Source organism: Phocoena phocoena, chromosome 21, assembly GCF_963924675.1.
Source record: "Phocoena phocoena chromosome 21, mPhoPho1.1, whole genome shotgun sequence".
In the NCBI taxonomy this organism is placed as follows: Eukaryota; Metazoa; Chordata; class Mammalia; order Artiodactyla; family Phocoenidae; genus Phocoena; species Phocoena phocoena.
In genome coordinates, this window is record NC_089239.1 from 25,474,675 (window position 1) to 25,763,032 (window position 288,358).

The 288,358-nt window shown below is 48.8% G+C and overlaps 2 protein-coding genes and 1 pseudogene across 2 annotated transcripts; 2 read left to right on the plus strand and 1 right to left on the minus strand.

Annotated features, from left to right (window-relative positions):
• Positions 1-75,345: 75,345 nt before the first annotated feature.
• On the plus strand, positions 75,346-221,241 carry DLGAP2 (DLG associated protein 2). Its single transcript, XM_065900003.1, has 12 exons — positions 75,346-75,403; positions 126,105-127,174; positions 139,274-139,485; positions 167,984-168,131; positions 173,022-173,241; positions 194,209-194,558; positions 195,460-195,501; positions 201,382-201,467; positions 203,092-203,507; positions 212,522-212,613; positions 218,451-218,603; positions 221,023-221,241. The coding sequence occupies exons 2-12, from the start codon at positions 126,173-126,175 to the stop codon at positions 221,239-221,241; spliced, it is 2,940 nt and encodes a 979-aa protein (XP_065756075.1). The 5' UTR covers positions 75,346-75,403; positions 126,105-126,172.
• Positions 221,242-247,563: 26,322 nt separating this feature from the next.
• LOC136141864 (ETS domain-containing protein Elk-1 pseudogene) lies at positions 247,564-248,696 on the minus strand (annotated as a pseudogene).
• Positions 248,697-255,584: 6,888 nt separating this feature from the next.
• CLN8 (CLN8 transmembrane ER and ERGIC protein) lies at positions 255,585-262,777 on the plus strand. Its single transcript, XM_065900034.1, has 2 exons — positions 255,585-256,124; positions 262,478-262,777. Exons 1-2 carry the CDS (start codon positions 255,585-255,587, stop codon positions 262,775-262,777), a joined length of 840 nt encoding a protein of 279 aa, XP_065756106.1.
• The last annotated feature ends 25,581 nt before the right edge of the window (positions 262,778-288,358 follow it).

Genomic DNA, 288,358 nt, shown 5'->3' on the forward strand with positions numbered 1-288,358 from the left:
GATAAACAGAGCTTCGTGGGCAACTAAAATTGTGGCGGGGTTGCATGTGTATGATGAGCTTGTGTGTGTGGAAAGAGAGACTCCAATAATAAGAAATTATACCTACGATATTGTGTTAATTAGGCTGAAAATGTAGCGTAAGTACTGTCGTCTTACTTTTGTAGAACATGAATCTAAGCATCCGTGTATACAAAGAACATACTTAGAGGAAGGATATTAAAATATGGGCAGTGCCGTATTTGTATGGAAAGGTTGTAGTGATAATCTCCTTTATATATATTTTAGCCAATTTAGAATTATTTTATCACGTATAATCGTTAATTCTGCAACCAGAAAAATAGGCTATTTTATTTAAAAAAAAAATAATGATGTACTTTCTGAGCAGTGAAAGCAGGGAATAAAGTATTTTAAAGTCTCAAATACGGAAAAAGTGTTGAAAAAAATAGTACTGCTCCTACCTACTTTGTGCCGGATACTGTAAAACATATAAACAAAAGCAACAGTAGAAGATAAGTTGATCAACATAGACTCAGATTGTATAGTGAGAGCCCTGCAGGATGGCATCTTGTGTGGACGCCCTGTGTTCCATGGAGGGAACTGGGATTTGGCGGGTGATTGACCACCTCAAGGAAAGAAGAACTTAGTGGCACAGAACGGGTAGGAAGCTCCCAGTCTGAGGAGCCTCGCTTGCCTGCTTGTGTTTTATTTTTTAGGAATTGCATCAGCTCTTTAATGAATGGCTAAATCTCACTGCTGTTTCACTCCCCCCGAGAGCTGGATGGACGGCTGGGCTCTGCCTTCCTTGAGCCCTCGGGGTTTCAGGTTCTCTCTCTTTAAGGGCGTGAAAGCTTCTTGGTATTTGAATGACCACGTCGCAGCCCACATTAGCTGCATGGTGACAGGAAATGTGAATTAAATTCCTGGCCAGATGACCACTGGCAGTTCCCAGCAAGCATTTTCCAGCTGAGTAAACTAATCAATCTATTTATTCTTCATGGATGACGGGGCCCATTAGCTGCGGATGCCTTTGGCAGGAGATTCTGGAGACAAAAGGTCATTTGCTCTCCCTCTCCTCTCTTTAGATGTAATATGTTCATAAAGGAAGACTCATACAGCCCGTGTTGAGATTCAGTGTCCGTAGTTAGTGATGAAATATGTGGACGTCGGGAGAAAACGCCTTCTGTTATTCAGTAGCCCTTTCAGAAGCTAGGAAAGCATAGACTCTGATTTAAGCATCAGTTAATAAAGGACCCGATCGGAATTCATTACGGTAGCATTTCAAGTATTTGTGAAAATGGGTGAGTGATGGTGGTTTCTATGACCTGAAATAAATTTGATTCTGAGCATCCAGGCCACCAGGGCACAAAAGGGGAGCCATCCCTGGTCACAAGATGTTTATGGCCCCCTACCATAGAGAGCGTGCCAGCTCTTCAGAAGTCATAAAGCTTTTCGCAGTTCTCAGGTATGGAGAAATTTCTTACATAGGATCCGTATGAGAGATACAGCACCACAGTGTTTGAACAAAGATCCTTCACCTGTTTTTAAAATAGAGATGGTAGCTGCTTTATGTGTGGTTTCTCACAGCCCCACCTCTCTACCTGGCCAGCAGTGGATGGTCCACATAAAACCCCTGGAGAGCATTTTTTGCAGGAATCATTTTGCCATGTCAGTGGGGTTGAGCCAGGAACAAAGGCAACAAAAACTAAAAGATGCATCTGTTCATTCAAAAAACGTCTGTTGAGGCTACTCAGCATCGTTACTATGCTAGAAACTGAAACGACAAACAACAGATGCTCTGCCCCTCCTGCCCCAAGTTCACCTTCTACTTGTCCCGGGCCCTGGGGCTGGTGCAGGACATGAGACGTAAAGGGAAACCTTTTGTGTCGGGCAGAAGTGCCCGTGGCCCCGTGGGATGTGGACACAGGCTTCCAAACTGCATGGGGGTCAGGACTGTCCCCGGAGGAGATGTAGAGCCGGGTTCTGAAGGGCAGGGAGGAGATGGCTGCTCAGGAAAGGATGGAGAGGAAAGAACAAAGGGCTCCAGGGAGGACGCGGGCATGTGTGGAGCCTCGGCGGGTAGAGCCATGTCCACACTTGCTGTTGCACGTGGCAGGGACTTGGCGAGAGAGAGGGGGTCATGGGGGGGAGGCCGGAGAAGTGGGCAGAGAGCAGACTACGGAGGGAGTTTAGTTTTATCCTGAAAACGAGGGGCAGTTTTTAGAGGATTCTAAAACGGGAAATGAGAAGATCTCCGATTTTCACGTTGAATAGACGAGTGAGAGCGTGGCTTGGGCTGGGCAGGGCCGTGGTTCCACGTGTGCAGGCAGGAAGGGCTCCAGGGCCTTTCCCGCCAGACCTGCCTCTCTTTACACACGTGGATGTGGCCCCGTCCCGAAATCACATAGAGCGACGGCAGAATGAAAACAGTATAAACACACAGGACAAAGAGGATGTGGGACATGACGCTCACCCACAGAGATGACATTTGTTGGAAGGGAAGCAGATCAATGAATAATACGGGAAGTGGGTGAGGAGGGAGGGCCCCTCCCAGCAGAGGGAAACTGACAAGGAGGGGAACCTTCTCACACAGGGGATTCTCCAGAAAGGCCCCGGAATGGAAGCCAGTGGAAACCTGCAGAGACAGAGACAGGGGCATGGACCAGGGCTGTGGGAAGTCTCTACCCCAGTCCAACCCCAGTCCTCTACCCCTGGGAACCAAGTGGGCCCCAGGCTGACCTGCAGCAGGTGGAGGGGGGCTCTGGAGACAAGTGCAAGGCACTAGGGGGGCTGGGGGTGGGCAAGCGTTCCCCCTGAGCTCTCTCCACCCCTTCTCCTCGCTTCACAGGCAGGCTTACACCTCACAAGCCCAGGGGGGATTTGAGGGCTCCCCTGGGAGAAATGGGCCAGCTGCAGAGATGCTGACGGCTGAGTGCCGCCCCCACCGAGTGAGAAGCCGGATTTCCTCACCCGGCGCCCCCATAGCTTTTCCGTGCTTTGCTCCAATCAGTTGTAGCTCCCACCAAAGACTTGAGAAAAGCCTCTAACAGGACTGGCAGAGACTGAAAGAGATGCTGAAATAATCAGAAGTAACAGAAGAAAATTGCAAAACAAAACTAACCAAAACCACTACTTCTCAGAGATGAGAGAAATCCGAAGCATGAACAGGGTGCTCTCGAAAAGGACCATCCCGTGAACAAGCAAGGTCTCCTGTGGATTAATACTGGATTTCATCCACGTAAGATTTGGAAGATCAAATTGAAAAAAAATCTCCTAGAAAGTAGGAAAAAAACAAAGCAATGGAAAATAAGAGTAAAAGGATAACATGCTCACAGTGACTCTCCAGAAACACCGACACATGTTGAAAAGGTTCTTGGATGAGAGTGGAGAAAACAGAGCAGGAAATTATCCCTGTGGCTATGGGGGGGATCTGAAGAAGAAAACTGGCAAATTTTTGGATAAGTTTGATCACATTCGTAGAAAAAATGTTATGATTGAGAATCTCGGGCTCTGTTAATAGTAGGAACCTAGAAATTATGCACACTAAAAAATAATTAGGGCTTCCCTGGTGGCGCAGTGGTTGAGAGTCCGCCTGCTGATGCAGGGGACACGGGTTCGTGCCCCGGTCCGGGAGGATCCCACGTGCTGCAGAGCGGCTGGGCCCGTGAGCCGTGGCCGCTGAGCCTGTGCGTCCGGAGCCTGTGCTCCGCAACGGGAGAGGCCACGGCGGTGAGAGGCCCGCGTACCGCAAAAAAAAAATAAAAAATAAGTAAAAAATTAATAACTCCAAGGAAAGCAATAAGTTGTATAAGAAAGGAAATATAATATTACCTTACTGTGTGAGTTTTCAGCAAATAATATTTACCTAGAAATAATGTGAATCCTAAATATTGATTTTTTAAAATAATTTTTTACTGGAGCAGAGTTGATTTACAGTGTTGTGTTAGTTCAGGTGTACAGCAAAGTGAATCAGTCATACAGATACGTGCATCCACTCTTAGATTCTTTTCCCATATAGGCCATTACAGAGTACTGAGTAGAGTTCTCTGTGCTACACAGTAGGTCCTTATTACTTAACTCTTTTATGTATAGTAATGTGTATATGTCAATCCCAATCTCCCAATTTATCCCTCCCCTCCTCACCCCCACCCCCGGTAACCATAAGTTTATTTTCTACATCTGTGACTCTATTTCTGTTTTATAGATAATTTCACTTGTACCCCTCTTTTAGATTCCACATATAAGTGATATCATATGATATTTGTCTTTCTCCATCTGAGTTACATCACTCAGTATGACAGTCTCTAGGTCCATCCATGTTGCTGCAAATGACATTATTTTGTTCTTTTTTATGGCTGATTAATATGCCATTGTATCTATGTACCACATCTTCTGTGTCCATTCCTCTCTTGATGAACGTTTAGGTTGCTTCCATGTCCTGTCTGTTGTAAATAGCGCTGCAATGAACATTGGGGTGCATATGTCTTTTTGAATTATGGTTTTCTCAGGGTATATGCCCAGGAGTGGGATTGCTGGGTCATATAGTAGTTCTATTTTTAGTTCTTTAAGGAACCTCCATACTGTTCTCCATAGTGGCTGTATCCATTTACATTCCCACCAACAGTGCAGGAGGGTCCCCTTTTCTCCACACCCTGTCCAGCATTAAATGTTGATTTTAACAAATGTTACAATATTGGAAAGACAGAGAAGAGGAAAGAAGATACCGGTTGTAATGCGGATGCAGCTCAAAAGCAAAAATTTAAATACCCCAAAATAGCTGTCTAATCATGGTCATTATAAATCAGGAGGATAATAGTAAAAGGGGGCTGCCTCGGGGGACGGCTATTCAAGATGGGAAATAGGGCTGAGACCCAGCGTTGCCGATTTTCCTCATAAGCCCTTTGGTGTTTGATTTTTGTAAAATTTTATAATGTGCAAAATGTTATAAAGATGAAATTTTTCATTAAAAGAAGAGAATGAAATCAGTTTGAAGGGAGCGGAAACCCCGGAACTTGGGCGCTGGTGACGGGGATGGAGTGGGAGCCGGTGGATGTGAAACATCTGGCAGATTCAAAGGCTGACGTCGGATGTCGGATTAGCGGGTCCGAGGTTTCAGTTCGGGAGGATGAGAAAGTTCCGGAGACGGTGCTGGTGACGGTGGCAGAACACCATGAAGCCGCTTAATGCCCCCGAGCTGCCCGCCGAACGGCGGCCGAATGGTCAATTTCAGCAGAACTTTTAAAGGATCCGCTGGCTGGGTGGATGTTGGAAGGAAGAGAGAGAGGAGTGAGGTCTGGTCCTGGGCTGGGCTTGATTTACCTGGAGACCGACCCGAGGTGCGCTAAGAACCAGGAAAAGCTCCAAGCCCGTGAGGGAAGCAGCGGGGTCGGGCTGGCGGTCTGTCACGCTGGCCCAGCGCATCCCGCAGAGCTGCACGAGGGCAGTTTCGCTCGTGGGGCCTGGAGCTCAGCAGTTAGGAATTGGGATGGAATTGGGATGGTCGGGGACACGGCGTGTGCCCACCCGCACGTGAACCGTGGGGGCAAAACGCCCAGCTTCCTGGGGTGAGCGCTCGGGGCGGGGGGGCTGAGGCCAGGTGGTGGGTGGATGGAAGGAGGTAGTTTCTTCCTAACAGAGGCACTCAGGCATCTTTGTTAGAAAAGCTCTTAGACAGGGAAGAAGTGGGCAGGGGTGCCCGCTAGAGGGCGGTGGTGAAGAGAGTGGCCTCGTCCCAGGCGGAGGCGGGGAAGGGCCGGGCGGGGAGGAAGGTGCAGATCTCGGGGGCATCGGAGGACGTACAGAGGGAAGGTGGTAAAAGAAAAGGCGAACCTTTGGAATCACGGTGCACGAGAGGGGGTGGGGGGCCTGAGCAGGACCCAGATGGACCGGGAGACGGTGTTGAAGTGACAGCGGGGGCGGAGGCCACGTGCTACCAGTGACCCTGTCGCCGTGGCTTCATCAGCTTCATCCAAGCCATGCTCAGCAGCCTGGATGGGAGAAGTTGAGTGACTGCATCCTCGCAGGCCTCCGGTTCTGCAGAGTCGATGCAACAGAAGACAAGCTGCTCGTCTCTCACAGCGTCTTTCGGGGACAGCAGCTTCCTAGACCTTCCTTTAGGTAACAGCCGAGTAGCCGGGGACCGTGCGGTTACAGTTGGGCAAAGACATCCTGCAGGGGCAACATCCCTGCAGGATTAGAAGCAGGTCCGCCCCAGGTGGCATCGTCTTCTGAAAACCAGGAGGCCTGACTGTAACCACCAAAGAACAGCCAACCCACTTTGCATCCAGACTCAGTGAGCACAGGGAACCAGACACGAGTCATGGAAAGAAAATATGGACAATTCTCGCTGAAAACATTAGTGCTGGGGCACCAGAACCCCAGGCTGTGAGCACAGAGCATGTCCAGGTGGACTTTTCCACAGATGCGTCAAAGCAGGAAGGAGACTCAGATGCTTATGTCCGTTGATGGGCTCATGGCACCCTTGGCGGAGCATCTGCCTTAAAGGAAACGTCATCCCGACATCAGCAAGGGGGCTACCGAGACGTCAGCCAGTTCAGTCTGCAAGGATCTCTGCCACGAGCAGTAATGTTGGTGAAAAGCAGATGCAAGCAGTTTTTGGGGTGTCCTGGGGAGATGCAGAAAATGCTGCCACCTACACGGCATCCTGTTTCCTTCATCAAAATCACGCATAATCTTTTTATCTATTTATTAAAATAATCCTGCTTTTCTTTCTTCCTACCTCTTTTGCTGGAGAAAATGATTCCATTTTTGTGAAAGTTTAAAATGAAACAGCTTCCCTGGTGGTGCAGTGGTTAAAAATCCACCTGCCAATGCAGGGGACACGGGTTCGAGCCCTGGTCCGGGAAGATGCCACATGCCACGGAGCAACTAAGCCCGTGCACCACAACTACTGAGCCTGTGCTCTAGAGCCTGCGAGCCACAACTACCGAGGCTGCGTGCTGCAACTACTGAAGCCCGTGTGTCTGGAGCCTGTGCTCCACAACAAGAGAAGCCACCACAGCTAGAGAAAGCCCGCACGCAGCAATGAAGACCCAACACAGCCAAAAATAAATTAATTAATTAATAAAAAAAAAAAACAGTCATGACCTTTGTGTATGGGGTCATATCCAGGGCCACCTCTGCACCCATTCTGCCCTTCCCGAGACCCCCGTGTCCTGCCCCGCAGTTACAGAGTGTTGTGTCTGACCTCGTGCTTCCTCTTCTGCACGGCCCCCGCCTGCCCTGAGGATGGGCTTCTGCCCTTTCACCTCCCGTCAACCGCGGGGTTGGCCGCCGAGGGCTCCGGTGCGACTATAGTGGGTGGGACATGGTGCTTGGCTGAGGGGTCAGCCTGAGAACACAAAAGGGGGTCTAAGCCCTCACCTCTGTATGAACCCAATATTCAAATCTGTCAGCCTGCAGACTGAGCCCATAATAAGCGTAAACTGCTGCGCTCAGGAAGACACATCGGGAACTGCAGGCTGGCATCACTGCCCTCGTAAGGGACCAGTGAGGCAGGGACCTGGGAACAGATTTCAACAAAACTAAGAAGTCAGCTTGCAGACAGCAGGACCCCAGGGAGGGGACTGGCAGGACGTGTTTTGAGAGGTACCAGGGAGACCAGTCACTCCACATAGGGGTTATTTGGAGCAGCTCCCAAAGATCAGTATAAACTAGACGTCAAAAACGAGTTGGGAAAAAAAAAAAAAAAAAAAAAAAAACGGGTTGGAAGAAGCACAGTGAGGAGACAGGAGAAGACATTCCAAGAGAAGAAGGAACCCTTAGGGCAGGGCGTCCGGGACGGGACGATGGGGAACTCCCTTGATGGGCTAGGGGTCGTGGTGGGAGCTAGGGGTGACCTCAGAAGCATCCACGGGCCTGGACCCCAAGGCCGTGCACTCTGAGTTTCCAAGTCCGGCAGTGGGACCACCTTGAAGGTTTGGGCGAGCGTGTTTGGGGTGCAGAGAAGACCGCAGGGTGCCTGGGCTGGAGCCTGAGTCCAGGGGCCGGAGGCCAGTTCCTGCCTGAGCAGAGACGTGTGTTCCATCTCGAATCTCAAGGTGGGAACAGATGGAGGCGTTCTGAGGGATGAGAGATGAGCGTGGGCCATCCCGGACACAAAGGTTCAACAGAGGACAGGAGGGCCTGAGGTCTGACCCTGGATCCGAGCCGCCGTTCTGAGCACACGGTCGGCGTTGATTCAAGGCTGAGCTAGTCCGTCCAGGGTGCAGAGAGGTGCACAGGAGGAAGGAGGGTGAATCCCTGAAAGGTGTCTGGGGCGGAGCCGCTGGCGTGTTTTCTCATCTTCCTTTTACTCCGTTATTTAAGGAGCTAACATCAGAAAAGGGGGAGTTTCTTTCTCTAGATGTAAGTGACAGCCCTTCTTCCAGGCAGCTGACCTTTGGGAGTGACCCTTGCTCACTGACGCAGCGACCGTGTGGCCCTGTTCTCCAGTCTCTGTCTGTCCATCCCTCCCATGACCACGTGTCCACCTTGATGGAGGGGTCACAGTGTCGCCCTAGGAACTGGGGAGAAAGATGGGCAACAGATTGTTCCAGGGCTGCGATATCTTTCAGAAGAACCCGGATCACGGGACTGAGCACAGAGAGCTGGCACGTGGTCTTATCCAGCCCCCGAATCTTCAGAGGGAAACACTGAGCCGGGGGGAGGGGGAGGGGCAGAGGTGGCCACTCTCCCACCAGTCAGAGCTGGGATTGGGTCGGTGTCGACACCGGTTCATGGTGGTTGCCGTGACCTGTGTTCTTGGGAAGAAGATTGCACTGACTTCCCACGAGCTCGCAGCGCCCAGGAGAGCTTTTGGGTCAAGTCAGCCACGTTTTATAACAGAGTCCAGCCTCAATCTGCTCCCACTTTGCACGGCCCTTTTTTAAGTGTCATTATCCTGCTGTGCTTTATTGCCCTGTGTAAGGATGCCGTGGAGTGAAAGTAAATAACCCTCGTCCAAAAATGCCTAAAATAGCCTGGTTATTTTCCTATTAACTTTGAATTTTTCTTGTGACCTTACGTGGGGTGGAAGCCAGCAGAGACTGCCCGGACCCGCTAATGAAGAGCTAGGTTCTCTCTGCAGCTCCGGGAACGCGGCAGGTCCTGGTTCAGCAGCCGCGCTGGATGGGGCTCAGCTGGACAGGGGCACAATAGCCCAGCCCCAGGCTCTGGGCTCCATGTCGTGGGGACAGCTGTTGCTGCTCCTGGGGACTTTGCCAACGTGCTCACACGTCTGCGTGTCTGAAGGGGGCTTGAGTCTCCAAAAAATGTGATGCGCTTCCCACAGCTATTCCCCCAAATTCAGACAGACCAGTTTTGTTGTAAATACGGAACAAAGGCTTCAGGAAGGCGTTTGGGCTGATGAGAATGTCACAGCACTGCTGTTACCCAGACTCACTGAGCGCGGCTTGCTGGGTGCTGAACGGTCCACTGCGGGCTTTCCCAACAGTCACACTATCAAGGTCATGACCCAGGTAGTGTCCCGCACACCTTAGGATGTTTCATAGCATCCCTGAACTCCACCCTCTGGTTACCTGTCAGGGCAATAAGCATGTCTCCAGACATTGCCAGATGCCCCCTGGGGAAGCATCCCTGGTCAAGAGGCTGGTCTTTATTACGGCCCAGTTCTCCCACCCACCCTCCCCTCCAGAGCTGCAGTGGAGCTTTCCTCCAGGAACCCTGTGTTCTTCAGGCTCTGCCTCACTCATCACACGTTCAGTTTCCCTCGATTCCACTTTCTTTTTTTTTTTTTTTAATATTTATTTATTTATGGCTGCATTGGGTCTTCGTTGCTGCACGCGGGCTTTCTCTAGTTGTGGCGAGCGGGGGCTACTCTTCGTTGTGGTGCGTGGGCTTCTCATTGCTGTGGCTTCTCGTGGCAGAGCACGGGCTGTAGGGCACGCAGGCTTCAGTAGTTGCAGCGCGTGGGCTCAGTAGTTGTGGCTCGTGGGCTTAGTTGCTCTGTGGCAAGTGGGATCTTCCTGGACCAGGATGAAGCCACCAGGGAAATCCCAATTCCACTTTCAAAGTTCTCACTCCTTCTGAAAGTCAGGATGAGTTCCTTCCCCCTTAAGAGCTGCTGATGGTTTCCATTTGCCCTCCGAAGTACATCCACGATCCTTTCTGGAAACATCCCAGACTCGCAGCTCACCCCTGTCCCCCAAGACTGTCGTTTCCCCTCTGACTGTGCCAGGACCTGGGGTCATCAGTGAGATGTGAGTGGCATCCTGGGGTCCAGGGGGCTTCTGCCTCTGAGCTTCTGGAGGACGACGGCCCTGTGGTCCAGAGGATGGAGACGCTGCTGTGCGTTGTGACAGCAACCTTGTCTGGCGAAGATAGATACAATTTTGATGTATTGTCTGGCACAGACACATTTGATCACTTATAACTTTGAAAATGCCCCTCACTCATCTGATGGCCTTCCTGTGTGTTTAGATTATAAGCTTCCACGTGACAGCGCAGAGTTTTCTGATGAAATTAAGTCCAGGGATGCTGGTGAACCCCACCCCTCTGACACCGAGAGACCAATCACCTGCTACTGTCACTGTGTTAATTGGAAGATTTGATTTAATATCGAGGTTTTAACGGCTCGGACAGTAGAGCGCCAACAGCTACAGTTCACGGCACTGAGTCCTGCCACCTGTTGGGCTCACGGGTCCACCGACATGGAGGAGATGGGCATTTCGTCTGTGTCCATTGGTGACGCGTCAACTGACTCCCTGAGAGGTGAATCCACTTGGGACAAGGGGGGGCACCAGTCCTGGTTCCAGAACTCAGTCTCCCTCCTGAAGACCGCCCGGCCATCCCCGTTGTGTCGGGCACTGTCTCACCCTGATGGTCAGTCCTGAGAAGGTATTTGTCCAGGAGAGACTGAGAGCCAGAGGAAGTGGACTCAGGAAAGATGGATTTCTGAAATCCCCCAAGTTCAAGGGGCAAGTTCAGGAAAGAAGACGAGTGTGATGAGGTGCTGGACACCCTCCCTGTCTGTGTGCTCATCACTGCAGGTGTGCAGACCCGTGGCGGATCACTAGGAAATCTGTCTGGTCTGTAAGCCAGACAGGGCTCCTTCCAGGCGATTTCAGGCTCTGACACCACATGGACAAGAGGACACAGCCCTCTGTGTAGACCGCCAGCCCCTCTCGGTGCCCGTCACTCGAAGGGCTGTCAGAGTCTCACATGCATCAGAACCACACAGAATCCATGGGCTTTGAGGAGACGGGCAATGAGACCAGCACGGTCCTGACACGCAAGACAGCATCCGTGGGCTTGTTGTGGTCCCGCTAAGCTCACGGTGAACGGTTACAACAAATGTTGATTAACTCTTATCCCTTAAATGTGTATTTAGCCTCGTCCTTTTTATTTGATGCCCCCCTCCACCTGTTTCTGCAGAAGTAACTTATTTTAGCATCGTACAGTTGAATAGGATGACTGAAGAAGGGCCTCCCTCAGGAGCTGATCTGCGGAATATTCCATTCACGAAGAGCTCGGGATAGAAATGTGCTGAAGCCCAGGTATCAGATCGGCTCTCTTCCCGGAGTGAAGTGTAGCCAAGTCACGTTCGTAAACCCCCAGGATCACTCGTAAAGAAGAAGAGATCACAGGACACACACTTCAGTGCCCACCACGGCCGTGTGTGACCGGCACCAGGCCCTCTGTCACATCAGCGTAGTTAGAGCTGCTGGTTCGTGATCCCCTTTGTTTTGTTCCGGGATTTTCCCAAATCGCCACCATTCCTCATTCTAACCTCCCGGCATATACTCCGTAGCCAGTGTCTGGTTTCTTCCCGTCCTAAACCGTCTTATCCTCGAAGGAACAGCGAGTGCTAGTGGAGTTGTAAAGACAGTTGTTTGAAGATATTTAATAGTTACCTTGTTATAATTCCATGGTATTGTAAGTTAATTTGGATCAGCAGCTAAATCAATATTTCTCTGGCCTTTAGTTACCGAGCTCCAGTATCTTCAATGTTTCGCCAGGCACGATCCAGGCGTCACCACAAGAAATACCACCCACGGCTACTGACCTCCCACCCTGGGCCTGTTGACCCTGCAGCCCCGTGACTCTTAATGAAAAGCATCTTAGGCTAATTGTTCCCCTTAATCATGAATTTCAGCCGTTCGATTGGAAAATCACTGCTTATATTTGTTTGAACTTAGGTATTTTAATCGTGTACAACGAACAGCTAAATTATATACTGTTATAACTCGAAGAAAACCGATGACTGTAATCAGAACACCAAAAAATTGTATGTAGTGTTGAAAGCAGGGAATTTTAGTGTTAATATATACAGGTTTAACACTTAAAACACCAGAAAAGCGGAAAGGAGCACTGACCTCGGGGCCTGAGAACCCAGGGTTCACCCTGGGAGCCGCGATTTCTGACTCTCGCTTCAGCCAAGTTGCCGTCGCCTCTCTGAGCCTAGGTGTGTAGTCTGTAAAGCAGAGTAAGAGAGCTAAACCGGCGGGCTCTGGGGGGATTAAACGAGGCAACCAGGTGTCACACCAGTGCATGCCGCGCCCTCCTCTGGCCCCGTCCATCCCCACCCCTCCCTCCCCTCCTGCTCAGAACCACCTGTTGAACCGCAGTGTCTACACCACACGACCCACAAGCTCAGCAGGCTGTCCCTGCCTTCATTTAAGTAGCTTCCGAAACTGTCTTCATGACCTTCCCAGACCCTGAATTTATAGAAAGCTAAGCACTAAGTCGCCGCATCCAAAGATAATTTTCTCACGGTCGACTCTGCCCTTGGGACCCGTTGGCTGTGCTGCTCTCGTTGTGTTGCGTGTCCCCCGCCCGTGTGATAATTGGGGCACCCGTGCGTGGCGTGTGTACAGCCGCATCGGTATCGCCTGCTCCCAGTCTTCTGCTCCCGGAGCCCGACAGCAGGGCGAGGGTCTGGCAGAGAAGGGGGTGCTATGGGGGATGCGCCGGGCTTTGATGGCGCCTCTGATGGGACCCATACCGCTCGCCCTGCCACCAAGCCCACGTCCGGTCCTGACCTCTGCCCTCTGTGGACCTCCCCTCCCCCAGCACGGGGCCCTTCCGCTAGGCAGCCCCTCCCCCGGCAGGACCTCGTTCTCAGGGCTCCTTCAGGCGCATCCTCCCTGCCACCCCACCATCCTCTCTCACGGCGCCTTTCACGGGCTGTTCCTTCCCACCGTTCCTGTGGACGCGCAGGGCCTGCGGGGTGGGTTCTGGAAATCCCACCCACCACCCCCGGCCCTCAGGCTGCCTTCTGCCCAGACACGTGCTGTGCGGCTGATGCTCGTATCTGATCTCACGGACTCAGTGCTTCGAGATCCCCGAAGCTCCCCCCGTAACCGGTAGGCGGAGGGGGTGGGACCGCACGTCCTCCACCATGTCTGGCCCGCTGAGAACTGCTCTTCGCCTCGGGCCCTAATCTGAGGAATGGTGGTAACAACTGAGCCTTCCCAGAGGGCTCCTTGTGAAGTTCAGGGGTGTTCACACGTGGAATTACTGCATCCGTGGCCCTGTTCTTGGGCGTAGTACAAACTGAATGAGTTCAAGGCGATTATTAGCTGTCATCCCCACCCCGGCTCGGGTACCTCCTTCCTGCTTCACGGCTCTTCCTGTCCGATACCCCATGTTTCCATCGCTCGGGTCCACATGCCATTTCCTGAACGTGCAACACCTCATCAGTGCCACTCCCTTTCCCTGAATCCCTCGCCCCAGCCGGGAAGAGCCCCCAACACCCACTCCAGGCCACCTCCTCTGTGGCACCCTTGCCCTCCCCGTGCAGGTGGTGGCCTCCTCCCCTGGGTCCCTGTGCTCCTCGCAAGCCTCTGCTCTCACGTTTACCAGGTTATGTTCTGGTTCGGCCCCTGTCTTCTCACTGGACTGTGGCTCCTACACAGTGATGGCACCTCTTGTTCATTTTGTGGCCCTTTGCCCTGCTCAGTCCCTCTACTATCAGTTACTCATTAATAGCACTTTGAAATAAATAAAGTCAATAAAAGAAGAAACACAGGGCTAGAAGGATGACTAGAAGAACGGACAAGTGGACGGATATATAAGAGAACAGAGGAAGGGATGGATGACTTTATCGTAACATAAATAATCTTCACCTATTAGAGGAAGTGCAGCTTCAGTGCTGACATAGGATAAAACAGTTTTCAAGATGAGTCAAATAAATTTAAGGACAAGCAGAAATCACTGCATATTTTATTTAGATTCTCAAAAAGCTGTTGAGTGTTTCACATTAAATCTGTCATGCAGTTATAATAGAAATGAAAAAACATTTACATTAGAAAAATATCGTCTTAAAGTCAAGAAATACGAAGCGTTGCAAGGCCCTTCTCTGGATGGAGAAATGACGTAAAGGGAATAAAATCCTCACTCAGCAGTGCTGGACTCACTATTTGTCATACTTATAGATCATCTTGGACTAGGAGATATCCCCAAGTCTCTGACTCTGTGGTTCTCTTGAACAACCCAGAGCCTCGCCAGGGCACGTGAGCAGACACGCCTCAGATGGGCCTAAGTAAGGAAGTGCGCGTACAGATGTGTAGCGCCAACTGTATCCTCATGAAACTATGAGTTCTTATCTTAATTTTTTGCAAAAAGAATCTTGAAACTGTAATAAGCTGTTCCTTGAAGACACCGACCGTCAGGATGCTGAGCTCAAAAGCAAATAATCCACAGGTTCCACTAAACACGGATGTTATCAAGTGAAAACGTGGTAACCATATGAAAACGCTGCCCCCTCCTCTTGTTGGGAAAAGATGTTCCTTTGAAGTTCTATAACGTCAGAGTTCGAGCTGGTCAAGAGAAAGAAAACGAAAATATTTAGGGTTGGAGAAAGGGACTTACGTTAGGAAAGATAGAGTCAGAAAAAACGGGGAAAGGTTGGACAGAGGGTTACGTGGCCTTTCAGCGGGATTGAAGCAGTGTGGCTTGTGCATGGACAACACTGTATGTCTGCAGTGGCAGACTGGTCTTGTTTCCGTAGCCTGTTGGTGGGTGGCGACTGGGGCCAGCGTGCCCAAAGCTAGAGCCAAGAAGAGGCCCCGAGGAGCTCCTCGTGTCCAGCCAGAACCGGAAGCTTGAAGGTAAGAGTCAGGACGAGACCCCACAGAGCCTGCCAAGTCCGGGAGACAGGAGCACATGAGTGCTGGGTGCCGACGGGCCAAGATACAGCGCAGCCATGAGCTGGGAGCAGAAAGCCAGCGGGACGGGCGCGCTCGCTGGACCATGCTGCGTGCTTGGCGGCCTCCTCAGAACTTTCACTCTCCCTTCACGTCCAGGTGGCTTTTGTCCTCAACACGTCTTGACATGAAGGCAGCAGACGGCTTGCGAAATAAGTTCAAAGAGCCTTGGTCACTGTCTTCCACGTGTCCAGTCTGTGTGTGTGTGTGTGTGTGTGTTTACACACACACACACGCACATACAGGCAGCAGCACTGCTTCTCCCTGTGTCTGTCCGTATCTTTTCTCCCGTCTATGAACTTAGCTTGAGTCCAGGCAGCCAGGAATTGGTTTTATGATACTAAACATTCATTTCTAATTCTCTCCTCCTGGCTTTCTATTGTTCCTTTATGGCTTAAAAGAATAACTTCATGACTGACAGCAAAGTGTTTAAAATAAGGATTGGGGACGCGTGATGGGCAGTAGAGTGCTGAAGGCTGCATATAAAAATAACTTCAGAAGAGTCTGAGATGTTTTTAGGTGATAGAAATGTAACAGACGTTTCATAACGTAAGCTAGAGGGGCTGTTAATACTTTTCAAATTATTTTAAATGCTCACTTTGAACATCAACCACATGGTGCCCTACGGTGCCAGTGTCAAAGACGCAAGGGTTATTAACCTGACCTGGCGTGACGTTTGCTAGGTTCTTACTGTAGTCTCCATGGAAACTGATCTCCAGTGATTAGTGGAGCATTTGAAGTTTTAAGTTAACGTGTGCTTTTTTTTTTTTAAACATCTTTATTGGGGTATAATTGCTTTACAATGGTGTGTTAGTTTCTGCTTTATAACAAAGTGAATCAGTTATACATATACATATGTTACCATATCTCTTCCCTCTTGCGTCTCCCTCCCTCCCACCCTCTCTATCCCACCCCTCCAGACGGTCACAAAGCACCAAGCTGATATCCCTGTGCTATGCGGCTGCTTCCCACTAGCTATCTACCTTACTACCTTTGTTAGTGTGTATATGTCCATGACTCTCTCTCGCCCTGTCACAGCTCACCCTTCCCCCTCCCCATATCCTCAAGTCCGTTCTCCAGTAGGTCTGTGTCTTTATTCCTATCTTACCCCTAGGTTCTTCATGACATTTTTTTTTCTTCCTAAATTCCATATATATGTGTTAGCATACGGTATTTGTCTCTCTCTTTCTGACTTACTTCACTCTGTATGACAGACTCTAGGTCCATCCACCTCATTACAAATAGCTCAATTTCGTTTCTTTTTATGGCTGAGTAATATTCCATTGTATATATGTGCCCCATCTTCTTTATCCATTCATCCGATGATGGACACTTAGGTTGTTTCCATCTCTGGGTGCTTTTTAATTTTTATTTAATTTTTTAAATTTTAGGTCTTTTAAAATTTTTTTAATGAAATATAGTTGATGTACAGTGTTGTGTTAGTTTCAGGTGTACAGCAGTGATTCAGTTACACATATACATATATCCATTCTTTTTCAGATTCTTGACCCGTATAGGTTATTATAACCTATTATTATAGGTTATTATTATTAACTGATTATAGTTTCCTGTGCCATACAGTAGATCCTAGTTGGTTATCTCTTTTATATGTAGTGGTGTGTATGTTAATCCCAAGCTCCCAATTTATCCCTCCCTTTCCCCCACATTTCCCCTTTGGTAACCATAGTTTGTTTTTGATATTTGTGAGTCTGTTTCTGTTTTGTAAATAAGTTTATTTGTGTCATTTTTATGAAAATTAGATTCCACATATAAGGGATATTATATGATATTTGTCTTTCTCTGGCTTACTTCACTTAGCATAATAATCTCTGGGTCCATCCATGTTGCTGAAAATGGCATTATTTCATTCTTTTTTTATGGCTGAGTAATATTCCGTTGTGTATATGTACCACATCTTCTTTATCCATCCTTGGACATTCTTTTATCTGTCGATGGACATTTACATTGCTTCCATGTCTTGGCTACTGTAAATAGTGCTGTTATGAATGTTGGGGGGCATGTGTCTTTTCAAACTAGAGTTTTCATCTTTTCCAGATATATGCCCAGGAGTGGGATTGCAGGATCATATGGTAATGCTATTTTTAGTTTTTTAAGGAACCTCCATACTCTTCTCCATAGTGGCTGCACCAATTTACGTTCCCACCAACATTGTAGGAGGGTTCCCTTTTCTCCACACCCTCTCCAGCATTTACTATTTGTAGACTTTTTGATGATGGCCATTCTGACCAGTGTGAGGTGATACCTTACTGTAGTTTTGGTTTGCATTTCTCTAATGATTAGCGATGTTGAGCATCTTTTCATGTGCTTTTGGGCCATCTGTATGTCTTCTCTGGAGAAATGTCTGTTTCGAACTTCGGCCCATTTTTCGATTGGGTTGTTTTTTTGACATAGAGCTGCCTGAGCTGCTTGTATTATATATTTTGGAGATTAAACTCTTGTTGGTCGCTTCGTTTGCAAATACTTTCTCCCATTCTGAGGGCTGTCTTTTCATTTTGTTTATGGTTTCCTTTGCTGTGCAAAAGCTTTTAAGTTTAACTAGGTCCCATTTGTTTATCTGGTTTTTATTTTCATTACTCTAGGAGGTGGATCGAAAAAGATATTGCTACGATTTATGTCAAAGCGTGTTCTGCCTACGTTTTCCTCTAAGAATTTTATAGTATCCGGTCTTACATTTAGGTCTAATCCATTTTGAGTTTATTTCTGTGTATGGTGTTAGGGAGTGCTCTAATTTCATTCTGTTACTTGTTTCCGTCCAGTTTTCCCAGCACCACTTATTGAACAGGCTGTCTTTTCTCCATTATATATGCCTGCCTCCATTGTCATAGATTAATTAATATGTGCTTTATTTAAAGATTTTTTTGATGTGAAGACTTTTTTTTACAAGTCTTTATTGAGTTCGTTACAACATTGCTTCTGTTCTGTGTTTTGTTTTTTTGGCCCCGAGGCATGTGGGATCTTAGCTCCCCCACCAGGAATCAAACCTGCGGCCCCTGCACTGGAAGAGGAAATCTTAACCACTGCACCCCCAGGGAAGTCCCAATACGCGCTTTTCTATGGCAGTGAAGTTTCAAAAATCTTCTGTGCAGGGATACTGTAATTTACATTTGTGGAGTTATTACACTTTGACACAGTTGTGTCTGGCCCTCTCGTGTGTTGGTAGACTCAGAGAGTCTGTATGTATCTCCTACTTTGTGGGTGAAGAGGCGGAGTTCCAACAGCCCTGAAATGACCCCCCCAAGGTCACAGAGCCATGGAGGGAGGAGGTGGGGGCCATGGTCTCCGCCGCTGGAAATGTCCACAGAGAGACAAACGCCAAGGCAGTTCAGCCAAAACATCTACTGGGCAGCAACAGAAGTAAAAAAAGGAAGGAGGACGCGGCGGCCTCTGGGCTGGGCATCGTGTGGAAGGAACATTTCTGGCCGTTGAATTCCTTCCGTGAACGTCCTGCTCGAGCCCTTCCTCCTGCACGTCCTGTCTGTCTTCAGGCATTTGTTCCAAAGTATGAACATAAATCCATTCTCTGCACGAAGCCTGTTAGTGTGAACGCTGCTCGAATCTCTAAAGAATGCGCTTTTGTTCCCAGTAACAGGCATACTTGGTTAGGAAGCCCAGGCCCCTGGTGCTGCAGGACTTGGCCGCGTGGGGTCTGTTTGTGCACCAGGCGTGCGCTCCCTACCCCAACCCGGGCACCCAACAGAAGAGACCAGGACGGGGCGGGGAGGCCAGGTGTGCTCGGCACCTGTCACCTGCCGACGCCAGTGCTGCAGGGACCTCGCTACGCGGTCATCCTGCCTTTATGCTGAAAGCTGAGGCCCAGATAGTTTCTCTCTGATTCCATGTCTTTTTGTCCTTCTGCTCTGAGGGGTTAGTATCGTGAGAGTGGTTCTGTGTATTTATTTTTTTATTGAAGTATGGTTGATTTACAGTGTTGTGTTAATTACTGCTGTACGGCCGAGTGACTCAGTGACACATACCTATGCATTCTCATGAGAGTGGTTCTAGCCAGGTTCACGTGGCCCCTTTTCCAGGTCAGTGTAGTAGGCAGACTACAGACGTAAATAACTGGAGGAAACAGGAGCCAGGAGGGAGGAGGGAGGGAGGAAGTAGGGGCGGATGAAGCAGCGGTGATGGGCTCAGAGTCTCATCTCCATCGGCACGGGGGCAGCCCCGCCGCCCACTTGACAGAGGTCTGTGTGGAGATGCCCCGGGGGTCTCTGAACAGACCGAGAGGTCCTGGAATGATTTCAGGGAAATGGATCAACGTTGATACAAATGCTGCTAATGGATTTGAAGAATTCAATTACTGCCCCATCTTCACTGGCAAGAATTCAGAGGCTCACAACATAGACGCTATAGCACCAGGAGCCTTTGGCTCTCGTGAAATACTGTATTTTCAGAATATGACTGCTGCCCACATTCATCCATCACGCAGAACAGAATGATAGACCTGAAGTCAGCACGTGTTTGGGGAGCAGAGTCTGGGTCTCGTCAGGTCCTAAACGCGGGATGGAGAATTCCCTGCCCTCGAGAACACAGTGACTTCATTAGCGGGAGAAACCTAACTCCCGCCCCATCTCCGGTCAGTCAGTGTTGCCACAGGTACTGTATCCTTCTTGAAATTCACTTTCAGAGATCTTGATCTTGGTTGGCCAAAAGAAACCCTACTGTGTAATAGTCTGCACTACCGAACAGTGAAGAAAGAGGTATTCAGCATGTTATAACTAAGCCATTCATTAAATTATATGCCTAAAAAATATTATAGGACCTTGCCTTCGGTGGTCTGAAACCTGAAAATTGTTACATTTTAGAATACATCCTCAGGTCTTTTTTAAAAAATCTAGTGAATGGATTTAACTCTTCTCATTTGGGAGAAGTAATTTTTTTTCCGGTCACGTAGCCTGATTCACTGCTGTGTTGCCCTCCTGTCTCTCTTAAGCCCCAAATCCAATGAGTTAAGTCTACTTTCACAGTGTTTTAGGTAAACGAACTTGAAACAAATCTTTCTGTCAACATTTAGAAAATCCTTTCTCCCCTCCACGACTATGTTAGCATCTCCATTCATTTCACCGCTTAGAATTTCTTCCCATTCGAATTCATCCCACATAAAATGTCCTGAACTACAATTTCACGCACGCCACTACCCTACTCAAAATGTTTAAGGTATCCCCAGTACATCCTGAAGATGTCAGGTGTTCTATGCTGGACTTAGTGAGGTTCCTTAGCCTCCAGGCCAAGACCCCACACCATCCGGGCCAAATCTGTCATCCCAACTGTGTTTCCTCCACCAAGACACCCTTTCTTCCAACCAAATCAAGCCTCGTGCCATTCCCCAAACATCACATCCTCATCTGTTTTGGTTCTGTGTTGGTCTTGTTAGCAGTGCACCTCGCCCCCGCACGCACCTTGCTTGAAACCCCACAGGCATCCAGGTGCAAACCTCTTGGACCACTTCCACGGCAGCCCGTCTGCTCCGTCCTGTTTGCTGTCTTTGCTGCCCACCTCCCTGAGCCCCGCAGGGAACTCGCCTGTCTGGGATTTGAGCGGCTCCAGGGGCTGCTCTAAGGCTGCCCTGAAAGGGAGCTTCCCAAGGGGAAACACCCTCCTGAGAAGGAGGCCAGTTGTCTTATAATCTTTTCAACTCAGAATAAAACACTCACTCGAGAAAACTTGAGCCACTCCAAAAAGTGACAAACAGAAAATGGCGAAACCACTTGTCCAAGGCATGTGTTCCAGACGTGTTCACTTTGTGGTTTGTAAACAGGAAAGCTGGTTCCTTTCCCTGGAAGGCGGCGTGACGTCCAGCTCCTTTACGTCCCATGATGGGAGCTGTGATCGTCTGCGGCTGCGGCTGCCACGCGCTCCTCTTTGAATTTCGTAAACATGCCTATATGTCGCGCATGCGTGAGATGTTTTGAATAAAGTTTTGCCCGCAGTTCATCCGTCAACATCAAAATCAGAGGGTCCCAGAATAATGACACCTGAGCAAACCCACACAGCATCAGAATGTCAGTCAACGACGCTTGAAGAGACTATCAGATTTATCCTGTAGCTCAGTCGGGCTATACCACCATGATACTCCACTGGGGGGAGGGTAGAGCTCCAGTTATTAAAGTTGGGAATACGATGAAAATTCTCTTCCCATATATGGAAGAGACCAAAGGTTGCGAAAAAGCCAGAAGAGAGATGAATGATCCAAGAAGCAAGCATGTGGGTTTACTGTACGTGGTCAAAGTGGCGTGTGAGCATACCGGCAATCGTAATCGCTGCTGTTTATTTACCATGCACCAGGCACTGAGGGCCAGGTGTGTCCTTTATCCCGTGTAGTCCCCAGAACACCCCTGCAAGGTGAGCGGGATTCTGCCCCCGTTTTACAGGCGGCGAGGCTGGGGCCTGATGGAGCTGATGGACTTTGGGTGATTCCCGACGCCACGTGGCCTCCAGGAGGGAGAGACATACCCAGCCTGAGCTCAGCGGCCCCGACGCCCCGGCACCAACGCGCGCTGAGGCTGGAGGCCCATAGCCGTTGCTCGGCTGTCGGCGGGCACAGCGGCCCCGGCACAGAGGCCTCCGGGAGCCGTGGGGCTCTGCCCTCTGCAAAGGGCTCTGCCCTCTGCTGCCCACGCAGCCAGCGTGTGATTGAACATGGCTCCTTCTGCGTTCCATGCGTCCTTCCCTAGGGTTCAGGGTCAGATCCCCAGGGAAGCTAAGCCTAAGGGGTGATCGGACTGGTGCCCACGATCCTGAGTCTCTTCGGCCGGCCCCACTGCCCAGCCCGTACAGGCTCCAGTGGGGACCGTCCAGGGCTGGGCTGGGCTCCCTGACAGCTTCTGGGTCTTGCGTGCAAATGACCTTTACAGAACCGCCCCACGTACCTGAGACTGAGACCGCAGAGTCTGAGTCACGGTGAAGCACAAACATGAGGCGCAGCCAGGCTCCTCCCCAGGAGGGGAGGGGCGGGAGGAAGGGGGCCGTGACTCTTGTGAATCCACTCTCTCTGCCAAGGAGAGCGATCTTCTGACACAAAGAGGGGAACACATGTTTGTGGAGAGAGCTGAGGTCTGAGAAAGGCCAGGAGATTGTCTGACAGCATAATTGTCCTAAATGAGTTTGCTTGCAGACGAATCCATCCCGGGGAGCTGACGAGCTAGTGGGTCTGGTCACTGATGCACCGACAGGAGGAGTTTGGAGGCACTGGAAGAGGTGCCCGGAGATGGGTAAAATGTGCCTTCCGGTTTTCAAACTAGGGAGAAGGGGGGTTCTAACAACCAGTTATGTAGCGGTGAAGTCTGCGTCCACTGCAGGCAGAGTCACACAGCCTGCCTTTTAAGATGCAGTTTGTGAATATTTAGAAAGGAAAGCCACGATGTCCGTGATGGAGGTGGATTCACTCAGATCGCATGATGCCGAGAATCCGCATTTCTGTGTTTATAGACTTACACACCTGCATCTTCCTTCCATGAAGCCGGAAGACTCCCTTTACCAAAAGGGGCGGGTGGTGGAGTGGACTTCCCGGGGATCGGGTGAATCAGAGGGCCTAACCCCTCCGTCTGTCAGCTCAGAGGGCGGGCAGGCCCCGGGTGGCGCGGACCCGCCCCACACTGGTGGGGGACACAGCCAGGCTGCAGCCCGAACTGTGGGAGGACGCGATTCATTGTCAACCAAGGAAAAACTGAAGGCACGGGGAGTGCTCGGCTCAGAAATTGTTTTCAAATACTAGAAACACTCCGGGATGAAGGGTGGGTTGCGTTGTTTCAGAAGCCCGTGGTTCAGAGTTCTCGCGATCAGAAGTAGGACCACGTGGATGAGCCATCGGAAAGGGAATGAGCCGCTCTGGACGCAGGGAAACCCTTGTTGCAGGGGTTGATCAAACCACCGGAGGGGCGGCTCGCCAGGAAGGTGGAAAGAGGCAGCTTCCTCAGGGCGGACCGACAGGGCAGCCACCCTCATCCATGGAACTGCATTCATTGATGGCCTGGAAGGGGCCGGGTGCTGGCTGGGGTGTCTGCACCGTGGAGTTTACTGTCCAGTGCAGTTCCAGCTGGAATGCAGTGGATATACGCTCTCTCAAGGTCACACAGGCTGCTGGGGACACACCAGAAGGCTGTCCAACCGAGCAGTCAGGGGAGGCTTCCTGGAGGAAGCAATTTGTAAATGAATTAAGTGAATTCACCTGCCAAGGGTTAGGGGGAAAGAGTCCAAAGTTGCAGAGAATGCAGAAGCTTTAAGGAACTGCTGGGGGGAAAGAGAGACGGAGCCACGTAAGACGAGAAGGGTCTTCCAGGAAGTGAAGACCGGGGTGGAGGGGGGTCACCAGGAGCCCGCAAGGAAGTCCTGGTGGTGACATCCATGAGGCGCTTTGCATTTATCTGAGCTGAGGCTGCCGACGGGAACAGTGGCGGGGCAGTGAGGCCATGACCGTGGAGGGTGTTTATATGAAAATGGTTAGGATTATTGTCCTTGGATAACTAACAATAATTCCATAATATTCTGTAATATGCTGTCTCTGTTACAATTTCTCCACTTCTTCCAAGAATGGCTTTTTCAGTTTTTATAGCTTTGCAGCTTTTACTTTGCTTTTCAAATCCAGACTCACTCAAGTTTCGTGTGTTTGCATTTGGTTATTTTATCACTTTTGTGTCTTTAAATGTTGGACCTTCTGTCATGCTGTCTTTTGACAGAGCCCAAGCCGGATGTGTAATTTGCTCCTTCTACCTCTGTGTTTCCTCCAAACAGAAAATCATGCCTGGATTAGACTCAGGCCAAATGATTTTGGCAAGAATACTTCTTAGGGACCATGTGTCGCTCACATCACACCACACTGTGAGACACATGTTGGCAGGTGTCTGCACCATCAGTGATGGTAAACTGTGTCACTCAGTGGTGACAACTCTCTCCCTTGGAAAGGTGTATTTACCTGATTTCACTTAGTGGACAGTTGTGAGGTGATAGTTCAACTCTACATAAATATCCTGTTGGCCAACAAACTTCACACAAGCCCTTGTCAGATTCAGTCATTACGTTGGTTTTGAAAATGGTGATTTTCTAATTGCACCAGTCCTAGATTTATTAGCTAGCCTCCAACGGGCAAGAAACTTCCTTTATTTTCCCTTTCTCTTTTTTGAGTATTATTATAAACCCAAAGATTTTGAATTCTGAATTTTTGATTCCTTGATTTAAAGTATTTAATTTATTCATACGGTGAGCGCTGTCTCGTTTCCTGATCACATCAGCTAAGTACACGACGAAGCTGAGGACTGTCGAGGTCTTGTTCTCACGTGGACCTGAGCGGGTACATAGACAGGTAGATGAACAAGACAGGGGGGAGCGATGAGACATCTGGGCACAGCAGTGTGGGTCTTCTGAAACGCTTAGATGACCCCAACACCACAGACTCGTGTCTGTCTTTTAGGGGGCACGATCTGTTTTCAGAATAATGAATGGGTAAGTAAATCTCAGCATCTAACACAGAGGTCGCAGGTCAGTTGGTGGGTTGATACATATTTTTTAATTCGATCAGCAGAGATTTACCGTTTTAATGTAAACAGGTGTGTGGGGCTGTAAACTCCAGCTGGTCCTGATTCTGTCCTTCCCATCCCCAGCTTTTCTCAGCGGTTGGAGACGGGTCTCCTGAACGGGAAAGGTGTGAGGGCTTCTATGGGTGCAGAGCCCTGCGGACTACCCCGGGGACCGCCCTCGAGGTGCTAACTCCGTGGACGGGGGAGTGGGGTTGGAACTGCATTTCGTGCCCCCCATGCTCCCCTTCCTGTGCTCACTGACTTCTGATGACCGTGCCCTGGTGTCTGACAGGTGGCCGCTCAGCCCTTCTTTACCAGCTCTTGGCCCTCAAGTCACCTGTCCCCAAGTCCCGGCTCCATAGTAGTCTTGACTGTCAGAACCACCTGAGGACCCTCGGGCAGGCGGGCTTCTGCGTGTTGAGCTCTGGTAGAGCTCGCTCGGTGGGCGTAGCAACCCGGCACCAACCCACGTGTGATGCCCCGTCTCTGTCAATGTGATCGACAAGTGTGCCCAGAACCTGTGGCGTGAGGGAGGTGGGGCAGAAGAAATAGCCCCCTTGTTTGAGCTACCCCTGGTCACTGAAGAATTTCCTGAAGGTTAAGCTAATCTCTCTTCAAAAACTGTACCGGCATATACACGATCATTCCCCACGGTGAGCTGAGGAAAGCACAAGTACGTCCTCAAAATAGCCTGAAATGACCAAGCAGTGTTGAAAAATGGACGTACTCTTTCTGTAAATAAACACACGGGATTTGAATGAGTTCAACAACGAAAACACAGCTAAATAATTCAATGCTCACGTTAAGTAACCCATCGGACTGAGGTTTTCCTTTTTTATTATTTTCTGGAAGGGAGCAATCAGATGTGTCCTATGAGTGTCCTCATTCACTGCAAAGACTCCACGTGGGTGACGGGAAGCCCCCAGGGAGGAAACACAAGTACGGCTGCAAATAATTCTGTCTTTACCCAAATTTAGGGACTTCTGGATGTTGAGCTGATCATTGGGCATAAATAAAAAGTTTGCTCCAGTGAGAGAGGCCTGTCCTCTGTCTGTGCTAATTCTTAAATTTCAAGGAGACTTAAATAAGTTTATTAAAACGTCTGTACTGAGCACCTACTGTGTTTCAGTCCTCATTAGATACACACTTCCCTCCGGCCGGACCACACTGACACTTGGGGACGTGGGGTGTTTGTGGTTTCCAGACGAAATAATGAGAATTAAAATGCTCAGTTCTTTAAACCCGTGCAGTCGAGTATGATTCAGCCTTAAAAGAGAAGGAAGTTGGGGCAGGTGCTGCCGCGTGGGTGGATGTCGAGGACGTTTGCTGAGCGAAGTAAACCGGTCACAGCAGGACGGCTGTTCCGTGATTCGTCCTCCACGCGGGACTGGAATAGTCAGACTCACAGAGCCGGACGCAGCGGGTGGGGCTGGGGTCTGGGGCAGGGGCGGCCGAGTGAGTTTTTGCTGGGGACAGAGTGTCGGTCTTGTAAGACGGACAGCGGGTGGTGGTACAGCGGTGTGCGTGGGGCTGGACGCTGCTGACCTGTGCGCTTAACCACGGGCAGGATGGCCCATTTCGTACTATGTGTAGTTTACCACAACTTTTAAAAAATGAAAATGAAGTGTCCAGTTCTTAGTAAACTTGGACAGCACTTTGCAAACGATTTATGTTTTAATTATATTTCAGCACTGACCAACAGGAGGACTTTTCCATTTATAAATTACACCTAACTGTATAGCTTCGGACATGATAATATTGTGAATGCAGTCTCTGAACTGACTTCAATGAAAGCTAATATATATTATATATAAAATATACATATTAAGTTAATGTGTATTTGTGCGTGTATGTGTGTATACGTGTACGTGCACATCTGTGTATTAAAGAACATTAATGAGTCAGCCGTGCCCACCATCGGCAGAGGAGGAGTAAATCCCTGCCCCCTGCTGAGTGAGAACATGACCTCGTGTTAACTCTCCAGCGGGTCCCTGGAAATTTGATAAGGGTAAGAATGATGGCTGGGTCACTAGGCAGCATGGCCAGCGGTAACAGTGATCCTGCTGGTGACTCACTTCGGGCTGAAAGAAAGATAAGCATCTGATGGGGACCATGGGGTGCCGTGTTCAGGTCACTCCCCTGCAGGCCCAGGAGGGAGGACGCATCTGTGCAGCAGGGTCGGGGGTGTTGGCCTCTCCGGTCCCACAGCCCCTGCAGTGCCCAGCGTGCTGTCTCCTTGCGCGGGAGGCCATCCCCTGAACACCTGGCGTGGCCCAGATGGCAAGCTGGGCTCCTGTCCTGCATCCGGATGCAGCTGTACAGGTCGTGAATCAGAATGAGTATCTCCGTGTCCCACTGAAAGGATAAACCCACAAGGAGATGCCTGTGGGGCGGAGGCTGCAGGACCCCAGCGCCATCCAAGGCAGCCACGAGTTCAGTTCTGAGAGGGCGCATGGCCTGAGCTAAGGGCCTGCAACCAGGGGACAGCAGAGACGGCGAAACAAGACAAAACGCAGAGTCACACCTGAAGCAGATCCCTGCGGGGTGGGCGGCCTTCCTGTGCCAGCAGGACAGAGCTCTGAGCCACCGAGGGAGGGTTAGGGTCCCCGCAGGAAGCAGCACGGGCTGCCGGATGAGGAGATGCAGGCTCGTCGAGTGCAAGACAGGTTCACTGCGAACGCAGAGCCAGTGACGGAGGGACTGTGACACGGACCTAAAACAGGTCTGGGGAAGCTCCGCGCGGAAATAAAGAAGAGGGACGTCCATCCTAAACGAATAAAAATGATGAGGGAAAAAGAGAGTCAAGAACAGATACCAAAAAATGAGGGAACCAAATAATGGTAAATTACAGTCACTAAAGCTTAACAATAATGCACCAGGCAGGATAAACTCTAGATCGATTTATGAAAAATATGAAACAGAAGTTAAGAGGCAAGGAGGAAGAATTCAGAGACTCCAAAGTACATGAGGGAGGACTTCCAGAAGAATTGATTCCAGGGAAGGACAAGGAAGCAGTGGCCAGAGAACAGTCGTCAGCCATCCCCAGACTGAAAATGTTTCCCTACAGCCTGGAAGGGAAACACTGCAAACCTGGACAGACTGTAGTTAAACTCAAGACCATCCGTGATCAAGAGAAATTCATACTGTGAGCTAGAAAATCTCCAAAGGAACAAGGATCAGGCCCCGATGAACTCCTCGTTAGCCACAATCACATGAGAAGATGGTCAAATTATAGCCCTTAAGTATCGAAGAAAAATAACTTCCCATCTAAAGCTTCATGTCTAGATAAAAATTTAGTTACTGTAGAATACTATAGTATCGGATATACAAAAGCACAACCTTTTATTATACTTGAAATGTTGCTAAACTGTATATTTAAGCAAGAAAAAAATATCAGAGGACAGGTACAGGGTACAAGCAATGATAGCAAGCAGCTAAACCAACAGAATTAGTTTGTAAGCCTGATTAATTATTGAGGATTAAAAATAACCTTTTGAATGCTTCTTTGAATAATTGAAAGAAATGATTTCCTTAGGATAAAGCGTTGAGACTCTTCTCTGTCTCAGCAAATAACTTTAATAAGGACAAAATGCATAAAAAGGGTGATAAGAAACACTGTGTAGGATTACAGGTACATTCAACCAGGAACGTGTAATCAGCATGCGCTAATGTGCTCTTTACGACATACATCAAATTCTATAAAATCCAGAGGAGAGATCGACAAATCTACAGTGGTAGATTTTAATATATGTTTTAGAGACAAGTCATTAAGCCAACAACAACAAAAAAGAGGCTATAGATGATTTGAGTAACACAATGACAAATATACTGTATCAACAATGTATCAACAATGTACATTGTACAATGTACAATGTACACTGTACAATGTATCAACAATGTACAGTATATTTGTACAACAAATATACTGTATAACAATGTATCAACAAATACTGAGTAAAACGTTTTCAAAAATCAACCACAAAAAACTTAAAGAATGAATATAATACGATGAAACTATTTGTTCTAAACATAATGCACTTAAACTAGAAATCATAATATGAGCAAACATACCTGTACACTTGGAAAACAGATGCCGAAAGGAAAGAGTCTTCTCTGTAATTCATGACTTAATGACACCACGCTGAACGTTATAAAGTATTTGGAATTAAAAAGGACCAAACAAACTAGTATCAATACTTGTGGGAATAAGGCTAAAATATTAATCAGACTGCAATTTTAAAGTTCCATAGATGCATTTATTGGAAAATGACAAGGATAAGGGAAAGTAAATGAGTTAAGTAAATAGCAAAATGATCTGGGAAAAAAAGAACAGAGTATACCAAATAAAGAGAAAGAAAATGATCAAGGTAAAAGAAAAATTAATCAAAATGGAAAGCAGAAAAAGCTTGAAAATAGAAAAACTGATCCCCCAAAGCAGAAATTTTTTAAAGTCACAGTAGAAATTTAAAAAATCATAATACAGTGAGCCATTTCACGATAATAAAATTTTTAAATATAGATTAAAAAGGACAATTTTAAACAAATTGGTTGGAGAATAAACTGAGAACCCCAATAAACCAAATACTAGTAAATAAAACCATAATAAAAATAATCTGAATCTCCACTCTTCTTGAGGAAGGGGAGCAGATAAAGAAGGGAATGGAAGGGAAGGGAGGGAAAGAATGTTATCACTAGAAGGGGAGCCTTAAGGGGAGCCTCTAGAGAACACAGAAAAGGGAAGATGCTCAGCCAATACTATGAATAGTGTCTTCTTGATACCAAAACAGGCCACGGACGGTACAAGGAAAGATAATTACAAGTCAGTTTTATTTGTGATCACAGATGGAAAACATTAAATAAAACGTTAAAAAAATCGAAGGTGCATAGTAAATAAAAATTTAAACACGGTAAATACGCACATACTCTGAATTTTCATGTACTGATTACTCTTGAACAAGTAAGGTTGAGCTTGGGAATGAAAAGATGGTTGAATGTCAGAAAACGTATCAGAGCACAGGTTTAGAGGTAGCGTGAGGCAGATAGGAGCTGTGTCAGGACGTGTATTTTACTTCCCATACGAGCAGACGCAGCTCTCTCACTAGAAGCTTCCCGGAGCCCCCGTCGTCCGTCCAGCGGGCACCGCCCCGCTCCAGCGAGATGTGGGCACCTCCATGACGGCTTCTGTCGCCCACGGTAAGCTCCTGGGGTCCGAGACCGTGTTACTGGTCTTTGTGATTGCAGCGCTTGATGAAGTACAGGAGATACAGGAGACACTAAATGATGCCGATAGAATGAAAGGCTGGATTAATTGAAAAGTACTCAGCGATGCTGAGGGCTGCCCTTTTGTGAAACGTTCTCACAGCAGCAACTTACTAAAAAATAAGTCCTGAAGACGACCGTCGGCAGCCACAGCAATGCCTGGAGAAATGCACCAGCGCATGCTGTGTCCGCGTGACTTAGACCAGCCTTCGGCTCAGGCCAGCCAGCAGCAGGCACGGCATCCACGACGGGGCAGAGCTCTTCTCTCCCAAGCCCATCCCCGTGTAGAAGGGGGTCAGCGCGTGCTCCCCCAGCACCCTCTCCTCTCAGGCAGAAAGGCAGAGATCTTGTGTTCACTTTTTTAAAACAAGATTCAAGAAATACTCATCAAACTCAGCCAAGGTGATTGGGTCATTAATGGTGGGGTCAAAAGTAGATGCTCAGAATACGTTTTATTTATTTTATTTAGAAATATCTTTTATATGTAACATGGGCAAACTTAAGGTGCACAACATGTTAATTAGATACACGGATGTGTTGCATTGTGATTGCCATGGTAGCGATAATTAGCACCTCTGCATGCCACATAATTCTTCTTTTATGCTCTATAGTTGAATTTTCCTTTTTTAAAATTAATTTTATTGACATACAGTTGATCTACAGCGTTGTGTTAGTTTCTCCTGTACAGCAAAGTGATTCAGTTATATATACATTCTTTTTCGTATACTTCTCCATTATGGTTTATCACAGCATATTGAATACAGCTCCCCGTGGTGTACAGTAGGACTTGTTGTTTATCCATCCTATGTATACTAGTTTGCATCTGCTAATCCCAAACTCCCAGTACTTCCCTCCCCCACACCCCTCCCCCACACCCCTCCCCCCTGGCAACTACAAGTCTGTTCTCTCTGTCTGTGACTCTGTTTCCGTTTCATAAATAAGTACATTTGTGTCGTATTTTAGATTCCACGTGTAAGCAATCTCGTATGGTATGCGTCTTTCTGGCTTACTTCACTGAGTATGAAGATCTCTAGGTCCATCTCCTTTCTTTTTAGCGGTTGAAATCATTGTTTTACTCTCTTAGCGCGTTTAAAGGTTGGAACACAGTTATCGTGTCTGTAGTCACTGTTCTGTGTGTTAGCACTCTAGGAGCTCTTTACCGCTTGTTGCATTAGGTTGCACCTTGGGTTCATTACCTGTGCCTTTCTGGATAATTTCCAGGTGGACACTGGTTACTATTGTGCTGTGGAATGAAAGCAAATAGAAGGTGGAGAGACAATTTATAGGTGAAAACGTAATTCATTTTTAATGAGAAGGGTTATGTGACAATATGGTAAAATAAACCACTGCAGTACAATTTGCCTTTTGGGATAATTCTATTACTCATTAATTGTTTCACTATATACTTTAAAGATAAGGTTCTCTGCAAAAGATTTTTTTTTATAAATTTATTTACTTTTTATTCATTTATTTTTGGCTGCGTTGGGTCTTTGTTGCTGCGCGCTGGCTTTCTCTAGTTGTGGCGAGAGGCTACTCTTTGTTGCGGTGCGCAGGCTTCTCATTGCAGTGGCTTCTCTTGTTGCAGAGCACGGGCTGTAGGCGCGCGGGCTTCAGTAGTTGCAGGACGCTGGCCCAGTAGTTGCGGCTCACAGGCTCTAGAGCGCAGGCTCAGCAGTTGTGGAGCACGGGCTTGGTTGCTCCGTGGCATGTGGGATCTTCCCGGACCAGGGCTCGAACCCGTGTCCCCTGCATCGGCAGGCGGATTCTTAACCACTGAGCCACCAGGGTAGCCCCTCTGCAAAAGATTTTAATCCCTCAATGAGCCATGATCCCTTTGGTTAGGTTTTAATTTCAACTTTAATAGGCATTAGAAATTGTCCTTGCTAAAAATAGTAAGAAAATAATAATACAGTTTAAATATTAAAAGGCATCATTACATTTAGTAGAGGAACTTAAGGCATGTTTACGCTGTGTGTGTGAACAGGCACGCGGTTCTAGAATACAAGGAAGTTGTGGTATGTGCTTTGCCAGGCGGGGGACTGTTTAACCAGTGCGAGGTCTCCTGGTGGCAGGAGCCGGGATTATGTTCAGAAAACCTGGATCCACAAGCTTTGTGGCTGCTGTACCTCTAGCAAACCCAGAATACCTCCAGACTCAGGGACTCGGAGTTTAAAATGAGAATCAGACTACAGATCCCAGCGTGTCATCGCTCTTCTGTAAGATCCAGGACAGTTTACAACCCGCCTGTGTACTTTGTTTGAGAAAAATCAAAGTTAATCATGTGAAGTGTGTACCTCTGTCACTAACACAAACACAAGTTTGTTTCCACTGAGAAACGGCTTTCAACTGCAGATTCCAAAGAAAAACAAAACGACTCAGTGGTGATTCAAAGGCTGTTTGTCTTTAAAATAAAAGACAACATTCAGCCAGGAATGGAACAGCAACTTCGTAAATATCAAGCACAAGAAATAATGAGAGGAGTGGAGAGGGCTTATTTCTCGCCCTGGACCAAGGATTTCTGCTCTTGGGGCGTCAGGAGAGCCGGCTCTGTCTCTGGGCGTCAGGGGCAGCCACCCCCTTCCTGTGAGGAGCAGAGGAAATGTGTGCACGTGAAATAAGGTGACGCTGTAAACTGGAGAACACAAGCCAAGGTGGCGATCATTAACCCCATCACAGAAAACGTTCATTTACTGCTCTCGGGATTCAAGTGTAGAGCACTCAACTGACCTGCCCTTTGTGCATCTTCAGGCCATCAATCAAAATTGCATCTCCTCTCGGTTAGAACCATTGTGTTCAAGCCCTGATTCAAATGTTTAGGATGCTTTTAAAGGCTAGAAATCGCTAAATTTAACTTTTTAGCAATGAGTAGAGTAGCGTTTTATTTCCGGACTCAGCGATGTGTGCCCGACGGGCATGGACAGCCGCTGGATGTCTCGCTCGCCCCAGCCTCACCCCCTCAGGCCGACAGTGCCACGAGCCGCTGTAACAGGGCATCCACAGCAGCACCACCTCGGTGGACAGGACCCTCGCACCCTGGTTCTCTGCGGGCAGAGCGGCTCCTGTTTCTCCCCCTGAAATGTGGAGGGGCTGGGTGAGGCTGGTAGCTGCTGCTCCCAGGATAGAGCGGGGCTGAGTGTTTCCTCTCCCTGCAGACTCTGGGGTGTGCGGGCCGCTCACTCACCCTTTCTTTCTTCACTTTGGGGTTTTCATCCACAAAGTGCAGAGGCCAGTGTAGCTCCATCAGGGACTGCTTTGGTGCTTAAATCGGTTGATGATCGCAAAGCCCCGAGACGGTGGTGGCACCAAGAGCCCCATGCTGGCCAGTCACTGTTCCAGTGTCATCCGGGCTCGGACGGGATGCCGACCGCCTGGTGCGGTTTCCACCACACACGCTCATGATGGGAACAGGTGTTCCTCTCCCTGCTTTTCCTTTTCTCCAGATCCCACTGGCATAGGCCATTTGTAACGGCCAGTTGCCAAGATCAAGATTATAGCACCTAAAAATTCCGCATTGATTTGCTTTGCTTTCTCTACAAAACCGCTGCCAAATTTAATCTGAGAAGCTGCTCTTACGTTCAAGAACTGCTACGTGCCGTGAAGGAGAGGGCGGAAGGATAAAGCACCGAGTTACTTTCAAGGGCTGAGAGTGAGGAGATTAGTCCAGTCCAGGAAACCACAGTTTTGCCTGCGCGTCTCTTTTTAATTGTCCCGTAACGATTCCTGCGGTGTAGTCTTCTGAAATTGTTGTCTGGGGGGTAGAGAGAAAAGCGTGCTGGGTATTGAATTTGTGAAACTTAATTTCTTTTTATGCTTTTCTAGAAAGCCAGGGCCATTTTTTTTATTAATAGTAAAACACATATGAAATTTCCCCATTGAAAGCACTTACACCAAGCTATTTTTTCCCCTGTCTGTTGTATTTGGCATGTTCTTGAGTTTTGGAAATAAAATGCCAGGGTGGCAGTGGTTCACGCAGGGCCTGTTAGCCTGGAGAGCACATTTATTTCCCCTTGCGGTGTGTTTGGCTTAAGCTGGGTTCAGAGGGAGTTGGCCAGTCCAGTTCAACTTTGGGGCCCTGGGTGATCAGGGTGCTAGCTGTGAATTCACTCACGGCCACAGGAGACTGCTCGTCCCTGGGCCTCTGGACCCCCGTGAAGATGACCCTGCTGCCCGCTCCCTTCTTGATCCAGGCGCATTTTAGTCCAAAGACTTCTAAAAGCACCCTTTAGGGGCTACCTTGGCTGGACCACACGTTCCAGAGTGATGCTCTGAAGAGCAGAAGATGCAGCGGAGCTAGAATGGAAAGCTCATGTCTCCTCCAGAAAGTCTGCCAGGCTTGCCTTCCTCCAACGCTCGAAGGATTTAATGATGAAAATCCACCACTTAAGACGCTTCCTGCGTTCCTGGGGACGGCACCCATCCAGTCCTCTCTAGGTGCTCTGAAACTATTCTTGTACCCACCCAGCTATCCCCGTGGGTGAAGCGTGTTGGTCACGGACACACGTGATGCACAGCGGAGCGTCAGCCGTGGATGAACGGCTCCCGCCAGCCCCCTATGTGCGCAGACCACCGAGCCTGCGCCTTGAACAGCGTGGTTTGGAAGTAAACCTTTGCGCAAGGCCTTGTTGCTGAGCCTGTGATCGCTTTGCTTGGTGATGGTGTGATTGTTGCAGGGGTTCAGTTGCACCCACTGTCTCACCAGCCACCTGGGAAAGCCCTTCAGCCTGACAGCGTGCTTGAGGCACGTTCGTAATCAATACGGGAAAACTATCAAACACTGGGCAGTAAAAGCACAGACTTGCTGATTCGGGAATTTTTTTCTGGGTCCACAAACACGCGTTCAGCCAACCTCTGAAGCCTCCTGAGGTGCCCGCCCACACCGTGCTGGCTGGCCTCGGCCGGGCTGTCGGACACAGGGCTGACCATCGTCTCTGCAGGAGTCCAGATTTTATCAGATGCTGCAAATGTTTATTTGTTGCTACCCTTCCCCCAGGCCGCGTATGCAATCTGGTACAACGGACAAATGTGCTCCCCAGTCCCTGGGGCACCTGAAGCGCTCCAAAACAGAGAGGATGATGCCTTTCTGAGAGCCGCCAGCCAAGATTCGTCATGTAAATATCATTAGAGAGACAAAAGGAAACAGGATGTCACTGAGCCCCTCCATCCCCCACCCCCCGCAACAAAGACATTTTGCAGACAGTCGTGTCACCAGCACCTAATTAGGAGTCAGCTGGTCCGCGGCCGAGCGTGGGGAGAGGGCCGCATGGGGTCGTGTGTCTGCCGTCAGGGGACCAATCGTAACCGCCAGTAGCTCGGCTCTACGGGGAGGTGTTCTCTTGGCAAACACGGAACTTTCTTGGAGGGACCTGAGGAAATCGCACTTAGCTTCCCTGGCAGATTATCAGAGTCCATGAAGGCGGGATCATTGAACTGCAGAACAGGTGATGGGAGAAGCCAGCCCGGACGGTTTCTGGATGGTGGATGGTGACCCATCGCTTCAGTCCACCTGAGTGTCTCTGTCCCTGAGGGAGGTCGGGCCATTTTGCCGACATCGATCACAGGGCCGTTGAAAATACTGCTCGGCAAATTAAAGTGAAGGCATTTTGAACGACAGAAAGTGCTGTATGAATGTGAGTCGTGGGGATCGTCCTTATCCTGCTGTCATGGGTGGGGGGACCCCGACGTGGGGCTGAGGACACCCAGTGAACACTCACCTGCCGCTGGGAACGGAGCCGTGATGCTGTCCATCCAGATGCACACACAGATATTCTCTCTTTTCTTTTTGGAACTTTAGTGTTGCCAACATTGTAACAGCGACGGCACCCCCTCTTCCTGACTGTTGGGATTTCTGATACAGAGACCCAGTGCCCTCCAAAGCTATTCTCTTATTTAGTAAACAGACGCGCAATTTCAGGTCAGGATATTGGAGTTTAAGATTTCCCACATTAGCTGTGAGACTTAATCAAGTTCCTTGTACTGGGGACTGTGCACCTACCGCAACCCCAGGGTGAAATAGGGGTAACGAGGCCTGTTTCCTAAGCATATCTGTCTTAAATGAGACCGTCAGTGAGCAAATGTTTTTATAATCTCTAAAGCTCGCAGCAATATTAATTACTTCTAATACGGAGAAGTCAGATCCTCGTTGGTTTATGGCACAAGAACACAGTTTAAGTGAAGCCCTGTTTCACCCTGTTTCTGAGCAGGTTCTGAGGGGACCTCACTTTGTGGAGGTCCCGGGATGCTGGGGTCCTCTTGCCTGGGGCTTCCCACCTCTCCAGACTGGACCTCAGCCTCGTATGGCCGCCAGCTCCTTCCCCCGCCCCGCCCCCGGTCCCTGACTATGTGAGGAAAGGTTATTTCACCGCCACCAACATTTTCAGTAAATATGCACCCAGCTTGGGCTTCCCTGGTGGCGCAGTGGCTGAGAGTCCGCCTGCCGATGCAGGGGACATGGATTCGTGCCCCGGTCCGGGAAGATCCCACACGCCGCGGAGCGGCTGGGCCCGTGAGCCATGGCCACTGAGCCTGCATGTCCGGAGCCTGTGCTCCGCAACGGGAGAGGCCACAACAGTGAGAGGCCCGCGTACCGAAAAAAAAAAAAAAAAAAAAAAAAGCACCCAGCTTGTATAGTAAAAATAGATATTTTCGCCCAAAATGGATACAATAAAATCCTTACTTTGTGCACAGGATTTGCCATATGATGGGCGTTTCCACTTCAGAATGCTTGTCTTGTCCCCAGAGGCAACTCTCGTCTTCTACCCTGAACTTTGCAGGGACAGAGCTGCCACCTGTATTTTTATATTTCAGACACTGTGGTCCTTCTCTCTCCCTTTCCCTCCCTGGAGGGGCAGAGCGGGGCCGTGTACTGGAAAACATGCAGATTTGGGGGTCAGAGAGGCCTCACGTACATCCCAGCTCTGCAGCAAGGTGACCGAGCGACTCTGCTTCCTGGCTGGAAGCTGCAGAGCCCTTCCTGATCTTAACGTTACTGAGAATTAAAACCACGAGGCCAGTTGCAACTGGCTTTTCTCTGTTGTCTCACCAGCTCCCCTGCTTAGATTAGGAGCCCATTTGCCTGGATTGAGAAGGGATTTTTTCTAAAGGATAAAATTGTTGGTCTGACTTAACCATACCCAGACCCAAAGAGCTGTGGTTTGTGAGGAAAACCCACTGCGTATATATAAGGGGTGACTCACCACTCAGTTTCAACCATGCAATTTTTCTTTTTATATATATATGTATATGTATATATATATATACATATACATACATATGTTTTTTTTTTTTTTTTTTTTGCGGTACACGGGCCTCCCACTGTTGTGGCCTCTCCCGTTGCGGAGCACAGGTCCCTGACTATGTGAGGAAAGGTTATTTCACCGCCACCAACATTTTCAGTAAATATGCACCCAGCTTGGGCTTCCCCAAGCAGGCTCAGCGGCCATGGCTCACGGGCCCAGCCGCTTCGCGGCATGTGGGATCTTCCCAGACCGGGGCACGAACCCGCGTCCCCTGCATCGGCAGGCGGACTCTCAACCACTGCGCCAGAAGGGAAGCCCCAGTTTTTCTTTTAAAAGAGAATTAATTATGTTGAAAATATTTTAGGGAAACTAGCAACAAAGGAAGAACTAGTTTGCATAGGGGAGCAGAAACAGGGCAGTGCATATCAAGATCTCTCAAGGGTGGTGTTCGACCTCTCCCAATACGTGCTTCTTGAGAAAAGCACTGCGTCTGCGGGCTGAAGACAGTGAGGTTCACAGAAGGGAAGGCAGCAGCACTCGCTAAAAATACGCTGCTCGTTGCTATGGAAACTAGTTCACAACTGTTTCCTGAGCAGGATCGAGCTGGAATGCAAATGGGGTCTAATACTGATATCCTGATATTAATCAATATTCTTTATTAGAAATAACATCACTTTCATGAAATATAGACACGAAAATAGGAGCATTTCGTTAAAATATGCTTGGCCATTTAAAAGTAGTTCTCGGTTTTACAGAAATCTCAGCTTCCGTTTGGACTTGGATGAGAACAAACAGGAGAAATAGGAAATAATGATCTGTGCCAGAAAACTTGTGGCTTCGTCTTCAATGATAATTGACCAGGTAGAGCGTGCTTTTTAGGAGCCAGGAATTAAAAGGGTAAAGCAGGAGCTGCACAGAGTGTGGTCAGAGTGGAGTTGAGGTAGGGGCCAGCCAGGCACCTCACTGGCGGAGCCCAGGCAGCTGTGCCCCGGGCTGCGGACCAGCCAGCGCGCGGAGAGGTCAGTGGAGTAGCAGGTGCTGACGTGTCCGGGCTCCCAGGATGAGCACCGGTGCTGTCCCTGCTGACGGGGCTGCGGTGCCCCCAGGGACACACCGAGCCGGGCGCTTTCTGTGCTCTGGTTTTAATTCCGTCAGCACCCAGGCAGGTGGGTAGGACTGTCTCTCCGCACTGACTGGGGACCTGGGCTCAGAGAGGTTCAGGCACTTTTTCAACGTCCCAGAGAGCTTCAGGCACTTGTTCAACGTTGCACAGTCATCACTTGCTGAGCTGGGATTCGAAGGCTTCTCCAGTTCCCAATTCCAAAACCTGTGTGTTTTCAGGCACAGGGCATTACCCTGTTTTCTAGACAGATACTGAGGCCATTGCGGCAGAAGGATGGTCTGAGCGAAGGGCTGAAGTGTGGAAACAAAAGTACAACGCAGGCAGAGTTCCTGAATCCCACCTACCTCTGTCTACACTCTGGGTTCAGTTCAACATGTGCAGACACCTTGAACAGCATGGTGAGGGCTCTGGGAGATGCCGAGTGTTTAGGAGAACTTGGAGAGATTTCTGCGGCTGCGAACCTGCTTCCTGTGTCCATTACTAGGCAATGAACCTGAATCCAGTTTTGTTTGTTTGTTTGTTTATTAAAATGTAGTTGATTTACAGTGTTGTGTTACTTTCAGCAGAGTGACTCAGTTACACAGATATATGTTCTTTTTCAGCTTCTTTTCCGTTATAGGTTATTACAAGATATTGAATATGGTTCCCTGTGCTATACAGTAGGTCCTTGTGGTTTATCTGTTCTATATTTAGTAGCATGTATCTGCTAATCCCAAACTCTTAATTTATGTCTCCTCCCCTCTCTCCACTTTGCCCTTTGGTAACCATAAGTTGGTTTTTTACATCTTTGAGGCTGTTTCTGTCTTGTAATTAAGTTCATATGTATCACTTCCTAGATTCCACATGTAAGTGATGTCATATATTTGTCTTTGTCTGACTCACTTCACTTAGTATGATAATCTCTAGGTCCGTCCACGTTGCTGCAAATGGCATTATTTCATTCTTTTTTATGGCTGAGTAATGGATCCAGTGTTTTTAAGGTGACAGTATTTTGGTATTTGAGTATCTGCTATGTGCAAGGCAGTGCTCGGAATGCTTTAGAGATTTTAACTCATTTAACACCTATAATACCTCCTGACGCTGTTCTCAGTTCAGCTGGAGACGGAGGTCAGTAAGGTACCGAGGGCAGACCCTAGTGGTGGGCAGAGCAGGGCTGAGACGAGCCCTCTGGCTCCAACCTCTGCTCTCAGCCGCTCTCACCTCTCATCCTGCTAAGAAGTGGAAATGTTGGCGTTTACCTCTCTTAATTTAAAGAAGAAAAAAAGGAGTTGGTTAAAGTAAGAGGAAAAAAGACCCTGATACAACTTCCACCAAACGTGTAAGTTACAGACATGGTCCCCAATTGTGCTGCCAATTAACTGGGCGCCTAGTTTGAGTTCAGCCTCTATTTTAACACACCGTTGAATTCTGTGCCGTAAGGTCTGTTGAATCTAAGTTTAAAACGGACTCGCAAGACAAACTATTTTATGAGCTGAATGTTTCATCAAAGCTAACTTTTCAAGAACATGTGCAGAAGCCAGAGGATGGCACATAGGTGTCTTTCACAGTGGATGCGCTGCCATCCTAGCACAAGTGCAGAAACAGAGTGGGAGCTCTTCATCCACAGAAGGGAAAAGGGAGGAGACCTGTTAGCTGGAAGATGTGCGTGTGCTGTGAGAATCATTTAAGAGCAAAAGGGGGAAGTTTGCAGAAATTAAGAGAGACGGTGGGCTGTTCTGATAGGAGGGTGGCTGACCTGCCACTAGCTTAGCCTGAGAGCATTGGTTCTTCTGCTCCGAAGTGGGTCATGGGTGCAGCTTGGAGCTCCGTGCCCCCGTCACCTCAGCAGGAGGAGGGCGTTGTTGCTAGAAACCAGCTTCTGTGGATGAGGTACCAGGTGCCTCTTGACTTACAATGGCCAATAGCTCTTTTTACGTTTATCCCTGAGGAATTCATTGGTGTGTGCGGTACTATTTTATAACGCAGATTCTGATAACTGTTCATTTAATCACACATTTTAAAGTGCTACTTTTATGCCCAGATTGGAGGAGTAACTTCTGAAATAGCTTTTAGAAAACGAAGCCAACGTAAAAGCACCTACGTCTACACGATAACCTTCCCCCCACTGGGATTTTCTAGCCAAATGGGTGGTACTTATGCAGAAAAATGAAATAGTCAGTGGTTACAATTCAAGTATGTAAAAGCCACTGAAAGGAAAATTTTATATTAGAAATGTAATCTGAGGATAAAAATCAAGCTCAAAGGAACACAATTTTGAGGAAGTAATGTTTAAATGAAGAGATTATAGTATAATGTGCAGCATTTATTTAGTGCTAATCTCTTCATTAAAATGCATTCCGAGGGCTCCCCTGGTGGCGCAGGGGTTGAGAGTCCGCCTGCCGATGCAGGGGACGCGGGTTCGTGCCCTGGTCCGGGAAGATCCCACATGCCGCGGAGCGGCTGGGCCCGTGAGCCATGGCCGCTGAGCCTGCGCGTCCGGAGCCTGTGCTCCGCAACGGGAGAGGCCACAACAGTGGGAGGCCCATGTACCGCAAAAAAAAAAAGAAAAAAAAAAGAATGCATTCCAAGTTTTCATAGATTCTACAGATTTAATTATGGACATACTATTTATAATATAAAATTATACCTTACTTATGTCTGGACTTGTTAAATAACACAAGTGTCTTCAGCCTCTCATTTCAATAAGTATCACTGGTTGCAACTGAAACTTGTTCTCCAAGTTTATAACATAGAGTGACAGTGGGCTTTAGTAATCAAGCAGCTCCTATGGGGACTGTCCAGGTGCCAATGAGGACCTTCTTAAACTGGAGGTGCAGAGTGACGTGTGGCTTTTCCTCAACCAGACCAAAGAGGTCTTATCACTACTTAGATCCGAACGCTATTGACCCTTTCAGCCATTCTGACTGTACCACTCACCCACGCTATCCAGCATCTAGTCATTTTCATCACATAGACATGCTTAAACCTTTTTCCATAAATAATAGTTTTGAGAGTAAACACATACATCGGTGAAGGTTACTCTTCTAATTGTGATGCTGTTAACTTCATTGATCATTCGCTTAATATTTTGTCTTTGCTAGGCAACCGTTAATTATTATACTGTCATTTTAGTACTACAGATAATACTGGGCAGCTCGAATACATACTTTTAAAATAACATTTTTTTCATGTTGCAAAAGTAATTCGTAATCATTATAGAAGGTTTAGGTAACACAGAGGAACATGTAAAGATACAGTCCTTCCCCCCAAAGAGGATCCCAGTGAATGTTTGAATATTTATATTTCCACCTTGCCCTCCCTTCCTTCCGCGCGTAGTTAATTATAGTATCAAACATCATTCTGTATTTCTAGCCTTTTCACTTTATGTTCTAGGGATATTTTTTCAAATCCCTAAGTCTTTTTCTGTAACCTCGAGGTGGTATGACTAAATGTTCAGGGTCACATTACTTAGAAGTGGAACAGATTAAAAAATAAAAACCCATCTTGATCTTTTAAATTGCAATCTTAGCTCTGTAACAAAACAAATAGAGCTGTGGCTTAAGCGTCATAGTCGACATACTTCTGACATTTGTGTGGCTTTTCCCACATTCCTGAACTTCCCGACCACGCTGAATTTGTGGTGGAGAAAAGCATGACCCCCTGCCCTCCCTCTACCCGACCCTACGGGTTGTTCGGGATCCGTAGAATCTACAACAACGTGACAGTGTACTGGACCAAGCCCGGAGAAATGGGTGCTTTCACTCAGTTTTTAACTCCTAGCAATACTATTAAATCCTCTGATTATTATCTAAAAGGGAATTTGTGGAGGGGTTCCCGTTGCTGGAAGTATTTCCACATTTAACGCCTTCCCTAATCGGTTCTGTTCGACATCTTTCCTCTGCCACCATTTCCGTGGTGGAACTTTGTATCTCTTCTTGGATTAAAAAGACAGACCCCTCATGGAACATTCTGAGGAGTCCTCCACATTATCACCGGGTCTCTTCTTCTCGTTTCTCAGACTTATAATCCCATAATTTAATGACAGTGTCATTAACTACGGTCTCTTCTTTTCTCAGATGCTTACTCCCAACTAGCCTTCGGACTCTTTTCATAATCACACCACCAGCAGTTGGGACTTATACACCCCAATAAATGCCACAGCCCAGAGAAAATATGACTAAATAAACCTAAATGCATAAACTTCAGAGCAACCGTCTTGGAAACGTTGATTTTTCTTTTTGCTATTCTTCTTAAACCTACTTTTCACGTGGAGGTTCATCTTTCTCATTTACCCTCACCTTTTCATCACTGCCTTTGAAAACCAGTGCGTTGCATTGATAACCCTGATAAAGTATTGGAAAGTTGGCAAAGATGTACTGGAAAGAGTATTGGAAGGATGGCAAGCCTGGGTTCCATTGTTGACCCTGACTCTTGACCGTGTGTCACCTTGTGTACTTTTCAGTGCCCCCTGAGCGTCAACTACACATCAAACATTATGGTGGGTCTGGGTGTTCAGAGACCATCAGAACAGGGTCTGTGCCCTGATGAAGTTCATATTCTCCTTCAGAAGCCGATACCCATCCTGAAAACGGTGCAAGCGTGAGGCATAGCGTAGTCACGGAACCAAACCCCCTGGGCAGGGGCGCTCTGTCTGCCATCCTGGCGTGACTGTCCTCACTGCTCTCTTTTCCTCTCGAGATGGCCCAGGATGGGAGACTCGGTTCTGTGGTCACCCTGACCCTGCAGCGCAGTTCTCAGTCCAGACTGAGCCTTGGCGTCACCTGGGGAGTCTTCACACCTGCCCGAGTGCTGTCCTCACCCAGGGATGCCCGTGCACTTGTCTGAGACAGGTCGGGCCAGAGAGGGTGTCCCAGGCCCTCGGGTGACACTGATGTGACTCAGGACGGAGGGCTGAGGCAGGCCCGTCTGCCGGGCTGGAGCAGACCCAGGAAGTCTGCCCAGGCTGATCAGAAGCTGGCCTTCCAGGGGGACTCGAGATGGACAAAGCTGCTGTGGGGTCAGCATCAGGAAGAACGGGCTGGGGAGGCGGCCAGGGAAGGCGCGCCTGTGCGTCAGCCTGGATGAGTCCCCGAGCTCCGGGGGTACTGAGAGTCTGCAGTCTCATGAGCTCCCAGGACCGCGGGCTGTGGTCCCAGAGCCACACTTAGAAATGGGGCACCAGACGTGCCACCAGAACCAGGCTCCCGGCCACTCCGAAGGATGGCTCTTAGGGAAAGACACTGAGCTCCAAGTCCTATGAAGACTCACGGGAAGAAGGGCTGGTTCCAGAAGCGAGCATCTCAGAGCACGGCTGGCAGGGGCAGGGGCCCGTAGGGCAGTCATCACTCCCCGTGGTGTTGACAGAGGCCGCCTGGGGGCCCCTCCTCGCATCCCCCCCCCTCACAGCGCCATTTCCCTTGCAGAGTTGATCTTTCCTCCCCACAGTGCTCTGCCCTGTAATTAGTTGACGTCGCAGTTCTAAATAATGGATGTGCCAACTATTCTGGGGTGACAGAAATGCTACAGAGTGAAGTTGTGTGAGGATGCCAGCTGTCACCGCAGCCGAGGGGCAAAGGAAAAATTCTCCTCATCTGACGTTTATGTCTCTTTTTGCTCAAAAGCCTGAGAGGCAGAAAAATGCTATTTGGGCAGATATGTAGGAGAGAGAGAGAGTGAGAGAGAAGTAGTAAAGTACAAACAATAATTCCTTTTTATTTTAAAAGAAGCGCTGTTATAAGCAGTCCTTTACAAACTGCTTATTGAACATGTTCTCGTGATTTTTAAGTTAAGGCACTGATGTATTTATAGAATGACTTTCTCTATTTGAAAACTCATCACACCTTCAAATTGTAAACTTGCAAGTCCCCGTCGTCGTGAATTCCAGCCCATTTACTTCTCGTTGGTTTCCATGGCAGTTTTTAAAATTACGTGAGTAACACGGGTCCTATTTAGCATCAAAAAGAAAAAACCTCACACAGACCCCATCAGCCGTCCGGTCAGTGCTGTGCTTCGTCTCAGTCTCGACCTTTGTGCACACGCGCAGGTCAGCGTCCTGTACTGTGTCATCATTTAGTCGGTGAACATACGCCGGTTTCCATGTCGCTGTGATCCGAATGCACAGCACTCACTGAACATCCCGTACATATGAACGATGTGCATTCTTTCATTTAATGTTTTCAGTCACCCAGCAAGGTACCTGTGATGACGGTCACAGTTTTATGTGCAAAGAAGGCGGAGCCCAGTGAGGTGACTGTTCAAGGCTGGGGAGCCGTGCAGGGATGACCCCCGTTCCAGCTCACGTCCACCCCAAGGTCACGCGCGGCATCAAGCGTTTTCTACCCCTGCAGCTGCCCCCCCAGGACACTCTACCGGGTCGGGGGTGTCGGGAAAGTTGGCTGAAATACGAAGAGTCAGTAGGTGTGGCTGTCCAGTCAGGAGCTCCTGTGCGGACAGCTGAGTGGTTGCCAGGGGTCCACCTCTTCCTCCGCTCTCCCTCTTCCAAGGTCATTCTGTGCCACTGGCCGTGGACGTCAGGGTGGTCCTGGAGCTGCCTGCCCTTCGCCACGTACGGCTCTTCCTTCTCTGAACCGACAGGGACGGTCAAAGCCCAGCGAACCTGCACAGCCAGCATCTGCCGTTGGCTCTGAACTTCGCCCCCAGCCTCACGCACACGCACGCCCATACACGCACACACGTGTGCACACACGGCGATGTCAGGAAGGGAGGATCTAGGGCTTTTCCCTGCGTAGTTTGAAGTCTGGAATCGTTTCCGAGGTTGGAGAACGTTTCATTCCCCCAGAGGGATTGTGACTTAGGGACGAGCTGCAGTGTTCACTGTTCATTCAAATTTAGGTGAACAGAGCCAGTGATGTTCTCTCCTTCTCACGTTAAGTCCATCACACGCAAATAGGAAGGACTTGACCTCCACAGAATCGAAATTATTCATTTGCAGGACCCAAGAACGAGTAGATCATCTTTTTTTCCTCTGACATCAGAAATAAGAGAGTGAAGCTGGGATCTCATTGGCTCGGCAGTGCAGGCGGCTGTGTATCCAGGAAGCGTGGACGACCATATACTCTCCCCGTAGCCTCTGTTCGGATCCAGCCCCAGAGCCCCGCCACCTGCCTGACTCTCAGGGCAGGTCTGAGTTTGACCCACTCCCATCACTCAGCACCTGGGGGATTGATGACCATTTCGTAACCTTTTCAGTCCTAAATTCAGTGAAACAGGAAGAAGAATAGGCGCTATAACTCGTATGATTACTTTGAGGGTTAAATGGGATAAAATGCATGTGCTTCACTCAGCATCTGGCGAATAATAAAGGTTTAATATACGGCACTTGTCGTTTTGAGGCCTGGATCATTCTTGTCGGAGGAGAAGATATTGAAACATGATTTCGTATCAAAGTTTGAGCCCTTTCTAGATTAGGTTTTTCTGGACTAGTAATGCTGAGACTATCTTAATCCTAGCCAAGGAGAAAATCAAGATTTGGGCATCAATCCAAAACGGTGCCCCACCCCACGTGCAAGTCAGGGACGCCCACCCAGAGAACCTTCTCATCCTGGGCCCCTCTGTGGCAGTGCAGCCCCGACCCCGTCGTTAGATCCCTGTGCTGGAATGTGGGCTGCGTGATTTGGGAGAGTATCACTAACCCACACGTCTCTACCGGCCTCATTCACTGTTGTTGGTGGCATCACAGAGAAGACAGGCAGCTGACACCACTGCAACCTCGACGTTAGTGCTGTTGAGAGGGTCTGAGGTACACGCCCCTGTTCTGCGTCCATGCAGAGTCTCCAGCCCACACCTGCCAGGGAGACACAGGCACAGCCGTGCCCTGGGGGTGGCCGCGCTGCAGGGTCACAAAGCCCTCACCGCACAAGCCCCCCTGCTCACAGCGGAGCCAGGCTGCACCAGGGCCGGGAAGCATCCACGGGCAGGGCAGGAGCCTCGCATCTGTCAACTGGGCGCCTTCCTGGCTCCGAGGGAACACAGCCCATGAGTTACTGACACTTCCTGAGCCTCAGGCTCTTATCTGTCACCCGGGGGAGCTGGAGGCTGGTACCGGCCCGGGGCGCGGCTCGGACGAGCCTCCACGAAACAGAGGCTTCCTTTCTGTCATCTCTGTTCTGACTCAGCCGGCAACACGCGGAATCTGGGATCAATTTCCCTGCTGTGGACCCCGCATCTGGAGCATCGAGAGAGGACCGTGGCAGGTGCTCACGGATTCGCAGCCGGTGACAATGCCTTTATAATCGGGTCTCTGCCTCTGGCCGTGGCTTGGTGCCTGTGAATCACCTGGGAGGCTTGTAAACCGTGGCTGCCGATTCCGTGGTGGGGCTGAGATCACACGCCCTAACGCGCTCCGGTGCGGGCCAGTGTGGCTGGTCCGGACTGTACTGGGCCTGTCCCAGGTCCCTGGTTCCCTCTCTTCATCACGATGGAAACTAACGGGAATCAGGCATCGTAACCGTGGAGCGCACAGGTCTCAACAAGTGAGAACACCGAGGAAATAGCCAGAAACACAAGAGGAAGGGACCCAAGACGAAGGAGGGAAGCATCCGCGGGGCAGGGCGGAGCGTTCGCTCGAGGCGTTGGGGGCTGTCCCCGTGCCACGTGGTGATGGTGGCGGGTCACCCTCCGGGGCAGGGACAGAGGGACCAGAGCTGGGTGTGATTGAGGGGCAGGAGCCTTTGCCACTGGTGCTGTGTCTCTGCGCGCGTGTGGGAGCAGAAGGGGTTCAGCCAGGGGCACGGTTGAGACGAGGATGAATCTGGGATGGTGTTCAGCCGGGCTCTCACAAGCCTTAGCATCTTTAAGTCACAACAAGCTTGAGTCCGGTATTCTTGCTGCCGTTTTGCAGAGAAGGAATTGAGGCTTAGCTGGGCTGAGGCGTGTATTCAGTTCAGACACCCAGGAGGTGGAAAGGCCATCGCCGAATGGACTCCAGCCTTTCCTCGTCAACCCGCCTCCCGCCAGCCCTGGTGCTCTGCAGCCCCACAGAGCCTCAGTCCATCTCCTCAAGTTGCCGTTGGGCACGGCTGCAGCCAACACGCTCACCAGGCCATCCTGCCCAGGAGCCCTGTCTCGGTCACCACGAGGGTCCAGCAAAAGGCGCGGCCTCCATGTAGTAGGTGGCACCACCAGACAAAGGAGCTTATCAGACACAGGACACGGCGTGGACACTGCGTGTGTGATAGACTCACCAGCCCCGGGGGGAAGAGAACGAGGCCAGGCTCCTGGCCCTTCAGGTGCAGACACAGGGAAGGGCCACACTCACACACGGTGGGACACGGGCAGGGCCTGGGGGCCAGGGTCTCCAAGCCCCAGTCGGAGGGGGCTGAAGCCAGGAACACAGGAGAGGACAATGGAGAAGTTGGGGGCAGACAGACCTGGCTGGAAGATACTTTCTGCAGATTCCAGGCGGGGAAGCAGAGCTACACGTCCCAGCCGGGATCGGTGGTTCTCAAGTGCGGCCCATGGACCGGCACCTCCGGCATCACCTGGGCTTTGCTCCACATGACCGACGCAGACCGTATGAAGCTGGACAACCACTCTTGGCACCAGGGGGATGTATTATCCACGGATGCAGACTGTACACATCTCGGATTGCGGAGCTTCAAAGTCCGCCAGGCGTGGTGCTTGGGTTCAGGTCACAGAGGCGAATGAGGCACAAGGAAGCCACCGTTTAGAGGAGAGACGAGTTACGACGACATACGTGGAGCATTGGAAGTAGGTCGAGGGTACAGAGGGACACAAATCGGAGGAAAAGTCTCCACGGAGGATACGGCCCTCAAGCTGCATCTCTAAGGAGGGAGAGATGAGCTCAGGTGTTTGCAGTGAGGACATTCCAGGGGTGGGATGGGATGGGGTGCTGAGCTCAGGGAGCCGGGACTGGAGCTCAGCACCGCTGGGGAGATTACGTGGGTACCAGCCATGTGTGAGACAGTCTCCTTGCTCCATCACAGTTATCTTTGAGCACGAAAGAACACCATCTCTCTTGTGTTTCCTATAGACATCTCTGAGAGCAATACAGGCCACGATGAAATGTACTTTTCTAACTAGATTATTGTCAGGGTCAATCCAATTCCTCTATAACACGAATGACAAAATGGAGTGTGTGCCAGGGTGTGTGCGTGTGTGCGAGTGCTTTGACAGTCATGACATATTCTGAACGAAAGGCCCAGAAATTAAGTGGCTTATTCTGGAGTGCCGTCATTTGCCAACTGAATTTGGTGACATCTTACAAAACATCTCTTGGGGTCCCTTGAACGGAGCAGCACATGTAACCTGTGTCTGTAGCACCCTGTTGACCCAGGCTAACACTGAAGCTGGGCCTGAGAAGGAACAGAGAGCTTTCTCAGAGCCCAGAAGTTTCGAAACCGCCACCTTACCGTGTAATCGGCATTTGTAAGGGTCAGTGAGGCCACGGCGATGAAAATTAGCTGTCATCAATAATTCTCATTAGAATGCGGGATTGCATGTTAGCAAAGTGTGTTTGGAATAATAACCAGCTCGCGGGCATTTCAACATACTCCAAAAATGTAAAGCATCAGGCTGGGAGTATAAAGAAAAATGTTTTAAACTCCTCTCATTAGTTCACTTTGATTTCCGTCTCCATAGAAACCGGATGTTCGGATGCATTAAGATATTTTTGTCTTTGGAGTTTTTTTGTGTGTCTTGGAATTTGGACACGTGCACGGACAAAAAGCCAGATGCGGCGAACAGGGTGTGAGGCGCCGATGGAAAAGGCTCACGTCGGCGGTGGGATTCAGCTAGAAAACGGGGCACAGGTGGTTGCTGTTGAAAGGTTGACTCTGGGGAAATACAAGACCACGAAACTTCCCAACAGCCGGAGCACGGACGCTGGCTGGGGAGAGGACGGGGTCTTCTCACGAGCCAGCTGTCAATGCCAGTGACAAGCATGTAAGCAGAGAGACTCCATGGGAACGTGGCCTTCTGGTTTCCCCAGCGGCCTGGCTCTTCAGAGCACAGTTTCCCCGCTGCCAGCAGCATCCAGCCTGGGCTGAGTGGGGTTTCCTTCCCCTGTAGAATTTTGAGTTTTTAGACTATACTGAAACCTCTCATCCTTAAGTGTATTTGAAGGCAAGGGCTTTGCTGGCTGTGAAATGAACCAAACACAGCCATGAGCCTGCGTTGTAGTGGGTGGTAGGGATTTGCTGAGGTGAGTGTTTATTTCAAGGGAAACAGATTTTTCTCAAATAAAATGCCTACACGTTTCTGAGCTGCATTGCAGGGGGTGAAAAGGAAACAGTGAAGCATTTCCAGATACGCAATGTGCCGCTTTTATTTCACGTCTTCCCTAATCTGTGTTCCCATTGGGACTTGAGGCGTTTTCTCTCCTCTGGGTCCAGTTAGGAGTCTGGAGAAGGCAGGGTGGAGGAGCAGTGGGAAGAGACCCGGGGAGTCGTTAGCCGAGTCCTGCTTGGCTCGAGCCCCGAGCACCCTTGGTGCGCGTCCCTTCAGCTGCCCATGGCAGAGGGCACAGGGCCTCTAGACCATCTAGCCCAGCCCTGCTGTCCAGGGAAGCTGCATCGTCCTCACCGAGCAAAAGCTGCACCAGGACAGCGGGAGCGTCGCTGGCTCCCAGCCTCCCTGGAGCTCCTGGTCCGGCACGTCTGCCCACGCATCGGGTTCAGCGCAGCCATCGCGTCCAGCACTGCAGCCGACCTGGGGCCCAGCATCCTGCGAGGAGGGCTCTGGACAGGCCTTGAGGTGCAGCCTGGTGTGTCCAAGGGCACGCATCTCCCCGGATCCTCTGGTCTTCGAGTCAGGAGGGATGCAGCCAGGGCCTGTCTGAAGCCGGCAGAGTTCCTGGCGGCGACTCCGGGGAGAGCTGTGGTCCCACCTCGCTTCCTGGCCACCAGCCTCGTCAGAATCGGATGGGTCCTTTGCGTCCTGGGGGGACTGGCTTCAGGGATCTGGAGGCCAGGTTGTGGGGGGTGGGGGTGAGGGTGCCCACAGAGTTGCCGGCTTCAGGCCCAGCACTCGGACGGCCGCCTCCCAACCCCACGGGGGCAGATGTGCCGCAGAGAGAGAACCAAGGGCATCCCGGTCCACACGGGGTCCCAGCCCATCCATGTCTGTCGCGACTCCAGACTGGGGAAGAGCTGGGATCCAGGTGCGAGTGTGTGGACAGAGCGACCCCCATGGCCCTTGTCCTGCCTCCACGTCACCCGGCTTGGGGGCAAAGGAGGCGTCGGGGCTGCTGCAGTGCCCTGCAGTCCTTCTCCCGAGGCAGAGCTCCTCGCCCTCCTTCTTCCCTGGGCTCTGCTGAGTGGCTGAAGTCCTTTCCTCTTTGACCAGCCCTGCCCCCACTTCTCAGGGCCTCCCCAGGCCTCCCACCCCCTAGAGGCCCAGAAACCCATTTTTTTTTTTTTTCTGGGATGAAATTGTCACCTCCTCCGGGAAGCACTTAGACCCACAGCCTGGGCTGAGCCTCGTTGCTAAGTGTGCAGAGCACAGCGCACCCTCCCTTTAGTAAAGCTCATCTTACGAGTCCTTTCTTGTTCAGCGTAGGCGCCCCGGCCAGCCTGAGCGCCAGGAGGGCAGTAGCCGGCGTGTCCTTGCTTCCCAGCGTGTGGTTCCCGGTGTGGCTGAGACCATGTGTGCGGTTGGGAGGTTCAGCTGGGGGGACCTGATGCTGCTTAGGCCCCCACAGCACATCCCACTGGGAAAGATCCAACTCGCCCTGTTGACTTTTAACCCCGCATTAACCCATTGCTTTGATTCTGAGCAACCCCTGCTGCCCGACCTGTAGGTTTTTCCGGTGGTTTCCGTGGATTCAGCTCCCGTTACCATCTTGCACTGGATTTGGAAGAGACCCCCTCGATGGTTTAGGAGCGAGCTCTTTCCTGAGAACGCTGCAGGTTCTGCAGTATTTTGCAAATACGAAGCTTCCCCTCTCCTTGCGGAAGCCCCGTGTGCGAGGCACACTGCCTACCCTGAGGATACGTCTCGTGATCACAGACAGCGTTGCAGGTTAGAAAGAAACATTTCCATACACCAGCCTCCTCCTCCTTCCAAGCTGCCAATGCTGCGTTTGCTCATTTTGCCCTTTTAAATATGACTGAAATTCTGTCAGTCTCGCTAAATGAATAACACAGTGTGGGTGTTACAGCAGTGTTTTCAAGACAATCACATAGCTGTTCAAAATTGATGGGTGCCTGTACTGTTGCTTTCAAATAAGGAACTCTTGGGACTGTGAAAATGTAGTCTCGGAAGTGTCCAATTTAATAGTAAAAATTGGTTTTAAAAAATTTTGATGAGAAGGGTTACCTTTCTGCAGCAAACTGAGCTCTTTAATTAAAAAAAAATGTGCTGCCAAAGAAACACAAACTGCATTTATTAAAAAATAAAATGAGACAGATTGTTGATGAGTCATCTAGGATTTATGCTTGATAATCGCCAAACAGCAGTTTCTCTGGAGAACTTCAGCAGGGTCTCCCCGGCGAGCCCAGTGCTTGCAGTCAATCCACGGAGCCCAGGAGCTACGACAGTCTCTGTGCTCCGGCCTGAGCCAGCCTGTCGGAGCTCCAAGCTGCCTCCGCCCCCAGGCCTGCAGACCGCGGGCTTTACAGGACCCACTGTCTTTGTTCCCTCTGAGCCTTGGGAGACTTGGTGAAAGACTCCCATCTCAGGGGAGTGATAGGATTTTTAAGGGCATCCTATCTTCCCGCAGATTAAATATGTCAACTCAGGCATTTTTCTGTATTCTTTTTCATCCCATTTTTTTCATCTTGCTTATTGACATTTTTTAAAGGTCTGAACCCAAAGGATTGTTCTCAAGTTATAGTCCCAATCCATACAAACGGTCCTCAGTTGGCCACCATGGAAGTAGCCGCAGAGAGAAAACCGGGGGTTAGACCCCTTCCTTGTTCCTGTTCTAAGTGCTGTACTGAGTTCTCGTGCAGGCCGTGCACACCAGAAGAGAAAAAATGTAATGAGAAATGTATTCCCGCCTGTGAGTCTATACCCCGTCTCCTAGAAACATAGGTTTATCTCCTTAATTAGTAGCTTTAAGATCCATTTCAAATACTAATAGAACAAGTTGATGGCACCAAATCAAGCCTTCAGTTCTGATAAGACAGATGGATCCTTGCAAGTATAGTTTCAACCAGCTTCATTTTGAGACAGACTGAGATGTGATATTTACTGAAAATCACGTCTTCCTTGCAGGTGCTTCCTCTGCATTTGTGGCTACCAGCCACGTTTCTCTTTCTCTAACGCAAAGTTTAGCTTCCTTGGTGAAGAGCCAGGGACCGCAGCGCTGCCCCCAGCACCTCACCCCTTCCTCCTGAGAGACTTCTCTTATTCCAAGTGTGTCTTCATGAGGGCCAGACAGGACTGCTGTCACAGGCCACACACTCTTGGTCGTTTTCCTCCTTAATACCGTTCCGGAGGGAATGCATGTCTCTACGGCTCGTGAAATTGATGCGGACGAGTGATAAAAGTGACCACTCCTGTCAGCGCGTCTGTTCTCTGGTCTTCACAAGACCTCCGTGTTCTTCCTCCGGTGTGTTTGGAAATACACAGTTTTTTAAAAATTTTCTAGCAGTTTAGTCATTTGGTTGGTTTAGTGTTCTGAATAACTGAGCCTTTTCCCTCAGTCAGGATAAAAACGTACTACCTTTTCTGATTTCAGGTGGAAGTTATTCTAATATGTAGTATTCCTCTCCTTTTAGTCTGTTGAACAAGATGAGATGACGATACTTCACTGACTTTGACCTTTCGAAATGGCAGATCCTATGGTTTAACCTCATATTTAGACGTGGGGTGTTGGTTGGCATTGTGGCTAATGGCTCGGCTTCTGGGAGTTCATGAAACCCTAAAATTTTCTGGAAGATGCTGTGTAGATGTGTCTGTACTTTTTAGCAGCCTGAAGCAATCCCCGACTCTCCCATGAATGTCCCCGAACCGTCTTGAGGTAGCCAGGGCTGGACGTGGCAGGTGAAATTCCGGGGAAAGGGTTGTGTCTCAGCTTTAGTGACTCGGCGATGATGGGCGGGCTTGGCCAGAGGACTCGGAGGGTTTGCTCAGCACCCTGAGGTGCAAAGGGCTTTTCCTGTCAGGGAGACTGGGACAGGCCCTGGGACATCCCTGGGTGTCCTGGCCAATCTTCCACTTGCTTCCCAGATGGGAAGGGGCGCCGGGCTGGAGAGGCACCCAGCTGTCCTGATCTATCCACGTGAGGGCTCACAGATCTCCTCCGAGCCTTGTGATGTCCTCTGGCTGTGTCGAGGGTTGTCGCCGGTCACGAATCCTGTACCTGTTTTGAAGGTTTGATGCCCCTCGTCACGGTCAGCTTTGCATCTGGGGGTCCCTGAAGGGGCTTCATTCTGAGAGGGCGTATTTGTCACTGTCGGGGAAACTCGAAGTGAGCTTGGATTCATTTCTTCCTCAGATGAGCTCATACCATGCATGGCTTATTTGTAAAAACTTGATTGATGGGGTGAACACATGAAATCCCAGCAGACCTACCCCAGGGACAGAGCCTGGCAGCTTCATTTGGAGCCTCTCTTGGGGCTTTAAGTCCTCTTGTCTCCTTCATGGGGGCAGACAGTGCGGAGAAGGTTTGCTGCCTTCAGACACGTTGGCATTTAATGGAATGAAGTGAGTAACAAGATCCTGTCCTGGTATTGACACAACAACTCTGATAGTAACCAGACAACAGGAAACGTGTATGATGCCACCAGGAACCTCCTACCACGTTCCCTGAAACGGCTCCTAAATTCCGGGCATCTGTCCCCAGTAATTTTTCCTTTGAAACATGGAGTTACATAGGCTTAAGAATTAAGTCTGTCAAGTTAAAGTTATTTTCTATTTAAGACCACTCACCCAAACACACCGTAGCTGTTACCCCTGTATGCAAGCAGCTTAGTATTGAACTTGTGTCTTGTAACTAATTGTTTTGATTAGCTGTGAAGGAACAACTATTAATGGAGCTTTTAATTGTTTTAATTTTTTAAAACTGTCTAAACAAATATTTATCCAGACACTTGCTAGGCCTTTTTCATCTTCTTTCACATTGTCCTAATAACAACTCCTGCAAAGCGAAGTGACGTCCCCAGCTTGGAGTTAGGGGGTCCTCTTTATGCAACTTCCCCTGCAGACAAAGGGGGTCACATCAAAAGCACCACGACTGACACTCATCCACTCGTGGCTTTCATGCTCTGGTTTTAGTTGTAGGAATGCTGGATTTGATTGCTTTCTATAGACAGATAGGGAGATGCTGTAGATAACCCTGGTGCATTTTTCTTTACATTTTTGGATTTTGGATTAGGGCAGTATTTCCTCAACCTTAAAGAGACAAAATCTCATAATCCACTTTGTGGTACAATCTCTTTAGAGAACTTGAGATGGAATCAAGATTAAAGAATTATTATTAGTTTTTAACTCAGGGAATATACTTTGTGGATGAAGACTCCAGTATCCCACGTAGAAACTATTCATCTGTTCATCTTCTGTCACCAGTGCATTTTCTTATTCAATATAATTTCCACACAAAAGTCTGAATTGATAGGGATTCAGGAAACACACTCTCTATGGAACATAAACAACAAGCTAAATTTTGAAATTGGAATTCCCAGGCTAGGTTTCCCACCTCCATAACCAAGGAGTCGGTGAGCTTGGTGAAATGACAGATTCCGGTGAAGGACGAGAAAGAAGGGAGACCAGCTGGGTTCATGTTGAAAAGAACCCAGTTTTCACTGGATTTTTGTTGTATCAGGCAGATGTAAATTAATTTAATTCCTCTGCTGCTGTAACTCAGCCTTCAGGACTTGGGCTAAACGTCCTGGGTTGCTCGGCAACAGGTACCAGTGGGAGGGTGCGGGAGCCGGGACTGAGCAAGTCCCAGGGCCGACGAGGGAGATGCATCCGCCGGGCTACTTTCTGAGAAGCGTTATCTCCCAGAAACACACCAGGCCCCCAGCCCAGGGCACAGCGCCACGTGATTTATCGGAGCCATTTTACGTTCAAAGGGGTTGATTCCAGAAGAAAATGCTACTTCCCAGCAAATGACTGAAACAAATGCCGCTCCTCCTTGCATCACGTGAGAAAGTTTAAGCAACACTAAAAATCATTCGCGCCACTGACTAAAAGAGAGCCCCCGACACGTGCTGGTTCTTCACTAACGATGACGCCCTAGTGCAGAACCGCTGTGTCGTGTGTCTTGTAAAACATACGTAAGCAACTGAATGAGATAAAAACACTTGTGAAGAGAAGTTCTCCAACGTCCTGATGGATGGACTGCGGTCCCGGGAGTCCTTCTGGAGTCCGTGGTGCTGGCTCTCAGTGCGGTCAGAGCGAAGGGGTAGTCTCACGGGAGGCTTTTACTTAGTGTATTGTTGCTCAGGCCCAGTGACCCACTGGGTGCTGCAGGCGTCACCCCGAGGGGGGAACAAGAACCCCAGATAGCTCTGATCCTGGAACTGGCCCAGCGAGGCACGACACCTGGGAGACCCAAGTCTCAACCCAAGTCCTGCTGGCCTTTCTCAGCAAGCGTCCTTGTAGATCGATTCGCTGACCGGGTTCTGGCAAAGCTGGACAGCCGGCCCCTCCTCCCTGCTCCTGCCTCAGGTCCACATCCCCTGCACCCCTGTGTCCTCCCCCCATGGCCTCCCCACCCTGGTCTCTGCCAGAGAGCCCAGTTCAGCGGCCCCACCTCTGGGACACCCCTCGGGAGCTCCAGACAGAGGGGGGCCTCCGTTTACTGACTTGTTCACAGTCGCCTTGGTGCACCAGTGTGGCCCCCTCCCCAGACCACAGCCCTGTCTCCTCAAAGGGTCAGCAGGCACTGGACTCAGGGCCCACCCTCCCTGGTGTAACGTGACCCCATCTGCAGAGACTAGCGTCACAGGCACAGGTGCCGGGGCTGGGCGTGGGGGCCACACATCACCCCACAGGAGTTGCCATCAGTCTTTCTCACTAAGAAATACTTGCTACCAACGCCCTGCACAGCAGGCTCCGGGGCCTGAAGACCTAGCAGGATCCCACCTCATGGAGCTCTGGAGGAAGGTCCTGTGGGTCTAGATCTGTGTCCCTCAGTCCAGCTCCTGCGTGGGAAAGAGCAGTGGCCAGGGGTGGCTACCCACAGACAAGCAGCAGCGTCCCCTGCACCAGGGGAGATAGGCTACAGCATTCGGCGCTGAGCCGCGTGGTGCGTGGACAGAACCCCGTCCAAGAAAGATAGGTGTTTTGCTTCAATTCCTCCCAGGAAGACCCCGGGGGCTGCCACCCAGCCCTCAGGAGGCCCGTGAGCACCGGCACGTTATACAGGCAACGGTTGTGAGTTTTGCTTCCCTGTTTCTATCCGAAGATGTTGATCATGGAAAGTAGCCCAGAGAGAAATCCCTGCTACTGAGGCTTTACCTGTCCTGCTGTTGTCAAGGGTTACCTTCCTCAGAAGACCTGTGACTTATTTTTACTTGAGGTTCTCTAGCAACTAAAGGATTCCTTTTGTTCTCTGCCCTTACCCAAGATGATTTTCAATGTCAGAAGCACCGCCTCTGCATTTACCCGGGAATTTGTTATACTAAATTTATGATTTGTTGCCCTAAATGAAATTACCCCCAGCAACAGGCCTCGTTGAAGTGCTTCCACTGCACAAGAGGAAATAACTAACGGAAATCCATCTGTGACCCTCCTCAATCCGATGGTCCACGGTCATTTCCGCAAGAGTTGCACGCAGAGGGAACCCTAGAAACTGAATCGCGGAGGGTCACGCCAGGCAGAAGTCCTGCCTGGCGGGGGCTATCCGCCTCCTGCTGTTAGCCGATATTTCCGCTGTGACCAGTCCGCTGAGGGGATGCTCAGCCAGACGCTTCCCTTAATCCCAAGGCTGTTTTCCAGCCGCTCTGCACCAGTACAGCCTCATGGACCCCTATGACCAGCAGCCACCCCACTGGGGTTGGAATTCATTCTAAGTGGTGGACGTTGTGACGTCACGGTTGATGAATGGTTTTAATACCACCTCTGTGGAAACACGGTATCTTGTCATGCCTTCCCTTCTTCGAACCTCCGTAGAACAGCTCAGATACGGCCAAATCAGTGGATTGGTGGCAAGCAGAAGCATATATTGGTATTTTATTCTATTTTCTCTTAAATATTTGATGCTTGGCTAAATCCACAAGCAACAGAATGAAGAGTTTAACAGAATAAAAGTGACAGTGAGTAATGATCCGGTGCCAACCTGCCGTTCCACGAGCTTTTAGTTCCGAGTTGTGCTTCTCACCTGTGGGTTCAAACTTCAAAGCTGGGGGGATGTGGGAAGATCCAGCTCGCAAGCCTCGGCTTTAAAATCCTTCCGAAGCCTTATTTACACGCACATCTATGGGAGACAACAACGTAATCCTGATAGTGTTCCTATATCGCATTTGAAGCCATATTAAAATATAAATCTACTCTTGTGAGGCCAATAGGTCTTTTCCTTTCCTTCTGTGCTTCTAGGGTGTCCCTGACCCACTCTCCTGGGTTCTGTCTAATTTTCACAGTTCAGCCGAGCACAGCATGTGTGGTTTTAGCTGAGTCAAGCTAATTTCCGCTGAGACCAGCTTGGATGTTTCGATCACACGCTTCCCCGCGGTTCCTCCCCCCGTGCGAGCGTCAGTGTCAGTGTCATCGGAGTGACACTTCTAAGAAGCCAGTCTCCCCTCAGTGCCTTGCCTTGGGTCAGACCCCACTCCTGCTGCTCTGTGTGCTCCTCCAAAATGACTAGCCCGTTCTTGCTAAGTCACACTCTGCTTTGTAATCTCTGTGTGCTCCATCGGGAGCCCAACTGCCCGGCTGCAGCTGGCTGCCGTCCCGTTCTGCTGCGTCCACACACCGTTCTCCCTCCCCACCTCCTTCCATCTCCATCTGACTCTATGGTACCTTCCCTCGTGGCCCAACTCGACTGAACTCTCCCCGTTAAGCCTTCACTGTGGGGAATGATGCTCTTTTGTTGAAACTCTGGCTCAGAGAGGCGGCTTTAAAGCCCGAGCTCGGGGGCCACGTCAGTCATCTCTGGAGCGTCTGTCTGATCCGGAGTCGAATTTCTCACAGTTCACCTGCCTGTGGTGAAGACAGACAGCATCCTTCCCATCTGCTCGGAGGAGTTTACTTCCCTGACGTTTATTTCCTCATGTTTAAACATACGGGTTATTACGGGTTCACGGACTCAGAGCTGACCAACAATGAGATGATGTGGCCCAGAAGAATTTGAACGGTGGGGAACTAAAAACGATGCCTGATGGAATGAGAACCCAAACCAAGAGAACAGAGCTGGTTCTGGAAACAGTCATCGGCAGGGAAGAGTGAGTTCTCGCTACTTTTGCTCTCGTGGACAGAGCCAGTGGAGTCTGGCCACTCAGAAAAGCATTTTTCAGGGTGGGAGGCACGGAGGTTTTTTTTTCTTGAGGGTTTGTTCGTCTCCCTCTGTCCGGGTGGCTTAACCTTGTTCCTCCTTTGTACACAAGGGGTTAATGTGACCTTCGGAAATGGCCCACCTTCCTTTTCCCCCAACTGCCATCTTTTACGATAATCACCGTGTCTTAACCCATCAGTTAAAATCTCCGTGGCCAAAAGAAAAAAAAAATCTCCGTGGCCATTTGAATTGACCCAAGTTGGTGGCGGCGGGACCACCACCATCGGACAGCTGGAAGAGGCCTGTGAGAAGTGGGTGGATGGTTCCAGCCCTAGTTCCAAGTGGGATCTGCTGGTTATTATTGCAAGTCTGGCTAACCAGGCAGTTGCCTACGCTGTGAAGCACTCAGATTTCAAGAAACGATTTTTGTTAACAGTATCTGAGCTGTCGCACATAGGACCTTAAATGCTGTTAGTGAAATACCTTCCGTTTCATCCTGTTCGTTTTCTTGCATTTCTCTTACGAAAGAGACTATTTGCTGTCTTTGCTTATTTCTCGTCTTCCTGGACATCAGGTGACTTCTTGTGACCTGTTCCAGGCTACAGGCTGCCGTCCCTTTACTTCGGGGACTTGTGCCCCAGAGGACGCTGATGAATGTTGGAGGGTTGTGAGGAAATCGTCCCCGAGGCAGGCGAAAAGGGTTGTGTATGGACGTCCCCGTTTTCTCAGAAAGTCCGTCTAAGATTCCCATAAGGTTCTCCTAAGGTTCCCCAAAAGGTTAAGGCTGCAGCTTTAAACCCTCATTTTCCTGGGTGAGCCTGTAGGTGTGCAAAATTTATGGCCACTCTTTCTCCCGAGGTCATCCCGGTTATACTCATCTCTCCATTAGCGTGGTCTCCAGTTAAATTAGGCAGCTCCTTGATGTCAGAGCCATGCAGTGTTGTGTTTGGTAACCCAGGGGGCCTGCCTGGTGGAGGAGCTGTTCTTCCATCTTTGTCCTTCATGAAGACGCATCGTTAGCCGGGTACTAAGAAGAGTTGTGAGGTCGAGGAACAAATCGAAGGTCAGAGTGCGGCGTTAGCCAAATGTGATTCATGTCACAGAAACTCCAAGAAATATTAATTTACTAACACTCCCTAAATAATGCAGAAACGATTAAATCTGTCAACCTCGTCAGGCCCCATAACACGAAGTGATAGCACCCAGAACCCAAGATGGCCAGCCTGACAGTGTCCCGATGACAGGACGGCCTCCAGTGACCCGGTGACTGCGGGGCTCTGAGTCTAAAAATATGTTCCATTTCAAAACCCTGAAGGCATGTCCTGAACGTCACTCAGCCACCAGGTAACGCAGACGGGAATCGTAAGGGTGCGTCGGATACGAAGCCCATCAGAGTGATCGTTCGCATCTGCGCAGAGCTCTCACCCTGGGCCCTTTCGGGACAGAAATGACCCCTGTCTTGGCTCGAGGAAGCTCTGTCCTGAGAGGTGGGGCCGGGATCACTTCTTGCCCAGGCGCTACACCACTGTGGTGCTGTGGCAGGTGGTGAATCGGGCCGTCCAGGGGGTGGGGTCCGAGCCTGCTCAACGGGGATCTGCTTCCGAAGCGGGAGGCGGGTGACGTGCAGTTCCCTTTCCTCGCGGGTTGAGCCTTGAAAGCAGTAACAGTTTCCTCCTCTGTGTTGTTCCGGCCAGTCGTCGATTTCTGCCTCGCTTATCGTGCGTCTTATACAGAGGGTTCGGCCAGCCCTACACTGGAGAAAAGTCAGCTTTGCGGTGGTTTTTCCTTGTGCCTCACCCGAAGGTCCAAGCTGGGTGTTAGTTTTTTTGGCATCTCTGCTCCAGTTTGCTTTGTAATAAAGTAATAATAGCGGCCAAGAGAATCCGCTGTGGAAACCTTCCTCTGGATGGAAGATTTGGGCGGGATTTATTGTGTAGGATTTATTGTGAGGGCACCTCAGTTGTGTATCTAAACTGGCTTGTGCTGTTTGACTTTTTTTTAATAAAAGCCCCAGTCTGTACTCTAAATGTTTTCCAAGTATTAGTCCGTTTAATCCTCACGTGAACCTGGGCGGCAGTACGATTATTCTCTCTGGCGCCCAGAGAGGACCGTGATTTCCCGAGGACCCCCTGCAGCCGGGCATCTAATCTGCACACAGAGTAATAACTGCACTAAATCTCCCCCCTCCGCCTCCGAGCTTTTGATGATTCAAGGAACCCCGTGTGGCCGGCGAGGGTTTTGGAGTCTCCAAGGGTGCGGTTTGGCTTCTGCGGTGTGGCTCTTCAGAGACTGCACATGACTTTGGTGAGGTTTTCCCTGTGTTTTCCCGAAAGAGGAGAGAGCGGGAGGTGGGAGACGGTCCAGGGCCAATTCAGTCTTTGCTTGCTTTTGTTCAGCATCACGTCATCACCAGGCAGCACCCCTGGTGCTGGACGAGCCAGCACGCACACACGTTTTGCTTTAAAACAACTTAAACCAAGGAAGAGACTTAATTTAAGCAGACACGCAAGCAGACAGCTGATCCTTTGGCAGCCCAGCGGATGGTTTATAAATGATTTGCCAGATAGGAGAGCTGGTGTGAACAAAATAAAAGAACAACAAAAATGAAAGAGAGCCATCAGTGTGTTCCGAAAGTCTCTGGGTGTGGGTTTCATGTGCTTCCTACGTGGTCATCGTGTGAGGCCACGAGCCTGTGAAACCGAGAGATGGCCGACCAGCCATGGCGCCCACCGGCCTGAGCTGGAAAGAGGAAGCACGCTTTTCTTTGCAATGGCACAGCCTTTAACAGAAAAATCTTAGGAGGAAAAGTCAGAGTTAGTTGACAGTTTGTTGGATTTTATTGTCTAAGGCACTAAACTCTTGGAAAGAGAATTTTAAAAACCTCTGATTCCTCGGCCAGCCCAGAAATTAAACTCATCCTGGGCACCTCTGGTGCTGCCTCCTCTGGGCCCCAGCTGCTGTCCTCCCCAGTGGACCTGGCCACGGTCACCTGGCCACGTCTCCACCATCGTTGAGAATGACCAGCTGAGAGGAGATTCCCGGGACTGGCCCCTGACCTATGACCCTTAGGGCCTCGGTGCTTCCACCGGATCAAGTCCATCTTCCTCAGGAGGGCAGCACGTGACCACACTCACACGCACAGAGAAGAGAGCCGTCCCTGCCCTGGTGGGATGTCACCCTAGCATCTGCTTACACGACAGCATGGTGGAAATTGTGGTAGTTTTATCAGATCTTCTGTGCTTCAGAATACGTGGGTCTCAAAGATACTTTTTTTTTTTTTTTTTTTTTTTTTTGCGGTACGCGGGCCTCTCACCGCCGTGGCCTCTCCCGTTGCGGAGCACAGGCTCCGGACGCGCAGGCTCAGCGGCCATGGCTCACGGGCCCAGCCGCTCCGCGGCATGTGGGATCTTCCCGGACCGGGGCACGAACCCGTGTCCCCTGCATCGGCAGGTGGACTCCCAACCACTGCGCCACCAGGGAAGCCCCAATGGTGATTCTTTTAAGATGCTAACATGAGTTCCTTAGATCCTTATTGCCCAGAAATACTTGAAAAGAAGGAAAATTCTAGTCCTAGTGGCTTAGACCTACAGTGGAAGGTTCTGTCCCTGGAAATCCCAATGACCCCCGGTGTCCTTCGTGGGCCGTTAATTCTTTATCATCAGTGATAGTCCAGAACTCCGATCCAGAAACGCAAAGGGGGTTCAAATTGATTCGGAAGCATCAGGGTCCTTCCTGCTCACTCCAGCCAGTGCAGTGAATAGAGACCCCAGGTATAAGCTGGGAGGGCATTTCTCTTCCAAATGGCCGTAGCAGCTGATACAAAAACATTCATGTTGTTAGTGCATGAACAGTTATGGGAGCTCCATGAAAAATTAAACTAGACCTAACTGGCCATAAACGTATGAGGAACGGGGACAACGATAGATCATTTTATGGTTTCTGAGATGCTTTCATTTCCTCTCAAACTGAGTCAGGAGACTGTATCGAAATCTTGCGGCAAGGGAACGCTGATTTGTCCCCTTCACAGTTCACCACACCTTCCACCCTGACTTCCCCGCCCTTTTGTCTCGCTGCCATCTGCCCTGCAGAAACTTTGTCTTGCCACCGTGGCTGCCATGTCGGTGAGGAGGCGTTGTCTTCCATTTCGATGAGAGTGGATAAATTGAGGGTGAAAATTATCCATTAACATCAGGCGTTTCCATGGTCTCTTTCACGGAGCCTCAGAGAACTGTGTGGATGCTGAGTTCGCCTTGACAAGTGGTTTCAGAAATGACTTGGAAAATTGGGCTGATTTTAATGCAGCTGCCCTGTTACTTTTCTGTAAGAAAAAGATGTATTTTTGTCTCATCTTTTTCTCTCATCTTGCCAGATAATTATGATAAGCTTTTCCAGTATAATTTAGATCGGGTTGATTAGCCAGGCCCTGCTGTACGCTGCAAACACGGTTAATGAGTTGCGGGTTTTCTCTAGTTTTTCCACCTTAGAAATCAGGCAGGACTCGCCTGTCATTCACATGCAGAAAGTGTGTTTGGAAGCAGCCACGTGTCTGCCAAGTTCCCGGGAGACCAGTTTAGAATGGACCAGCCATGATGCCCTACGTGGGAAGGAGAAGCAGGAAAGCACAGATTTCAGGAACGTGATCAAGGAGCAAACATTCTCCCGGTGGAGACAGCCGGTGAGATGTGGGGGAAGCTGGGTGTCCCGAGCTCAGGGCGTGTGAGCATGGCTGGGGGCGGGCACCGCGCTGGGCCCCCTGGAGACGCACAAGCTCAGCCGCCAGGGCCGGGTGCGGTCTGGCACTCAGCCCCTCTTACAGGTGGAGGACAGGGTGAGCCTCTGAAGGGCTCAGGTGGGTCTCAGAAAACCAATAAGCAGGCAGTGCCTGTCTTCAGGGTCTCGTGTTCTTCCAGACTCCATCCCTGCCCGGGCCCTCGGTACCAGGCCGTGTACTCCGGCCAGACCTCCCGGTGTGGCTCAGCGTTCACGCTGGAAGGGAAGGGACAGATGAGCAGCGTCCCGCAAGAGCCCTTTGGATTTCCATGGAGAAGTCCAAGGTGAAGGTGTATTAGTGCCAAATGTTCCGCTAAGGGTCCTGGGCTCCCCTGGCATTTGTAAAAGGCAGTGGAGCCCAGGCAGGTGGAGGGAAGTGTGCTCAGAACCAGGTCGGGACTCTCAGCTCGGAGCTGGGTGACGGCCAGTCCCTGTGATTTAGAAAGGACGGCAACACCATCAGGTGGATGGAGTCCATTGTGTTCCCAGCAGCTTCGAGAGTGGTCCTGCCTGGAGAGGGGAAGGTCCTGGGGAGGAGGCTGTCTGCTCTCCGTCCCCAGGCAAGCTGACGCATGCCGTGTCCCCAGGAACAGGGACCCCCGTGCCACTCTCCTCGCGGGCCCCGCACCTCCGATCGGTCCCCGTCAGCCATCGCTTCTGGCTCTTGCAGCTCTGAGCCAGCGAAGCGCTTCCTGCCAAGTGGGGTGAAATTACCAGGGTTTTTCATAATAGAAAACACAAATTGCTGGAGACAGATTCACTGCCAGTGAGCCAGGAGGTTGAGAACCACACACTTGTGTCACAAACACGACATTAAAATGCTGAAATGCGTGAGTCCTGCCGCTGCTGATCTCCTGAAGCACCAGCAGATGGGAAAGCTGGCGTCTCCACTCCCTGAATGTCTCCAGCTGACCCAGGAGACCAGCCATTTTGGAGATGGAAACGATATGGGCGCGCCACTTCTGGTTGGGTTTCAGGTCAAGGACCACATCATTTGTTAAACCAGACGCGATCTGGAATCCAAGGGCTTTAAAAACGCATTGCTGCCGTGAAACCTTGTACTTACTCGGTTTCCTGCGAGTAAACTTGTCGTGTGATGTATTTCAAAAACAGAAGAGCGATGCCTTGGACGTGACTTGTCGATGCATGGTGGTAACCGGGTTCATCTGTCAGTTTCTAACAAATGTGATTCACTTTGATTAATATCCAAAGAGGAATAAATGACTAATGGCAGGCCCTGGGGATATAGATCAAAATTCAGTTTTACGGCAAAGGGGCACTGAAAGTGGGTGTTTACAAAGATTCAGGGTCTGAAACAACCGACCACAAATCAAATTTCCAAAGTTTCTTTGTTTTAGAAAGTAAGAATGAGCATAACGTTTTGGCTAGGAAATATTTTACTGTATAGATGTATACGATGAATTCTGTCCAGAATTGAGTTTATTCAAGTCTGTGTAACACCTGAGCGTGATACGTCTAACTCCGGAGTGACGGGAGTTAAAAATGTATTTTTAAATTAGGTGCCCTATGGAGTCACACGGATGGCACTCGTCCACGCGAAGACCTGTTCCTGCCCTTCCTTCCTGGGCCCTGCGGTCACTGTTTCATGTAATTTTCCTGCCAGACTGTGGGCCCCTGGAGGGGGTGGGTCCCGTCTCAGAGTCACAGTGCCAGCACTTGGTGTCAGCAGGCAGGTGTGGGGTAGACGTGAGGGTGGGGGGGATTTCAGGGGCTGAGTGTGGGCAAGGTGTGGGACGGCGTCGTTCAGACAGCCGGGGGGTGGGGGACAGCCACCCCTGGACCACTCCCCTCAGATAATCCCTCTCAAGTCCCCTTCCAGGAAGCGCTAGGTCCGGTGAAACAGCAAATGTGAAAATGCTACCTTTTAAATGGCGGCTTGGACTTCCCTGGTGGTCCAGTGGTTAGGACAACGCGCTTCCAATGCAGGGAGACTGGGTTCCATCCCTGGTCGGGGAAGTTCCTCATGCTGTGTGGCACGGCCAAAAACAAATAAATGATATCATTTTTTTCTTTTTTTTTTTAAATTGAACTATAGTTGATTTACAATGTTGTTTTAGTTTCAGGTGTACAGCAAAGTGATGCAGTTATATATATCTCTATCTCTATCTATCTATATATATTCTTTTTCAGATACTTTTCCATTATGGTTTATTACAGGATGTTGAATATAGTTCCCTGTGCTGTATAGCAGGTCCTTGCTGTTAAATGATATCTTTTGAAAGGAATTTTAATCACTGTAGGACGAACCCATGATGAAGCAGGTTCAACCACAGAATGCCTTTCGGGGTCCGGTCATGGCCGCAGCGGGGCTGGTGGACGGCCCAGGCCCTCCTTCCCTGCCGTGATCCGCGGGGTGAAACCCCCTGCGTGGTGGTGTCCACAGCAGGCCCCGCCCCTCTGGGCACAGACAGTCCCTGGACGCAGAGGCCGTGTTCAAAAAGACTGATGGGGTCCCTTTGCCCTTTACTGGGAATGAGTTTAGCACATTTAATTTCTGAGCCCAGATTTTGATGCAGGGAAAGGAGTGTCTTAAAGAGGAACTAGGAAAGGAGAGCACGCACATGAACACCCAAGAAAGACAGTGAAAGTAAAAATGCCGAGGACACATTTTATCCCCGTCACTTTCCCAAAGACGGATCCTAATCCCACGCCCACCTAAGCCTGGAGGGGCCGCAAGGGGCTCTGCAAGTAGAGGAGCGGTTAATGCCCACACGTGGAATAGGAAAGAAGGTGGACTTGGGAACCAGGCCATCTAATTTCAGCAAAGGGGAAAACAGATGTTGGTTTTACTGGAAACTGCGGAACACCAAGTGTTTTTATAATCCCCTTTGTATTTATAAAGCGCACACAGGCCTGTTGAAGAAAATCTGGAAAGCACGAAAAGTTTAAAGAGAAGAATAAAGCATGGCCATAATCCCTCCAACTGCAGACAATCGCTCTTGACATCTTGGTGAACGGCCCCCGTCTTTTCTCCAGAGCAGACGAGGATCGTGAAGCACTCAAGAGTTTGCATCTCGGCTGTCTCACTCAGCATTACATCAGGAATTTCTAAAATGGCTAAAAGCTCTCTAACATTCCATGCTGTGATTGTTGCGTAATTTATTTAACCATTCTGCTTTAATTGGGTATTTGAAAATCAAGGCTTGCCGATTTTGTTAGAGGGGGGAGAAAATGGAGCGTCACTACTTACCCTCGAGTCACTTGCACAAAATCCAGGAAAAGACACAAAATCACTGGAGCTCTCATTACTCCTGGGTCATCAAAGCCCCTCACGCTCGGGTGGACGTCTCTGGAAGGAGCCAGGAGATGCCGGACGTTCATCAAGTGTAGGAAATTAAGATGATACATCAAACGAAGGATTTAGAGTGTTTAAAAGTTAACATTGTGGCTTTTTGTAACGTTAAAATGCTGGAAAACTCCTCTCCAGAAAGTAGGTGGTATCACAAAGGAAATGGGAGAGAGTTTTCCAGGCAGAGAATCCCACTCCCTGTCTTGGTATGAAGTCAGCATCTCCAGAAGGCGCCTGCGGGGAGTAGGGCCGCGCTGGGCCTCCCAGCGGCCAAGGACGGCAGCCACCTGGACCCCACCTGGAGGGAGGGTGGAATGGGGGCCTTGAATACGTCGCTTTTGTTCGTTCTGTGAAGTTGGCTGTTCTCAACCCGGCTGCACAATAAAGTCGCCTCTGGAGTGAGGTGAACTGACCCCGGGCCACCCAGAACCTCCGGACCCAGCACCTCCAGGATTGAGGCCAGAGCATCTGCATTCTTCTCAAAGCCTCCAGAGCATCGAGGCAGGATTTAGCAAATAAAGATCCAGGATGACCTGGTAAGTTTGAATTTCAGATATACAACAGATACCGCTTGGGATATACTTCAATATTATTCTTTGTTTATCTGAAATTCAAATGCCTGGGTGTCCTCTGGCCGCCCTACCCAGGGACTTCTGATGAACCAGCAGAAAGCCACCCGTCAGAGATAAAGAAGGTGTCCGGTGTCAGCATGGTTCACTCCCGTCTCTGAGGTGGTTACCTCACCCAGGGTCTGGCAGCGGCACCTCAGGCTGCAGAGGACAGCTTTTTCTAAGCTTCGTAAAATGCCCTTTACTCTGTCCTTACAACTGTATTTCCACTTTAAACGTGGTGGACATATCTCCCAGCAAACTTCGGTGTAGAACCTTATTAAATACAGATGGTAGCGCAGAGGATTTGACACTACATTCATGTGGAATCTAGATTTACAACATATTATATAAAATGTAATTAACGTCACTTTTGAAGTGACGAATGTTCGAGTTTAACAGCAGACAGATACGTTTCATCCTGAAGCTTCCTTCCTTACATAAGAAAGTCTGCTTTTTACTTCAGCATGTTTTCCTCTCGTGTCCAAGTCCAGAGGAATTCAGAGTGAAGGGTGCGCTGCCCTTAGTCGCACGTGAATTCCTGTGGAAGACGATTTTGTGATTTGTTTGAAGGTGTGGTGAGGCCCTCAAAGTTTGCAAACAGGGGACGCCACTGCCCTGCCTGGGTCCGAGGGGTGTGAACCCTGACACACCATCGGGGCTTCCGCTGTTCCCTCTTGCGACCCCAAGTTTTCCTCTCACCTGAGTGACACTTGACTAGGAGTGAAAATTCTGCAGACTTTCGGGCAGCTTCTTCGGAGCCTTGATCTTTGGTCCAAAGTAAAATTATGAGCATTTTTATGTGTTTCAAAGGAAAGCCATTAGCAACGGTCCTGGCGGGGGCTGGATGCAGGCTGCAGGCACAGCTGTGAGGAGGGACGGTTGCATTAATCAGTGTCTTTATCCTCGAGGAGCAGAGATGGACCCTTAATTTGAGCAGCTTCAAGTCCTGTCGTTAGGGAAACGGCTGAAATGGGGACTTGAGTGCTTTCTGCAGAGTAAACTTTTAAAGACGGAGAAGAATCTCGAAATTGGGCAAACTGTCAGATCGCCAAACTTTGTGGGTGGCTTCTTCAAGAACTGAATTTGCAGAGTATCTCCTGGGCGCGTCCAGAAGTAGCTGCCGGGTGTCACACCTGGAGATTCGGTCACTCCACCCGTGGTCGTCACCCTGACTCCGTGGCTCCGTGTCCTGTGCCCTTTCTATCCACCGGGAGGAGTTTCCAACCAGTCACACAGTCAGGAGACATTTTTCACAAGCAAAATTTTTAACTGAGGAGAGGTCGGAGGTGGAGACTGGGAAATAACGCACCACCTGAGAGCTGTGAGTTCAGGGTTATTCGGGGACTTACCGGGGACGATGAGCCGGAGACAGCCTCCCGGTGGCTCTGAGGACCTGCTCCCCAGAGCTGGGGGAGGTGAGCACATGTGTGATTCAGGTGAAGGGTGCGTGCAACCAAGCACACAGCTGGCTGGAAGGTTCTGCTGGTCACAGGAGCACATGCCTTAGTTAATGGTCTTAGCACTTTTCTGAGTATGGGGAGGTGTGAGAAATTGGCTTCGTAATATCTCCTGAAAATACCTGACTATGTGAAGGCCTGTTCACGAGTTTTCCTGGAGCACAGAGCACCTCCTTCCTGGTCTCCGCCCTGGACTCCTCTCACGGTGGGTTGAAGGTCAGCAGCTGCGGTGGCTTGTGGCTCAGTCCTTGTAGAGCCCAGTGCGAGTGACCTTCTTTAGTTGGCAGAGGATCTGGGCGGGATCGGAGGTGTGAGTGAACTTGAAGTGAGCAGGTAGACCAGATGGATCAGGTGAAGTGAGGCTGGAAAAAAGCTGAGTGTGTGGAGCCCACGTGGGTTGAGCCAGACCGGTCCCCTGGGCCTGGGGGAAAAGGAAGAGGAAAGAAGTGACTGTCAGAGGGACCGATCCCAAGGGAAGACCCAGAGATGCAGCTGGACTCAGGGTGGGCATGGTGGAGGGTCCTTGGTAACATCAGTCAGACTTTGGAAGCTATAGATTCGGCAGCAACAGCTTCACATGCGGGGCTTCCCTGGTGGTGCAGTGGTTGGGAGTCTGCCTGCCAATGCGGGGGACACGGGTTCAAGCCCTGGTCTGGGAGGATCCCGCGGAGCAACTAGGCCCGTGAGCCACAACTGCTGAGCCTGCACGTCTGGAGCCTGTGCTCCGCAACAAGAGAGGCCGCGGCAGTGAGAGGCCCGCGCACCGCGATGAAGAGTGGCCCCTGCTCGCCGCAACTGGAGAAAGCCCTTGCACAGAAACGAAGACCCAACACAGCCAAAAATAAATGAATAAATTAATTATTTTAAGAAAACCTGCTATGGACTAAAGCAGCAAAGAAATGTGAAAAAAATTGTATAGGTTTGGCGGTAGTCCATGTGGTTTAAAAAAAAAAAAAGCTTCACATGCTACTACCCTCAGCTCAAAAGGTATCATCCCAGAAACAAAAAGTAGTGAGAGTCACTCACCCCTGTGGTCTCCCTGGGCGGCCGTGTGTCCCGGCCGCTCTGGGTTCTGCAGAGAAGCTCCGAAGGCTGCAAGAGAAGAAAAGGGGGGGCAGACACCCCACCACATCCCCTTCTTAACCCAATGCTCCCAGACTGCCCCCATAGCATCCTTTCTTACATTTGGAGTTCTGTGTAGGTGGCATTTGAAAAAAAAAAAAAAAACAAGGATGTGCTACTGAGAATCTCCATCAGAAATAACGATTTTGCTGGGGACTGTGGGTGAATCACTTCTCTGCTCCAGGCCTGTGGCCCCTGTGTCCACAAGGACAGTGGTCTCTGCCCCCTCACTGCCCACAGGGTCACAGTGGGGAAAAACTGACTAAGCGCATAAGTAAAAACACCGTTCGGAGCAAGACATGCTTCCAAGTCCCAAGCACAGTGGACAAAGCGTATCATTTCATTTCCTTGGTGTTTATGAGGTAGTAACGGTATTGTACTCCTTTACACCAAGAAATCCAGTATTTTCTTATGAGCAATTTCCCTTTTCGTGTATAAACATTGTTTTTCCTTCTAACGCTTTCTTAATATTGCTTCCAAGTGGGCATGATTCAGAGACAACTTTCCCCCTCAAAAGGTATAATTTGTACTTGTGCTTAAGAGGGTTTAGAAGCCCAAAGACTGGAAGTGTGTGTTCTCCCTGCTCTTTTCTGAGCCTGGCAGTGGGGCGTTCGTGGGTCATGTCTTTAAGAAATGAAGGGTCATGTTGCTGACACCTCCAAACAGATGTCCCCAGACAGTGGGGTGAAAGAGCCGGAGCTTCCATCAGGACAGGCTCAACCTCTGGGAATCCGCCCCTTAACGTGACGTCAGGGAAGGCACGGAACCTCGCGGGCCTCGACTTCTGCATCCATCAGGACAGAGGGCCCTTCGTGCCATAAGTGCAGAGCGGTCGGTCGGGTCAATGAAGTGAGGTAATGGAGGCCTGAGGATTTGCAAACGTGCACACAAATTATCCTACATATCGTTTTTCTTCTCTGCTTCACCAAAATCTGGCCAAATGACCAAAAGCCAGCTGGGAAGCAGACCCAGCAGTGCTGCCTGGTGGTCCCGATGCCAGCCCTCACTTCCCGAGACTGGAAAAGGGGCCGAGTCCTGGATCATATCCAGTGGGAGGACGAGAGGAAGGCGGGGGCGGGGCAGGGGCTGTGTTAGGTGCTCGGCCCCGTCGCTTCCTGAAGGACCCTCTCCGCGAAGCAGGAGACACTCCCACGTCCACGCACGCAGCGCGGTGAGGCCAGATCTCGTTCTGACATAGTGCTGTCAGCACACTTGGCTCTGACCCTCGCTGGGGGGTTCTTTACTCGGGACCCGACTTTGGTCTGCATTGAGGTGGGGCCTTTGCTTCTCGGGACCTCGGATCCCGGCCTCCTTGTCTCCGCGCCCGCTGTGGGCTCTTGTACCCACGGTTCTCGTTTCTGTCCCAGCAGGGCCCCCCGCCTCCAGTGTCTCTCTTCCCCAGGTGACACGCCCACCTCTCTGGTCCTCATTGCACAGTGTGGATGCCGCAACCACCTGGAACGTGCATGTGAGGTCTGACCGTGAGGACACCCCGAGCTGACCCCGTCCCCCTTGAGGGGGCGTGAACGGTGCATCCGTGAGAAGAGGCGACAGACACGGGTCGTCCTCTGAGATGATGGCCACTCCCTGGATCGTAGGATTCTCTCGAATAACTTCCTCAGCTCCCGGGTGCAGGGGACGAGGGTGGCGACTGTCTGACGTGTGCAGGCGATTTCAGAGACGGGCCCGCATGGTGCTTCCGTGGTGGTAGCTCAGCTCTACCAGCCACGTTTGATCCCCCCTCACCTGGATTTCATCTGGGAGAAGTTCGGTGCACACATGGAATTAGGCATTGACCCTTTGAAGAAGCACCGTGGCCCAGAACCACAAAAAGACCTGCTTACAATTCCCTAGAGGTGTTATCGAATCGCTAGGTCATGTGTTAGCGACTTGGTAAATCAGACGATTAATCCGTAAGGTGAACTCATCTGGAAGGTATTGTCAGCACCCAGTGTGCAGGGAGGAGGGTCCAGAGCCCTAAGAGCGAAGGGCCGATCCTCTAGTGAAGACTGGAACTCACTAGATGCACTCAGACGTGTCTGTGGATGATTTCCAAATGTTTTCAGTCTGTGGCACGTTTCTATTTTTGCAAAGAAAACATGCTGAAATGTGAACATGGTGTCCAATGCAGGCACTCCTCATTTTACAGCGTGATTAATCTCACATGTGTGATCTGCACGGTGGCTGCCCGACCCCTCCCCAGGCTGTGGTGTGCTCGTGTGGCCGGGGAGGTGTCGCAGTCCCCGGGGTTCGCACGCGCAGCCCCGAGCTGCCGGCTCATTGCTCCAGCCGGGCTGCTCCCTGGGCCCGCCACTTGTCTGTGCAGCATTGGCAGGAGAGATGCTTCCTCTCCTTGGTGCAGGCTGGGTCAGAGACTGGAATCGGGAAGAACCCGTGTTGGCACATCTCTGTAAGCCTGGCAGTGGCAGCTTTGGGGACCGAGAGGTATCAGAGGAGGAGACGTGCCCTGCGCCCTACGTGCTTCCTTCGCCGGTCACCTCGGACGTTCTCGTCCCGCTGCGGACACAGGACGTTGGGTGACCGGCCCGCAGACCCCGTCTGTACATGTGAACAGGACGGTGCCCAGATCAGTGCTCTGGGCTGTGAGTAGGTATCGGGCGGATCCACAAAATGTGAGCTGCAAAGACAAAGCTGGTTGGATAAGGCAGGATCACGGCCACTAATGACACCAACACACGCTTTGAACGAGGCTCAAGGGGCTAAGAGGTAAAACCAGAAACAGAAACGTCTAATGCATTTGCCCATAACCCACATTCCACGTGTTTGACTGAAAGGTTTTCCCTAAGTGTAGCCGCTCCGAGGCCTCGCTTTATCTGATCTGAGGAAGGACAGCGGAGGGGGAATAGGCAGCTGGTGGTGTCCACCTTCACAATCCAGGGCTGGCCTCCGCACGGCCTCAGGCGGCGTCCTTGGAGTCTCGTTCTCGGGATAATGAGACTCGCCCTTTTGTGAAGCTGCCGGTTGATTGCGCTGCGCTGGGCTCTGTCTGTTCGTCTGCATCCGCTGGGCGTCTTTGTCAGTTCAGCGCGTGCTCGCGGTTCCACTGTGTGATGTCAGCTGCTCGTTCAGATTCATACTGGTAAAGCTCGTCCCTTTGTTTCTGTGTGTGTGTGTTCAAAGAGAACAAATGGGATCGAAATCGAAGGTTCACTGTTTCGGTTTATGCTCCTAATTCTCTTCTACCCCACCTAACGTAGACGGTCTTCAAGTTAATAACGCTGACCGCGTGAACATAGTCTCCGTGGCAACCGTATTTAATTAGCACCGTGCATCCTATTACATTATGCTTCTAAACAAATGAAACACGGCATCTTGAGTTTCATATTACCCTGTGGTCACCTGACCAGCCAGCTTTGTCATCGATGGCTTATTAGCAGTAAAACAAGACTTCAAACGTGCAAGAAGTACTCTTAGCCATGAAAAACGGGGCGCAGCTGAACTATGTGAATGCATTCGAATAGGCTCTCTCTAAAATACTTACCCCAATTCAGACAGACATTTATTAGACATATATACATGTATATTCATGTATATTGTATATATCTTAAAAGCAGTGCCTGGGAGACCCCGTAAGATGAAATTCCACCACAATTTACCTGAGACATGGTAAATTCCACAGCTCCACAGCATCTTTCATGGCCAAACCCCCTACCTTTCTTTCTTTCTTTCTTTCTTTTTTTACCATCTTTATTGGAATAGAATTGCTTTACAATGGTGTGTTAGTTTCTGCTGTATAACAAAGTGAATCAGCTATACGTATACATATATCCCCATATCCCCTCCCTCTTGCATCTCCCTCCCTCCCACCCTCCCTATCCCACCCCTCTAGGTGGTCACAAAGCACTGAGCTGATCTCCCTGTGCTATGCGGCTGCTTCCCGCTAGCTATCTATTTTACATTTGGTAGTGTATATGTGTCCATGCCACTCTCTCACTTGTCCCAGCTTCCCCTTCCCTGTCCCCGTGTCCTCAAGTCCATTCTCTACATCTGCATCTTTATTCCTGTCCTGCCCCTAGGTTCTTCAGAACCATTTTTATTTTATTTTTTTAGATTCCATATATATTTGTTAGCATACGGTATTCGTTTTTCTCTTTCTGACTTACTTCACTCTGTATGACAGACTCTAGGTCCATCTACCTCACTACAAATAACCCTCCCTTTCTCTCTTTAACGTCCTGTAAACTTGCTGAAAGTGGAAGGTGCCTATTTGCTGACTTGAAGATGGTGAAAATGTCAGTGGGCTGATCACAATGTCCTAAAACGAAGCCCCCCACGACTATAACATGGTAACTGTATTTAGGATTGCTAGAATGGATGTCCTACTAGAATATTTGCCCAAAGCTTATTCGCAAATGTTGGAAGCCTGCGTGAACACACGTCTGACTATGTAATTATATTTAGAATAATATTTACAGACCACACACCCAAATGATGGCACATATGTGAAGCTTATCTGAAACTCCCTGTCTCTGTATGGAGACCTGCTGTCTGCACCCCGCTCCCCCTCCCCCCCCCCCCGCTGCTCTCCACGCATCGCGGGGCAGACAGTCCCTGGGCATCAGCAGATCTAAGCTGCCTGCCAGCACTCATGGGGCCCAGAGAGGCCGGCAGACCAAGGCGCCTGGTTCGCCGAGCAGAGCCCAGGACGGAAGGCCGCTGCTGTGTCTGTGTCCAGCTCCCCAGGGCCGGCTGGACACAGAGCCCAGGCCTTTTGTCCCTTTGGCTTTGTTGCCTCATCTGGGTAGGGAGGGCCAGAGCGAGATGACCCCCGAGACCTTATACAGCCGCACGACGTGTGCCTCTAAGAATGCCGTGTCTGCGTCTGCGCTAATCACAGACTCAGCAATCGAAAATCAATGCCGGTGACCTGTTGTCACAACAGAAGGAAATGAGATGTGGACAAAATTGACCTAAGGTTAACGAGTATTAAGATGACAACAGTAACCGCAGGCTTCCAATTTTGCCATATGAGGCCTCAGGTAGTACAAGACTTTCCAGACGTCAGAGGAGTCGTGCTCAGGACCGTGTAGGGCTCACAGGGGACTCACCAGCCGGGAAACAATTGTGCGGCCGAGTTTACAGAATCCAGCTCACATGCAGACAAAGTCTACAAAGTCTGCAGGAGACCAAGGAGCAGCCGTGAATCCCTTGCATGGCGACCTAAGTCGGCGCCTCCGTGGGGCAAACGTGCACCTGCGACCGCAGGACTGTTGTCAGAAAAGGTGGTGGTTCCTGGGCTTCGGCCCCAAACGCCAGCCCCGAGCAGTGGCGTAAGCCGGAAAGCGTGGCTCGTGCCTGAGCGTCGCGGGGGCGTGTAGGGGATGCGTTGTGCTTACGCGGGCCGCACCAGCAACATACTGAAAAGTGACTTTGTTTCTCTCTTTGCAGAGGAAGAGGGCGGGGACCTGGTCCAGCCGGGCATCAGCTTTCCGGGGCCGGCCAAGGAGGATCTAGGTAGAGTACACACCAGTGCGGCACAGAGCAGACGGGCATTCCGGGCGGGGGCGACGTGCACGTCCGTCACCGGTGACCCTCCCCGCAAAATGTTTTATGTATACATTCGACTTTAGGGGGTCCTAATGAGAACTAAGTAAGATGCAGTGAAATTTTTTTAAATAGCGGTTTGTAAACGTTATGGAAGATCTAGATGAGAACACAGTTGGCTCCAGATCATCACAGATTAATCATTAAGGCGGTTATTTACATAATTAAGATTATTAATCAGCAAAACTGCATGAACATAACTGAGACCTGTCCGCACATGTGGAATGACACATCTCTCCTTCCCTCCTTCGTCACGAAACCCTAAGTCAGTCTAAGGGAGGGAAAAGCTTTTGTATTTGCATTTTTCTCAGGTAACTCTGTTACTTGACATAAAACAGCTGGTTGCTCCAGGCCAGCCCAGCTCCACGTGGCTTGGGTGTTGAGTGCAACTATACGCTTGCTTCCAAGGGAGCTCCGAGTTACTATCACATTCTCTTTTCCCCGGCGCTCGTAGAAATCACGTGGAAATTTTATCTGTATGCTGCCACAGACACAGTGAAGCTGGAGCTGGAGCTGGCCATCACCATTTGACAGGGAGTCGGGCTTACATGGAACGGGGCAGATGCTCCTTTAGAAATGGGGAGTACCGGATAAATTCAGCATCGAACGGCTGAATGAGATCCACGTGGAATGTAACTGAGAAAAGACACCCTCTCCGTGGCTCTGGGTTCCTGGCCCTGCACCTAACATGGTTACTCGCCAGCCTCAGAGACTTCCAGCTGCCTTCTCGGCTTCTGATGGCCATCTGCTGTGACCGCGCAGAGGTTGTCTTATGGATCATAAGCTTGATTTCTATTTAAATTCGAGTTTTTCTTAATTGATATCTGATCTTTAGCCGGTGAATCTGTTGCTCATTTGACTGGCTCAAAGAATAATATTGAAAATCACAGGAGTCCTTTTGTGTAAAGCTGCGCTTTCTTTTAAAGGAAATTAGAACCAGCAAAAGTTTGCTTTTCAACGTAAAATTATGAAACCAGGTATAGTCCTAAAAGAATGACAGTGTATTATCCACTATGATTGAGTTAGAGCTTTATTTCTAAATGCCAGTCTAACCAGGCCTTTCTCTACTTGGAAATAGGCCAATAAAATTATTTCTCCTCTTTATTTAGAAGGAATACTGGCTATCTCATTGCAATAAGCATGCGTTATGTTTTGTTTCACGCATGAATGGATGAGTCATCTGACTTCCGTTTCATGAGACCTCGACAATAGCTCACCCACGTTTGTACTGGGTCTAAGAGTTTTCAGCATCACAGTTGTGTCTGTGGCACCAGTTCTTTTCTGTGACAGGCTTTTAGAGGGAGGGGGACCTGCCAAAACCTAAGACCTATACATCCTGAGGCCACGTTTCCGTCTCCGTGGCAGCAGGGACCTGAGGCTGACTCAGAGGCTGCCGTCCACCTCTGGACAGCACGTGGCACTCGGGGTGCTGTCTCACCTGGGCTGGCACAGCCCGAGGGCACCGAGGGCCTGGACTTAATTCTTGGGGGGACACCTAGAGGTGCAATTGCTTTGTCCTATGGTAATTCTATTTAAAAAATTTTTAGAAGCCACCATAATGTTTAGGGACAGAAAGTACTTAGTGAGCCGTTCCTACAGTGTGGACATGAGGTGATGGTTGGGGGTTATAATGAGAAGAGTCAGACTTTAAAGGACTTGGGAAGAAACTGACAGAAGGATTTGGCGAGGTTGGCTACAAAAGAGTTCTCGAAATGTTGCCCAGTTTCCCACTTGTGGTGGCGAGTGGGCGGCGGTGGGTTCTGATGGGAAGGGGAAACCCTACATCAGCTGTCGGGCAAGCCAAGTAGCCAGTGGACCGGCCAATGGACTTAGCACCGAGGTGCCCCCGCCAGGCGCATTCACACTGGGATCCAGGGGTCTTGAGCAGCCCCTTCGCTGAAACATGAGGGTCAACCTGCCTGTCGTGGGTCCCTGTCACCTGGGGGGCGTTAAAATACTGGTCCCTGGTGGGCTTATTGTCTAGAAAAATTCCCTACGTGATTCTAACTCGCACCTCGGGTCTGGGATGCTGATGTAAAGTGTGTGAAAGGATAATTTATAGGAAGGTTTAAAAAAAAAGAAAAGGAAGGAAGGAAGGAGGGTGGGGGAGGAAGGGCGGAGAGAAGGAGAGAAGGAATCAGTTATGTTCCCAGTGTTATGACAATAACTAGTTGGGAGCAAGCACCATAACTTTAGACGTTTTATTTTCCAAACTGGGTTTTCCAGTTTCCTTATCTCTGAATCGAGAGGGTGAAACTGGACAGGTTTTTAACATCTCCTCCGAGTCTCTGATTCTACCGTCCCACATTAAAATTTAAAATGCTTTATAGTCATGTCAATGCTCTTGCAGTGAAATGAGTCATTGTCATTTACAGAGTACTGAGGGACGTTTTGCAGCCTGGTAGAGGCTAAAGGCACAAAACAATGCAGGAGCATTTGCCTCTCATCCAGTTCAAAATACCAATCTTTTTTTTTTTTTTCCAATTGGCCTCAGTATCTAAAAACTCCAAGGAAAGGTGAGTGACATTTACTGAAAACCCTAAAATCTTCTTTAGTGACAGACAAGACAAATGAGTAAAGTCATCTTTTTAGAAGTGAGTATCACACCCCATGCCCTTGCCATTAACAATTTCATTTTAGGGCACAGACATTCTCTGAAGCTCATAGGGTGCCATGTATGAAAAGTAATTTTATGATGAGGAAAATGGCCATGGAACAGAGGAAGATAGAGAAGGTTTCTATGAAATTAAAGTCAGTGATAAAAGTGGATTAATACAGCACATTCAAAATGACTACAATGGAAGAGAAAACCCACTTTTTCTAGGAGAAACATTTTGAGAGAAGGCCCTCAGACACACTGAAATTAAATTGCCCTACCAGTAATTTTTGTGACATTGGCTCATTTATAGGAGATGTGATTGCTAATAATGGGTTTTCTTCATTCCCACGAATGTTAAATTTAAGTCAGTTGTAAAGAGTTGGTAATTTATAAGCATTTATGAGGACTGTTCTGTTGAACCAAATTTTGCACTGGCAAGTCAATTGCAAACTGAAATGAAAAAAGGCAGACAAAATGAAATGATCAATTAAAGAATATTAGGCAGATATTATATGAGACAGCACGGAGAAAACGGACACACTATGTAATTTTTAAAATACCTGAATATAAAATAATACCTGCCAATACTTAAAGCTTTCTTCAGGACAGGCACATGTTGTGAAAATATTTTTATATGAAGGATGTTAGAGGGCGTTGTTTGACGTCTGCACACCATCTAACTGCATGAATGTCTCAAAGTAATTATAATACATAACTCATTTTAAAAGAAGTCCCCTTTTAGACATTTATTTTTGTGTCCTTTTATTAACACCCCTACACGTACGTATAGATGTGTAACTCTGTAACTTGAGGGGCATCCACACTTATTTCCTTCAGGGAAATTTCTAGAAGTTTCTAGACATAGTGGACACAGTGCCTTGCCAAGGTTCTGTCTGGACAGTAACAATGTATCTATTTACTGCATCCCTCCATCCTCCCTCCTCCACAGCGGAGACCCCTCAGGATGTGCAGCCCCCTCCTACCCACATGCCCCTTGGGGATCCCGACACCCCTCGGGGGACGCTCCTCCCAGCGTGTGACGTCGAGTCCCCGTCACGTGCTGCAGAAGAGGGAAGGTCACATGCCAGCTAATCAAGGGGACAGTCCAAAAGATGTATTTTATTTTACAATTTAATGTTAAAACTTTGTACAAACAAATCAAAATCAGTTTTAAAGCTACTAACACGTGTCTGTAGAACTTAGGAGATTGGGATTTTTCATCTAGATTTCTGGAGTGCACTGCCTAGCTTTTATGCTAAATATCAGTGTTTACCTTGCACAGTTTCCAAGCCTGGCTGCTGCCGAATGAATTACGGTACCTTCTCCCATGTTGGTTCCCTTCCTCACACAGTAAATCTTTATTTGATGCATTCACGCCTCCATCAGTGCATGTGTGGCTTTGTCTTACTACATTTGGGCTACTGTGAAAGAAAAAAAATGCCACAGACTGGGGGCTTATAAACAGCAGACATTTATTTCTCCCAGTTCTGGATGCTGGAGGTCTGAGATCAGGGTGCTGGCAGATTCGGCATCTGCTGAGGACCCTCTTCCTGGCTTACAGGCAGCGTCTTCTCCCTGTGTCCTCACGTGGAGGAAGGGCTGGGGGCCCTGTGGGGTCTCTGTTAGAAGGACACTAATCCCATCCTGGGGGCCCCACCCTCATGACCTCTCACCTCCCAAAGGCCCCCCTGACACCATTACTTTGGCGGTTGGGAGTCAACACATGAATTTTGGGGGAACACAGACATTCAGTCTATAGCAGATTTCACTCAAACAACAATTACTGAGCGTTTTCTGCCCTGAAGGATGCGCCCACGAGCATGACCAGCTAGCTCCCTGATGCAGCGGCCTCCACACGCTGAGGAGTTAGAAAAAGCCAAGTGCGTCACCGCTGTGTGTATAAGAGAAAAGGAATTCAGTGCAGTTAGAGAGGCACTGACAGTACTCGCTATACTGTGACCAAAATCAAATTGCTGCAGACTACGGACCTAGAGAGCCTGGTGAGCAGGGCGGCTTCAGTTGGGGTCCCAGGGATGAGCAGGTTTCCAGACACAGGAGCTGTAAGGCCGTTCCTGCTGCCAAGCACCTGAGCACCGAGGGGGCCACGCATCAGGACCCGCACCTTTCCAGGGGGCTGGGGGCGGGCAGGGAGGGCCGCGTGGGCACGGGGTCACCCCTGAACTCTATTCAGCACGTCCATCAGGGCAGCATGTGAACTTGGGACCTTAAGGATGCATTCTGAAAAACCGTGCTCTAGGGGCTTCCCTGGTGGCGCAGCGGTTGAGAGTCCACCTGCCGATGCAGGGGATGTGGGTTCGTGCCCCGGTCCGGGAAGATCCCACATGCCGTGGAGCGGCTGGGCCCATGAGCTATGGCCGCTGAGCCTGTGCGTCCGGAGCCTGTGCTCCTCAACGGGAGAGGCCACAACAGTGAGAGGCCCGTGTACCGCAAAAAAAAAAAGTGCTCTAGTGATGGACCCAGATGCTGGCCTGGGCAGGGCTCCTCCTGGAAGGCGCGGGGTGATGGGGGACTGTACCAAGGCCCCTCCCGCCAGGGCTTCTGAAAGGTCACAGGATGACCGCGGGTCTGGAGCGGCGGGACCAGACAAGGTGCCCGGTGTGTAAATACTTGATGATCAGGAGTTAGACACTGTCCCACCCTCTGGCTTCTGCAGATGGAGAGAAACAGGCTCGTATGGAACGTGCGGGGCTGTGAGCCCGACCCAGGGCTACCGGGGGTGCATCAGTGGTCCCACCAGCGGAATCACCAGGCCCACAGGGAGGAGACAGACAGACCTCGGAGGGAGGAGAAGCTCAGGAGAGGGTGGGAGAGGGACTCTCACGATGAAGCCCACCAGCTGTATCCCATTCAGTCAGCTCCAGACCAGGGTTTCTCAGCCCCAGTCCTGCAAACCTGGAGGCTGCTTTCCATCCAGGAGGCTGCTCTGAGCGTCCCCCAAACCCCAGGCAAACATGGCCACATGTGCCCTTGGACAGAGCAACCCTCACAGAGACCTGTGCTTCCAGACCCTCCCCTGAACAGCATGAAAATTGGGGGATTTCAGTAAAAAATAATGCAGAAAACAAAGAGACAACTCCCAAGATTACATTTTGGCTTTGAAATCATTTTTTTTAAAAACCACAAAGTATCAATACTAATCAAAAAGTAGCTAGATGAATTCATTCTGAGTAAAATAAGCCTTTTTTTTTGCAAATTGTACATCAAGTTTATTTCCTTCCAGTTAATTGAGATATAATTAACACACACCACTCTATAGGTTGAGGTGTACAGCATAATGATGTGACCTACATACATCGTGAAGTGATGACCCCTTTTTTCTATTTCTTCTCTTTTGTATTTTTCCTTGTGATGAGAACTTTTAGGATTTACTGTTCACAACGTTCCTGTATAACACACAGCAGTGTTGCTTCTGTTTATATGTTGGGCATCATATCCCTAGTTCTTAGTCATCTTGTAAGTGGGAGTTTGTACCTTTTGACCCCCTCTCTCACCATGCAAAGATACGACATTATTATTGACCGTGTTTGCCACACCGTAGGTGTCACCCCCATGACTCATTTATCTTGTAACTGGCAGTCTGTCCCTTTTAATCTCCCGCACCTATTTCTCTCCTCCCCTCTTCCCTCCCCTCTGACAACCACCTGTTTGTTCTCTGTATCTATAACTCTGTTTCTGTTTTGTTATATTTGTTCATTTGTTTTATTTTTTAGATTCCACATATGTGAGATCATTTAGTAACAGTCTTTTCTCTGTCTGACTTATTTTTACTTAGCACGATATCCTTTAGGTCCATTCATGTTGTCACAGATGGCAAGATTTCATTCTTTTTTATGGCTGAGTAATATTCCATTGTATGTATATGTGTGTATATATATATATATATATATATATATATATATATATATACTACATCTTCTTTATCCATTCTTCTGTTGATGGACACTTACGTTGCTTCCATGTCCTGGCTGTTGTAAATAGTGCCGCAGTGAACGTTGGGGTGCATGTGTCTTTTCAAATTAGTGTTTTCATTTCCTTTGGATAAATACCCAGGAGTAGAATTGCTGGACCATATGGTAGTTCTATTTTTAGTTTTTTAAGGAACCTCCATACTGTTTTCCATAGCGGCTGCACCAATTTACATTCCCACCAGCAGTGCACAAGGGTTCCCTTTTCTCCACACCCTCACCAACACTTATTTCTAGTCTTTTTGATGACGGCCATTCTGACAGGTGTGGGATGATATCTCATTGCGGTTTTAATTTGCATTTTCCTGGTGATTAATTGTCTTGAGCATCTTTTTATGGACCTGTTGATAAAATCAGCATTTCAGTATGGGATTATGGCAAAATAGAATCGCATTGGGCTCAGAGCTTGATGACTCAGTGGAGGTTGGACTTGGGTCTAGCGGACAGTGTGTAGATGTCACAAGGGTGCAGTGATGTGAGGTCAGAAAAGGTGCCAGGGACCCGGTGAGGACGCTGGGCTTGTGTAGTGGCCGAGCATAAGGAGACCCCAGCTTCCACGTGCTTCTTTCTGCCGGAGACCCAGCCAGAGTTAGGGGGCATCCCCTCAGCCCCACCTCCTGATTCTGCCCAGATGCTCTTACGTCTGCAACACACCCGCTCTCTGGTCCATTCCTGCAGAAATCCGTCTATCTTAAAGGAAGCAAGTATTTCCACACGTGCATTTGTCTTAGTATACACACGCACACCCATGCAAATTGGAGTATTATGGGAAGTCTTCTTTTCGCCTTTCAAAGCCGTTCCTCCTGAAATGACACTTCTGCAATCGCGCCTCAAAACGTCAGCTTCTATGACAAGTAAGCGATGGCCTTTGCGCTGGGTGACACGGTCTTGGGTGGAAGCAGATCCCGACAGGAAGGGAGGAGGGTGACGGATGAGCCATCTAATCAGAGAAGAGACCGTCCGTTGAATGGGCCATTGGCTGAGTCAGCATGTAATTTTCATTTCGTTTCCTGTCTCTCCTGTTTATATTTCCATGACACTGATTGTAAAACCGTGGGCTGCAACCCATTCGGTGGGGTCGTGAATTCAAGTTACTGGGTCGCTACCAGCGATTTTTTAAAATAAAAAAAGAACAGGAAAGTATGGAATGTATAGAGTAGAAAATATCAAAGCACATCACACATAGTAGGGCAAGTATCGCTGAAGGAAACCTCGGGTGTGTGTGTGTGTGGACTAGGTGCCAATGTACAAGGCATCTCGTGTGTGGGGCACGATGGGCGTGGGCGGGAAACTGCTGGCAGAGTTGCGCCCTGTAGAATCCGGCGGGAGATGAGAGGGATCCCGCCGTGTGACTTGGACAGAAGCACCGAGGCAGCCCTGAAGCCCTCGCATCCACGCAATCCTGCACCTGGGAACCTCACCTCCACCTACTTTTACTGTGCCTTTGATTCCCTGTTTATTACAAATAAAGCGGAAGCCTTAAGGGGACTTTCCTACCTCCCGGGATTATTAGAATGATTAAACCCAAAAGTATAAGACCTTAGCAAGCCTTATTAGCACTTGGTGCACGGTTAGCTTTCATCATCTGTACTGTCACCCTTGTGATCGTCATGACCACTGTGCTGTCACCCGCCCACCTTCACTAATCCAAGCCTGAAAGAGTGAGGGATGCGTAGGCGGAGATCGTATCCGGGAAGATGGGCGCCAGCTCCCGGACGTCTGGTTTCCTCAGTGTTAGTCTAGAACACGATGTCCATGGCTACTAAATTTGTATGCAGGTTGCAAAAGCTGAAAACACGGATTCCAAGACTGCGCTTTGATTCTGAAGGATTCGTGTGCCTGTAAGGGTTCGCCGCTCCAACTGCAGGAGACTCACAGGCACACGTGCGTTCAAACGTGAGTCAGAAGCCATCCGGGGATGCGCTTGTGTTGTCGAGTGGATGCAGCATTAGGTAGAAACGGGGCGGCGTGCTGATCTTTTCGGGTGTTCGAGCCTGTGAAGTCTGGCATCCGGGATATAGGAAATGAACGGTCAGCTGGCAGGGAAGGGAGCAGAATTATCTGACCCAGTGCTGGGCTTCTAGAGGAACTCTGTAGTTGTGAAAAATGAAAGGTAGCAGATGCCCTGGGCTTTTGAGAAATTTTACCAATATTCCATGTTTATGGTTGGCATCAAGAGTGAGATGGCCCTTGGCAATGCAGGGGACCAAGTGGGAGAGGAGCGGGAAGGGGACTTGGGTGTCTCCGAGGACCCCTGCGGCGCTCCCTGCTCCCGCTGGGCACCCAGCCCAGTGAGTTGAACCCCACAGCATCCTCAGTGCACCTGTGCGGGGCCTGAAGCCCACAGAGGTCAGCGATTGAACCGGGTCCCTGATGAATCAGCGGCCGCTCTGGCTCTGAGCTAAACCAGGGTGGGAATGTCTTCCTTCCCCAAGAAACCAAAATACCCTGTGTCCGGTCCAGTGTATCTAGTTTGTTGTATTTGGCACCTGAAATTGAATTGTTATGTGGCTGATAATGAGTTGCACCTGGAATAAACATAGACCAACAGGTGTGTGTGAGTGCATGTGTTTATCTGCTTCACCGGTTGGATTCAGGAATTGGATGCGTGTCTGTATGTGCTCCAGCTTCTCGACCAGAAACTGCTCTCCAGGCCATGACTTAATTCAGCAGAAAACCTTTGTTATACACAAGCATCCCCATTTTCACCACAAAATGGAGCTGAAAAGCGTTTCCACAGGTGAGGGTCTTCCTTGGGATGACGGCTGTATAGCCTATGACAATGTGCCACATGGACAAATTTGAACCCCAAAGTCTGTTTAGTAATTTAAAAGAGCAACATATGCTTCGTCTTATCAAAATGGAGTAAAGAACGTACATATTTTGTGTCAGGTTTAGCTCTCCCAAATCACAGATTTGATTCAAATAAATGCTAGCTGTAACTAACATTGAACTTGTAACTAACAATGTTGCAGAAGGCTCCTTGCATCAGTGCCCCTTGCACCTGCTCTGTGTCACCCAGGCGGCAGGGTGAAGGCTGGGGGCCCACTCACCCGCACCCCGCAGCTCCCACGCTGCAGCGGGAGAGCCCTGGGTGGAGAGACTACAGTGGAACTCCATATGCAAATCGCAGAAAGCAGACACTTAGTTACATTATAGGACAGGAATATGACCTAATACACACAAATTTTAACTGCACCAAGGGCACTAAAATAACCCAGGAATTGTATTATACTTACCCTGACAATATAGTCAAAGTTGTTTATTTCACACAGTTTCCTAACAGAACATCACTATTCCTGCAAATTGTCATTAACTTACCAGAGGTTAGGGATGGAGGTTAAAGGGAATTTGCTCTACCCATGGGTGTATGGGAATTCTTCCTTGAGCCTTAATGCATTGATACTTTAGCGTCTAGTTTTAGAAAATTATAGCCCCAAACCCTCGGGTTCCCCCACGTGCCTCACCTCATACTCTTAAGTGAAGCCAAAACTCACAGCAACCAAAGTACAAAGCACCCACACTCAGAGTTATTAATAAGTAAAAACAAACGACGTAGCGATCGGTCTTGTCAAGCAATCTCCTTGCTGAAAATTCTGCAAACCAGCTGATTGCAAATACCCATGCCCACTAGCTCACTGCCATGGCCGTGAAGGGGAGACCAGGAAGCTCTAGTATCTTTTACTCATTCATCTGAAGACTCATTAGACAAATTGTGTGTATGTTACTAACATTTTCTAAAGAAGGGCCGACATCCAAGTTTCTAATCTGGCTTCCCAGTGACCCTGGCTCTGGCCTGGGAGGTGAGCACGCAGCTATGCTGTTCTAACTATACACATTGGCATCTCAGGGGCAGCGTAGAGAGGGGACAGAGCGTCCACGTGGCCCCAGGCCCCAGCCTGCGCAGAGTTATTACAAAGATGCCATCCCTGTGTCCTCCAGCCCGACAGCAATAGGAGGAGGGAGAGAGGAAGAAAGGCATTGTATTGTCACAGGGACATTAGCTGTCACCAACACCAGCCATCTGTGTACGCACCAGCCTCTCGTAACCCAGCGTACACCCACCTCCAAGACACAGGTACAGGCTGCAGACTGACGAGACAGAGTTCCTGAACCCAAAAATGGTGGCAAGACTTCCCAACCTCACCTGCAGCAAGGCCTGGGAGCTACCGCCTTCCTCAGCAAAAGCTCCTAGTTACACTCCAGTCCTCAAAACTGGAAGGCACACTCTTTAGTAAATAATCGTAGAACCAGGGGAAGTTACAGAACCCATGCCGGGAGGTCAGGGCCCCCGTCTCCCAGTACCCTCCCATGCTCACATCGTGATAAACAGCACAGCATCTAACTCTGCAGAGCTCAGAGGTCCAGCCAGCCAGCATCCAGTCAAGTGTTTATTGAAATCCCGCTGTGCACAAAATGCTGTTTAGATGTTGAACAAAAAGATGCAAATAACTCTACATATTCTCTCAAATTATTTGGTTCTTTTAGGCCATGTAGGGGGTTAGATTTGCTTTCACCAAGCACGTTTCTCTCCCTGCAGAGAAGGGCTACGCAGGCATCCTGTGGGCATTGCTGAGCGGGCAGCGGGAGACGTGGGGCTGGTGCCGAATTAGACAGTGGGCGGGGAGGAAGTGGAATCGGAGGGGACGCAAGTGTCCATAATTAGTCAGAAATAAGATTCTCTGTCCAGTACAAGATGTCCTCTCCCTGCCTGATTTTAAATTCAACCCTCATTTTTTTGCTTACGCCAATCTTCCCAGAAGGCCACATACATCCTACAAAGTGAGGTTAATTCCGAGCAGCCCAGGGATTTTTAAATTTCATGTACGTGTTTTCTGCTTTTTTTATATATATGAATTTACTTATTTATATTTGGCTGCGTTGGGTCTTCATTGCTGCACGGGCTTTCTCTAGTTGTGGCGAGCGGGGGCTACTCTTCGTTGTGGTGCGTGGGCTTCTCTTGTTGTGGAGCACGGGCTCTAGGTTCACGGGCTTCAGTCGTTGTGGCACGTGGGCTCAGTAGTTGTGGCTCGTGGGCTCTAGAGCGCAGGCTCAGTAGTTGTGGCGCACGGGCTCAGTTGCTCCGCGGCATGTGGGATCTTCCCAGACCAGGGCTCGAACCCGTATCCCCTGCATTGGCAGGCGGACTCTCAACCACTGCACCACCCAGGAAGCCCTGTTTTCTGCTTTCTATAACTTATCGCACAGAATCTGCAAGTGCATTTGAAACTCCATTTTTAAAACTCGATGAAACGAAATGTTATAAAATTTAGTGTGGTTGTAACTGTATCAAGAGAAGAGTGAAAACAGTTTATGCTGGGTAGGAGGATGCGACAGGGATTCAGGACAGGAGTGCTCGTGTCTGAGTAAATGGTAGACATGTGGGTCTGGGGAACCTGGGTGGCCCCTGGGTCTACACTGAATGGGCCGGTCTGGAGTTCCAGGCTCTGCTTAAAGCACTTCCTTCACTTGTAGGACTGGTTTATTTGTCCCTCCCCCATCCCCGCCACCACCCCGTGGCTGGTGTGGCCCCCGTCTCATGATACGGGGGTGGGAGAAGGTGCAGCATCCTGGATGTGGGCACTGGCGCTTCAGCCTGGGAATCAGGTGATGGAGAAGAGCTGGGTGAGGGCCCGAGGAGGGACAGGGGCGAGGACCACGCACCGATGACACAGAGTCTGGATCACGTGGGGACGGTGACACATCAGGGTGGGACGAGGGCATCTAGCTGGACACCTAGGGCAGAAGCCGTAGAGAATTATCGTGTGTACGGATGGTGGCTGAACCCACTTTGGGCGTGAAAGTCTGCCTGGCTCAGGTGTCGTCCTTCCATTTCATACGAAGAAGGTCCCAGCATGAGAGACTTGCACGGGTGGCCACCAGGGAGGAGAAGGGAGAGACCAGGTCTCTGTCCCTTCCCCAGAAAGAGACACAGCATGGCGGCCAGTGCGTGCACACACACTCATGTGCACACATACGTGCACATACATACACATGCACACGTGTGAGCACATACACAGAGACACATATACACATGCATGCATGCATACATGTGCATGTATACGCAAACATACATGCACGCACTGACAGAAGCACACACGACCACGTGCACATACATGCACGGTATGCGTGTACATGCAGACTGCGCACACACACACACAGACACAGGATCACGTTCGCGCACACGCACGTGCCGGGGCCGGGGGAGCGGCTGCTGCTGTGGGGAAGCCGCCGCGCCCGGCGTGCGGAGCAGCGGCAGCTGCGATCGCCGGGGGGCGCTGTGAAGGAAGCCCTCAAGGCCCCGGAGGGGGGTGCACGTCATGTGGGCGCTGAAGGGCACGTGCTGCAGGGGTCGGTGGTGTGTTTCACCCTGAGCACAGGGCAGACGCGCGTCTGGAAGTGACAGCGGCCCCTGCGAGCCCCCAGAGGGCCCCTTGCACGTATTTTGTGGGGCCCACGTGTTGTTCTTTAAACCAAGTGAGCAAACAAACAGCAAACGGAAGGGGAGCTTTTCCTTCATCGTCCAGATTTCTGGCTTCATTAGGGCGAGGGTAAGGGCCGGCAGCACCAGAAAGCGTTTCCACGGGCCCGCACGCCCACGGCACCCGCAGGGCCCCAGCACCAGCCTCTGCACTCACCCCCTCCCAGTGCCGCGCGGGTGAGGCCGGGCTGAGCGGGTGGCGGCCAAGGCGGCCGCTTGAGGCTGGACCAACCAGCAGCTTGGATAGGCTTCCTGCGCACGGAAGGTGCCGAAGCCATGAAAGTTGTGTCTGGTTTTGTCTCTGGAAGAACAGTGCTTGGGGCCTGGGGGTGGATTCTGGCAGCCACGTGGAGTAAGCGGGGCGGCTGTCTCGGTCCTCTGGGCTTCCACAGCAGGACACCGTCGGCCGGGCCCCTTAGACGACTGACATTTGCTTCTCCCAGTTCTGGAGGCTGGACGTCCCGGGTCAGGGTGCTCGCAGAGTTGGTGTCTGCTGACGCCTCTCCTGGTTCACAGACGGCGTCTTCGTGCTGTGTCCTCACATGGGGGAAGGGCTGGGGGCTCTCGGGGGTCCCGTTTATCAGGGCTCTGATCCCATTTGTAAGGCATCCACCCTCAGGACCACATCAGCCCCCAAAGCCCCCGCCTCCTGACCAGGGAGAAGCCGGACATCTGCGGCATCCCGGGGCCTATTTGGAGCAGTCAGACCTGCAGCGATGGGAGAAAGACAGGACCCGCAGGGTGAGCGCAGAGGCCACAGTAGAGAGGCCCACACCCCGTCCCCTACCCCCGGTGTACACGCCCCCTTTCCCCCCTACTTCCACACCCGTCCCCACTGCGTTTCTGCCCACCGTGTACATGAGTGACAGCACTGCCTGGGCCACCTCCAGGAAAGGAGAAGAGTCGCTCCTCTTAGCACAGTACTAAGGAGCGCCTCTCTGCGTAAACGTCCTGGCGGGGGACCCTCCATCCCGAGGCAGCCGCGCCTGCTAGAAGAAGGGACGCACCGTCTCTGGACATGACTGTCCTCGTCGGGACGGGAGGTGGCCTTTGCAAGCCTCTCTTTGCTGTCACGCTTGGATTGTTGGTTCCATGAAAACGCGAGAAGTCAGTACCCACGTACTCGTTGCATCAGGAGCCACAAATCCGTGTTTCTTTTTCAAAAACAAGGCCTCACGTTGTAATACGGCCCCGGGTAGTGATGGAATATGGGTGGGGAATTAGGGGGCTTTGCCCCAGGTAAGCTTCCGGGGGCGTGGGCGTCGTAACTGGGCGATTGCCGTGAAGGAACGCCCGGGGTCACGGCGACTCCGTAACTGAGTTCCACTCAAGGCAGATCTGCACACTGTTTTGTTGAAATGACATCAGTAGAAACATTTAGGAGTGATTGAAACTGATGGCCCTGCTCCATTACAGAGTCTGGTGTGTGTCAGGCGGCGCTGATTGGGAGCCGCCCACGGATCCGTCCAGAACACTGAGCGTTCCCTCCCCCGGTTGGGTGACTTGTCCACGGGACTCAGGCACAAAATCGAGTTTGCTGCTGCCCTGCCCCAGCTGGACTGGCTGCTGCACCCAAATTGCATTCCGGGCGTAATGAGATCTGTCTGCTCCATCCTCGTTTACCGGGACGGAGCCTATTAGCTATTGTGGGGTTTTGTTTGCTTTGTCTTCAAACTGTCTAATCTCTGGCCGTGGCAGACCAAGTCGAAGTGAAAAACGGACTTTTAAATGCACATTATAAAGGGAAAAAGCAAATACATACTACGTGTCTGGGTGGTGTGGACGTAAGGGATGTGGAATAGAGCTAGCGGACAATTACGTAACATTGGCGCTCACGGCAAAGCTATTGTGAGGATCCAGTTTTCCAATAAAGAAATGGAGTCTCAGAATCAGGTTACTTGTCAAACCGCTGATCGGCTAGGAAGTGACCTCAACATGGTTTGGGCCCAGGTCTCCTGGCAGCTTTAGTGTTTCTGGAGGGTGTGGAGTCAGATAAAAATTTTTATTTCTCCTTTTGCTATTTACTGTGAATTTAAGTAAGTTATGGTGAATCTTTGAGCTTTACCTTTCTTAGTTTCCAAACACTGTGATAGTAATATGTAAATTCTGTAGGGTTCTGAGAATCAAGCTTGGCCAAGGTGAGATATTTCTATTCTAGTCACCTTCTTGGCCGCTGAAAAAATCAGCTGTATTAATTATGTTTTAATCCTAAACATACGTACATACACATGCACACACACACGTGAAGTATATGTCTGTGCATATATGCTTCACAGTGCTGGCTGATCCCTAAATACTTTGTAAAATGAATCCTTGCACCAGGGTCTTCCCACTGCTTTCCTGGCCAAGCATGGTGGAGGTCACTCAGGCAGAGCTGGGGAGGGGCTGAACTGGACTTGAGATCCGGACCCCGGGGTTCTGACCCATCCGCACCTCGCGCTGCCTGTGACATGCGTGTTCTAAGTCGTGGTTTCGTTCTGTGGCGGGACGATGAGTCACCCTGGGGCGTCTCCACCTGCTCAGGCTGGGTCTGATGGAAGGAAGGGGGCTTCTGCACAGCCAGCACCATCCTGGGCCCCAGGCCGTGCACGGTGCAGGACCCCCTGTGCCCAGTGCAGCCGCCGGCATCCTCAGGGGACAGGAGAAGAGAGCCTAGTTAGAAGGACTCACCGTGGCTGTGAAGACGAAGGAGGCCCAGCCCACGCGGCGGGGGGGGCTTAGAGCTGGAGAAGGCAAGAAGCCGGTTCCCCGAGGAGCCCCCTGCCCCCCCCCCCCCCCGCCCCGGGAGGACCCAGCCCTGCTGTTGTCTGGACTTCCGCCCACTGGAATCTAGTTCAGATTTCTGAGCCAAGCAATCTAAGATAAACATGTGTTGTCGCTTGGGAGGTTCTGTTTTGTTCGTTTTCAATTCATAGACTTTATTATTTTGAGCAGTTTTAAGTGTAGAGAAGAGTTGAGCAGAAAATACAGAGTTCCCATATATCAACCCCCCCCCACCCCAGTTTCCCCTCTTATCAAATCTTGCATTAATGTGGTACATGAGCCAGTATGGTTCCATTATTATTATTACAGACTATTAACTATAATTATTAACTACAGTCCATGGTTTACATTAGGGCTCACCCTTGGCGTTGTACATTTTGTAGGTTTGTGAAATGTACAATGTCATGTATCCACAATTACAGTATCATAGAGTAATTTCACTGCCCTGAAAACCCTCTGTGCTCTACCTGGTCATCCCTCCTTCCAAACCTAAAACCCTAACAACCCCTGATCTTGATACTGTCTCCATAGTTTTGCCTTTGCCAAAATGTCATATAATAGTAATCATACAGGGTGTATCTTCTTCATACTGACTTCTTTCACTTAAGAATATGCATTTACGTTTCCTGCATGTCTTTTCATGGCTTGATAGCTCATTTCTTTTTATCACTGAATGATATTCCATTGTCTGGATGGCCTGTGGTTTGTTTATCCATCAGCCTACTGGAGGACATCTTGGATGCTTCCGAGTATGGGGAATTATGAATAAGTCTCTAATTGTAAGTAAGTCTGCCCTATCAGCTGTTTCGTTCATGGATGATGTTTCTGGTAAAAACTCATTGTCTAACCCAAGGTCCGCCTAGATTATCTCCTATGTTCTCTTATCTTCTAGGAGTTTTATAGTTTTGCATTGAACATTTAGGTCTACAATCTATTTTGAGTTAATGTTTGTGAAAGGTCTGTATCCAGATTGGTTTTTTCTTTTTGCATGTGAATATCTAGTTATTCCAGCACCATTTGTTTTCTTGTTTTGGGGGGGATTTTTGGCCGTGTCATGTGGCACGCAGGATCTTGGTTCCCTGACCAGGGATCGAACCTCACCCCCTGCATTGGAAGCATGGAGTCTTAACCACTGGACTGCCAGGGAATCCCCCAGCACCATTTGTTTAAAAAAAAAAAAACAAACCTATTCTTTCTCCATTGAATTTCCCGTTCTCCTTTGTCAGAGATCAATGACTATATTTGTGTGGGTCTATTTCTGGGCTCTCTGTTCTGTTCCATTGATCTGTTCGTCTGTTCTTTCACCAACACTATACCGTCTTGATAACTGTAGCTTGGTAGTGAGTATTGAAGTCAGACAGCCAGTCCTCTGACTTTTCTGCCTCTCCTTATAGACTTTATAATAGGTGGTGGGTCATTATCCACAAAATAACCTGATGGGATTTTGACTGGGATTGCATTGAGTCTGTAGACCAAGTAGTGAAGAATTGATATCATGGCAATATTGAGTCTTCCAATATACATGGAATATCTCTTCATTTATTTAGATCTTCTTTGATTTCTTTCATCAGCATTTTGTCATTTTCCTCATATAGATCTTGTATATATTGTATTAGATTTGCGCTGCATTATTTCATTTTTTGTTGCCAGTATAAATGGTTTTGTGTTTTTAATTTCAAAATCCTATTGCTCATTGCTGCTATATAAGAAAGCAGTTAACTTATGAATATTAATCTTGTATCCTGCAACCCTTCTATAGTCACTTATTATTTCTAGGTATTTTTCAATTGATTCTTTGGGATTTTCTACATGGAAAGTCATGTCATTTGCAAACAACAATGGTTTTATTTCTTCCTTCCCAATCTGTATACTTCTTATTTCCTTTTGTTGTCTCGTTACATTAGCTGAGACTTCCAGTGTGATGTCAAGTAGGTGGTGAGAGGGGTCATCCTTACCTGTTCCTGATCTTAGTTGGAAAATGTCTAGTTCCTCACCGCCAAGTATGCTATTAACTGTAGGTTTTTGGTCAATGTTCTTTATCAAGTTGAAAAAGTTCCCTTGTATTCCTAGTTCACTGAGAGTTTTTATCGTAAATGGGTGTTGGATTTTGTCAAATGTTTTGTTTGCATCTATCAATATGATCGTGTGATTTATTTTCTTCTTTAGTCTGTTGATGTGTGGGTTATATAATTGATTTGTTATTGAAGTATAGTTGGTTTACAATATTGTGTTAGTTTTGAGTATACAGCAAAGTGATTCAGATAGATAGGTAGGTAGATAGACCGATAGACAGACAGGTAGCTAATATATTCTTTTTTAGATTCTTTTCCATTATAAGTTATTAAAAGATATTGAATATAGTCCCCTGTGCTATACAGTAAATCCTTGTTGCTTATTTATTTTATATATAGTAGTGTGTATCTGTTAATCCCATACTCCTAGTTTATCCCTCCCCGACCCCTTTCCCCTTTGGTAACCATAAACTTGTTTTCTATGTCTATGGTCTGTTTCTGTTTTGTAAATTAGTTCATTTGTGTCACTTTTTTTAGATTCCATATATAAGTGATATCATATGATATTTGTCTTTCTCTGTCTGGCTTACTTCACTTAGTATGATAATCTCCAGGTTCATCCATGTTGCTATAAATGGCATTATTTCATTCTTTTTATGGCTGAGTAGTATTCCATTGTATATATGTGCCACAACTTCTTTATCCATTTATCTGTCGGTGGACATCTAGGTTGTCTTGGCTGTTGTAAATGGTGCTGCTATGAACACTGGGGTGCATGTATCTTTTTGAATTAGAGTTTTGTCTGGATATATGCCCTGGAGTGGGATTGCTGGATCATGTGGTAACTCTATTTTTAGTTTTTTAAGAAACCTCCATACTGTTCTCCGTAGTGGCTGCACTAAACATACATTCCCACCAACAGTGCAGGAGGGTTTCTTTTTCTCCACACCCTCTCCAGCAACTATTATTTGCAGACTTCTTAATGATGGCCATTCTGACCAGTGTGAGGTGATACTTCGTTGTAGTTTTGATTTGCATTTCTCTAATAATTTGCAACATTGCACATCTTTTCATGTGTCTGTTGGCCATCTGTATTCTTCTTTGGAGAAATACCTATTTAGGTCTTCTGCCCATTTTTTGATTGGGTTATTTAGTTTTTGATATTGAGTTGTATGAGCTGTTTGTATATTTTGGAGATTAATCCCTTGTCAGTCGCATTATTTGCAAATGTTTTCTCCCATTCTGTAGGTTGTCTTTTCATTTTGTTTACGGTTTCCTTTGCTGTGCAAAAGCTATAAATTGATTAGGTCCCATTTGTTTATTTTTTGCTTTTATTTCTTTTGCCTTGGTAGACTGATCTAAGAAAACATTGGTACGATTTATGTCACAGAATGTTTTACCTATGTTCTCTTCTAGGAGTTTTTTGGTATCATGTCTTATATTTAATTCTTTAAGCCACTTTTTTATCTTTGTATGTGGTATGATGGTGTGTCCTAACGGCATTGGTTTACATGTGGCTGTCCAGCTTTCCCAACACCACTTGCTGAAGAGACTGTCTTTTCTCGATTGGACATTCTTGCTTCCTTTGTTGAAGATTCATTGACTGTAGGTGTGTGGGTTTATTTCTGGGCTCTGTATTCTGTTCCGTTGATCTATTTGTCTGTTCTTGTGCCAATATCACACTGTTTGGATTGCTGTAGTTTTGTAGTATTGCCTGAAGTCTGGGAGGGTTATGCCTCCTGCTTTGTTCTTTTTTCCTCAGGATTGCTTTGGCAATTCTGGGTCTTCTGTGATTCCATGTAAAACTTAGGATTATTTGTTCTAGTTCTGTGAAAAATGTCATGGGTAATTTGATAGAGATCTCATGAAATCTGTAGAGTGCTTTGGGTAATATGGCCATTTTAACAATATTAATTCTTCCAATCCAACAGCATGGGATAGCTTTCCATTTCTTTGAATCATCCTCAATTTCCTTTATCAATGTTTCATAGTTCTCAGCATATAAGTGTTTCACCTCCTTGGTTAGGTTTATTCCTAGGTATTTTTTAATGGGATTCTTTTTTCACTTTCTCTTTCTGATTATTTCATTGTTAGTGTAAAGAAATGCAACAGATTTCTGTATGTGAATCTTGTATGCTGCTACCTTGCTGAATTCATTTGTTAGTTCTAATAGTTTGGGTTTTTTTTAACTTTTATTTATTTATTTATTTGGCTGTGTTGGGTCTTCGTTGCTGCACGCGGGTTTTCTCTAGTTGTGGCGAGCAGGGGCTACTCTTTGTAGCAGTGCACGGGCTCCTCACTGCGGTGGCTTCTCTTGTTGCAGAGCACACGCTCTAGGCATGCAGGCTTCCATAGTTGTGGCTCACAGGCTCTAGAGCGCAGGCTCAGTAGTTGTGGCACATGGGCTTAGTTGCTCCACGGCATTTGGGATTTTCCCGGACCAGGGCTCGAACCCGTGTGTCCTGCATTGGCAGGCAGATTCTCAACCACTGCGCCACCAGGGAAGTCCCAGTTCTAATAGTTTTTGCGTGGAGTCTCTAGGGTTCTCTATATAGAGTATCAAGTCTTCTGCATATAATGACAGTTTTACCTCTTCCCTTCTGATGTGGATACCTTTTATTTCTTTCTCTTGTTTGATTGCTGGGCTAGGGCTTCCAATACTATGTTGAATAGATTTTTCTTCTTTAGCCTGTTGATGTGTGGATTACATAATTGATCTTAAAATTTTGAATCAACTTTGCATTCCAAGAGGGAATCAATCCCGCTTGGTCATGATGTATATAAATGTTTTGACACACTGTTGGATTTGATTTGCTAATAGTCTGTTGATCTGTGTTCATGAGAGATATTGGTCTATAGATTCCCTTTACTGTCATCTTTGTCTGATTTTGATATTAAGGTGATGCTGGCCTAATAGAATGAGTAAGGAAATATACCGTCTGATTCTATTTTTTTGGATGAGACTGTAGAGAATTGATATATTGATAATTTCTCCCTTAAATATTTGGTAGAATTTGCCATTCAACCCATCTGAGGTTGGTGCTTTCTGTTTTAGAAGGTTATTAATTCTTGATTCAATTTCCTATAACATGTATAGGTCTATTCAGATTGCCTGTTTCTCTTTGTGTGAATTTTGGGAGGTGTATCTTTCAAAGAATCGGTCCATTTCATCTAGGTTATCAAATTTGTGGGCTTAGAGCTGTTCATAATGTTCCTTTTCTGTCCTTTTAATGTCTGTGGGATCATTAGTGATGGCCCCACTTTCACTTCTGATGTTAGCAATTTGTGTATTCCCTCTCTTTTTCTTCAGTAGGCTAGAGGCTAATCAATTTTATTCATCTTTCAAAGAATCAGTTTTTGGTTTCATCGATTTTCTTTTCTGATGCCCTGTTTTCATTTTCATTTATTCTTATTACTCTAATTTTTATTATTTCTAATTTTTGTTATTTTCTTCAGCTTATGTTAGATTTAATTTGCTCTTTCTTTTCTGGTTTCCTAAGGTGGAAGCTTAGATTATTGATTTCAGGTCTTACATCTTTTCTAATACATCACTTCGGTATCATAAACTTTCCTCTGAGCCTTGCTTTTGCTGCCTCCCACAAGTTTTGATAAGTTGTATTTTCATTTAGTTTGAAATATTTTTAAATGTCTTTTGAGACTCATTTTTTGACCTATGTGGGGTTTAATGTGTTGTTCTCCAAATCTGGGGGTTTTCCAGGTATCTTTCTGTTACTGATCTCCAGTTTAATTCCATTGTTGTCTGAGATTATGTTTTATGTGATTTCTGTTTTTTAAAAATCTTTAAGGTGAGTTTTACGGCTCAGTGGTCTGTCTTGGTAAATGTTCTGTGTGACCCTGAGAAGAAGGTGTGTCTGCTGTTGCTGAACGAAGTCATCTACAGATGTCAGATCCCTTTGACGTATGGCGCTGCTCAGTTCAGCTACATCCCTACTCATTTTCTCCTGCTGGGTCTGCCCATTCTGACAGAGGGGTATTGAAATCAGCTATAATTGTGGATTTATCTGTTTCTTCTTGCAATTCCATCAGTTTTTGCCTCGTGTATTTGGAAAGCTCTGTTCTTAGACACACATACACTAAGGATTGTAATGTCTCTTGGGAGAATTGACCACTTTATCATTATGTCAAGCCCCTCATTACACCTGACAGTTTTCCTTGCTCTGAAGTCTGCCTTGTCTGACATTAATATGGCCATCCCGGCTTTGTTTTGATGAGTGTGAGCATGGCATAGCTTTCTCCATCCCTTTACTTTTCATCTTTCTGTGTCATTATATTTAAAGTGGTTTTCTTGTAGACAGTGTACACTTGGGTTTCAGTTTTATCCACTCTGACAGTCTCTATCTTTCTTAGAAGGGTGTATTTAGACCATTGATTTTTTTATATATAAATTTATTTATTTAAAAAACAATGGTGTGACCAACCTAGGGGCAGGACAGGAGTAAAGACACAGACGTAGAGAATGGACTTGAGGACACGGGGAGGGGCAAGGGTAAGCTGGGACGAAGTGAGAGAGTGGCATGGACATATATACACTACATGGGCTTCTTATTGCGGTGGCTTCTCTTGTTGCAGAACACAGTCTCTAGGTGCACAGGCTTCAGTAGTTGTGGCTCACGGGCTCTAGAGTGCAGGCTCAGTAGCTGTGGTGCATGGGCTTAGTTGCTCTGCGGCATGTGAGATCTTCCTGGACCAGGGCTCGAACCTGTGTCCCCTGCATTGGCAGGTGGATTCTTCACCACTGCACCACCAGGGAAGTCCCTAGACCATTGATTTTCAACATGATTATTGATATAGTTGGATTAATATCTACCATATTTGTTACTGGTTTTGCCCTTATCCTTGTTTTTTGTTTTTTTGTTTTGTTCTGTTTTGTTTTTTGTCTTCCACTCTTTTTCTGCCTTGTCTGGTTTTAATTGAACATTTTATAGGGTTATGTTTTCTCTCCTTCCTTAGCACATGAACTATACTTCTTTTCCTACTTTTTTAAGGGTTTGCAACATACGTTTACAGCTAATGCAAGTTCTCTTTCAGATAACACTATACTGCTTCATAGGTAGCGAAAAGACCTTATAACAGAACATCTGAATCCTTCTGTCTTATCCCTTATAACATTGCTGTCTTTTCTTTTACTTGTCCATGAGCTGTAATCACTGGTCACTGTTATTATTTTGAACAAAATGTTGCCTGTTAGATAAGAAAAAAAGGAGAATTTACTTCACTTCATTTATGCCTTCTCTAATGGATTTCCCTTGTTGTATAGACCGAGTTTCTCACCTATATAATTTTTCTTCTTCCTAAAGGATTTCTTTTAACATTTCCTTTAAGACAGATCTACTGGCAACAAATGCCCTCAATTTTTGTTTGTCTGAGAAAGTCTTTATTTCTCCTTTACTTTTGCAGGATATTTTGCTGAATATAGAACTACAAATTAGTGAGGTTCTTTTTTCAACATTTTAAATATCTCATCCACTCTCTTCAGGCTTGCATGGTTTCTGAAGAAAAGTCCAGTGTAATTCTTACCCTAGCTCCTCTGCAGGGAAGCTGTTTTTTCCTGTGGCTTCTCTCAAATATTCTCTTCGTCTTTGATTTTGAATATTTGCATATGATGTGCCTACATGTATATTCTTGGTATTGATCCTGCTTGGTGTTCCCTCAGCTTCCTGGATCTGTGGTTTGGTGTCTGTCATTAATTTGGGGGAAATTCTCAGTCAGTGTTGCTTCAAATATTCTTCTGTTCCTTTTTCTCTCTCTCCTTCTGGTATTCCCACTATGAATGTGTTACACCTTTTTAATTGTCCCACAGTTCTTGGATATTCTGTCCTGCCTCTTAATTAAATCATTTTGTCTTAGCATTTCAGTATTGGAAGTTTCTATTGACATTTCTTCAAGCTCACTGATTCTTCCTTTTGCATCAGTGTTCAGTCTGAAGGCTTTCTTCATTTCTGTCAAAGTGTTTTTGATTTCTAGCATTTCCTTTGATTCTTTCTTAGAGTTTCCATCTGTCTGCTTCCATTACTCCTTTGTTTCTGCATTACATCCACTTTTGCCATGGGAACCCTTAGTGTAATTATCATAACTGTTTTAAACCCTGGTGTGATAATTCCAACATTCTGGCCATATCTGTCTCTGGTTCTAGTGCTCTGCATCTCTTCAAACTGTGTTGTCTTTAGTTTGCCTTATAACCTTTGGTTAAAAGCTACAGGTGATGTACTTGGTGAAAGGTCTTTGGTGTGAGGTGCCATGTTTTTCTCTCTAGTAGTTGGGCTGTGCTCACTGACACTATAGCTGTAGGTGTCAGAGGCTAAAACTTCGTGTTTTGTTGTTTTGGATTTTTTCTCCACTTAGGTGAGACAGGAAGGCTAGGGAGGCTTCCGCCAGCTCAGCCGGGCTCTAACCAACCCCAGTAAGTTAGCTCTGGTAGAATAGTTTCTGCAGAAGAGAGAACTTGTTAAGGAGAACAGCATGCTCTGGTGTATTTCAGTGTGGCTCCTTTCCCTCCCTCTGTTGCAAGTGAGGGGATTTTTCTCAGATCTTCACTGGGAGAACCAGGCAGGCTCCTGGAGGTACCTCTCACAAAGCGTGGGTCCCCCAAGACTGGGTCCCCTAGAATTTTCCCCTTGCAGATTTGTCCCCACAGAGCCTCCAGCAAGTCCTCAATTACAGCTCAGTTTCCTCTGCTCCAGCCCTGGATTCTGCTCTGGTAAGTTGTGATTCTCTGTATCCACCTGTGTGCATCTTCAACTCTTGCATCAGTGACCCTGGTTCTCTGCTGTGTCTAAGAAGAGTCGCTGGCGTTCAGTTTGTTACTCGTTGTGAGGATGGGGGTGGCGACCTCAAGCTCCGTACCTGCCAGACCAGAGACCAGAAGCCCAACGAGTGCTGTTTAAGCTCCTGACAGTCAGTCAGTTGTCCCAGCATCCAGAGGAAACTAACACAGGGGAAGGGCTCAGCCGTACAAACGTGGTGGCGGTGAGGGTGGGGGACAAGCAAGGAGGGACACTGCACGCAGGAGGAGGGGTGCGAGCCCCGCCGGCAACTTCAGCCGCCGGTGGCCCCGCCCACAGAAGAGCTGATGTTTAGGCTGAACTGAAGGAGGTCGTGGGCAACCAGCATGTGAAGGAGAAACAGAGAAATAAAAGTGGAGGGTCCTTTTGAGGACAGACTACAAAGGACCTTGCCTGTCTGGAGAGTTTGGATTTTATACTGAGCAATTCAGAGGTCTTGGGGTTGTTTGTTTGTTTAACGAGGAGGGGCAGTGTCGGGGCTGTGCTTTTGGAAGAGAAAGCTGTAGGGATGCAGTATGGGCGGGGTAGGCAGGGGGGCCCTTGGGGGGGCAGAAGGGGCTGCCGTGAGGGAGGGTCCCCGCGCAGGTGGGCAGAGGCGGGGGTGGGAAAGCAGGAGGCTGGCTGCAGAGGGAGTCACAGGACGGCTGGAGCCATCAGTATGCTCTCGATGTCACAGCGATGGCTCGGTGGAAGCTGCCAGATGCGGTGAATGTAGAGCACGTTTTAATGGAGCCGATGGTCATGGGGCACAGTCGCTCACCATATCCCTTCTCGACTCCTCCTACTGTAAAACATTTTGCTAGCGTGGTGTCTCCGGTAACACAGAGGTTTCTCTTCCCCACCAAACTCTGTTGCCTCAGCAGCTCCAGGTCCGCCCGGAGCGACTTGGGTCGGCTGGACACAGAGGAGGCCGGCCGCGTTCCGTCGGTGGGCCTGGGGGCAGGTCAGGAGAGGTCGGACGTCAGGGCAGTTGTCTTGGGGACCTTCCTTTGGTTCAGCCAGTAAACACGCACGCAGCTCATGCCAGGTGCCAAGGACACATGGCAACGCCCCACCGCAGATCTTGGGCTCAGGTTTGGTGCCTGTGATGCCTTGGTTTCCTCATCAGTACACGGGGTACGGACACCTTCTGAGCATGGCTGTCGGAAGGACAAAGGTAACCCATGGGAGGCAGCCGGCCAGATGTGGGAGCTCAACGCAGAAGCTTCTGTTCTGTCAGAGAGAAGAAAAATGAGCAAGCAGAATGAGGGGACGGAAATTACCTATTTTGGATAGTAATTCCAAAACTTTCAACTTGTAGGACATTAAACGTGTCCCAAACAAATAAATCATGTTAACTAGCAAACAGCAGCCATTTATCCTTTCTGTAGTCTTTTGTGAATTTTGGAATAAAAACCAAGGAATAGCTCTGCAGACTGAGAAGGATACAGCTTTACATTTTCTCATCTGTCTTTCACAATAACTGTAGAGAATAAAGATGGGCAGGGGTGCTGGCAAGACCGTTGTCCAAGGAACAATCATCACCGGTGTCCAGGCTCTGCCAAACACCAGCAGGACGACCTTGAAGGGCGACCTCATCGTCCGTCCGGAGAATCTCCTCAAATAAAATAAGTTGTGTGTGTGTGTGGTGGGGGGGGGATGATTCCCTGGTGGCGCAGTGGTTGAGAGTCCGCCTGCCGATGCAGGGGGCACGGGTTCGTGCCCCGGTCCGGGAAGATCCCACATGCCGCAGAGCCGCTAGGCCCGTGAGCCATGGCCGCTGAGCCTGCGCGTCCGGAGCCTGTGCTCCGCAACGGGAGAGGCCACAGCAGTGAGAGGCCCGCGTACCGCAAAAATTAAAAAAAAAAATAAGTTGTGGGAGGGACCCCAGTCCCCCAACTCTGGGCTCTCAGTGGACACCATGACATTAAGACATGACCCTTCAGTGAAACGTTCAGAGGAGAATCCACTGCTCCCGTGGAGAGCCTCCAGGGGGAGAGCCGTACGTTGGGCCAGTGGCCGTGGCCCAGTTGAAACCAGCATCACTGGCCTGCAGTTTAAGGCTCCATGCAGATGTGGGGACTTGCTGCCCTACCCCACACAGGCGGCCCTGGGGTCTCTGGGCCGTCCTGGGAATCCCACTACAGATCTGCAATGGGGCTGTGGAGCCATCCTTCAGAAACTGGGAAGGACTTCTGGGTACGAGCCCAGCTCTCCACAGTCCCAAGGCAGATCCCAAACTTTGCCCAGACCACGGCTGAGGCGTCCAGATCCTGAAGGGCAGGACACTGCAGTCCCTGAGAACTCGGGGGCCTCCGCGCTTCATTTTTGTCTGTTTCAGCAGGAGTGACACCTGGCATCCAGGCACTGGAGTGCATCTGCTCTCACTGATGTAGGACCGGCCCCCGAGGGCGCGTCCATCCCAGCCTCTCTCAGCACTTTGGGAACTTAATAGGGATTCAAAAGAAATCTATTGAATGAATCGACTGAAGAAAACAACTCAGTATGACAAATTCGGTCAGTGAGTTGAATTTCTCTCGTGGCTCAAGAGGAATTGTATGGTAGATCAGGGCCCATGGAAGTCGCTACATCGTTGGAAAAACCAGCGGGCGCGTGAGCACAGGTGTTGGCCTCCCAAGGACCTGGTGGTTTCAGCGGTTTCTTCGTGTGCCGGGTTTGGAAGAAAGGAAGTCGGGCTCTGAGGCTCCAGTAAACTACTTCTCGTCTGTGGAAAGGTTCACTGGTGCAGCAGGTGCTGTCTGTGCTCTGATGAGCAGGGGTCCTCCCAGCGGAGGACCGAGTTGGCTGTCCCGGGGGGCCCCTGAGGGATGGGACGGCATCGGCCTCGGGTCCCAAGGCTGGGCCGGAGCCCGGCCTCTGCCAGCGACCCGTGGTGTTCTCGCTGGCGGCCTCTTTACAGGGCCCTGGGCTTGCGTTTACTCCCCAGTCCTGCAGGCTGGAATCCGAGAGGGAGGCGTCGCAGGGCTGGTCCCCGAGGCCTCTGTCCTGGGTGTGGACAGCCACCTCCTCCCTGCGTCCCCACGCGGTCACCCCTCTGTGCGTGCCTGGGTCCTCGTCTCTTCTTCTAAGGACACCCATCACACTGGATCAGGGCCCATCACTGAAGTGCTTCTCTAGTGTCCCCCGCCCCCAAATACAGCCACGTCGGGAGGCACGGGGGTAGGACTCCTACATATGAACTGGGGGGACACAGGAGTTCAAAGGGGGAACGGTCATTCCTTCCTGTGTTTCGCCCACGAGGCGGTTTCTTTCCCCACACATCGTAGTAGCCAGACCATCGTCCATCGGTCCTGCACACAGCTGTAGCCTCGGAGCGTCCCCTGCAGCCCCCCACCAGCCTTCTCCGTCCCCCAGCCCCTCCGCAAGGGAAGAGAGTCGGGCCGCGACCGAGCCACGGTCCGGACCCCAGCGCCACCACCGTCAGCCCGTCCCGACTGCGATCCTCCTGCCTCTGGGGGCCGTGTCTGACTGGCCCTCAGTCCCTCTCTCTCCATCGTCATCCATCAAAGAAGGCCTGAGGGAGCATCACATAAGCACATGTCAGAAAACAGCAGAACCCACGAGCACAGGAATCCCACAGCACGCGCCGAGCGCCCAGTGCCGTCTGCCCGGCGTCTGACACCCGGCAGGTGTAAGGACGGATTTCGATCAGTGTAACTGCGGCCAAAGGGGACAGGCCAGCGTGATCTGGACTCGACTCTGGTTTGTGCAGAGGTGACGGAGGGGGTAGGGGTTAAAGGATGCGTGACGGATCTGGGGGCTGGGGGGTACTCAGTAGAGTCAGGGAGCGAACGTCACAAAGCCAGGAGGGGGCTGGTCGGGGGGGGGGGACCCCATCTGCTTTGCTGCCTGGGGCTCAGGGAAGTCGGGCTCCTCCCCCCGCCCAGAGGCTGGGACACGGGGCCCGTCTTCAGGTGTGGCTGCAGCACCTTGTTTTCTCGGGCTGGGGTCTCCCAGGGAAGCGGCCCTGAGCTGATAGAAACTTTGTTAGTGTTTGTCCGAGTGTTTACAGGCCGGGCGAGGCCTCAGGAAGGGGAAGGGCCGTGTCACCTGGCCCTCCCGTTCTGGTGATCGTCCAGCAGGGGCGACGGGCATTTGCCACAGAACCACCTAAATCCACGTGACAGTGCGGTGGCCGGTGGTCCTGGTCGTAGGCGGGGTACCTGCATTCTTAACGATCTGTTTTTTTCCAAAACTCTGCACTGAAATAGATACAGAAAACTGCCCTGAGGCGTCAAGACGCCGACTGGGAAGCGAGGCAGGGTCTGCGGGCTTCCTCACGGGCAGGGGGGGTCACAGAGGCTGCCCCACCCTCGAGGTGGCAGGAGGTGGAGAGAACTGACGATGGGGGCGCGCAGGGGGCAGGGAGGGGCACGTGCAGAGTCCCCGGCAGAGGCAGGAGGCCTACGAGGGGCCAGATGGGGGACGGGGTGTGTGCAGGGGCTGGGAGCAAGGGGACGGGGGCGTGGGCTGCCGAGGCCTCCGCCAACCTCCCCCATCCTGCGGGCAGCAGGGGCCCCCAGGGTCTGGAAACGAGCATTTCTGGTTTCCTGTTTAGAAATAGGAGAAAAGGCCAAGAAACGTGACAGAAACGGGACGGTGTCACCGAGGAGAGGGCCCGACTAGGAAGAACGCAGACCAAAGCCCCAGTTCCCTGAGTGACTTCCCCACAAGTAAATATTGATGCTAGGGAAAAGTAAGAACCTTTTCTCATTAAAAAAATCATTTAATTTTACTGAAGGATAGTTGATTTACAATGTTGTGTTAGTTTCTGCTGTACAGCAAAGTGATTCAGTTATACATGTATATGCATTCTTTTTCATATTCTTTCCCAGTATGGTTTATCATAGGATGGTGACTATAGTTCCCTGTGCTACACAGTAGGACCTTGTTTATCCTTCCTATATGTACTAGTTTGCCTCTGCTAATCCCAAACTCGCATTCCTTCCATCCCCCCACCCTTGGCAACCACAAGTCTGTTCTCTATGCCTGTGAGTCTGTTTCTCTTCGGAGATAAGTTCATTTGTGTCATATCTTAGATCCCGCATTTGTGATATCATATAATTTTGTCTTTCTCTGTCTGACTGACTTCGCTTAGTATGATCATCTCTAGGTCCATCCATGTATTTAATCCCACTTTCTTCCTTATTGTTTCCCAGTGTTTCTTTAAATGTTCATGTGGTTTAACTTTCCTGATTTTGGTCAAACTGTGATGTCAGGAAATGTTTATCATTTCCTTCATTTGTTGCCTCAGCGGTGGTCAGTGAGATGGACCACGGGTTTTGGAAGGAAGGTGATGATTTAGAGAACGGAGTGTTCATCTAATGCTGAGATAAATTAACGTTTATAAAAAGTACCAATTCCAAAAATATTCACTACCCAAAGAACACTCGTCACCAAGAACTGGGGCTGCTACAAACTCCAGACCAGTGCCGGTACGGTGAGTGGCTAAAAATAACAGAAGTTGATGTTGTACAACGTGAAAAAATTGGCGAATAATTGCACCTTGAGCAGGCAGTTAACGTGTCCGAAATTGGCCCATCCAGCGTAAAAGTTGTTGTGACCGTGGTTTCAGTGATCTCAGTGGATACGACGTCCCCTCTGGGAAGGGGCACTTGAGGGCTTGGGGCAGGGGTCCACGGGGAACTCAGCGGAAATGTCCCACTTTGAAGAGCATCTTTGGACTCCAAATATAATTGGCTAGGTACAACAATTCCTTTTGTTCTCTAACACTCTTTAACTTGAAATTTCTCTCCAACTTTTTGTGTTTAACGAATGTTGAGAAACCCCAAATCCCCCACAAAGTATATTCTATAACTTCACTTTGCCCTCAATATGCTGAAAGTTTATTCTTTTTAACTTTCTTAAAGTCTATTTTTAGAAGTAACTTAAATTCCCTCCCCCACAAAAAAAGTGGGGCAGTTGATTAAAACTATGGTGACCTGTTCAATACTGAGATGATTAGACAGCCCTGTGTGTGTATGCAAGTGTGTGTGTGTGTATTCTTGACTTGGAACCAATTTCACAAAAGGTGATTGTGCAATGAGACCATCCTCCTCTCGTTGTTCTATTATTTTTCTAGGACAAAGCCCCAGGTGCCACAGTTTGGAAAATGGATCTATGCTTCTGAAAGATATTTTATTCATGTGGTTCGGTGGCCTTTGATTGTTAGTGAGGTTAAAATATTTTGCTAGTAATTTGTGTCTATGAAATTATTTTCATTTTACCTGCTAATTTTTTCAGGGAATTATTTTTCTTACCTTCATGATTTCTTTAAACATTGAGGATGTTAGTATTTGGGATATTTCTTTCCTTTTTAATATTTTGATATTCTCTAAGAATTTTTATATTCCCTAAGAAGTGGGGAGATGGGGAGATGTTTGTCAGTTATAAACTCTCAGTTATAAGGTGACCGAGTTCGGGGGACATAACGCACTGCATGGCGACTATAGTCAGCAACACTAGATTGTATACTTGGAGTTGCTAAGACGGGAGAGTTTTACTGTTTTCATCCTAACAACAACAACAACAGGTGGTGATTACAGACGTCAGGGGAAGGACGTGTTAACTACCCTTCTTGTAGTAAACATTTCCCGATACGTACGTGTATCAAGTCATCACACTATATACCTTAGACTTAACGCCATATGTCAATTATGTCCCAACAAAGCTGGGAAAATATATCCTGCAAGGGGACACAGAGGAGGAAATGACACAGGCAGGTCATGAGCGGTCAGGCAGCTGTGCCTTGGGGCAGCACACTGACCTCTTGTCCAAATGTGCATAGTTGGAAGAATAGGCGATGGATTTGGTTTTACTAAACCAAACTCTCTCTCCAAATGTCTGGATTTCAAATCCTGTGACTTAGAAATTGCATTTTTTCTGAGTGACTCTTGTGTCTCTAGCATGCAGGTAACCGAATCGGGTGTTTCTCTCCTCGAATGGGCGTCAGAATCAAGCCGTAGCTAAGACAGGAGGTCCTGGCCCCATCACCGTTCCTACTCTCCTTTCTCTTGCTTCATAGTTAAATTTTCTCAGTTTAGTTCACTTTCTCGTTTGTATTTGTAAAAACAAACTAAATCCTCACTGGAACGTGTCAGCGTATAAACCAGCAAACAAACAGGAGGTCGGTTTTCTAAGATCACCGGAAACGTCCTTGTGCAGAGGTGACCTCATCTTCTGAGACTGCCCCTTCTGCAGAAGACTGTACGCATGCTTCCCTGGCTGGGAGGTATAAAGATTCTCATGGCCTCTTAAGATTTTGCCTCATTTATTTCCCAGAAGGTCATACTAATTTATAAACACCCTCCCGTAGTGAAGGATTCACACTTTGCCACTTTCTGGCCACAACAGCTTGTTTTAATTATTAACATACCTATTTGATTCGTAGCAATGTGCAGATATATTTTGACTTCAATTTTATTTTTTACGTGAGTAGAAAGGAGGGGCTGGTTTGTAGACACACCTCTCTCTCTGACTTGTAACACAGTAAAAGAAGGTTCAGTTCTATTCAAAGGTTTTGAAAACGGATCTTTGTAGGAGGGAGAAGTATGGTCAAACGGAACAGGAAACGTCAGCACCACACCTGCTGCAGGTGGGCCCCGCGCACCTGCCCCTGTACTTCTCCCTCCTCTTCCCACATGTAAACTATTTCCAGATGCGTCATTCGCATGCATAGGGCTGATCTAAATGTTCTCCAGTGAGACATTCTCCCCAAAGAAATGTTCCCTATTAATGAAGCTTCAGTCGTAGTCATTGATACTGGGGGAAAATGAGCTAACAGCGTAAATCCATATTGGTGTTGCTTCCTTTATCATTTGATTTAGCAAAAGAGCCCTCTGCTGCTGGAAATTGCCGGGCACCGCTGGCGCTAAATGAATCCTGTCTTGACTCCTTTCCGGTGGAGAGCATGGATTTTAAATTAAAATGTTTACACCAGGGATTGTATTATGAGTTTCCATCATCTAAAATCTTAAAATGAAGTTCATTTTCATAAAACTTCAAGTTTATAAATTGAGACATTTAAGGTAACCATCACTACCTCAAAATTTACTATGAATTCCTATTTCAAAATTGCTTATGAAGTAATTGTCAAAAATCAAATATTTTAAAACAAGATTCTTTTACTGGATATATACGTTGGGAATTGGCAACAGACATTGCTGACAGCTTATACATTTTTGTCAAGGCAGAAATATAAGATAATCATCAAAAACTATGTAAAAGGAGAGAGAGAGATTGATTTAAATTAAGGAGACTGATTTGTATCAAAGGAACTCAGGGAGAAAGAGAATTGGAAAACAGTTATAATTTTGTGAAGCTACACGCGTATTTCACAAGGCAAATTTCCTGATAAAGAGTCAGAAATGACTTTGGGCCTCATGAGTAACGGGCTTGGGTTTACAACTGATAGCAATTTTCTTCTGTGCTTTGGAAGCCATTGTTTTTGAGTGCAGAATAAAGATCTGTTTAAAAGCTATTTTTTGGGCTTCCCTGGTGGCGCAGTGGTTGAGAGTCCGCCTGCCGATGCAGGGGACATGGGTTCGTGCCCCGGTCCGGGAAGATCCCACATGCCGCGGAGCGGCTGGGCCCGTGAGCCATGGCCGCTGAGCCTGCGCGTCCGGAGCCTGTGCTCTGCAACGGGAGAGGCCACAACAGTGAGAGGCCCATGTACCGCAAAAAAAAAAAAAAAAAAAAAAACTATTTATTTAGCCCATAAATAAGAAGTCATTTGGTAATTAAGTTGCCAACGTGCTCACCATAAATGCTTAATCAAAAATATAAGGAAATTCTGAAAAGTAGCTGAAGAGTTCGGCACCTGAGTTTAGAATCACAAAACTCCACATGTTGACATTGTCCTTTCAAAAGACATCTAGGTGCAACTTTTCTTTTAAAGTAGAACTTTGATCTGTGTGGAGTTAATGGGGGTAAAAAAGAAAGCTACTTGCATGTCTTACAAATTATTGATTGAAACTGCCGATCTAAGAGCCAAGTTAAATCACTAGGACGTGTGTGTGCGCGAAATCAACACTGCAGGATACACTATGGAACAAATTACAGGAGTTAATAAAATCCTAAATATTAGCCGAGACTATGGTTTGAATGGGTGAAATCCTCCTTTGGTCAGTTAAGTTTGCAAGTTGGCAGTTTGCTTCCATTTGCCTGAGGTGCAGTTTTCATCCCCCAAGTGTCCCCTTATGAAGCTCTTTCTGCTGCCGGGAACAGATGCCTCAGGTCAGTTTGCTGCAGGGGTCACGAGGGTTCAAGGAGACAGGACCCTGTCAGCATGTACCCAGCTGCTGCTTGCAGGGGACCAGAGCATCCTTCCAGATGGAGTGGCCGTGCAGATGGGGTCACTGCTGCTCTGGGCATCGTGCCCTCGGACCTGGGCATCCCACACAGCCTCTGAGATGTCCCCCTGCTTTGCTGCTACGGCACTGACAGACTCTGTCTCCAAATGTCTGGATTTCAAATCCCTGAGAAAGAAGGTGTGATTTATTCTCTCCATCATCAACGCACCCGCAATGTGCTGGCTTGGCTTCACGCCACGATGGAACAGGAACCTCCCTCAGTCCCTCATCCCCTGAAGGATGGCCGGGAAGCAGGGTTTATGGAAGGTCGTGTGACATGTGGGCAGGTCATGAGAGGTCAGGCAGCTGTGCCTTGGGGCAGCACACTGACCTCTTGTCCACATGTGCATAGTTGGAAGAATAGGCAGTGGATTTGGTTTTACTAAAAAGAGTGAATTGGGGTTGCACTGTTCCTTGACGTGCTTGTACAGACGGCCGTTTTTATCCACCTGAACAAGGCGGCCGCAGGGCTGCAGGAAGAGGTGTTTCTGAGAATCTCTCGCAGCCCCCCTGGGTGCACCACGCTTGAGCACCCACAGTCCAGACGCCTGCAAAGTGTGAGCGGCCGCGCACGCCAGCTCTGTCCCCGTCCCCAGGGCCCCTTAGACCGTGAGTGCACCGAGCTTGGCTGGGAGGTGAGCCATTTCTCCAGGAGGTGGAGAAGCCAGAAGAGAAGCAGGCTGAAGACAACACACGTGCTGTCCCGCATGGCTAGACCTGAGAAGGCTGGTGTCCCTGCCGGGATGCAACAGGGGTGACAGGGGGCAGCTTCGGCCCCCATTCAGTTCATCCATCTACGGGATTAAACCTTTTGCGAGCGTCAGCTCAGAGGAGCAGGAAAAAGCAGCGTGGGGTCCCCAGCACCTGGAGCAGGCGAGGGACCAGTGAGCGCTGTCCTGGATGAAGCTGCAGGCAGGCCGAAGGAGGACAGCTGAAGTCAGGGCACTGGGGGTCTAGCGGGAACTTGGACCGCTGAGCCGTTTGACCCTGGGAAATCGCGTTCTTAGAGCAGTGGTTTTGTCACGTGTCAGCTGTGGATGATGACCCCCTGACCCTTCTTCGCCGGCCCGGGTCCCTCTCACCCAGCTCCCCGCCGTCTGCACGTGCCTGTCTCTGGCACAGAGGTTTCTGTTTGCTCACATGCTCGCTCCTCCACTGAAATGAGCGTCTCAGGCATTGCTGCCTCAGAACAGGGACGGTCCCAACACCTGACCGTGAGCTGGTGCCCTGTGGATGCTGGGCGGCTGAGGGTGAGGATGGGTAGATGGAAGAATGTGTGAATGAATGTGTAACTGTCAGAGCCGAGACACTCTGTTTACGTTCACAGGAGGGATGAGTGAGTTTAGGTGGAGGGTCTGGGGAAACACCCGTGGGGGGAGAAAGCCCGTGCAGTGGGTCTTCAAGGCTGGGTGGGGTCCAGTAAAGTGCGGAGGGTCACGCAGAGAGAAGCACCGCCCTGGGAACAGGGGGGACCTTGGAGGGAAGAGAGCTGTTCGCCTCGCGGGAGATCATGGATGCAGGCTGATGCAGGTCCCTGCGGAGGGCGTGGCCTTGCGTGGAGTGGGAGGGGCAGGCCCCCCCCCCCCCCCCCCCCCCCCGCCACCGCAGGCTTCTGGCAGAGGGAAAGCAGCCCCTCGGCCAGGAACCTCTTTGCAGCCTGCAGGCTGCCCCCTCCTCTCTCCTCCCTTCTTCCTGTCCTTCCTGTTACCCCGCCGTCCATGCTGAATTCTGTCTTCTTTTTATCTCCACCTAAATCCACCCAAAATACACTTCTGCACTAACGCAAAGCTCTACGGTGCGTTCAGGAACTACTTTACGGCCGCAGTACTCTTCTTCCCCCGCAGGCTGTGTTGTGCCTTCTTCTCACCGCCAAACGCGCTCCCTCCACCATCCGAAATTCCCTGGAAACCAGACCAGAGTTGAATGGAGGGAAAATGGAAAGCATGTTAAGTTTGTTTCGATCCCTGTGCTGCTCTCTGTTTAAGGCTCAGCGTACGATCCGGTAAAGCTCTTTGTAAGGAGAGGAAGGTTCTTCCCGGGTGGTGGTCGCCCTGCAGGGGCCGCGGGGGTTGGAGATGCTGTGACCCTCTCCTCCTCCTGAGGGTGGGGGCGGCTCGCGCTGCCTTGTCTACTGAGATTCTGCCGGGTGCTGTGACCCCTCCTCTAGGAATTCGATGTTACCCTCATGATTCAAACCCTGTCGTCCGAGACGGAGGCCCACGCTGTTCCCCCGGAGCTTCTGAAAGGACCGAGCTGCCGGATCGCGGAGGCCGTGTCTGCGGGGTCGGAGGACGGAGCCTAGGTTTCCTGGCTCTGGCACACGCCCTCCTGTCACGGAAGGGGTTCCTCATCCTGTCTTCCAGCCTCCCTAGGATGGGATCCGACGCTTGTGGGTTTTGTTTGTTTTCATAACAAACGGCGTTCATGTCCAAAGGGACCCGAAGAAGCTGAAACAACGTGTGTTCGCGCGGCCCTGGCTCGGGGGTCAGAGGTGGACTTGTGGACGTGTCGGTGTTGGTTTTCACACCCCCATGAGGCTCCTGAGAGGAGGACACCTTTGTATACGGGGACAGGAGTGACCAGGGGTTACAACACGGTTGTGACTCGGTATTACGGACCCCGCTTTGGATGGGCCTGGAGGCAGCGGGCAGCAATCGCATCCACAGGGGCGGGGCCTGGAGCCCGCGTCAGAGCCATGCTGCCTCAGAGCCATGCTGGGGCCCGGGCTCAGGGCTGCCACTGCCCCCTCTGAACCCCGTTTCCTCACAGGGACACGCCGACGGTGAGCTTCGGGGGAGGGTGGCGCTGGGGGTCACACTGCCCACGTGCCGGCATTTCCGCCCACCCCCCTGCCGCTCCCTCCACAGCCGACGCCACAGGCCGGAGGCTTAAACCACAGACGTCTGTTTCACACGCTCTGGAGGCTGGGAGTCCAAGGCCAGGGTGCCCGGGGGCAGAGGGCCCTCCTCGCTGTGTCCTCCCCGCTTCCCTTGAGGGCACCAGTGCTGCGGGTCAGGGCCCTGCGGGGACCTCATTTAACCTTTAGCGCTCTCCTCACGGGCCCCGTCTCCAGACTCTCTGGGGGTCAGAGCTGCGACCTGTGAACAGGGCACGTGGGTGCAGGGCACTGCCTGTCGCCGTCCCCTGGGCTGGGGCGTGCAGGAGGCCTGAGCGTGTGGCCTCATCCCCTACGGTGCTCACAGCTCCGGAGCGCTTCAGACACGGCCCTCTGCCGCTGCTCGGCTCCGGGGAGTAGACCAAGTCCGTACAGCCTCCAAGCTTATCTGCCCGCAGATTCCACCCTGTCCGCGCATCCCCGCCAGGCCCCTCCCCGGCCCAGGCCCGACCCCTCCCAGACCCCGAGGCCCACGAGAGGGGAGAGGCTCTCACACACACTGTCACCCCTCCCGGGTTGGTTGTCCGCGCTTCCCTCCGTCCCTGGCCTGCGGCGTTACCCTTGTTTCTGTCACCTGTCACCGCCTGCATCTGGGCAGGTTCTGGGACATGCAGGGTGGACTGGTGACTGAACCATGAGGTCAGGTCATTACGAGAGGAGGCGGACGACAGGCTCTCACCGCGGACGACCTGCCTCGGCCTCTCCCCCGGGGCTGCTCCGTCCGAGCATCTGTGACCCCGCGAGTAAAAGAAAAACACCTGGATCACGGCCCAGACGCCCCTCCTCCGGGCCTGTCCCGTCTGAGGTCAGGGAGCAGCTGAGAACTTTGCTTCCACGGGCAGTACCAGGGGCCCAGGGAGCTGACCTGCATCTGTAACACAGGGGCGGGTCTTGAGCCCCGCAGGCCCGAAGGCCCTCGGCTTAAGAACCGTGGCAGCGCTAGCGCCCGGGGGTACGCGGCTGTGCCTCTGAAAACGGGTTGAAAGCGCGCAAGCTTTGAGCGTTTTTTCCCTTGGGGGCCGTGATTTTACAAAAGCAGAATTTAAAGAAAGCATTGAAGAACAAGCAGAGAGAAGGGCCAGAAGAGCTCGGCAGCAGAGCCGGTTCAACAGTACTGCCCCCAGTGCTTCACAGTTTGGAAGCGGCGAGCGTTTCATACAGAACCTTCCCTTCAAAAGGCTCCAGCTGCTGGAAAGCAGTTCTGTGATTCCAGCAACTCCAGCCTAGAAGCTGGTAGAGGATATAAATTTTGCCTAAGAACCTCGGAGCCCTCCCTGCTAGTCCTGCCCCTGGCAAAGCCCGGGGCACAAATCCTCTTTATTAATTTTGCTTGTTTACATATTCATTCAGTTACCAGCCATGATGGAGACGTGACAGTGACAGTCCTTCAAGGGACGCTCCCCGCCCCCCACCAGGTACACGGTGACTCAGAGGTGAAAGGCGCTAGTTGGGGACACAAGCCACAGGGGAGGACTTGACAAGTGACAGCAGTGCCCCACGTGAAGCCGAGGGCAGGGTCCGACATTTACGGGTTGGGGAGCTGCCACGGCTCCAGAGACAGAGTCCCACCGTGTCCGGGGTAATGCCTGGGGACCGCGCTTTGAAATGCTTCCCGGGTGATACTGGTGCATAGCCCAGGTTTGAAGGGCTTTGAACTGTTTGGCAAATAAAGGCCAAACCACAAATGGGTAAGGAAATTCAAATGTGCGTGAGCTGTCAGACCTTGGATAACAGGAGTGAGCAAAGCGCTGGCCCCCAGCTCGCTGGATTCCTGACCCTGACCCCAGCGCAGCCGGAGTGCGTTCGCGCTTCTCCAGCCGTCGTCCGGCCGGTGACTCAACAACTCTCATCCGTTTACTGTATAACTTGAACTAATATTACCGTACCACTTAAAGTTAATTTATTCACTAATTTATTCCTCATCTCATTTTATAAGAATGTGACACGTGAATAGCAAAAACATGTAAAATATACTGATGAAATATAAATGCAAATTTGAAACCATGATCTGAGAACTTTCAGTAAGAAGGAAGGAGCAAAGGGAAACAAGTGACTGTCTGTGGACCCCAAATTGGCCCTGAGCTCCCTAGCAGTCAAATTAATGGGACTCAGGTCAATCACCTCCGTCCTACCATGGAGAGAGAGGACGTTTAAAAGCAAACCAACAAGCATACTGCTTTCCTAAATTTTACTAAACAGGTCTTTTACTGAGTTCTAAACACGTGAGGAAAATTTTTTAAAGCGAACTTCGTATATAGTCAATTTTGTGTTTTTATGTCTTCTTCGTATATATTTATTCAGTTATAAGACGTTTATGGGGATATAGTTCACCTACCATACAGTTCACCATTAAAATGTACAATTCAGTGTTTTTTGTATTTACAGATATGTGCGACCACCACTGCAGTCACTTTTAGAACATTTTCATCACCCCACACCCTGACAGTCACCCCCTATCCTCCTGCCCCAGCCCCTGACATTCAACGATCAATTTCCGGTCTCTATGGATTTACCTCTTCTGCACACTTCATATGGGTGGAATCATGTCATAGTGGTCCTTTGTGACTGCCTCCTTTCACTAGCATATTGTTTTGAAGGTCCATCCATGCTGTACGGTGTTCCCATACTTAATTGGTTGTTATCGGAGAATAATATTCCATTTGGATGGACATAACCACTTTTGTACATCCATTGATGGGCGTTTGGGTGGTTTCCTTTTTTTTTACTATTACGAATAACGCTGCTATGAACATTCACATACAAGTTTCTGTGGGGACATCTGCTTTCATTCCTCTGGGGCATGTACCTCACGTTTGAATTCCTGGGTCACATGGTTACTCTGTGTTTACCCTTCTGAAGAAGTCTCCAAAGCGACTGCATCATCTGACACGCCCCCCAGCAGGGAATGAGGTTCCATTTCTTCTGTATCCTCATCAGCACTTGTTACTTTGTCTCTTACTTAGACATCCTAGTGATGTGAAATGGTATCTCATTGTGGTTTCAGTTGCATTTCCCTGATGGCCCGTGACGGTTGAGCATCTCTTCATGTACTTATTGGCCCTTTGTGTATCTTCTTTGGAGAAATGTCTGTTTAGATTTTTCGCCCATTTTTATTTGAACTATTTGTCTTTTATAATTACGTCATAAGAGATCTTTATATACCCTAGATACAATTTCCTTATCAGATACTTGATTTGCAAAACATTTTTCGCATTCTCCGGGTTGTCTTTTCACTTCCTTGGGGGTGTCTTTTAAATCTCAAAAGTTTTCAATTTTAGGGAGTCCATTTTATCTGTTTTTTTCTTCTTTTCCTGTGCTTTTGATGACATATCTAAGAAAGCATTGCCTAATCCACATTCACAAAGAAGTACATGTGTGTTTCCTTCTAAGAATTTTATACTTTTACGCCTTTCTTTGGGTCTTTGATCCATTTTGTGTTCATTTTTGCACACAGTGTGAGATAGGGGTGCGACTTCATTCTTATGCAGGTAGAAATCTGGTTGTCCCAGCACGTTTTATAGAAAAGACTACTCTTTCCCTAAACACTCTTGGCACCTGTACCAGAAATGAATTGGCCATAGACGTATAGGTTTATTTCTGGGTTCCCAATTCTATTCCATTAGTCTATATGTCTATCCTTATACCAGAGTCACACTGTTTTGATTACTGTAGGTTTTTAGCAAGTTTTGGAATTGGGAAGTGTGAGTCCCCCAACTCTGTTTTCCTTTTGCAAGGTGGTTTTAGCTATTTGGGGCCCATTGAATTTCCACTGAATTTAAGGATTGGTTCTTCCACTTCTGCAAAATCGCCAGCAGGAATTTCCATAGAGATTGCATTGAATCTGTGGGTCACTTTTGATAGTATTGAATTCTTAAAAATATTAAGTCTTCCAATCCATGAACATAGGATGTCTTTCCATTTCTTTCGGTCTTTTTTAATTTCTTTCAGCACTCCTTTCTCATGCTCAGTGTACAAACCTTTCACCTTCTTAGTTAAATGTAGACACAGGTATTTTATTCTTTTAGATGTTATTGTAAATGGAATAGCTTTCCCAATTTCCTTTTTGGAAATTGCTCATATGTAGAAACACAACTGATTTTTGTGTTTTGATCTTGTATCCTGCGAATTTGGGGTTGCACAAAAAACCCAAACGATCTTTTAGGCCAACCCAATAGTTCCATCTTATAGTTCTGCCAAGATTTTCTGTTTCTTCTCAAAGTAATTTGTGTGTTTCTTTGAGTTTGTCCATTTCATCTAGGTTATCTAATTTGCTGGCATACAGTTGTTCATCGTATTCCCTTATAATCCTTCTTAATTATATAAGATTAGTAGTAATCCGCCACTTTGGTTTCTGATTTTAGAAATTTGAGTCTTTTTTTTCTTTTCAGTCTAGCTAAAGGTTTGTCAGTTTTATTGATCTTTCTGAAGAATCAACTTTTTTTTTTAACATCTTTATTGGAGTATAATTACTTTACAATGGTGTGTTAGTTTCTGCTTTATAACAAAGTGAATCAGTTATATATATACATATGTTCCCATATCTCTTCCCTCTTGTGTCTCCCTCCCTCCCACCCTCCCTATCCCACCCCTCTAGGTGGTCACAAAGCACTGAGCTGATCTCCCTGTGCTATGCGGCTGCTTCCCACTAGCTATCTATTTTACGTTTGGTAGTGTATATATGTCCTTGCCACTCTCTCACTTTGTCACAGCTTACCCTTCCCCCTCCCCACATCCTCAAGTCCATTCTTTGTAGGTCTGTGTCTTTATTCCTGTCTTACCCCTAGGTTCTTCATGACATTTCTTTTTCTTAGATTCCATATATATGTGTTAGCATATGGTATTTGTCTTTCTCTTTCTGACTTACTTTACTCTGTATGACAGACTCTAGGTCCATCCACCTCACTAGAAGTAACTCAATTTCGTTTCTTTTTATGGCTGAGTAATATTCCATTGTATGTATGTGCCACATCTTCTTTATCCATTCATCTGATGATGAACACTTAGGTTGCTTCCATCTCCTAGCTATTGTAAATAGAGCTGCAATGAACATTTTGGTACATGACTCTTTTTGAATTATGGTATTCTCAGGGTATATGCCCAGTAGTGGGACTGCTGGGTCATATGGTAGTTCTATTTGTAGTTTTTAAGGAACCTCCATACTGTTCTCCATAGTGGCTGTACCAATTCACATTCCCACCAGCAGTGCAAGAGTGTTCCCTTTTCTCCACACCCTCTCCAGCATTTATTGTTTCTAGATTTTTTGATGATGGCCTTTCTGACTGGTGTGAGATGATATCTCATTGTAGTTTTGATTTGCAGTTCTCTAATGATTAGTGATGTTGAGCATCCTTTCATGTGTTTGTTGGCAATCTGTGTATCTTCTTTGGAGAAATGTCTGTTTAGGTCTTCTGCCCATTTTTTGATTGGGTTGTTTGTTTTTTTGTTATTCAGCTGCATGAGCTGCTTGTAAATTTTGGAGATGAATCCTTTGTCAGCTGATTCATTTGCAAATATTTTCTCCCATTCTGAGGGTTGTCTTTTGGTCTTGTTTATGGTTTCCTTTGCTGTGCAAAAGCTTTTAAGTTTCATTAGATCCCATTTGTTTATTTTTGGTTTTATTTCCATTTCTCTAGGAGGTGGGTCAAAAAGGATCTTGCTGTGATTTATGTCATAGAGTGTTCTGCCTATGTTTTCCTCTAAGATTTTGATAGTTTCTGACCTTACATTTAGGTCTTTAATCCATTTTGAGCTTATTCTTGTGTATGGTGTTAGGGAGTGTTCTAATCTCATACTTTTACATGTACCTGTCCAGTTTTCCCAGCACCACTTATTGAAGACGCTGTCCTTTCTCCACTGTACATTCCTGCCTCCTTTATCAAAGATAAGGTGACCATATGTGCGTGGCTTTATCTTTGGGCTTTCTATCCTGTTCCATTGATCTATATTTCTGTTTTTGTGCTAGTACCATACTGTCTTGATTACTGTAGCTTTGTAGTATAGTCTGAAGTCAGGGAGCCTGATTCCTCCAGCTCCGTTTTTCGTTCTCAAGATTGCTTTGGCTATTCAGGCTCTTTTGTGTTTCCATACAAATTGTGAAATTTTTTGTTCTAGTTCTGTGAAAAATGCCAGTGGTAGTTTGATAGGGATTGCATTGAATCTGTAGATTGCTTTGGCTAGTAGAGTCATTTTCACAATGTTGATTCTTCCAATCCAAGAACATGGTATATCTCTCCCTCTATTTGTATCATCTTTAATTTCTTTCATCAGTGTCTTACAATTTTCTGCATACTGGTCTTTTGTCTCCTTAGGTAGGTTTACTCCTAGATATTTTATTTTTTTTGTTGCAATGGTAAATGGGAGTGTTTTCTTGATTTCACTTTCAGATTTTTCATCATTAGTGTGTAGGAATGCCAGAGATTTCTGTGCATTAATTTTGTATCCTGCTACTTTACCAAATTCATTGATTAGCTCTAGTAGTTTTCTGGTAGCATCTTTAGGATTCTCCATGTATAGTATCATGTCATCTGCAAACAGTGACAGCTTTACTTCTTCTTTTCCGATGTGGATTCCTTTTATTTCCTTTTCTTCTCTGATTGCTGTGGCTAAAAATTCCAAAACTATGTTGAATAAGAGTGGTGAGCGTGGGCAACCTTGTCTTTTTCCTGATCTTAGTGCAAATGGTTTCAGTTTTTCACCATTAGGAATGATGTTGGCTGTGGGTTTGTCATATATGGCCTTTATTATGTTGAGGAAAGTTCCCTCTATGCCTACTTTCTGCAGGGTTTTTATCATAAATGGGTGTTGAATTTTGTCAAAAGCTTTCTCTGCATCTATTGAGATGATCATATGGTTTTTCTCCTTCAATTTGTTAATATGGTGTATCACGTTGATTGATTTGCATATATTGAAGATTTCACTGACTCTCTCTATTGTTTCTTATTTCATTTGTCCCCACTCTGAGCTTTATTATTTCCTTCCTCCTGCTAGCTTTAGATTTAGTTTTCATTTTCTATCTATATGAATTTGAAGATCAGGTTTTGAATTTTGACAGAGAAGCCAGTTGGGGGTTTGATGGGGATTGTTGAATCTGTAGGTCATTTGGGGGAATATTCCCATGTTAACCATTTTAATTCTTCCAATTTATGAACATAGGATATCTTTATTTTTTATTGAACTATAGTTAATTTATAATGTTGTGTTAATTTCTGCTGTACAGTAAAGTGATTCAGTTATACATTCTTTTTGGGGTATATCTTTCCATTTGCTTAGAGCATCATTAATTTCTTTCAGCAATATTTTGTAGCTGTCAGGATACAAATCTTGAACTTTTCTGTTTAGTTTTTGAGGAAACTTTTTAAAAGGAGCTTCAGATAGGCTCCTTTTGACATGGTGGGCCCCATCTTTCATACCTTCACACGTTACATACGGGAACAGGTCCACTCGGCTCTTTCTTTCTGGGTTCCCTGACCTGCACTTGTGTCGCAAGGTCCTGGCGAGATGGCCAGGTGGCCTGCAGCTCCTGAGGAGTCGTGAAGGGAAGTGGGCTGAGCCAGTGCTGCTGGGGCCAGCGGGGAGGACACAGGAGTGGTGAGGAGGACAAGTCAGCAGGCAAAGGGAGTGGCGGTTCCAGGGACCACCAGGGAGGCCTCACGGCTTTGCACAAGACCCAGCTGAAATTTCTGAGGAAATGTTGATAAGTTCCACTAGTTTGGGGAAAATATATCCTTCTTTATTTAGCAAGCAACACCGTGGTCCACTGGATAACGTTTTTGCCTCTTCATTTTGTCTTCCTTGGGTTGTTCTTTCCATTTAGTTCAGCGGCCCTCTCCCTCCTACAGGATTTTCCTTCCCAAGTGAGGGCAGGGGCAAGTGACACAGTGGAAGGTCTGTCCCTCCCCCCGATGGGGGATAAAATCAGAGGCAGATGCAAGCAGGCAGGCAGCTTGGGTGTAAGTGAGCTTCCGGCAGAGGGAGACAAAGCTGGTTTCCTCGGGGGAAGGACCTCCAAGCACCCACAGTGGGGTTGGGGAGGGCCTGGCCATGCCTGTCTATACCCGGAGGCAGGGGCCTCCACGCTTTCCCCAAACACCTGGGCCTGGGCCCCTTGCCGCAGTGTGTGTGTCCAGCCTGGGTGGCTCAGGCTGGGCTTGGTGTTGGAACCACGAGCCTGGTTTAACCAGAAAGGGCACAGGGGCCCCCTCCATCCTCCCTATCCATCAGCAGCCCAGAGCTGGGATGCTGGGGTTCCGATGCAGCTCTGTTACGAGAGTGTACCTGTGCATATGTGTGTCTGCGTGTGGTGCCACCTAGGGAGCCTTGCCCAACTGCCCTGCTAGCCTTGGCCCCCTCAGCCTGCACTGGGGACAGTCACTGCTCCCAGGGGGCCGCCAGGAGGGTAAAGCCTGTGACACGATTCACACACAGTGAGCACTGCATCACATTAGCTGTATTTTAAAAGGTTTCATTCCACCACTCAAAATATATTTTTTAGACTGGGTATGGCAACAGTCTCATGAAATCCAGCAGTAGAGTGTGCATTTACATTCTAGCTTGAATTTGGGGAGACAGTTAATGACTAATGATGATAATTGCTGTTTTCTTTTGCTTAATAGCAAAGAAGGGTTCAGTGAATAGCTGTAAATTAGGAAGCTAAGACGCCTTCCGCATTTTGTGTTTGTTACCTCACTTTCACAAAGAGAAACTACCAGCCCCTAAGGTATTTGTTATAAGTTATGTAGACTTATTAAAAAACCTATAGAGTACAAGCCCTCATTATATGTTTTGGTATCACCATTATTTACGGTGGATTATTATCCTGTGTGTTGTCACTGTTTTATTTTTGAGAGGTAATGTGTGAGCTTCCACGCATATGTCAGGGAATTCAGGGGAAATGAGAATATTATCAATGTGTGGCATAATCAAATTTAATTCATTTCAGTTAAACTTTTCTCTTTTATGCTGTTCTTTTATGGAGCCACATTCATAGTGTAGCTTGCAGGCTAAACATTAGGTAGAAACGGGATACGTGAGTGGAGCAATAATGGGCTGGCTTTTTAATATGGAGGAAGATTAGAATTGTGTTAAATTACATGTTAATGGAAAAATAAAGCAAAAGATAATAGGATGCCAACTTCATGCTGCTGTAAAGTCTACATTACAGAGCACAGTTTTTGCTGTTTATCAATTGAATACTGAATTTCCTTTGAAAACTTGCATTTAATTATATTAAAATATAATCAGAAATATCCTTTCCTGATATATTGAAGCGCTCCAGTTATAACTTGGCTGTTGAGAAGGACAGACACTGCGTAGCTATTATGGGATGGCCACTCCCGTGAGACAGAGAAGCACCTCACACTGGGAGGAAGCAAAGCTCTGTTTGGAGATAAAGGGCCCACGGACCCTGGAATTGGGGACCGTTTGCTCTGAACGTGCAGGAGAGAGTGAGAGACAGGCCCCTGGGATCCTCAGAAAAGGTTTACTTTCTCTCCTGCTGTCAGTTGCTCCCAGGGTGCCCCTAACTTCTCAGGGATCCGTGAAACCGAGTCCCTTTCTTATAATGCGTTCCCACATCTGAGCTGGCCTGACAGGTGGCAGTTCTGGAGCCTGAAAAGGGGACCTTTGGAATCCACACTGGTGTCGAACCCAGGTCCGTGTGCCAGATGCACAGTGAGGCCAAACAAATCGATTGATCCAGAGGCAACAACCAAGAAGATGGGAGACGTAGGTTTGTCTCTGATCCGTGTTACTGGCTGGCCTGAGCATAAGGTTTTTAAAGGCAACCTCTGGGGTGAGAGCTGCAGGGACCGTGACTTTCTTCTGACTTTCTGGTCGGTGGTGAGGCAACGGGGTGATGCTCCAGAAATCTCAATCCTCAACCTCCTGGTTCCGACCCGTCTGGGGTCTCAGCCTGTAGTCACCCTCTTCCACCCGGGCAGGGGTCCTGGTTTCTGCAGAGCAGCCCCAAGCTATGTATCAGATGATAGGTACATCCCTTGAGGAGGAACTAGGACTCTGTTTTATCACTGAACTATTGTTTAATCTCTCATTACCTTTCTTGCTTGACTGATTTTCCTTTATTTCTGCAATTCCCTCACTTCCCTAACTAGTAACCGCTTGAGTCTCCTCTTTGGGACTCGTGGAAGGCCTAGGAAACGAAAGCCTTTTTCTACCAGCAAGAACGGGGGACACGGCAGGGCCTGTGTACCTGGGGGGCCCCATGGGGTCCTGCTCCATTTCCACACCTTGGACCAGTCATTGGGCCAGTGTCCTTGGCAGGGGGTGACGTTTCCCTTGTGTGGGTCACTGGGAGAGCTGGGTTGGCGGTCATCAGGGAGAAGCCTCATGTCTCTCAACTTTCTTCCCTGTTTCGCACAGTGGCCCTTGGAGGCCACTTTGGGGGTCAGGGTGGGTGGCTCTGTGCGTGTCTCAGGTGAGGCTTTGTGAGTTAAGGGTGAGTGGGGGACACTCTTGATGGAGGAGGACAGTGGTGCCGAGGTGGGCAGTGGCCCTGGGGAGAGGCTGTTGGACACCGCGGTGGGTCGGGGCTCAGACAGCTTCCTTCCTGAGGAGACGAGGCTCTCACGCGTTGAGAAGGTCCCCTTATCATCCCTTTCTGGACCCTCAGCCTGAGGACAGCGCACAGGGGGCCCAGGCATTGTCTGAATTGTGGTGGGTGGTGCTGGAGCCGAGTCTCAGAGAGCAAATCCTGGAGAAAGCACCCCAGCCTGGGGAGCAGAGTGTGGAGAGGACCTGCGGAGGAAGTTTTAGAAGGAGCAGCAGTTTGATGTGACAAAGCACAGGATACTTCCCAGGAGAGCTGAGAGATGAACCTAGAGTGAGGGGCTCTGCCGGCGTATCTGGTCACCACGCAGCTTGGAGCATCCGCTCTGGGCCTGGCACGGGGCTGGGGCCAGCCGGTAGCCTCAGGGAGCCTGCCATCCTGAGTCTGTGTTTCCTGCACATGCTATAGACAGTATATGCATATTAGACACAAATATATGTATTAAGTATACATGTTATGTGTGCCTGTTATACACTATAATATAGAAGCTATTTTGTGTGTATATTATATGCATGCTATATACTATATATGCATATTACATATGAGTATATGCACTACATATACATGTCATATGTGCATATTATACACTATAGTAGGATCTATTTCCTCTATATATTACACGCATACTATATACTATGCATGCATGTTATATACAAATATATGCATTATACATACATGCTATACGTGCATATTATACACTCTAATAGGATCTATTTTCTCCATATATTACACGCATACTGTATATGCAGTTTCTATATGGATATATGCATTATATATACATGCTCTAATAGTCTGTATTTCCGGTATACATTACATTACATGCCATATGTGCGTATTATGTACTATATATGTATACTATATACCAGTGGTCCCCAGCCTTTTTGGCGCGTGGGACCAGTTTTGTAGAAGACAGTTTTTCCACGGACGGGGGAGGAGGGGGGTGGGGATAGTTTCGGGATGATTCAAGCGCCTTGCACTTATCGTGCACTTTATTTCTATTATTACACTGTAATAGATAATGAAATAATTATGCAACTCCCCATAATGCAGAATCAGTGGGAGCCCTGAGCTTGTTTTCACTTGCTAACCACTGATGGGGTTTTGATTTGAGTCTGCAAGCAATCGATTTATTACGGTCTCTGCAGTCAAACCTCTCTGCTGATGATTACCTGTATTTGCAGCCGCTTCCCAGCACCAGCATCACCGCCTCAGCTCCACCTCAGGTCACCAGGCATTAGATCCTCACAGAGTATGCCACCTAGACCCCTCGCATGCGCAGTTCACGGTAGGGTTCGCGCTCCCGTGAGAATCTAATGCCGCCACTGACCTGACAGTAGGAGGAGCTCAGGCGGTAACGCGATCGATGGGGGGCGGCTGTAAATACAGATGGAGCTTCCGTGGATCACCTGCCGCTCACCTCCTGCTGTGCCACCCAGTTCTTAACAGGCCATGGACCGGTAGCTGTCTGTGGCCCAGGGGTTGGGGACCCCTGCTATATACTATAATAGTCTGTATTTCCTGTATGTGTTATATGCGTACTATGTACAAGGTGTGCATATTATATACAATGTATGCATATTATATATGATATATGCATTATGTGTACATGCTACATATGTATATCATATGCTATAATAGAGTCTATTTCCTTTATATATTATATGCAAATAACATACTGTGTATACATATCCTATATGGATCTATGCATTATGCATACATAGTATATAGGCATATCATATGCTATAATAGAGTCTGTATTTCCTGTATAGATTATATTATATGCATATTGTATACTAGGTTTGCATATTCTATATGGATATGTGCATTATGCGTATATAGGCATATCATATGCTATAATAGAGTCTGTATTTCCTGTATAGATTATATTATATGCATATTATATACTAGGTTTGCATATTCTATATGGATATGTGCATTATGCATACATAGTATATAGGCATATCATATGCTATAATAGAGTCTGTATTTCCTGTATAGATTATATTATATGCATATTATATACTAGGTTTGCATATTCTATATGGATATGTGCATTATGCATACATAGTATACAGGCATATCATATACTGTAATAGAGTCTGTGTCTCCTGCATCTGTTTGGTGACCAGTTGGAAGCAACAGAAGCAGAGACGCTGGAACATCAGGAAGCAGAAGTGGAGCAAGGGGCTTCTCTAGCAAAGCCTGGAATCCAGTAAACCCTGGACTTTATACATGCTGACCCAAGAGAATTGAAAATGGTAACACTTATAATCATAATGTAGCTAAAAGTAATCATTGAGCGGGTCCTCCTCCTGGACCTCTGCTTGTTGCCAGCACGCAGTTGAGGTGACAGAAGCCTGCCGGGAGTCCCACGCTAGTGCTGGCGGAACTGGGACCCTAACCCTAACTAGTCCACGCCCAGAGGCCCCCGTTTCGACCACTGGGCTCAGCTCTCTTCCTACCGGGACACCCAGCAGCAGCAAACCCAGCATCTTGCAGAGATCAGCTCTGGTGGTTCGGGGGTGTGTGTTCAATATTGCAGCTCACAAAATCAGACCGTTCTTCCCTGACGTTTCTGAGTAGAACCGTACAACTCAAAGTCAACCATCTGAAGTAGGAAGTCAGGACATCCTGGTTCCATCCTCGCGTTGACGCGGACGGTGGCCTTGAGAAAGTCACCCCCGCTGCTCGCCTGCGTAGTGAGGACATAGCTTTAAATGATTCGTGACCAACGCCCTAGCACGTGGTGCGTCAGCCCACCGGGCAGCATCGCTGATGAAATACCAGGTGTGACTTCTCAGACTTCTTAAACTGCACCACAACACGCGAGTCTAGTTGAAATGTAACTTGTTTTTTTCCCCCAAAGTTCATCTGTTTAACACCACAAAATCTTGCTGTCAGGAGACCTGATGAATGTGTTAGGCATTACGTATTCGTAGTTGTCAAACCACACCGGGGAATATCGAAGTTGCTTTTAATGCTCTTACACTTTGGAGCGGGCGATGTGGTATAAAACAATGGTTGTTCACTTGAGCGTCCAGACCAGGAGTGGCCACGGGATACAAATAGTCCACGCGTAGAGGGAAGGGTGTCAAGCGAGGGCTCCCGCCCGTGTTCCCACCGAGTCTGACACGGTGCTTCTGTGTTCTCTCGACAGACCAGCCGCACTCATGGTCCCCGACTCAGCACTTCAATGAAGACAGGTACTCCCCTGCGCTGAGGGCTATGAAAGGCTTACCCGGGAGTCGGAACCAGCCCCCGCTGTGCTCCGGCCACACCTGTGGCTTGACGCCCCCCGAGGACTGCGAGCACAGCCACAGCTACCTGCACCGTGGCCCGGAGGTGCGGCAGCCCTACCTGCTCAGCCCGGCCGAGAGCTGCCCGATGGAGCGTCACCGCTGCTCCCCGCGGGCCTCCGTCCACTCCGACTGCGTGATGCTGCCGGTGGCGCTGGGAGACCATGTGTCCAGCAGCACCTTTCCCCGGATGCACTACAGCTCCCACTACGACACCAGGGACGACTGTGCCGTGGCCCACGCTGGCGCCAAGACCAACCGGATCCCGGCCAACCTGCTGGACCAGTTCGAGAAGCAGCTGCCCCTGCACAGGGACGGCTTCCACACGCTGCAGTACCAGCGCACCTCCGCGGCTCCCGAGCAGCGCAGCGAGAGCCCCGGCCGCATCCGCCACCTGGTCCACTCCGTGCAGAAGCTCTTCACCAAGTCCCACTCCCTGGAGGGCTCGTCCAAGGGCCACGTCAACGGCACCAAGGGGGACGGCCGGGCGGACGAGCACGCCCACGGCCACCACTCCAAGCACGGCAGACGGAGTAAGAGCCGGGAGCGCAAGGCCGAGGGCCGGCACCGCTCGGGGCTCAGCAGCTGGTGGAGCTCGGACGACAACCTGGACAGCGACAGCACCTACCGAGCCTCCAGCGTGCTCAGCCGTCACCCCGCCGACCCCGTGGCCCACTGCTACCCCGACGCCCTGGCCGGCCCCTTCGGGGACCTCTCCCTGAGGATTTCCAAGAGCAACAGCGACGTCAAGTGCTCAGCCTGTGAGGGCCTGGCCCTGGCGCCGGACGCCAAGTACATGAAGCGCAGCTCCTGGTCCACACTCACAGTGAGCCAGGCCAAGGAGGCCTACCGCAAGAGCTCCCTGCACCTGGACAAGCCGCTGGGGCCCCCGGAGCTGAAGCCGCCACTGCGGCCCTGCCACTACCTGCAGGTAAGGGAGGGCACTGCGTGCTGTCTCGGCAGGCCGAGTGGGGAGGGCCCTGGAGGACGCCCCGTCCTTCCTCCAGACCGTGGCCCTGGGTACGACGGGCCAGGATGTAGCACCGGCCACAGACGTGTGTCAGCCCATGGTAGTGCTTTCCCATTTGAAAGTGGCTGGTTTGGTCCAGGAGTGAGCTTGAGTGAGTTCACAGGTCTTACCCGACAGTAGCATCTTTAAGCCAAGGAGCGTGATTATGGAAACCACATGCGTTCCCCTGGGGTGCGGATGAACTACATTCACCAAAGGCAAAAGCAGATTAAAGGCAGTGGCTGGCTGGAGGTGGCATTATCGGGAATTCTCTGTTTTAGGTCATTCCCTTCTCCCCTGGGCCCCCTAACCATGCCACCCCCGAGGGAGCTAGGGGAGCGCCACCCACTGAGAGGCACCCACCCCTTTTAAGAGGCCTCTGCAATCACTTCTGTTAGCTAACAGTGCTGTTAGCAAAGCTGGAAAGTCTGAAGTTTTCCTCCAGTGTATGTATAATTTGTATTCCAATTCACAATCCCTTCGACTTGGCCAACAGCAGTTGCTGTAGGCTGTGCTCTGGGTTAGAGAAATCCTCACGGAATAATGAGTAACCGCGCTAAACGCTGGCTGAGTCATCAGACGGTCAATTAATGGAACAGATAAACAACTGTGAATCTTTTCGGGCGTCAGGTGGCTACAGATCATTCTAGCAACTCCAATTGCCGTCCTGGAACGTGGTCCAAAACCCAGCGGTTCTGTTTGCAAAGGAAATGCTAACCAAATTGCTTTTATAGGAAGATTTATTCAAGGAGGCGAATTGGCAGATGGATAAAATAGTATTTTTGTAGCAATGGGAGAGACTTAAATTTTGCTTGTAGGTAGCAAATGCCAGTGATATATAAATATGAAATTTTTACCTGTACATCTCTAAAGAAATATGACGAATCCATCCAGGGCCCAGTCTAGTCATTGTGAGAGAAGCAAAACTCTCCTGTTTGTGTCCGTGTTTGGTCCTGGGAAATCTCCAATGCAGTGTCCCCTGAGCACAACAAGATGGGCCTGCGGCTGGGGTATGGGGCCCCTGGGTGCCCGACTCAGTGACCTGACTTTTCCACAACACTTCTTGGGGCACCTCGTACCCCTCAGGGCCTCCCTCTTAAACGTTTTCTGTCCCCTCTCCACTTACCGAATATCTGCTAATCATGGAAACTAGTAATCCGATATAAAGGCAAGAGTGCAACATAAGGAACCCCAAACACTCATCACCCAGCCTCGGGAGCGATCGATTCAGGGCCAGTCTTGTCCCATCAGTACCTCACCTGCCTTCCGGTCCAGGTTATGTTGAAACAAAGCCCACATAGCCTAAGTAGGTATTTCTGTATTTATCTCTAAAAGACCCACATTGGAAGGTAAGGGCTCTTCCTTTGGAAGCAGAACTGCAGTGCCATTAAGACATTAAGGAATCACAGTTCTTCAGAGTGTCAATATCTGGTCAATGTCCAGGGTTCCCTGTCTGCCCACAGTCCTCTCTCAAGGTGTGTTGGCATCAGCGTCCAGATCAGGGGCCTGCGTGGGGTGGGGTCACCTGTCCATGAAAAACCTGTTGGTTTCTCCTCTGTCTCCTTCTCTTTGCTCTCTCTTGCCACCACTGTCCTCCCCAGGGATTTTGTTTTGGGGGGTGGTTAGGAACCCATTTGTCTGACGTTCCCCGCAGTCTGGGCTCCAACTGTGGGGTCTCAAGGGGTCACACAGCTGCATCTCGGGCCCTCGTGTTTGTCAGGCGGTGGTCGGTCCTCCACCATCAGCCCCCCCGCCCGTGGTCCCCCACTGCTAGCGTGAGAGTCACTAAGGACCTCGCCTGCTGGAGCGAGAGGGTCGTCCCTCCAGCCGTGGCTCCAGCAAAACCCCGTTTCCAGACTTCGGAACGTTCGTCCTTATATGATAATGTGTGAGAAATGACAAGTGACTGGGTCCCGTGAAAAGTTGTGATTTGGTGGAACAACCCCCGGTGTTGAATGACATCATGCAGGCCTGCAAACCCCCCAGGGCCTCACTCGGAGTGGGCAGTCGTAGACCCAGCCGCGTGGTCCTCGTGAAGGGACACTCTGGAGGCCACTCACGATGCAGCCTCAGAGCAGTCTGGGCCACGGTCGCCCGCGGTGGGAGCCACATCGCAGGCAGGGCGGCGCCACAGGGCCCCAGAGAAACACGGGTGAGGCGCTCACTCAGGAGACGGGTTCCCACCAAGCGCCCCCCTCCCTGGGGCCCCGCTGGATCACGGGGGGATGGGGGGGGGAGATTTGAGGCCAGGAGCATCACGAGCTCCGCCTCCTTCCCAGGCTCCTTTGTCCTGTTGGCCTAGGACTTCCAGGACCTTGTGCTACAGGGCTTCACCGTGCTGATTGCATTATGCTTTCTGGGGAAGGATACAAAACTCTGGATCCTCGCCAGCGCAGATTTAATATCACAGCCAGAAGGTAGGGGGATCGGAAGATTTGTCTGTAGATGCTACCGTAGGAATAAGATTTCCAAGAACAGAAGGGAGAAATAAACGCTCGCACGCTTTTCTTTTTCCACCAAAAGCTAGAGAGATTTGGAGCCGAACAAAGGATTGCTTTTCACTTTTACCTTTGGTTTGTACAGAATACATAGTTAACATTAGAGCAAGAGTCTTTATGTTTTTAAGTAGGTCAAAACAGACAATAGGCAGAATTGAAAGAAAATTATGGTCCCTTTTCTTTGAAAGAGCTTGTTTTGGTAGTTTCTCCATCAGCAGACAAAGCGTCTAAGGTCAGAGTGTTAATGAATGTCACGTTAATTGGGCGGGTGACCTGCGGGGGGTTCGCTCAGGGAACAGGTGGCCTCCTTGTCACGTGCTGCCCTGGGTTCTAGGGACACGAAGGTAGGAGGTGCCCTCCCGGCCCTGATGGGAGGACAGGTGAGGGCAACTGCGTCGTCTAGAGAACACGGCGGGGACACGTGGGAACATGCCAGGAACACAGGCCTTGGCCCCCGTCACATCGCACTGCAGCGGCACGTAGCCCGGGGCCAGCACCAGCTCGGTACCCCCTTCTCCCGTCCTGGTCTCCTGGCCTCTCCGCAGGCCTCCTTCACTCTCCCTCCCCGCTTCCTCTCTTGATTGTCTCTGCCTGACTGGTGGTCCAGACCCGCAGGGTCTCCTGGCGACGGGGGGGGTCTTACCCCGGTGTCCGTGCTAGTGATGCTGCTGTTCCAAAGGCAGCATCTTCTTTGGTGTTTAATTCAGGAAGAGTTCCCGTCCCAACATGACACTCCAGGGAGCCGCCGGAGGGGAGGGGCAGAAGGACCGTGGAGCGGCGAGAGCCACTGGGAAGCGTGAAAATCTTCCCACACTTGCAGAGTATTTCAGCCCCGCTCCCAACCTCCATCCCACCGAGGTCCGCACGCCCCCAGACCTGGGCACCGAGCCTGCCCCACCGTCCTTCACGGGAAAGGGCTCCAAACGCTCCGTGAGTCGTGAGCATCCTCCATCCCAGAGCGGAAGCTGGGTCATAGAGTTGATGAAGTACGCGGTGCGCGCGCAGAAGTACATCCTACAAACACTGCGTTTCCCGGTGACATTCGTTCCGCGGGTTCTGTTTGTGCTTTAGAAAAACCACCCACCTTTACCAAAGGGGGCCGCCTCTGGTTTCTGCAGTAAGCACTTCAAGGGGCCTCAGGCTTCCAGAGCCCTGGACGTGTGCTTCCACGCGATCGGAAGTGAGAGCTGACTCCTGACTAAGAGCTGAGCTCTGACACTGACCACCTCCCACACCCTGGCTGACGTGGCCGCCCCAACTGTCCTGAGTGTGTCTCGTGTCCCCGTCCCTCCCTCCGCCTGCATTGCTCTGCTCGCCGGTCTACGATCTGTCTCCCCAGCAGGACTCCGCACCCCCGTCACCGCATCATCCCTGCGTCTGGTGGGGTCGGACTCGTAATAAAGCCCCGAATGAAGGAACGAGGAGGCTCGTTTGTCCTGTGATGCCGCAGGACACCTGGAAGCAGTGAAAAGATACTCAGATGTCAGTTCAACAAAGCCAGCGTCTTTCCAGGCACTGGAGGCATCTGGGTGGTTCTGGAATCGGGGTGATCGGGAGGATGGATGAGCCCCCAGCCTCTTGTGCTCTCGCGGGATTCATGACTCTTCAGGATGGTTGGAATTAGGGCTCATAAAGACCATCCAACTCTAGAAAACCAGTAATTCTGATAAGCTTCTCACAAACTTAATTGTTTCACCCAGTTCCCAGACCCCGGAGCCCAGGGGCTGTCCCCGCCGGGAATGGCTGGCATCGCAGCCACTAGGAGATTTCTCTGGCCCCTCTGTGGGTTGGGTTACTCCCCAAACCTGCTGAGGTGGCGGGTCCCTTCCCCCCGGAGTCCCCATGGAAACCCTCGTCCCTCTTCCGGGCACTTCTCACAATCGGTCTCTTGTGTTTCCACGTGCACATCTTGGCCGATTTCATCAGCACATAAGACACGCTCACATCGTGGGTCATTTTGCTGTCTCTGTTCTTTCGTGACAGTGGATGGGTGGGTCCTGGAGAGCAGTGGCATCCCCTGGGAAGGGTTTGAAAGGAGCCATTCCCAGAGCACAGGGGAAACCATTACCATCCTAGGCCTGTGGGCAGGGTCTGGAGAGAGGGGGCCCGTGGAAGCAGGACCCCCAGCATTCGGAGGCCTGGTTGAGGCAGCTCCTGACAGACCGTGGGCCCGAAGCTGGAGAGAGCTCTGGGAGGCGCTCCGCACCACCCCCCCAGCTCCCCCCACAGTGCAGCCCTCGGCAGAGCCAACCAGAACCGAAGGCTAAGGGACACGGACTGGCAAGAGGCTCCCTCAGTGTCAGGGCACAGGGGAGGGTGTGGGGGGAGGAGACCAGGGACCGGAGAGGGCATGGGGGGCATGACCAGCACGTATGGACAGTGCCCAGCACACGGGGACAGTGCCCGGCACACAAGGACAGGGAGTAGCCCATAGGAGAGTGACCAGCCCGTAGAGACAGTGACCAGCACATATGGACGGTGCCCAGCACATGGGGACAGTGCCCGGCACACAAGGACAGGGAGTAGCCCATAGGAGAGTGACCAGCACATAGAGACAGTGACCAGCATGTAGGAGAGTGACCAGCACATATGGACGGTGCCCAGCACATGGGGACAGTGCCCGGCAGATATGGACAGTGCCGACAGGGGACTCATGGATGACCAGCACACAGGATCACCTCCAGCAGGCCGCGGCCCACTCAGTGTTGAGTCCCTCGTATGGTCTCAGGCCTGTGACAGGCATTTGGGAAATATTGTTGAGATAAATTCTTCACTGAAGGGTGCTGGGGTTCGAGTGTTTGCCAGCCGTGAGCCCTGTCAACCTTTCTGCCTCATTGAACTCATATACATCACCCTTTGCGGTGAGACTCAACACAGCGTAAGAAAGGCGCTTGGAAAATCATCAGTCGTTACATAAACCTATAATAATATTGTGTGCGTGAATATTCTACTCTGTCCACGTTTACCAGTTAGGAAGGACGAGGGCTGTGTGTGACTGTGAATGTGCACGGTGGAAATCAAAGGAGAGCTGACGCTTGGGCTGGCGGTTCTCTCTTGTGCACGGGGGTCAGGGAAGGATGTTAGCGGCATCCCTGGCCTCAAGCCTCCGGCGGCCAGGAGGCAGTCCCCCCACCTTGAAGATGACCAAACTTGTCTTCACCAAGTGTCCCCGGGAGACAGAATTACCCCCAGCTGAGAACCACTGGGATCGTCCCAAGAGCGTGAGAGTTAGAACTAGGTGGACTTGGGTTCATCAGAAGCCGACTCTCCTGGGCTGGGGGCAGGGACCCCTCCGCCTGCACCTCCTCCCGGGCCCTGCCTCCCCGCCCTCAGCACCCCTCCCAGCACCACCCACCTCCCAGGTGTCCGAGCTCAGCTGGGAAGGCTTCTTATGAGACGCCTTCCTTTTTTTTTTTTTTAATTTTTTTCTTTTTATTTTGATATAATTTTAGATTTACATAAAAGTTGCAATAATAGAAAAGAAAACAGGTATACCCTTCGCCCCATTTCTCCCGTGTTAACAACTTAGATAACCCTAGCACCGTTATCAAAATCAGGAAATTAACAACGTTATAATATTATTAACTTAGAAACAGATCTCATTTGAATTTCACCAGTTTTCCCCGATGGCCTCTTTCTGTTCCCACAATCTTTCAGTTATCGTGTCTCCTTAATCTCCTCCAATACATGGTGGTTCCCCAATCTTTCCTTACCTTAATGACCTCGACACTCTTGAAGAATTATAGTTATTCTGTAGAATGTCTCTCAATTTGGGTTTCTCAGATGTTTTCATGATGAAAGTTATGCGTTTTTGGCAAGAATACCCAAAAGTGATATCGTGTCCTGTTCAGTGCATCATATCAAGGGGTACGTGATGTTTATATGTCGTATCGGGGTAATGCTCACCTTGATCCCTTGTTTTAAGTTGGTAACCTCAGAAAGTTGTTTTTGTACACAGTGGTTCTGGAACATGTGAGACACCTTCTTGTGAGACGCCTTCTCAGGTCCTAGGAGGCCTGTTGATAGCTAAACCACGCCCTCTCCAAAGTCCACGCATTTATACCCATTGTGCTATTGTTTAAACAACTTTCCTGCCCGTAACCATGGCTCCTAAACATGTCAAACCAAGTATCCTGTTTATAGCAAATATTTCACGGTGTCTCCCGGACTGTTCTAAAATGAAATTCACGTGTAACCGACCTACACACACTATTCTGAGTATAGATTTGACCCTTGAACGACACAGGTTGGAGCTGCATGGGTCCACTTGTAGGTGGAATTTTTCAGTAGTAAGTGCTCAGTACTACATGATCCACGGCTGGTTGACTCCTCAGATGCTGAGTGAAGCATTTGGAGGACTGACTACAAGTTATACTCGGATTTTTGGCTGCATGGAGGGTCAGCACCCCAACACCTGCATTGTTCAAGGGTCAACTGGATAGGTTTGTTTACGTGTATAATGTGCCCAAACGCTAATAAAACAGAGAGATAAAAGGAGGGTCACTTTTAACTAAGAACATGAATTTTAATATAAAAATGTCTGGGCACATGACAAACATGTACAGAAGGAAGTATTCGGAAGTTTGTTTCTGGATGAAGACACAATAGTTTAGACCCGTGGAGGGAGTAGTAATGATTCACGCACCACCAGCAGATTCACCCACCAGATGGGATTATCGGCAACGGTCAACAGTTCTTGGGGAAGCATCGCACCAAACAAAGTTCTCTCTTCCCTTGATTTACGTGGTGAGTTGCATTCCTGAAAAATCCACTGTTCATTAAAACCATGCAAATGAAAAAAGCAAAAAAACTTTAGTTTACATACAAAGAAGAGTTAGATTCAAGGCTCAGGTCATTATAGACAGAAAAGCATACAGCACACAAGCCAGTTCTTCATGGGGATGGGATTGTGTCGTGCTTTCCTGAGGACGAGCATCTCTGGCCCCCAGATGCTGGTCGTGTCCCCCAAGTATGTGGCACTCGCGGCTGCCCCCGATGGATGTCTTGGGTGGCCCTAGAGGGTGTCCCCACTTGGAACCGTTGTTGTTTACTGTAACAACCTGGAACTGAGAAGCCCAGCTGTCTTGCTCTCAGTTATATTCCCAGTGGCGAGCGTGCCTGGTATGCATTTAAAACAAAACACAAAAACTTTCTGGAATGAATGGAGAAGACATTTCCCTACAGGGTCACACAGCGTTTGATGGCATTTTCTTCCTTGTTTCAACACCCGAAAGAGAATATTATTACGAAACCCTGGCCCTTGTCACCCGTGCCTTGCTGCTTGAAAGGAAGAAAGGACATTTTAACCTGCCGCGTTGAAGTTTCCTTCAAGCAAGGAGCAGGAGACACTGAACTGTATACTCTCAACCTTAGGAAAATGCCTATTTAGACATCGTAAATATCACTCTGTGCAAGTAGGAACTAAAGTAATAATTATCGCTAAATGCAGCAAAGATCCCGCATGGATTAGCAGAGGTCAGTGGTCACTGTGAAAGGAGGTTCATTTGTTCGTTCATTAAAGCACTTGTTGGTTTGGGGCCAACCCTGGCCACCCTTACCTGCCATTGTAGGTTTTTGACGCTGTAATGTACCCAAGAAAGAGTTATTGACTCAGGCACGGTGGCATTTTCGTGTCACTCCCTTGTTCTTTTGATAGTCTGGAGACATGTGCTTTGGAAGCGGTATTCAGAGCCCACGCTTGACTCTGGTTTACACTCCTTCTGTATTGAAATCTCTCCTGTCAGAGACTGCGAAATTGGCGGCTTACATCAGAAACAAAAAAATACAAGCTGCTCTCATTTGTTAGTTAATTCACAAGCTGCTGGGGAAGAAATCTTTGTTTTTTTTACGGAAGCATGTTTTTAATTCACAAAAACTCCATGAAGCTGCCAGTGGGGACGCATCTTTCCCGGCTCCTCTCCATCTGTCTCCTGCCGTCTGCAGCCTCCCTCCCAGGAGCGCCCGGCCCATAGAGGAACCCCCGGCCTCCTCCTTCCTGGGCCTTTGGTGCCTCCCTCTTCATTTTTTTTTTTTTTTTTTAACATCTTTATTGGAGTATAATTGCTTTACAATGGTGTGTTGGTTTCTGCTTTATAACAAAGTGAATCAGTTATACATATACATATGTTCCCATATCTCCTCCCTCTTGCGTCTCCCTCCCTCCCACCCTCCCTATCCCACCCCTCTAGGTGGTCACAAAGCACTGAGCTGATCTCCCTGTGCTATGCGGCTGCTTCCCACTAGCTATCTATTTTACGTTTGGTAGTGTATATATGTCCATGCCACTCTCTCACTTTGTCACAGCTCACCCTTCCCCCTCCCCATATCCTCAAGTCCATTCTCTAGTAGGTCTGTGTCTTTATTCCCGTCTTTACCCCTAGGTTCTTCATGACCTTTTTTTTTTTTCTTAGATTCCATATATATGTGTTAGCATACGGTATTTGTTTTTCTCTTTCTGACTTACTTCACTCTGTAGGACAGAATCTAGGTCCATCCACCTCACTACAAATAACTCAATTTCGTTCCTTTTTATGGCTGAGTAATATTCCATTGTATATATGTGCCACATCTTCTTTATCCATTCATCTGTTGATGGACACTTAGGTTGCTTCCATGTCCCGGCTATCTGCCTGCTGCTCAAATCCCAGGAAATTAGAGCCCAGACCCCTCCTCCAGGAGGCCTTCCCAGATCATTTCCTCTCTGTCCACAGCTTCCACTGGCTGCTTCCCTGTTTTCCCTCCACACCTGCTTCAGTAGCCCTAATCAAACCATAATTCACTTTCTTTTATGCCTGCCTTCCTACTGAAATGTACTGTCATTCGGGACTAAATTTTCTAAAGTTTACCTCTTATTACACTAGCAAGATATATGGTCCACGTAGAAAACTTAGAAGACATAAGTATAAAGAAAAATCATTGAGAAACCCGCAGTCAGTATCTCCCAGGGATGATTCCACATCCTTCCGGCTATGTGTCTATGCATGTTGCAGGCATATCTGTCGTTAGAGTATAAGAACATGGAGCGCATACTCTAAAAATGCTCCCGCCCATGAACCCCCTCCATCGGCTATTATCAGTTCTTCTGCACAGTATCCACGGCATGCTTGTAGTAAATATTTCACGCCACCCCATCAGATATTATCAGTTTTCCTCCTTTGACCCTAATGAATGGTTCACAGTCCCTGGCATGAATCCTGTTGCCTGGGGACATTGCTGGGTCAGAGGCGCCCACAGTCTGAAGTCTTCTGATACGTGGCTGTAAATGTTGGACCCACGTTACCACCTGGCATGAAATGGCGTGGAAATGCCTGTGCCCACATCTGTCTCCATCCTGGTAATTTGTTCTGATGGTGGAAAACTGACTTTTGTTAAGAAAACCCATGGATGAGGACCTAAATGCCCAGAGAAGCTCAGTCTTCCTTCTTCCTTAGTCATTTCTTCCTCGTGCCCCAAATCCTGAGCGTCAGGATATACCTTCTATGTGCGTAAATCTACGCCTGTTTCCCCGGGGACTGATTGCTTGCTCCGTCACCGGGCCTTTCTCTCCTCCCACCGTGTCTCTGGCGGGTCTGCACTGCCGTCTGTGGCCTCGTGCCCGCCCACCCACTCTGGACCACCCCCAGGGTCACTGTCCTCCTGAAAACCCCTGGAGACAGGCACTCAGCACCCGGCAACACGGAGCTTGGAAACGCCACCCACACGGCCCCTGCTCTGCAGCTGCAGGGACTCGGCTGCGGACCCCCACGGTCCACTGAGGACCTGGAATCTCCACCCTGTTAAGCCCCCTCCTCTTCCTGTGTGTGGCTGCGATGTCTCCACGCACTTCCCGTGGACCTAAGCCAGCTTGGGGTGGGCGGAGGGGGAGCTGTTTTAAAACACAAACTGCAGGCAGGACCCACGACGTGTCACCACGGGGCCTGGAGGGGCTTGATGCCCACCCCCTCACCTCTCAGTGAGGGGCCGCCCTGTCCCTGCTTGTCTTGGCCGGAACCGCAGAAGGTACATCCTGTCCCATCCCCCGTTTCCCCTCCTGGGCTGTAACATGCGAGATGTCTGAAGATGTGTTTTAAGAAAATGGAGAAAAGGTGCCTTCAGCTGAAAACTCTGCCTTTCCATCCAGGCATGCGCGTCCCTGGCGGGGATGGTGACAAATGGGCCCACTGGCGCCATCAAAACTGGAAAGATGACAAAGGAACATATCTACGAAACAGAAACAGACTCACAGACACAGAGAACAGACTGGGGTTGTGAAGGGGGGCTGGGGGAGCGGTGGATTGGGATCTTGGGGTTAGCAGGTGCAAACTATTATATATAGGATGGATACAAAACAGGGTCCTACCGTATAGCACAGGGAACTCTATTCAGTCTCCTGTGATAGACCATAAGGGAGAAGAATATGAAATATATATATATATACGTCTATAACTGAGTCACTTTGCTGTACAGCAGAAATTAACACAGCATTGTAAACCAACTGGACTTCAATAAAATTTTTTAAAAACGCTGGGAAAATGGCAGGACTCCTCTTGGGGTGATCTGAGTGTCCGGAAGTCTCGGAATAGTCACCACAGGAAGAACCCTGTCTCCGAAGACCGTCAGTACAGACTTGCTCCGTCCTCTGTCTCGGTGAAGAGTACTCTGGGAGATCGCGTCCTGCAGCACGGAGAGCACGTGTGTTAGGTCCTTGGACTGCGGAACTCCGTGTGACGGTGCGGGCACGTGCGGATTCGTGCAGCCCTCTACCCTCGGCCGCTGCTTGGCGTGGTTTGGGTCTTTGTAAGGGTCACGGCTGGTGGAAGGTGAGCTGCATGGGGCAGGTGCGTGCGGTGTAGACACCCTGAGACTTGTGTGTGCTGTGTGAGGACGCCGGGTTTCCCAGATGGGGGGTGGACACGGAGTACAGGCCTGCTTCATCCATCCTCTACGCGGCGTAGCCCATGCACCCCGGAAGTGACACAGAAGCGCTGAGGGGGCGTCGCTCTGCTGGGACCCACGCCGTGGACAGAGTTCGGGGTCTGAGTCCCCACCCAGTGCAGTGTGTGCTTCCCGGGCGTGCAGGGCCCTGGCGTGGGGGCCCGACTGTGGGGTGCACCCCTGTCAGCCCTCACCACGCAGCAGGGCGTCCTCCTTTGGTCTCCTTCTTCCTCTTATTTCTTGTTCTCCACACTAGGGACCTCTTTTTCCAGTTTTCTCAAGTTTCAACTGCTTTCCTACCAGAAGGAAATAAATCTAAATGTTAGTGGTGCTTTTTTCCAGGTTTTGAGACTACAAACGGGTTTTTCTTTCTAACATTGTCTCACTTTTCCCATAACGTTTATTACTTTTATAACAGGGGAGAAAACAATAGTTGTATATTAATGTCCTTTGGGGATTTGAATGACAGACCCCTAAGAAGCGTGTGACTTTCACTGCTGAGTGACCATAACAAGCTGTGTCTTCACGAGCTCCGAGGGTTTGTCCCCAAAGAGGCAGTAACGGGATTCTGACGCCAAGGCTGACGCACGCCCTATCTGTTCTCTCCTAGGTGCCCCAGGACGAGTGGGGAGGGTACCCCACGGGGGGCAAAGACGAGGAAATTCCCTGCAGAAGGACGAGGAGTGGCAGTTACATCAAAGCCATGGGTGACGAGGAAAGCGGGGAGTCGGACTCCAGCCCCAAAATGCCCCCCAAGGTGGCGCTCCGGCCAGAGCCCCTGCTCAAGTCCATCGGACAGAGGCCGCCGGGAGACCTCCAAACGTAAGCCCCCCATGCGCCTCCCTCACCCCAGCCCAGGGCTCTTTTCACACTGACCGCGGCCGGTTGTCCAAACACCCTAGAAAAAGTCCTGGGTTGAAAATATTAGGCTCAATGGCCGTCGATTTTCAAGTCCTTTAAAAAAAAAGCAATCAGACCTTCGGTTATTTACTCATTGCATAGTAATTAAGGAAATACACTTGGGCAGTTTCTATGTCAAATATTAATTTTCAAGTACCTATCATAGCCGATGACCCATCCGTGTGATCATTCCAGCAATTGATCAGGAGCGCATCTGTGTGAGTGTGTGAGTGTGTGTGTGTGTGTGTGTGTGAAAATCACAATGGGGAATTTTTTGTTTACTATAACTTCACAAGTGCACATGTAGGCAACAAGTTTTTTGCATGGTGGGGGCAGGAACTGGATTAATTTTACAAATATCATAGCATATGCTTTATATATTTGTCCAAAAATACATTGGGTTTTTTTTTGTTTTTTCTTTAACTGAAGTGTAGCTGACTTACAATGTTGTGCCAGTCTCTGCTGTACAGCGAAGTGGCTCAGTTATACACACAGAGACATTCTTTTCTGATATTCTTTTCCATTATGTTTCATCCCAGGAGACTGGATATAGTTCCCTGTGCTCTGCAGTAGGACCTTGTCGTTTATCCAGTTTATATATACTAGTTGCATCCGCTAATCCCAAACTCCCACTCCGTCCCTCTCCCTCCCCCTTGGCAACCACAAGTCTGATCTCTGTATCTGTGAGTCTGTTTCTGTTTCATAGATAGGTTCATTTGTGCCATATTTTAGGTTCCACGTGTAAGTGATATATCATATGGTTATTTGTCTTTCTCTGACTTACTTCACGTAGTATGATAATCTCTAGGTCCATCCATGTTGCTGTAGATGGCATTATTTCATTGTTTTTATGGCTCAGTAGTATTCCATTGTATACATGTGCCCCATCTTCTTTATCCATTCCTCTGTCGATGGACATTTAGGTTGTTTCCACGTTTTGGCTATCGTGAATCGTGCTGCAATGAACATAGGGGTGCATGCAAAGACACACTGTTGGTAAATTTAACTAATTTCCAGAACATAAACAGAGGAAACTAGGAACTCGGCTATTCATTTGAACTATGAAAATATGACTATAATTCTTAGCAGTCACCTTGTGTGTTTTTGGTCCTTCCAGCTAAGTCTGGATATAAGTGCAAAGAACTGTCTGCTTTTCCCACCACGAGCTGTGGCTTCTCTGGTGTGAAGGTTCAGCAAGAGGATGAAACAGCAGCTCAGTGCTTTGCCAGTGTTGCATCCAGAGTTGTTCTCGTAACGTAGTGAGAGGATGAGGCTGTGACCAGGGTGTCACCTTTGTGTCATCCCCCACCCGTGCCCCGTGCACATGGCGACATGTGAAACAATGGTGTGATTTCTCCTGATAAATCCAGTCATCCGTTAAATGTTACCTCACAGGATGAAAAATTTAAATTTTGGATTGACCCGTATCCTACATTTGACAAACGTGAACGGTACCTTTATGACCTCGTTCACTTAAATCCCTCGGCAGTTGTGTTGGGGATGCCAGGCACGAACAGATGAGGGAGGCAGTGACGCCTGTCTCGTCCCTTACGGGTCCCCTAAGGTACGGCGCTGCCTTACACAGAGGAGGTGGCCAGGGGAGGTTTGTGAATCAGTGCCTAGGAGCCAAGCCAGAGGCTCGCCCTGTGGAGCTCACAGAGGGGTAACGGGAAGGGGGCATGTAAGCAAAGAAAGCAAACCGTTGGAAGAGGTTGTCAGTGGAAGGTTGTGCTGGGAACTTAAGAAGTGAGGGGTTAGGGGTGGGGAACCAGAGGCATCACCTGACCCAGGCACGCAGCCGTCGAGGGCTGGACCAGGCATCGGTCTCCCCAGCTTCATTTGGGGGTGCCTGAAGACATATCTGAGAACTCTGGGTTATCTGAAAACCCCACCCCCCTGGGCAGCAGTTGTGCTTAGCAGGTCTTGGGGTTTTGATCCACTGGGTAGGGCCACCGACTTAACTCCTCATTTTAAAAGTTCGTGATTCATTTCATGATTGTGCACTCAGAAAGCAAACCATGAAAAAGAAATAAAAGCAAGCAGCGTTTGAACTGTGACCAGGGATCAGGCCTTTTAAGAATTACGGGGGCTTCCCTGGTGGCGCAGTGGTTGGGAGTCCGCCTGCCAATGCAGGGAACACGGGTTTGTGCCCCGGTCCGGGAAGATCCCACATGCCGCGGAGCGGCTGGGCCTGTGAGCCATGGCCGCTGAGCCTGCGCGTCCGGAGCCTGTGCTCCGCAACGGGAGAGGCCACAACAGTGAGAGGCCCACGTACCGCAAAAAAAAAAAAAAAAAAAAAAAAAAGAATTACGCACTTTGTTTTCCTATTGACAAAGTCCCTTATCCCTGTCTGCTGACCCCAGACTGGTCGTGCTCCCTGGAGCCCTGTCCCCAACCCTTGAGTCCTCCCCGCGGGACCACGATTCCCTTCTTCAGCGGTCAGCACCTGCCTCTCGTCCCTCCCCTCATCTGTACCAGGCGCCAGTGCTGACCATGTTCAGAAGATATTGTTAGGAGTTTACATTCGTAAAACCCGCATCATTACCCACCATCGTAAAAATTCCCTCAAAAACCCAAGAGAGTGATGGAGAGGCAAGGCCACCGGACAGAGTAACCATTCACCATCCGTGTGTGGAAGTGGAGCCGGGGGTTCATCCACAGAGGCTTCTAACCCCAGCACACCCACTGCACTTCATACCTTGGGAAACTTGTGGGGGAAATGAATAGAAGATGCTGCCTAACTCCTGCTCCTGTTCTCAGCTCACTTACGTCTGCGTTGGCCTTGCAAACACTGCCCACTCTGTCTGCAGAGATAAGCCCTCGGTCGGGCCCTTCTTCCCGTTATTCTGTGTTTATCACTCCGTTCATCCCTCTGACACGTGCCAGGCACTGTGCTAAATTCTCCTCACACGTGTGTGGATTATTCTTTTCCCCCAAATCTGACACTGCGATGGAGATGTGAAGGGGAGGGGGCAGCACCCTGTGACATGTCCAGACGACACCGTGCCCTGCAGGACTCCTCTGCTTATTTGCAAAGTCCGTGAAACTCCCGTAACAAGTCGCTCTTTGTGTTAACATATGAAATTTCTCTTTAAAATATGTTACTGGGAGGTATATCAAGTAAGTTGTTATTATTGTCTGTTAGGCTCTTAGCACATCTTAGAATTTTATAGGTTTCAATATAATTTCACTTATTTTCGTCCTAAATGGCGTCATGAAAACTCAACTCTTTACCCAGGGAAATAAAAACTGTGCCCATTTTATGGAACAGAACCCTGAGTCAGAGGAACGAGGTACTGAAGGCCACAGAAGGGACCAGGGGTTTGAAATGAAAAGTTCTTTTAATCCCATGTCCGAGGAAAGTATCTCACCCAAATAGCAGGGTCGTGTGCCTGGGGCCCAGCGTGATCTCTGAGGGAAAGGAAGTGGTAGTTCTAAAGTTGTGTTTAAAATATGACTGAAAGCCATCAGATTTAGCAGTGCACTGAATGTTTTCCCTCTGACACCACAGAACTTCACCAGCAGGAGCTGACTGACAGAACGGTTTAAGAGTCGAGGGATAAACATAAGAATTGGTGTCTGCCGACCTCCTTTAGGTTTTATTCTCAGTATGCACCATTCATTCTGTTCACACTCATAATGGTATTTGAGAATGCAGATGAAATAGTCAGGTGAACCTAGTAATTATACTTTAGTTTGAATTTGATGGATTGATGTTCTTATCGTTGAATTATCATATGGGCACACTGAAACCTTAGGAATTTTACGAGCCTCCCAAGTCACAGTAAACACTGGTATAAAATGGACTTTCCCAGCAGCCCTTCTTCAATCTGCCCAGCTAAGACCTGAAACGAGATTGGCTGTTTAGTTGCCTGTTACCAGCCCTTTTGAGCCATATAATCTAAAACCCCTTCTGTGAAGGCTGCACGCACTCAAAATGCTTGACCTCTGGGAACAGTGATTCTGTTGAACGCTGTCTTGTCTTCCTGCTGTTAAACCGAGAAAAAAGTCAGTCTTCTCATTAATAATTGAGTGCATGTCCTTATTACACATACAAGGATTTTCGCCTTCACCTTGCTGTGTTCTCTATAGAGTGCAAGGTGAGAGGAAGTCTTTTCACTCTCGAAAGAAAAATGAAACAAAAACAGACACGCAAAGACCTGTCACAGCTGTCTTACTGCTCAGAATTCTCAACAGTTTTGTTGAGCGATCAGGAAAATCAGACCCCCAGGCCGGGGACAGACCCTGTCTCTCTGTGGGTCAGACCCTGCCCATAGGCAGACACAATTTAGAATTATTTTAAATGAAGTGCACATTTCACGATGCTACTGAATCTGATTTACTAGATTTTTAAATTAGCTTATGTATTAGTATCTGGAGAATTCACTTTTTATAATTATGAAAGGTAGACCAACTGATTTAATTGGGGGTATTTTTTTCTGCTTAGTTGAATTGAGAAGTCAAAGCTCTAATAATTTTGAACATCTCTGAGTCATTCTCTCAAGAAGGTAGAATTTTAAATTTATAGAGAAAGGAGAGCTTATTTTAAGAACTACTTCATATGTAAAGATAAACTCAGGTGGGTTACAGATATAAGCATAAGAATCATATTTGTATGTGTGAGTATATACAGGTGTGTGTGTGTGTATATATGTGAGTGTATACATGTATGTGTATACATGTGTATGTATATGTGTATATAGATACATGAATGTGTATATATGAATATTTTAGAATCTTGGGTTGGAGAAGGCATATCCAAACCTTATTCCACAGTGAGAAACTACAAGACACTGACAGATTTTAATTCATAAAACTAAAAACGTATTCATGGTAAAAGCCAACAAACAAATCAACAAGCTAAAAGTACTGTCACCAAAGTAAAACAACCATAAAAACCTGGGAAAATGTTCCATAATACAGGTGACACATTTTTGTACTCTTAATACGAAGAGATGCCTTACAAATCAGTAAGGAAAAAGTGAGCACTGTAGCTATAAAAATGGACAAAGGCCAGAAAAGACTATTTACAGGACTTCCCTGGTGGCACAGTGGTTAAGAATCTGCCTGCCAATGCAGGGGACACGGGTTCGAGCCCTGGTCCAGGAAGATCCCACATGCCGCGGAGCAACTAAGCCCGTGTGCCACAACTACTGAGCCTGCGTGCCACAACTACTGAGCCTGTGCTCTAGAGCCTACGAACCACAACTACTGAGCCCAGGTGCCACAACTACTGAAGCCCACGCACCTAGAGCCCGTGCTCCTCAACAAGAGAAGCCACTGCAATGAGAAGCCCACACACCGCAAGCAGAGAAAGCCCGCGTGCAGCAACGAAGACCCAATGCAGCCAAAAATAATTTAATTTAGTTTTTTAAAAAGACTGTTTACATACCTTATCGATAATTGAAACTTTTAGAGAGTATTTTAGCATTCCACTTAAAGCTAAAAATGTAAAATCTTATTCTAAAGAAATTGCTGTCAAGCATGCGCACAGTTCCATTGTATATCACTGTAAGGAATTGTAAACTGCCTACTAGCCCATCCGTAGGCCTTGGGTCCCGCTTGGGACAGTCTAGCCTCTGGATACACCTGTAAGCGGTGACACAAGTAAGATGATGTTCATTGCAACATCATCAGTAATAGCAGAAGTTTAAGACAATCCAGAGTTCACCACTATCGTACTGATTGAATAATAGATATACAAGCATTAAAATGGTAGAATATTATTCATAGAATATACTAGAATATTAGGCAGCTATAAAAGATGAGGAAGATTTCTATGCACCGATTTGGAGCGATCCAGGTTACATCACCTTTAAAAAGCAAAGCATAGGACATTAGTATGTAGCTGCCACTTTTCTATAATAAAATGGGAAGATAAGATTAAAAGTCATCATATTTATATTATAAATTTTTATAAATTATAAATTATAGTATAAATATGTATATAAATATAAATAATCATATTTATATTACATAAAGAAACAATAGAAGGATAAATAGAAACTAATAAAAATGTTTACCTCTAAGGAATAAAGAGGAAGTAGGTGCAATAGGGCTGGGACCAGGACATCTCAATATGTCCCTTTTCTGTATATAGTGTTAGCCTTCAATTATGCAAATGTGCCATCTATTCAGAAATATCAGAACTTAGAAGACACAATAAAAGAAAATAAAAGCCACTCTCAAAAAACAGAGCAACCGAGAGGAGATTTAGAGATAGCCGCTGACAGAACTATCAGAGAGAACCTAAAAATAACGAATTAATGCCAAAGGATCTAAGGGAAAACGTGACGACTCGCATACACAGAAGGGAAGTTGGCAGAGAGAGAAAAATTAGAAGAAAGAGGCGGCTAGAAATACTACAGATGAAAATCATGGTGTTAGAAGTAAGGACTTTCACTGCTGAGCTCTTCAGCAGACTCGGCGTAACTGAGTGATAATCAGTGAGCTTGAAGATAGGTCCACAGAAATCACCCAACGGAAACGCAAAGAAAAAAATGGAAGAAATAAAAAGTGGAAACGAGCATTCAAGAACTGTGGGAAAATATCAAACTGTCCAACACACCAGAATCCTGGGAGGAAAAGAGAAGGGGAAGCAGTCAATAGAAGAAACATTCGAAGACATGACACCCAAGAATTCATAAAAATAATGAAAGACATTAAATCACAGATTGAAGAATCTCAGAAAATCTCAAGGAAGATAAGTACCAGATACAAAACAAAAGCCACACACGTCATTTTCAAACTACCAGAAACCAAGGATAAAGAGACAATCTTAAAGAAAGCTGGAGAAAAAGACACATTACATACAGAGGAACAAAAAATTTTCACAGACTTTTTGTCATAAAGTATTCAAGCCAGAAAATAATGAAGTAACATCTTTGAAGTATTAAAAGAGCAACCTATTAACCCAGAATTCTAGACTTAGAGAAAGTATCTTTCAAAAATGAAAGTGAAATAAAGACTTTTTCACAAAAACAAAAGCAGAGAAAAACATTGCCATCAGACCTGTACTAGGAGAAATATTAAAGGAAGTTCTTCAGGCACGAATATGGGATAGTACGAGGACAGACAGACATCTGGGGCTGTGCAAAAAAAGGACCGTTCCATATCTGCGTTGTGATGATAGCTACAGGACCGTGCGCCTGCCACCATGCCCAGAGCTGTGCGGAAAGGGAGGGATGCTGACAGTGGGCAACTGAACCAGAACTGGAAAACCCAATCCTGCGAAATCAAAAACAGAGGGCGGTAAAATGGAGTGTGTGCAAGCAGCTCCTCTGTGGCGAGGCATAAACATTAATCCGGGACAGGAGGAGGGGAGAGCCCTGCAGCCTCACCCCCTTTTTGCTGGTTCACATCAGGCAACATAAGACATTCCCCTTGGCCGCTGGTTGGAGAGGAGATCGAACGAGTCACAGGAGAGAACCCCGGCTGGGAGGTGAGCGCCGGAGAAGAGCTGGGAAGATGCGCTCAGATGGTCCCTCTGGCTCCTCACGTGCGCTCGGAGAAGGGAGCTTCCTTTTCTCCAGATGTACACTGACTTGGTCGTCTCGATGACCTAGACACCTGCCCTGTGACTCTCCTGGAATTCACTGGCCAGTAGTAACTGGTCGTGCCCCTTGGCCGCTGGGGAGGGGTCAGGTCTGCTTCGGGGCCACAGTGGGGTCAACCCAAGAAACCCCGAAAGGCACAGGGCGTGCAGGATCCATCTAGGACAGCTCACTGAGCATCCCGCAAGGCCACTTTCCCCATTTCTAGGGCCATCAATCTTGACTTTTCTGCTCTTTCCTGATGTGCGGCTCCCTTTTGAATTTGGCAAAACCCCCCGCCAGCTCCTAGCATCTCTCACATACCGACCCCAGGCCCAGTGTATCACAAGCTTGTCTCCCCGCAGCGTCCCGTTTCTGAGCATCCTCGCACCCAGGGCACCTGGCTGCGCCCCAGGGCAGATCCCTCACCCTCCAGCCCCTCGCAGCTTGGCAAGCCTTTCTTCTCACCCTTCCCAAGCCTCCTGGCAATCTGCCTTCCAGCCCTGCTGAACTCCCTGCAGCCTCCTGACTGCACCATGGGCTCACACTTCCGCGCTCCTGTTCGCCCTTCAGTACCAGCTCAGGGTTCCCTTCTTCTGAGGGTCTTCCTGAGTCAGTGCCCTGCTGGGCGCTTCCCAAGTCCTCCGCCCTTGCCTCTACCATACGCGTGTCTGCTTTCCCTAACAGAGAGATGTCCTGTCTATAACAGCCATCGTATCTTCACTGTGTGGCATTTTATACGGGCCCCATACACACTGAACGAATGAAGAAAACTGACTTTTTATGAATCCCTAGTCAGGGATCATTGTTAATCAACTTAATAAGTGAACTGCTATTAAGGGCACCAGTAAAATCATCATTTTTAAAGTTTCTAAAAGTAAAACTTATAAGTTGAAAAGATGTGTGAAAGCCCATTCACATTCACTCAACTCCTTAAACTCTCTAATAATTAGTCCCAAAAGGACCAGATGCTAGCCTCCTTGAAAATATCACACACCTTAATTGTGCAAATCTTCAACCAATAGGGAACCATATGCTCCATGGAGAAGTATTCTCTTTCACAGTTTCCACTGCTACCCATGGTCTGGTGACTTCCACACCCTCCATTTCAGCTGGAGGAAACCACGGGGGTTTTTTCTGTGCCAGGTCACGTTAAAGCTGTTGCCAGCACTGCGAGTGTGTATTTGCAGCTCTGAAGAGTGCGACCTCCTGGCTTCCCAGGTAGCTGAAAATGTCTCTCATCAGAGACTGAACAGGAGGTAGGGACCAAGGGACACCTGGCGCTGTGCCCCTCAGGTCTCCCCTCACTGGCGAAGCAATCCCACTGCAGGCTTTGCAGACTCCGCAGGCGTCTGTCTGTGAAGGAAGGTGGACCTGTACAGCACTGTGGCCTTTTTCTGTCTCTATTCATGGATGTCACCAGGATCTCACCCTCACACCTCTTCATTTATTTTGATTGTTTCTCTAGTAAATCCTCAGCTTTTGATTCTCAGACTGTGGAATCAGCTCTGTGTTATTATTCTCTACTGTTTTCTTGTTTTCTAATTCAGTAATTATGCTCTTATTGTTAATTTTTTCTTGTATTTCCTTAGATCTAATTTGTTATTTCTCTCATTCTTCAGCTGAATGCTTATTTAGTAGTGAAAGTGTTTAAGACTATGATGAATGTTCCTAAGGGTGTACCTATACCTGCCTCACACATACCCTGATAGGTGATGCTTTTGTTGTCCCTACTTTCTGGATAGTCTGCAATTTTGTTTTGATTTTCACCTTGATCAAGGGTTTGAATGAATTAAATGAAGGAAAGATCAACTTACTAGGATAAATGTAGTAGCCACTAGTAACTATTTTTCTTCCTTTTAATTACTTTTTGAAACTTAAGTATTGTGTAGAGTTTTTAATACTGACCACCTTTCCTTTCCAGCCCTTTGGGCAGGGAACTTGATTTTAGAGAAACAGATAAAATATTGTTCTTTTTTCCAATGTCTTCCCATTTCTCATTGTATGAGCTCTCGATTCCCCCAAAAGTCGTCATTCCCGGTCACTCTCACGGCTGCATATGCATTCACTCACTCTTCAGTCTACCGCAGAGCTACTTTTGGCCTTTGTGCTCCCATTCATCTAAGTGTGACATGTGCTTTCCAGCACAGAGCTGAGGACGTTTCCTCAGTTCACCCCATGCTGAGTGCCGGAGTTCAGATAGCATAATGGACAAAGAATTTGTCACACTTGAACAGTGAAGAGTGTTGAAAGCAATCACTCTTTAAACACAAGTCACTGTCTTTACCTCTGTGGACTTCAGACGTCTAACAGTGACACACGGATCAGCTGAGCACTTGTGAGAGGTCAGACAGGGCTTTCTGTTAATAAACCAGAAGCCAGTGGCTGTCAAAGCACTGACTGTTTCCAGAGAATGCACTGAATAAAGAGATTAGAGCAAAGAGAGGCAAATCTGTAAGATTTGGGTGCAAAATTAAATAAAATTAAGCCGAATAGTAAACCTGAAGCAGCAGTGATTTTTACTAAGTCACATTATATGCAATTCTCCCAAATGTAGTAAAATGATTTAGTCTATTGAAATCATCGTCTTCCTTGGTGTATGATAATTAATATATGAATTCTCCATTTATTTGTTCATCCAAGAAGTAAGTGTATGTTAAGAGCTGGGTGTGTAAAAAAGATATCAAGTAAATAAATGAATAAATGTACAGAGTGCCAGGATATTAACTAGGCATCTAAAACTAAACAGTTAATTTTAAATGACAGAAATCATTTTCATAGAGTTTAAAAAGTGAGGTTTTGATGAGCTAAACTGCTTTTGAAATAATCATTTTTTCATGGTTGAAAGTGTTTTTAAAATCTCTTTTATTGCGAAATTTGGCAATATGTATCAAAAAAACACTTATGTTCATTCTTCCCAGAACCTCCAGTGAGAACTCAGTCTGGCTGGAGGCTTGGTGTCCGTCTGTGATACCGTGAGCAGAGGACCCGGTCATGATGGGCCAGACTGTGACCTACAGTTCTGATGTGAGCTAACCCTTGAGTGTTGCCTTAAGCCAATGAATTTATGGTAATGTATTATGCAGTGTATTAGTCAGGGTTCTCCAGAAACATAGGGTGTGTGTGTGTGTGTGTGTGTGTGTGTGGAGAGAGAGACAGAGACAGAGAGATTAACTGTAAGGAACTGGCTCTCATGATTGTGTAGGCTGGCAAGTTCAAATTCTGCAGGGCAGACTGACAGGCTAGAGGGTCAAGGAAGAATTTAGGCTGTAGCTCAAGTCTGAAGACAGTCTGGAGGCACAATTTCTCTTCCCGAGGAGGTCAGTCTTTCCTCTTAAGACTTTCAACTGATTAGATGAGGCCCACCCATATAATGGAGGGCAGTCTGCTTACTCAAAGTCCACCAATTTAAACATTAATTGCAGCCCAAAAAATAAATAAATAAACCATCACAGCACTATCTAGAATACTGTTTGACCAAATATATGGGTCCCACAGTGTAGCCAAGTTGATACATAAAATGAACCATCAGCCACAGCAAACTAATACAGGAAGTCACTAGGGAATTTCCTGGCACTCCAGTGGTTAGGACTCCACGCTTACACTGCCACTGGACCAGGTTCAATCCCTGGTAAGGAAACTAAGATCCTGAAAACCAGTGGCACAGCCAAAAAAAAAAAAGGAAGTCGCTAAAATATTAGTAATGGTTATCTTTGGGTGGTGGATTTGTAGCTGAATTTTTTTTTTAATATTTTTAAACTTTTTCCAAAAGCATATATTAATGTTAAAATAAGAAAAGATATTGAAAATCAGTTGTATTGTCTTCTAAGCCCCCTCGTAACCTGTAATCACTGTCTCTCCAATAATAACACTGCATTTAAATGAATTTTCTTGTGTTGTAAAGTTACAATAGTAATAAATTTATGCTCAGTGACTTCATTAGACTTTTCAGCTGCAAGTGGAATTATAATTTTATGTGGATTTTAAAGCCATAAAATGAAATTTATTCCCAGTAGTATCCCCACATTTTGTGTCTCCAAGGCTCATGTTACATGAGACTTACAGTAAGAGATGCTGGTGGAGAGATGCGTGTCATTGGGAGTAGTTGTGGCTTGGTGTTGTCACCAGGGAACCTCTTCCATGATGGAGTGAAAGGGATGAGCATTTGAGGGTTACTTACCTGGAGTTCTCTAAAATCACTTCTAAGTCCAACACCACAAGGAGCACTTGGAAAAGGAGCCTCCAACATACCCCTGGTCCAGACAGTCGAGGGCTTTCCCAGCACGGATGCCCCTCCCAGCATCGGGCCCCCTTCCCAACATCGGGTGACTTTCAGCTATTGCAGAGTTCCCATGCTGAGAGTTTTCCATCTGTCATTTTCCTGCACAGTTGATGTCATAATTCTTCTTTTTTATCGTCTGTGTTTTTCTCTACTTCTTGATTAAGTTGAATGACAGTGTATGCTCATTTCTTTTTATTATCCCTGTAATTGTCATCCAGTAAATGTTCAACAAACATGGCTAGCTGACTGGGACCCCATTTATGATCTCTTTGTGGTACAGTTACACTCTTATTTTTATTTCAAATGGAGGTACATTTAGTGATTATCTCCTATCACAACAGGATAGTAGATTCTACTATTGATTCTTACGTTTGTACAGTGAGTATCAAATAGTTATTAAATTCAGCATTTGTCATTAAACATTGCAATAGTCAAAGAACTCTTTCTTCTTAAGTAGCATGTACCTCTTATTTTATACAGTGGTAGGTAATCAAATATTTAACCTATAAAATCAAGAGTCAGAAAATATAATGGAGTGAGAAAAATGGAAATATGTATTTAACTGCCTCGGTGGCATTTAATCTCAGGTGCTAGTAGGGAAAATACTGGAACAAAGGCAGTGATTGCAGGGTAGAACAGAATGTGTCCTCCCTACATACCCCGTCCTCTGCGCACACCAGCTGACGTGGAATTTATTTATTCGATGTGGTCTCCGTTACCAGACTTCCCTCTAAGTCTCCTGAGAGCACAGAACACGTCTTCGTTATCCTGACACAGAGTAGGTGCTTAATAATATTTGATGGATGGAATTGCTTATAAGGAAGTTTTAGCTGGGGCCAATTATGTGTGGTTATTAGAGATAATTTTTACTGTAACTTTGTGTCCCGCTCAGCTCCTTTGTGAGGCTAATAATTCTCTTTAAAAATGGTTCCTGAAGGTCATACAGAGCCACTGAAGATTTCAAGGAGGCTAGCAGATTTCTATTCTAGAGAGATCGGTCTGTCTGGGTGGACAGAATTAGGTGTCTATGAGGAAATCCAGATGACTTGTCAGGGGCTGCCTTAGTGATGGCAGTCGGGGTGGAGAAAATGTGTCGGGAGGTACACGTTAGGGACAGAGCCGGACACAGGAGCAGGCACAGGCGAGCCCCCAAGGCTGCAACTTGGGCGGGGCTGGGGGTGTGAGTCAGTGAGAGGGGGCAGGAGAAGCAGACATCGGGAAGGTGCTGAGTCCAGCCTGGACACACTGAGTCTACAGTGGCGGAGAGGTGTGGCCCCCGCAGTCCTGGTGACCAGGTAAGAGACCAGACCTCCCAGACCCGGTGCTGCCTACCTGCCGAGTGCCCGCTCTCTCTGTCTTCTGGGCCTGGTGGAGGGGTGGGCATGGTGGGGACATGTCAGAAAGACACAGACTAAACTGAAGGAGCCCCAGTGGCCAAAACTAGGACAGTTTGAGCCACAGAAGAAATAATAAAAGTATTGGATTGTCATCCACAAAAGAAGCGCCCGTGAGTCCATACTGATTCTTCCAAAGCACTGAATAAATAAATGATGGGGAAGCAGGACAGTGCTTTTCTGCAGTAGAAGTTTTAACATAGGAGAATTAGGGGAAAGAAAAGCACGCCTGGGCCGGCACCACCACATTAACTGACGCAGCAAGAGTGACCACTGGGCGAGCGAAGGCTCATGTCTGCTTGGCCTCAAGACGTGTATTAGTTATCAAGGGAACAGTAGAAATGTCACAGTGGAGAACCAGAAGGACCCTCCCCCACTTAACCAGGTAATTAGGGTTGACATCAACCCTCTGAGATGCAAAGACATCATACGCCCTGGATACGATGCACAGAGCAAGCTTCTGAGGGGTTCTGAGGGGTTCTCACCAGAAATGCATCACCTCCACCTGATGACGGAAAAAGTCCACACCCCAAGTGAGGGGATAGTTACATAATAAGTGATGAACACTCTTCCGAAGATCCGTCATGACAGACAAGGGCGGACAGGGGAATCGTCACAGGTTGGAGGAGATTCAGGAGCCAGGACAACCAAATGCAGCCTGGGATGGATCCTGGACCATGAACAGACCACTCGTGGGAAAACTGGTCAAATTCTAATAAGTTCCAATTTCCTGGTGTTTCTGACTATACTACAATTATGTAAGATGTGAACATTAAGGAGAGGTGGGGGAAGGTGTATGGAAACATTCTGCAATATTCTTGGAACTTTTTGTAGGTTCAAAATTATTGCAAAACGTTGTTTGTAGTTAATGATATGCTGTGGCTGGTAAATGTCACTGAAATCGGGTCTTTCTTCAGCAATTCCACCATCCGTTTACACATCACTGCTTGGAGGTCACGTCTGATCCAGGATCTTTAGCTCTGAAGGCGAAAGGCTCAAGCAAAGTGGGGAATGTGCTGACTGATAAAACCAAAGTGTCCAGGGCTGGAGACACCCTGAGGCCTGCATCCGCAGAGGTCCAGGCAGCAACCCTGCAGACTCACTCCTGCTTTGCTGTGTGTTGGCTGCATCCAGACCCTCCCAAGCCAGGGAGGGATGGCCATGGCCCATCCAGGCTGGCACTGCCCAGTCCAGTTCAGGGCATTTGTTCATTTCCCGTCAAGCAGATACTGACCGAGCTCCTGTGAGGTGTCAGGCACTGCTTAGGTGCTTTAGAAACATAATGAACAAAACAGACGGAAATCCCAGGCCTCGTGGTCCTTAGTGTGCAACAGGGGAAGACACACCATTCACGTGATAACTAGTCAGTAATAAATGAGCGAAGGGCGTCGCATGTTAGAGGCGGGAAGTGCCACAGGGAAAACTGATCCGAGTCTGGGGGTCTGGTAGGCCTGCAAGTGTGGATATGTGGGTGGCTTGGGGAGGGGGTTGCAGTTGAAGTGGCCTGGTCAGGGTGGGCTTCCCGGGAAGGGGACAGCCAGGCGCAGGTGTTGGCATGAGGACCTCTGAGAGGATGTCTGAGTTCCTGGTGGGGAGCGGGGCGTGCTGTAGAGTCACGGGAGAAGCAGGGTCCGGTGAGGCTGGAATAAGTCACCAGGAGGGGAAACGTTGTCAGAGAGGCGAGGGGCGATAGGTTGGGTGGGAGGGCAGGTTAGCGGGGCCCCACCATCCACACGATCATAAATCCATGGCCGCGTTACTTTGGGGGCAGAGGGAGCCAGTGGTTTGAGCAGACAGGTGAAGTCATCTAATTCATGTCTTAACAGCCTTAAGGAGAAAAGTCACCCATGACCCTGATTAGAAGGGTGAGGCCGACTTTGTCCAGAGCCATCACGGTGGGTGTGGCCACCACTGCGATGGGTGTTACAGGGGTAGAGGGACCAGGCCCAACTGTGAACACACAAGGACAAGCAGGGGTTCCAGCCCGGGAGCAGGGTGGGGTCGCGGACGGAAAGTCTCCAAGAGGAAACATCAGGGCTCAGGGATTCTGGCCAAATGCACCTTACAGGATTCTTGCTGCAGGCGGGCAGGTGATCAGACCTCACCTGGAGGAGAGTGGGGCACAGGGAACCCCATCGGAACCGGGAGTGAGCAGATATCGGGTGAGGGATATCCGACTTGGCTGGATTCTCCCTAAAATTGGGCTCTTTGGGGGCAGAGTCAGGAGGCCGGGGCTCGGAGGGGCCCAACTGAAGCCTGTCAAGGAGAAGTTCTTTGTCAGCAGGAACGCTGGCTCCGGGGTTGAAGTTGGCCTGGAGAAGCTACAAGGGCAGAGGCAGGGAGACCAGTCATGCTGCAGTAACCAGCCTTCCTGATTCAGGTGATGGAGGCCACAGCAGGGCAGAAAAAGCCACAGCAAGAAACAGTCAGATTCTGGGTGTGAGACAGCCGAATTTCTGAGAAAGTCACCGTCCTTGCAGTAACTGCGCTGGATAATCCAGAAACGATTACGGTACGGGTGCTGGACCCGTAACAGTGCTTCCCAGGGCGGCCGCTGTTTCCACGGCTGGCTGATTGCACCCATCACTCACAAATTCTCTGGGTTTTCCATCCACACTGCCATTATCTTGCTTCCTTTTGCCAACTGTACGTTGGAGTCATTGAACGTGGACATTAACTTTTCTTTGACCACCACGGTCCAAAGGTATTTAGTTAGCGTCGATTATCATCGTCTGTGGGCAGTCTCTTCCCCCCCGAGAGCGTGAGCTCCGTGCACGTGCAGGCGAGTTCTGTGTTTCACGTCTGTGCCCAGCGTGGTGGCACCCAAGAGGTATAGTAGTTAAATACATAGGTAGCAAGTTAATCAGTGGTAAGGTATTCATCCAATGTACCAGTTAGCGTGTTAATGGAATTAACTCCCTAAGGGACCGCCATTACCTATAAGCCATACAGGTTGGTTAGCCCGACCAGCAGTGCTCGTCTTGTCCCATTTGGTAGGCTTCTTCTGAATGTTTACGTAGCAGGGACTCGGAAAGCTGGTCACTGGACCGCACGCCACCTCGAACAGGCCCCGAGAGCGCCTTTCCTGAAGGCGCAGGTCTGTCTGACCCACACCCCTAATGTCCTGGCCGTTGGTAAAACCGTTGGGCCGGGCGATGACATCAGTATAAGCGTCACGTCACTGATCTGGTGTCCCGTTTCCCCGCCCTCAGGTGAGGCACCGAGCCCAGCTCAGGGCTGAACAGTCAATACGTCCTGTCTTGGTGATTATTTGTCTAAGGGACCAGGCCTGGGAAAGGGTTAGGATGCTTCCAAGCCAGGCTGCACGTTCCCTCACTGTTCTCCGGGCAGGATACACCAGTCAATACGTGACTGTTTAATGTTTGATGAGCTCCAGGGCAATGATTACACTCGAGTCTCCTCCAAGAGAAGAGTTCCCGACCCTGCCTCCCCACCCTACAAGGACCTCAGGGCCCCATTTCTGCATTCCCACCTGCCCTGTGTCAGGGATTCCACAGTCACACGTCACCACTCTCAGTGCTCAGAGCAGAGTTGGCACAGGGGTGCCCGAGATGTTTAAACAACGACCAAACCGGTGACCAGACGCTCTGGACTCTGACCGGAGGTGGTCAGCATCTGTGTGGGTTCAGGCTTTCTCTCCAGGAAGCAGGGCTGAGTGAACTGTGCCCTGGGGGCCCAGCTCTAAGTGCTCGGCAGTTGCCCGTCACGCAGATACAAACCTCGTCTCCCAGCACCACCGGAAAGACTTTCCAAGAGTGTGTTTATTATTGTTTGTGGATGAAATAAACATCTAGATTCTCCAAAAGGTCCCTCAGTGGGTTCCCCTCTTCTTCTATCCAAGTAGACCTGCATTTCTCAAAGTGAGGGCTGGTCCATAGACCACCTGGCATAGAATCACCTAGAATGTTTATTAAAATTTGGATTTGGGGTTGACCCCACCCTTAAATCCATCTTGGGAATGTGATCTAGGAATCTGCATTATTGGCAAGCCCCCAGGGGATTGTGATACAGGTTAGCACTTGTGAGACCGTTAAATGGATGTTTTCCTGCTGCCCCGACACTAGCCTTTACTATAAACCGGCAACTGTCAGAAATTTTAATAAAGAAAAAAGCTCTGTACTTGCTTAAAAAACCATCTCAAGCATAGAAGAAGGTGTGGATGTAAATAGCAATGAAAGGATCTCAGGCCAGAGGAAGATTCCCCTGCGATGGTCTCGAGTAGTCTCTGAGCGGAGCCCTTGCCCAGCACTGCCGGAGGGAAGCCTGACACTCTGTACGGGCCTCGTGGTGTGACGAGGTGCATACTGCGGTCGCCTCTGTCTTTGAAGCCCTGGTAAGAGAACTGGGATGGAGGTCATGACTCGGCAGCGAGCTTCTCTGAACCTTTGCCGCGGCCTGAGTCACTGAACCGCTTGCACGGCCCTGAAGTGCGTGGGACTGGGCTGGTTGTTGTCACAGGGAGAAAGTCTGGGTCAAGCACGTTAGTGACGCGCTCAGCCTCACACTGCGAGGGTGGACAGAGGGAAATTCAGACCCCGGACCCAGGTCCCCTGGCTGCAAACCTCTGCTCTTCTCGGCCCGCAGCCCCTCCCTCTTTGCAGGGGTTGGTTGGGGGGCTCATGTTAAGGTGAAGCTGAAAGCCCTCCTTTTGCGTTTGTCTCCGGTCACGTGGATGGTGACGTGCAGGTCCTTTCAGAGTAGAAGGTTTATCACAACCCGGAGAAGGAAGGCCATTTCCATATCCTCATGAGGTCTTTTTGTTCACAGCTCAGAAAGCGGATGGTGGCAAGAATTTCTCCCGATTGCACCAATCGGACCGTCTCGTGAGACCAGCCTGTACTTTTTCCATTAGCTTTACAAACTTTCCCCATCCTTGTTTGCCTAAGGTGCCGCTTCAGGGTAGGATTTTTCCACTTAGCAATCTGAGACCTTGCGCTCTGCTCCATTTCAGCGACCACCCCCAGCCCCGTGACTTAAAGTTCTCTCATCTAAAGGAGGAAACAAAGCACGAAGCCCTGTGCTGGCTCTGAGGCCCTGGGTCAGTGATGGCGCCAGAACCAAAGCTGGCAGCTCTCTGCTCTGGAGAGAAACCGTTGCACGGTTTTGTATTCTTCTGAAATATTATTTTATCACACAGTTGTAATAATGCATTGCAGATGTTTTAAAATATATGTATAATACTAAAGTAACACGTGCAGGCTTTGGAGGTAGTGATCTTTGTGCAGAATCTGTAGTGCCTGCTCTGGGACCTTTGGGCCCTGGGTTTCCTCTCAGGAAGGATCCCCTTGTCTTCATGAAGTAAGTGGGTTGTCGTCCCTTCCCCAGAGAATCATAGACAGCCTCAAAGGCGATGAGCACAGTGAAACCATTTTGTGGTCACCTGTGCGGCCTTGGGGCCTCCCCTCCCCTCTCGGTGATGCCCAGGGCCCTTGAACACACCGTGAACTGGTGGATGGGGCCTCAGCTTCCTTTGGAAAATTCCTCCCAAATCATCCTTGTGAACATACATTTCACTTCAATTGACAAGTGACAGAAAACTAAATATTGTCCTTTTCTTGTCTGATTCCGAACAGCTTTACTAAGATACAGCTTATAGATTGTGCAATTCATCCACTTGGCGTATACGATTCAGTGGCTTGTAGTATATTCGCAGAGGTCCTTGTGATCAATGTCAGGACGTGTCTTCACACTGAAGGAGCCCCGCACCCACCGGCAGTCACTCCCCAGATCCCTCCCCAGCCACAGCCGCCAATGTGCTTTGTGTGTCCGCGGGTTTGCCAGTTCTGGATGTTTCATGGACGTGGGATCCTACGATATGTGCCCTGTGTGTCCAGCTTGCTTCACTCAGCACGTTTTTAAGGTTCCTCCACTTTGTGGTGGGTGTCGGTTCTTCCTCTCTTTTTCTGGCTGAATGATATTCCGTCGTGTGGCTACATCACCGCTTATTTATCCATCCATCACTTGATTAACATTTAAGTTATTTCCACTTTGGGGCTCTTATGAATACTTCTGCTGTGAACATTCTTGCACAAGTTTTTATATGGACGCTTATCTTCATTCTCTCATACCTGGGGGTGGAGCTGCAGGGTCATTTGGGAGCATCAGATGTATCCTTTTGAGGAGCTTCCAGACTGTTTTTTCTTGTTTGTTTGCTTGTTTTCTGTTTTTCAACCTCTTTGTTGGAGTATAATTGCTTTACAATGGTGTGTTAGTTCAGCTTTATAACAAAGTGAATCAGTTATACATAGACATATATCCCCATATCTCCTCCCTCTTGCGTCTCCCTCCCACCCTCCCTATCCCACCCCTCTAGGTGGTCACAAAGCACCGAGCTGATCTCCCTGTGCTATGCGGCTGCTTCCCACTAGCTATCTATTTTACATTTGGTATTGTATATATGTCCATGCCTCTCTCTCACTTCGTCCCAGCTTACCCTTCCCTCTCCCCATGTCCTCAAGTCCATTCTCTACGTCTGCGTCTTTATTCCTGTCCTGCCCCTAGGTTCTTCAGAACCTTTTTTTTTTTCTTAGATTCCATATATATGTGTTAGCATACGGTATTTGTTTTTCTCTTTCTGACTTACTTCACTCTGTATGACAGACTCTAGGTCCATCCACCTCACTGCAAATAACTCAATTTCGTTCCTTTTTATGGCTGAGTAATATTCCATTGTATATATGTGCCACATCTTCTTTATCCATTCATCTGTCGATGGACACTTAGGTTGCGTCCATGTCCTGGCTATTGTGCTCCCAGACTGTTTTTAAACTGGCTGAACCTCATCTACTTAATAATGTAAATTTTCAATGTATTCTATACTATATTGTGCTGTATGTATAAATATAAATATGTTTGTATAAAATGTATCCCTCATTTTACCTTTTCAATTTTCTTATTTATATCCATTTATGCTTTCATCTCTGAAGGCTTACAGGCACATCATTTTGTAACAAGAGCAGATTTTTTCATGAACCTTGATACATTTACATCCATTGGTGCTGCTAGAGTGTCATAACATGAAAGATAAATAATTGGAGCTTTTCCTTAATACTCGTCGTTCTTTCTGATTTTTTAATCTCTCTGCTTTCCTTACAGTGGAATCTAGTTCATAATCCTTTGAGCAATAGTGCCACCTTTTCCTTAAAATACATTTCTTAAGTTGAACTATAAGGCAATTTGAATGGAGAAGAAGAGGATTTTTCGAAAGACATTGGGTCTCTTTAAATATATCCTTTGGAAAATCGAATTCTATTAAAATTTATGTGCCACCCAGCAAGCTCCTTGAGAACAAGTGCGAGTATTCAATCATCTTGTTTCTGTCCTTGGTGCCCAATAAATGTGTGTTAGATGAATGACTCATTTTGCTGGGTACACATATTTGGGGAGAGCATTTTGACACCGAAAAACATCTCCTAAGAGAGGTTGTTCTGCTGTGGTCCTTACTGATGATGTTGGTCTGCAGGCCTCTGGGTTCCTCTCTGTTTATACGGACTCTGCGTACACAGTTCACTAATATTGACCTCTATTTTGTGTCTCTTTGGAAAAATAAATTGTAGTGAAAGATGCTAGCAAATTGAATTTCAAAGAATAAACCTCAGAAATGCTGAATGTCAAAGGTTTAAGTGGATACCTTCTATGCTGGTTACACTCAGCAATTTCTAATACAAATATGGGTAGTAAGGCCAGTTTTGTGATATGTGCCTTAGAGGGTCTTGGGATCAACAGTGTTTTTGGTAAAATGGACCCGAGGAGCCTTTCAGTGGAGCCAGAGGGACCCTGGGGGACGCTGTTCTCTGTAAAATCCAGGTGTGGCTTCAGCTGCCATTTGGAATACTCGGCATCCATGAAACACAGTTTCATCATCACACAGAGGGCTTAGAGGGTCATAAACTCAACAGCGGGCTCTTAAAATAAACAGAAGGGACATGTATGAGAAAATAAGGGAGGATCTCCAGCAGGGAAAGAGCCTCACTGGGAACTGCCGTAGTGAAGCCAGTGCCTGCCAGCCCCATTGTGCAGACACCTCTCGGTTTGACACCCACGGGCTGAACCCCGGCCACATGACCTTGTAAACGAGATACCGCCGTTAGCATGGACTCTGCTTCGTGATCCTGGCTTTCACCCAGGTCTGGGGGAATGCATCTCATCAGAGGAGCGTAGGTCATGTGCCCTTCCCCCGGCTCCAGGGGAGTCTGAGAAAGGAACTAGTTAACGTGTGTAGTCCTGCAAGAGGAGCCCACCTCCGCCTGTCACAGTGGCGAATTCTCTAAACAAACAACAACAAAAGGACTGAGACGTCTGTGAGCCAAACAGATGACAAAAACCACCACCACATTATGTAAAAATAAAACGCCCCAGGTAGGAGCTCCGGAGAACTAACTCTGCTACAGAAAGCAGCCATACACTCTGGAGTGTGTTATGAATGTGCTAGATATCTGTGTGAGACATTTATCTGTGAATTCACTGTATATGTATGAGATGTGCACGTATACATGTAGCATGTATGCATGTAATTAGACCAACACAAACGGAGAGAGAAATTGTGATGGAAACTGCAATGTTGCTAAGATGTTAATTCTCTGCAGATTGAGGTCATTTCAGTGCCACCTCAGTCAAAGCCGATGCAATTCAAAGCAGCCTCACTTTTTAGAGAAACGGACAGGAAGATTCTAAAATGTGTGTGAAAATGCAAAGGACCTCAGAAGAGCCAAAACAATCTTGGCAAAGAAGAACAAAGTTAGACAACTTGCACTATCTGATTTTTTCCAGCCCTGGAACCAGCTGTCTCTTCAAGGATCCCTGTTGCCTTTCAGGAGAATGGTGTTTAGAAACCAAGATCTGGGCACTGGGTGTGCTCACTGCTGGTTTCCTTAGCAGGCAGAGCTGGTATACACACTTCTATCTATAATTATTTACTTTGTCTACCCATCTGCATCTGTATCAAGCCGAACATGAATTCATACCGATGTCTCTGACTGTAATCTAATACAACATGGTTCATTCTAGATTTTCTCCCTGCCCTTGCTTATCTGTACAGGACAGGTTTAAATTTCCATTGAGACTTCTCTTTGAACCAGTTCAGAAGACTGATGTTGTTTTGTTTTGTCTTTGTTTTTTCTAGTTGAAACACTCACTTTATTGTCGACTGATTGAAATTTATTGTACTAAGGTGCTGAAATACTGAGGTGCTATGCTAGTCAGCAACATCGTTAGCATGTGTCAGACCCTACTGACTAATTCGCACAAAGATTTTATTTTATCTTCCGCCACTTTGTCCAAGACAGTAATGATAGCTTTAGTTGATAGGTAGCAGGCATGTGAGTATCGCAGGAGATCCAGCTCCTTGGTCTGTTTTATTCATATATTAAAAACAAAGTTTGGAAAGTTGATAAAGGCATTTCATTAATTATTCCTTAAAACAACTGAAACCAAATCCATGCCAAAGTTCCTCAAAAGATATTATCTCTTTCAACATATACAAACCCAAGAAAGGCATAGTTAAGGGGAGGAATATTACCTACATAGTATTATATATATATCAGCTTTTCAGCATGACAGAGAAAAGGTAGAGTTCTTCAGTTAGAAACTGAGTCTCTTCTTCACATACTCTGCCAAAATACATAGTCTGACCAAAAGATGTAGGAGTCTTGATAATCTGCTCATCTTTTAATCCTTGCTAATAAAGATGAACAAATACTCATCACATGGACATCAAATAGTCTAATCAGATGGACCAAACAGGTCGCTTTTCAGAACCTGTTTTCATATCGAAATTGAGTCACTGCAGACCTAACTTTCAAATATTTGGGCATTTTCCAGAAATCTTTCTGTTATTGATTTCTAGTTTAATTTATTTTGGTCCAAGATCATACTTTGTATGATTTCTGTTCTTTCAGATTTGTTAAGGTTTGTTTTATAATATAGTCTATTTTGATGAATGCCCAATGTGCACTCACTGGAGAAGAATATGGATGTTGCTGTTTTGGGTTGGAGACCATCTGCCCTTAAGACAGAGAGCTATTGGTGTCAGAATAGACCAGGGTTTCTCAACCTCAGCACTAGTGATATTTGGGGCCAGACGACTCTTTTCAGTTGACGACTATCTGTGCACGATAGAGTTTTGGTAGCATCTCTGCCTCTGCCCAGCACCACCCCCCCTCAAGTTGTGACAACAGAATATCTCCAGGCATTTCCAGTTGTCCCGCGGGAGGTGAAATCTCTCAGGATAAGGAAAACACAAAAAGACAGAATATATCAATGTGACAGAAGAGTGAGTCTAACCATCACAATTTAAAACTTCTGCTCACCAAGAGACTCCAATAAGGAGGGGACAAGGCAAGCCACAAAGTGAAGGAAAATGTTTAAAATGCATATCTGACAAAGGATTTGAATACAGAATACATAAAGAACTCCCACAAAACAAAGCTATAAAGACAAATAACACCATTAAAAATGGGGGTCAAAAGTTGAAAAGTCACTTCACAAAAGGAGATGTACAAATAACGAATCATCACGTCATTAGTCATCCAGGAAATGGGGAGTAAACTTTAACGAGGCACCACTTCACTTTCAGTCCAATGGCTCAGCTTGAGGACAGTGACAACCCAGAATGCCGCTGAGCATGTGGGGGAGGGTTACAGAAAAGAAACTGTCAGAGTTCCCTGAGTCCTGAATATGAGATCTGCGCATTTCACGTGTATCAGTTTGTCTCAATTTATCACAATGTAGTGGTATTTATTTTTCTATTCCTTGATTTCTATTTTAGAAAAAAATATGTTCTTTTGATGACTTCACCTAGGTTTGTTCTTTTCAAAAAAATCAAACGGTTGAAATGTTTCGTTTGGACAAAATCTGACCCGGAAAAATGAGGGCCCCATCTGAGCAGCCACCCCCCCCCCCCCGTCAGCTCCCCCAGGTGTGTCCTAAGACGTTTCTACCAAACTCCCAGACATTGTGCATTAGGAACACCTACGCTCCCGTCTGCGTCCCCGACACCATGACCCTGAGCACACCTCCGTTGTAGCACTGCCAGATGTAAGAAAGACAAACAGTGAAATTTGAGTTTCAGGTCAACAGTGCATTTTTTTAGTATAGGGATATCCCATTTGGGACACGTTTGGAACATACTGATATTAAGAGGTACTTGCTGTTCCTCTGAACATCGAACTCAACTGGGTGCCCTGCGTTTTTATCCAGCAGTTATTCCTCCATCTTTGCTGTCTTCCGTGCCTGACGCTTTTCCTTGCACCCGCTCGAGGAAATCTGCAGAATTTAGTGGGAAGGTACAAAGGCCTTACCCCGTAGGGGGTGCTGGTCAGTATAATAATGCATGTGAGGAACAGAGGAGCAGAATCAGAGCGGCAGGTGCAAACGGTCGAGCGAGGCACGAGGGGAAAGTGCAGGACGCGAGGGCAGCCTCGGCAGAGTATAGGAAGTTCACGGACTCCGGGCTGCAAATGAACCCCGGACGTCAGCCACCTCCTCTCCGGATGCGTTTCCAGCCACGTGACATGAGCCATTCCTCCGTGAGCCCCGCCAGCCTTCAAGTCAGGTGAAGGAACCTGATTCTGAGCCTGATTCCTGACCCGTTTCAGAAGCCTCCATAGAGGCGGGAAGGTCTCAGCTGTCCCCAGGCCCCGAGTGCCAGGTCCTCCAGGGTCACTTTTAGGGTCTGAGCGCTTGCATTGTCACCAACAGACACCCCGGCCCAGCATGGTGTAATTAGGGCACAAGCACACCTTCATCTCCTGCGACTCCAATTAAAGCTTAAAGGACCCTTTTAGTCTAAATATGGAAATAATCTGGAAAAAAAATTTTCTGAAATCACTTAATTGCAAGCGTATGTGACATGCATGCTGAAAGACATTAGAATAATTTCCATTTTGTAGGAGGAGTAGCACACACATCTGTATCTCACACACACACACACACACTCTCACACCCCTATGATGTAATGATGTTTAGAATGTTCCATTCTCCATGTAATGCAGTGAAGACAGTGGTCATGTATGCACGCCATTCCAGTCAGATTCCATTTATAAAGATGTAAAGTTGCCCTCTGTATCTAGAATAAACACATTTAGTTTGAAAAAAATTGTTTTCTTTTATTTCTCCTTCATACCACCTACTTAGAGTCTTTACTGTTTTTCTAAGGTGACAAAAAGAGAATTGTTTATTTTGTCTGAATATTCAAGCATATCCACGTGGATCTGAATAGCTGGATACAGAGGCCTGGCATGTATTTTGTTACGTGAATTTGTTTTTACAGTGATCCGGAGTCACAGAACAGGTTTGTGAGCCTGTGATCCAGCAAACAACTCTGACACAGTCTGCAGAGGGAAAGGAAGAAGTAGAAAACTAGGAAACCTCTTTTATACGACTCCTCTTCACTCTTACAGCTTTCCAAAATAGGTTGCCAATCTCATTTACGCACATATGACTGTCTAACGTGGGCATCATTTGAAAGGGAAAAAACCTGGAAAAAAATGTTTCATGTTATTTTAGAAAACGTTCTGTGGTTTCCTCTTAAGAATTTCTGAGCCACCGGAAAGTCTATGCATGAAGATGTATTTCCACGCCTGACAACTGGGATGTCGAAGTAGGAGGGTATAACTGGGGGGCTTCAAGGGAACTTCAAAGTGGTATCAACTCCCGAAGACGGATTTCTGAAGAGCAGAACTCCGTCGTCAGGAATTGAGGGAGAGGGACAGGTCCTGGGGTCCCGGCCCCGGTTCCAGTGGGTCCCGGCAGTCCTGCCCCTCCACCGTCGACTCTCCTCCCCGTCTCAGCTCCTGATCTATCTGGGGTCTGGGATTCCTGAGGATCGCTGGCCTTCCTGGGCAGTATTAGAAGATGCCAAGCTATTAAAATGTTGAAAGTGCTATTAACCCTAATGAGGCACAGTTGGGTTTTTTTTTTTTAACTGTGTAAAGCATTTGGTGATAGAGGACCAGACCTCTCGGGCCGTCTGCTCCTGTGACTCACCAGCCGCAATCTTGGGGCTAAAAGTGTGAGTTTCGGAGCCAGGCTGCCTGGCCCCGGAGTGTAGCTCTGCGTTCGCCCCGGGGGCACCTGGGCAAGGTGCGCCTCGGTCTGCCTGTTTGCACAACGAGGCCCTACCGTGTGGGGTTCCCACGAGCGCTGAATGGGTTGGTACCGGGTCAGAAGCTTGCAGGGATCCAGCATAACAGTGTATAGCAAACGTTAACTGTTGTTGAGTCTGTAAAAGAAAACAACCTGATTAGCTTTCTATAGCGGAAGCTCTTCTTTAAGGGGCTACCCTGTGTTGGAATAAGGAGATGGTTGGGAGTTTTTTAAAATGTATTTGAAACGTAGAATCACAAATACATGGAATCGTGTGTGGGTCCCACCCAGCCACCACCAAAGGGGCATTTGCTGTAGTTCTGAGTCAGCCCCCGGCTCACGGAGCCAGGCTGTGGGCTGGAAATCTGGATACAGAGATCAAGAAGACACAGCCCTTCTCTTAAAGATTCTCAGAACTTCAATTTGAGAATGTTGAAACGGTGAAGAGCGGTGTTACTCAGCAGGGAAAGCTCTTCTATCGGAAGGAAGGAAGCTAAAAGTGCTAACAGGTAGAAATCGTAGTGTGAGGTCAGCGATTCAAGGAAACAGAAGGAGAGGGGAACCCAGAAAGGTTTCATTTTTGCAAACACAAACATGAGGCTGAGAGCCTGAGCGTCCGGGCAGCACACCTCCACACACACCACCGAGGCCGCGATGCCCAGGCCCCTGCAGGTGGCCTTGGACTAAACACGGTGCAGGTGAGGCTGACGAGGTCACATCCAAGCTAGCCTGCGCCCCACGTGGCGGCCGTGAGCGCTGTGGGTGGTCGCACACCTGCCTGCTTCCGGCTGCGGGCCCACGGAGGCGCAAAGGGACCCGCGGCCGTGCTGGTGCAGACCCCGGCCCGGAGCAGCGGGGCTGACGAGGACGTGGGCAGGGGCTTGCACCCTTTACGAGCCAAGGTCAGAGCTGGCTCCACACTCACTTCTCTCCCATTCCCTTTCCTTTTCTTTTTTTTCCTTTGTTTTTTTGTTTTGAGTAGAGAGAAGGAAGGTAGGAGCTGGAATATGTTATACACCTGGTTTTAAAACAAAAATTATTATTATAATAAGTTATGATATAAATTGTATTCTATTAATATCTAAAAATACATATTATTAATTTTACCCAAAGTAATGACTTTATAAGAAATGGGCTTTGCTTAATCAGAACTTTTCATTGAGCCCATTTTTTTCTCTTCTGCCCCATTTCTAAAGAAGTAAGGCACAGAGAAAACAATTTACATCAAGAATTTACTTTGAAAAACAAGGGAACATTCTTCAGCCAAGTACAGAGTCGGAATTAGCAACCTGATATTTATACACGTTTTTATACCCAGGCCTGTGCACTGATCCTATTTCATGTTCCCATTGTGATCTTCAATACGAAAGAAGAATAAACTCATTATCTGTGTCCACATTATTCCAGTTTGAGGTCAAATAAGAGGAATTCTCACTATAGTGTGGAAAGTCTGTCGCCAAAACCTGAAAGGAGTTCAGTTAGTCAGAAACGTAAGCTAAGCCGAAGCTTCTACGTGCCAGACACCCTCAAGGTTTTCCCGTACTTCTCACATTTTGCAAAATAACAAGAAGGGATACCAGAGGAAATAGATTTTTTAAGCTGTTTGAGAGAAAATGGACATTACGATAACAAAATGTGGATTTGATTTCTCGGTCTGCTCTCTGCCTGTATCGCGTGATCTGCGCAACTTCTCCTAAGTTAAAACTGAAGGCAAGCCTTTGATTTTTTTTCTTTTATTTTTCTGAGTGTGTAAAGTTGCTAAAAGCTACCATGATTTTTATGAGACTCTCATGGTTTTTTGACCCCAATTCACCCTTATGGTGTGTGAGTTACCTGTGCTTTCAGCACTTTTTTATTCTATGTGAAGTGATCCTGATGTCACTACCTGATCATAAAAAGTCAGGTTTCAAAGCAAGTTCGTAAATAGGCTCCCCTATTGCTTTTGAGGAAATCGCATCTATGCGAGTGTCTGTCAGGCATGTTTACATGAGGCAAAGGTGTGTCCACCGCAGGACGAAGTCTGGTAACAGCCTCCGGGCGATGCTCGCACAGGCCCTGCGGCGATGCTCACGGAAGCCTCTTCTCTTCTCTCCGTGTCTTTCCTGTAGCCAGAGCTACCTGCAAGCTGCCAGTGACGGGCCTGCCGGCCACAGCCTGGACCCCTCTGCCAACTACAGCTCCCCGAAATTCCGCTCCCGGAACCAGAGCTACATGCGGGCCGTCAGCACCCTCAGCCAGGCCAGCTGCGTCAGCCAGGTGGGGTCCCTCCGCCCTCCCACCCCGCCCTGAGTCAGCCCCTGCCAGGGCCGCAGGCCGCGAGCAGACGCACATTCCAGCCTGGAGTCATCCTGGCCTGGTTGCGCCCCCGGGAACATTATAAGGTTAATTGCGGGGGGCAGGGGCTGCATTTATGGCTCTGTCATTCTTTCTCCCACCTGCTCTGAGCCGGGGTGGCTGACTAGCTGGCCGTCTTGGCCTCCGTCCCCTCCGTCCACTCCATGCTGAGCAGCCTCCTTCCCTGTGTCACGCCCCCCATGTGGAGGGTCTGGGTCCCACCCCGAGGGGACACACAGGGTCTCCCAGCGCCAGCTGCCCAAGTTTGCTGGTGTTTCTGGGGACAGACACCCTCTCAGCTCCAGGAAAGCCGGCAAGGTCACACCCTCCCTTATGCTTTGAAGATGCCAGGTGGCAGGTGTGTCCAAACCTTCCCCTTGGCTTCTTACTGCTTGAGCGAGACGGAGGCCCCAGATGGAAGAGGAGGACCTGCCGGGGGGCCTCACCGCGTCCCTACAGACCTTCTCCCTCTTCCCCCCTGGACCCGGCCCTCCGCACCCCTCACATCCTAGTCGCCGCTTCGTGCACGCCGCTGCCTGCTTCTCAGTGTGCCTATGACCCAACGTATGGCCGGTGCGATGGAATATTTTCAGTCTCGCCCTGGGATTCACAATGTGGCCATTGTCATGGGAGCGGGCAAGCTCTGAGGACGGGACAGCTACGCCGACTCCCTGGGCGGGAAGACAAAACGGCCCCGAGGGGCTTCCCTGGTGGCGCAGTGGTTGAGAGTCCGCCTACCGATGCAGGGGACGCGGGTTCGTGCCCCGGTCCGGGAAGATCCCAGATGCCGTGGAACGGCTGGGCCCATGAGCCATGGCCGCTGAGCCTGCGCGTCCGGAGCCTGTGCTCCGCAGCGGGAGAGGCCGCAACAGTGAGAGGCCCGCGTACCGCAAAAAAAAAAAAAAAAAAAAAAAAAAACGGTCCCGAGGCCGAGGGCGTGAGTGAGTCTCTGAGCTGCTCCTGTTGCCCCTGGGGCGGCATCTGTGCTGAGGCCCCGCCTGGCCGAATCTCCTGAGGTCGCGGTCCCTAGACAGTCTGCGTTCACTTTGTTTCTGCTCATCCACCATTCGGATGATTCTGACGATGCTCCCTTTTCCCAGGAACCCGGGAGGCTCAGGGCTGCGGCGGATGCGTTGTTGCACATCAGGACGGGTGCCGGGGCAGGGGGATGTCAGGAGACCCGCACGGGGGCAGGGGGGCCCCCTGCATCCTCCCTCACTGAAGGAAGGACGTTTGTCTTCCTCCGTGTCAGGTCCTGCCGTCGTCTCTTATCTTTTTCTCATCTTTGAAAAGCTGTTTCCGTGTGATCGTAGCTTCTCTCTGTCACGCATCCTTTTTTAATTATGGTAAGATATACATAACATAAAATTTACCGTCTTAACCACTCTTCAGTGTCCGGTTCAGAGGCATTAAGTACATTCACATTGTTGGGCGAACACCGCCATCATCTGCAGAACTTTCTCGTCTTCCCAAACTGACACTGTCCCCACTGAACACTGACTCCCCTTTCCCCTCCCCCAGCCCCTGCCCACCGTCTACTTTCTGTCTCTGTGGATCTGAGGCCTCCAGGGACACACGAGTGACACATACAGTATGTGTCCTTCTGTGTCTAGTTTATTTCACTTTCCCCCAGGTCCATCTGCACGGTAGCCTGTTTCAGAATTCGCTTCCTTTTTAAGGTTGAATTATGTTCCATGGGTGAATGGACCACATTGTGTTTGTCCATCAACAGGCACTTGGGTTGCTTCCCCCTCTTGGCTTCTGTGAGTAACACGGCTGTGAACACGGGTGTACAAGTGTCTGTTCACGTCCCTGTTTTCAGTTCTTGTGCACGTATACCCAAAAGCGGCATTGCCGCATCAGACAGGAGTTCTAGTTTTAACCTTCTGAGGAAACTCTATATGGTTTGTCACAGCGGCCGCCCCATCTTTCACCCCTAGCAGCTGTGTGCACGGTCCCAGGGCCCCCATACCCTCACCGTCATGCTTGCTCTGGAATTGTCATCCATCCTGACGCCCGAGGAGCCCGCCCCCAGCTGTATGTCGACCTCTCTGCTACCAACGGGACAGTCACCTTCCTCACCATCTTCCCAATTTTCTCTTCTTTCGTTTCTCGGTGCCCACATTCTCCAGAAGCACTTTAAGTGCTTTCCTGCGTTTATAGTTCACAAAAGAAATTGTTTGCTTCAGCCCACACTGGTTATTTACCGCACTGGCTTAACGTCCTCCTGGGACATTTCCAGTGGGCCCGAGCTGTGGTTTGAGTTGCCAAGCAAAACACCCACTTTTCCAAATCTCCCTCAAGCTAGTGAACGAATCAGCTCTCAGAGAACAGGTCATTTCAGTTCCTGTCTAGACCAGTTTGAGATCCTTCTCAACTACTTGTTTGGGTGAAAAAAAAGTCCCCTTCGTTTCTAGAACCTCACTGATCAGTTTTGTAGCTGGAAGCATTGGCCGAATGGTCCTCACGGAAACGTCCATCACTCGTTTGTGGAATGCACGTGCAAGGTCGACAGTGTCTCTTCCCGATGGAGAAGCTCCTGGGCGCAGGCGGGTTTGCAGAAAGGGAGGGATCCACCGAAATCCTGCGTCCTGGAGCTGGTGGACGCTGGCAGCATGACTGTTTCTGGCTTTTTCAGGTTGTCTGACGTGGATCTTTGACGTAAATGACATAACACAATCTGAGCCTTTTTGATATAATTCCACATAAGGGAAAACTTAGATTGGAAGGAAGTTGTACTCCAGAAAATGTCGTTTCAGACCAGTGCGAGTGTTTCAGATGCGTTTCCCTCACTAGGCACCCAAGGCGGTCGTGGTGGGGTGTCGTCACTCGTCTTTGCCCTGAATTTGTGTCTTTCCGACGTCAGACACCCTCGGGTGATGCAGTCGCCCAGTAATTTTTCTCTGGTCTTTTCTGACTGAACAACCTGAAGATTCTCTTTCTTACCCTGGGCTTCGGGCCAGCAGTCCCGCCTTTAAGTCCCTCTCAGCACCTTCCTCCATGGGCTGTTCTCACTGGGATTTGTCCAGTGAAAGGAAAGGAGCCATTATTCTAGCTCCTGAATAAGCTCAGGTAGAAGCAGGGGATTCAGGTAAAGCATCTCAGGTAGAAGCAGGGGAGCCAGGTAAAGCATCTCAGGTAGAAGCCAGGACCCATACCCAAGTGTGAAATTAGAGGTGGGCAGAAGGTGTCTTCCTTATTGAAGGGGAAATCTGATTCTTTTACCTGCTTTTACTCTGTGAACAATTAGAGGAAAAGGATTAATTTGGTGTTTAAAACAATACTTTTTAATTTACCTGTCAACATAACCGGGGGTGTTCAGGAAGTTGTGGGTGACATTTCAAGCAGTGGAATGAATGACTAATGGACGTGCTGGGCTGAGACAGTGACCAGGTCGTGGCAGCTGTAAGGACACGGCTGGGAGGGGTGACTGGGTGCTGGGGAGCAGGGGGGTTCGGAGAGCAGGGTCTGCCTGCGCAGGGAGACCAGCCCAGGTTTCCGGGCCCCTCCACGAGCCCCGTCTGTGGCCTCTGCCTGAGCCCTGATTCCACTCACACCTTCCCACGCCCCCCAGAGCCTCAGCTCTCCCGTGTCAGGGTCACCGCAGGCATCCCCACACACGCTTCCGTGTGAACATGTACGGTGCCCCCCGGGGGGTGGGCCCTAAATACAGGAGCAGTGAAGGCGGGGCCATTCATCCAAGTCCCCTCCAACCACGGGGCAAACACCAGCCCCCCAGGCCCACCCCCGCCTCTGCCCACGAACCCTGCGCCTGGGAGCAGCTGCACGTCACCTGCCCAACTGGGGCTTTTCGTTCTTAAAATTCCCATCCCTCCCCCACCCCGTGCTCTTTAACCTTGCATTAGTGTTCTATGTCACTTTGTTGGGTTTCCAGTTAAAACCTCTAGACTTGGCTCCTGGGAAACACACGAGCGTTACCACCTAGAAACCTCAGAAGGCATGTCCCGCCATCAACTGCACACACGGAGGCCCTCAGCTCACCCGACGGTCGGGCCCCTGCGTGCACATCTCCTACGACCCCTCCACTCGCCAAAGCCTGATCATTTCTTTTTTAAATACAGTTGGAACGTTTAGGTCCCCAGGGTGACTCTCTACCTGGAACTTAAATCTCAGGCTTGAAAATAATGACTTTACCTGCGGAACCATCAAACAAAGTGCAGGCACTACCGTCCCAGACTGAAGGAGGGAAACAGCACCGCCGGAGTTTAGGTGATACCCGTGCTGTGTGTACCCAGCAGCACCGCCCCGGACACGGGCCTGTGCTGCTCTCCTGGGACAAGGATGTGAGCGCGTTGCCGAGCTGGGCGCTAGTTTCCAGGCCACTGAGAGGAAGCAGCGTGAGATAGCTTGAGCCGTTTCCATGAGTCTCGCGGGTACAGCCTCCACGCCTGGGGTTGTCTGAGCTGTAAACAGTCCAGGACGCGAAGGCATCACCTGGAAACGGAGAAAGAGGGAAGACTAACGTTGTGAACAGCGTGTGAAACTCTTAAGCTCCCCGTCTCTCTTGCGCTGGTGGTAACTACCAGCCATGCTTTAAAGTTCTGCCTCGGGGTCCACAGGCTTTCAAGGACATCTTGGGAGTTGGCGGTTTTCCTTAGTGTTTTGTAAGAAATAACACAATAAGCTGTTTCCCAAGCGTAAGGATTCCCAGTGCTGATTTCACATTAATTACGCTGAAAATGGAAGATGGTAAGTGAAGGTGGGGGTGACCTGTGCTCTCTTTTCTTTTGCGACGTGGCCGTGATGACCTCGGCTGGGTCTCGCCATCACCCGGGCTGTCGGTCGTTCCAGATGAGCGAGGCGGACGTCAATGGGCAGCTCGAGTCGGTGTGTGAATCCGTCTTCAGTGAAGTGGAGTCTCAGGCCATGGACGCCCTGGACCTCCCGGGAGGCTTCCGCACGCGGAGTCACAGTTACCTCCGAGCCATTCAAGCTGGTTACTCCCAAGACGATGAACGTATCCCCATGGTGATTCCCTCTGACGTCAGCTCAACTGCTAGACCCTCGGCAGGTAAGGCACACCCTCTGACCTTCCGGGGGCACGTACAGGCATGTGCCACCTCTGTCCTGCGAGGAGTGGGTGTAAGTTACCCTCCAAATGTTTGGACACTTCCCAGTTACGCTTGTGACACGGTCCTGTTTGCAATGATGTTTTGAAACATTTCTTTCATAGATAACCTTTCTTCTTCTTAGGATGAAATCTGTTGCTTGTCAAGGTACTTTACAATACTCAAGTAGAGTCTTCATAAAGTTTTATATAGGAAAATTTGGATGGTGATTGTGTTTCAAATCCCAAAGATTAACAGATTGCAGGAAAGCCTCAGCTGACGTGCGATGCCTCCCAGGGTCCTTCGGCGCAGGTCCAGCCTTGAGTCTCTGTGGCCTGGTGAGGAGATCCATAACCACGGTTCAGTGCTGTAGAGCAAATCGATTGTCAATGTAAGTTCACTCATCTTCTCGGGGCTGTGCAGGTTCAAGGTCACAGTTTCCTTCAGTTCTTAGGGAAAACCACATCCACCCCTTTGAAAATTTACCACCTAAACTAAATATCACTGCACTATGGTTATTTATACAACACAGTGAATAAGCATGGCCTGGGCACACCCCTAAAACAGCCAGCATCAGAGTCGCCGAGCCGCATAGAAAGGCCAAGCCGAGCAGCCCAGGCACAAGCAGTGACGCGAAGAGTGTGAGATCTGGACCTGCGGTCGTGTGGGGTAGGGGGAACAGGGACAGTTCTGGGAAGGACTGGAGAGAAGCTGGCTCAGGTGACAGCACTGGGGACCAGAGTGGGGGAGGGCCCGTGTCACCACGCCATGGACGGAGCTGGGTGTGTCTGAAGCCAAGACAGTGAGCGCGACTTTGGGGCCACTGCGTGTAATGACAACTTGCAGGCCTCAGGCCGCTGCCGTAAACCTCTGCTGTCCCACGCAGCACCTGTAGGTGGGACGCAAGGCGAGCCAGATTCAAACCCACTCCATCATCCCTCTAAGACCTTGGGCAGGTTAGCTTGTCAGATTCTCGGTTCTCCGTGGTGTCCAAGAGAAGTGGTAGCTCTGAGTAACTGATTAGGTGAGCCTGAGGATTAGTGAGCAGAGTGCTGTGGGCCTCGGTGATCTTTTTATGTTGTCCTGTGGCCCGGGGTGGAGGTGGTGGTGCCCTCCGACGGCTGAGCCCGGGGCCTTCCTTCCGAAGAAACGCCGGGAGTCACCGTGGGTGCTGTTCAGGAAGCCCGGCCCTGCGGGAGCCACGCGGGGCTGCAGGGGCGGCCGTCGGGGGCTTGTGGGTGGCAGGACTGCACCCCTTGGGGACCCTGTTGTCCGTGAAGTTGGGGACTGCCCCTCGTAGGGGTGGAAAAATATGTGGAAAATGAGCAAACTTAGGGAAGTAACGAGCCTTACCGTCCTTGCAGTTTATAAAAACACACTTAAGGGGTAATTACTGATATAGTCACCCGTATTCGCTGAGTGTCTCCTGCGAGCAAGTGACAATTAAGCTCTCTCCTGGCCTTCAGAAATGCTTTGAAACAATAATTACCTAGTGGGGAATGACTTTATAGAGCTGTCATTCCAGGAAGAATAAAAATAAAACAGGTTTCATAGAGGTAATACAAGAACCAGTGCAGAGCTCAGACTACAATTCTAATTTATGTACGTATCATTTAACCAAGTACATTTCTGTATTCCCAACATGTGTGCACCAAAAAAAAAACCCAGAATGCTTCTCTTCAAAGTGTCTCCTGGATCTTGGCCTAGTTATGGAGTCACAGTTTCCTCAAGACTGTGGTAGAGCCAGAGAGCAGGCGTGCCTTCCAGAGTTAGGGAATGGTCTGGGAAGTAAGAGAAGAGATGGAAAACCTTAGGAGAAATAGCGAGTTGCCTTGAAATAATTGAGATATCGAATTACAAGTTGCCTTTTTGAAGAAATGTAGGTGCAGGTGAATCCTTAATTCCTCCCTTCCCTGTTTTACTCTAAGCATTGTAAACTGAATATTTATATTTCTTTCCTAAATAGAATTGAGATGGCATGCAACAGTAGCCTACTTAATAAGACTGTGAAAAATACCAAAGAAATGAGAAACCTCTGTCTGGAAAAACGTAGAAAAACGAAAGCGTGCAAGTGAGCACAATGTAAATGCCCACTTTCTATTAAAGCTGAACTTCCAGTTAGATTCAGAGTCTCCTGTCAGAGAGGCAAAAACAGGGTTTCAATGGTTTTGTGTTAAAATACTGCTTGGAAGATCATATAACATTTAATAGCTATCCTTGGTTGACGTGTGCATATGTGTGGAGAGAGAGAGAGATTATTTTGACACATTGATTTTCTTTTATACTTCTAAAATTAGCTTTTGAAAATAATTCCCAAAAAACATTATTTGCAAAGACATTCCCGGTGATTATTTTGAAGCATAAGATTTATTTAAATGTTTCTTTTTGAGCTTGAAACATGAAAGTTGGTGTTCTTTTGTTGTCTCACCTATATGAATGCAAATATGTAGTATTAATATTCTTCTAATAATAATTAAATATCAACCATATGCATGAAAGCCTCATTAAGAGCTTTAGAATATGTATTAGGCACTCTATTTTCTTTTTTATTTTTTTATACAGCAGGTTCTTATTAGTTATCTATTTTATACCTATTAGTGTATACATGTCAATCCCAATCTCCCAATTCATCCCACCACCACCATACCCCTGCCACTTTCCCCCCTTGGTGTCCATACATTTGTTCTCTACATCTGTGTCTCTATTTCTGCCTTGCAAACTGGTTCATCTGTACCATTTTTCTAGATTCCACATATATGTGTTAATATATGATATTTATTTTTCTCTTTCTGACTTACTTCACTCTGTATGACAGACTCTAGGTCCATCCACATCTCTACAAATGACCCAATTTCGTTCCTTTTTATGGCTGAGTAATATTCCATTGTATATATGTACCACATCTTCTTTATCCATTCATCTGTCGATGGGCATTTAGGTTGCTTCCATGACCTGGCTACTGCAAATCATGCTGCAATGAACATTGGGGGGGCGCATGTGTCTTTTTGAATTATGGCTTTCTCAGGGTATATACCCCGTAGTGGGATTGCTGGGTCATATGGTTGCTCTATTTTTAGTTTTTTAAGGAACCTCCATACTGTTCTCCATAGTGGCTGTGTCAATCTACATTCCCACCAACAGTGCAAGAGGGTTCCCTTTCCTCCACACCCTCTCCAGCATTTGTTGTTTGTAGATTTTCTGATGCTAGGCATTCTATTTTCAACCCTGCCAGGTTCATGCTGCTAGTAAATGTTTTGCTTGTTTGGGGGGCTGAGTGCACCGGTTTTTCCCTCAACCCTTCAAGGCGGTGGTGATTCAGCTGAAACAGATGCTTGCGATCTAATCTCCAGGGAGCTGAAATAGGACCAGAATCCACTGCTCTGCCCTGGGACCTGCAACCTGGGCGTATCTCCATCCCACTATTTCTCTTGTTACGAAAAAATCCACTTACTGATTAGGGTCCTCTCGCTAAATGAAGTGGCTTTGAAAACATCTACTTTCGTTTCACACATGGTTTCTTTCTCATCTGTGAAATGATTTATCAGATAGATTTACTTGTCTAAATATGCATTTCACCCGATTTTCCTAGGGAGAGAAGGTTATTGATATCATGGAGGAAAATTCTATAAAATTAGATTATACTGATTTTTCTCTGGGTCAAAAATTGTCTCAACATATGTCAGAACTGATTCCAGAAGTCGTTACAAGGAAGGGAAAATCCATTCAAAGCACGACAGAGGAAACAGCCATAAACCTTGTTTTATTTGGTTGTCTATGTTTCTATGGTACCTTGTCCCTGAAGCACACATCATGATTTCCAGTTCCCAAGACAGTCTCCATCGTGTGCAGTCAGGCACCTTCCTAAGCTCTGGCCACGTGACTCCAGCCTGTTCCCCCATGACATCCCCTCCAACTCCCACCCTCCTTCCTTCCTCGAGCCAGGACCCTTGGGGATTCCATGGGGCCATCACGACAGCAGGAGTGATCAGTCACTATAAGAAATAACTGTTTAACTTGTGGAGAAGTGAACCAGTCGGATTTAACATTTAACATCCTACGTCTTGAATAATCGGTGATTCAATGAATTAATTCATGCTTGCATAAAGAAACGGATGGATGAATGAATCATTCAGCTAGATTTTAGGATCCTGCAGAGATCCAAACGCTGTGGGGCCGACCCCTCAGGCCTCCCAGGCAGCCCGCCCCCTGCATCTGCATCCCCCTCTTTGTTGCGCACCTGGCCGTGCTTACCTGGAGCTCTGCTTAGCCCTCCAGCTGGTCCCCTAAGTGCCTTCTCACCCACCCTCCACCCAACTTTCTGAAAATTCAGCCTGGTCCAGCACTGCCCACCTGGTACCCCCATGGTTTTGTGGTTTCCATGAGCCGAGGCGACGGTGTCTGTACTCAGTGTGTGACCTGGATGACCTGGCCTGGCCCCCAGCTGCCCTCTCACCCCCTCGCCTGGCACTCACCCCTCCTCACAGTCTCTCACTTCTGGGCTTTGGCATGTCCTATTTGCTGAGGCCAGAATTTGCTTTTTCAGATTTTTTTTTTTTTTTTTTGCCTAATTCTTAACTATGCTTTCAGAGTCAACGCAGGAATCATTTCCTCCAGGAAGGCTTCACTGATTTGCTCTTCATCTAATTCCTTCCCTCCTATCCCCCATCAGATGAGTTCCAACAAAAGTACATATTTACTAAAACAAAAAAATCCTAACTTACATTTATGTTTAAAATGTACTGGGAATTCCCTGGCAGTCCAGTGGTTAGGACTCCACACTTTCACTGCCGAGGGCCCGGGTTCAATGCCTGGTCGGGGAACTAAGATCCCACAAGCCGTGAGCTTGGCCACAAAAAAATAAAAAATAAAAAAAATGTACTTCCCTTTTAAAGATATAGAGATATGAGATGGCAAAACATTTAGGCTACGGTAGCAAATTATATTCACTATTTGCTCTTATAAATATGTTTAGAAAGCATCGATACTATGGCTTTTATTTCTTACAATATGTTAGTTAAAAAAGCATTAAATTAAAGCAAGTTATTTAAATTCACAAAATAATAAAATATTCTAAGAACTTTGAAAAGAAAATAATTTTGCTCTCAGGAAAAAAGAGTGTAGCAATGCTTTTCAATCAAATCATCCACCGTCAGGATTTAGTTTTCTTTCCTTGCGATGAGGTAGAAAAGAATTAACATTGGAAATCAGAGAAATGTGTGCATAAAGTCCTGTATGTACACAGAGTTTATTGATTATCTGGACTTAATAATTTTCCATACATTATCTTTAAAATGCACTAAAAAATATAATGCACTTGTTACTTTTGCAACTTCAGATTTTTCTTCTTTGCTTATGGTTTCCAAGAAACACTTTGACAATTTAATGTGGTGTATTTGGACTTACACAAAATGGTTTCCTGTTAGGTATTTCTGTTTGCTGGAGAATTCGCCTTTAAGAAAAATTATCCTTTGAAGCATCGTTCAGAAAGGGAAGAGGAGACTGCCTGAAGCCTGTTTGTCTTATGCTATCACTGTCTTTCCCATTCTGTTTGCTAGTGGTTGGTTGATGTTTGCTTTGGACTAGTGGTTGAGGGCTAAGGCGTTTCCAGCTGAGGAACGTTGGAAAATTCTATGTGTGATACCGGTGATGGTTAAGTTTATGTGTCAACTTGCCAGGCTTGCATGTTTAGTCAGACGTTATTCCGGGTGTTTTCGTGAGGGTGTTTCTTTGACAAGTTAACTTTTGAGTGAATAGACTGAGTGAAGCAGATTGCCCTCCCTAATGTGGGTGGGCCGTGCCCAATCAGTTGAAGGCCTGAACAGAACAAAAAGCTGACCTTCCCCGGAGTAGGAGAGGATTCCCCCTGCCCGACTGTAGGAAATCTGCTTTTTCCTACCTTAGAACTTGAACTGAAACATCAGCTTTTCCTGGGTCTTGGGCCTGCCTGCCTTCGGACTGGAACTTACCCATCAGCTGTCTCTCCCAGCTGGCTGACAGGCCCCCCAGACCTCCGGTCCTGACAGCCCCCGTAGTCACATGAGCCAATTCCTCACAAGAAACCTCTTTCTCTATGTATGGATACATTCTCTTGGTCTGTTTCTCTGGACGGACATGACTAATACAGTATCTCCAAAGAATATTTCTTCAGGTTCTGTATTTTAAATGGTCAGAGTATTTACACAGAGAATTTTCACCAGCAGGCCTTCTCTCTCTCTGGCAAAAACCTGGACTTTAACGAGATGGATCAGAATCTTCTGTCCTTGTGGCTGGGGGGACGGGGCAGGGGGAGGGTTCATTAAGATGAAAGGCGTTTTCACAGATGTTGATAAGCTACGTTGAAAATGGTCAATCAGGTAGATCTAAAAGTATGAAAACACTATTCGTTTCAGAAGGCCGGCGGTTACCAACAATCACGTGACAGGTTTTAGGCGCGTCCAGGGAGCCGGCCTACAGGACAGTGTGCTCCCTGTGGACATGCGGGTCCAGGCTCACACCCAAGGCAGCAAATGCTACCTTCTGGGGGCCACACCCTCCCCTGGGGCCTGGGGACATCAGAGAAAAGAAGTCCCACTTGGCGGTTCAGGTGAGTCCCTGAGAGTGTCCCCGCTGCCGGGACTGGGTTGGCACTGGATGGGTGACTCGTTAACCAGGGCTGTCAGCGTGCCTGAGCCGGAGGGCAAGTGAAATTCTGGTCTAGGAAGAGAACCGAGGGTGGCAGCCGGAGAAGCCAGTGTCCATCACCATAAAGGAGGGAGTGAGAGGCCCAGCATCAGACGCAACCAAGAGACAGTCAGCTGGCTGAGGGAGGGCCCAGGACTCAGCAGAAGCAGAGCTGCAGGGCCCGGAGCTCATCCTGACCGCTGGGTTAAGGGCATGTAGTTCCAGGGAGAAGGTTCCCACCCTCACCTGGCGGGTCTGCAGCTGACGCCCTGCAGGAAACTGTAACAAGGAAGCTGGCAACAGTCTCCCCACAGAGGCCACGGGCTCCAGAATTGAGGTCCCCAACCTGGAATCCATGGGCCCCTGGGGATCCCTCATATATCCAGGAATTCGGGGCCACATGAACTGAGCTGGGATAAAAAGTGGATCTTTATTTTTTCTGACGTCTAACTGTAACTCACAATGCCCTGGGTTAGGAATGCTACGGAACACGCTCATGTTAGCAGCGCGTCTGACTCAGCGTGCGGGAGTGTCAGTTCAGAGTCGCCCTACGATTCCTGCAGGGATCGTGAAAACACCGTTTACGCTCATCAGGCTTGGAAATTACAGTGGTTATTCGTCCCGTTGCCGGATCTCATCATGTACTGCATTAATGGACAGGAACATATCACAAACATTTTTAACATTTTGATGATTATATTTTATGTAACTTTTTAATCCTCTGCATTTTAGTTTTTGAATTTAAAACGTTGTCTTGAGAAGGAGGGTGTCGGCTTGACCGAGCTGCTGACGGGTCACAGCCCGGCGGCAGGTATCACAGTAGGATTTCTCTGCTCGATGTGTACGGTTTTCAGTATTTGCAGTATTGGGTTTCCTTATAGATAATCGATATCAGAAATTATTTTAACTTTTACTGTTGACTGTCTTTCCTCCACTGCCACGAGAGCGGGCACCTTTAGGGGCTGTTAGACACTGTATCAGAAACTTCTAGAGCAGGGGCTGGAGTTTACCACCCACGAGTGTTCAGTTTGCATCAAAGGACACAGTACACAACAGGGGGGCAGTATGCATCCAGAGAGGCCCAGGGTTTCTTTGTCCTCTCACTGCTAGTCACAGAGAACGTGCCTTCTGATAGCAGCAGCAGCATGTGTGCAAACACCGCAGGGCGAGGAGGCCCGAGGTGTGCTCGGGGTGGGGTCTTTCATGGTGCACTGATGGCGCGCTGGCCACACGGGCACCTGCAGCTACATGACCAGTCTTACCCCACCAGGCTGTGGTGAAAGCAGCTGGAGATCACAAATGCCGCTGTCACTACTAAGCAAGGCTGCCACTCACAGGCTGGCACATCCTGCCCAAGACAGTGCACAAACCCATGGTTCTGGGGCGTCGTTGATCTTTGGTTACTGTATTCCCTAGTATCAGCCAAGGTCAGGACCACACTTGGGCACTTTGGGATTTGCTGCCGCTGAGTTTCGATTTGCCCAGTCTCCTGATCTGTACACCTGGGCTGTACAGGACTCAGTAAATATTTGTTGAATGTAAGAACGGTTGACTTGAGAATTTACAGTGTATGAAATATTTAAATCTATTTACACTAACAGTTTGCACTCACTTAATATTTAAAATTCAGTATTTAAACTCCCCCTCTGCTAAGCCCTTCGCTCAGACCTCCCGTTCTGCTTTTTCTCTCGGATGTTTTTCTTTGGACGGTACCAACTCATGGTACCCACCAACTTCTTTATCAGATATTCAGTGTGACATGTGAGTGGATCACCTACAACTTAGCTGGGCAAGAAATAACACAGTAGTTCATTTTCTTTAAATCAGTTCAATACCAATTCTGAGTGTTCAGCCTTGGTCATTTTGGGGTGAACCCGGGGCATTACAAGGCCAGGACTCCCATGTGGCATCAAGGCATCTGGAGGCCCCCGGTCACAGACACCCGCTGCCCTAAGGTCTCCGTGTCCCTTTCCGTGTGGCCTCAGGGTCCTTGGGCCTCCACTGCATGGTCAGGACTCAGCTTCTCAGAGACGCACAGGTTCTCCTCCTGCCGCCATTCTCTGCAGAACTCTGCTCTCTGCCCTCTCCCCGCTGACCCCTGGGCAACCTCTGTTGTCTAGGTTTTTACCAAAGTCAAGACAAGGTTAAGCTGGAGTTACCTTCCCCCAACAAAATCTTTGCAGAGAGGAACCCCAGAGCTGCTTGCAACGGGAAGGATTGTGGGAAAAGACATACAAATAATATCCCGAAGTTTTATCCTGCAATGTAGGTCAAGTGCAGAGGTTTTCCCAGAATGGCAGCAACCCATGCCTGTTAATTACCCCTCAGATGACATCTGAGAACTTCTGAAAAGAGGTCCTTAGCGGCCCACTAATTGCAAAATCATTTCAGGTGATCCTTCCAATTTTGATTTTGATTCCCTGAAAAGGTAAGAATTATTCAGGCATATAACTGAATTTGAGGGAACTGCCTTTCTCTAACATTGAGGATGTCCAAAAGCCAAATACACATAGCTCAAAATATTTTTTAAGTGAGGAAAAAATTCCACCGCTAACTTCCTTTTGCCTTTACGAAGATACTGGAGCTATTCAAAACTCGACCTTATAGTTAGTGCTGGCTGGTTATCATTTATTTTCAGTAGAGGTATTAGGCCAAAACAGAATTTGTTTAGGCCATTTTAACATTCCCAGGTTTGGAGGAAGAGATTGAATGAGGTTGAGGTTAATCTTTCAACCCCTTTTCAGAAGCCAAGAAAAGTAGAGTGCTATACACATATACATGGTGGGCTTGGTTCATGGTTTTAGGGATTTGGGTTATATCTGCCTGGATTCCTTTCAGATGACAGATAGGTGGCAGTGAAACATTGTAAGGAAGTAGTTCTATGGACCACAGGAAACACATATTCATATGTGTAAAGCATTCCTTTATAAAATAAATAATTACATTGGATTTATTTCATCCTAACATAGCCACTAAGATGCAGAGCCATGCTGTGCTTTTTAAACACAAATAACGGGAGAGCTTTGAAATTCCCAGCAGATTTATTGTAAAGAACATTTATACTTCTGTTTATCGGTTTATTACTTTTTGGAAGTTTATTACTTTTTTACATAAGGAAGAATGAACTGATTGATCGTATCCAGTGTTACCATGAGTGTAAGACATAAGAAGGGAAAGGCTCGCCAGCTAAGGAACAGTGCTCGTTTCTGGCATGAACAGGTGTAGGTCCGCTGAATTCCTGGAGAAAAACCCATACGGCAAATATGGGACAAGGCCACCTTTCCAGTTCTTTAAATTGTCTGTGTGTGCTGTGATCGCTTTCTCTAGTGGACAGCTGGTGTTTTCTTTATCGGTTTATGGGTTTATAGCAGGTCTTTCCTGCACTGCCATTTTGATCAGTCACACAATTAACGGAATCAAATCCACGGATTTTTATTTTGTGTCTGATGTCTCTAAAGTACTAAAGAGATGCTTCATGAAATGAAGGGAAACAGAATTTGAAATAGATTTAGAAGCTCTGGACACACCTGCAAATAGATAATCACCATGCTCAAATTTTCTCTGCGAATACTTGGTAGTTAACATTTGATCCCTATGGTCAGTTATTACAAAGTGGGCTATGATTCACGAAATGCTCTAAGTTCTCTTCTCTTCCGAATATTTACGGCATGGACTTAGATCCTAACTGTGGGACAGAGAAGTCTCCTCCCACATACTCTTCCCTGCAGACTGAGGCTTAGTTGTCACTGTGAGGGAATTTTCTGAAAGGCTTGTACTAGGTGGCAGACGGTGCCGAAAGGAAATGAGTTACTTTGGCACTTGGGGTCATTGAAGAGGCAGGTGCCGTGTGCTTCTCAAAGGATGCTCAGAGCCTACATCTGCATCCCTCGTATGTAGATGACAGGAGCGTGGGGACAGAGTCTCTGAAGCAGAGATATTTGGGAAAGGACAGATACAGGCTCCATTACTATTGCTCCAAATCTAGGTCTCCATACCCACTTCTGCCAAGAAAATCCCCACTCAGCATAATTCTGGCATCACACGGCAAGCATCTGGGGAGTAGTGCTAACAAAGAAACCCATTCACTCTCTCAAACCTACAACCCAAGGTCCAAGTGCTGAAGCCAATAGGATTGACAGGTGTCCTGCGTGGCTGAAACGGGGAACCCGCTAGGTTGCATGTGTTCAGTGGGCAGCCCTGAGGCTGGCAGAAATGAGCGAGACCTGCCACAGCAGCGGGAAAGTCCCCTGGGAGCCCAGGGTCCTCAGCGTCAAGGCTAGAGCGTCTTCCAGCTCAGCTCAGCTCAGCTCTTGATCAGCGACCCCCGCTGTCCTGGTCTTCAGTCAGGTGTCAGCTCCATCGTCAGGGAGGCCCAAAGCCCCAGCGTGCCCAGAGGGTGGAGGCCACAGAGGCAGCTGTGGGCAACTGGACTTCCATCCCTCACGAGGATGGTCTGCGTGGCCCTTCAGCTCCTGCCTGCAGTGCTCGGCCACCAGACACCTCACACGCAGCCCTGATGTCTTTGTTCACTGCGCGAATCCGCAGAACCACCGGGGCAGGTGGAGTCTTCTCCCCACTGAGAGTTAGACGCAGGAAAATGCCTGATTGACTGGGCACCTTCCAGGCTGCAGAAAACCTTCTGTGTCTAGTCTCAGTCTGGATTTGTGCTCATCAGAGCCAAATATGAAAGGTTAGGGAGAAGAAAGATGGATGCCGTCGTGCAGGTGTGGACGCGCACGGCAAGCCCCGCCCACACTCCAGGCACTTAGAAGCCCTGCCCGTGACTGGAGATCAGGGAGTTCCTTTTCTGAAGTCCCATTTGAATGATTCCGCTTTTCCCTTCAGTTAGGTTGGCTTTTTTTCTAGTCATGCATTCATTAACATGCAGGTGTGGAATTTGGAGGTGTTTGTGTTTCTCTCTCTCTCTCCTTTAAGAAAATAATTCCATGAACCTGGTGCTAACTGAATATTAAACTAGAAAAGTCAATTGGGTTTTATACACACCGTGGTACTTTTCACAAACATGTCATGAAGTTGCACTTGGAGTCTGTCACCTAGAGCATCCTGTGTGTTTTAATGATGCGTCTGGCTCAGCGTCTCCTCTCCTGGGACAAAAGACCAGGAAAGCCAGGATTTCCTCACTCTTGGGTCCCCATGGCCTGGAATGTGCTAAACATTGAAGAAATAGTTGTGAGTTTTTAATGAAAACAATGAACAAACGGGTTAATTAGTAAGGGATGTTTTCCTCTCTGAGCAGCCCTCAGGTGGTAGCGCTGTTCCCAGTGCAGGTGGTTTTCACTCTGTGATTGATGTTATGAGTTCAGAGCTGAGAATAAAACTTTTCATGTAACGTTGACAGCACACTGCAGTCACCAGCAAACACCCAGGGACGCACGGATCAGCAAACCAGCCCTTTGTGGGGACTCATTTAGAACCTCTTTGTGCTTCATTACAGACTCTGCGTCATCTGTTTTCCAGCTCCAGGTGTCAGAGTCAGGTTTTCTTTTTAATAAAGAATATCGTGGGAGGTGGAGCCCAGGAATGGAAGGCAGCTGGCAGACCGACACGTTGCCAGCAGTTTCTGAAAAGCACAGTAAATGGCCACTTTGGTCCATGTCTCATCTCCTCCCTGTTTTATCTCAGGGCCGGGCTCGGGGATGACTCACTGTGCAGTCTCCATGCCAACCTCTCCTCTCAATGCACCCTCTCCTGCAGGCCAGGGAGGGACACGATTTCCTGGAGATCGGAGGCTGCAGTGAGCCCTTCACGCTGTTAGAGGCCTCTGGTTTTCAGGGTCCCATTATTAATGGGGAATTCAGAGCAGATATAGTTCCATGGCCAGGACGAAGCAGGAGTTCACAGACACGTTGTCTTTGCACAGTATTTATCCTTGTGCTGGGTCTGCAAGCTTTGTAAGGGAGTTGGATCCATCCTTTGCAGAAGGTGAGCAGGGCCTGGAGCCCCATGGCCGCTGACGGCCGTCTCACTGCGTCCAGGCAGAGCCGCTACACCCCATCCCACGCCCCTAGTGGCTGCCAGCATCCTGGCCGCACGAGCTGTCCGTGCTCAAACTGTTAGTGGTTACTGATTCAAGCAGGCTCAGAAAGGTCACCGGGAAGCCCCCAGCCGGGAGCTCTGATTTATTGGCACAGCTGACTGCTTGATCTCAACACGGCACACACAGAAGATGCCTCTGACGCTTGTCCTGTGCGTCAGGATCGATGACTGTGTTTCTACTGCAGTCACCTTGAGATTGTGACTATGTTGTCCGTATTAGAGGTTTGGGGGGTCTTCCAACCTTCTTATGGAACTTTCCGGGAGAAGTAGACAATCTTTAGGATGTATTCCTTAGACGCCGAGCATCAGTAGGTATAAATAGCTCAGAAGTTATGGGTTGATTTTACCCTTGCAAGTAGCATCGGCTTTATCATTTTATTTATTGTTTCTTTGGAAGGTCGTTTTCTTTCCTTGAGTCAAGAGACAGTAGTGTAGTAACTCTGGATACTTTAACTCCAGTGGGTCACAGCTACATACTCCTTATTTGCCATGAGCAGACATGAAAATCGGTGATTTCACCATCAAACAAAACCCCACCCAAGAATTACCCCCTCCCACATCTTGGTGGTAAAAATACAGTTCTGGCACAATTTTAATGTAGACTTTATTCACGATTAAACGTCCTAAGTGAAACAAAGAGCAGCCCACATATTGCTTGTGAGGACAGGACAGCGCCTTCCACTACTTGATCTGCAAATTCTCCATGAACAGATTGACCCAAGTCACCCAGTTGTGTCCCTGTGATTGGTCTGTCAGCTTTTCCACTGAAATAAATCATTCTTTTCAAAAAATTTTTTCATCTAAGTTTAAAGCCTCCCATTCTCAAAAGACGCGGGACACGGTTGTGTCACACTTGATTTGGGCGGGGTGGGGAGAGACACCCTCTGCTACCCGTACGTTTTCATCGTTTTGTCTTGTTGTCTGATCTCTGTAAGCTCAGCGCTTACCGTCATTATAATCAATTCCCTGTTGTGTTACCGTTTTGTTTACTGCCTGGGCCCTTGAACACTCAGAATTCTGTACTTAGAAACTTATCTGATTCTTCACATCCTTAAAAGTTGGCTCATTCTCAGTTTTTCTTTTTCAGAAAATCCAAGTTCTTCTTGTGCAAAGTGAGTTTTAAATATTTAAAATGAAAACAGGAAGTGTCTCAAACCGTGAAACAGCTGTCATCACTTCATTTTACTGTCTGCAAGATGTTAGATGCTGGTTAGACTATAATTTCTTACCAATTAACACATCCGAGGTAGATGTCTGTGCCACCAGCCCATCAATGTTGCCCCAGAACTTGGGGGACCCAGGCAAGTTTTTGTAACTTTAGGGAAACCACTGTGTGCACCCCGGTGGGATAGGACTCCTGTGTCCTGTTTGATCTACACTTATGTTTTGAGACTAACATTAATTAAAGTGTCAAAATAGCTTTAATCTTTTGTGTCGAATCTTTGCCTTTGGTTTGGTTTCTCCAGTATCCAGACTCTCATCAGACATTCATGGGCTTGATGACTGTAATTCCTTTTATGCTGTTATCTTTGAAGTTCTAATTAAGAGTGCAGTGAATTTAAGTGTCGCTGTTACATTCATATAGAACGGCGATGCCTGACTTTCGAAAAATGTTTTATCTTGATTACGTATTTATATGACAGAATGCTAATTCCAGGTGTGGAGGGATAACTAGGCACGCATTTAAAGTAACGATGTATTCACATTTGAGATTACTCAGAGCCATGTGGAAGTATAGCCTGAGCAGCAGTGTATCTCATCCCATTCAAGTTAGTTTACCTCCAATAAGACGTGTTTCTCCAAATTCTCCGTCAGTAGATTTGCTAACCCAACACTTTGAAGACCTAAAGGGAAGTCCTTATGACCGATGTCCTCTGCTTTATGTCATCTGTTGAACAGATGGGGGCTGCTTATACTGATTCCACTTTGCCTGGAGAAAACCTCTAGACCAGCACCGTCCAGCAATGAGAATGTTCTCTGGCCTCTGTCCAGTACTGTCCCCATTGGCTGTTCGTGACTGTTGAGCAGTTGAAATGCAGCTCAAATGCGGAGGAACTGATGTTTAGGTGGAGTTGAGGTGTTAAGATATTTCAGAAGTTTAGGTCATTTAAATTTGGCTCCGGGCTATGCTGTTGGACAAAGCTGTCTGGAATGCGGCCCTTCTCATGCAATCAGGATAAATCATCTACGAGGTTTTGGGCACAGTTCACTTGGCCAGCAGGGTCAGCAGATGCAGCCTCTCCCCAGCTGCCCGGCTCACACCCTTCTGACCAGGGCTTTGAGCCATTTCTTCAGAAAGGGTCCCAATGAGATTAACTCAATCCCGCATATATATACCGCACATATCTGGGAAAGTACGGTTTTCACCTGCCTCTAACGTGGTCCTCATTCCGCTCTAACAGGGAAGAGAAACATGTCCCTTAAGTATCACTGCTATTAGTTTAGTACAATTTTCATAGAAATCTCCCTAAAATGTATTATATGCATGGCTCCTTCCATCTTAAATAGTGTAATTAACCTTTTCTTGGTGGCACAAAATCTCACATTGGTATCAAAAGACTGAGGGAAGGCACGTCACAGAGCCGCTGCTTTCTGTCACCCCCATTATTTTCAGGGTGAGTCTCACCAACTCATCTGATCCCCAAGACATAAGCAGAGTCCAGACTAACTCAGGAAATGGATTAAAACACAAGTGCCTTTTAATCTTTCTCCCTAGAATCAGGAAGCCACTTGAAAATCTCCAGGGGTTTTCACAGCATTAGACACATGGTGAAAGCGATCGATGACAGGCTTTTAAACCCAAAAGAATGTTCCTGCCTGGACACAATTAAAAAATAAGAATAGAGTAGTCAGGCCGTCAGACACCTAAAGATTAAGTAATCATTTCATTTTTTACTTCAAAATTTATCTCCGATCACTTTTATTGAAACAAATCTTGGGATGTTTCGAAATCTCTCTGTTGATCCATCTGCTTTTTGAAGCTGTATACACTTTGGCAGAATTACATTGCTAAGTTAAAATTACAATTTTCATTCGTATATAATGTTTGTCTGACCTACATGTAGAAAATGATAGATGATACAGCCTGTAACTACCAATGAGCTCACTCATTATTACCTAAACTGTTCAACTGAATAATCGAATGTTTTTCTTGAATGTGTAAAATGTTGCCTATAATGGTTTATTTTAATCCGTGGCAGCAAATTAACATGCTCAAATTAGCATTTTTAGTCCTTTCTTTACTATGTTTCCCAGCTTCTAATTCTAATTCTAAGGAGGCGTTTAAGAATATACAATTCTACTCCATGAGATTGTAGGTACCAACATGTATTGATCAAAAGAATGGACTTATGAACGAGTTCATTGATACACTTTATTTTTCAAAACTTCTGTCACCGTGTTATTTTACTTATCTAAAGTAGTTCGTGTACATTAATTTTTATTTACCCAAGACTGACAACCGACGCTTAATTTTTAAATTTTCCAATTCAAAAGCATGCAGTTGACCAAGAATATAAGAGTGTGGCCTTGTCAGCAGTAAACAGCCTCATTCAAAGTCACACGAGGGATCACATCGTGTTCCTATAGGGCCTGAGAGGGTGGCAAAAGGGACATTCAAAATGTGTGTTAAACGCCTGTCTTACGTCTGAAGCTACAAATCCCATTTGGACTTCTGTACTAATGTGTACTAATGGATCTGATGTCTGGGTGCCTGGAAATTTTTATGTGTGTTTTCTGAATGTGTTTCTTTCACTTGTGTAAATTTACTCTCAAAACGTTAGGTAGCGCCTATTTATTTCATTATAAATGTATGTGTTGGATTTTCACTGGAGCCATTTCAAGGGGAATCAAGTGACAAGTGATAAATACATTCGGGGGCTTAAAACTGTCCCACCCTTGCACATACTTCCCCCATCGAGAAGATGGTGATTGGATCCCAGGGGGCGGGAAATCCTCACGTGTTCAGCCAGAACGGTCCCTGGGCCACTTAGCTAAACGTCGGCCCACATGTCTTCAGGGGAGCCCCACGTTCTGGGGGGACGTCACGTGGTCGTCCCCTGGAACAGATCGTGGAGGTGTGGCAGCCCTGGAACTCCACAGCCAGTGGTGCAAACCAGCCGGCAAGGCTGCCGGGACCCGAGTCTACACTGCCTACCTGAGGACAGCTGCCTCAGAGGATGGCGGGGGATTAGATGCAGGGGTCCCATCCAGAATACCCCAGGGATTAGAGCAGGTTGAGCCGGGTCGAGGTCAGGGAAAGGAGGAAGGAGTCTCTCTAGTCGGCAGCTTAGGGGGGCGTTGGGTCCCGTCCTGCCGCTGACTCTCTGGCTGCCCTCAGGAAAATGTTTAAAGATACTGGAACCTCCGTTTTCTCATCTGGGAAATGGAAGAACAAGTGCCATCAATGGGCAAGGTTGCTCTGCAGCTTCCATGAGGCTAAAGGATGGAGAGCTCAGATGGCCACAGAGACGCTCTCCCAGTTGTAGCCGTGCCCCTGGGTGTGCTCCTGGCGGGGTGCACACTGATCGTTCTTCCCCGAGGCTGTGTCTCATAAACACCCCTACGGTGACCTGGTAACAGCCTCCGAAGAAATGAGGTGGCGCCGAGTGCTGGTTGCTGTGGGTGTTTGTCTTTCTATCCATTGGGGGAGGAGCCATGAGCAGCTGTAAGCGACCTCCGCTGTCAGGGCCGCCCTCCCCGAGACCGCGCTCCGCCGCCCCTGCGTGAGCTTTGTTCCCCGTCATCCTCGCGACCGCAGATAAGTGACGTTGTGGCTGCTTCCCTTTTACAGATGAGCAAACTGAGGCTGAGAGAAGGCAGCTTACATCACTTACATCACTTTATGTCTGAAGCAAGGAAGATTTACTGTAGCTCTGAAAGAACCAGAATGGAAATATGGGAGATTTCCCTTTCTTTTTTAAAAATGTATTTATTTTTTATGGAAGTATAGTTAATTTACAATGTTGTGTTGGTTTCATGGGTACAGCAAAGTGATTCAGATAGATACACACATATATATTCGTTTTCATATTCTTTTCCATTATAGTTTATTACAAGATATTGAATATAGTTCCCTGTGCTATACAGTAGGACCTGTTGTTTATCTAGTTTATATAGAGTAGTTTGTATCTGCTAATCCCAAACTCCTAATCTATCCCTTCCCCTTTGTTAACCATGAGTTTGTTTTCTATGTCTGACTCTGTTTCTGTTTTGTAAATAAGTTCATGGTGTCATACTTTAGATTCCATGTATAAGTGATACCATGTGATATCTGTCTTTCTCTGTCTGGCTTACTTCATTTAGCGTGATAATCTCTAGGTGGCAAGATTTCATTGTTTTTTATGGCTGAGTAATATTCCATTGTATGTATGTACCACATCTTTACCCATTCCTCTGTCGATGGACACTTAGGTTGTTTCCGTGTCCTGGCTCTTGTAAATAATGCTGCTCCGAACATAGGGATGCGTGTATCTTTTCAAATTAGAGCTTTTGTCTTTTCTGCGTATATGTCCAGCAGTGGGATTGCAGGATCATATGGTAGCTCTATTTTTAGTTTTTAAGGAACCTCCACACTGTTCTCCATAGTGGCTGCACCAGTTGACATTCCCACCAAAAGTGCAGGCGGGTTCCCTGTTCTCCACGCGCTCTCCAGCTGGTGACTTTCATGCCCACGGGGAAGAAGCTGCAAACTCCAACCATCCGGAGTCACAGCATCCACAGGTTGACGGCGTGTTTGGTTTTTTTTTTTTTACCATCTTTATTGGAGTAGAATTTCTTTGCAATGGTGTGTTAGTTTCTGCTGTACAACAAAGTGAATCAGCTATACGTATACATAAGTCCCCATATCTCCTCCCTCTGGCGTCTCCCTTCCACCCTCCCTATCCCACCCCTCTAGGTGATCACAAAGCACCGAGCTGATCTCCCTGTGCTATGCGGCTGCTTCCCACTAGCTATCTATTTTACATTTGGTAGTGTATATATGTCCATGCCACTCTCTCACGTCGTCCCAGCTTACCCTTCCCCCTCCCCGTGTCTCAAGTCCATTCTCTATGTCTGTGACAGCATGTTTTTATAAAACATTCACCAGTTAACGTTCTTGAAGAGGCAGGTATTCTTTGCTTTGCAGTTTTCCTCTCTTGGAGCAGTTCCTTAGCCTGGTGACGGGGCCGGGCTCCCTGACTCCTAGGACCTTGTGTCCTAGTGACCTGGGCCCCATGGGAACGATGCTGGGCTTTCAGCAAGCCCGTTCAGTCCTGGGTGTGCTCTGAGGGGGCCTGGCAGGGCCACGACGGTAGGTGTGCGAGGGAGGTTAAAAGGCTGTGTCGAGCAGGTCTGGCGGTCCCAAGGCTTTGCAGGCTTTAGAGGACAGGACAGAGGGCGGGACCAGGGCAGGAGGGACCACAGGGTCGGTGGTGGATGCCTTGTGATTGACTGAACCCAGATGGACAGAGGTCTCCTTAAACCAAAGTGTTTTAGCCACTAGGACAGCACAGGTGGACAGGCCTGCTGAGAGGATGTTGAAGGTGCCCTAAAGAAGCGGACTTGAGGCACAAGGACCCTGGGGTGTGGATGACGTTCCAGGGGAAACAGGAAGAGCCACTCACAGCCCCGCGTCCGGGAGGGCCACTTCCTTCGGCTGGCGACACAGCCTCCAGACTCGGGCTTATTTAGAACAGCAACTAGTGGTAAGTGCTGGAGGTTGGGAGCCTTTCCTAAAACACCGGAATCTCCCACAGTAAAGCCCTGAATAAAGTCAGCTTTCCACAGTTTTCCTCTAGAGCTTGGTGAGTGTCTTTAAAGAGAATGCTTTTAGAGGTTTCTCGGGTGTAAACCATATTCAAAGCCCATTTTTCTAATGATCGTGTGCCCCCCTGTGTTTCCTACCCTTCAGCACCTCTTTCGCATTCATCCTTCCGAAAATGTGTGCATTTCATAAATTTTCATGCGAAGTTGTTATGTCTTAAGATCACCCTGACATGACAAACTCATTTTGTTTTATTTGCCTGTGTTCATCTGGGATGACATTTGAGGCTTTATTTCTTGGGAAAATCCATTCACGCAGATTTAAAAATCACTGGCACAGAGGGTAAAGGTTAGGAATGTTGGTTGAAGTCCCCACAAACAGGAGAGGAAATGGTGCATTTCCACACAGCAGCAGGATGGTGATCCCCGGGCACAGTGTCTGGAGGCCCTGAAAGGAAACAGCTGCTCCGTCTGTCCTCACGGACGAGGCTCGGCCCTCCCAGGCCATCCTCCTGGGCACGTCTGGTCCCCAGGCCAACAGCCCCCGACGCCTGCACCCTGCGTGGGTGTGCGTGCTTTGCGTGGTGATGAGGGTGCCCGGGTCCCTCTCGGAAACACTTCTGCCAATCCTTCCTTCCAGGTAAAGAAACACGACCAGCACCTATGGAAAACCCATTCCTTCAGAGCAGATGTGATATATTCCTGCTGTGAAAATTGGTAACACCCAGAGCCCAGCAAATATATCTGATGAATTTGGGGTGCCTTCTAAGAGGCATTTAATATCATTTCATGTCGAATTGCACTTATTTTCTTTGGGGGGTTTACTGTCAGCGTCATGTGTAGAACTCCAGTGTGTGCAGGGCTCAGAGGAGGCGAAGTGGTGGTTACGAACCGGGTAGACGTGGAGACCCGGGTCCCCTCTCAGTTGCCTCCTACGGTTTGTACCCAGGGAGTGTGTACTTATGGGGAGCAAAGAGCTTTCTGATACTGTGTGTTTTTCTCCGTGATTAAAAGAATACCTATTCATCAGAAGCGTTGGTAGGAATGATGCCCGTGGTTAAAATGTGCGTCTCATCTTTCTCCATTCACAGGTTTTCTTTACAATATATTGCATCTTAGGCTGGATAGAATCGAGTAGGCCCCGCTTTTTTAACTTGGAGTTATAAGCGTCTCGCCTGCTACCCTGACCGGCGTGTAGACGATGGTGTGGCTTCCTTCTGCCCCGCTGAGTCAGACGTTACTTATTCTGCTGGATTTGGGGGTGTTTTTATAGTTTTTCGCGGTTATACACACATCCCTGTCGACTCTCTCTGAGCATAAAGGGTTTTCCCCACACTCTGCCTCATTTTGCTAGGCTAGACGTCGGGGAGAGACCTGCCCAGTGGCCAAGGGAGGGCTCGTTCGTGGACCAGATTCCCTGTGGGCGGCGGGGACCCGGCCCCGCTGACGGGCCTCTGTCTCTCTTCCAGCCGTGTCCTACACCAACTACAAAAAGACACCACCGCCCGTACCCCCCCGCGCCACCTCCAAGCCTCTGATCTCGGTGACGGCACAGAGCAGCACCGAGTCCACGCAGGACGCCTACCAGGACAGCCGCGCCCAGAGGATGGCCCCGTGGCCCCAGGACGGCCGCGGCCTCTACAACTCCACGGACAGTCTGGACAGCAACAAGGCCATGAGCCTGGCCCTGGAGACGGCCGCGGCCCAGCGCCATGCCGCCGAGGGCCAGGGCGGCTCGGCGCGGACCAGTGACAAGGCCCCCCTCGTGTCCAAGGCTGAGAGCTTCCTCCAGAGCCGGCGCTCCTCCATCGGGGTCCAGGTACCTCCCGCGTGCCCCCCACGGTGACACAGACCAAGCACTGCTGGCCTTGGCCCGGGCCCTCGCAGGGACCCCGCGGGGGCCAGAGGATCCAGAGCCTGGGCCCGGCCTTCAGGGGAGACCGGCCTGTGGGTGCAGCGGGCGGGATGCCCCGGCCAGGCCCACCCGCCACCCGGAGGGCCCCCCCCAGGCATTTCCAGGGGCTGCCAGCTGCTTGGAGAGTATGGAAATAGGTTATTCTGACACTTAAGAAGGAGGTTTTGTGGTTGAAACCTGATTTTTAGTCTTGTGGCCGAACAGAGTGGGGAGGAAGGGCATTGGGACCAAAGGTGAATGACAGGGAAGGGCTGCTTGTACGAAAAAGGGGCTCACAGCCACTCGAGGTGACCCCGAAAGTCCCCGCGCCGACCCCAGGACGCTGGTGGGTTAGCTCTGGTTCACTGTGTTCTGAGCACTGAGGGCCGAGCCACCTCCACTCAGGCCGCAGGGGCTGCCCCTGCGCCAGCTCCCACCACTGCGTCCACTCGGGTGCAGGGGCGGGGAAGGCGCCTGGCTAGGAAGAGCACCATCCAGCTCCTGCCCCAACCTGGGGACGGCCCAGGACAGGCCTCGCGCGGACCACGTTTCCCAAGATTTCTGCTGTGACTCCCTGCAAGAGGTGGTGTCGGCCAGCCAGGCAGGTTCCCCGTGGCATCCTCGGCGAGCACGGGCGCCTCCACCAGCCCGAGTCCAGCCGAGGGCTTCCCTGGCGCCAGGGAGGAGGGCCTGCGAGCTCAGCAGGTGTGAGAGGGGAGCCGTGTCCTGGGCGTCGGGGGCCGGGGGACGCAGGCTGGGGAGACTGCCCGCTGGTCTGGGTCCTCTGAACCCGGTCTCCACACTGTGGCTTCGTTGTTTTGTTTAGGATTCTGAATTCCCAGAGCATCAGCCATACCCAAGGTCAGATGTAAGTACCAAAATATACTCCAAAGCCAAGTACGCATGAATTTTATTTTTTCTCCCTTTTTGGATTATTCATACAACTGCTCATGTCACCTCTCTCTGTCCTGATTCTATATGCCAGGCTCTATGCTAGGTGCTCCCATATTCCTGCAGGGAACCCTTGCATCCCCTGATGACACAGAATCAGCCCCACTCTGATGAGGACGAAACTGGGGCTCAAACGGGCAGGCGACTTCCTGCAGCCGAGGCCTGGCCAGGCGGGGGGTACTGGTACGGGGGCAGCTGGCGTTCACTCGGGGGTCACTCTGCCGTTAGACTCACGTCTCCAGACGAGACTTGTGAGGCCCCCAAGCTCAGGAGGCCGAGGTCACCTTCCTGGGCGCGTGTGCCCCCCGGTCTGCCCACCCGCCCCCTCCCACAGGGGCACGGCCCACCCAGCCACAAACAAGGCTGGAGGGTCGACTTCCAAACACGAGGAGTTGCTAACTTACCCGAAAATAGCGGGAGCTTTCCAGGTAATTCAGATGATTTCAGGTAATTCCAGACGCCCATAAAGCGAGTTTATCCGGCCACCACTTCCTGCCTGCAAGTCACCCCAGGAGCCACCCCCCCCACGCCCCATTCTGCTTCCGGCCGCAGTGCCTCTCCCCAGAAGATCCCCCGCTCTGCCCAGGCCACCCTCCCTACCAGCCTCGCCGGACCCGCCCCCAGCTGCGCATCGCGTGCCGGCCGGGCGCACCTGCCGCCTCTTGGTACCCAGCGCCTAGCACAGCGCCTGGCACATAGCGAGCTCTCGGTCAGTGTCGGTGGGCGAGTGTGGGCAAGCGTGCGAATGCAGGGGTTCCGCTTTCCTCCTGGTGGCATGTCACAGCACGATGCGAGCTTGTCACCTCGCGGTGGCCAAGGGAAGTGAGCTGGAAGCCAAAGAAGATGTCGTCCAAGAAACTCGAGTGTCAGGATAATTGGGAGACAGATGGGTGTGGGGCGCCAGCTCGAGGGCACAGGGGGGAAGAGGGATGAAGTGAAGACCGAGCCGATGGAAGGACCACCCCTAGGTGCCTAGAAAGCTCTAGAAGACTGCTCGAGGGCGTCAGGGTGGGCGGGGCACAATGTAGAGGTGACGCTGAGGGCGAAGAAGGGGGCTGGCTTGGGGCCACGTGTGGATCTGCTGAGTCTGCGTCCCAGCCCCGCCCCGAGCTGCCCTCATCCTCACGGGAGCCCCACGGGCCGGCTGGAGCCACATCCCCGTCAGGGACGGGGAGCCCGAGGCTGGGGGTGAGTGACTTGCCTACAGGTCGACAGCCACAGGGGGAGGATGGGACCCCAGCCCGCAGTCTCCTGCCGCACACAGAAGGGGAAGAAATGAGGGTCCTGCGGTGACACGCCCCCGGGAGCCTGCTCTGGTTCTCACCCTATGACCCCTCGTGGAGGGCGGCAACGCCCCCGGCCCCATCACGCTGTCCTCAGCTTGCAGGGCAGGGTGGCTGGTGTTCTGCGAGCCCGTCCAGCGCTGGGGGGACGGGTTCCCGCCTGGCCTGCCAGAACCAGGACCTGACGGGTCCCCAGAACTACAGCTGTCGGGGAAACTTAGACAGTGCAGAGTCTGTTCATTGTACAGACACTGTCCTTCCCACCGAGCAGAGTGCGCCCTCCTGCCTGCACCTTCCCTGGAGCCCGGGCCCAGGATGAGCACTGATGTGTAGGGTCCTCAGGGGCTCAGCTCAGGGCTCCTCTCGTGACATCCTGCCCCAGGCCCTGCAGGTGTGCACTACACCTGGGTCCCTCCTGGTGACATATGCCGGCCAGCACACCTGTCTTCTCACCTGGAGCCCACACCTGGCCCTACCTCACTTTTCCTCACGATGGTGGTGACATTTAGCTATTTTCTTTGTGCTCACTTTTGTTTTTATCTGTGGTTTGTCTGTTATTGCAGTTTCTACTTGTATGTGTGTGTGTGTGCGCGTGTGAAACTCTGTAGAACACGTTTACTGTTCCCAGACCCTGGGATGTGGTTTAATGTCAGGGATCCTTCAATCCCGTCTGCCTCAGTCACCCCATCTCTAAAATGGGAGCGATTCCCACTCTGCGGTGTCACCAGCTGGTTACTGGGTTTAAACGTCCTCTCTGTGGTGATGCTGATTTACCTTGACCCAGGACGCCCTCGGAGTCCCAGCCGTTTCACGTTTCCAGCAAGCCTTCCCTCCCCCCACCCCCACCTTCCTAACTGCTCCTGCGGGGGCTGCAAGCATCTCACAGAGCAGGGCTGGCAAATCATATTTAACTGTTGGACTTGTAATAAGTCCCTGAGGGAACTGCGGGGACTTTGTATGGGAAGCAATGTACCCACTTTGCTATGTGTGAAGTTTTGAAGGCAGAGCCTAAAATAAGCTCAGTTTAGAGCAAAAACTTGAGATTGGAGCTCCAGCAAATATCCTGGTGACAGCTTGCTTCTCTCTGGTGCTTCCAACTACGGGCGATCAGCCTTCACCTCCCGAAAACGCGGGCCACGCGCACACGTGCACAGTCACACGTGTGCGCTCACGTGTACATGCGTGTACAGGCACACACGTGTGCACTCACACACACACCGGCCACACCAAACTCCTTGCTCCCTAACTGGCCTGTGCGGGACCGCCCTTCCCACTGCTCCTCCTGGCCCGAGGCTCAGCATCCGTCCCTCCACTGAGGCCCGGGGAGAGTGAGGCGGGGGCTTCCGGATCCCGGCGCCCACCACTCACTGCAGTGATGGGGTGGTCCTTTCCCCTTTCATCAGTGAGCACCTCCAGTACAGCGTTTGCTTCACAGAGAGTTCGCTTAAAATACAGGGATTTTGCTGATTTCATCTTTCTTCTCAATGCCTGGAACACCATGGATCTTGTAAAAAAAAAATGAATGTACGCATATATTTCTCCAAACCTTTACAATCCTTTCACCCTCCTAGGCAGAATTTTCTCTCGGGAAAAGATCCCTTTGATTTCCTTTCCACCGTGCAAAACAGTAATTCATTTTCTGTGTCCCAAATTTACTTTTTTTCCCCATCTACATAGAGCTGTCCCAGGATTTCTGAAATGATACATATTTAGCTCATTCTGGCCTTGTACCACTGGATCATATCCCCCTTCACCTTTACCTTCTGAAAAGTAGAGCTGTCTTCATGTTTTTCTGACAAAGGCTTCATATGACAAACACTGTAAAATCTAAAAAAGTCATTAAATATAAACTCCTTGAATTTAATACTTTATCGTTAATATAGGTGATGATCTTAAAAGCGGGCGTGGGAGGGCAGAGCATTGGATGTGCTGTGGAGAAACTGAGCTGAATCTGGCTCCACCCAAAGAGTCTTACGTCAATCAGGCCAGGTGCCCAGCGCTTCCCTCGCTTTTGAGAGTAGGAAGAAAAGACTCCACTGAATTTAAGAGATTTACCCAAGTACCACACGGCCGGCAAGCGGCAGGATTTGACTGCCTGCAAAGCTGCTTTTCCTCATTCACTGTAAAAATAAGAGAATTATAAGAGAAAACGTACACACTGGAGAAAGGAAGAAAAAAGCATTTTGTGATACGTTGGTTGTATTTTTTCGTCACTTTATGGCATGTTTATGTACCTGTGAAGATGTGTATGTTGTATGTGTGCACACACGTCTTGTGACCTGACCGCTCACGCCACCTGCTAGTCTACGTTCCTTAGTGGACATTGTATCGTGAGCATCTTTCGTGGTGTCATTCTTAAGCCATCATTTTCATAGCTGCACAGCTATTCTGTGTCATGAGAAATGAAAACGTACCATATGTTACTATTATCCTACTTTCCTAGCCTCCTATTGTCCCCACGTGTCACCTTATAATTTGTTAGAAGTCGAGGTGACTTCTTTAGACCAGAATCCTAAGACTGGAAAAAGTAAGGCAAATACTTGGAACATTTTTATGATGAAAAGCTAATGCTCTTTCCATTACAAATACCTCTCTAAAACTATACGAATGAAGCAATTTCACCCATATTATGTATCTATCAAATTCGACAATACCTACCACAATTGTAAAATGGGATACCTTTGCCTCAGCCACCACATGGGCTGGGAGTATAGTCACCAAAGTCCATGCACGTGCAGACATGTATTTATAGTGGTGTCATTGACAATGTCAGAAAACTAGTAATAACCAAATTATCCCTCCACTGAAGACTGATTAAATAAATCAGGTTATAGCCATAGAGTGGAATAGCAGTTAAAGCACAAGGCAGCTCCTTTTGCACTGACATGGGGTAACATTTTTAATATATTAACTTTTATTGCAATCTTTTTGTGTAAAACAATAACAGTCTCCCCACCCAGCAAGGTAACATTTATGTGAGCCGTGACCCACTTGAAACTCAAAAGACGTGGTGATTAATAGCAAGGTTAGGAATTTTATTCAAGCACGTTTCCCCCTGCAGTCAACCTATTTCCTGTTCCAGCCGCCAAAATATGCAACACAAATGAGAGATGACTTCTGTGCATGTTTTCAGAGTTACACCAATAAACAGTGGGGAGCCCCCGGCTGCTGTCCCCAGCTCCACAGCCCACCGGGAGCTGCAGGGTCTCCATGTGGCCATGTTGATTCTGGCCACAGCGGATCAGTGCAGAGCATGGCTCTGCCCCCGACAAGCTGCGCACCCCTGGGCAAGTTACTCACCTTCTCTGATTCCTCAGTGTTCGATGTGGCTGGAAACGACACAGGGTATCACGTGCACCAGGTGTAGTAACACTTGTCTGCTCTTAGCATGGTACCCAGTGCGGGGTCAGCGGAAAACCAATGCCATCTCGCTCTTAGTACCACGACTTCTACTCACCACAAAATGAGTCAGCCCCCAGTGACAAAGGCTTAGCTGAGGGGCATTCCAAGTTACAGGCACGATTGTTAAGTACACCTTTTTTCTCATAACTCACAGGAGAGCGTCCTGATTATTCGTTTAATGGTTTGTATCTTACCTTTGCAGCGATCATTAATATTTTTAAGAAAAGATGTGTTTGACAGTTTAGTTATGACATTTGTGGATTGGGGTCAAAAGTCCTTTTGAGACAATAGGCAATATTCTTTGTGAAAAGGAAAAGGGACAGTGTAGTAGCTGGGATAATATTTGACTAAACTAACCTTTGGTTTTGCAGACTTTTCATACTGAGAGTTTGCGGGGCAGGTGGGGGGTTGTTTGTTTGTTTGTTTGTTTAGAAAACCCTGCGCTACTAGAATTCTCTCATGAGTTAACTTGACACCAGTGGTGATCATAAATGCTTCTTTGGGTTTGGGGAGACTTTTTGGCAAGCGCAGCCGCCATAAGGATTGTGTGTAGAATGTACGATTTCTGTTCTGTTCTGACATCGCCCTGCTCTGGGCACATCGTTAGCAAAAAGAGAGACAGCTCTGTGTAGGCGCAGATGGAGAGGTTGCCTCGGTGCTCCTGGTAAATGCCTAAATTCCTTCCGTGTGTTCTTGTATGTGGATGCAGCCATCAGCACAGTCCAATTAAATCGCGTGTGTGTTTTGTTAGCTCTCTCTGGTTCATGCTGTACCTGTAGGGTGTGATAAGAGCTTTTAAGTCCTCTCACAATGCAATCTAACCGAGCCTATTTTTTGCCGGAGCGAAACAAAGCCATTTCATTTGCATACATTTAAAAGACTGAGGTGCCGTGTTGAGTTCAAGTGGTGACACAGAATTTGACGAAACACAGTAGCAACTTACACCACTATGAGTGCATTTCCCTCTCTGTCATTTTCCTGGGTCAAGTGCATCTCTGCATTAATTAAACAGATACATAATTAATTACCACAAATGAATACACACACACAAATAGTCCCTGACCCAGGTCCCTTGTCTCGGTTCTAAAATAAGGTGTTCTGTGTTGAATTAGGTGGAAACAGCTACCGACTCTGACACGGAGAGCCGTGGCCTGCGGGAGTACCAGTCTGTTGGCGTGCAGGTGGAGAACGAGAAACGGTAACCAGCCCCCCAAATACCCGCCATCTCCCAAGCGGGGCTCTTGGTTTGTAACCTGACTGCAAGTGTCTAGACGACACTGACCATCAATAATTCAGGCCATTTGACCATCAATAATTCAGGCCAGGAAACAGGGTCATATCTTTATACTTTTCAACGTATATCATTCTAAGTGTAAATTAACGTCCTCCTATGCCTTGTTTCTGCAAGCGGCAGGGGACCCGCTTCTTCTAAAGTAATTTACCACCTACGAAAGCAGGGGGGCTGGCAGCTCTGAATGTTACAGTCCTTTATCCAAAGGGAAAAAACAGGCTGAGGGTGAAACAAACACAGGTTTTCTCACCTTATCATGTTAAAAGTAAAAGGAAAGACAGAGAGGGAGGGAGATTGAAAGAAGTTTAAGACCTTAGCTGTGCTGGGACTGCGACACTTCAAAGGAACCCCTCAAACTGTCAAACACAGAGAAGTCCATTACAGGAGTGTTGTTTTTGTAACAAAAACAGGATGACTATTTTATTTTATATTTAAAATAGCATATCTTGTAAATTTCATAAGCACAAATTTTGATGGGCACATTACATCGTGAAGCCCCGGTGATTCGCTCACGGTGGAGGGCTTTAGGACCAACCTGCAAAGATTTTGATTGCCAAGGAATTCAGAACACGAACTGATGGCTTCCCCAGGACGCCAAGCTCTCAGAACCCGCACGTCGTCGTCTGTACCTGGGGACCTGGGCTGGCTGTCTCCCTCCCCCGCGGTGGCTTGTTCTCAGCTCCTTTGCCTCCAGGGCAGGAGATGGTGGCAGGTCCATTAACCAGCTGTACTCACAGCTGTGTGCCATCTGGGGGGCCAGTTACTGCGGAGCCAAAACATGTAGCATGGGCAAAGTTTGGATGTGCAGACACACATGCACACGTGCGCACGCGCGCACACACACACACACACACAGTTCTCACCAGCAAAATATGCACTCCTGTTATAAGCTCACTTCTGCCAGTCATTTCAGTAACTGGCTGTGTGGGATGACTGACATTTAAATACATACGATGAAAATGTTTTTTGAACACCTGCCGAGGTCAGAATTTGGATTCATTGTTTTGCATAAAAGACAAAATTGGGATGATATTACATTATTCAGATAGGAGGAGAAACTCATGTCCTAAGCTGTGATAGGAATAGCCACCAAAACTCAGTAGGACACAGATGTTATTACTCAAAGGAATTGTAGACATAAAAGAAGCAGCAGGGCTTCGTTTTACGTGTATGCCACAAACAGAAGACAGTAAACTTGTAGCGTCTTTCTGAAAGGCAAGTGACCACCCCAAGATCGTGGCTTCACGGGATACATCAAGCCTCCTTGTGTCGTACAATAAACTTAAGTCTTAAGTGGGCATTATTTAGACATTGAAACTTAGGTAGAAGGTAGAGGTTCATTGTTTGCAAAGCCAAATGGTGTTCTGCCACAGATGAAGCACCAAAGTGCTTGTAATAGAGATGAAAACACTCGTCTTCCCTGCGAGGTGCCGGCTTGTGGCCCAGGCGCACTCCTGATGAGTGCATCTAGGTTTTGCTACACGAGGCCACCTCGCAAAGGCCCCATTTGTCCCCCTTGCCTCCCTTGCAGGTGCGGACGCTTTAAGCGTTCCAACAGCGTGACGGCCGCGGTGCAGGCGGACCTGGAGCTGGAGGGCTTCCCAGGACATGTCGCCACGGAGGACAAGGGCCTACAGTTCGGGTCCTCCTTCCAGAGGCACTCGGAGCCCAGCACCCCGACCCAGTACGGGGCGGTGCGGACCGTCCGGACCCAGGGGCTCTTCAGCTACCGAGAGGACTATCGGACCCCCGTGGACACTGCCGACCTGCCCCCTCCCGACCCCTGGCTGGAGCCGTCCATGGACACGGTGGATGGCGGCCGCGTGTCTCCGTGCCACAGGGACGGCGCTTGGTTTCTGAAGCTGCTGCACAGCGAGACGAAGAGGATGGAAGGCTGGTGCAAAGAGATGGAGAGGGAAGCGGAGGAGAACGACCTCGCGGAGGAAAGTAAGGGCCCAGGTCTCCTCTGAGGCTTGTAGACACTCTTGATGTTGCCGTAACACAAATGGCAGAATCCCCAGGCAGAGTCCCTGGGTCCCTGAGTAAATTTAAATGAGTGGGCTTCCTACTGCCTCCCCCCAATTCTCAGACACAGTAAACGAGCAGAAAAGCAATCGCTAGAGTATTAAGGGGCATCCTTTTGTTTTGTTTTGTTTGTTGGATAACAGGATGGCTTGTGCTCACAGGGATGCAGTTTATCTCGTGTTCCACGTGCCGGTTCTCCTGAATTCTGGCAAAGACTTGATATGGAGCAGTTCAGCTGTTTTCTAGAATCATGACTGTCCCGTGTTTAGAAGAAATTGCATTGGCTTTATGCCAAAGAAACGTTGGCTGCGGTAGACGACTAACCAGCCAGCTGGTGATGGCGGCTCCCGGTTCCCCATCCCCGGGCGGGTGGGGACCTAAGTTCCCCGACCTCGTGTGGGCAGCGCAGATCTGCTCCCAACCCTTTATGCCAGGTGGGTCTCCGGCTCTTGCGCAGAAAGGCACCAGCCTCCCCTTTCCCTGAAGAAACTTATTGTCAGGATTGTCCGGAAGCAGCATCCTTTATGAATTGCTGTGTTGATTTCGAAACAGATACCTCCTGACTTTTGTTTATAGACCAAGAATACCACAAGAATGATTGCAACGTACATACAACTAACAAATTTTGTCTTTACCAAATACAGTTTCACAGAGGCGTTTCTGAATGTCTTACCTCGACAAAGCATGCTCTTTTAAATTTTTTCTTTTTCCATGAAGTCCTTTGTACAATTGCTAGATCACTATAAATCCTGAAGTTCAAAAGCACACCTGATGTCCTTGGAAATGTCGCCCTGACACTGCATGTCCAGAACTCTGCTGTAGGAGAATATGTCAATAATCCTGGCAGTGGAGGCATAAGGATGAAAGTATCAGGACGGTAACTTATAGACACAGTGGCCCTGGCCACTGAGGAGTCCAAGAAAATGGTTGGTGTTTTGATCCTGAGTTGTTAAAATGTACATTGTTAACTTAGGAAGAAAGGGGGAGAGTGCCATGCCTTCAGATCCCCAATTCTCTTCTCCCACATCCCTCTGTCAGTCATCACACCCCACACCTCCTTCACCGGAGTGGGTACTAGACGCTGAGGGTTTTGGAGGAAGTATAGCCTGTGCCCCGGCCATGCAGCATCGCTGCATGTAGCTGCCAAAGTCACACCGCCCCCATGCGTTTGTCCACACGTGTCACCTGCCGAGGGCACAGCCGACGGTGACTGCGCTCAATCCGATGTTTAAAAATCCCTCATTTCCCGCAGCCTTTCTTCACTTGTCAGTATGTGCTTCAACGGGGCGAAACCGTTTGAATTGTATCAGGGATTTATACCCTTTACCCAGAGTTGACCCGGGATTTGAAGGAGACTGTCAGCTCCCGCTCTGTATACACCCCCGCGTTCAGCCCGGGCTTGGTGAGCGGTCCTCGGGGCTTGTAAGACGTGAGCCTGAGGTTGATGAGTGGGGATGTGTTTCCTACACCCTGTGGTTCCTCCATGAAATGCCTTTGAAGGGGAGGAGATGGGGGGACAGTTCAGCAAGAGGTAACCCTTGTCAGGGCTTACCCCACAGTATGTCTGTAGCATTTTATTCTAGAATCATGTGGATTTACACCATTTAGGACACATCCACAAGATTCCGGTCTCCCTCTGTGCGTGGAAGAGACGGAGGCCTTTAGTCCTTGCTGTGTTTGTAAGACAACACAGAGCAAAACCCGCCGTGTCATGGTTTTCCATATTTAGTGTGTACCATTAATTCAGTTTTGATTTTATCAAGGATTATAGTTTTTTTTAAAGATATGTTTTTTAAAAGAAATCCCGAAGCCGTCATGTACTGAACGCAGTGCCAAGGGCTACGCTAAGGGCATCACTTACATCTTCAAGGGCTCAGCATATCATGATACCTAGAAAATACTGTCGCCTTTATGGAAGTAAAGAAACAGGTTCAGAGAGCTTAAAATCTGGCACCACATTCCACAGAGTAGAGCAGTGGAATCCAGGCTCAAAGTCAGAGCTGTCTTTTGTCAAAAGCTGTGCTTTCCCACCACGCTGCCCGACATTCTTCAATCCAGATGTTCCACTCCTGGGAACTTGTCCTTTGTATCCTAACACTGTCTTCTTCTGCTCTTTTAGAAAATGTGGAGCCCCTATCCCTGGCCGTTTACTTCATTCTGATTCTCTGAATCTGTGACACCCATTTGTGGTCCAGAGAGAATCCCTGAGCCTTAAAATACATACTTGGTTTTGCCTCAGCCCTTGGAAATTAAGAGGTGAAATTAAAAGGCTTCAGCGCTGAAGCATTGTCCTAAGTTATGATTTTCTTGCCACTGGGGCGTTCAAGAAAATTCTGGGAGTAATGCCGTAAGTGTACTGTGTCTAAAATACGATTTGATGATCTGCAGTGACCCACATCAACAATAACAGTCCATCACTCAGGATGTTCTGTTGTCTTATTACTGGGCATCCGGAGAACACATTTTTCCTTCAACAAGGCAGAGAGGGAAGGGAGTCTCTGCCGTCCCTCAATTGTATTTCCATACACAAGTTTTTTTCCTCTTTGGCACCTTTGGGACCTTCTTCTGGACTCTCTGTATCTTGGAAACACCCAGCAGATATTTGCTGAACCCATACTATGAGTCGTTCGATAGACTGCAGGTGGATACGAAAAGGAGTGTATAGCACGGAAGCTGCAGTGACCTAAGAAGGGGTGAAGTAAGACCAGGGCAGAGCTGCTCATGGCGAGTGAGAAATATAAAGTGTAGAAAGAGCAGTGCAGATCCAGTGCTTTTAAAAGACTCTCCCAGGAGCCTGAGAGATGCTGCCAGCAGGGAAAGTCCGAGAAGGCTTCCTGGTGACAGTGGCATCTGGGCTGGACCTTACGGGGAGGTGGGTTTGGTCAAGCAGGTGGGGGTGGGGGGATGGTGATGAGAGAGCAGGATCAGGGGCACAAGCAGAGGCAGAGAACTGGCTGGGAGACCCTCCAGGAAGACCTTCCCTTAGACGTGGACTCTGCACCTGACCGAGCGGAAGGCTGAGCCACTACCTTTCGAGTCCCTGGGCTCTGTCGTCCTCCACTGCCTTGGGGACGTGCTGCTCAAAGGCGGGGACGGCTCTGCGTTTTCCCAGAGCTCTTACCGCCCGGCCCCGCTGTCGTTTGACATCTTGGGCTCCTGGGAGGCTCACACTTGGTACATCGATTATCCACCAGCAGTGCCTGGCAGAAGCCCTGTACAGCTGAGGGTCAGAGAGAGGAAGGCGGCGGGAAGAGGTGCAGCCTTCACACCCGGGGCGGGGGGGGGGGGGGGGGTCACAGCCCTGCTCACACCTTCTTAAAGCGTAGCATCTAAACCCCACGCATCCTGCAGTCGCCCTCGGCCGGGCTGGGGAAGACCCCGTTCCTCAGGCACCAGCTCAATAATCATGACTCTGCGTGGGTTTTCCTGCCACCGTTTAATAACCACGTGTGACTGCATTTCTATGAGGCTCAGAGGCAAAGAACAGAGAACAGATCTGCTGGATCCTTTTTATGATTTTCTTAATTTCTTCTCTTATTTGCCTGGCTTTCTTTTTTTGTGGCCAAGGATGACAGAACAGTTGTTTTGAACCTGAACTGTATGCTTTGCCCGTTAAACTAGCGCCGTGCCAGTCACATTTAGCTGTTGCCCTAGTCATGTTTGAAGGTCGGATCACCTGCAAGTCCAGTCCTCATTTTAAGAACAGATACAGGGTTATTGGTTACGGCCCTTTCAAAAAGCGAAACTTAAATTAAATGGCTGTTGAACCAAAACCCTGAGCCTGGAATATTGAAATTTCCATTACATGAGATAACTTTTCTCCCGAGCTGTAATTTTATAATCACAGCTCACTGAATCGATTGAACGAATTTAGATTCATTCCGCCTCTGTGGTTAATAAAAACGTCGTGAGCCCAGTTAAATACTGGTTTAAGTTAAGGCATGTTAAAGCAGGCTTCCTATTGTTAATACATAAATATTATATATATTTATAATATACTTATATTATATAAATATATATTTATAATATATATTCATATATATTTATAATATATTTTTATATATTATAAATATAAATATATATTTATTTAGGTATATATTTATATTTATATAGATATATAAATATATATTTATAATATATTTATATTATATAAATATATTATATATATTTATAATATATTTATATTATATATATATTTATATTTTCTGGAGGGATTGTAAACCATCACTAGACTAGTGTTTTGGGATTTTTTGTGTTATGTTAAACCAAACGGGTAAGTGGCATAAAAACAATAGTATGTTTTCTGAGATAAAAGAAATGGTTCCAGAACCACAAAGATCTCACTCAGCAGGTCTGTAGAAATATGAATGGTATAAGGAACTCAACAATGGGGTCTCTCGAGAGGTGTTGGGACGTTCTCTCGCCCCCAAAATAGCTCTGCCCCAAAGCTAATAATCTGAACATCACCAAGTCCGATGCATGGACCCACAGACTCACAGAGCTGGGGCCTTTGATGATTTCCTTCCTCATCTAAGGGACCCCGGCTTCACTAGTCACGTTAACGCCGGCGTCGGGGTTCGGTGTCCAGCATGGGTCCCCCAGTCCTTCCGTGCGGAGGGGCGATGCTCCCTGGATGGCGGCGGTGGCAGGGGGCGTGGCTCGGTCGCTGTGCCCGGGGAAGAGCAGACAACAAGTAGAGTGACCCTGAGGATTCGTGGGCCACGTGGCAATGCAGGGGACGAGGAGATCATGGGCCACAGAGAATCTGCCCCTGGGTCTGCAGTTTGCCCAGGAGTCCGCATCGGCAAAGACAGCACATTGAAGACCAGAGCTAATGATATGCTCCTGAGCAGCACAGCTGCTACAGCCTCTGAGATCTGACCAGTCCTCCAAGGAACGTGCAGCCACTGCTTCCAGACCCCTGCCGGGACACACAAGCCTGGTTGTGTCCCGGCTCTTGCTAAGGATGTGGTAAGTGCCCGACGGAGATGTCCCCACGCAGCCCAGCCACCCAGTGGCCGCAGGCAAACTGGAGCATAAAAAGAAACGTGTGCTCAAGAAACACGAAACGAAACGAAAATGATAAAGCCAGAGGTCCGGAAGCGAGGGGGTTTGTGGAAGCAGCCGTGCCCCCCAGCCTGCTCTACGAAATGAGTCAGGCAGGAATCCCAAGAGATCCCGGAGTAATACATCTTCAAATGATCATTTCAAACAGTCTGCCGATTTTAGAAAAACCCACCTCGAATTTTGAAAGAAAAGAATAGTGTAAATGTTGTCCTGGCATTTCACAGCAAATTTAGATAGAATTGAAAATTGTGGAACACGCGTGAAAAATAAATTAAAGGAGCAAAGTCAGTTCATCAAATTTCTTTGTACATCAAAGGCCAGGGTTGTCTCAGGTTCTTTGTAGGTTTGCATTCTGATGAGCATACGTCCTAATCTGTAGCTCTTGAAAGAAAGTGTCTAAACTGTGACAAAACGAGGGAAGGATAGTGGAAAAGAATAAATTGAATTTTCGCCCCAAATTCCTTGCAATTATAGGAAGCTCTTTACATTATAGGTATCAGATAGAATCATCCCCATTCACTGAGCAGCAAATTCTCCTGCCATTTGCAATCAGGTCATCAGCTACACTCTCACAGCCATTATCTCTCTCTAGCAATCAATTTATACCCTTTATAATAAGTCTCCTCTGCATTAAGTCAACACCCACATATCACCCACCTATCCATGTTGTGCTAAAGATGATAAACTGAAGTACTTTATATTAACACTTCCGTGGAAGTGCATTTAAAGAAGAATATGAAGATTGGGGATTAAAACCTCAAAATGGGTAAAACTGACTTTTTACATTGGGATTGACATATATACACTAATATGTATAAAATGGATAGCTAATAAGAACCTGCTGTATAAAAAAATAAATAAAATTAAATTTTAAAAAAAAGAAACTGAGGCTTAGAGAAATTAACAAAAATAAATACCATTTCAGGAAGCATAGAGTCAGTGAAAAGACGTGCACTTATCCATGAGTCACTTCTATATAGTCCTGCAGTGACAGGTTGGTTAAAACAAGTCTCTTGAAAGGTTTTCGTCAGTCATGCAAGTTACAGGGGTTTACAAGTGAAAATTCAACTTTTCAAAAACAAAACTAACTCTTCCACTCAGCAGCAGCGGGACCAGAGCTGCAGAAACATATTCAGTTTGGGGAAACAAAGTAGGAAGTATTTTCGGCCCTTCCAGGAGGTGCTCCAACCCCACTGCCCTCCTGCAAGGCTGAAGGCAAAGCAGACAGAGGAGGTGGGCGGGATGGGGGGGTCTGGGGGAGTAAGCCCCTCCCGCAGTGGATTGGTAGGAGACACGAGGGCCCAGGTGTCAAGATGCTGACAAGACAACATTTTTTTTTTAAGTCTGAAAGGTTGCCAGAGTGTTATCCAGCTAACTCACTTGTATTAAAAGTTACATTTTTAATTCTTCTTCATATTTTAGGAGCAAGCTAGAATTGGATGATATTAGGGAACTATTCATTTCTTAGGAGCGGTCATGGCGCTGTGGTCGTACAGGATGATGGCGGATGGGGCTCTGGCCACAGCTTATCCAAGTGGGTCAGGAAAATAAACGCGCTCCGAGATTGGTGATTCTAAGGGATGGGGTGGAGTTGCTTGTGATACTTTCTTTCAAGTTTTCTGCGTGTGAAGTTTGCCATAATAAAACTTTGGAGAGCAACAATCTGGACAAGTAAGAAAACACAGGCAAACTAAGAAGTGTGGCAGTCCATGAACTTCCCCAGGAGAGCATCATGTTACGAACACGTTGTCTGTGGGGCCACGTCCTCACCCTGTAAAGATGAAGGCTGTGCTATCCCTTCTGTTGTGTGGCTGATTCTGTTACATTAGGATGTGTCCTCAGCACCCCTCACAGCAATGGGTTTATTTCTGGGACATCAGTTCCAACATGTGACACTTGGTTACGTGGTATCGAGGCCCTTCCCAACGGTGTCTGTGACTCCGTTCCCTTCGAGGGAGGCCAAGGAACAGGGTCTCAGCAGCTGTGTGGCCAGGCTCAGAAATCAGTCTTTGATGCCACTTTCTAACGCACGTTAAACGTCTCAAGTCATTTTATTGAAGGCTGCCTGTCAAAATTACTAATGTTTGGGAAATTGGGGAGAAAGGTAACAAAATTGAGTTTACTTCTCTGGACTCAGGCTCCACCTCTGTGGAAATGCCAGGTCTCAGGCGCCACCCCAGACCCCCTGAGTCAGAATCTGCCTGTAACCAGACCCCCAGGTGACTCACGTGCTGATAGGGTTGGCTTTTGTGGGCTCTTCTCCAGATAAAACCTCAAGGACGTAAGCATTCTGTCCAGAGTAAGTACTTAACTAGCCTGTTAGTGGTGATGGCTGTGTCTGCTTCACAACGGACGAACCTCCAGGCTAAAACCCCCTTTTTCCTGAAGGCTTGCCCGCAGGGCACTGGAGACAAGCTTGCCCTGCTCTCCTGAAAGCCTGAGGGAATGGCCAGCCTAGCAAACTGGCTCGACTTTGAGTTTCAGGGGGTCCGTGTGGCTGGTTGTTATCTGTGTTCTGCACAGAGTCTCAAGGGGGACCCAGAACAGAAGATGCTTCTGGCCATCAGAGGAAGATGGCTGTATAAGCTCAGTGAAATAGCTGGGAACTGTTGCTTATAGACAAAACATCAGAGATAAGTGGGCCTGGGTATAGTCGCCAGAAACGTTCTCCTACAGATTGCTACGTGCTTTTGAGGATCATGGGAGCTGGGATCCACCAAAGCTATTATTTCCAAAATAATGACGACGTTTACACAGGCTAAGGAAGGACTGGGGCAGAAAGATGGGAAGTATGGAGGCCCCTGGAGGTAGCAGGTGTGGGGTTTTCCCAGAAATTTCATGCCCAAAGTCTTTTATCTGCCCAGTGAAAATCCCAGAGTTGTCACAGCTATCGGGTAATTGGTTAAATCCTTTCCACTGACAAAACTATATTATTTACATTTTTTAAGTGCTATTTGATTAAAGTCTTACAACTTAGAAATCGCTTCTGGATTAAACTGACACTTCCTACCCCCTGAAAGCTGAGCTGGCCCACAGGGTGCCCCAAAGCGGGATGTTCTCACTACCACCGAACGTGGCACTTCCACGGGTCAGCGGATGGTGATGTGAGCAGGTCCGGGGAACTGGTCACCCTGCTGACCCCCGAAGGGCTTGGTGGTGTTAGCAGTACCTTTCTAAGCTAAATTTCCCCCAACACTGAAGTATCCTAGTAGCTGGCATTTGGTCGTCTTTTTTTTTAACATCTTTATTGGAGTATAATTGCTTTACAATGGTGTGTTAGTTCCTGCTTTATAACAAAGTGAATCAGCTATACGTATGCATATGTCCCCATATCTCCTCCCTCTTGCATCTCCCTCCTACCCTCCCTATTCCACCCCTCTAGGTGGTCACAAAGCACTGAGCTGATCTCCCTGTGCTATGCAGCTGCTTCCCACTAGCCATCTATTTTACACTTGGTAGTGTATATATGTCCATGCCACTCTCTCACTTCGTCCCAGCTTACCCTTCCCCCTCCCCGTGTCCTCAAGTCCATTCTCTAGTAGGTCTGTGTCTTTATTCCCGTCTTGCCCCTAGGTTCTTCGTGACCTTTTTTTTTTTTCCTTAGATTCCATATATATGTGTCAGCACACGGTATTTGTCTTTCTCTTTCTGACTTGCTTCTCTCCGTAGGACAGGTCATCTTTGAATTTCCTTCCTGCTCAGGAATGGAGCAGACAGAAAGACAGTTCAGCCCGTGGCCATAATAACTCAGCAGTTTCACCTCCAGTAACAGAGATGATAGAATAATAGCTTTTGCTCTTTGGGTCATATCCCCTTTGTGTGATGCTTTTGCTCTTGTTTTTTAATTGACCTTGTTTTTTTCTTAACAGTTCTCGGGAAAATCAGGAGCGCTGTTGGCAGTGCCCAGCTTCTGATGTCGCAGAAATTCCAACAGTTTTACTGGCTTTGCCAACAGAACATGGTAAGTGGATCCTCAGGTAACCTCGGCCCCTTGTAACCAAGCTGAACGTCCATTCTTTCTGTGCTCACCGCGTTCCCGCCTGTTAAAAGATCCCTGCACATGTGCAGCCTGGTGAATGAATAGGGGGACACTCCCAGCTTTGGGGGTGATTTAAAAGTACAGCCAAAGCAGAGAGGCCATGGGGGTATGGGCAGGGGTGGGAAGGAGACAGGTGTTTCCCCAGCCGTGAGGGGTGTGCTCCGCCACCTGGCTGTCCCCCAGGGGACCCCAGGATGGAGGGGAAGCGTAAATCACTGTCACGGTGGATGTCACAGTGAGGACGGTGCTAGGAGGTGGCTTGAATAGAAACACGTAAACAACCACAATGCAAGAGATTAGGAAGAGATTTTAGAAGTAATTTGTGCTTTATATGTTACAGTCAGGAGTGAACAGAAATACCATGGACTAAATTAGGTAATACGGTTGGCATTAAACTTGGTTCTGATCTTCCTGAAAAGATCAAGGGGACACTCTTACCTATATGTATGCTTATATGTATACTATACTATGTATAAATAAATATAAATATATATTGTTACACACGCACTTTTCCTTATCTGACTAAAGAAAGTATTCACTTGATATTATTTGGAGAAATAACTAAACAGTAATCACGCTACTTTACAGGTTCTTTTATTTATAATCCATACACTGACTTCTTTCAGACCAAACATTTTCATTAAAACACAAGTCTCTGCAAGGTCTCCCATAGCAATGGTTCAAGGTGATTTGATTTTGTTTTGTTCGGCTTTTAAATGTACAAGGAGGCGTGTGGATTTACAGAACGTTCTTCCACATCAAAGGCAGCAGAGCACGTCAGAGTTGCCAATTTATCCCTTTTAATCAGGATCATTAAAAAGTATGTTTTCTCTAATATTTTCCAATTAATCCCATTCCAGTTCATCATGAAATTTAAAGAGTTACCGCCTGGTTGCCTATGACGTGCAGTTATAATCGACATTTGAAAGGGGAAACAGGCAGGTTTAGAGTCCCTGAAAGAAGCATACAGCTGTGGAAACATTCGGTTATTACGTTTACTGGGCATGTTCTAGCGTCCTCCGTTGTGTGTATTTAATGGATCATCTTTAAGGAATTGATGTAGGCCATTGGAGAGCATGGTCCGCATTCCACCGAGTCTGGTGGGGAGGGTCGTCCCCGTCTCCAGCACCCTGCACTCAGCAGAGACGCATTGTTCAAGCTTATAAAATCTGCATTTTATACGCTTAAAAATTATCCACCCTCTTATACATGTCAGGTTGCGTTTTGTGTTAACCTTCAAAAGTCTGGCGTGACTGCTTCCATTTCTTTTGACCTCCGTCTAGGATTAGACCAAAAGAGTCTGGAGCATTTGTTGGAGGAGGTCAGGTTGGGGCCCTAAACAGGCCTGTCAGCAGAAATGCTGAAATGCTGACCGTACAAGCAGGGGCCTTGCTCAGCAAAGCCACGCTGTCCACACTTTGCAACTTTAGGCCGGTGACTAGTTTTCAGTCAAGGAGACACGTCAAGAGCCCACCAGCTGTTTAGGATGGACGACACTGGGCAGGACCCACCCTGGAAGCTGGCGGGTCGATATCGGTACCTCTCGGGCCAGCGGCTCAGCACCCCAGAGCAGGGAGAAATGGAGTCACGCTCAGACCGGCCGGTCTAACGGTGTACTTGAACACGACCCACGGTCTCTTCTCAGCCCTTCTCAGGACACACAGCTCCCAAAGAATGTTCCGGAACATGGCGCCTCAGAGCCCACATCCCACCTGGACCCCACGGCCTGCGGTTAGCAAGGACGGATGGCTCTGTACACGTTGCTGGGGTAGGGGACCGGCCTGGTTCACCACTGACATGAAAAAATGATACAAACAGATCGGGCGTCCGAATGTCCAGTGGACGCGGATGCAGCCACCTCCCGTGCAGAGCCAGACTCTGGCCGTGCCCAGTTCCACCGACACCACGGCCTCTGCTCCCTGGGAGCCCGGAGGACAAAGGTTTCGCCAGTCCAGCGGGGAGGGTAGGTGACCACAGAGTCCACTCTCGGGCGACATGAGCCTCAGCACAGCCGTGGGGCAGGACCAGGGCCCGAAGTCCCACTTGGGGAGCCGTTCCATCCCTCGGACACGTTCAGGCCCCATCACGCCTGCACCTGCGGGAGAGGACGTTGTACTTGTGTCACCTTCCGGAAGAGCAGCTGAGGACCCGCCTTTGGGGGGAGGAGTCCCCCCAGCCCCGACTGTCCAGAGAGCCCCGTGCACCCCCATCACCTGCAGAGCACGGCCCAGAGGCAAGACCTTCGCTCTGCTTTTCTTCACAAGCAGTGGCTGAGCTCAGACAGGCAAGTACATGAGAACCCAGGTGACTGGAGGAACCTCCTGCCCCAGCCCCTGCCCCTGAGCCTGCACCTGACCTTGCACCTGAACCTGCACCTGCCCCTGAACCTTCCCCTGACCCTGACCCTGCACCTGACCCTGAACCTGACCCTGCACCTGACACTGCACCTGCCCATTGGGCTCCTCGATCCACACGCCCAGTTCGCCTCCTGGTGGCTCAATGGAGAACGAGCTTCAAACTGCAGACAATGGCCCTGGCTTGCAACTTTCACTCCAGACGGAGAAGGAGAAAACGAGGGCGTTTTGTGCAAGTCGCTTGGACAGTGGTTCTTACCGTCTGCCCTCAGGTCAGCACAGCTGCCATCTGGCTGCATCAGCAGAACAGGCGGGGCTCAAAGAGTGACCTAGTGGATGTGGATGTGGAACCAGGACTGAATGTCTGTGTCCCCAAACATTCACATGACGAGGTCATGAGGGTGGGGCCCCCATGCTGGGATCAGTGCCCTCATAACAGAGACCCCAGGGAGCCCCCAGCCCTTCCTCCACGTGAGGACACGAGAGAAGACGCCATCTGTGAACCAGGAAGGGCGTCCTCACCCAACACAGGATCTGCCGGCATCTTGACCTTGGACGTCCAGCCTCCAGCACTGGGAGAAGTAGACTGTGCTGTTCATAAGCCCCCAGTCTGTGGTTTTCTTGTTCTCTCAGCCCAGATGGACTAAGACAAAGGTTAAAGGAAGTTTAAACCGAACCAAATAGAAGTTCCTGATGTGCTTCATGGGAAGGACTTATGAACAAGCCGGAAATGGCACATTTTAAGCAAATTCAGATAAATGTTTACCTATCAGAAATTTCTCTATCTGTTTAACCTGAGATAGCCCCGCACTGAATCGAGGGAACCACACCAGAAAAATCCACACACCGAGGGTGGCAAACTCAGGTGCCTGCAGGCAGGTCACGCGGCCCGGGGAACCTGAGGCCGTGGTCACCAGCCATCGCTGGGTGCCGGGGGCGTGGCCAGGCCACTGGCTCTCTGCTCCTGTGGAGTCACCCAGCTTTAAGTAGAGACTACTCATTGAAACTACACATCCATCAGGTGCCACGTGCAGAAGCAAACCCACCTCGGGGCCACGTGCGCCCTTGGCTGCCTGTGTGCCGCTCCGTGACATCACCTGCACGACAGTTCTGACCCTTCAGGAGATCAACGTGCCTGCCCTCCCTCCACATGGGAGCGACGAAATATACATGGTACATTTGTAGGGCATCCCTGACCTTCAGAAGCAGGGCTGAGACCGCTCAGGGAACAAACAGAAACGGCCATGGCTCCAGGCCCATCTCCCCAGCGCCTATGACCACCAGCAGCACTGCAGACCCTCCCCGGGCACCAGCTTCCCAGTAACCCCACAGGCGACCAGAACCCTGGGGCCTGAATAAACTGTCAAGCGGCTGGAGCCTTAACACGTGCCACCATCCCCAGGTTCCAAGAAAGCGTTTTCAAAATGAAACAGTGAAGGCCTGTAACTACACGTGTATTCTTCAATAGACTTTATTTTTCTTCTTCTCATTTCCTCCAGTTGCGTTGTGATAGAATTAACATACAGCACTGAATAAATGTAAGGGGTACCACATCATGATGTGACTTACATACATCATGAAATAATTATCGCTGTAAAGCTTAGCGAACATCCATCATCTCCTATGGGTACAAAGGTAAAGAAATAGAAAAAATATATTTTTCCTCGCAATGAGAACTTTTAGGATTTACTGTCTCAACAGCTTACCTGTATAACACACAGCAGCGTTGGTGGTATTTATCGTGTTGGGTATCGCATCCCTAGCACCTGTTTATCCTGTAACTGGAAGTTGGTACCTTCTGACTCCCTTCTGCCACTCCCCACCCCATCTCCAGTAACCACAAGTCTCATCTCTTTTTCTAAGAGTTTGTTTGTTTGTTTTTGAAATACAACTGACCTACGACACTGTTAGTTCCTGTTAACACAACATAGTGATTTGATGTTTCAAGCTGATCACCACAGTAAATCTAGTTACGATATGTCCCCACACAGAGGTACTACATAATTGTTGACTGTATCCCCCACACTGTACATTTCATTTATTTTGCAACTGGAAGCTCATAGCCCTTAATCTCCCTCACCTATTTCTCTCTTCGCCCCACCCCCTTCCCTCTGCAACCAGCTGTTTCTTCTCTGTATCTATGACTCTATTTCACTCATTTTGATTTTTGTTCACTCATTTTAATTTTTAGATTCCACATATCAGTTAAATCATACAGTATCTTTCTTTTTCTATCTGACTTACATGTTGTTTCAAATGGTAAGATTTCGTTCTTTTTTATAGCTGAGTAGTATTCCATTGTGTGTGTGTATATATATGTAATCTCCTTTATCCATTCATCTGTTGATGGACATTTAGGTTGTTTCCACATCTTGGCTATTGTATTGATAAATAATGCCGCTATGGACGTTGGGGTGCATATATCTTTTAGAATTAGTGTTCTTGTTTTCTTCACATAATACCCAGACGTGGAACTGCTGGATTGTGTGCTAGTTCTATTTTTAATTTTTTGAGGAAACTCCATACTGTTTTCCATCACAGCTGCACAAATTTACATTTCCACCAGCGGTGCACGAGGGCTTCCTTTTCTCCACGTTCTCACTAACCTTGTTATCTCTTGTCTTTTCGTTGGTAGCCATTCTGACAGGTGTGAGATGACATCTCATTGTGGTTTCAGTTTGCATTTCCCTGATGATTAGTGACGTTGAGCATCTTTTCATGCACCTGTTGGCCATCTGTATGTCTTCCTTGGAAGACAGATCCTCTGCCCATTTTCTTAATCAGGTTAATAGACTTTATTTTTTAGAGCAGTTTTAGGTTCACAACAGAATTGAGTGAAAATACAGAAAAATACAGAGAAAAATCCCATACACCCCCTGCCCGCACACACCACAGCTTCCCCACCATCAGCATCCCCACCAGGTGGTCCTTTATTATAACTGATGGACCTCCAGTGACACGCCACCACCCAGGCTCCGTGGTTCCCATCAGAGCTCACTCTCGGTGTTGGACATTCTACGAGTTTGGACAAAGTTATCATGACACCTATCCACCATTACAGCATCCCACAGAGCAGGTTCACTGCCCTAAAAATCCTCTGTGCTCCACCTGGTCACCCCTCCTCCCCCCAACCCCCATGGCCACTGGTCTTTTACTGTCTCCATAGTTTTGCCTTTTCCAGCAGGTCCTAGAGTTGGAACCATACAGAATGTAGCCTCTTCAGACTTTTTAACTGTCAGCAAATACTTAAGGGAACTGTTCCTGAATCCTCGTGGGCCCTCGGGAATATCTGCACCCGATTCTGAACTCGTGGGGCTTCTCCCTAACCCGCTTCCTTGGGAAGAGCAGCCCCGCCCCCGCCCTCCGAGTTCTCAGCAGCTCTAACCTGCGCCTATGTGTCGGCAGGACCCCAGCGCCATGCCCAGGCCCACCTCGCAGGACCTGGCCGGGTACTGGGACATGCTGCAGCTGTCCGTCCAGGACGTCAGCATGAAGTTTGACGAGCTGCACCAGCTGAAGCTCAGTGACTGGAAGGAGTTGGCGTCCCCGGAGAGGAAGGTAACCCCCCACCTGCCGCTGCCACCTCCCGGCGTCCAGGCCGCGTGCTCCAAATGCCACGTTATTATGTGTGTCTCGGTCTTTGATTAACAGTGCGGGATCCGATTTTCAGGGATAAACCCATGTGTACGTGATCGGGGTGGAGCTAAAGTCGTCAGCATGTGTAATGAGACCCTTTCTTGCTGACAATTCCCGGAAGACACCAACAAAACTCATGCTGTCTGCCGCGGTCTGGTTTCCGGTAGGGCCTGTCCCCTGCGTTATCGCCATCAAACCTCTGCTTGGATTGTACGGAGACGGCTTCCCACCGGGGAAGTTTCAGTTCAGTTACAATGCCTCCTGTGGAGATAAACTTTCCAGTCGCACATCTGCAGTTGAAGACAGGGAACACTTGAAACTTCCCTGAACAATTTGAAGATGTAGACTTCCTGGCCCTGAAATAGGCTGAAAATGTCCATTAAGTTTGAAGCTATGGTTTCACCTCTTCCCTCTAGAGATCATCTTTACTGGGGCTGATAGATAAGTGTGAATTAGCTATAAAGACATTGACTTCCTAACACATTTTAGAGAAGTTCTACGTTATCATAATCTGATGTTTCTGGACAGACATTATAAATTAAAATGATAAAGAAAATTAATCCAACATACTTGGGACGACAGTGGTGTTTAATCTGTCGTTCAGGGTGTATATCTAGATAGTTAGAATGAAAGCAGCAGCAGCAGCCATTTTCCCAGAAACGTGCTGCCCACCATCGTTGTGGGGCTCCAGGCTGGAGGCCATCGCTCCACTGCGGGTGGCTGAAAAAGTCCTCACCGCAGATAACGGGGCTGAGGGGCCCGCCAACCATCAGGTTGTACATAAGCAAGTCCAGGAAATCTATGGTTTGGTTTTGAAGTGAAGGAAATCATAAGTAATGATTCCAAATGAAAAAGTTCTTCAAAGAAATCACTAAAACTACAACTTATCAAACTAGGCTGATGATATGCAAAAATCCTCCCTATTTTTCATTCTTCGGTAATTGACAGCTAATATAATCCCTTCCACCTCAACTGTACACAGAGAGTAGTCCTCAAAATGAACACGGTTCCTGCTGAGGGTACGGCACCCCGTCCAGAAGGCGAGCAGCCCTTGAACGCGGCCGAGGCTCCGTGTCCTGCACCCGGGACACAAGTCCTGACCCTCTGCCTCATAGATCTGCTCGGCCACCTGCCCCCCACCCCCGCTTCCACTGCAGGGAGTCTGTGAGCCTCTTGAAAACGGAGACTCACAAGAATGGTTGATTTCTTACAGTCCCATATTTCAGAGGCTGCGAAAGGAGAGGAGAGAGAGAGATAATCACAGTCAAGCACTTAAGGCAGGGGTTAAATTTTGAAATAGCTGCAAGTCTTCACAAATTAATTACCCCTGATTGTACCCCTGCCGAAAAGCCGGGAGGGACATTGCTTCTGGTCCAAGTCATTTTAAAATAAGTCATGGGAACAAAGTGTCAGACACCAAAACCATCTTCCTGCCAAAAACAACAGCACACAACATCAAGATTCTGCCATGTGTTCACCTGAACCTGTGCTAATGGCCAAGCCCGGGCCCATCTAGTGCCCTTCGGATTCTTTTGGAGGCTGAAGGGAAAGAGAGGAGTGGGTGCCCCCCTCAACAGCTATCTTCTCAGAAAAGGCAGCATCCGGGCCCCGTATGTAACATCCCCTTTCCTGACAAGGATACTGGTTGCGGAGTTCCCGCCCTCCATCCACTGGGAAGGTCCAGCCTTGTTAGCGAGGGGCCACAGCAAATAGAGAACACAGTGTGGGACACAGGCCTTCCACCAGGACCCTTGCAAGCATTGTGTGTTCCTTTGCGGCAGAATTGTGCCATTTCTCTTTCTGGAAGAGGCATACACGTATCTTGGGGTGACTTGTTTGAGAACACGAGCTAAGGGTCAGAAATAGTTGTTTGCATCCTTTTACCAAGGAAGCGAAACATCATATCTAGTTCATGTCAAAGGGCTTAAGGCCCATAGTAGAGCATCTGGACATCGGTTCCCTGGGACACCCTGCGAGAAGGTTTCCGTGTCCTTGGACCTTGGAGTCTGTTGAAAAGACTGTCGCATAGGACAGGGCTGTCGGGCGGCATCTTCCAAGACCCCTGGGAAACTCAAGAACGTGAGCGAGCCTGTGAGCACTTGTCAAGTGTTCGCCCAGCAACAGGGTCAAAATAACTCTAAGACTAGGGCGGCGTCCCACGCACACATGCAGGATGGATGTCCTCGTGTGTAAACACTCCCCCGCCCCGGGGATCTGGGGGCAGGCACAGCAGGTCCACCCCGGGCAGGGTCACGCGGCATCGGGTGGGTGCGGGGCTGTGAGCTGGGGGGACGGCCGGGCTCCTCTGACTGCCCCAATTTTGACTTGTGATGCTTTTCAGGAAGAAAGAAAGGTCCCCCCTCCAATACCAAAGAAGCCCCCCAAAGGGAAACTTCCCATCACCAGAGAGAAGTCTCTGGACCTGCCGGATAGACAGCGCCAGGAGGCCCGGAGGCGTCTGGCGGCCGCCAAGAGGGCAGCGTCCTTCCGCCAGAGCTCGGCCAGCGAGCGGGCCGACAGCATCGAGATCTACATCCCCGAGGCCCAGACCCGGCTCTAGGGCTCCGGGCCCGCCCCTCCCTCCCCTTCTTCCCATCACCCGTGCCGTGCATCACATCCCTGGTCACTCCTGTGTCACTCCTCCAGCGAGCTCGCCCCGGCTGCTGTGTTTGTGCCATAAACACCCTGGAACACCCTGACGTCCACGGTTCGCGAGCTCACGGCCACGACGACTTCTCCCCGGATGGCCTGGCTTCCCGTCAGCAGGGATGGAGAGGCATGGGGACACCTGACATACCCACTCTGTTCTCAGAGGGGTACGAGGAACACCTCTCGAGATGGAACCCAGTTCACACTTTGTTATTTATATTTTTATAAATTGTGTGATATTAGAGGCAAGAATAACAAAAAAAACTATGAATGGGTGCATCTCACCACTCACTCGAGGCATTAGACACCCAAGAGGAAGGTGCTACAGCTTGAGTGCAGGAAAGAAAGACCCCACCCGTGGCCTGGGGTCACCGTGCCCTGAACCCAGCTGACCCCTCACGTGGTTCTCTGTGCCAAGTCTATGGTGATGAGAAGTCATCTCTCCAGCCACCAATCTCCCCGCCGTGTGCTTCTCCAGAAACCTGGGGGGTGAGGAGTCCGCCCCCGCCACAGATATTCAGTGCAGCATCTACACAGTCAGAAAGTCAGCTGAATGTTCATTCACACAGGGAGAGACAGATGGAAACAGAACAGAGTCTTAAGAAAGGCTGGCACTTCTGTAGCAGGAGTAGAAAAGAGCAAAGAGTTGTCCTCACTCAGATAAAAGAGTCATTTATTTTTTATTCCTTTGTAACTTAAAATGTCACACATGGTTCTGTCTTTAAGTTTCACCCTTTATGCACCATGTGATTTTTTTCTTTATAGATGTATATATATTCTCAAATGCTCTGTCAGTTGACTTTCCAGGGTATCCTTAAAAAACAGAACAAAACAAAACAAAACGTTTGCTTGTTTAAAATGACAGTCGTGATGTTGTAAAAAGTTTAAGAAACATGAATGTGAGTGGTAAGTATCTCTCAGTTTAAATGGTAAAGAAGAAACGTAGTTTACATTTGTATTTTTCCAGAATTCGTTTGTCCTATGCAGTATGGCTAAAGTCAAGAATACATTTCTTGCCTGTTTTAGACAAAAAGAACAAGGGCACATGGTGATTTCCACCTGTGGACTTCAGCAAAAGTCCTTCGTTTTCGTGGTTCTGATTGGCACCAGAGAAAAATAGGAAGGTCTCTAACGGAAGGTTTCCCGTTCGTCTCATGAAATTTAGATGCCGTGACCGTTGTTCCAATCCGACGGTGTGTGTGTCTGTTCAGACATCACTTGAGAGGAAGCGCCTGTGGATTTATCCATTTGACCCCATACTAGAGTCCTCGCTGTGACTCCAGGTAAAAGCAGGTGACGCGGCGTTTCCGCCCGAACGCCGGGTCCCCTGTGGCCCCCCGAGTGCTGTGCCCCCAGCCCAGCAGCACAGACCCTCCCCCATAGCACTTTGTATTCCTACCTTGACTCGCACTTTAAGACGCACCCAGCTCTCCCTGCAGCCTGATAATGTATGAGAGCCTTCGGTAAGGTCCTTGCACAGCTGGGGCGCGCCTTAACGCCTGCAGCTTTTCTTTTTCCTCGTATTCTACATTTCACGAAGCATGGGGTTCGTAGGAGCACAGATGACATTAAAGCATGTTTAGCTTCAAAGTTTTACTTTTTTAAAGCTGAGTAGTTAAGAATTCCCTGTAAGGACAAAACCCTGTAAATGGAACCTCATATCTGGTATATATTTTACCAAACAGCCTTAAAATATATTTGGAAGCAAAAATCAGTACGAATGTATATCCTTGAAAAATGCAAAAAAAAAAAATTCCCTGAAATATTCTTCTATAAATGAATCCTATTTCCCCCAGAGTATTCTAAACATTTTTTCTACCTAAATAAATACCTAAATCCTGAGTAGTATACAATAATGACGCTCCTTCCTGTATTCAGTATACTATGTTAAAGACAAACGTATTTGCAAGCATTGGCATTTTAGACGCTAAACATGATGTATTATTAAGACGAACAGTTCTTTAGGAATAACCACAGAAAACTCGGTGTGTACTCATTCACGTGGGGAAATGTAAACTGCATACGTGTTTGCCAACCTACTCACGTGTGCCTCGCCTGGAAGCTGATGGGTTTTATCTCATTTCCTTGAACTTGTACAAAATATATACCAACAAATGATAAAATTAGACAATAATGATTTTAGATCCCAGATTCTCTGATGCTGACTTAAACCAAAGTACTCGCTGGATTTGGATTAATTTTCTTTATGTTTTGTAGACTCATTTTTATCTTAAAATCCCCAAAAGTCTTGGCCTAAACCATCCCTTGGTGAGCAAGTTCACCTACAACTAAATTTGACATCAGTTGTTGATGCGAAGTGGGGAACGTGTACGAACCCCTGTTTGGTCCACGTTGTTCCAAAGAAGGTCGTGTGACGGGGGGCAGGGGGGATGCTTGCGGCTGGGTCTGACGGAATGGTACCCGTTTGTGTGACACGACCAAGTGCAATATATCCGTTCTCATGGTGACATCCCATCATGAAATGCAGACGATAAGCCATGTTTACACATTGTACATGTAAAGAAAAATAAAACTGTTTATAATACTGTGTTAGTCCATCACACTAACTTATTACAGTCACTTCTACAGACACAGAACTATCCTGTGATCGTTTCACCACGTCGTGGATATAACTTTACTAAAAGATTATACGTAAATTTGAGAATATGGTTGAAATAATGCACGATGTTCTAGGAACATTGTGATGGAAAGTGCCATGTTCTCTGTGATCACAGACTTGTATTCCCTGAAGATACAGCCCATAACCGTTATAACCCAGGTACCCCTTTAGAAATCATTTTCCTCACAGCCAACGAGTTGATGTTGCCATGCTGAAGGCCCTACTTAACTTTCCAAGTCAGAACACAAGTATGATAAACAGGGTCCTAAAGTTTAACAAAACCCAAACAAGGCAAATGTCACTTGTTCACAAGTGCGCTTTCGATGTAATTCATCTCGTACGTCTTCATTTGTTATTGTTGGCTTTAACTTAAAAGTAGTTGTTCTCAGTGACCATCATTACCATTTTTTCCTCAGCAAATCTATAGAACCATCCTAGAATGGGGTATGAAGAATCGAACTGTTGTATGATACCAAAACATTACATTTTTGTTTAAAAGGAAATGTTGATGTTTGCACCTCAAGATCGAGACTAAAGACTTCCGGCAGTAAATAGTAGAAAAGTGTATTAGGAAAAATAACAGATTACATTTAAGATTCCCTCTTTAAAAAAAAGTAACCAGCAAGTCAGTGACCCTAAAAGTAGAGGGACTCTCCCTGCTAGATCCTGTAGAAGTGGCCAAATTTATGACCAGAAGACAACACGATTCCAGAGCCCACAGATGCTTGGGCTTTGAACATTTCTTTTGGGGTCTGTGCTCCCGTTGGCCTTTCCCAATACCATGTGGAGCAACCACCGTATCCATCGCTTTAGTTCAAAGATCCCGCGTTGCATATTCACTCAGATCCACGGCCCGGTCCAGGGTGGACTCTGCCTGGAAAGAAAAGTCATGTTGCAGACGTTTGGTCCAAGTGCCTGGAGCGACTCTGAATGTGGGCTCTTCAAAGCAGCTGCCTGATTTGGGCCAAAGCTTTCAGTGGCGAGTAGGGAGCAGAAGAAAGGAGGAACGGTCCTCATCAGAAAGCCTTTTCCCATCGGCCGTAACTGGGTCAAATCGCACAGACCTCGAACGCCCTGAGGATCTGGAGGCCACTGGGGCATCTCAAGGGAGACGTGGCCAAGGCCTGAGCTGCTTTTTGCTGGCAGAGCCATCAGCCTCGTTCAGGGTTCTGTCGGGTTCCCGGAAGGTCCCACGTGCCTCATCTGGAACCAGCTTGGGAACGTGTGGGCCCCCAGGCTGGCCAGAGTCACCAGCACCTGGTCCAGGGGAGTGGAGACCTCCAAGAACTTCGGCCAGTGAGGCAGGGACGTGCCCACCTCGGATGGAGAAGGGCAGCCCCAACGGTTCAAGCCTGGGGAGGGCACCTGGATGCCGCACCTCCCTGCCTTTCTGAAAAGTGGGACAATCCTGTCACGTCTCCCAGCAATGAGCCATATTGCTCCATCCCACATCTTTCACCTGTGCACGTTTCCCAGGCACCTCCTTTCTTCTCAGAGCCTGAACCGCTGATTTTTTTTCTCTTTTTACTGCAAATTTAACATACTAATCAGGTAGTTGAAGACAGTGGTTTCATATACTAGCCCCTGAGGTTCTCCTTTGTTTTTATCTGCATACTTGTTTACACTTGTTTGAAAGTTTTGGTTGAATACAGGGTTCCAGAATTTGAAAATAAAATAGAAAACCTCAAGCGTCAGTAACCAAGACCGTAGCAGCTGCTGGTTAGTTGGTACGTTTCACCACCAGGCTGGAGCCGTGGAAGCGGCTTCACCAGCACCCCCTGCACCATTTGTCATAAAGCTCGCGGCATCAGGTCCCGTCAGAGCCCTGTGCCTTCACAGCAAGGGTCCACCTGGTCCCTTTACGAAGTTGACAGTTGCAGTAAGTGTGGGCAGTGGACGCAATGCTGGGAAAGGCGCCCTTTTACAGTTTAAGGAAATGCCCTTTAGCACAGAGTGGCTGCAGACGGTTCTCGAGTCGAATGAGAAGCCCGGCTTCTGTTCCTACATCAGCCGCAACTTCTCTTGACCCCGCGTCTCAGTTTTCTCCCATCCCCGTCGCCCTCACAGACATTTTGTGAAGACTGATGACATTCACGTCCTCTGAGCTCCTTGGAATCAGGTGTGAAAGTGTCCGTTCTTGATAAAGCCGATGCCCACGGCCCCCTTCTGTGTGGCGGATGCGTGCGGAGGTCAAGTCGCTTCCTGAGCATCTCAGAGATGGTCAGGACCACCAAACGCAGCGGTCCCCTCCTGAGAGGGCTGTCTGGGCTCGGCAGGAGCCAGGAGCTCCGTGAAGGCCTGGAAATGGAGAACTACCGGGGGCCTTTCTCCGTTTCTTCTGGCTTTGATGGCAAGCGCTTCTAGATGTTTCCACGAACAAGGACCAGGCACCACCCAGAATGAGGTGATGTTCTCACCACTGCTTAAGCACAGCGTCATCTTAGATGAAATGACGAGCTCTTGAGTGAAACGTGAACGTGAGAAAGAAAAAATAATTTGGAAACAGAAAGCTGAGCATGTGGAACAGTGCCAAGGATGGAATCAGACGTACCAAAATCGCTGAAGGTTTGTGAAACTGGCCCCTCTGGCCTGGCTTTTTATAATGACCCCGTTTCACACCTCAGAGAACGTGAAGTGCCCCGTGGGAACGCTCCGAGGAAACTCCACCTCTTCATCCTTGCAACATCGAGAAATCCACGTAATTTCCTGAATTGCTGTCCTAACCCTGGCATTTTGATCCAGCATTTAAAGAAATTATTTCAAGTTTCAATCTCAACTCTTGACAGATGACTTCTTTGCAGAGGAAATGTTAGTTACCTACGACAACACTACTTTTTAAAAGATTTTGTATATACACACACACATACACAGGTAACAGGGGTTTACCTCCCTTTCTTAGATTTTATGTGACTCTTCATCATGGGTGCTTATTCTGAACCTGAAAGCCTCGGGAACGCAAGCGATCACATCCTCAGTGGAGGAGAGGCGACGGTGAAAGGAAAGGTCTCTGCCAGACCTGTGTACACATTTCTGTCTTTCAAGCAGACCAGGGAGAGGATGTCGGTTCGTGCTGGCGAACAGGCAAGAAGGGAGCTCCAAGGCTGTCTGTGGTACCTCACAGGTGCCATTCACCCGCTCTTTGACACCCCCCTGCCCATCTCACCCCGCCACGGCCCAGCCCATCACTTGACTACTATCACATCACTTAAAGGGCTCAGTACGTCTCCCACCCTCCACTTTATAACCGGTTTGCTGAATTCAAAAAGTTTCCCCTCGCCGGTAGTGAATCCTAGGCTACTTCTGAACTCTTATTTCCAAATGCTGTCACTCTCCTCCCCGTGCGGGTCCTCCCCACCCGGAGAGCGGTCCACACACCCACCCCCCATGTCACATGCCACAATACCCAGGTGTGGCCTGAGGACTAAAGGAAATGCCTCCTACAGAAATTCGAGGAATGTTAGAACCAGGAAACGAGCTGTTAACGTTTTTTGTTTTTTTTTTTAAAGTATATAAATATATATATAAATATATATACATATGAAGTCACATCAGCAATGAGGACGAACAGAGAGCCAAATATTCGACATCTGTACAAAGTTACTCTTCACTGGAATTAAACGATTTTATGGAATTCTCTTTCTCATGCTTTTCTGGTTCTTTTGATAAATTCTGTTTCCTAGCATGCAGGATGCCTGCGCCGAATGTACAGGACGCAGTCCACACCACACTTTCTTTCTTCTTGTCAATAACTTCTTCTCAGAATGTTGGTCCTTCAAGGCATTGAAGGATTGTGTCATTTGGGTTCTTTTTCCTCCTGACTTCTTTTCACTCTCCGCTGATGATAAGAAAAACGCGCTCACCTTTTCTTCCAGGATAATGCCTCTCTCGTCTGATTTCTGTATTGTTGATGTTCACCTCCTGTAAATAGTTCTGCGATTAAATTTTTGGAGAAAAGTAATGTCTACTTTTTATTGGAGTGAATTCTCGTGTGATTTTTAAACTCAGAATAATTATATAGACCAAAGAATCTTATCCGGAGAACTGCACCCTTCCCCCAGTATATACTTCCTTGTTGAAATGGACTCGCCTCCTCTACCTGCTGAAAAGAAAAGGACAATTATTAAGGCGACAGGTTTCCTATGGATGCAAAAAATGGCACAGATGAAAATGAGCTTAAAACTAGTAAGTACGACGGTAACTAGTTAATGCGTGTTTTAGATTCTCTTGCGTTGCAGGACAAGAAGCGTGTCAGGGCACGTGTGGGGTCTGCCACTCAGGCTCAGGGAGCGGGGGATGCTGTCTCCGCGGAACCCCCAGGCCGCCGCGGGGAAAAGCCCCTGGGTGGGCGCGGGCTGGGCGCCGCTCTGCTTGGGTAGCTCTTCTCGCATCAGCGTGATCGAGGGCACCTGTGCTTCCTGCTCCCGCCTGTTGCCAATTAGTCTCGCGCTGCCTGCTGGGAATCCCTGCTTTCCCGTGGCTTCTGTCGCCTCCGTGCTTCTGGTCCCTTGGCTTTTGCAGGAGGTCAGTGCGGGCGGCTCCCCCTTTGAGCCTCTCCCTCCAGCTCCCCCAGGAAGCATGGACAGTCTGGTGGGGGCAACCAGGCTCCTCAGCACCCGCCCCATGTTCACCCCGGACTTGCTTCCCGTCTCTGCAAACTGCTTTCTTCCTTCCACCCGCTCCGGCCTCGCCGAGGTTTCGAGGTAAGTTGATGGCGGCGGCAAGATGGAGAAAAAAAGTCTCTAGTCAGGACGGGTGAGACTGTGGTCGGATTTCCCTCGGTGAGTTGTGTGCCGTTCGTTGAGAATTCCCGCCGAGGCTCGTGAGTTCCGCGTAAGGACTGTTCGGGAAACTGAACCCATTTACGAATCCTTTCCGTTCAACTCGCCTGAGAACAATCATGATTTATAAGTTTTCAGTTAAGAGAAACCATTTCAAAATAACTGAGAGCACATACCTAATATTTTAGCCTTCGCTCACCCTACCTCTTTATTTTTTTTTATGACTTTCTATTGCAGTATAGTTGATTTACAATGTTGTGTTAGTTTCAGGTGTACAGCAAGGTGAATCAGTTATACATATACACATATGTACTCTTTTTTAGATTCTTTTCCCATAGAGGCCGTTACAGAGTATTGAGAAGACTTCCCTGTGCTACACAGTAGGTCCTTATTAGTTATTTATTTTATATATCGTAGTGTGTATACGTCAATCCCAAATCCCAATCTCCCAATTTATCCCTCCCCTCACACCCTGGTAACCTTAAGTTTGTTTTCTACATCTGTGCCTCTATTTCTGTTTTGTAAATAGGTTCATTTGTACCATGTTTTTAGATTCCACATATATGCGATAATATGATATTTGTCTTTCTCAACCTGACTTACTTCACTCAGTATGACAATCTCTAGGTCCATCAATGTTGCTGCAAATGGCATTATTTCATTCTTTTTTTGGCTGAGTAATATTCCATTGTATATATGTACCACAGCTTCTTTATCCATTTGTCTGTCGATTGGCATTTCGGTTGCTTCCATGACCTGGCTATTGTAAACAGTGTTGCAATGAACATTGGGGTGCATGTATCATTTTGAATTATGGTTTTCTCTGGATATATGCCAGGAGTGGGATTGCTGGGTCATATGGTAACTCTATGTTTGGTTTTTTAAGGAACCTCCATACTGTTCTCCATAGTGGCTGTACCAATTCACATTCCCAGCAGCAGTGCAAGAGGGTTCCCTTTTCTCCACACCCTCTCCAGCATTTATCATTTGCAGAGTTTTTGAGGATGGCCATTCTGACCGGTGTGAGGTGATACCTCATTGTAGTTTTGATTTGCATTTCCCTGATGAAGAGTGATGTTGAGCATCTTGCCATGTGCCTCTTGGCCATCTGTATATCTTCTTTGGGGAAATGTCTATTTAGATCTTCTGCCCATTTTTTGATTGGGTTGTTTGTTTTTTTGATATTGGGCTGCATGAGCTGTTTGTATATTTTGGAGATTAGTCCCTTTTCGGTTGCTTCATTTGCAAATATTTTCTCCCATTCTGTGGGTTGTCTTTTCGTTTTGTTTATGGTTTTCTTTGCTGTGCAAAACCTTTTAAGTTCAATTAGGTCCCATTTGTTTGTTTTTAGGTTTATTTTCATTACTCCAGGAGATGGATCAAAAAAGATCTGGCTGTGATTTATGTCAGAGAGCGTTCTGCCTATGTTTTCATCTAAGAGTTTTATAGAATCCGGTCTTAGATTTAGGTCTTTAATCCATTTGGAGTTTATTTTTGTGTATGGTGTTAGGGAGTGTTCTAATTTCATCCTTTTACACGTAGCTGTCCAGTTTTCCCAGCACCACTTACTGAAGAGGCTGTCTTTTCTCCACTGTATATTCTTGCCTCCTTTGTCATAAATTAGGTGATCACCCTGCTTCTTGCTATAACATACCTATAATTAGCAAAAAGAAAGCTTTATATGTTTTTCTTTTTTAATCCCATAATCCTTCCGTGAAAGTTTTAATTTACTCGGCATTTCATTGAAAACTTTACGCTTTTATCCACATACAGCTTAATGCTGTTTTCCCAGGTGTCAGTAAAAGTGCATGGAAAGTTGTATGATATTCATTTTAAATGTATTCATATTAGTTCGTCAGTTGTAACTAATGTAGCACATCCATGAGGGTGTTAACAGGGGAACTGGGAGGAAGGGTGAAGAATTATGTGGGAACTCTGTACTTTCCACTCGATTCTTCTGTAAACCAATATGTTCCCCAAAATAGCCTATGAACTAAAACAACGTCAACGCAAGAAGCAATGATTAGAAAAGTCAGATACCACAGTTTGGATGTTTTCAGCTTGTTTTCCATTATTTGAAGTTTTAAATGAGTTGCTTTGTGAAAAGTAGGATGTTGGAAAGATTTCTGCTCCTTACTTTTGTTTATTTTTGTTTTGTTAGCTCTTCACTTATCATCACTTAATACGTTCAGAGAATTGTTACACAGATGCTATGTCAGGAAAGAAACAAAGGTTTTCAAAGCTTTAAGCTTTGGCCTCCAGACAAATTACACCCCTTCGAATTCCCGGGAGTGCTCGCTGCAACTTTTGTGCTACTTTAAAATTGACTAGATGGGGCTTCCCTGGTGGCGCAGTGGTTGAGAGTCCGCCTGCCGATGCAGGGGACACGGCTTCGTGCCCCGGTCCGGGAAGATCCCACATGCCGCGGAGCGGCTGGGCCCGTGAGCCATGGCCGCTGGGCCTGCGCGTCTGGAGCCTGTGCTCTGCAATGGGAGAGGCCACAGCAGTGAGAGGCCCACGTACCGCAAAAAAAAAAAAAAAAATCGGCTAGATGGATTTCCCCCAAACAATTAGAGTCCAGTCAGTGCCCCTGAAAATCCGTTTCCAAACCATCTCATTCCACCGCTATGGTCTTCTACAATTGAGAGTGTGAAAATACCCACAACAGGCTTTGCAAAGCCAAGACTCAGGGACGATGCAGACCATGTGGGACCCTCGTGTGCATCCCCACGGCCCCCTTTGCCTCTCCCGGGACCCAGTCTCGCAACAGACACCCCGGTGTGGAGAGGCCCCAAGGGACGCCTCCTCTCTCTGAGGCCCAGGTCCTCCAGCCCCTTTCTCCAGTCTCCCCCTGCCGCCCCCTCGGTCTCTCCACACGCAGCCCCTGCTGGAAGCATCCACCTCTTCGGGAGCTGAGGTCCTGCCTGTGTCGGCACAACATTTATGCCCTGGGCACTGCGCTGGAGATACTGTCATTTTAAAAGAGAGCGAGACTTATAGGACCTAGCACTTATGTTCAACTACCAGACAGATTTTCTCTCAGAGGGTGTTGGGTCTGTGACAGGTCACAGATGTTCTTTGCTTACAAGCTAGTAACTAGCCTCACTCCATGCGAGGTGGTGGGTGGATGCTGTGTGTGCAGTGTTGGTGGCACGGCTGAGGGACAGTGAATTGGGGGCCCTGGTCTCATAGACAGCGCTCAGGAGGGATGCTCTTGGACTCTGCGGGAGACGCTGCCTCGCCCTCCAGGCTGTGAACAGCGAGCTGGACCCTGAGCGATGGCCCCGGAAGCAGCAGTCAGGGCATCGCCCTCATGGCACACCCCACACGTGTGGTGGGGGGGACGGCCTGGAGCGTGGCTTCCCTGCTGTGAGCGCTTGTTCTGCACCTGCCAAGATACCAGGTGCCCGTGCTGAGATCATTGGGCGACAGGTTTTTTTACTCTGTTTCTCCCGTTGCCTTTTCTCTGTTTCAAACCCCACTTTCTCCCATGATTCCCTTCCTGTGGCCTCTGCCAGGTCGAGTCTGCTGGGCCCCTGTGATCTGAGCCCCAGGGGGAGGCCAGACCTTGTGTGCAGGCCGGGTCAGCTGGCCCCCAGCTGGCGAGGCTCGCACACCACGCGGGTGGGAGAGGGTCCTTGGACAGAACTCCTCTTACATGTGACTTTCCTTCATAAACATTACAGCCTCATCCTCATGAATCCTTGACCTTCTGTGGTGCCCCTGAAATTCTCCACGTCCAGCCTTTCTAGGTGATCCCGTGCTCACTCAGGGTATTGGACCTGTAATTTCGTAAAAACTTAGGAAATATTTAGCTCTTGTAAGAGCTTGTTTTAACTATGCAAAAAAGAAAGTAGTTTCGTAAGATATGAAACCAAGCAAAGCTGTAGAGCCTTCCACAGCCCTCATCCCCACAGCAGTCTCCCTGGGAAGTAGCGTCAGGGCACCCCCATTTGAAGCAGGATGGATGGAAGCTTCCCGAGGTGACACAGGGACTTGGCTTTTGAGGGTAGCAACTTGCTGCACACATGCAAGGCTGCTTCCTCCATAATAACCAAGAAGAGACTGGACAGGCGTCTTCATTTGAATTAAGTAACTGACACCCAGCAAATCTGCTTTGCATATTTATGCATAATAAGGAGCTGCACAGGGCACAACTTCAGCAACAACTCATTACAGTTGCTGGGGATACAGGGGTATTTTTGGCTGCAGTGAATGGAGCTGGATTCACCAGATCACAGGTGAAGAGCATTGCAGCTCAAGGATCGTCCACTAGAGGGCAGCAGGCCTCCTGAGGCTCAGCTGTAAACACTGAAATTAAACACTGATTTTTTTAGTTAAATACATAAAGCCAGTGTCATTTTTATATCGATCTTTGTTCAAGGATGTTGAATAAACAGGGGTTGGTAAAACAACGTTATACTTCAAAATGTGAGCAGTTTGATACAAGCTGTCACCAAGTTATAGTCACCCTGGAAAACGTGAAATAAGGATTATATTCTGTAACTAGCAATTCTCTGAACTGACAGGAGATGACTCAGAAAGCAAACCCCACGTTGGATTAATAAGAAAATTAATACGATCGGTGTAGTAGGAAACGACAAATCTTTTATTTTAATCCCTAGTCAAAATCAACCAGTAACTGTTGCCTCTAAGCAGCCATGTCTTGTGCAGACAATATTTATCAGTTGACACTGGGCCAGAGTGTTCACCCCACAGGGTCTCTTCCACGAACAGCCTTCTTACTCCTGCTGCAGAGAGAGCGTCTCTGGGCAGAAGGCATTGTAGATGGAGATGAATCGGGCACCCGTGCTGTCCACAGCTAGTCGGGGAGTTTGGACAGTACCTTGCAGGTTATATATTTCACAGATTTAATTCTTGTTTTTGTGTTTTTTTTAATTAATTTATTTATTTATTTATTTTTGGCTGCGTTGGGTCTTCGTTGCTGCGCACAGGCTTTCTCTAGTTGTGGCGAGTGGGGGCTACTCTTTGTTGCAGTGCGTGGGCCTCTCATTGCGGTGGCTTCTCTTGCTGCGGCGCACGAGCTCTAGGCACTCAGGCTTCAGTAGTTGTGGCACGTGGGCTCAGTAGTTGTGGCTCGCGGGCTCTAGAGCGCAGGCTCAGTAGTTGTGTGTGGCGCACGGTCTTAGTTGCTCCGTGGCATGTGGGATCTTCCCAGACGAGGGCTCAAACCCGTGTCCTCTGCATTGGCAGGCAGATTCTTAACCACTGCGCCACCAGGGAAGTACACAAATTTAATTTTTGGTTTAACTCATAAACTATTTCACTATTTCAAGTCCACATTCATGTTTCAAATTTTTTTTTTTTACTTTTTTAAAAATTGGAGCATAGTTGATTTACAATGTTGTGTTAGTTTCAGGTATACAGCAAAGTGTTTCAGTTATACATACACATGTATCTATTATTTTCCCATTTAGATTATTACAGAATATTGAGTGGAGTTCCCTGTGCTATACAGTAGGGCCTTGTTCATAATTCAAATGTTTTAATCATTCTACACTTCGGGGGAAGAAAGGAAAAAAAGAGAAACGGGTGGGGAGGGTAGAGAGTGGATGTAGGCACAAAATGGGAAAGGTTAGGATAACACCCAGTTCCTGTTTTACCTGAGGCCAGGCTGGGTCTCAAGGCCGGAGATTAACGGGGACCATTCCCCACGCTAATTTGGTTGCTTTGTTCTTGTAAAAGAAGAAAAATGAGAACTCGTAAGGAATTGTGCTGAGCCTGAAGGTAACGTAGGTGACACAGCTGAGTCCCCCCCCGGCAGGTGCTCAGCACCCCCCAGCTGGCCCCGTAGGCTCACCCCCTCCCCAAACCTCCTCGGCCATCTGCGAGCCTGTGCCCCCACCCCCCGGGGCCCTGGCTGCACAGTCAGGCTGATCCTTCGCTGACTTACTTGCTGCCACAATTTGAGCATGTTAATCCCTGAGCTCGCATTCCTCCAGTCTGTCTGAACCAAGCGTACAAAGTAATTTCCAATTCACAATTCTAAACACAAAACATATGCACTATTCACTACCTGAATAGCTCACCAAAAACAAGATACAAAAACCCTGAAGCCCAGCCCCTGACTGGATTCAATCCTGACTGGATTAAAACGATTCGCCCCACCCACACGCCTGCCAAGAGTGAAAGAAAAATACGTCCAGATCCTCAAACTATCTCTACAGTATTTTCAGATGCAATAATCAACATTCAGTTAAAAATTTGTTGGCAGAGATAATACCAGAAAAAAATTATCAGAAACCAAGAGATAAGAACAGACAGTAGAAGCAGTTTCATGGGAAATTCCAGAATCAGAGTTATGAGATGTTGCTTAAAAAGTCGTGTGATTCTGTGTTCAGAGCAGATGGAGAGTCTCGCTAGAGAAGTGAAAATCATATACATAGAATCACGTGGAAATTCTAGAAAGAAAAAAATGTAATAACCGAAAATGAGAACTCTAAGGCCGATTACATGTAGCGAAGGAGAAGAATTTATAGGGTCGCAGACGCGCGGAGAAAGCGGTCGTGGAGCCGAGCAGAGCGTGAGGGCCACCGCGAGGGCAGCGGGACCAGGAGAGCGGGTGGGATGTGCGTGCAATCGGGGTCCCGCAAGAGGAGGAGGAGAAAACGGCCGGTGACGTCCTTCAAAACCAATCAAAGGCGTGAAGCTACAAGAAGCACCTGCACCACTAAGACGGGTAAATACAAGTCGCACCTGGGCGACCTCAGTCAGACCGCAGGACACCAAAGGCAGGGAGGAACGTCTCAGGCGCCAGAAGGTACTTGAGGGGGGAGGCAGGGCAAGAGGGGGTCCCAGTTAACTGTGCTTCCCTTCTCCTCCTTCCCCCTCCCCCTCCCACCCCACTCCCCCCAGCTGAGCGGGTGCTGGGTATGGTCCCTGCGTCCCTGCCGCCTGTCCCTCCCCGCCTGGGGTGCGCCCAGCTCCGCCCACCCTGGGGTCCGGGGCGGCACGCGGGGACGGAGAAGCCGTGCTCAGTGCTTGTGCTGGCGCTTCCGGCGGGGGGCGTGGGGAGGGCTGGCGCCCCAGCAGTTCGGTCACAGACATGAGCTGCACAGAAATACTCGAAAGTCCTGGGTTTGCCAGGGGCTGGCGGGGAGAGGCATGGGCGTGAGTGTTTCACTGGGGCAGAGCGGCAGTTCGGGAAGATGGAGAGTCGTACGGATGGTTGTGGCACAGGGGAGGGGTCACGTCACGGGAGAAGGTGTGGAGACGGGGGCCGGGCCGGCGGCGGGGACCTCTGACACCTCGGCACAGGGAGCGAAGTGCAGGCGTGACCTGTGAGCGCCAAAGCTCTCCCTAAAGGGCCAGGAGAAAAAAAAAAAATCTCAAGAAAAGCCAAACAGCTTCTCGGGGCCCCGAGCTGGGCCCACAGGAAGCACCGAGTAAACACTGGGTGAGCCCTGGTGACTTAGTGGCGAAATGCATCGTCCTTCTTCTCCAGGATGATGAAATGTTTTCCCCAAGCAGACCCAGCGTTGCCGTGGATAGAGGTGGTGGAGACACTCCCTAACTCTAACCCTCGTGGCCCGAGGGACACGCGGCTGCTCAGTCAGCGCTGCTGGAAACTCTCCTTTCACTTCTGGACCGCGTGTTGCTGTTGCAACTCCCAGGTGACGGCCCAGACGTGAGGCTGCGCCTGCCTGCTCCAGCTTCCTTGTGGGTTGTTTTGATGCTTGAAGGGGTTTAAATCTTAAGTCTCTAATAGTTTGTAAGAATGTTGCATGGCGGGGCTTCCCTGGTGGCGCAGTGGTTGAGAATCTGCCTGCTAATGCTGGGGACACGGGTTCGAGCCCTGGTCTGGGAAGATCCCACACGCCGTGGAGCAACTAGGCCTGTGAGCCACAACTACTGAGCCTGCGCGTCTGGAGCCTGTGCTCCGCAACGAGAGAGGCCGCGGCAGGGAGAGGCCCACGCACCGCGATGAAGAGCGGCCCCCACTTGCCACAACTAGAGAAAGCCCTCACACAGAAACGAAGACCCAACACAGCCAAAAATAAAAAAATTAATTAATTAAAAAGAAGGCTCAACATTTAAAAAAAAAAAACATCGCATGGCACTCCCTCCAACCTAATACTTTCTGCAAAACAAAACCAAAGCTCCGACTCCGTAGTTCCAAATATTTTTCGAGGAGGACGGCAACCTCGGCTGTGGCCTCAGCTGTCGTCGCTCTGGGGTGACCCTGTGGCCGGATTACCAGCCACAGCTCTCTGTGCCCCCAGCTCTCCGTGTTCGGTGCCTACAGGGTACCTGGGGATCCACACGCTGGAATTGAAGCTTGACCAAAACACAGGGACATTCCCGACATTCCACACGTGGGGAGGAGGCTCCCCGCCCCCTTGAGCTGCCCGAGTCCTGAGTCGCCTGTCCAGTCGCCAGGGATAGCTGCTGAGAAGGCACTGTTCTCAGGAAAGCCCCATTCCTGCACTTTCTCTTCTCGTTTTTGCTCACGCCCACCCCGACCTTTTCCTCTTGTTCTGCCTCAAACCCCAAAGGAAGAGAACTGACCACTTAGAGGGGTGGGATAGGGAGGGTGGGAGGGAGATGCAAAAGGGAGGGGATATGGGGACATATGTATACATATACCTGATTCACTTTGTCATACAGCAGGAAATAACAATGTAAAGCAACTGTACTCCAATAAAGTTGTAAAAAAAAAGAAGAAGAAAAAGAAAGGAAGGATATCGAGGCCAATAGGGAGGAAAAGAGGACAGGACAGGGATCCCTAACGTCCCCCCAGACATGAGAGGTTGTAGGACCACAAACCAGAATCTCCCCTCCCCTCCCAGGACTGACTGCAAAGTGCTTCCTGCTTGAACCAGCCGGAATTACCGGCCACCCTCCCCTGCCCCCAGATGTGAGCGCCTGGGGCCCAGCAGCAGGGCCGGGTCCCCCGCCCCCCGCCCCCAGCTCACGACTGTGAGTCATGTGTCTGCTGACTCCACCGAACCAGCCAGAGACGAGCACGCCCTCTCGCCTGGCTGCCTCGCGGCCCAGCTGGGTGAACCAGGCCCTGATACTCACAACAGCCCCGGGCAACGCGTTCATTCACGAATTATTTTCATATAAAATGAAATTCCAAGGATATTTGAAATTGACTTAAATTTCTATGAATTCTATATAGTCCAAGGATATGGTGCAGTAGTTAAGTTCTGAAGGTGAAACCATGAAACTGAAACGCAGTCCTGATGCTTCTAAAGTTTGCCAAATGCGTGCGGCCATGAAAATTCAGTGGGAAAGCTATAGCCTCCTGGGTATGAAAGCTTTGTTCTCAGCAGCATCTAGTGGAGACGGGATGTGGATTAGGTGCCCCCCCTACCCCCCAGAATAGATATGTGGGGTCCTAACCCCTGGCACCTCAGAATGTGACCTTATTTAGAAATAGGGTCTTTATAGAGGTAATCAAGTTAAAATGAAGTCATTAGGGTGGGTCCTAGTGCAATATGACATGTGTCCTTATGAAAAGGGGGTCTGGACACAGCACGTGAGGACTGGCAGTGTGCTGCCACCGGCCAGGAGGGAGGCCCGGAACAGACCCTCCCCTGTGCCTCCCAAGGGAGCTCGGCCCCCAGAGCTGTGAGAAAATAAATCCCTGTTGCTCTAAGCCGCCCGGTTGTAGCACTTGGTTACAGCAGCCCCAGGACACCGACAGGACCCTAAAGTGAGAGGGACTGTGTCCTGAGTGCAGGCGGCCGGGCCTGAGCCTGCCTCCCGGCTGGGCACTTCTCAGCAGTGAGAACACACAATTTCTCTGCACTGATTTCCCTATTGTATGCACATATTATACATCCACATTCTAAATAGAATGACAGATACGGACAGAGATGTGGTCCTGGGTGCACGCTGGCTGCACCCATGTCTTAGCTCTGGCTGCTGTAACTACCCCAGGGGTCGGGGGCTTAAAAGGCAGACGTTCACTGCTCACATACTGGAGGCTGGACGTCCAGATCCCATGTCTGGTGAGGACAGACAGACGCCCTTCCAGGTTCATCGACGGCATCTTCTCCCTGTGTCCCCAGGTGGCAGGGAGGGGATGGGGGTGGAGAGAGAGAGCTCTTATCAGGACACTGGTCCCATCACGGGGGCTCCACCCTCGTGACCTCATCACCTCCCAAAGGCCCCCTCCCAACACCGCCACCTTGGGGGTTAGGAGTCCACGTGTGGACTTTGGGGACACGCACAGTCTATAGCAGGCCGTATGGGATACACGAGAAGAGGTGCCTCTTTTTCTCCTGGACCCGGAGCTCTTGGAAGGCATCGAGTGATGCCGAATCATCACTTCACGCTTCCACCCCAGCGACGGCCTACCCGGCACGTAGTGGACACTGAACGAGGGTCCGAGCCACTGGGCTCAACCGCAACCCTCACACGGAACCCCTGCGACCAGCCGGAGCGCCCTGCACAGGGCCCGGGGTGCAGCGCCTGCAGGGACGCCCCGCACAGTGGTGGTTGTCTGGCCCCGAGGTGCTTTATGTGCGGAGTTTACAATTTAATGTTTAAATTCTTCCGTGTCTCACATGACTGAGCTCAGAGGGATTTCGCCTAAAACAGGAGTGTCTCCATGGATCCAGGCAGCCCCTGCCCTCCCCCACCTGACAGGTCCCCAGTGGCACCCAGATTCGTCACATTGCCCCCCCCAGCTGCACCCCAGTTCCAGGCCAGCCTTGGGTGCCCCACAGTCTTCTGCTTCCTGCTTGTTGATAATTTAATGTCTGTTACCAAAATGGTCATTAAGAAGCCAAATTAAAGCCTGGATTGGAGATGGATGGTGTCGGCGTCTGGGTAGCACCCTGTCCCAGATTCACGGATGAGCCTTTGCATCATTGGCTCATGGGTTTACTTTACAGAAAGAACTTTCAAGGCAGCTTGACTTGAATTTACCAGTCATATGTCAACAGGAGACAGGAGGACAGAAGCTCCGCAGACCTTATCTGTTCCTCTTTTTCTTTTCTTTTTTTTTTTAAAACATCTTTACTGGAGTATAATTGCTTTGCAATGTTATGTTAGTTTCTGCTGTATAACAAAGTGAATTGGCTATACGTATACATGTATCCCCATATCCCCTTCATCTTGCGTCTCCCTCCCACCCTCCCTATCCCACCCCTCTAGGTGGTCACAGAGCACCGAGCTGATCTCCCTGTGCTATGCGGCTGCTTCCCACTAGCTATCTATTTTACATTTGGTAGTGTATATATGTCCATGCCACTCTCTCACTTCGTCCCAGCTTACCCTTCCCCGTCCCCGTGTCCTCAAGTCCATTCTGTACGTCTGCGTCTTTATTCCTGTCCTGCCCCTACGTTCGTCAGAACCGTTTTTTTTTTTTTAGATTCCATATATATGTGTTAGCGTACGGTATTTGTTTTTCTCTTTCTGACTTACTTCACTCTGTATGAAAGACTTTAGGTCCATCCACCTCACTACGAATAACTCAATTTCATTCCTTTTTATGGATGAGTAATATTCCATTTTTATATGTGCCACATCTTCTTTATCCATTCCTCTGTCGATGGGCACTTAGGTTGATTCCATGTCCTGGCTATTGTAAATAGTGCTGCAATGAACATTGGGGTGCATGTGTCTTTTTGAATTATGGCTTTCTCAGGGTATATGCCGAGTAGTGGGATTGCTGGGTCATATGGTAGTTCTATTTTTAGTTTTTTAAGGAACCTCCACACTGTTCTCCATAGTGGCTGTATCAATTTACATTCCCACCAACAGTGCAAGAGGGTTCCCTTTTCTCCACACCCTCTCCAGCATTTGTTGTTTGTAGATTTTCTGATGATGCCCATTCTAACTGGTGTGAGGTGATGCCTCATTGTAGTTTTGGTTTGCATTTCTCTGATAGTTAGTGATGTTGAGCAGCTTTTCATGTGCTTCTTTGCCATCTGTGTATCTTCTTTGGAGAAATGTCCATTTAGGTCTTCTGCCCATTTTCGGAATGCGTTGTCTGTTTTTTTAATATTGAGCTGCATGAGCTGTTTATATATTTTGGAGTTTAATCCTTTGTCAGTTGCTTTGTTTGCAAATATTTATTCCCATTCTGAGGGTTGTCTTTTCATCTTGTTTGTAGTTTCGTTTGCTTTGCAAAAGCTTTTAAGTTTCATTAGGTCTCATTTGTTTTTTTTTTTTTTGTTCTTATTTCCATTTCTCTAGGAGGTGGGTCAGAAAGGATCTTGCTGTGATTTATATCAAAGTGTGTTCTGCCTATGTTTTCCTCTAAGAGTTTTACAGTGTCTGACCCTACATTTAGGTCTTTAATCCATTTTGAGTTTATTTTTCTGTATGGTGTTAGGAAGTGTTCTACTTTTATTCTTTTACATGTAGCTGTCCAGTTTTCCCAGCACCACTTATTGAAGAGGCTGTCTTATCTTGCCTCCTTTGTCAAAGATAAGGTGACCATATGTGCATGGGTTTATCTCTGGGCTTTCTATCCTATTCCATTGATATGTATTTCTGTTTTTGTGCCAGTACCATACTGTCTTGATTACTGTAGCTTTATAGTATAGTCTGAAGTCAGGGAGTCTGATTCCTCCAGCTCCGTTTTTCTTTCTCAAGATTGCTTTGGCTATTCGGGGTCTTTTGTGTTTCCATATAAATTGTGAAACTTTTTGTTCTAGTTCTGTGAAAAATGCCATTGGTAGTTTGATAAGGATTGCACTGAATCTGTAGATTGCTTTGGGTAGTAGAGTCATTTTCACAATGTTGATTCTTCCAATCCAAGAACATGATATATCTCTCCATCTGTTTGTATCATCTTTAATTTCTTTCATCAGTGTCTTATAGTTTTCTGCATACAGGTCTTTTCTTTCCTTAGGTAGGTTTATTCCTAGGTATTTTATTCTTTTTGTTGCAATGATAAATGGGAGTGTTTCCTTAATTTCTCTTTCAGATTTTTCATCATTAGTGTATAAGAATGCAAGAGATTTCTGTGCATTAATTTTGTATCCTGCTACTTTACCAGATTCATTGATTAGCTCTCATAGTTTTCTGGTAACATCTTTAGGGTTCTCTATGTATAGCATCATGTCATCTGCAAACAGTGACAGTTTTACTTCTTCTTTTCCCATTTGAATTCCTTTTATTTCTTTTTCTTCTCTGATTGCTGTGGCTAAAACTTCCAAAACTATGTTGAATAATAGTGGTGAGAGTGGGCAACCTTGTCTTGTTCCTGATCTTAGAGGAAATGGTTTCAATTTTCCACCATTGACAACAATGTTGGCTGTGTGTTTTTTATATATGGCCTTTGTTATGTTGAGGTAGGTTCCCTCTATGCCTACTTTCTGGAGAGTTTTTATCATTAATGGGTGCTGAATTTTGTTGAAATCTTTTTCTGCATCTATTGAGATGATCATATGGTTTTTATTCTTCAATTTGTTAATATGGTGTATCACATTGATTGATTTGCATATATTGAAGAATCCTTGCATTCCTGGGATAAACTGCACGTGATCATGGCCTATGATTCTTTTAATGTACTGTTGGATTCTGTTTGCTAGTATTTTGTTGAGGATTTTTGCATCTATGTTCATCAGTGATATTGGCCTGTAGTTTTCTTTTTTTGTGACATCTTTGTCTGGTTTTGGTATCAGGGTGATGGTGGCCTCATAGAATGAGTTTGGGAGTGTTCCTCCCTCTGCTATATTTTGAAAGAGTTTGAGAAGGATAGGTGTTAGCTCTTCTCTAAATGTTTGACAGGATTCACCCGTGAAACCATCTGGTCCTGGACTTTTGTTTGTTGGAAGATTTTTAAACACAGTTTCAATTTCAGTGCTTGTGATTGGTCTGTTCATATTTTCTGTTTCTTTCTGGCTCAGTCTTGGAAAGTTGTGCTTTTCTAAGAATTTGTCCATTTCTTCCAGGTTGTCCATTTTATTGGCATATAGTTGCTTGTAGTAATCTCTCATGATCTTTTGTATTTCTGCAGTATTAATTGTTACTTCTTCTTTTTCATTTCTAATTCTGTTGATTTGAGTCCTCTCCCTTTTTTTCTTGATGAGTCTGGCTAATGGTTTATCAATTTTGTTTATCTTCTCAAAGAACCAGATTTTAGTTTTATCGATCTTTGCTATTGTTTCCTTCATTTCCTTCATTTCTTTTCCATTTATTTCTGATCTGATCTTTATGATTTCTTTCCTTCTGCTAACTTTGGGGTTTTTTTGTTCTTCTTTCTCTAATTGCTTTAGATGTAAGTTTAACTTGTTTATTTAAGATTTTTCTTGCTTCCTGAGGTGGGATTGTATTGCTATAAACTTCCCTCTTAGAATTGCTTTTGCTGCATCCCATAGGTTTTGGGTCCTCATGTTTTCATTGTCATTTTTTTCTAGGTATTTTTTTATTTCCTCTCTGATTTCTTCAATGATGTCTTGGTTATATAGTAGCATAATGTTTAGCCTCCATGTATTTGTATTTTTTACAGTTTTTTTCCCTGTAATTGATATCTAGTCTCATAGCATTGTGGTTGGAAAAGATACTTGATATGATTTCAATTTTCTTAAATTTACCGAGGCTTTATTTGTGACCAAGATATGGACCATTCATGGAGAATGTTCCATGAGCACTTGAGAAGAAAGTGTATTCTGTTGTTTTTGGATGGAATGTCCTAAAAATATCAATTAAGTCCATCTTCTCTAATGTGTCATATAAAGCTTCTGTTTCCTTATCTATTTTCATTTTGATGATCTGTCCATTGGTGAAAGTGGTGTGTTAAAGTCCCCTACTATGATTGTGTTACTGTCAATTTCCCCTTTTATGGCTGTTAGCATTTGCTTTATGTATTGAGGTGCTCCTATATTGGGTGCATAAATATTTACAATTGTTATATCTTCTTGGATCGATCCCTTGATCACTATGTAGTGTCCTTCTTGTCTCTTGTAATAGTCTTCATTTTAAAGTCTACTCTGTCTGATATGAGAATTGCTCTTCCAGCTTTCTTTTGATTTCCATCTGCATGGAATGTCTTTTTTCATCCCTTCACTTTCAGTCTGTATGTGTTCTTAGGTCTGAAGAGGGTCTCTTGTAGACAGCATATATATGGGTTTTATTTTTTGTGTCCATTCAGCCAATCTGTGTCTTTTGGTTGGAACATTTAATCCATTTACATTTAAGGTAGTTATTGACATGTATGTTCCTATTACCTTTTTCTTAATTGTTTTGGGTTTGTTTTGGTAGGTCTTTTCCTTCTCTTGTGTTTCCTGCCTAGAGAAGTTCCTTTAGCATTTGTTGTAAAGCTGGTTTGGTGGTGCTGAATTCTCTTAACTTTTGCTTGTCCTGCGTGGTTTACATGTGGTCTGCTCAGCCTGGGAGGGGCAGTCCTCCCTGGTCAGACAGGCCCCAAGATATCAAAGCATCGTAAATACAGACAATAAAAACATCCTTAATACACATCCTTAATACACAAACACAACGCTTTAAACCAAGATTGACTTTCTCAATGGAGAATACATTCTGTTTTATAGCAATATCTCTTCTTCTTTTGGAATGGATCAGGGTTAACTGAAATGGCTGTGGTTACTTGTTCACTTTAATATTCTTAGAGCACATGCTGAAGAAAAAGTTTATGAAACAAACTTTATAATCTAAAGCATTATCTACATGGGTATTATTGTTTTCTACAATATAGTAACTACCCTGAGCTCAGGCCCTGTCTCTTCTCTCGGTATTTGTAAACCCTAGCACAAACCATTCTGTTATTTTCTTAAGTAAATTGTGTACTAGCAAGAAGTTCACTCCCAGGTACCTGGAGGTTGAAAGCACATTGATTTTCGGGGTTAATATTTATTGGTAGAAAAGAACAAAAGACCAGTCGGCAGTGTGCAGAAGTAAAGCCACCCTGTCTGCACTTTTGTTGGAAAATGTGACTCTTAGGTCAGCGCATGTCAATGTCACCCCAACATGGTGAGCTTTACCTGGTGAAGGCGAGACCATCTCCTGTCGGACCCACTGAAGGCTTCGTCCTAAGTCTTGCTGCCTCTCTTTACCTTCAGACGACTTAACACTAAACAGGTTTGCCAGCTGGGCTCGGGTTTGGATGTGGTGCCAGGCCACCCTGCCCCATGCCAGGTGTGACCACGGCCCAGGTGTGACGTATGGGCGTCCTGTGGTCCTCGTGCTGGGTGACTCTTGTGCAGAATGACTCAGACCTTGTTTGTAACATGCCTCACGCCTACCAAGTAATTATTAAGACCAGAGTAGCTCTGCCCTGGTCTTACTGAGCAGAGGGCGTCGTGAGGAGAAGTGATTGTCTGGTTATCGGTGGCCCTCAGTCCATGGTGAGCTGGAGAGCCTTGGGACCTGGCTCCTTCATGATGACTTTGGTTCAGTGACTTAACAAGAGAGAAAGACCTCAGAATCGAGAGTGTGTTTCCGAATTGCCGTTGATGGTTTCTGGTCAGCTGATCCGAAGTCTCACATCCTTGTCTCTGCATCAGACAGGGCAGTTCCCAGGGAGGAAAACTGGAAACTAGGTTTTCGTCGTTTGGCGATTTTGCAAATGTCCCATCTCAGTGTGTGGCTTTTTGGATCTACCTTACAACATTCTACGTGACATTTTGGAAACACTACATTCCATTTTCCGTTGTATGTCTATATATTTGATCTGTGTATCACATTGTTCTGTGTTTGGAGGGTGGGGGAAGGGAGGGCGAATTTTGAGCCTGTACATTTGTTTCTAAGATAGTAACCGAGGTGAAAGATCAAGGGTATTAATCTCTCTGTGGATATGAATTAAGCATTTCTCAAAGTTGCACTTGACCCTCCAGGTCACCTGAATACCATCTGGTACCAACCCAAGAGATGGAACTGGACCGACTAGTTTGGGGGCCTCTCTGCAGGGTTTCAGTTTGTAACTGGGGCACTTTCTTCCCCGGCCCCCCCATGGCTGACATTTCTCTGTTGAGAGCTCCGCCCAATGCATCATCGTAGGGCATGTAGCATCATCTCCGGCCCCAACCCACTAGATGCCCATGGCACCTCCGCCCCACCCCCACCAGCTGTGAAAAATGTCCAGACTTGGCCCTGAGGGAGGTGGTCGACCCCAAAAGCACAGCCTGGTTCTGTAGCCCTTGAACCAATATAATCTTATCGAGGCGTTTTTAAAAACTGGTTGTTCCGGTGTTTGGCCAACTGAGATTTAAGGATTCTTTGTGTGCCAAGATAATTACATCCATTAGCTTTAAGGTCATCATATGCAACAGAGAGAACCCGGCCCTGACTTATATGACACTCAAGGAGCAGAAGCCTTGATGCTGGAAGAGATTTTAGACCAATCTCCTCTTTGCGTGTTTGTGGCTCAGAGAGGTTAATCCACCCTTCCAGGGTTACAAGCCAGTAGGAGTAATATCTGGAAGAGTCGAGCCCCCAGTTTGAGCCTTTAGCACATTTTGAGACTCTTGGACCCAAGCCATAGGCACTATGTTTTGTGGTTCAAAATATGTTTTTCAGAAAAAGAAATGGACATAATGAATACTCATAGGAGCAGGAATGATTCTAAGAAGACATGTTTTTCTATGAAAAATGTTTTTTCTTTCCAGGAAGCTTTCTTTCTTTCTTTTCACCTTTAAAAATATATATTTACAGGAACAATTCCCAATTCTCTGGGACTCTTAGAAAAAAAGATCCATTTTGGGGGAAGTAAAACAAACAGTGGAGACAGGTGTAGCACCGTCCCCCAAATCACCAACCCCCAGGTCCCCAGGCCCAGGCTGGGCCGTTGCTGATGGGAGGTGAACCCAGGAGTCCTTTGACCCCGCCCTTCTCCAGCCTGGAATTCACACGGGACAGGCTTTATGTCCCTCATTCCTCCCTCCCAACTCCAGGGACACTTAAAGAGTCCTTTGTACCCACCCACAGGAAATTGGGGGGCTGGGAGGGAGGGAGCTGAAAATACACGTTTGGTATCAAAAATAAACACTTGGGGGTGGCAGGAAGACTCCCCCAAAAATCCCTCCCTTCCCACCCACCCTATCTCAGATATAGGAAGAGATGCCTCCCTCTCCCCTATTGAAAAGCCCTGTTTAAAAATAGATTATACTATCAAAGTGGCAGGGGGTGGGGGACAGGGAGACCTGGAGTACTGGTTGGAGGGACCCCCCAGACGGGGGCCACTCCCCCAAAAAACCCTCCATTGGGAGGTAACAGGCAGGACCCCAGGAGTTTGGATTCCTCCCCGGCCAAAAAAGGTGGTTGAAAAAGGACAAGCTGTCTGAGAGAAAGGCCGGGGAGGTGGATATTCCCATTCCCAAGGGTGTGAGTCTTCCTTGGCCAAAACTCCCAAACCGTTAAACAGCACAAATTCTTCCTGGACCCTTGGGGATGGCCAGGATTAATAAACTACAGCAATCTAGCTCTTCTACCCACACCCCAAAATGGAGACAGGGCTCCCTCAGCTCCCCAAGGGCAGCCTGAGAAATAAATAAGGAAAGTTCCTTCTCAAGCCAGACCCCGACTGTCTCACCTTGGGGAAAAAATGTGGAGATGGGGGAGATGCCCTCGCCAACCGCTCCCCCACCACCACCAAAGAGGGCCAGGCTCCTCCTGGTGGCCTTCAAAAATTAAATAAATAAACTGTCCCCACCACTGCAGTAGGAGACGTGTAAGAGCGGCCACTGGGGGACTGACCAAGAAGGGAGAAGTTGTATGTTTTCTGTGGAAGAGTTACTGAGAGATCCTCTTTCCTAAGAATCCCCACCCAACCACGACCACAGCACGAGTCTGTCAGCTGAACTGTGTTTCTCCTTGAGATGGCTGGCTGGAGAGAAGTTCAGCGCATGGATGGAGTGACCCCAGAAAGGGGTGGTGGTGGTGGTGGTGGTGATAGTCATGGCTTCTGGGGCCCTGGGGAGAGCACCATGGGGGTTGAGAGGCCATCCACGCTGATGGAAGGGATGTGCACCTGGGCGCTGCCACTGGACGGAAACTGGAAGGAGAGCTTGGCCGGGCTACGTACGGGGTGCAGTGGGACTCAGGGTGCTCCAGAAGTGAATACTGGGGGGCAGAGAGCTGGGCGTCAGTAGCACCGGGGTCAATGTGTGCGTAGGTAGCAGGGAAGCCCACCGGCACCGCAGTTTCCATAATGACCGCAGGCAGCCGGGCTGGCACGCCCTCCGCGGGAGGGGCTTCTGGCTCGGCCTTGGGCTCAAAGGGCTCAGCCTTGACGGCTTCCAACACAAACCCGCCTCCCCAGTGGCTGCGGCTTCTAACTCTTCCTTGGGCTCTTCCACTTTGACTTCTGGGGGCAGTGGCCGGCCCAACCCAGGCTCCATACTTGGCTCTTTGGATTTAAGGTTCGGGGCCTCGGGTGGGGTCAGGATGACCTGCAGAGGCAGGTCGGCCTCCTCAGCCTCCAGGCAGGCCTCCAAGGGGCTTGGGGGGCACGGCTGCCCCTGCAGGGGCGGTATTGGGGAGCACTGTGGAAGGCTGAGGATGAGAGGGCGGCTGTGGCTGCGGCTGCAGGGGCTGGATGAGGAAGGCGGAATAGAGGCCCGAGCGCATGTAATCGTTCCGGCTGCTGCGCGCCAAGCCGCCCTGGCCTGCCACTCCTGCACCCCTGGGTGTGCCTGGCTTCCCAGAGGCAGTGTCCCCAGGGACGGCGTGTACAGCTGTGGTGCCCGCATCTGCCACAGTGGAGGTGGCAGCCACCTCAGGCTGGGGCGGGCAGTCCTCAGTGGAGCACCCCACGACCTCGGGGTAGGACACAAACTTGGAGATGAACTTCTGGCCACTCACTTTGCGGGTGATGTTCTTATCACAGTAGTACCGCCAGGCCCGGCTGGGCTTGTCACAATTCACGTTGGTCTTATTCTTGCGCAGCCCCCAGAGCCGGGCCACCCCCTCAGCATCCACCAGCTTGAACTCACCGCCATCCCCGGAGGTCCAGGAGATGATGTGGCCATTGCCTCGCTCTCTGAACAGCTGCAACAGAAACTGCCACAGCGTCACACAAGGGTCCATTGCTGGGCGAGCGCTCACGCCATCCCAGGGGTACCTGTGTGTAGCGCAGCGGCGGTGTTGGCAGCTCCGGGTGGGCGGGGGCTCCGTGCGCGGCCCCACCGCCCTCCAGGCCCGGGCTCCGAGGTGGCGGTGGCGGCCCAGGAAGCTTTCATTTTGCCACAGTTGTGGAGGAAGGAGTTTTCATGGCACTAGCTAAGGACAGTGAGGCAGCTCTAATTCAGGGCACCACGGAGACTGGTGTAGGGACCAGCACCACGGGGCCTGCGGGGGGGGAAGGGTGACTGGCTCAGCTCCGAATACAACAGGGACAAGTGGGGATCACGGCCAAGGAGCAGGGTGTGTGTCTGGAGTGGCGGTGGACTGGACATGACTGGGAGCAAACATCAAGGCCAGGGGCATCCTGAACGGGATGGACGCAGCAGGACTCTTGCTGAAGGCAAGCTCAGGTGATCACACAGCGAGGTGGGGGCGGGAGGAATTTGATCAGATATCCAGGGTTGTCGGGGTGGGGGGTTGCTAAAGTTAAACTAACCACGCAGGGACAGACCCAAGGTCAGGCCTTGAGGATGGAGAGAAGCCCAGCTAGCGCTGGGTCAGGGAGAGAGACCCCGCTCACTGGTATTCAGAAATCCAGAGGCCCGTGCTTATTTAGGACCCATCGTCCGCAGATGGCGAGCCTGGGTTCCAGGGCTTTAAACTGCCGTTTGGAAGCAGGGTGTGGGGACATCTGTGCTCCAGAGCCAGCCATGCTCTCTTCTGAGTAACTCCCAGGTTTAAAACTGGGGAGACCCCTCCCTCCCTCACCAGCTTATTTCTTAGAAAGAAATGGGCACAGAGGATAAATCGCACCACCCCTCTGCTAATGTCTTTTAAAAGCCCGTTTTTTTCTTAATTAAACAATGAGCATGTATTACTTATACGATCAGAAAAAAACGAGATGCCGTCCTGGCCGCCTCCTGGGGAGTTTTTAGTCCTCTTCAAGTCCTCACGGCGTGAAACCCCAAAACTCAGCCTCATCCTGAGCTGCTGTAGGAAGCAGAACAAGGCCCAACCTCACCGACGTGAACCTGTTTCCTCATCTAAGACACGTGGGTAAGAGCGTCCAAGAGCCTGCCGTTCAACTGAGGTGGGAAAGGACCATTTACAGAAAGGGCTTAGCTTGATGTCACACACACAGTGACCTTGCTGTCAGGCAGGGAGAGGGCTGGAGCTGGGAGGAGATGGACCTCGGGAGGCCAGTGGCCAGGCTGGAAACCTGGGTGCCTCACTGGGTATGACAGGTTGTGAGCAAGAATCAGGGTGCATTTCATTCAAAGTCTTCTCAGTTCTGCTGGGTTATGTATCACCAGTTATACCTGTAAATTTTGAAAAAAAATGATTGTTTTTAACAGGATGCTTTAAAGATAGCAGAGCAGAAAGACACAATCCTTGAACAAGCTGAGGAATTTACCGCCTGCATGACTAAGCAGGTCATCACTGAGCCCGTTTCTCCTTTGAAAGGCAGGCCTGGGCACTGCAGAAGAACCGAGAATGAAGGCAGGGACCGTGGAGGTGGTGGCACCGCGAGCATTTACGTCTATTTTCACAGGACACTAAGGACTCGGGGTTTAGCCTCAGCCTAGACGAGAATCAGAAAAGCAGCCTAATTTGACCGTGAATGTAAACCTCCCCAATGTACTGAATTTTCAAGGGGCGTTGATCATTTAAACCCCTTATTTCGTCCTCGGAGAAGTCCTGAGAGGTAGCTGAAGCAGTGGCGCTCTGCACCACCTTACAGGGAAGGGGACAGCACAAAACAAGAGCGAGCCTCAATGCTGTCATGCTTTTAATTCAACTCTGTAAAACGATTGCGTGCCTCTCATACAGGAGGCTGGGGGGTAGGTGCGGAGAGGGGAGCGGGACATAGACGACCCGCGGTGCGATTTCACTTGTTCTTTCCGCAGACGTGCACTGGGCGCCAGTGACGTGCCGAGCCCGTTCCAGGGCTGGGGATAAAACACTGACAAGACCATGTTCCCCTCTCATGCGGCTGGCATTTTAGTCAGAGGACACAGAAAATCAACAGATAACTAAGACAAACCCATGAAAGTACAGAAGGCCCAATGGTGATAAGTACCCTAAAGTAAGAAAGGCTGCGGGGTGAGACCATGGGGACACGTGAGCTTCGGGGCGCCCCCGGCCAGGCGGGCGTCCACCTTCACACCCGAGGCCGGGCTCCAGGTTAAGCAGGTTCTCTCAACCTCTCCCAGCTGGCGAGTCTGGAGCCCAGGGCTGTCCGACTCCAAGCCCGGGAGGCTGCGCCAGGTTCTGGGCCCCTCGGCTGCATCTTCTGCGGGCCTCGCGGGCGGGAGGCCGCGGGCGGGGAGGGCGCCGGCTAGCGGTTCACACGTCCATCCCACACCCCGCGGGACGCAGTCCGCCGACCACAGGAGCCGCCTGCTGAGCAATGCCAGCTGCTGCCCCGTCACAACCAGCGACCCTCGGGCCGCATGCCCAGCCGGCCGGCCTGAGCGGAACAGGGTGGAGGGAAGCCGGGTCCCCTGCGCACGGCCGCAGGGAGTGGCGAAGAGAAACTGCACTTGACCCTGCTTCCCGGGCGCCGTGGCCTCGGGCCGGCCTCTGCGCGTGGACCCGGCGGGGCCGCAGGGCTGAGTCACGGCCGGGCTGCGCGGCCCAGCGGGCCTTCCGGGGGGCTGGGCTTCGGGGTCACATGGGGGCTCTGCCGGGTCCTGTCCGCGGGCCGGGGCGGTGAGCACAGAAGAGTTGCCGGGCCGCTCCCCCCAGGGGGCCCCAGGACCCCAGCGCGAGTGCAGTCGGCTAGGGCGACCCTTGCCTTGCTCATCTCTGTTCGGGAGGAATCGACCTGGGGCGTGAGGGGTGCGTTCGGGGCGCGTTCGGGGCTGGCTCACTGTAGAGGCGGGAGAGGCGGGGCGGAGAGCGCATCGGGTCCGCCTCCGCCCCGCCCCCCAGCGCCCAGCTGGTGGTACAGCCCGAGGCCCCCCCGGCTAACGCTTTGGTAGCGCCCGGCCGCCGCTAGACCCCGCCCCCGGGTGCGCATGCGCGGCGACGTGTGCGCCGGTCACGACACATCCGTACACAGGTAGGCGCCGGGCGGGGGGGCGGGGTCTCCGGGTCCAGTCGGCGTGTTCTCGTGGAGTTGAGAGCCCCCAGTCCTGGCGCGGAGGAGCCCCGAGTTCCCCGCGTGCGGCCCGCGGGGCTTGGCGGCCCTGCCTGGACTGTGGGTGGTGGGGCGGGGTCCACCTCTCCGTCCTCAGGTGTGCAGGGCAGAGGCTCAGGTCGCCCCATCTGCAGGTGGGTCGGGCGGGGGGTCCGGTCGTTCCGTCTGCAGGCGGGGCGGGCAGAGTTCCGGCAGCTCCGCCCGCAGGTGAGCCGGGCGTGGGCTCAGGCCGCGGTTCGGGCCGCGGTGGGAGGGGTGCAGCCGGCCGGCCCGCGGGCAGCGAGCCCGAGAGAGGACACTGGCAGACGGGCCGAGACCGTCCACGGCGTGCTCTCTGTGGGACTTGTTTATATTTTCTGAATTTTGTTTGTTGAGCGTGTATTTTAATTTTGGAAAAATATGTTTACAAACTGTCGCAGTATAATTCTCAAAATGTTAGAAACGTAATTCCTGAGCAAACAGGGAGCACAGGTCAGGTTAAATCGCCTAGGAAGGACCCGGCGGAGGAAAGCCCGCCAGAGGCTGCCACCAGGAATGCTGGTCGGGGAGGGAGCCACTGGGATTATCCCCTGGGGGGAGAGGGGCGTTACGGTCCCTCATCACCCTATCAGTGTTGCTGGGTTGACCTCACAGACTGAAGTCTGGGCCGGCTGAGACGCAGGGGCTGCGGGGCGGGTCTCCGAGGACCCCGGACTGGAGGAGCGGGGGTCCTGGCTCTGCGGCTGTGCGGGGACGGGGACGGGGACGGGGACGGGGACGGCGGCCTCAGGAGACACGAAGAAGCCCTAGGGCTGGGCTCGGGGTGAACGGGGTGACCCAGTGCCCCCGTGCCGGGATGGGTGAGGGGTGTGGTCAGGGTGGGTGGCTGCCGAGCCCTGGAGCTCTGCCTGCCTCTGGTCTGTGCCGCCTTCCGGAGCAGGGCCTGGCCACGCCCTGGGGTGCCCCCTAGCCACGGGGCAGCCGGGCCACCGCAGGGCTCCGGGGGGGCCGCCTGGGTTGCTGCGGACCCCCACCCAAGGCCTGGCCTCATCCCATCATGGCTCAAGTGGGTCACCCACCTCACCTGTGTGTCCCCGGGACCCAGGGCAACAGGTTGGACCAGACCAGCCGGCCCAGAAGCTCTGTGGAAGCGGCTGTGTAGGAGGGTGTGTCCGAGGCGGGTTTGAGCAGCGATCCAGATGGGGGAGAGTTGATAGGGATTGAAGGGCGGCGAGCATTGGGTTTTTACAGGAAGTTGTTTCTGTTTCTGTGATGGCCCCGAGCGTTCCGCCGCCACTGATCGGTCTCAGCTGAGTATTTCAGCGTCTGACCTTAGCCCGCCTGCATTTCTTTCTGTAGAAAGGTTACTAGAAGGCTTGAGGACCCAGAAGCCGGGCTGAGGTTTCTCGGTGGTGAATTTGAGATGACGGTGGTTTTTCCTGGGTCTCTGGGGCCTTGGAGCCTTCCTCTTCCTTGGGCCTTGGCTCTGCGCCCCGGCCTCCACCCTGGCTGGGCCCACGCTTCAGAAGCAGGCTTCTCCCGCGTGCTCGGAGCCTGAGGCTGGTGGGTGGCTCTTTGTGCTGTAGCCTCGCTTGTCCACTCTCCGTTCCCTCTCAGGCCCTGCCCCGGCCCTCAGGACCCCACGTCTGTCTCCTTGTGCCTCTTGGTGGGAGGAGGAAAAGGGCTGTTTCAGGCCTTCTCTCCAGGATAAGCAGGGTTTGTTGGATTGGCTTACATTTAAAACCACCTGCGGCGCACAGAAGAGCCTCTCAGGTCTTCAGGACGCTGCCTGCTTTAGGAAAAGGAAGCCACTAAACCCTCCCTCCTTGGAGTCACAGGATCTTACATCTGGGGGGACTGGAATTCATGCCGGTTCAGTGGTTCTGCACTTGCTTAGAGCGCCTGGGCACATAAGAAACACCCAAGCCTGGCCCCGCCCCAGGGCAGCGAAGTCAGGACCTTGGGAGAGGGCCTGGGCATCGTCCTCGGTGTGGGAACGACAGACGAACCTGCAGGTGATCTAATGCACCTGGGCCCAGAGCTCTGAGTCCTGATCATGGTGCAATCCGAGGCCCCACTGGGTAGCTTCTTGATTTGAGGCAAATAACTAAACCTGAGCTCTCTTCTTTCCATTGGAAATGTACGACTCCCTGTTTAGCAGGTTAAACGGCCTAACTGAACGTGCCTGGCACGGAGTAGGTACTTCATATTAGCACCCGGCACCCACTCTGCTGTATTTATGTGTATTTTTCGTTCCTGTAGTCAGACACTGGAGTCCTGTTTTCCTTTCTCCGAAATAGTGGAACCAAGATCAGAACCCACTGTTTTGTTCTTTGGTCCCAGTGCCCTGGAGTCCCCCCAGCCTTCGTGAAGGGGCACCTATACCAACCACTCGCCCTGGGCAAGCTTGAGTCATTGTTTTAGTCAGAGCTCTTCAGAGTCTTGGGGACCCTCCCGTTTCAAGGCAGAGGTTCCACAGGAGCGTAGAGATGCAGTCGTGGCAAAATGGGAAGTCGCCCAGACCGCGTGACAGGCTCGTGGAAAGGACAAGGTGAGGTTTCCGGAGGAGCCTGTTTCTCGGCACTTTCCAGTTTGTGCAGTGACCCTTTGCATGGGGTTAAGTTCTTGATGGTGCAGCTTCCTTCTGCCCAGCACTGAGACCCCCTCTCCCTTCCCTGTATTCGCCCCTGACCCCGCCCCCATCAGCTCCACAATACGGGACCAGATGCTTCTGGATTCTGCTATGAGAGGCTCAGTAAGGTGTGGCCACAAGAGGAAAGCAAAGCTCGTTATGCTCTCGGGTCCTAGAGGCAGGGCCACGCCGGGCACGTGGGGGGATGGCCAGGGGGTCAGGGGGCGGAGGACAGGACGGAGGGAAGACTGAGGCCACGGCCTTTACTGGGGTTCCCAGAGGAAAGGCAGGCGGGGCGGGGGGAACACGTGCTATTGGCTGCTTTTAGTGATTTTGCCAGGCTTTGGGCGACAGGGCTGCCCCGAGCCGCCGGGCACCCGGCCCGGGTGTTTCGGGCAGAGGAGGGCCACCTCCCCGGGGGCGGGGCAGGCAGAGGAGGCCGGACCTGGCCGGGCTGTCGGCATAGGTCCCAGGTGGGCTCCTGGCTGGGCCCTTGGCTGGCGGGGGGTTGTCTCTGCCCAGCCAGGCGGGACTTAACGATGTCAGAGCATCACAGTAGACAGAAATATACACACACACACACACACATAGATGTACACACACGTACTCCCCTAAGTACGGAGCTTGCTGTCCAGCGTAGGTGAGGGTCCAAGGAGCTCTGGATGGGGCGCTGGCTGGCAGTGTTCCCACCGTGGGTTCCGGAAGCACATCCTCCTCTAGGTGTGCTCTGTCTGGGGGACTTGGTGGGCTGTCACTGCCACTACGGGGGGCATCCACTGGAGAGTCGGGACCGTGTCTGTTTCCTGCCGCGTCCACGCCTGCCCCTTCCGTCCCTCGTGTCACTTTCTCTCGTGCTCCTGTCCCACCAGCGGGTGTTTTCTTGCTGTTTTTGTGTCACTGAATACACATAAGCTCGAGGAGAAGAGTTGTTAACATCCATTTTGTGGTGCTGGAGCAGCCTTGCGTCCCGGCTCCTTTCAGCCAGGGGAGGGTCAAGGCTCTTTTCTTTGTCCAGGTGGAGGATGGGCGCATGAGGGTCCCGGGGCCGTGGCCTGGCGCAGCGTGTGGACCCCGGCCCAGCCTGTACGACGTCGGCAGCATGAGCCTCCCGAGCAGCGGGCCGGCGGGCAGCGTCTTTGACCTGGACTGCACCTCCGGGCAGGTCCGCTGGGCGCTGGTGGCTGCCGGCTGCAGCTTCTACCTGGGCGTCTTCGTGGCCTGCCACCAGCTGTCATCCTCCCTGAACGCCACCTACCGCTCCCTGGGGGCCCGAGAGCAGGTCTTCTGGAACCTGGCGGCCACGCGCGCAGTCTTTGGCCTCCAGGGCACCGCGGCGGGGCTACGGGCGCTGCTGCTGGACCCCGTGCTGCAGGCCGACAAAGTGCTTGGCCAGCAGAACTGGTGCTGGTTCCACATCACCACGGCAACCGGATTCTTCCTCTTTGAGAACCTCGCGCTCCATGTGTCCAATGCGCTGTTCCACACATTCGACGGGTTCCTGGCCGTCCACCACCTCTTCGCCTTCCTCGGGTTTCTCGGCTCCGTGGTCAACCTCCAAGCGGGCCACTACCTGCCCATGATCACGCTGCTCCTGGAGATGAGCACGCCCTTCACCTGCATCTCCTGGATGCTCCTAAAGGTAGGCGCTCCCCAGACGGCATCTGTGCTCCGCAGCGGGAGGTGAGCGGCTAGGGAGCACCTTCACCCGCTTGATGCCCGTGTTGCTGGTCCCTTGTGGCCTGTGCTGTCACAGCATCACCAGGCTGGATTAGAGTATTACAGTCCGTAAGAAGCTCATTTTCGTTGAATTCCATTTTAATCATTTTAAACAACTCTTTTAGGCTTCCTGCCCCATCGCAAAAAAGACTCGGTGGATCGTGTGTCTTACTCAGTAACTGGCAGTATTTGTAAGCCCTAGAAAACATGCTTTTTCTTTGTTTCAGATACTTTTTTTTTTTTTTTTTTTTTTTTTTTTTTTGCGGTACACGGGCCTCTCACTGTTGTGGCCTCTCCCGTTGCGGAGCACAGGCTCCGGTCGCGCAGGCTTAGCGGCCATGGCTCACGGGCCCAGCCGCTCCGCGGCATGTGGGATCCTCCCGGACCGGGGCACGAACCCGTGTCCCCTGCATCGGCAGGCGGACTCTCAACCACTGCGCCACCAGGGAAGCCCCTCAAATACTTTTTTTAAAAAAACAAAGTAATATATGTCTACGTACATATCTTTTAAAATTTTTATTTCACATTATGTTATCTTACACCCAACATGAGATCTGCCCTCTTCACAAATCTTTAAGTGTCCAGCACATTATCGTCAGCTGTAGTCACAGGTGCACAGCAGGCCTCTGGAGCTTATTCGTCTTGTACGATTGAAACTTCACTCCTGTTGGTCAGTAACTCGCCGCTTCCCCTCCCTCCAGCCCCTGGCAACTGCCATCCACACTTTGATTCTAGGAACTGGACTATTTCAGATGCCTCATATAAGTGGACTCATGCCATATTTCTCTTCTGTTCCTGGTTTATTTCGCTGAGTGAATGTCCTCAAGGTCCAGCCATGTCATTGCACATTGAAGGGTTTCCTTCTTTTCTCAGGCTGAACAGGTTTCCATTGCGTGTGTGAAGCACATCTTCCTTGGGTGTTTCAGTCTTAGTTATTGTGAGTGAACGTAGAGGTGCTAATATCTCCTCCACATTCTGATTTCGGTTCCTTAACTGGGTCATCAGGTAGCTCTGTTTTTAGAAAATAAACCGCCCCCACTGTTTCCCGCAGCGGCTGCAGCGCTGTGTGTTCCCACCAGCAGTGCACAGAGGTCCACTTTCTCCACATGCTCACCAAAGCTTGTTGTCTTTGTTTCTCTGATGACATCTCACTGCCTTTTGATTTGCATTTCCCTGATGACCGGTGACAGTGACCATTTATTCGTCTATCTGTTGGCCATTTGTATGTTGTCTTTGGAAAACCGTTCAAGCCCTTAGCCCATTTTTAACTCAGGTTCTTTGTTATTTTTTTACTGTTGAGTTGTAGTTCTTTACATATGTTCAAGATTAATCTCTTATTACACATATGGTTGGCAAATATTTTCTCCCACTTTGTAGATTGCCTTTTCACTCTGTTGATTGTTTCCTTTGCTGTGAAGAAGCTTTTTAGTTTGATGTTGTCCCAATTGTTTATTTTTGTTTCTGTTGTATGTGTTCTTGGTATCATATTCATGAAATCATTGCCAAAACGAATGCCATGAAATTTTTTCCCTATGTTTTCTTTTAGGAGTTTTGGGTCTTACATTTCCGCCTTCAAGTTGATTTTTGTGTAAGGTGTGAGATAAGGGTTCAGTTTCATTCTTTTGCAGGTGAGTGTCCAGTTTTCCCAGCAACACCCGATTGAAGGGACTACCCCTTTCCTGCTGTGAGTTTTGGGCACCCTGTTGAAGATCAGTTGGCCGTGTCTGTGTGGATGTTTTCTAGGCTTTTGATGCTGCTCCACTGGTCTGTGTGTTTGTATGGCAGTTCATGCAGTTTTGATTTCTGTAGCTTTGTAATATCGTTTGAAATCAGGAAACCTGGTGCCTCCAGCTTTGTTCTTTTTCTCAAGATTGATTTGGCTATTGGGGTCTTTTGTGGTTTCACATGAATTTTAGAAATTTTTTTTTTGTTAAAAATGCCACTGGGGGGCTTCCCTGGTGGCGCAGTGGTTGAGAGTCCGCCTGCCCATGCAGGGGACACGGGTTCATGCCCCGGTCTGGGAAGATCCCACATGCCGCGGAGCGGCTGGGCCCGTGAGCCATGGCTGCTGAGCCTGCGCGTCCGGAGCCTGTGCTCCGCAGTGGGAGGGGCCACAGCGGTGAGAGGCCCGCGTACCGTAAAAAAAAAAAAAAAAAAAAAAAAAAAAATGCCACTGGGATTTTCATGGGGGTTGCATTGAACCTATAGACTGTAGATTACTTTGGTGACCTCCCTAGTGAGTTTTTTTTGTTTTTCGTGTTTTTTTTATTTTTGGCTGCGTTGGGTTTTCGTTGCTGCACGTGGACTTTCTCTAGTTGCGGCGAGCGGGGGCTACTCTTTGTTGTGGTGCGCGGGCTTCTTATTGCGGTGGCTTCTCCTGTTGCGGAGCTCAGGCTCTAGGTATGCGGGCTCAGTAGTTGTGGCTCGCAGGCTCTAGAGCGCAGACTCAGTAGTTGTGGCTCACGGGCTTAGTTGCTCCACGGCATGTCGGATCTTTCCAGACCAGGGACCGAACCCGTGTCTCCTGCATTGGCGGGCGGATTCTTAACCACCGCACCACCAGGGAAGTCCCCCCTAGTGAGTTTTTTAGTTCAGTTATTGTATTCTTCAGCTCCTTGATTTCTGTTTGGTACATTTTTTTACATTTCTGTCTCTTCGTTGACATTCCACTTGTTCCCACGTGTTCTCTTGACCTCGGCGAGCACCCTTATGACAGATGCCTTTAATTCTGTCGGGTACATCGTGTGACTGCTCTCCAGCAGGGTTTGGAGATGTGTCTCATTCCTCGGTTTGGAGCGTCTTTGCCTCATTCTTCATTTTCCGTGACTCTCTGTTGGTGTCTGTGCATTAGACGAAGCAGATGCCTCTCCCTGGCCTCGTGACTGTCCTCACCCAGGAGAGATCCCACCAGTCAGCCTAGCCAGGGCCCTGGAGGTTCTCCCTTGACTTTCTCCCTCCCCAGGGAAGGGCAGGCAGCTGTGGCTCCTGTCTGCTTACACGTCCGATCCTGGGTGGGGCAAGGCTGTGTGTCCACCAGCCCAGGCCACCGCCTCCACCTCCTCTGCCAGCTGGACTGTGGGCCAGCGGCCAGGGAGCCCCCCAAACAGCTGGGGGGCTGAGCACGTGAACCAGCTCCTCCCCCTTCTGCGTGAAGCTGCGGGCCGAGGGTCTCTTCCTGACCCCAGGGTGCTGCTGGGGTCCCTGCCCGCTTCGGCGAGTCTGTCCCGGGTGCAGGGCCCTTTCGATGGGCCCCTGATTCGTCACGACAGAGTTTGTCTGTGAGCTGCTGCTCAGCCAGGCCTCCTCCTGGGGCCCCTCACGCGTCAGGCTCCTGGGCGGGGGTCTCTGGAAGCCCTTCCCCAGCTCGGGTGGGCCCACTGCTCAGGAAGCAGACAGACCCCAGCTGTGGGGCGGCCATCAGAGGGAGGCACTTTGTTTGGGGTTTTTTCTGTTTTCTCTAAAGTGTTCGGGTGCCGTTCGTTCAGGACGGAAAAGGGTGGTCCCAGAACCCACTTCTTCCCGCTTGCCGTGTTCACCACGCGGCCCGTGTCTCCACGGCAAAGCTGTCCCCTCGGCTAAGACAGCCCAGGGCCCGTGTGCCTACACAGCCCTGGTCTTGGTCTAGTTCAGATACTACTGAACCTTGTGAGTAAACGCCGTGTAAAACGTTGAAATCCTTTAAGCTTTTCATAAAGCTGCCAAGTTCTTGCTTGTTGGGCATCAGGGTCCAGGAATCCTCACCATTGGGGTCTGATTTGATGAGATACAGACGGATGTCAGGACCCAGTGTCACCACTAACTTAACGTAGTTTACACCCCAGACGGGCTCATGCTTCCATTTCCTCCTCCAGTTTGATTCTGAAATGTTGTTTAGAAATAATAATAAATGAATTATACACTCAAACATCTAAACATGATTCATCCACGGAGACACTAGTCCAGATGCAAACGACGTGGTATAAAAAACAGTCAATTTATGTGTAAATAAGTATACACCAGGAACACTACCTGCTGGGACCCCAGCTATACAAAGTAACCTTTGCACGGTTAAGTCTCACTTTGTTACTGACCCTGCTTTTCTCAAAGCATTTGGTGATGTTGAACCCAAAAATTTCAGTGTCTGAGTAGGACCAAAAATGCTCACTTCTCAAGCTTGGAGTTTTCTGAACTTAATGTAATTACTGTATGAGTAGAAGTTCATGCTTCTGGTATGAATATTAGGAATTTAGGATGGCTGCTTTTAGTAAGTGGGCAAGATAATGGAAAGGAGTACATCTTGTGAACTTTGAAGGAAGCAGCAAGTGGAACGAAGACGGCTTGCTGGCCAGTGCCTGCAAGGTTGGAAGGGTGAGCAGCGCCCCGGCCCCCAAGCACATGTAGCTTACTCTGCAGTTTGTATGTTCACCCCAAGACACACTTAGCTCACCTTCCCACTCTACAGTTTGTACATTTAACGTCCTTCAGGCCAGAGCAAGGGCTAAATCTTTCCCACGTGAGGAATCTATCATTGAGAACCTCAAACCGCAAGTGTTCTTGCGTTTGAGAAACATTGTTTTTTTGTCTAATTGCACAGTTCAAGGAATTTTACTTGTATAAGTCATGATTCTAGCATAACGTGGAGAATGCCTACCCATGCAATGAGTACAAAACTATTTCTGTAAAACTGTGGTTTTTTCCCTAGTACTCTATGGTTTTCTTTTCCTTTTAAACATTGATATTTAGTCCATTTGGAAAGTATTTTTAAGTAAGATCCAACTGGATTTTCCCAGGAGGTGAGCAAGGATCCTAATGGAATTACATTATCCATCCTTTCCCTGGGGGTTCGAAACGCTGCCCAGTGCCAACTCTCCCTGTATTTTATTCACTTCTGCGTTTTGCACTGTTTATCTGTTGTTTCTGAAGCATCATCGTATCTCATTTGCTGAAGCACCTTCAGCCCTCCTTGCTCTCGTGCATTTACTCCACTGCATGAGTGGCTTTACTTAAAGTTGTTACAAGTTGACAAAAATACTGATGTATCCTCTTATTTGGACTAAATCTGTGGATGCATTCAAGCAGGGAAGATGTAACGTCTTCTGAGTGTTTTCCATCCAAGCACATAATAACGATAACGTGCCTCGTTTCATCCAAGACTCCTTTCAAGTCCCTCTGCGGTGATGGTCTCGTTCCCAGAAGGAGGGGAAATGTATATAAAAAAGTCGAAGAAGTGAGGTCCGTCATCTCCTTCGTTTACTTGCCTCCCTGCCTTGCAGACCTCTGGGTCGCCCAGAGGCGGATCATCCAGGCAGGAGGCTGGGTTCTTTTTGCAGGATCTTAGTCCCCCGACCAGGGATTGAACCCGTGCCCTCGGCAGTGAGAGCGCAGAGTCCTAACCACCGGGCCGCCAGGGAATTCCCCTTTCTTTCTCTTTTAAAATGTCGTCACTCCAGAGGTCAGTTGCTGTGTCCCCCTGTGGCTCCGCAGGTGTGGCCGCAGTGAGGCCATGCCCGTTCCCAGCGTCACCGGGCTGCTGCCTGGCGAGGCGTCCCCACCTTCCCGGCCCCTCCCCACTGCCCCCTTTCCTCTTGCAAGTGCCAGACGTGCCCGTGCCCTGGGGAGGCGGTGTCGGGGCGGGGAGCTGCCCAGGAGGACGCTCCAGCCCGGGCAGAACGCAGCGGGGAGAGGCCGGTGTGCACAAGCTCACGGGTCTGAGGTGTGTGGGCTGTCCTGGTACCTGTTGTCCTGGTGCCGGGCTGTCCAGGTGCTGACGTCCCCGCCACAATGTCCCGCCTCTGTGCCCACAGTCTGCTGTATAGCATTTTCAAGTTCCCTGTTTGGTTTTAGCTACAGCTAGCTTTAATGTGAATTTAGAATAATTTTAAGGCAAGTCCATTTGGGCTTGTGTCCAAGGTCTACTGGGGTAAAAATACCGAAAAACAAAGAAGTGAGGACACACATCTCATCCTGAGCTTGTCTCCTCTGAGAGCGTTTGCCCCCGGGGCCCGGCGAGCCTGTTTGGACACGACCAGCGTGTCTTACAGCTTCACTGGGTCAGCGTTGGGTAGTTGGGTAGTTAGTTGCTCGATGTGTGCACGGTGCACGGTGCACGGTCGGTCGAGGGAAGAAGCACTGGAGGTGAGCTTAGAAGGTGTGAACTTTCCTTCCGGGGGCGCAGACCAGCAGGAGGCCCGCGCTGGGTGGGTCTGCGGGCGGCTGGGCGGGGCCGGGAGGGGGCGGGGACAGGGCGCGGCGCTGTGAGCCCGAGTCAGCCCGCCCTGACCCCCGCTCTGCCCGCAGGCCGGCTGTGCGGACTCGCTGCTCTGGAGGCTGAACCAGTGGCTGATGGTCCACCTGTTCCACTGCCGCATGGTCCTCACCTACCACATGTGGTGGGTGTGCCTGGGCCACTGGGACAGCCTGGCCCGCAGCCTCTTCCCGCCGCACTGGGCGCTCTTCGTGGTTGGGCTGGGCCTCCTCACGGTCCTCATCAACCCCTACTGGACCCGCAAGAAGACGCAGCAGCTGCTCAACCCTGTGGACTGGAACTTCGCGCCCGGCCGCCCCAACGGGCCGGCGCCGCCGAAGAAGACGAGGTAGCGGCCTCGGCCCCGACTGTCCCCGCGGCGCCGACCCCAGGCCGCGTGAGTACTGACTTCCACGTGGCACCGAGTACCTACACCTGAGCGCGCCTCGGGGACAGAGTCCCGCCGTGGTGACATCACGGCTCGATGTGCTCATTCCCGCGAGCTTGGCCTGTGTGCGCCGTCGCCCCAAGGAGGGCCCGCGTGGACGGGTCGCACTAAAGCGTGTGTGCGTCTTATTCAACAGCCCCGTTATTTTTAGTTGGAGAGAACTGTCCCACGAGAACATAATCCGGTCCCTTACCCTGCTGACATTCCCAGGGCTGAGATGTAAGCCGCGTCTCCGCAGCGCCATCTCGTGGTGAGCGCGGAGCATCGGCCTGGCTTGCGGCTGGGGGAGGCGGAGGGGTCTTCTCACCAGGGAAGCTCATCCGGTGAAGAGTTTTGGTTCCGTTTTGTGTTTCTCTGTTGACACATTAAGAGAGGTGTTAGTAATCAGATTTGTCTAGATTTTAGAGCTGTTTTTAACTAAGTTTCAAACAGGTGCCCCGCCAGACCCTACCTAACCCCCTGGTTGGTGTCTCTCTGTAGGTTTCGCCAGACCCTACCCCCTGGTTGGTGTGTCTCTAGGTTTCAAGTCGGGGCATTGGTCACTCTCCCTGCGAGCTGTGGGTGGACCTGGCCCCTTGGAGTGCCCGGCTGCAGGGCCCCCTCCTCACCTCCCGGTGACGAGCCCGGGCACCACCTTTACTGTGTGGGGCCCCGGTGGAATCTACACGCCGACCCGCAATTTTACTGACGAATACGTACTGACATCTTATTCTTGCCATGAGTGGGCAATTAAAATGAAAATCTCGTATTTACTGAAAGTGCCCTTGAACTGTTTTTGAAAAACACATTTGTTGGTCGTGAGAATCACGTGTACCTTGTGCTTGGTCTGTAACTTGGCCCCTCAGAAGGGTGTGTGCTGATTTCTGGTACTGTGACTTGACTGTACGTAGGTCAGGAGATGTGATACCTGCTTGTGTCATTTTGAGAAGTGTTTCAATCCTAGAAACATCCAGCAAACCGTGTCCCTGCTGAGACTTCTCTCTCCCTCGCTGAAGACCCCGGGCACCTGCCACCCGCTCTCCCGTCCGCAAGCGGTGGTGGTGGTGGGGGGGAGCTGGCTGTGTTTCCAGCCGGTCAGAACTTTAATAAAGTAACCGATGTTTACAGAACCCGAATGCATGTCCGTTCTTTCAACACTGTTCACATTGCTGTGGAGGTTTTCTGTCTCGGTGATACAACTGTGATGATAAATCTGCACGTGCTCAAGGTTTGAACTCAGCTTAAGGTATAAAATACTTAATTTTTACGTGACCCTCACTGGGAATTTGACTTTCCCCGGGCTCAGTCTCTACATCCTTCATCTCAGTGAAGGTGCTTTTGCCTCCATCCCGACCCGACTTCCCGTGAGGACCGCAGAGGCAGGGGCGTTTGGTCAGAAAGGGCCTTTTGAGGCTTGTGATCCAGCATCCAGGCACCTTCGCTGCCCAGACAGGTGCTGCCTTCCGGGCTGTGGGTGCTTTGCGGGCTCCGCCCAGCCCGTGCACGAACGGGATGAGGCCATAGAGAGAGATGTCGGGGGGGTGTGCAGGGGGGTGTCGGCCCCTGGCCCTCCTCAGACCCCGTCTTTCTGATCGCTGTGGCTCCGCCAGCTGTCCCTGCTGCGGACCGCTGGGTTTTCCCAGGCGCCGCGCTGGCCACCGAGGGCTCCTCGGTTCCTGGCACGAACAGCTCTAGGAAGTAGGCACCGTCGATCCCATTTAGAGCTGGGGCCTGGGGCTACGAGGTGGCGCAGGCGGTCAGCGGCCACGCCCTGACTTTAAAGCCGAGGCCCGTAGACTGCGTCTACGAGCACAGAAAGCAAGCGGCAGGCCCCGGCTGACCCTGGCCACCAGACCCAGCTGCATCCGCGTACGCAGAGCACTGGAGCACTGCGGTGTCTGTCCAGGTACCGCAGCCCCGCGGGACAGATGCCCGGCCGCTGGTGAGCGAGGCCGCGGCGGCGTCAGCGGGCAGGTACGGGGGTCCACCGGGAAGGGCAGTTAGAAAGTTAGGAAGTGGGAGCGGCGGCCCGGCTCTGGCACCTGGAAGGCCGGGGCCGCGGGCGACTCTCCCGGGGCAGGGCTGGGGTCTCTGGGTTGGGCGAGAGGCTGGGCGCCCCTGGGGGGCCATGCAGCCTTGTCTGCAGCACCCGTGTCTGCGTCAGGGCCGGTCAGGTGATGGGGTGATGGGCTGGAATGGCTGTCACGTACTTCAGAGTGTTGAAAGCAGCAAAGCAGGGCACCTGTCTCCTCTCCCTCCAGCACCGGCACTGTGCACATGGCCGGGCTCGGGATCAGAGCACGAGGTGGGGGTGGGGGGGCGGCTCCAGCAGGCGCCCTCAGGCTCCTCCCTCCTCAGGCCCTGGGCTCACCCTCATCTGGCCCTTTGCGACGGAGTTCCCCACGTGGCCGGCTGGAGCCCCGCGCTGGGGGCAGCGGCCACGGGAGGAGGGGACTGGATGCCAGGTGAGCCAGCGTCCCCAAAGGTCAGACTCGTTTCTAGTTGTAAGAGTGAGGTTGACACCCAAAATAAACCCCGAGTGATGCCCACCCCTTATGGATGCATGTGGATGCTTTCAGTTTACCTGTATCTTTACTAAACTTCTGCTCTAATGGGAGAGTTTATTAATTCAACGTTTCTCTTTTTAAATAAATCTTCCCGTTTTTCAGTAACTAGACTATACGGTACACATTGTCTTGCCAGGTCATGTTTAGTGAAGTGGAAATCTCAGAAATGTTTTCTTCCTCTGAGTGCTCTGGAGCGGACCCTGCCCGTCCGGGGCCTGCAGCTCCCCGCAGCCCGGCCGAGCCCAGCTACGCAGAGCAAGGAAGCTGCACCGTGACACCCCGTCCCACACGATGGGAAGGGCCTTGGGAGCCGCTTCTAACTTTCTGCCCCGGGGGGCCCACGGTGAGAACTCACTCCTCTCTCACTGTATGTGTGTATTTCCCTCTTACTGTCGTGCGGTTTCAGTGTCAGGTGCCGGCCTGTGGAGGCCTGTGGGTGTTCTCTGTGCGTCTGTGTACCCTCCCCCTGCCCCCCCAATTCACATGCTGGCATCCTGACCCCCAGCGTGACGGTGTCAGGAGGTGGCGCCGGCGGCAGGTGACTAGGTCATGAGGGTGTGGTCCCGTGATGGGATCAGTGCCCTGACAGGACGCGAACAGAGAGCGTGTCCCCCCCTTCCCCCTCCCAGGTGAAGCTGCATCGAATCTGCCTCCACCCTGACCCTGCGCTCCCAGCCTGCAGGTCTGCGGTGACCTGCTGAAACAGCCGGGGCTGAGTCACTCGGTGCCCGTGACCTCAGCCTTTTCTCCCTGCGGCCCCCAACCCCCCAAGTCAAAAGTTTCCCAAAATTAACCCAGCATTAAAATCCTCAGTTATTAAAGAAAGGTGTTGAAGGTCAAGTCTTCTAATCTGGAAGTGCCCTGTTGACATTCTACTAGAAAACTTTTACTTTGTAAACTTCATAATATTTACTTGTATTTCAAACAGAACCACAGTTGGAAGGGGGCACATTTCAGCCACAGTTTCTTTGGTTTGTATCGAGATCACCCTCAGCTCTTTTCCAAGAAATACGGAGCCTATTTGGTCCACTCCAGAGATTTTATTTCCGCACAAGACAGACCAAGAGCCCGGAATGTTGGAGCCTTCACGGATTTTGTGCAGAAAGTCAAGCTTCAGAAAGTTCAAGGCCAGCCACGCCAGGACTCTCATTTTCCGTCTTCCGGTAATTGCTTGATTGTCTCAAAATGAAACATGTATTCACTTTAAAAAAAAAAGCTCAGAAAAACACCACATTCACTGAAAATGATGGTTTACACTTTAATTTGGAGCCAGTTATCCAACCGTGGGTTAACCTTCATCAGTTCGTCCTTTGCCAGCTGGGTTTGCAGCCCCCTCGCCCCTCAGCACCCCCGGGTATGAGGTGGGCTTGGGAGGGTGGGAGGGGTCCTGGGCGGTGCATGTCTTCTGCCAAGGAGGGTAAGCCTGGAGCAGGAAGCCATCACCCCTTCCTGGGTCCTTTCTGCCTAACACGCAGTTTTGACGCCCACAGGTTCCCCCACCCTTGTCACGGGGACAAGCCTAAGGCCCGGGAAGCAGGCGTCCCCGGGGGCATCTCTGCGCTGCCGGCCCGGCCCGCCCCCTCTGGATCGCCTGTCAGGTGAGAAGGACTTTCTGCCCTGGAGTCCCCATCCCCACAGGAGGCCCAGTTACAGAAATGCGAACCTTGAACCTTTTCATCCCACCGTGCTCGTGGTCTTTCATTTGGGTTCAGATGAACAGCCTGTGACAGTTAGCCCTCAAGAGAGGATGTTTCCAGTCTGAAGCTGCTGACCTTTTTTTTTTTTTTTAATGCTTGGCTTTTAAAATTTTATTTATTTATTTATGGCTGTGTTGGGTCTTCGTTTCTGTGCGAGGGCTTTCTCTAGTTGTGGCAAGCGGGGGTCACTCTTCATCACGGTGCACGGGCCTCTCACTATCGCGGCCTCTCTTGCGGAGCACGGGCTCCAGACGCGCAGGCTCAGTAGTTGTGCCTCACGGGCCCAGTTGCTCCGCGGCATGTGGCATCTTCCCAGACCAGGGCTCGAACCCGCGTCCCCTGCATCAGCAGGCAGATTCTCAACCACTGCGCCACCAGGGAAGCCCTGCTGACCTTTGTCAAAAGCATCTTCGTTGACGGAGGGGAGGCGGCGGTGGCGCGGGACTCGGCACCCTCTCGGAAGCGAGGCCCCCAGAAGTGTGCGCTTTGTTCCATTTTATATTTATCTTCAACTTTTTATTTTGAACTAATTTCAAACTTAGAAAAAGGTTGGGAAAATACTAAATACAAACAACCCCATACACCCCTTACCTGGGTTTACCGATTCTTACCATGTTGCCGTGTGTTTCCCCGTCTCCCGGCTTTCCCGCGTCCGTCATCCCTCGATAACTGCGTGCGTGAGCCTGTGACGGAGGACGTCCTCCTAAGTAGCCTCACCTGGCGTCAGCCAGAGAGATGGCACAGAGTCTGCACTTTGGTCTGATGTGCAGCCAGGTGGTTAGCCGGGTGGCCGCCCCGTCCATCCTCCTGTCCTCGCTCTCCTGGCCTGGACGCAGCCCGGGATCCCTGCGGCCTTTGGGTGTCACGTCCCTCAGCCTCTTTCTCTTCGACAGCCTGGGTATTTCGGAGGAATAGCAGCCAGCTGTGCGGTAGAAGCCCCCTGAGGGTGGGCGGGTCGGGAGCTCTGTCAGGATTGGACTCAGGGACGCATTTTTGGCTGGAGAACCAGGTAAGCGTCGCTGTCCTTCTTGGGCCTCAGACCCTGAGGCGTTAGTGTGTGAAACTCGGTGGCCGGGTCGTGGTGTTGTCTGGTTCTCACTAGACAGTTGTCATCATCCCTCTTGTCATTAATGAGGAACGTGGGGGGAGGCGGTGACACCGACGGTCCCGTGTCTGCACGGAGCCGCCTCCTGCCCCAGGTTTACCGTCCGCTCACAACCCCACTCTTCCCGCAATGCTCGCGGACCGTCAACTTCCCGACCATCGTTCCTTCCACATTGGTTAGCCACGTTCTGTCGTAAATAGAATCTTCCTACTTTTAATGCATTATCAATACGGGCTCATGGGTTCATTCCGTAGCTTTATTCTGTGCACAGCAGGTTGGAGGTTATGTGTAACTCCCTGTTGTCCTTATACATTGTCCCTGCTTCGCCGGGGCGTTCAGGCTGCCCCCAGTGTCCTTTTTCACACCCGTCGTTGTTTTCGATTACCTCCCTGATTTCTCTGCGACAGGATGCCCTCGTGCTGTGTTGTCCCGGTGCTGGATTCACCCGTTTCTCCGAGGACCTGGTTCTTTCGTGAGGAATGGTGTCTGGGAATCGGGATGTAAGTGTGCCATGTGCTCATTGCTAGCGGGTTATCACAGCCTCTAGGCCCTTCCGCCTCGCCCGCCCCATCCTGTCCTGCTCTGCAGGGACTCTGGCTATGGTATCAGTGAGGTCACACATGGGTCACACGTCCATACGTGCACACAGATGCAGAACTGCCACCCGTGCACAGAACCCAACAACCAAGAAGAGTTTGCAGAATTTTTTTCTTTATTCCGAGGGTGTACAGTCACAGTGCTCTGTGTTCAGTTACTTAACCTCCTCCTTCCCCACCTCGCCTTCAGGTGATCATGTTACTAGAGAGACAGTCCTGTGCACTTGTTTCTTTTTGCATTCAGTGTTAGGGTTTTCTCCAGTTCTTGTTAATCTGATTGTATTTTTTTGCACGTGTAGAATATTATCCAGAAGTCAAAACTGTTCAAAACACTGTGTTTAGAGAAAGGTCACTGCCTTCTCTGTTGCCTCCATCCTGTTCTCTTTATTCCTCGTGACAGATTTCATTCATGTTAACAGCTCTCTTGAACTATAATTCACATACCATCCAATTCATCCATTTATCAAGTGTACAGTGTGGGGAAAACAGTCAATAATTATGTAGCATCCTTGCGTGGTGACAGACGGTAACGGGACTTATCCTGGAGATCCGTTTGTAACGTACAGAAATAATCACTGTTGTATATACTGGTTTGAGATGCCACTTCTCTCGAGCTGGATTTTCTTGGGCGCGTGGCTCCGTCTCTGGTCTTGGTGTCCTCTCCCGTTGGTCATTGTTGGTCAGTCCAGCGGTTTTTCCATCATAGAGACTCTGTGGGTTGTTTCAGTGTTTTCTAGCTACTTTTGTGTATTTTTCCAAATGAACTATAATATCATAGTTTTGTTGAACTGCAAAAAACAAAAAAAGGGGGTTATTGGTCTTTTGTCGAGTTCTCATTCATTTCGCAGTAACTTGGAGGCGTCTGACATCTTGGTGGTGCAGAGGCACCAGTCCCAGGACAAGAAAAGCCTTTCCACTTGTTCACATCTGCTCTTCCCGTCACCAGCACTGCGCAGCCAACCGCCCACAACTCTGTGGGTTGAAACACCTGCCGCTTCTCAGTCAGGAGTCACAGGTGGTTGGCTGGGCCCTGCTCTGTTCTATGCGGTCACCCAGCCGCCCTGCAGGGCCCGGGGCAGCTTTGCCACCTGCGGGAGGGCTGCTCCGGTGAGGGCCTCTCCTCCACGTGGCCTCAGGCCTTTCCCGCGGCAGCTGCGCAAGTTCAGAGGACTTGTGGCTTCTCAGGCTCATGGTGCAGAGACAGGAGGCGAGGCTGCCAGTCCCATCCTGCCTGAAACCCTCAAGCATCCTTCCTGCCACATTCTGTTGTCACAAAGCTGACCCAGACCCAAGGGCAGGCAGGCGTGGGACCCTGAGCTCAGCGATAGCCAGGCCAGAGGGTTCGCGGCCGGCTTCAGTCTGACATGCCCGCTTTTGTGTGTCCAGGATGTTTCAAGTTTCTCCTAATGCAGGTTTTGCACACGTCTTGGCTGGTGTACTAAGCTGCATATTGCTTTTCTTGCTATCTTTAAAGGGCTTTTCTTTCCCACTGTATTTGCTTATAATTTTTGTACATGAAGGTTACTGCTTTTTGCATGTCAATTTATATCCTGCTAACTTGAATTTTTTTTTTGAGTTAGTTTTGTCATTGGTTATCTAGATTTCCCAAGCATAATACCATCCTGTGTATAGAGATGCTTGTACTGCTTTTGTACTGCTTTTCCAGTTGTTAGGCCCATCTTTGTTTTTTCTTGTCTAGTTATATTGGCGAATACCCAACAGGATGTTAAACAGCAGAGGTAGTAAAGTCCTTGCAGAGTCCTCGGTATCCCCTTCTGGGAACCTGTGCCTTTAGGGTATTTTCGTGATAAGAAGTATCCATCTGTTCAGATTATCTGAAGTGCTTGTTAAGAATGGGTGTTGAATTTTGTTAAAATTTTTTTCCAGCATCTTGGAGGTAATCATGCAGCTTTTCATCTCAGGCCTATTAAGATGGTATTGATAGATTTCCCACATCAAACCACCCTGTGTTCCTGCACAAATCTCACTTGGTTGTTAACTTCTGCTTTTTTTTTTTTTTTTTAAAGTTTATTTTTGGCTGTGCTGGGTCTTCGTTGCTGCGCACGGGCTTTCTCTAGTTGCGGCGAGCGGGAGCTACTCTTCATTGCAGTCCAGTGGCTTCTCTCATTGTGGAGCACGGGCTCTAGGTGCATGGGCTTCAGTAGTTGTGGCTCACGGGCTCTAGAGCGCAGGCTCAGCAGTTGTGGCGCATGGGCTTAGTTGCTCCGCGGCATGTAGGATCTTCCTGGACCAGGGCTTGAACCTGTGTCCCCTGCATTGGCAGGCAGATTCTTAACCACTGCACCACCAGGGGAGTCCGACTTTTGCTTTCTTAATGTGGTATGAGAGTCTGCTTTACTTGCTAATATTTTGTTTGAAACTTTACATAGTATTTTATTTGAATTTTACAAGTTCATAAATGATATTGGTCTAAAATTTTCTTTTGTGTGTGAGGGCTCTCTGAATCAGTTTCAGGTATGTTATGCTTGCTTGATAAAAGAAAATTGAAATCTGTTCTCTGCAATAATTTCATATTGGAGCTATCGGAACTGTAAAAGTTTGGTGGAACTCTCTATTTTGAAACTGCCTGGGCTTGGTCCTTTTTTTGTGGGGTAGTTCCCTGATGAGTTTCTGTATTTCTTCTGTGTAAACCAGCCCCTTTATGCTTTGTCACAACTGGGGTTGAATTCAGTAAAATTTTTTCCTAGGAAATTATCTACTTCATCTACATTTTCAATTTTGTTTGCATAGAGGTCTCAGTAAGTTTTTTAAAAAGAAGTAATTTATTTATTTTTGGCTGTGTGGGGTCTTCATTGCTGCACGTGGGCTTTCTCCAGCTGTGGCCAGCGGGAGCTACTCTTCATTGCAGTCCGGTGGCTTCTCTCATTGTGGAGCACGGGCTCTAGGCACACAGGCTCAGTAGTCGTGGCTCACTGGCTCTAGAGCGCAGGCTCAGTAGTTGTGGCGCACGGGCTTAGTTGCTTCGCAGCATGTGGGATCTTCCCGGACCGGGATCGAACGCGTGTCCCCTTCATTGGCAGGCAGATTCTCAACCACTGTGCCACCAGGGAAGTGGAAGCCCCTCAGTAAGTTTCTTAAGAAACTCAAAATAGAAAATTCAGATTTCAAAATTTAAAAGAGAGTTTTGAGATAACTGATTCTGTGCATGTAACTATGTAGTGATAGGTAATTTTTTTTCTTGTCTGTCTTAGTTCTAGTGTAGTAAGGTGTTCTAATAAATCATGCTTAGAACGCACAGTCTGGGAAATGAAACTCAGTTTTAATACATCAGTTGACAATTACTTTCAGTATCTTGGGTGTCATTTACAATCCTGCAAATAATAAACTCGTAGCTTTTAACATTCAGGCCGAACAGTCACCTGACTGGGCCTCTTAAGCAGAAGATGAAAATAAAAATCACTTACTGTTTTGTCAGTGGAAATGTTATAGGCCAGTTAACAAAACTCTGAAACTTATGGACATGAATTTGAGCCCAGTTAGTTTCAGTGTACGAATCATACAGGCTCTTGGGCTGTGAGGAGAAAGCTTTAGTATACTTAGTATACTAGGTCTATAAAAGAATTGTTTACCCTTAAAAAGTTCAAGTAGGAACCACTGTCCTCCTCGGCCACTTCCTGAGATCAGGGCAGGCAGAGCCTTTGTTGTCAGGCCTCAGGTGAGGACACTGGGCCCATCACCCTCCTTAGGTCCGGCACCACTGGTCAGCGGCAGGGCCTTTTTCCCTTAAGGACTGTGACTTTCTTCCCTGTCCCCACTCCGTCCCCCAGTCCTCTGTGGGGCTCGCCCTGTGCTGCTGTCCCGCGTCGGATCGCTTCCCAGCAGACACTGAGACGAGGGCGGGTAGCACACTTGGTGCTGGAGGGAGGCGGCTGGAGCAGGAAAGGGGGGGAGGAGGCCAGCTCTCAGTCCACCGCTGGCAGCCGGATGGATCCTGGCCCGGGAAGCACGGACAGCCCTGAGGCCCGGCTCGGCAGTAGTGGGTGGGGCTGCTTCTGGGCGTCAGTGCCAGCATTTCCCTGCCTGCCCTGGCTGCAGCCACTCTGCAGACAGAGGGACCAGCTGGCCAGGGGACACGGTCAGGGCGCCGACTGTACTTGCTGGCTGCAAGTTTTATGTGAACATGTTCCTTTAAAAACACGTATTGTTGTCATTTTGTACAAATGGCATTGGGGACGGATGTTGGTTGTTCACCCACTCAGTACTTTTTTGTGTGGAGACAGACGTTCTCTCTGTCATTTCCAGGTCCAGCAGGGGACCCGTGTCGCTCCGATCCAGGCCTTCAGTGCCGCCCACCCGGACGGGCTCCGGCTCCGCAGGGTCACAGCCGTGCTGCAGGGGACACCCGTGTGCCCCACCTGCTGTGGGCCGGAGCTTCGGGGTCATCGCAGGAGTGGAAGCACTGGGTCCAGGCCTCTGTGGATCTTCTTCTCCCGGCTGACACCAGGGGGCTCAGGTCCACGTGGCTTGGCCCCCTGCCCTGCCGGGCCCGAGCAGACGCTGGGGTCCCGGCACCGCCCCTCCCGTCTCTTCCGACCGTGTGGCTACTCGTGCTTGCCAGCTGTGTCGCCGGTGCAGGCTCATCGTGAGGGCTCCCTGTTCCCGTTGATCTGTTTGCGGTGTGGGGTGTCCCTCTTCTTCCTGATGATTCTGTGCCTCTTGAAGCCCGGTTGCCCGTCGAGCACCTCGGAGTCGGTGTCTCCCCAGCCGTCACCCCCAGGCTCTCTGCGCCTGTGCAGGTCACGCGGGGGAGGGCCTCATGAGAGCGTGTTCTCCAGCCCAACACCGCGGTTCTGTTTAGTCTGATGCATCTAACGTAACTACTCATCTGGGTGGACGCAGGCCTGATCCGCTCTTGTTCATCGTGCCCATGCCGCTTCTGAGTCGGTCTGTTGTTCTCATGCTCCATTGTAATTTCTCCTTTTTAACTGTGCACTCAGCTTTCAGGGGCGGCTCTGGGAATCGCGTTCTTCATCCTTCGCCCGTCAGTCCAGGTTATTCCGTATCGTGTGACGTGAGAGCGTTGATTGTCCTCCAGTTTCTATAACGTGTATTGATTGAAGTTCCCACTTTGCTCTTGTTGCAATTTCACCATTTATATTTTCAAAAAATGTCTTTCATCTACACTTCATCATTATTAATGCATGCTTTTTAAAAATATATTTTGGCAAACCTCTTAATGTCTAGTTGTTTTGGTTGGTTCTATAGTTTATTTGTATCTCCTCAAGATTTGTTTATATCATTCATCTTTCCAAGCAGTAGGGGTTTTTGGTTATTTTTTTTTCCAATAATCTATTTATTTGTCCTTATATTTATGTCCTTCCTTCTTGTTACTTTGAGTTTATTTAGTTTTCCTCTTTGTAAATTTTTATATTGAATATTGTTTTCCTTTAAGTATTGCTTTAACTTTGTCCCACAAATCCTGACATTTTTGTTTTCATTTTCATTCAGTTCTAAATATTTCTTAACCCCCTTCTGATTTACTTTTAAATGCAAGCGTTATTTAGTAATGTTATTTTCTTTCCAAAAATATGGTATTTAGAAAAAAAAGTCTATCGTTTTGGTATTTGTTTGGAAATGTATTGTCCTGTTCTAGAAAGAACATGACCACTTTGTTACTTTGGAATTTATTGTGTTTCTTTCTGTCCAGCAGCTGCCCGGGCGCTTTTGTCTCAGGCACAGCCCCCAGTGCCTGCCGCTGACTGGACATCGCTGGGCCATGGTGCTTTCGATTCCCTGATGAAGGAAGCAAGGCTGTGGTCCTGGTCTGAGACATCTGGTAAGTGGTGGAACCTGTGTGTCAACACCAGGTGTTCTTCCCTACTGGGTGCCTTGGTTGGGATTTTTCTTTTGGGGAGAGGGGAGGCATAGGACTTAGTCATCTGGTTTTGAGCAGAGCACCACTTTAACTAGGTTTTCCCTTCTGGGTCAAGGAGTGTCTCGGTCTCCTGGCACTGCCTACAGTCGCCCCCTATTAGACCACGGCTCATCTGCACGCCGGTTGGAACAGCAGGTGGGAAACTTTCCATGCTTGTGCTAGGGATGCTTGTGCTAGGGAACTGTGACCCTGAGAAGCCCTGGACACTAGTCTGGTTCTGGTGACACTGGCTGTGTGAAAGAATGTGAAATCAGAGCTCTATTCCATCTTGGAGTCCCCTAGGGTGTATTTTACAAAACTGGGACATTTTCAGCCAGGCTCCTATGTAAAGGAAGAAAATGTTATTTTGTTGTAACACTGCTTAGCCCCAGTATTTCTTGGGGTCCAGGGAGAAATGGCCCCAGTAGCTCTCTAAATCACACCACCATATTTCATCTAAAACCGGGGAAGGTAAATGGTATGAAATTCTTTAGCCTTTATACTATTGAATCAAAGTGAGCCTTTTGGAATGGGTTTGGCTCTTATCTTGGGTAGGTATGGTGCACGAGTCCAAACCCTGTTTTCTCTTCCTGGTTTTGAACCTTGTTCGGGGTCCTGGTTTTGGGGGAGACCCCACTGAAAAGATTAATTGTTCTCAGAGACCGTCCTGGTATTGACCCTCATTATAGGGCCCTGGTAACCTGAACGTGGTGTAGACACTCGTAGAAACTGCTTAATTTGCTCTTCAGCCTGACTCAGAGCCACCTACAAGTTTGTCCGGAAGTGAGCTGTGTGAATGTGAGTGAATGATATGCGCTATTGTGTTATTTAAACTGAATTGGCTATTTGGGTACTGAAGGAACTCTCACCTTGAAAATGGCCAAAATGGGGCTCTCTTGATGTTCTAGAAGACTGGTTCCTGCATATGCAGTGAGAGGAAGCTGGCTTCCTAAGAGGAACTTGCTTTACTCTCCCTGTGCCTTGGAGATACAGATGTTCTGACAATCTCCAGTTCCTGAGACTGAAGAGAAAAAAGGGAAGGAGAGTTTTAACTCAAGCAGGAAAACTGAGATCTGTGTCTGTATGGGTGTCTGTATGTTATAGAGATATGTGTTTACCTCCAGATGCTATCAAAATTAATTTGTAAATGAGCTCTATGTAATTGGCTTAAAGGAAATTAAATGCTTATCTAAATTCTCAGAAATATAAAAGTAACTAACCCAACTGAATTTCAGGTTCACATGATCTGGGAAATATTTGGTATTAAATAGCTGGTGTTAAAATTTAAGCTTGTTGATGCCTGAAGACAGAGATGCCTTCAGAGGCATGAACTATAATTTTTATTGTATTTAGGAAAGTTAGTAAGATCTTATTAATCCTGTTACAGAATCGTCACAAGGAAAATAACTTGATACAATGGAACTTTTAAATAAGTTAAATGTAAATAAGAAGAGTTCTGGGAGTTGAACTTTGGGAATAACTATGTTTTAGAAAATCTACTTAAAAATACTCTCTCTAGATTTTGGCAATTTGAAACTTTAGGGTTTTGCTAAATTGCTAAATGAGTCTAAGTTTACCCACTTTTGTCTTATGAGAGAAAACCTAAACACGTTTGGGTTTGGGTTTTTGAGACACACGTCTTATACCACATTGAGGAAAGAAATTATGCTATGAGAAGATGTATGTTTCTGGAGGTTGTAGAATATATTCATAAGTTTTCCAATCGGTAAACGGTGGTATGATCACAATTGCTTCTTTGTTTTTGCCAGAGATTACAGTTTTTAAGGGTTAAAAGTTGTAATATATGTAAGGCTACTAAAATAAGGGAAACATTTCAGTATATAAGAAAAGTAGGATGTTTGTTTTCATTAAAAGAAGGTAAGAGGAGTGAAAGTGCATTTTGTTAAGGGGAAAAGTAATTTGGTCCTAAAGCTGGTTATTTCTAAATAGGAAAGAAAATAAGGGACAAGCTAATATGGAAAAAAAGGTGTGACAGGTTGAAAAAAAGGAACCCGGAACCCCAAAGCATCTGAGAGACTAAGATTGCTTGGTATGTTTAATTACATGGGAAGCATTCTCAAATGAGTGTTAAGCCTCCTTAGGTTATACTGTATGGGTAAATGTTATTAATATATTCTAGAAATTATATGGAATTCTGAAAAATCTGGTGGTTGATAAAATATCATAATTCTAGTTTTGTTAATTGAGGTCTATTTACTAAGACTCACCTCCCAGGTAGCTCATTATGTTACATAATTTTTTTATTTTATATTGGAGTATACAGTTGATTAACAAGGTTGTTAGTCTCAGGTGTACAGCAAAGTGATACAGTTATACATATACATGTATCTATTCTCATTTAAATTCTTTTCCCATTTAGGTTGTTACATAATATTGAGCAGAGTTCCCTGTGCTATGCAGTAGGTCCTTGTTGGTTATCTATTTTATATATAGTAGTGTGTACATGTTAATCCCAAACTCCTTGTTACATAATTGTCAAGTTTAATTGAATTATTAAAGGACACTCAAGTTTGTTTCTGAAGCTTATCACAGCAGTCTCTCTTTGGATAAAGATCATACATACTGGAAAAGGCATCCTTGAAAGGACTGTCTCCAACCTAGATGGAAGGACTCTTACGAGGTACTACTTTTTAACTAAGCATCAATGATATTTAATTTTTACTGAAGTATGGTTTATTTACAGTGTTGTTTCAAGAGTACAGCAGAGTGATTCAGTCATGTATCCATATATATCTCTCTGCTCTTTCAATTCTTTTCCCTTACGGGCTCTTAAAAGGTGTTGAGTGTAGTTCCCTGGGTTTTATATACCGTAGGTCCTATGGGCTATGCAGTAGGTCCTTGTTTACTTTATACACCGTAGGTCCTGTGGGGTTTGTTAGTCCCAGACTCCTAATTAAAGTTGGTCAGGCACAGTGAAGCTGAAGGGAACTGATACAAATTCATGTGACAACTTCACTAGAGAATCTTTTTTCTATCCTGAACACTGAGGGCAACACACCCTGCAACCCTCCCCTGCACAGTCTTTACAAACCCTCCCCTAAAAGATGGGGTGGTGGTGCAGGGGGTCCGGGTCTTTGGGGCACAAGCTGCCCGTCCTCCTTGTTGGATGCCTTACAAACGCTGCACGTTCCTTCACCACAACCTGGCCTTGCACCCCAGTTTGGTTCACTAACGATGGGCTGGGAGAGCTCGCCAGGTAGCCATGTCTTTTCTCACCTGTCAAACAGGTGGGACAGAGCCCATGTAATCATCTGCCAATTTGTAGAGACCCTCTCCTCTCTTCCAGCCCCTTATACAGGTGAACCTTGAATTGCATGGGTCCACTTAAAGGTGGATTTTATTCAATATATTCGAAATCTTTTGGAGATTCGCAACAATCTGAAAAAAACTCAAACCACACAGCCTAGAAATATTGAAACGAGAGTCAGGTATGTCATGAATGCATGAAGTACATGTAGGTACTAGTCTATCTGTACACAGACATAAGGTGAGTGGTATTTGATATAAAATTAAGAATGTGTTAGTGCTCTTACTGTTTTAGATCTTTGCCTCTCTTGTAGTTGGACAGACGGTGGATTAGCCTATCACAGATAAATGTCTTTTTATGTAACAATGTTTCCAATACTGTGTTATGAATACGACTTATAAGCCATAAAAAACATACCGAGTCATTCATTACCGTATAGGCTAGGCCACTGTGAAGCACTCGTGTCAGCCGCACCAGGCTGCTGCTGACTGAAGAAAAACGCACAACCTTCAGTTTGTGGGGGCCTTACTGAAGACTGTGTAGCCTGTCAGGCCTGAGAGGCTACGGAGGAGCCAGGGTACGCAGGAGTTTTTTGCTTGAAATAGGAAATGCTGAACAAAGATTCCTGCTAACCACAAAAACAGGCATCTCAGGTTAATGCTTTTAGTGCTTTTCTATGCATGAGAAGATGCAGGAGTCTGGGCTCAGTGAAAATATCCTTCAGGTGTGCATCTTAACTGAGGCCAGTATCCAGAGCACAGAATGTGGCCTGTTACCCTCCATTCATGGCCAGTTTGTCCCACGGTGCTGGGAATTCTCATTTCTTAGGTCAGATAAGGACTTGATAGGCCAATGTAGTATTTTTGGATTAGGCCCTGTTGACTAAAATTCTCTGGCTCACCTGTCTTAACTAATCTGTTATGATCCGGGAAGTGTTTTTCCTTGTTTCTTCTCATATCTAGAGTTGCACCATTCCAGTTATTCAATATAGAGTCATATGTGACTGACTGCCTCATTAATTTTGTCAAAGGCCTGGTTACACATTGGGTAATACAAGAGACAACGATCTTATAAAACAGACAGGATATCATACAGGTAGTAACATTAATAAAGTCATAAGTAGGGAATTAAACCATGAGGTTCCAGAACCAAACCAGCTCCCTACAACCATCACCAAGACTAGGAAGTGAATCACTTAAGGCAGAAATCTGGTTTTTCATGTGGTCATTAAATGCATCCTAGTAGAGGATTTGTCTGGTATGAAAACACAGCATTCGGTTTGAATTATAGCACAGGTGCCTCCTTGAGATGCTATAAGGCTATCAAGGGCCATGTGATTCTGTAATACCACTTTTCTCATCATAGAGGCGGCCTCAAGGATTAATCATTTAGGGGCTTTTGGGTGAATTCTGTTAAGGCTTTGATATGGGGAGGTACATCTTCCAATCCTACTAATAGCATAAAAATAGATGCTACATGATCATACCAGGGGAATACAGATCTCTTGGTAAATTTGCTGGAGTCATCTCTAAATTAGCACACAAGTGGCCTTGAGCCCTAGGGAATCCTAAAGTACATCTTCCCATCCATCCTGGAAGAAGCCAGGGATGTAGATTGGTGCCACAAAACCACTGAGTTCCATTAGGTGCAACCCAGCATACTCCTGGGTGCCTGACCCAGTCTGTTCCATATCAATCACTATCTTTAAGGGAAATGATGATACACTGACATTTTTCATTAAGGCACCCAGCCTAATTTTCTGGTGTTATTAGGCTGAATATCTTTAGTGTGATTTAATTGTTCCCAACATAGGGGGGCGCCTTAAGGGACCACAGCCTGGTATTAGCCATATAACTGGGGGGGGGTCCCTCCTAATAATAGTCAGGAAGTTATCATTTTTGACTGAAATTTAGCTTGTTGCTCTGACTGAGCTTGAGTAACTTTAAGGGAAAACTCATTTATGGCCAAAGTCAAAGCAAGGATGCTTGACTGGCCAAGTGAGGGGTTCCCATAGGAGCATCAGTTGCAGCTCAGACAGAACTACTTTTTTCTAAAATTTTCTACAGGCCATCCAATCAGAGCCTTGGAGAGGAGAAACCCACTAACCAGAAGTAGTGGATGTAGGTAACTGACCACAAACCCAACAACTGCAATGACTTCTAAAACCTGCATAGGATCGTACCCATGACAGAAAAACATTTGATTCATGTGCATAAAGTCCAAGAAATCAAAAAATGTTATAAATAATCATACGGTCAGGTCCAGCACCTTGGGATAGCTGTCTCCTGATGTCGTCGTCTTCTCATCCTGGCATTGGTGTTTCTTTCCTATCAGAGCATCGCTTTAAGGTGAGTTTGAGGTCAGCAGTCCTCTCTATAGACCAGACCGGTGCCTCTTTAGGTGGGAAATATGAATCCAAGAGTCAGTTACCTTCGATTTTGCTGTGCATGAGCTACTTAAAAGAACCTGATAGGGACTTTCCATCGAGGTTGGAGAGAGTCCTTTAAATGATGCCTTTTCCAGTATACAGAGTCTCCTGGTTGTAGGTCATAGGGCATCTGATCATCATTTACAGAAAGCGTACTGTGATAAGTTATGCTTTAACTTATGCATTAACACTTATAACGTCCTGTTAATTCAATTAAACCCTTGCAATAACGTAATCTATCCCTTTTCATTACTATAGGTTCATATAATCCCTCATCCAGTCTCACTGGTCTCCCCCTGATAATCTCAAAAGGAAACAAATGTTTTCCAAAACAAGTGGATCTGAGGTTGAGGCGAACCAATGGAAGGGCCTCAGGCCAGGTAAGGAATAAGCATTCATCATCTTAGCCAGTTGGGTTTTAATTGTTCCATTTGTTCTTTCTACTAACCCGGAGGACTGGTAGTGATAAGCACAATGGAAATGCTGCATAATTGGCCAAATCTTAACCGTTTGTCCAGTAAAATGAGTTCCTCTGTCACTATGTGGTTCTGAGGGGACTCCCCAAATGGGCATCACTCTTGGTAAAATAAAATGTCCTACAGATTGGGCTGTGGCCCTTCAGCATGGGATGCCTCAACCCAGTGTGAAAACACACAAATCGTAACAAGAACATACTGATAACCTTGAGAGGGCGGCATTGTATAAAATCAGTCTGCCAAGTCGCAACGGGACCTGCAGGTCGTGGCAAATTCCCTTGAGAACTATGTAACGGCTTCCCTGGCTTATATTTTGGACAAGTGGTACATCTTGAATAATTCCCGAGCTTTCACAAAAGCCTTTCAACAGTTTTTTACCCCATAATACCGTCTACCTGGGTTCCAGTGTGTTAACTCGTGAATATATTGCAAAATAGAATATTGAGCTTCAAAGGGAAGGATAGGCCTCCCGTCTGGGTGTATCCACAGCTCTTTGTGTGAGTTCAGGCTGCCTCCCTTGTGTGTCCAGGTGTCTGTTTTCTGGTGCCTCTCCTTGAAACTGGACCACGTCAGTAAGGTTTCTGGGAGGCTGAAAGGGAAAGGCAGTGGTTAGTTGCTTGTTTTCATTTTGCAGAGCCTCAGTCTTGGCAACGTGATCAGCTAAAGAGTTTCCTTTTGCTTCAGCAGTGTCAGCCTTTGAATGATACCTTAATGGCAAGTGCACCTGGCAGCAGAATGGCATCCAACAAGTCTGCTACATGTTTACCATTTTTAATAGGCTGTCCTCGGGATGTTAGAAATCCTGTTGCCAAAGCATACCCAAGTCATGGTCCCCCCCAGAAGCATGGCGGCCGTCTGTGTAGCTATTAGCGGGCTTTCCTTTTGCCAACGGGCAGGCTCTCGGTGCTATTAGTTCAGCCTGTTGGACAGAAGAGACGTGAGACAAGGGACCATTTTCTAGGACAGACACTGCAGGAACAATGGCACAGCCAGCCTGGCACCTCCCGTGAGGTCCTCACAGACACACACCACCCATGAGTAACAAAGTCAGGACTATCCATTGGGCTTTCTTGAAAATCAGTCCTGGGATAGAAAAGAGAACGTCTGAGTCTTCTGGGAGCAAGGCAGCTGGATTAAGTCACAGCTGTTGCTGAGACAGCCCCAGGACAAGGGCGGGGGAAGCCCTTGTCTACTGCAGCTAGCTGCCGGCTGTATATCCTATCGGTGGGTAGTAACCGCCGTGTTGCTGGGTTAATACTCCGTGTGGCACCTTTGTTTTCATGTACAAAGAGAAAAAGGGGTAAATCATAAAAAGCTGGGTTCTTTTCAGTGTCTCTCTGGCTTCAGAATGTTTTATTTCCCAGAGGTTCAGCTTGGCCTTGTTTAAACAAGTTACATAATGGTTGGGCCACTAAAATAAAAACTTTGTAATCCAGTTCGTGCAATAGCCTGCAGGATCTAGAAACCCCTCGAATGCCCTTTTGTCCTAGGGGCAGGGAAAGCCAAAATGTCTTTCACCGTCAATTAAAGGTCCTTTAGATATCATTTGTCCTAAAGATTTCACATTAGCCTTACAAAATTGTAACTTTTCCTCACTTTGTCCCTTTGAGCTAGTTTTGAAGTACAGGCTGTCTTCCTATTTATCAAAGAATTTGAACACAATAGCAAGTCACCTGCACATTGTATCAAAACTGATTTATGAGGAAAAGCTAGATCATCTAGGTACGTTTTTAATACCTGGGGAAAGTGAGTATTGCCCTGCCGCGTTACAGTCCACGTATGCTGCCGTTCATCCCAAGTAAAGGCAAAGGGTACTGGCTACCAGGATCCACAGCGATGCTAAACAGTGCACTGCAGAGGCCACAGAAAAGAAGTCACTGTTCTTAGAACACAGGACGGAAAGGCATGGGGGTTGGCACTACACAAACGGCAAGGAGTAATGGTGGCACTGCTAGAGCTCAAACCCCCCACAAACCTCCAGCCCTTGCCATTAGGTTTGCCAACTGGCCGAATGAGCGTGTTACGAGGGCCGGTGCAAGGCGTGAAGCCTTTCTCAGTGTAAGCTAGTGTCAGGTGTTATTCCCTCCGTGGCTTCCTGCCTCCATTTGGGTACTGACGCGGTTCTTCTCGTCTCGGGTCCTTTTAACGGGCCGTGTGGAATGTATTTCCATATGTCAGTAACTCTTCAGGTACGAAGCCTAGCAAGTCTTCGTCAGCATCACCTTGACCATGGCTCACAAACATTGTATGATGAAGGAAATCAGCTCTCAAAACATCTCCCCCTTAGGAGTAAGGAAATATGGGCTTCGTAAGTTCCTAATAAATCTTCCTGTCAGGTGAATAGGGGTGCTTTCTACTAGAAAAGATGAGTGCCTTCCTTTAAGTTCTCCTAAGTAAAGAGGCGCAGTAGAAATCCCTACCACCTACACTGAAGTATTACTTCATGGGAGGGAGCCTCTGGTTTTGGTTTAAAACTGAAAAGGTGGTCCCTGTATCTATTAGGGCTTTGTTTCTCTGTCTTGTCTCTCTACTTCTCCCAGGGTGTTACAGAAGACAGACTCCCACTGTTCCCTCAGAGGAGCCCTATTCTTGTTTAACTCGGTATTCTGATCTGAAATCTAGTCTGTTCTTGAGATCTTTCATTTTTCTACATTCCTTTTTTTTTAAACACAGTAAAAGGAAATGCTAGGTTCCTCTGTCAGTCGAGGATCGAACGGGGGGTTGTTAACTGTAGCCTGACCTTGCTTACTTAATTGGCACAGTTGAAGGCTCACGATTTTTTTTTCATAAATTTATCTTTAGCTGCGTTGGGTCTTCATTGCAGTGCGTCAGTGCCTGGGCTTTACTCTAGTTGCAGTGTGCAGGCTTCTCGTTGCAGTGGTTTCTCGTTGCAGAGCACGGGCTTCAGTAGTTGTGGCACGCGGGCTCAGTAGTTGTGGCTTGCAGGCTCTAGAGCGCAGGCTCAGTAGTTGCTCCACAGCACGTGGGATCTTCCCGGACCAGGGCTTGAACCTGTATCCCCTGCATTGGCAGGCAGATTCTTAACTGCGGTGCCATCAGGGAAGTCCCGAAGGTTCACGATTTTTACAGATGTATCCTCTCTTTGATGACTTGATTTTGAAAAGCTCATCAGCCAGCATGGTAAGGGCATTTGTATGTAACGCTGACCAACCTAAGTTGTGTTTTTTAATTACAGTAGCCAATTCCTCATTTATACCTTCTGAAATGGACTTAAGCAAAGGATCATTTTGGTGGTTAGAGAACACTCAGATGTTATGCCAGAACATTGTTTAAAAGTTCTCACACATCATAATCTAGGATTTTATCTTGTTTTTGTTTGCACTGCTGAATTTTTGTCTAGGCTATGGCTTTTGGGAAAAACTCTGGGATAAATGAGTAATTTATGAGCTAATTCCTTGCATTCAACTCGAAAATCGAAGTTTGTTTGTTAAGGGCTGTTTCCATTCTGCTTTCTCTATCCATTGCCTTGCTTTACTTTCAGAAAGGAATAGCTGTATTACTGGATACATATCTGCAAACCCAGCCTCATGGGTTTGGATGGCTAACTCGTATTCCCTGCATATCCCAATGGGCCTTGACAAGGGTCAGGAAACCCCTTAGCTAAAGCCCTAAGTCTTGCTCGAGTCCAGGGTGTGTACGTAAGCACAGAGGACAGTTCCCCTCTTCCTGTGAAAGGTTTCTCCTCAAAGGGGGATAGAAGTACTCCTGATTTAATGTCCTCCTTTCCTGCGGGGAGAGGAAGCAGCAAGGGGCGGAGGTGATGGAAAAGAGAAGGGAACAGCATCTGGGTCAGGGGGTTCAAAGGGGAAATGAGGGGGAGCAGAGGGAGAGGCAGGGGTAATACTGGCAGCTTTCAGAAATGTTGATAAAGTAAGTTTTGGTTGATTTCCTGCAAATTATCATTTCGTCTTTTAGAAGCTTCTAAATATCCATAAGCATTCCACTCCATCTGATCCTATGGACTGCTTTCGCTAGCTGCATACACAAGAAAATTTTGGAATGTCAGAAGAACCCAAATATGGCCATTTTAGGTTGTGATCTCCTTTAGTGTGGTTTCTCCAATCAAGTGAGTATTTGCAGGTATAAATTCCATACGTATTGTACATGAACCTGGCCTGGGTGTTAGCTGGAGGCTAGCAATCTGTCCTTTTAGTTTTGAAAGCTTTGTTTCCCATTCCAAGGTCCATCTGTTGAGGTAAGAATCATTACTGATGATCCCGTGGTGGGCCAGTGTGCTGGCTGTGAGCCTGATTCCTTGGGATTTTAGCCCGGAGCCAGTGCAGCGCTCTTACAGGTCCTACTTTCTGTAGCCTAAGACCGCAGTGGGTGCTTGCAGCACCGAGTGGCCGGCTCTTATGTGTCCCCCCAGCTGAGATGAGTGGGTTTCCCGCTACAGATGGCAGCCCAGTATGAGGACTTACCTCCACCACTCCCACAAGTTTCCCAGTTGCCTGAGAAAGCCAGTGCTGTCAGGAAGGAGATGGCTCATAAGGGCTTTCAGCTCCAAAGAAGGGACATCTTCATTTTTATTCCAATAATCTGTTAAAGTAGCCAAATAAAGGAAAAATGACATGTCAGTCTCCCACCTAATTTCCCAGTCCAACCAAACTCAGTGTCTTTCAACTGAGTAAAATCTCCCCAACATCCCTCAACTGGGATAACCCAGGTACTTCTTCTTGAAATTAAATTCAAGGAAAACCTCCTCCCCTCCAGCGAGGGATTTATCCACCACCAAATACAATAGGATCAGCCAGTAACAGGAGATCTGAGACCAGGGGGGCTCACCAAGGAGACGGCTGGGCACAAGAGGCCTCTGCTGGCCAGTCCGCCAGTCCCTGCAGGGCTCAGGCAGAGGAGAAGCCTGCTCCACGTTCCCTTCAGGTCACCAAAGCCGCTGACTGAAGGAAAACATACAACCCAAAAGCTGCAAGTTAAAGTTTTAAGCCCAGGAGACAGCCTCTCAGCAGGTAAGGGAGGTGCCAAGATGCATCGAGTTTTTGCTGGAAGACAAGAATTTAGTCAAAGATTACTGCTTATCACACACACCAAAGCCCCAGACAGTTCAGGTTAATAATTTTAGTGCTTTTGTATGTATGGGAAGATGAAGAATCTGGCCTCACTGAAATTATTCTTTAGATGTGCACTTAAACGATCTAGGGCTGGTACCCAGAGCACAGAATGTTCCCTGGATCCCCGCAGGGCACGCCCTCAGGGCAGCTGCAGCGGCTGGTGGCTTGATTGTGCCCAGTATCTTTGTTTACTGGAATGGCAGGTGACACTCCTGTCCACACTACATACATCATATTGCTGCTGCTTCGTTATCAATGCCTGAACCATTATTCCTGTAAATAAAAATGAATTTTCATTGTTTTTGATGCCTAGTGTTAGTAATATATGGAACCTCTGCAGTGTTTTATATCATAATATTGACATACTGACAGATGAGTCATCTTGTAAACGTACATCATTGATAAATGCAGTATTATAAGTATTCCTTATGACATTAACGTTTTCTCTAGCTTACTTCTCTGTGACGATGCAGTGAATACACACATAGAAAATATGTTCATTGACTACATTATCGGTAAGGCTTCTGGTCAATAGTATAGTAGTTGAGTTTAGGGGAGTCAAAAGTTACACGCAGGAGAGAGAGTTCCCAAGATGGCAGAGGGGAGACCCTGAGCTCGCCTGCTCTCAAGGGCAAACCAGAATTACAGTGTGTGAAGAATCTATTGTTGACAAAGACTCGAACCTACCAGAAAAGATCTGCAAGTGATAAAGAAGGAAGCACAAGCTGGGTAGGAGGGGCCGAGTCACAGCACCGTCGAGACCCCCAGAGGAGGGAGAACAAGGTGGGAGCGGAGGGCATGGAGCTCACCCCCTCCCACAGACATCAAATGCATCTACACGTGGAGCAGTTCTCAGGGGAACTACGTGGAAACTGGCAGAGCTGCTGTACAACCAAGGCTGCAGGAAGATACGTAACCAGTGAGGACAGGAAGAAAAGCATTGGTTCAGGACCCCTGCCCCTGGGAGGGTACTAAGAAGAGGGAGATTGTGCGGGTAGACATGTGCCCTTGGGAGTGAGCCAGGCAAGCCAGACTGGGCCTCCCAGGCCTGGGGCCCTGTGTAGTGGACACAAGCCTCCCTTGGCTGGTTGGAGAACTGTTGTAACAGGTATGAAGGCTGGAGAAGCCTAGGCTCCGTTCACGAGGAGTGCATAGGTGCTGGCTCGCCACTGGACAGGCTGGAGAGAGGTCTGACCTAGTGGCTCCCAGCCTGCCAGGCTCCCCAGTCCGAGTGAGGAGACATGCCATGCACTCCATGCCACACCTCAGCAGTGTTTCTAGGGAAGCCAGGCCCTGGGAGGAGACTCAATCGAGGGCCACAGGAGTGGCCTAGGGGCCTGGGGTGAGGTCCAGATGGGGTGGTGGCAGCCACTGTCGGTGCACCACACAGGCAGCCCAGACCCTCTAACAACAGTGGGGCTGCTGGAACCCCTGCAGCACACGATCCCCCACTCCCAGCTGAGCTAATCTGCTCACCCACCCACTCCACGCCACAGCCTTGCACTAGGTCTCGGACAGCCACAACAGGGGAAAGATGCGACACTGGGCTGCATCCAAGCAGAAGGGCAGACACCAGCACAGACCTCTGTGAGCACATGAGCCCCACTTGCTCCAGCAATCCCCTCCTTCGGAGCAACGGCCCCAATGCAGAAAGAAGGAAAAAAACACTTCAAGGAACAGAGCCATCCACTCCCTTCGAGATCACAGCAGGTAACTGTTTCACCTAAATTCACAGACACAGAAATTTAAGAAAAATGACAACGCAGGGGAACTATTCTCAACTGAAAGAGAGCAAAGCCCTGAAAAAATAATGAAACAAAGGTAATGAGTCTACCAGACAATGAATTAAAAATGCTAACTGAATTAAGAATTGATCTAAGCACAGATTATTTTAATAAGGAACTAGAAGCTATAAAGACAGCCTAATCAAAAAGATACTTTAAAAAAACAGGTAATTAAATCTGAGATTAAAAAGCGCTCTAGAAGCAATGAATAGCAGACTGAATGACAGAACAACACATAAGTGAACTGAGAGAGAGAATAGAAATCACCCAATCAGAACAGCAGACAGAAAGACACATGAAAAAAAGAAAGCTACATACAGGATCTATGGGATAATATAAAATTGTGTCAGCATTTCCATAATAGGGATTCTCCACAAGGAGAAGGAAGGGGATCAAATGTATTTTGAAGAAATTATGGCTGAAAACTTCCCAAACCTAAAATAGGAAACAGATACCCACGTACAGGAAGCGCAGAGGGTCCCAAACAACATGAACACAAAGAGACTCACACTGAGACATACCACGATTAAAACAGCAAAAGTTATAGAGGATTCTAAAGGCAACAACAGGAAAACAGTTATATACAAGGGAATCCCCATAACACTATCAGCTGATTCCTCT

What these genes read in the sequence shown, in the direction of transcription:
- DLGAP2 (XM_065900003.1), top strand. Translation starts at nt 126,173, where the DNA reads ATGAAAGGCTTACCCGGGAGTCGGAACCAGCCCCCGCTGTGCTCCGGC. An exon ending in GAACGACCTCGCGGAGGAAA is followed by an intron (nt 203,508 to 212,521) that starts GTAAGGGCCCAG and finishes TTTTCTTAACAG; the next exon opens with TTCTCGGGAAAATCAGGAGC. An exon ending in TGGCGTCCCCGGAGAGGAAG is followed by an intron (nt 218,604 to 221,022) that starts GTAACCCCCCAC and finishes GATGCTTTTCAG; the next exon opens with GAAGAAAGAAAGGTCCCCCC.
- CLN8 (XM_065900034.1), top strand. Translation starts at nt 255,585, where the DNA reads ATGAGCCTCCCGAGCAGCGGGCCGGCGGGCAGCGTCTTTGACCTGGAC. An exon ending in TCTCCTGGATGCTCCTAAAG is followed by an intron (nt 256,125 to 262,477) that starts GTAGGCGCTCCC and finishes CTCTGCCCGCAG; the next exon opens with GCCGGCTGTGCGGACTCGCT.